The following is a 231,667-nucleotide window of genomic DNA, read 5'->3' as shown; positions in this document are numbered from 1 at the left end:
TGTTTTTTAAAGAAAATATTGCTTAAAAGAATGTAATAAAAATGTGTTTATATTATAATTATCCCCAAAATCTGGTTTGAATACTTACTTCATTTGTTTTACAATTGTACTTTTCCCTGATTCACCAGCCCCTGAAAGAAAGAAAAAAGCACAAACAAAACATGTTATAAATATAATAGAACCAGGTGCATAAAAACTTTAACATTGAAAGTATTAATGTCCACGAAAACGATATGCTGTATCTAGATTATGCGAGGGGCTACAAGTAGGTTGACAATGTCCCTACATGTTGTATGCATGTGGCACATTTATCCCACAAATAGTTATTTGACAGGAATACATGTACACACACGTAAAATATCGGTATGATAAAATGAAGACCTAAAATTCCATCTAAAGAAAAAAGAATTTAGGGCTGGGTAGGAGTCCTTTTTACAGTAGAGTGTCAAGAAAGAAATCGCAGGGATGCATGTTAACCAGATGTCCGAATCCTCAGTCTTGGCCTCAAATTGGAGCAATGTTACCAAAAATGGTACAGGTACGTGTATTTAAAATCAGTGGTTTGGCTCCCGAAATCCAGGAAATCTGATGATTTGGGGGGTTGAAATGCATCCAAAAATTGCAAAATTTGATAATTATGAGCACTCTAAGACCTAAAATCACTCATACATGTACCTTTGATAATTATCTCAGTTGAAGTTGTTGTATTCATGTTTAAAGCTTTTTTCATGCCATTAATAAATTGGTCTAAATGTGGAGGCACTACATGTGAATCGCCATTTTGGATTATAATTGATGACAACAAAAAATTAATGTGTGCCTACAAGTACAAAAAAAAGGGCTTTGAGTTTTGGATATGGTACGCATGTTTTGAGCTAATTTTAGACCAAAATTTTTCAATTTCAGAGGCATGAAATTGAAAAGGCACTAAAACATCAACAAGCATGGTCTATAACAACTCCAAGAGGCAAAATAATTCCAGGTATACTTTAAAAAAAAAACATTTCATTGCCCAAATCTTGTAAAAATTTAAGACTTTTTTGTAGGCACAATTTTTTTCTCCATTGTCATTATAATCCAAAATGGCGGCTCGCCGCATGTTTTGCTTCTTCTCATGTCCTAACGAAAAGGCACTTAATATCAAAGAACATGGTCTACAACTACTACAAATGACAAAATAATCCCAGCTATGAATGTTTTTAAGTATTTGTATTTGATAGCCCCATTTATAACACAAATTTTCAGCCTTTTTTGTGGGCACACATTTTTTGCCTTTGTCATCAGATCTTCCGATTTGATTATTGGTTACAGAGTACAGACTTACAGGTTTAGATCGTCCCAAAGTCTGGAAAGGATTATTCAAAAATCTTTTCACAATGTTTTGAATTATTACGAATGCTTCATATTGAGTTTTTGTAGGTTTAGGGTTAGGGTTTGAGTTAGGGTTAGGGACTTAGGGTAAAGTGACCGTTTTTGTAGTGGGGCCGAGATGTCCCGGGTGCGAGATAGCCTGGATCAGGACAAAGACATGGGTAGGAAAGTGAGGAAATATTTGAGATTTTACTCAATGAGGACTGAACACCATGACATGTATTCATTTTTTTTTCTTCTTCTATGTTTACCTTCCTTTACTGTGTTTTTGATGTCTTGTATTCTTTCTTTATGTCTTTTCAATCAGGTTTTCTCTTTTCATCTTCTTTTGCTACATGTACTTCCTTATACATGTTGATGCTTTTCTCTCTTCATCATCTCCTCTTTCATTGTGGCAATCAGTTTCTCCCATTTTGTCATCTTCCCTATAATTTTCTTTCATTTCTCTTTCAGACTCTCCCAAATTCATGCATTTTTCTCCATTCTTGTTCTCCTCTTCATCCTTCCATCTTCTATTTCTCACCATCTTATGATTCTTATCACATGATGTCAGTTTAAACCTAAAAAACATCTTGTTCACCAAAAATCCAGTTTACACTTTATACATTTCAGATGGTGGTCGGAGAAGAAGACATTCACGATTTCATGACGTACAGTACATAATGTAAGCTTCCATAATCCCTCATTTACACATCTCAGTTCACCTCATAATGTATTTGTGATGTCACTCACAAATCAAACTTTACAATCTCGCATTTACACAGCCTTCTTTGCACATGGCAAGCTCAGGGGCCCTACATTATTGTTCGTGAAGCATTCTTGCTTGCAAACTCACCTAGATCTATATCATGGTAGACTTAATTATGCAGTCAGATTGAACAAAACAAGCAAGTAAACTAAAGCAGCAACTGTTGTTCTTTTCTAGACAACTTAGTGTGGCACATTAATGTGCCAAACTGCCATTAATCGTGGCCTTCCCGACCTGGGTACGTCAGAAAGGCTCAGACTCAGAAGTTTGGCACATTATGCACACACCATAGTTTGTGTGCATGTCTGTAGTATAGATGTGTAGCTTGAAATAATAAATGACCCATGCATCAAAGAACTTGGCCAAAACAATTCAATTTCAAGTCCATGACAGACAATGAAATTGATTGACAATAATTAAATGCCTCTGCTCTACAAAAACCTGAACAGATTAGATTACATTTGATTGCTTGCAGAGCAATCATCCCTAAAAGTAAAACCCAAGACTAAGCCTGATAAACTTGGTGTTTTCCTCGATTTGATAAACAGTTCAAGTTCAACACTTTTTCGACTTTCATTGTTCAACATCTTCAATAGAGACGCCAATCCAGCTGCGCCTCGGTCATGTGTGTGCAGCATTTACAATTTCATCAACATTATCATGTCATTTTTATAATGTAGCACTGGAAATGATTAATAATTCATTGTCTTTGTTTTCATTTCATTATAGGTCTAGGGTTCCAGGATACGTACCTAAGAGCAATAATTTTACTTCTCTTGCTGCTTTTTCTCCTTCTAACCGTAGATTTCTATCAATCATTTTCGACCGCTCAGCGGCCGCTTTATCTTCTGCGCTCGTAGCGCACCCCATGTTGGAATAGTAAAATAACGTTTGTTCACAGTTCAGTAAGCTTACAACAGCCGCTCTTCACAGAGTCCGAATACCCACAAACCGTCGATATATCCTGTTTATTCTCCCCTCTCTAGAATTCTTGGTAGTTCCATTTAAAATTGTTTATCCTGATACAAATGCACTGTCCAGCAGTGTCCAAAACAGGTTATTTTTCCACACAAAAAATAAATGATATTCCGTTGGACAAGCCTTTCTTCCGTACAGAAATGATATTCACCACACCCCAGTCGCGCGTACATACACAATACACACGGTATGTATTTTGCTACACAATTCCAACGATGAAGCGCATACTCGGTACCCGCATAAAATCGCTCATAGATGCTGCCTTGATATAAATCGGCGACCTCTAGCTCCCGATCCGAACATCGTACATGTCTCGGTGAAAGGCATTATGGGAGATGTCCCGGATTATCAACCAACGACAAAAGTACGGGAAAAGGAACAAATTAATTGCAAATATACCAACACAAAATGTTTACTTAATATTAAATCAAACAATTCCTATCTGATTGTGTTCTAACTTTATGTATTCAAAATGCTTATTCATATTCTGTTTATTGCAAGCCTGCAGGCTACAGAGTATTTGTAGGTTTCCAACTTCTCATGGTGATTAATAAGAGCCTTGATGACTGAGATAGTGAAACTATCTGAAAGTCCGGTATATATCATAAAACATAATTATTCCCCTTTGGCCCTTTCAACATATATTTAAAATACAGTATCAAAATAATTGCCAACAACACCAACAACAAAATCGATTATTATATTGGAAGCAATTAAACAATCATCTGGAAAAAGATTAAAGGCTTCAATTTCCTTTTTTTTTTCAGACAAGAAATGAGGAACTGCGTCAGGTGAAAATTCAGCGAATACGTGGATACAAATTAATATAACATATATTATCATGAGATATATTTGTGAATTACGAAGATGACATTGAAAGCTGAGCTTGAAAAATACTTGATAATAACTGATTCCTTTCATAAAAACAAACAAATCAATTTAAAAGACAGACTCGGGTGCCAGGCCTGCGCCTCATAAAGATATAGATAAAGAAAACAGTACAGTATACGTCATTGTTTATAAATATTTCATAATACGCCTTTCAATTTATAAGGAATAATATTATTTAGGGGCGATAGTTGTGAGAGTGAAACAAAAGGCTGAAGGTTTATTTATGTATCTATTTAGTATGATAGGGTACCTCTTTTTCTACTTCTATATGTGTTTGTCTGTAGTTGTCTTTTCTTTACTTCTTCACTCCCCCCCCCCCCCCTCCTCCTCCTTCCTCGCTTTCTTCTTCTTCTTCTATTTTTTCTTCGGCTTCGTGCACTCTCTTCTTTAAAAGCCATTTTCCATTGCCTGTCTTATTCTTGTTGCTTCAGGAACTTGATACATCGAGTTTCCGTTGTTATCATAGTTATACGTAACATTAATATCAAAGGTATAATAGTAGTATGATTTTCTTTATCATTAACTTTTATACAAACAATATTAACAATTATTTTAGATATAACGAATGATATTTATTTAATAACTTTACTAAAGAATCCAAACACTGCATGGGCCTTATCTTCCAAAGTATCATAGTCATCCCACAAGCCTACTACAATAACTTATTTTGAACTGATATGAATAATGGGTAGAACAAAGCCATAAAGACTAGTGACTTAGCCATAAAAGACTTCTTGGCCTCTCTCTTTCCATTTAGTGTCGGTCTGATGGTCGTATCGTCTGTGCGGCTGGGGTATACAGAAGTATCATGCTATGTTTTTTAATGTTACACTGAAATGTGAAACCACAAGATTTAGTAAGTGTGAAAGTCATTATTTTTCTGCAAAACGATGTTACGCATATTTTGTAAATCATTGTGTTTTCTGACCAATAAAACTTATCAAGATAAAAAAAAAAATAATAATAAAGACTAGTGATGAAAAGGGTGCATGCATGTATGGGACAGGGACTGTTGCCTCCTCAATCTTCATTTCTTTCTTCATCTGCCATTTATTTTTGTTGTTCTGATTGTCTTTTTTCAACCATTTATTGAGAGATGGGTGGGTCACCCTCCCCCCTCTCATAAGTTACATTAATGTGTCAGAAAGACTCAAAAGTAAATAATGTAGACAACAAGTTTTGCATACTAATGATTTGGAATGAGCTGGGATATAGGGCAGAACGCGTGAGGGCGTCATTGCTTCAATACTCTGTGTTCGCGGGTGGGAGGAGGAGGCCTGGGCCCGTCGTGCAGTGGTCAAATCTCTTCGAAAAAGGCGATCCAATCTGTTCGGGAGGAACACTATGAAGAAATTATCAGCCGTCTTTTGGAGCTGCAGGTGTATTTAAAATAGAAAATGGTTATTCCCATATTATCAAAATAAATATATGGAAATTTATTTAGGATGACATTTTAGGCCTATATAAAGGCTAATGATGACACATTATTCCCATCTTATAGCTAAGCAATAAGACCGTTAATGTGAATGTGGCACTGTCCTTAAAAACATAAAAAGTAAAGGAGATGATGTTGCTTTTCCAAGTTAATAAGGATCAATTGATTCTTTATTATTGTTATTATTTTTAGTTAACAACATCGGACACGGACTTCATGAACGCGAACATAAAATATTCTGTTTATTTAAATGCGCGTGTACGAATAAGAATTAAATTTTGTTTACTCCTTTGTGGTCGGATATTCAATAAAAAGTCTCATTATGTGTTTAATTTATTATTTAGGTATGATATAGAAATATTCAAGCATCAATCGCAAAATTATCGTAGTCGTGTATTTTTAATTTTTTGGGGAGAGAAATGCTCGATAAAATAGTTATAGCTGGCGCTATTCAGAAGTGACCATTGTAGGGTGGGATCGAAGGGCGCAGTGCATTTCCCAGAACACTTTGGTAGAGATCAGCAAGACTTCAGTTAGATTGATTTTATCTTATTATTTTGAATTAATAGAGATCTATTTTTTAATGACTGAAGAAGGGGCTTAGATCTCTGCTATCATTGTGTACCGTTGTGTATCATTTCCCATATGTAAAAAAGAATATATACCCAACAGTGCAACTTCGTTTACATGGTGAATAACTTCTTTTCTTGTGGTATTAGGGACTTTAAGATTGAGTGGACGAGAACGGCGTGAACGTCCACTGGTCATGCGTGTCTATGGCAAGCTGTTTTAACATTTCATTTATTCCTATTTCTTGATATCAAGAATTACCGTTGCTTTACAACAGAAAATCATTTCTTGATATCAATAATCCAATTCATGATATCAAGAAATAGGAATAAATGTTAAAACGGCTTGCAATGGACACGCATGATCAGTGGACGTTCACGCCGTTCTCGTCCACTCAATCTAAAAGTCCCTATAATCTTCCTCTGGAAACCCTCTGCGTATTAGTAAATTGCACATGTATCCGACATAGCAGAAGCAACCACTAACTTCCTGAGGAAATATGGGAAACGGTAAGCGCGTTGATAACTAAGGAATTTCTTTATCGAAAACAAAATTCATTATAATAGCCATTGGCTGAATTGGATATTTAGTGTGCCGAAATACATGCACATTATAGAAAAACAATTAAAATAATATTTGAGTTTACATAGTTGTTCATAATATATTTTAATTCCGCATTTTCAAAATATATTTGAAACATTGTTACTAATAGTTTTGGCACAAGACATTAAATAATATGAAATATGGAGAAGAAAACAAATGAGAGAATACTGTATTTTCATATCGCACTTTAACCTGAAATGGACCTTATGAAAAGAAATGTATTATTGCACTGTACTTGATAACGAGGCATCTAACTATCAAAGTAATTGAAGATGGACTTTTAACATCAGGATACAGCATTCTAAGGAAACTTTGTTGGCATTAAAGGGATAGTTGAGTTCTGTTGCAGAGGGCCCTACACAAAATATTTTTATGTGAGATGAAAAATGAAAAACTGAGTGTCAAATTTGAAAGAACATACAATTTAAATGACAAAACCATCTTTGTTTGATCAAAATCGGTTGGCTTTTTTGACGGCTGAAATATCTATAAATATAACGATTTCTAATATTTGTGTACCACCACAAATATTCGATAATTTGAAAAAGCCGTTTTAAAAACGAAATAGCGCCTTTTACGTTGTATTTCAGCCAATGCCGTTGTTGGCTCAGCCGGCCCTTGTATTGTTATTATTATTTAATTAATAATTTTTTTTGAAAGTGGAGCTGAATTGGTATGATCGTATGGGCTATGTTTCACACATTTTGGGGTCTAAAATTACCTTCATAGCAATTTTAGGTCCTTAAAGGCAATTAGAAGTGTCATAGATAAGAATTAGAGCAATAATCACGCACTTTGAAGGCAATTGCGGTCTGAAAACAGAACTCAACTATTACGATCAGATGAGCATCCAGGGGCTGCCTTAGGGCCCTTGGTAGGGTCCAGTGGGCAGAGCCCCCGGAGGCTCAGGTTTTTTTAGGCATTTAATTACGGTCAGATGAGCATTCAGGGGTCCACCTTAGGGCCCTGGTGGGGTCCAGGGGGCGAAGCCCCCGGAAGCCCAGGGATTTAGACATAATAGGCCCCCCCCAAAAAAAAATATTTGGTTGTCCTATAGACCGCTCGGGCCGCTCGTAATTTATTTATTTATAAATTTATTTATTTATTTGTTTTATTATTATTATTATTATTATTTTTTTTTTTTTTTTGGGGGGGGGGGCAATTTAAACGCCAAACATACCATTTTATGCATTTTGCAACGATCTTAATCCGTCCCTTTGCCAGTTTTGTCTTCTTAGTAAGCAATTCTATATTTATCAAACTTGCCATTTGTATTTTGCTATGTCAAAATGCCGGTCAAATCAGGTTCTGAGCATTCTTTAACTCATTTTAAAGCCCATTTGTACTAGTTTACAGGAGCGATTAGACCACCCTGCAAGGTCACTGGACAGGTGGTTATCTCATCAAATCAGCTCTCAGTTAACATATAAGAAAAATAGGATCATGGGGGACCGCTGGTCACCGATTAGGCATTGTTTGCTATAGAGAGGGTGCAAGTAGCTATAAGTAATACAGTGGGGATTTAAAAGGTGCTGTATTTCAAAGCCAAATTTACTTTCTTGTGTTGGTCTTGACTTTCATTGTACATTCATTGTCCTTTACCATATTAAAGTGTTTTATTGACTTCGTTTGTTTAAATGCTTGCATCCCAATGATTTTTTGTTCTATATGGGAAATATTCATTTTTTTAAAACAAGTCCCAAAAAAATGAAATTATAAAAAAAAAAATTATAAAAAAACCCGCCCGCCCCTACTCCAGAAAAGCAATCGAGGACAACCAAATGATTTTTTTGTTTGGCCTTGGTGTGGTCCAGTGGGCAGAACCCCCAGAAGCCCAGCGAAATACCAAGCCATTTCAGCAACATTTGTAAATCATTGGTATCGAATTAGAAATAAACCACGTTTGAATTTTTTTGGGGGGCAACTGCCTCCAGCTCCACATCATATACGCCAGTGCGAGGGAGCATAGTGAACGAGAGGGCGAAGGTGACGGAAGTGACTACCCTCTCACAGGTTTTTGAAGTTTTGTGGTGTTACAAAATTACATCCTTAGCAAAACTATAGTATAAAAACAAGCAATATAATTTGTTCACACTTCACTTTTCAACAATATTTACTTGTACACTTTGAAGGATATTATGCGAGAAGATTTTTGCATTACATTTTTCCAAACGCCGCTCTCTTGGGCCCTCCATAGCCTTAGGTTTGTTGCAGTCTTAAGTAAGTATTTGCTATACACTTTTATTTTTGCACTTTTTCGAATTTCCAGGGGGGGGGAGGCGATCTCCCCCCCCCCCCCCCAAAAAAAAAAAAAAAATTGAGGGGGTACGTGTCCTCCCGTCCCCCGGGATCGCCGCCCCTGCGTGTGAGGTTGTATGTGAGCGTGTGTGGGTGTGTGTGAATGTGTGTGTGCGTGCGTGTGTGTGTATATATTACAAGTACGTGACATTTATAGATGATTGTACCATGTGTAATGATTGATTTCATGTATCTCACAACAATAACATAATTATCCGGATACCTGGAAACCTGATACTGATACATAAAATGTTAGTCTAGTCATTAATACGGTAAATAACACCCCAACCCCCAAATTGCAACAAAAGGTGCCCCCCCCCCATCCCCGGCCCCAAAAAATGTTGAAATCAGCCCCAAATTCGCCAAAAATGTACCGGCGAACAGGGACATGCCCCCCCCCCCCCCGGCCAAAAAAAAAAAAAAAAAAAAAAAAAAATGTGCTCTTTCCCCCACCCCCTCCCCCCTACTCCCCCCCCCCCCCCCCGCTTATTCAGCGGCCGGCTAAGTCGTTGCGATTTTTTTGGGGACCAAAAAAAAAAATATATAAAATATATATATATATATATATATAAAAGTTTTTTTTCCCCCAGTGTGTCCCCCCCCCGTGTGCCCCCCCCCCCCCCCGGGAAGAAATTCCTGGATCCGCCTTTGATACATCACTTATTATCCATCCTAGAGACATGATTTTGGTTTCAATCCCATGGTTTGGGGGGACCTAGAATCCACTTAGACAAGTTAGAATGTTTTGAGATGGTCTAGGAAACCCCCATATCTAAGATGGCGTCCAAGATGGCCGCCGCTACCTAAAAATAGCCATAAGTCACTTATTAACAAAGTGGGAGAAATGGACTTAAAACGCTGATGATGATGATTATGACCCTTTTGAGGTCTCTGGAATTCGGGGGGTTTCCTAGCTGGCCACCAATGAACATTGTAACTCATTCGAATGTATTCTCCGCCTCGAAAACCATAGGATAGACACCAAAGTCATGTTTCTAGGATACATAAAAACCAACTTAATAGCAGGGTGGACTTTAAAGAGCAAGTCCACTACAAAAATAACTTACTTTCAATAGAAGAAGAAAAATCAGACAAACCAATTAAAAGAAAGTCGAGCAAAATCGGATAACGAATACGAAAGATATGAATTTTTAATGACTTGAAAAACATTAAAAAACCACACTACAAATTGTAACGTCTTTGCCTCATTATCCACTAGTCATTTTCTTTAAATTGATAATATAAATTTCCAATTCCCCCTAAAAATCTTATTTCCTCACACCAGCATACAAGTTATATTGATAGTAATATGTTTTTGTGTCGATGCACTAATATAGAGTAATTCTTTTCAGTTAAATCCTGAACAATTTGAACTTTGATAATTTATTCATTTAAAAATCAATGATTATGAATATACAATATTCAGAAAATAGTGTCGATACTTCAAAGTTTATAAAAGATTTTGTGAAATGAATGCACCCAATATGATACAAATCATATAACCTGGGCAAAGGTATGGGGGGATCAAGTTTTGGGGGATAAAACGAGAAATTAATGGGATAAAAATATATAAAGCAATTGATAAATAGTGAGGCAATGACGTCACAAACTGATAACCAAATTGGCAATTTGTGTAGTGACTTTCTAAGTTCCATACTTTTCATACTTTTTCAAAAATTCATAACTTTCTTATTAGTTATCCGATTTTACTAAATGTTTTTTGGCTCTGTTTCTCTTGTTTTCTTTAGCATCTATTAAAAGCAAATTATTTTTGGAGCGGACTTAGCCTTGACCCTTTTTTGGCCTATAACAAAGTTTAGGAGCGAGACGTTCGTGATATTGGAGTTCATTTTTTAATAGAGTTTAGTTACTTTCCCTGACAATTTGTTCCAGACCCTAAATGATCAAAGTCTATTATTAACTATAACCAGCGCTATGTTGGCAGCCCTGAGATAGGGGGCTGCTTTCAAATTAATGGAGGGAACAAGCATACCCTAATTAACTACTTAGTGGGGAGCCGGGAGAGTATAGCGTCAGGCGCGGATCCAGGAATTTCTTACCGGGGGGGCACACGGGGGGGGGGGGGGGCACCGTGTGGGAAAGAGAACATATATATATATTTTTTTTAGTCCCGAAAAAATCGCAACGACTCAGCCAGCCGCTGAATAAGCGGGGGGGGGGGGGGGGGGGGGGGGGGGGGGGGGGGGGGGGGGTAAGCGGACACTTTTAAAAACAATTTTTAGTCCCAAAAAAATCGCAACGACTTAGCCGGCCGCTGAATAAGGGGGGGGGGGGGGGGGGGGGGGGGGGGGGGTAAGAGGACACTTTTTTTTGGGGGGGGGGGGGGTCACGAATTTTTTTAATTTGACATTTTGCTTCGTTGGAGGGGGGGGGGGGGGGTAAGAGGACAATTTTTTTTTTTTGGGGGGGGGGTCACGAATTTTTTAATTTGACATTTTGCTTCGTTGGAGGGGGGGGGGGTAAGGTCACCTTTTTAGGTCAGCCATTGGCAATTTTTTTTTTTTTTTTTTTTTTTTTATAAAAAAAAAAAAAAAAAAAAAAAAAAAAATGTTTAGCCGGGGGGGGCACGCCCTTTTTTTCGGTATATTTTGGGCGAATTTAGGGCTGATTTTAACATATTTTTGTTGGCCGGGGGGGGGGGCACGTGCCCCCTGTGCCCCCCCCCCTGGATCCGCCACTGAGCGTCAGTGGCGTACCTGGGGTACTCCGTCAGGGGGGGCAAGCGACCGAAACAAACAAAAAAGGCGATGCTATTTTTCACTTCTGGCGAGCAAGCGAGCAAAAAAAAAATCTTTAAGCAACGTTTGGTATATAAACTGGTATTGTTGCAAGTTGGGGTGGGAACATTCACTTGTTAGCGACGTTAATTTCATTTTTTTGCAAACGAGTGTAGCGAGCAAGAAAAAAATCACTTCTTTTTAATAATTGCCACTTAAACTTGGTTCAATTGTCCCATGCAGGGCGCGGGAACAATATTGTGTTTAGGGTGATTTTATACCCATTTTAGCTAGCGAGCGAAAATACATCTTTCTCTCAATGAATTGCTATATAAAATTTGTTTCATTGTTGCAGGTAGGGGCGGGCACAATCGTGTTTAAGGCAATGTCAATCCCATTTTGGCGGGCAGGCAACCCCTACATTTCTCTTTTTAATGATATTGTAGCAGGTTAGTGGTGGGCACATAATTCCACGAGCTAGCGAGCGTAGCGAGCGAAAAAAAACAAAATCACTTCTCTTTTATAGGGAAAATATGGTACATAAAACTTGGGTTCATTGTTCCATGTCAGGGACGTGATTATTAAAAGCGGTGTTATTTCTATTTTGGCGAGCGAGCAAAAAAAATCACTTCTTTTTTATAGGGAAAATATGGTATATAAACTTGGGTTCATTGTTCCATGTCAGGGACGTGATTATTAAAAGCGGTGTTATTTCTCTTTTGGCGAGCGAGCGTAGCGAGCGAGCAAAATTTTTGTAATGATAATTGGTTCATAAATTTCAGATTTTTTTGTTGCAGGGCAGGGCTTACACAATCATGTCTAAGGTGATGTTAATTCCGTTTTGGCGAGCACGAGCACACCAAAACTTCTTTGAATAACGTTTGGTACATAATTATTAATTTTTGTAATGATAATTGGTTCATAAATTTCAGATTTTTTTGTTGCAGGGCAGGGCTTACACAATCATGTCTAAGGTGATGTTAATTCCGTTTTGGCGAGCACGAGCACACCAAAACTTCTTTGAATAACGTTTGGTACATAATTATTAACTGGTTGTTGTAGGTTGGGGCGGGCACGTTAGCGGTGTCAATTCTATTTTGGCAAGCGAGCATAGCGAGCAAGCAAAAAAATAAATTCTCTTTTAATAAAAATTAATAAATAAACTTATTTTTATTGGTGCAAGTCAGGATGGACGCAATCGCGTTTAACGCGATTCAATTCCTTTTTGGCGAGAGGGCGAAAAAACTCTTCAATTTTTAATGATATTGTTGCAGACTTGCAGGTCAAGGGTGGACACAATTGTTTCCAAAGCAATGTCTATTCATTCGCGAGCGAGTGTAGCGAGCGAGAAAAATGAATTAGTCTCTTTTAGTAACATTTGGTACATATATTGTGTGTTATTGTTGCCATGGTTGCAGGTCGGGGCCCGTCGGGGCAGGCACAATTGTATTCTAGGCAATACTAATCCTTTTCTTTTTTCAGGGGGACGAGCAAGTGAAAACATTTAATACAAAATAGGCTAGCAAGCAGTTCGCGCCAGCGAAGAGTTTCGAATTTGTTATATCACTTATATTTTCCTATTTTTTAATTTGTTTTAATTTTTCAGGGCCGTATGCGGAATATTTTTCTGGTGGGGGAGGGGGAAAGATGCGTTAAAAGTTTTCGAAGAATCTCAAAAGCAAAAGGAGTGAAGGGAGTCCGAGCGACCGAACTGGTCATGAGGGTACTTTTGCATTTTCAAAAGTAGAATTGAAGGATTTGGTATAGGCCTACACTACATTTTCAGGAAAAAAAAAACTGTACGTTTTCAAAATATCTGGTGTCAACTGCCCCCCCCCCTGGTGCGTACGGCCATGGTCTTTTTTTTTAAAAATTCCCCATTTTTATTCCTTTTCTTTTCCCTTTTTCTTCCTTTTCTCTTCTTCTTCCTTTTTTCTTTCCCTTTTTTCCTTTTTTCTCTTTCTTTCCTTTTTTCTCTTTCTTTCCTTTTTTCTTCCCTTTTCCTTTTTTTCTTTTTCTTTCCTTTCCTTTCTTTTCTTTTCTTTCCCCTTTTTCTTTTTTTCCCCTGGAGCCCGTCAGGGGGGGCACTCTGCCCCCCTGCCCCCCCCCATAGGTACGCCAGTGCTGAGCGTCTACGTTTTAGCGTTGAGATTGTGTGATTTTCTAAGCTGATTGGGCGCGCAGTCTCGGAGCAGGCATACATTATACATACAGTAGAAATGTTCATGTTATCATTGTGTACTTTTATTTCTCCACTACATACAATGTAATACTGAGAGGAAATCAACCTTTCATGATTTTTTCCAGGAGGATATTCGTGGTTTTCGTCTGTCAAAGTCTTTGGTGCTTAAATATTTTTTGCAGGCAGTTAATATTATTGGTTCGTTTGCCGTTGCTTGATACATTGCCAGTGGAAAATACCAGTGCTTTGTATAGATTATTTCTTCCAAACTATCCGTCCGTCGTGATTGCATATACACGTAGGCGTACTCGTCTTACGACATTTGAGAGATGAACCTGAGGTCGCAAGCATCGTTCGCTTGGCATACGTCATAAGGAAGTAGTTCATGCAGAATGTGCTCATGTAGGTGAATAGCACATAGTGATGAATTTTGAATATCCAACCACGGAGCTCACCTATAATAGCATATCATTGATCCATCCAACAATGTTATCACGGATAATAAACAGATTTATATACCACTTTTGCCTTCGCCAGGTTTGCGGCAAAGTTTATTAAGAAGTGGATTGTAACTTTTGTTATTATTGCTGTCATCTTTACCGGGCATCTTCATAGTCCAATCAATGCACATACAAAGAGATGTCTAGCTGCAAAAAGATGGCGAGAGCTGTCGAACCGGGCAATGGTCGGCGAAATATCTTCGTACAAGTCGTTGTCTTCACCGGCATCGTCATCGCGCTCGATCTCGTGTACTCATCTCATCAATCGAGATTGATATCAGTAGAGAAGAAGCCCAAATACGATCAGAGAGTGAGGTAATGCAGTGATAGGTCAATTCAAAAATATCATTATAGATGCAGAATACGTATGTCGCTAATGGGACACACTGACTCCAAACCCATGTAGTTCTGTTTATTCTGCTTAATCATAATGTTAAACCTTGTTTACTTACTGTTATTGTCTAGAATTTTTGGAAAATTTAGTAGTAAATGATAATCTGTATAATTATGTTACACCATGCAGTGAAAATCAAATTTCCAGAAATGGACAATAAATATTAAATACAAATAGTATAAAGTAGCTAGACATTCTCAAAAAAAAGACTCAAAATCGAGGCGTCTTTTACCATGCATGCATGTCAATCAGATATAATCAATATCAACAGAGACAAGAGCTCAGTTTCTCTAACACTACTTTCCCTCATCCGTATACACCAAACTTGTAATATTTCTCTTCTTATGGTGTTAATAAATTGTTTCTCCCCCTTGACGACCAATACATTTCTCTACACTCCTGACTATTTTCCTCCTTAGAAATACTGTCTTTTACTTTTAGAGCTTAGAGACTTCGGTATAGTAAGTGCTTTATAAGCACCGTTTTATTATTATTATTATTATTATAAAGTTGGGTTAGACTCACATCATAAAAGGTCTATAACTACGGCTACTCGGGTTTCCATAACAACATCGTGTTATCTCGCAACAATAACATATCTGTATTTGAAATTTCCATGGCCCAATATATTGTTTCATAACAAGTTTGCTATAATTTTTTGCCGTCCATACAAACATAATAAAGCGGTGAACAAGCACTTTAGTGAAAAACATTGGAAGACCATAGCCTAATAATAATGAGTAAATTATTGTTATAGCTCAAGTACTTCAGGAGACTCACTATACAGAGCCAAATGAAACAAATGTATCCTTTTCTTTTTCAATCAAAACGAAATTAAATTTTAGACTATTAATCTCTTTTATATGGAAAGTTTAATTAAAATGATCTAAACACTGAGTTCTATAATTTAACGTTTCATCGAAATCATATCAAATTTTCCTTGACAAGTTCAATTACAATATATATAACTACCATTCAGGTTATCATCCAATGAGCAATATTGCATGGCGGTAATTCTCCTCCCGTGATTCTCCTTGCCTAGAGGGATTTTTTGTGAAGTCTTATATAGTCCTAGGGGGTGTTTCACAAAGATCTTCTTAAGTCGAACTTAACTCTAAGTTGGACTTAAACAGTATGGAGAGCCATTTGTAGCCTTAAAATGAAATATTCAAAAGCAGAAATTCGAGTATTTTACAATTGTTATAAATTCCACAGATATCGCCTTGATAATAGAAAATATGAATGATTTGAATCAACACTTTATGCCTTTTAAAAAAACTTTCACAAAATATTTTAAAAGATGCTAACAGCTTTCCTTAATTTAAGTCCGACTTGGAGACAAGTCATGTTCAACCTAGGATCTTTTTGAAAAAAACCCTGGGGTTGTAGACCAGTTCGTAGTTAGCATACAATGGTAAAATGGTATGACGCCCAAATATCCAAAGATCTTTACACATGCATGGAGAAGTCCCGCTTCGTGTATTGCAGTATAATCACTTCAGTTTCTGTTCAGTTTAGTTATTAAAAAAATATATAAAATGCATTAACAAAACACAGCATGTTTACAAAATTGATATTCGTGAATAATAAAGACATCTACATAGCATAAGTTTGTATGGTATTTACACTAAATAATTTCGAAATTACATGTGAAAAAAGGAACTTAATAAAAAACATATAGCTTGAGGTACTTCATGAACACCTTTCGTTAGCCATCGTGAGAAGAATACTTTCACCTGAATAATGATTGCATAACTTTCATGAGCATGTATCCAATATTCATTTCGATATGAAGTGGGCTTAAAGTGACACTAAACTTATTTGCCCCTTTGCAATCACGATGACGAATTAATGTTCTATATTATGAGAGGCTCTTCGCAGCTGTTAAAATAACATGGACAGTTAAAATAATTCTTTGGGGTCAAATTCTTCTCTTGTGGATGCCGAAATATTCCTTAGATTTGTCTTTAAACTGTTCGCTGATGGACTTTCTACTGCAAGGTAGGTTATTCCATTCTGATATCACTCTTTGTTAAAAAGAGCAATGCTTCAACATTGACTTCATCCCATGCTTCTTCAATATTTTGCATCGGTGACCCCCTGTTCTGCTATCGAATGAAACATCAAAGAAGATAGTTGGTTGGAGATCATCTACCCCCTGGATATATGTATCAAATCAGTTCTGTGGCATACTGCACACTATTTTCCATGTATAGTATTGTCTCGAAATGAGATTCTGAAGTGCAATGTTGTATAGTCAAGGGGCCTGTTTCATAAAACTTGTTATCTATAACAACTGCTAAATTTCTATGACAAATTTGCTCTCAGCCAATCAGATGCCATGATTTCAGTAGCTTATAACAGTATAGCTTGTTATTTGTTATTCATATCAAATTTTATGAAACAGGGCCCAGGTGACATTGTCCTGGAATCCTATAGAATACCTTCTCCATCTCCTTTAGATTATGATCAAAAATTTGATATAAAAAAGTTTCTTTCGTGCTTTATAACAATATGACCACATTATGCTTATCTTGTAGTGCCAGAGAGGTTTTTAGAAATTGATTTATCAGGAAATCTTTTCCTTGTTTTACAGATTAAACGATGCCACTTCCTTTCGTCCCCTGGGATGCAGTGAAGTTCACCATGTAGTCTTTCTTAAAACTCACAAGACGGGTTCTACAACAGTATCTTCAGTCTTCCAAAGATTCGGCACGAAGCACAATCTTACATTTCTGGTGCCTGATTACAAACATATTCTCAGTGAAACAGATACCTTCAACACATCTAAAATCGGACCACCGACTTCCAAAAGTTGGAATTTCAGCATTGGTTACCAAATGTTTACCAACCATATCCGATACAACCGGTCAGAAATGGATAAGGTTCTTCACAATGCAACATATGTGACGATCCTTAGAAATCCAGTGGCACAATTCGAGTCCGGATTTTATTATTTTAAAATGGATCGTTTCTTGCCAAAGTCCGAGAATCCGATTGAGCTTTTTATGTCGAATCCGATGAAATATTACAACTATGTGCAGCAGAAATACCCGGGTATGGAAAATCGAATACATAGCATGCAGCTTTATGATCTTGGGATGGATCCTGTGGATATGTACCGGATGGACGTCGTTGATCATTATATCAAACAGCTGGACAGAGATTTCAACCTGGTAATGATCAACGAGTATTTTGATGAGTCTCTCGTGTTACTTCGGAAGTTACTATGTTGGAAAATGACTGACATCACATATATATCAAAGGGCATTCGTTCTGCCACCTTCAAACGAAACACGACAGATGAATTGCGTTCGAAAATTCTGCAGTGGAATACTGGCGATGCAAAACTCTACAGTTATTTTAACAAGACATTTTGGGAGAAAGTTCGAAATTATGACGGGGACTTTGAAGCAGATATGAAATTATTCAAAAAACATCAGGAGTTCGTGGGTAAATGTATTGCTAGAGTTAACGAGAGTAGAATTAATGATAACCGCATAGTTGCTTTTATCATGGTAAAGAACGCGCCAAAATGGTGTAACGATTATGACATGAGCGATATCGATTCGACGGAAAAGACTTGTGTACGCATGCACACAATGGGAATACCACAATACCACACCGGTTTCCATGAACGTTTAAGAAAACATGTTGCCCAGAAAAAAAGATTGATCAGTAGTAGATTACCATTAAAACATCCCGACTCGAAGATGAAAACGAAGGATAGGAATATAAAAACTAATTCGAGTAAGTTTTCAAAACAAAAGTCCACTTGAAAGCCAGATCCTTAAGAACATCTGACAAACGGTAAAACCATAATGGCAAATCAGACCATAAGTATAGAAAAAAGATAAATCTGGACTATTCCCAAGCAAAATTTGGGAGAATTTTCTTTTAAAAAGAAATTTAAGGCCAATAACCCATCAAATGTTAAATCAGTAGTAGTAGTAGCTGTCTGTCGCGAAGCGACAATGACCGCCTTCATTTTCACTTTACAGCTGTTCTCCATACAGCTCGCTGGCCTGCAGCAATTGTCCAAGTCTTGGTTTCAATTTGCCTCCGCTTAAGGTTCCTCTTGATCGTGTCCTTGTAGCGAAGCCGTGGACGACCAATCCCTCTTTCGCCAGCGGGTAGTTGCGAGAATAGTACTTGCTTTGGTAACCTCTCAGAGGGCATCCTGATGACATGGCCTGTCCATCGTAGGTTCTTCCTGATGAGCAGGTCCTCCATAGAAGGAAGGTTTGCTCGCTCTAGTACCTCTTTGTTGGTCACCTTGTCCTTCCAACTGATTCTCATGATTGCTCGAAGGTGTCTCATCATGAACGCGTGAAGTTTCTTTACTTGACTTTTGTAGAGAGTCCAGCTTTCCGCTTTCCGTGCGGAAATGTTAAATCAACTCCTTGGTTAATTACACCATGTGCCGAGTCTACAGAAAAGATAATTATTGTTAATGTAGTTGGGACACTATACCATTAATTAGGATAACTGAATCTTTGGTATCGAAGTTGAATATTTGACTCTGACTGTTTTATAAGAAAATTGAATCCACTACCCATCATTCGTAACCCACAACTCTATAATTCCGGATACCTTGTGTGGGGTGGTGTTTTCTCTATACGTAGGCCTACTTGTATATCCATCCATAAAATAGATTTTTAAAATATCTTTTTAAACTTTGGCAAATGTGTAATTATGTACCATATTACATCGCTGATTATCTCATCAAGCAAATTTTATAGCAGAAAAGGAAATGGCTGGAAGAACCCAATGCAGCATATCGAGATGATAACCCAGTCTTTACTTTTCAGGCGGATAGTGGAGATCAACGGAAACGGAAGGATAGCTTGAATTATCAAAGGGGTTAGTTTCCTCGTTCTCCTTCACGATGAATTCTTACTCAGGATTCATGTACTATATGGACTCAATAAGCAGCAGTATGGAAACCACTTATTGACAGCTCCTAAAGTATCATCATTTGTTGATAATTAATGATATCTTTTTTCGTTTCGTAGCATTGTAATTTGTCATATGTTAATATTACTTTCATTATGTACACACATATATACAAGTGCACAAAGTCATGCACGCGGTTTATTTGTTCACACTTTCGTTATTTCTTTGTTTCTTATTTCTGCATTTTCAAAATGAAACATAATCATATACATAAAGTAACAAATATTTCTTCATTTTACATAATTATACATTTTTAAGTACATTGAATAAGATGCATACAAACACAAATATAATTTCAATGAAAAAAAAGAGATAAATTACAGAAAATGCAGGAGACAGCCATCATGAGCATAGACAACTAGTGCAATAACTATTCCATAAAGGTACTTGGTTTATTGTTGTTGTACTTGGTTTATTATTGTTTATTGTTGTTTTTTTGTTACATTTTGTATTGCGCCTTCAACTCTTTCATTCTTTTTCTTGCAAAGATCAATACATACTAAATTCCTTTTTAGACATGTGCCTATGTACGGATGTCTTATTTTATCTACAATCGTAACTGTCGTTTATAGTTAATGATAACCGTCTGAAAACAAGAGGTAAAAAGCCTATAATGTATTATGTAACTTACAGTACTTGTTTTTTCTCCAGTGCTCAAAGCGTTATAAGCTGTATACTAATGGTTATTGATACGTTTATTGCCGTTATAGTTCCCGCACCTATTTGATGAATATTTGTCTTCTCTATATCTGTCCCCTATCTTGCATTCTGTATATTATGTGTTTAACTTTTTTCATTCTTGTTCTTGCAAAGATCAATATGTACTAAATTATTTTTATCTACATTCGTAACATTCGTAACACTATAAACGACAGTCGTTTATAGTTATTGATAATCGTCTTAAGACAAGACGTATGTGCCTTCATGTAACTTACAGTACTTGTTTTGCTCCAATGCTCCAAGCGTTATAAGCTGTACTTGGTCATTGATACGTTTATTGAAGTTAGTTACAGCACCTATTTGATGAATATTTTCTACTCCATATCTGTTCCCTATCTTATTTATTTCAAAAAAAATAAAAATAAAAAGATTTTAATTACTAGATAGCTATACTGAGTAACTTACTGCATAAATATTTATTCATACAGACACGAAAATAAAAAGAGGAGGTGGCGTAGCATTATAATATATTGAAAGTTCTATATCATTTGTAATAAGACATGATTTACGTTTTTCTGAAGGAAATGCAGAATCGTTATTTATTGAAATAGAAATTGAAAACTCTTTTAAAAATCCTGATGTAGGCGTTATTAATAGACCACCCAGTTTAAATCCTAAAGCTTTCCTGGAGTACATATACCTTCAATATAAAAACTACATCATAGAAACGCATTCACTTGTTGAAACAAATAATCTTCAATATTTTAACTCCTGACAAATATATTCAACTTAACACTTTCAACGGCTGTATGCCCGAATTTCCTTAAAATCGCTAAAGTGTTTCCTACTTATAAAAAGGCTGATTCTTCGGTAATAAGTAATTATAGGGCGATATCATTGTTACAAAGTATTTATTATAGTAAGGACTTTACTACACCTGTTACAAAATAATAAATCATTGATTCCTAACCCGTTTGGAACTTTGGATTCAGAAATGGTCATTCTACCGATCACACAATTTTACATATACTAGTTGAGGCTTTTGCGAGCAGTATTATTCGAGTATTTGTGAACTTTTCCAAAGCTTTTGATACGATAGATTATAAATATTAATTACAATACTAAAGAGGTTAAGCTCGTGGTTTATTATTCATTTACAAGAAAGACAATACGTATCTTTTCAAAGTCACGAATACAATTTAAAAAAATATTAAATGTGGTGTGCCGAATTTTTCTATATCGGGTCTTTTGTTATTTATTATTAATATAAATCGTATTATATCCTGCATCAAAAATGTATTGGCTTTTGATTGGTTGAGAGCTCGTCACGTGACCAGAAATATTTCAACTATTTTAAGGTTGCTCTGAATAAAATACTATTTCGGAGTAGAAGTTCTATTTGGGAGTACTATCTGGGAGTTGATTTATTTTTTTTATTTTTTTTATTTTTAAATACATTTTTGATGCAAGATATGAAACAAATATACCATGCCTTCTTTTCGAGGTACAGGTTAAACTATGTGCCTCGATGACTCCAATAGAACCATTTGCTTTGGGGCTGTACTCTCTTAATTTCTAGGACTTAAATTTTAAATCCATTTTGAGACTTAAAATATTTCAAGTCTTTAAGACTTAATAAATTGGGAATTCGACTAAAAGTTTTATCGAAACCAGCTTCTAGATATAAATCTTGGAAAGACTATAAACTTCTCGCCAATAAGATGTGCATATTTCCAGTTGCACCTGTTGATGACTGACTGTTGGCATATTTCCAGTTGAACCAGCTGACACCAATTAATTTGCATATTGAATATGGGGTGCGTGCAGATCTATGTTTTTTTAACAATTTTTCTGAATTTACAGCATATTTCTTAATTACTGATGATTTAGGTATATGCAATTCATTTCGAAAATACTACAAATATAAATTACAAGTTATTAGGACATTTCGCTACTTCGTATGAATTCCATTTAATTAAACATGAATAAGGGAAACATTAACTATGAACTAAAATAATTTCAATAAAATACAAGTATATGAAAAAAATTCGATTAATTAAATTATGTATAAGTCTACTTATTACCGATGCCTTTACATTGATAATACAGACGTACCAGTATTGAAGTGTTGTTGCCGTTCAATTGGTTGGAAGTTTTACCAAATGGTTCTAATGGCTTAGCTAGACCAGTAAATCTAAAAGACTTGAAATATAAATACAATTGACTTAAACTTTAAATCTTTCAGGGACTTAAAATTTTAAGTCTTAGCTTAGATTTATTTTTGAAATGAATCCAAGAAAGGTTTAAAATAAATATTAAAAGACTTGAAATATAAATCCAATTGACTTAAATTTCAAACCTTTTCAGGGACTTAAAATTTCAAGTCTTAGCTTAGACTTATTTTAAATCTCAAAGGGTTCGTCACTAATATCAGTCTCTGTTAGATTTAAAAGTAAGACTTTAAGATTTAAAAATAAGACTTTCAAATTTAGAGAGTACCCCTCCGATCGCCTCTTGCACATAGTTTTAACCAGACCCTCTCAAGACAGTGTATATTTGTATATTATTGAATCCACTTTGAATTTTATTGTTTTTGTTGATGATACAAGTGTTCTTTATTCCCATAAAAACTTCGATACGCTCAAAACGTATAGTGAATTAATGAAAATGTCTAGTTGCTTATATCGGATGTTGGAAATTCCTTATTTTTGCTCCAAAAGAGAGCGATTTGAATGACTACTATAACTTTAATTATTTATCACACACGGAACCTTTATTTCATCGTTTAAAACATTAGAAAATATAAAACATTCATATTTTTCAGGCAGGCATATACATATTCTCACAATCAACCCATATTCCTATTTCTGTTTACACATATCCGACCCGTCGTTCAAAAGATTTCCAAGATTTAAACAATTTTAGCGCCAAAATCGGTAAGACAACATGGACCAAAATGTTTGGAATTCCTTCAATGTTCATCTCCCCTTACACTACACTATATATCTCTAATTTTGCACGTTGCCAGTAATGTTTGCTATTTGTATTCGTATTTGTAGCCAGCGCGCGTACGTGATCACGTGATATAACATGATATATTGTGTTCGCCGCTTTACCAAGCACGAAGCCGTTTAGGTTGATAGTTCATAGTTCATAGAGTTCTTTTTTTCTTTCACAAACATTTGTACATAGAATTTAAAAAAAAAGGAACAAACAACTACCGTGTGAGTCAAAAAAAAGTTTACACCTAGAAAATTGCTAATAATTTTTAAAATCATCTATGAACAGTTAATATACATCTTATGAAAGAGTGTTTTTTCCCCAAATCATTTGGTATCATTTTTATGTGGTATTTGTTCACGCTTGGATGAACAGGAGGCATTGTTTGCAAGAGTGCAAAAATCGACTTGCGCCAAAGTGATGCCTACAGTATGTATTATGTTGGGATTAGTGGAGTGAGAGAATGAATTGAATGTATCAAATGAAATGCATTGCATATGCTTTTTGCAGAAGCAAAGTCACACACACACACACACACGCGCGCGCACAAATGTTTGATATTCGATATTTGATATTGTGGCATGATTAATTTTGTTAATGATGTTATTTGGATCTGCAAAGACCGAATTAATACCCAAATCCCAATTGTTTTATTCAAACATACCTATTGGTGGACAGTTGCCAACATCGATTATGAATTATCAGTTTACCACTGTTTCTTCTACCCTCGGCTGGTCGATAACATGGAATGTGGGACTATCAGAAACCCATATAAAAATCTCTAATGGATCAACAAGAATATAAACACCAAAAGTGGAATTGAATTTGTTATGATTCCAGATATTGGTGTTAATCTACACCAGTAGGAGTTGTCAAATATTAACACCAAGAAATGGAATTTAATTGTTTAATTCCGAACCCTGGTGTTAAATAACACAAGCTGGTGTTTTCCGATATAGACACCCATGGTGTTGAATTTAACACCCTTGTTTTTGCAGTGTATGGGCACGATATTTTACATTAAAAACAATTCTATATTCACCCTTTTCTGAGCGATAAGTATCTTATTCAGTTGCGTTTTTAGTGACTTCCCCCATGCCAACACTCCATAATTAAGATAAGGCACAATCAGAGTGGAGTATAAAATAAGCAAATTTCTTGTGGCACAAAAGAACGTAATTTATAAATTGCACCAGTATTTTTAGACATAACTTTACAAAGATTGCTACAAAGTGTTGTCCAAATCAGCTTTGCATTAATGTGTAACCCTAGAAACTTGGTGGAAGTTACCCTCAAAATAATAGCATCATCAAAAAGTACGCCTCCAGATGAGTCTGTTAGGGTAATTAAGGGAATTACTGAAAAGCACATAGATTACCTTTTGAAGATTCAAAGACAACTTATTTACACGGATCCACAAAGTAACTTTCTTTCATAATTCACTATGAACTGTTTCTAATAAAGTTTCAGGATTTTTATGAGAACAAGTATATTCGAATCATCTGCAAAAAAAAGAAGAAAATAAACGAGTATCAAAATATAAACACCTGAGAGAAATAAAGCTATATATGTAATGATTTATCTTGTAATACATTGAATAACCTGGCTTGAAACGTGTACATAATAACTGTAAGAAAGTTTCGAGCCAAGAAAGAAGTCTTAACTCATGCTTCCACGGGTCAATGTCGCTATTCATAAGGACCGCTATTCATAAGGTCCGCTATTCATAAGGTCCACTATTCAGAAGGACCGCTATTCATAAGGTCCGCTTTTCATAATTGGAGAAAAGGGTCATTATTCATAAGGGTCATTATTCAGAAGGACCGCTATTCATAATCAAAGAAGAGGGTCGGTATTCATAATAGGAGAAGAGGGTCGCTATTCATAATACGACAAGAGGGTCGCTATTCATAAGGGTCCCTATTCATAATATTACAAAAGGGTCGGTATTCATAACACAGAAAGAGGGTCGCTATTCATAATACGAAATGAGGGTCGCTATTCATAATGGAAAATGAGGGTCGCTATTCATAAGGGTCATTATTCATAAGGGTCATTATTCATAAGCAATGAAAAGGGTCGCTATTCATAATAGGAGAAGAGGGTCGCTATTCATAATACGACGTGAGGGTCGCTATTCATAATAGGAGAAGAGGGTCGCTATTCATAATACGACATGAGGGTCGCTATTCATAATAGGAGAAGAGGGTCGCTATTCATAATAGGAGAAGAGGGTCGCTATTCATAATAGGAGTAGGGGGTCGCTATTCATAAAAGGAGAAGGGGGTCGCTATTCATAATACGACATGAGGGTCGCTATTCATAATAAGAGAAGAGGGTCGCTATTCATAATAGGAGAAGAGGGTCGCTATTCATAATAGGAGTAGGGGGTCGCTATTCATAAAAGGAGTAGAGGGTCGCTATTCATAATACGAAATGAGGGTCGGTATTCACAATAGGAGAAGAGGGTCGCTATTCATAATAGGAGTAGTGGTCGCTATTCATAATAGGAGTAGTGGTCGCTATTCATAATACGACGTGAGGGTCGCTATTCATAATACCGAAAAAGTCAAAATGACATAAGCAATAAACTAAATGTTAATAAGAAAGCGACATACTGGATAGAGGACACCCCATGGCTACAGCATAAGCCGGGGGGGGGGGGTAGGCCACATGGTCCCAAACATTTGAAGAAAATAGTTATTGAAAACTCACATTTCTGAAGAAAGAAAGGCATGCCTAAATAATGAACGTGTCCCATCATTTTGGTCACCAGCCCCCCCCCCCCCCCCCTATTGGAAAATTCTTGATCCGCGCCGGGGCGTACTGATGGCGGGGGGGGGGGGGGGAGTGGGCTTGGTAGGTAGATACTAGGCTTATGGTCAGGTCCAATCCCGCTCAATAGTTTGTAGGTCCATAAGTCCTAATACAAATTACTTTCTACAAAAAAATTATTGTCGTATAAACAATTACTAGTTTCTTAAATAGCAAGCTAAAATGGATAATGGGCCTGCTTGGCGTACTTAATATCTCAGTGGCGTAGCCTGGATAAGATCAGTCGGGGGCAGGGTGGTGGGGCAAGATTTCCAACAAGGAGGACAATTATTTACGATAGGACTACATGTGTGTTATGTTTTACTTTTATTTTTTCTCACCACATGAGCTCTATATAATTATCAAAGATAACAGATAAAATATAACTACTTTAAAAAGAGACAACTATTCAGGGTTATATGACGCCCCCCCTACAGGACCAGGAACGTAGCCACGGGGGGGGGGGGGGCAACTATTAAGAATAGCGATCCTATACTTCTATTATGAATAGCGAACCTCATTTCTTTTTATGAATATCGACCTTCATTTCGTATTATGAATAGCGACCCTCTTCTCCTATTATGGATAGCGACCCTCTTCTCCTATTATGAATAGCGAACCTCATTTCGTATTATGAATAGCGACCCCTTACTCCTATTATGAATAGCGACCCTCTTCTCCTATTATGAATAGCAACCCTCTCCTCCTATAATGAATAGCGAACCTCATTTCTTATTATGAAAAGCGACCCTCATTTCGTATTATGAATAGCGACCCTCTTCTCCTATTATGAATAGCGACCCTCTTCTCTTATTATGAAAAGCGACCCTCTTCTCCTATTATGAATAGCGACCCTCTTTTCCTATTATGAACAGCGAACCTCATTTCGTATTATGAATAGCGACCCTCTTCTCCTATTATGAATAGCGAACCTCATTTTGTATTATGAATAGCGACCCCTTACTCCTATTATGAATAGCGACTCTCTTCTCCTATTATGAATAGCGACCCTCTTCTCCTATTATGAATAGCGAACCTCACTTCGTATTATGAATAGCGACCCTCTTCTCCTATTATGAATAGCGACCCTCTTCTCCTATTATGAATAGCAACCCTCTTCTCCTATTATGAATAGCGACCCTCTTCTCCTATTATGAATAGCGACCCTCTTCTCCTATTATGAATAGCGACCCTCTTCTCCTATTATGAATAGCGACCCTCTTCTCCTATTATGAATAGTGACCCTCGTTTCTTACTATGAATAGCGACCCTCATTTCGTATTATGAATAGCGACCCTCATTTCGTATTATGAATAGCGACCCTCTTCTCCTATTATGAATAGCGACCCTCTTCTCCTATTATGAATAGCGACCCTCATTTCTTATTATGAATAGCGACCCTCTTCTCCTATTATGAATAGGGACCCTCTTCTCCTATTATGAATAGCGACCCTCTTCTCTTATTATGAATAGCGACCCTCATTTCTTATTATGAATAGCGACCCTCATTTCGTATTATGAATAACGACCCTCTTCCCGTGTTATGAATAGCGACCCTTATAAGTAATGAACCTTATTTCGTATTATGAATAGCGACCCTCTCGTCGTATTATGAATAGTGACCCTGATTTCATATTATGAATAGCGGTCCTTATGATTAATGACCCTTAATATGAATTATGAATAGCGACCCTCATCTCACGTTATGAATAGTGGTCCTTATGATTGACGAACCTTATTTCTTTATGAATAGCGACCCTCTTTTGCCATTATGAATAGCGGACCAGGAAGTACGGGAATTTACACGTTATGAATAACAGTCCTTATGAATAGCGGACCTTATGAATAGCGGTCCTTATGAATAGCGAATAGACCCCGCTTCCACATATTCATTCCAAATCGCATGAAATCCACGAACTTCACATTTATTTGTACAATGTAATTGGAAACGAAATGTATGAAAGGTGAAATTCAAAGAAAATCACAAATATGTCAACTAATGTATCACTAGAAACCGGTAAGCTAACAGATGGCCATCGTATAAGTTTTAGATCAACTGCATATCGGGTGATTTATAAAAATACAAATACAACCACCTCCATAGCAGCTGGGAAATACAAGAGATTCGCCGGAAAAATAACGATGTTTTAATGAAGTCACTATATGGACCAATACTGCCCAAGCAGACGACATCCCATAAAGAATGAACATAATTGCAAAGCTATTATTTGTCAAATTATAATGAGTTTAGTGTATATAAATGTGATGGCATGTCAAACCATTCAAACGGGGATATGACCCGATTCTGATAACTAAAATCCTTTGCTTGTAAATACACGGGATAGGGGTTAATTAACAATCAAAGAAACCAGACTTTCAATGATTGAAAAAAAAACGAAATGATCTTAAGGACGGCGTTTGTTCCCTCTTGAAACGCCGAACATACCGCCTAGTGTGCAGCTGAATATACAATGGTGTCTTATTTTGTTTACAAGCGACAGATTCCTTTATTTTTTGTATCACTGCATTTGTCATCAAAATAAACACATAAATTATGTCCATACTGTGATCTCACACATCTCAGCAGCGTTCGGAGAGCTCTTTAGGTGCTATGCCGGGGCTGTATTTAAGCGTTTTGTAATTTATAATAATCGTTACTTCGAATGTTTCCAAGCATTGAATTTTGATAACCTTGTCGAATCAAAGTTTCAACTTTGCAATAATGAAAATAAAGTTAGTTTTTAAAATCAATGAATATCTACTTGAATACAGAAATTTGTTTGGTTGCATATTATGTTTGCACGTATAGCCTTTTAGACTCGCATGGTATAAGTTGAGTTTATGAGGTAATACGATTTACTTGCCTATGCCTTTGTGCCGATTTCCAATGCTAAAGTGCTAAAGTTAAGAGATGGTTGCCGAAACTTGTATCTACGCGATGATCCTTACAAAAAGTGCTGGTGGTTTCTTTCACACATGCCCGGGTTAATTTACAATCATTGTCAAATATTCCATACATGGATGATGAAGAACAATAATGATTAAAGTGATACATACATTATATACCCATTGATATTTTGAACATGCCCAAAGCGCTTTACATTTGTAATAATAATAATAATAATAATAACAACATTTATAATGCGCACATATCCACCCCAAGAGATGCTCAAGGCGCCTAAATAAAATAAAACAGAATAATTATTTTGCTCTCCAAGTGCATACACTGTAAAATTTGTTGTGTAAAGCTGTGTAAGGTAATTCAATAAAGTTGTGCACCACATGAACCAAGTCTGGTTCATACAGTACACAACCTCGTTCGCATCCCACATAACTCCACACAACGCCTTGTCAAAAAAAAATTACGAAGAAAACAAATAAGTTTTGAGATTTCTCTTAAATGATGCGACTGAGGAGCAGGAACGAATGCTTAATGGGAGACTATTCCAAATATTGGGAACAGAAAAAGAATTGATGCGGGGGATTTGCAGAAGAAGAGGATCTGACCTTGAATGTAATAAATATCTTGATTGCCAGTGGATGGGACAAAACAGACTATAGAAATATAGGATTGGATAAGGTTATACATGGATTTATTAACAAATAGTGCAACTTTATACATTATTTTCTTGTGAACAGGTAACCAATGTAGTTGTTTAAACAAAGGAGACACATGATCATATTTTCTTTCATTTGAAACAATACGGGCTGCTCGAATCTGTATACGTTGAAGTCTATCAATATCCAAAACATTAATATTAATCAAAAGAGAATTGGCATTATCAAGACGGTTTAAAACGTTCATTCTTCTCCTTCTTATTCTTCTTCTCCTCATTCCTCCTTTTCTTTCTTTTCTCCTCCTCTTTTTCTCCTTCTCTCTCTCTCTCTTTCTTCCCCTCTTTTGTTCTACTCTCTTTTCTTTTCTTTCTTTTCCTGTCCCTCTTCCTTGCTCTTTTTCCTCCCAGTGCTCCTCTCTCCTTTTTTCCCCTTCTGCTCCCTACCATTCCTCTCGTTCCTGTATCATTTTTCATAATTAATACTTGTTAAACAGCTTTCATATGAACGTAGAGTACAGATAACATTTGTTTGTTTTCTTTATGAAGTTACTTACACATTAGTCGCATGTATTCTTTCTAAATTCTATATATCCATTTCGCATTTATGTAACATCGGCTGTTTAGAGCAACAATGGCATTGATCCATATTATTTTGACATGGAATTAACGCCCTTGTGACCCCAAAAAGACATGTTAAACGTGTCCGTTCATATTTTGTACATTATGTATCATGTATTCCATAATGATTAATATGAAGTATTAATATGGAATTAGTGTCATATGATTTGTGATACTTGGGTTAGTTTCATGAAATTTGAACAAACACTTTTGAAATTATGCTAACAATTGCAAATCTTGATCTAAGTTTGCAGACCTGAGATGACATTTGACCTTGACTTTGTCACCTAAAAGACTAATCACATGATTGGTGATACTTGATAACCCTTATGTTAAAGTTTCATGGAATAGGAATGTATACTTTCATAATTATGATAAAAATTAAAAAACTTAACCTCAGGTTACATTTTTGATGATGCCACAACATAGTCAAATGACCTTTGACCTTGACTTTATGACCTGATATTCTTCTCACATTATTGGGGATACTTGATAACCCCCTTTAGTCCAAGTTTCATCGAATAAGAAAGTATACTTTCAAATCTGAAATCCCATCTATGCCCAAGGTCCCTTCTTACTAAACTTTACCTATTAAATATTTACAACCCTTCGGGCTTGGATAAAATTCAAAATGTGGATTTCTAATTCGATACCAGTAAATAACAAATGTTGCTGAAATGAAATAGTTTCACTCAATAAGGGAAATTGTATGATCAACTGTCTTTATTAATCATTGAGCTTTCAGCTATAATACAAGTACAGTTTGTACACAAATAAATTTAACAGGGTATAACAATTTTCAAAAACAAATTCCTTACCATGGCATTGCTGTAATTTAAGATCATACATGAGGAAACAATTGAATTTGTATCACAACCTATTTCATGAGACATTCCTAAAGTCTGAACATTGTTGAAGAAACCTTTTACAGCAATGTTTGCAAATGCTTGACACTATACAAAGGATACTATACATGTTCTGAGGTTCTTTTCCACTGTTCAAGGAAGTTCACATGATCTCCTTCCGATACATGAGCAAACATAAAGTCACTGCACACTCGGTGGAAACATGTCGTTATGTCGAAACTTCCTTCATCAGCTTTTCAATAACAAATATTTCCTAGATTCCTTTTTTGTCTCATGTTGGATACAACTAAAACTATTTCTCACAAATTGAACCCTAACATTTAAGCAGCTTTGAATATTAAAACGGAAATAGCATTCAACAACATTTTAATGTGTGAATTGCTGTGCTAAATGCATGCACAAAGCTGTAGTCTTTGCTCACAGGACCAGGTGACTTGGTTTAACCATTACTTCTAATCAGAATTCAAAACCTCTAACGACTTAGCCGTCTTCAATATTATCTCATGTTTATTTACACAGACCAACTTGATATGAATTACAACCTGAATTTTGAAAAATGAGGCAAATTAATGACATTCAACAGCAGGCCTCAAAGTCATCTACAGAAAACTGAATACATGTATCCTTGAATGGCTACACAATAGGAATAAACTAATTCAGGAGAGATCGTGATTAGGAACAATTACTTAGTAGTTAGTACTATGACCATGTGCAGATGTGACATAAATAACACCTTGCTGAACTGAATGCAGTTTGTTTAAATATTATAGGTTCTCATAGAATATTTTCTAATAATAAATTCCTTATGGCTGGAACAGTGGATTTACCCCATGGATTACAGAATAACATCAAAAGATGGACTACAGTGTACTTGACATACCTAAAGATAACACCTAAGGTACAATTGGTATGGTTTGTGGTCATATACTGGTTCATAATGTGCACCAATTGCACTTTATATACAAAAGTTTAAGTTGTTTAGGTCATAGAACAATCAGCTTAAGTCAGGGAACTATACCACTTCACCTTAGAGCAAAATATATCTATGCTATGTGGCCACAACAAACAGAATAAGGAAACATAACGGTAAAATGAAGACGAAGGCCTGATTATTTTCTTACATTTAGAAAACACTTCCACTTTTGCTGGAATGCAAACATATACGAGAAATTGTTTCTTAACACTACACATTCTCTCTGCTGACCTCTTTCTCCAACCCTTCATGTATTTGCAAAGAAAGGCTACATTAGGATAGTACCCCTTTCCACTCCTAATCAACAGAAATGGAGATACTTTGCTGATAATGAAACTGTTATCCTAATCATCTATACTCTTTCATGAATGTCTTCTTCATTTACGACCCCCCCCCCCCCCCAAAAAAAAAAGGATTTACAGGAAGTTTATACAAAATTACTTAATTTACGTAGATGTACGCCTCTTCAGCTCTGGTGGTGTCATTCATATCCCCTGCAAGAGAAATACATGAGAAATACAAAATTAATTTTGATTCATGTACAATACCTTGTTGCATGTAATATTATTTATACAGGAAAGGGAAGAACATGATCATTTTACATACCATCCTAGTTTTAAAGGCATTGTTTCCAGTTTTACAAATCTGAGAAGCACGGCCCTACATGTTATCAGTGTCTGTGATATGGTGTAATATTGAAGCCCTGAAAGAATTGCGCTTAAAAATGATCATTAAGTTTGTCAAAAAAGTAAAAAATCTTTGAATGAGCAGTTTTACTATACCCATTTTCCTGAATAGACTGTTGTGTTATATAAAAAAAAACGTCTGGAAAACGTTTTTTGACATTTCGAATTCCAATCATTAATATCTTGATAATCAAACATGCGATTGGCTTGTAAAAGTCAAGTGAATCATTTCTAACCTAAAGGTTTATAATTATGATTGCAGCATTAGATAAATCCAGGATTTTGTTTAGGTTCAGAGGCAAAGCTACATAATACCTTTAAAGATAATATAACAGTTTTTTTCTAAGATTCCCCTTTTGAGACTGCAATGATCATATCCTTCTTTAATTGACATGAGAGTCACTCCATTATCAAAACCCTCACTTTAGCTTAGCTACTATGATTTTACAATACATGTATATGTGCCACAAAGAAATTATCCATTGTCCAATCTCAATTACTTAAATTTATTGAGTTTCTTACACAAACCTCAAATGATCTAAATCGCATGACAAAAACTAAAACATAGCAAGAATTATAAATAATATAATTAGATACTTACTCTACCATTGGTGCTATATCCCAGTTGGTTTTTGATGATGCAGGAGGGTCGATAGTAACACCCTTCTCTGTGACAACAGCAATCTCATACTGAAAAACAATGAAAATTAAGGGGAAAGAAGAGACATAAGATATGAACTTATTACAATCATTCATTACATATTGTTCAAGGTTCTGGAATCTACCTCAATACAACTGAGAGTAAAACTTCTCTGTATGAAATATTTTTTTGCATAAATATTCAAACTTCAATGTTTACTACCCTTTACTACTTTGCATACATCAATTTTTATTTATTACAAATACGTTATGAACCTAGGATTACGAAAATCTATATCACTTCTAGTCTTAAAAGTATTAGATTTCCATTAGGCAACTTGTATCTGTTTTTAAATTGTTTCATAGGTGAGTATTTTAGCTCTAAAAGCCAAAAAGTAGAAGTTTGCTGAAACAATTTGAAAACAGATACAAGTTGCCCAATGGAAATCTAATCTTTTAATGCAGCAAATCCAGGAAAAAAAGCTCTCACTAGAAAGAAACTGATTTCTACATTTATTTTCATCATTCATTCAGTTACTAAGGGATATTTGAGACAAGCCTGTCATTTGAGGGAAGATGCTATGAAGAAAAAAAAAGTATTCTAAGTCATTTGAAAGTTTGCACAAACTTTGATGCACATTGTGAACAACCGCATGGTGCCCAAATATCAGGCTGATCATGTTCAACTTTTTTGTGACAATCAAATGAATGTTAAACAGATCTGGGGAGTGTTTCACAAAGACTAAGATCGACTTTAAGTTGGACTTAACTATGGCAGGCTGTTCATGCCACTAATTGTTCTCACCATTGGTCTCTCAAATATGATCTTTAGATAATATTTTTTCCAACAATAATAAACTATCAAACAATGTAAATTCTGTAGATTTGTGACCACGATTGGCAAGTCCCTTGAGAAACCAATGCCAGTGAATGATGACAGAAAATAGTGGCATGAACAGCCTGACATAGTTAAGTCCAACTTAAGGTTGATCTTAGTCTTTGTGAAACACTCCCCAGGGCCACAACTACCGGTAATAACGAGTTTCAATTCTCGCTACCCTAAATAGGTACGAAAATCTCGAAATTCGCGAGACGAGGTAATTTTCACTCTCTCGGGTCGTCACTACAACTTCCGGTATAGAGTCCCATCCCGCTGGCGCTATAGCGCCTGTGTTCGCTGTGCAGAGTTTTCACGCACACTAAAATCGATGCCAATCAGTGTAATTTGTACAGATTATAATATGCAATGGAAAGCTTCGGGCAGAATTAGTGACTTTAGCACAAAAGGCCGTTAAACTCTACCGTGAAAGAGAGGGTTGTGATCACGAACGCCTGCACAGGAAGCTGTAATGTCGAAAAGCTATCCCATAATGCAATGCGCGTTTTCAGGATTTTCCCCGGATCTCGGCAGAATCGCTATTTGGGGTAGCGAGAATTGATCCATATCAATCCCCAATCCTCAAATCAGACACAAAGTTGCAAATGATTTCAAGATGCAAAAGATCCAAATCGATCAAAACTCTTTCTACCATACATTGTAGGACTCTTAAAGGCACACTGTCCTACTTGTAGCTACTTGCTCCCTCTATATAGAAAACTTCCCTAATCGGTGCCTGTTGGTCCCCCATGATCCTCTTTCTTATGTTAAATGAGAGCTGAGTTAATGAGATAGCCACCTGTCACAGTGACCTCGCTGGCTCGCTGGGTGGTCTAATCTTTTCTAGCTGAAGTAGTAAAGCCTGCCTTTAAAAGGTATTATAACCTTTATCAACTTTACCTTATTGAATGATCTGGCATCCCTATAGAAGAGAACCTTGAGGCACCTCTCAACGACAGCTCTGGCTTCCTGCTCTGTCATGTTACTGTTCTTCTCATGAGCATCACGCATCATTGGCTGGTTCAAAGGATATATTAAGGTAAGCTCAACATGACAAATCTATTAATCAAACAGCCTATCGGCTATGTTCTCATGTTATTTTTCCCCAGTGTATCAAAAAAATGCACTCACAAAACAAAAAATACAAAGGAGGAAGATTTCTCTCTAAACAACATTATCTTTTTGTAAAATTTCCTATATGTTCTTTTGCTAGCAATTTCAGATGGACCCGATGCATAATTTAAAAAAATTTTTTTTTCACCTTTTAAAAAGGTTAGATAGTACCTCTAGAGCCATAAACATATGAAATAGGCCTAATATGAAACTAGGATTTAATAACATGTTTAACCAACTATCAAATAATCGTCTTACAGGATTATGTACATATGACTAAGTGCACTTACCAGAGCAATGTAGGCACCGTAACCACAGGCTACATGTGGGGATTCATAGGCTACTCCAATTTTATCTACATAACCAAGGAAACTGTAAAGAAAATAATGAGGTACATATTCTAAACAACCACATAACAAAAGACAAATTATACATGAACCAAAGATGTCCTAGTTATTGGCTATTGAGAAAGAGCTATCTTAAGACTATTATTATGTAAAGGTTGGTTTTCAACAATATTCTAATTTGTCCCAAACAAGGAAGTATAACTCTCCGAGTGATGCACATTTCAACCACGAATTTGATTTTATTTGATTTGATTTATTTACCAACAGCAATACATATACATTGCATACAGGGATTTTACATATACAAGAAGAGAAACTATTGGTTGGTAAAAGGGGCCAGATAATACCACATGTGCTAGTCGAGCCTAACCCCTTAAACAGCTAAACAAAGTATTTTGGTACAAATCAGTTTAGAAAACGTAACAAAATCAAAAATAATGAATTGACTTTTACCATTGATACTTTAAAAAAAAAACAAGAATACTCAACAATGTCTTACGATATACAAACTAATAATGTAAAATATAAATTGTGTACATATGCAAATTATTTAACTTGATATCTCATTCACGACTTATTCAACAATTTGAGCCACTACATTAATGAGGTCTAAACCTATTGTCTTTGAACAAAATTTAGTCCATCAAAAAGACATCATACAATCAGTAATGTCATCTTGAAAATGAACAAGAATCTCTCCAGTGGCAAAAAAAAAAGCACCTCACCTTTCTCCATTCTGGAATCCCCCAAGGACCATGGTGTTCCATATTGGATTGAACTTTGACCTTCTATTGTACATGATTCTTGTAAGCCAAGAGAAGAGAGCTTTTGGAGTGAAGCTATGTCCATCATTAAGACACTCATCATCAATGCTGTGGGTGAATGGAGTGAAAGAAGACAATACATGGATGAGTCAAAATGTTTAAAGCTAATCTTGAGCTCTGGTATGGGAATTGCATTTTGAGATAAAATTCCTATGATTTATTCTGGATTGTTTATCCTGCAGTAGATTGGTTGTTTGAACCAGTAAAAATAAAAGCAAATGCACAAACTTACTGGGCATCATCTTCACATAATAACAAATCACAACTACCATTTGCAGATAGTGACCTGTATTAAGCATATGGTGTCAGGCCTACTTACCCGGATTTCTTATCTTTCTATGCTTGTTACTAAGCCACTATACATTTTCTTACAAAAAATAAACATGTACATGTACCTAGATCTACATGCAAAACGTCATACAACACTTTAGTACTTCAGGTTCAAGGACTTGTGGCAATGTAAATAATGATAAGATACACCAGAAATGCATTGATAGGCCTTCAAATTCCTATTCATTTTTCTTTTCTTCATATGGCTGGCCCAGGTATTTTGAAATATTGAGCCTTAACAATCAGTATGCAATTTCTTTGGGGGAAATCATGCCTGCCCCCCCCCCCCCCCCCCTTCACCTCTTTTTTTTTGGTTAAGTTCCTGCCATTCACAATTTAAACATAAAACTTATCTAAAATACTCACATTTTTTGGTCAAGCAATTCTGAGACAAATTGAAAATCTGCATAGTCTCCAGCCCCTGTCAGTACCGTGTTGTCATTGACCTTAGTCACACGGGAGATGTTCCTGAATCGAGCCAGGGATCCATATGAACCCAACATATCTGCTGCAAGGATAACACCTCCATTGAACTTCATTCCAAGTGTAGAGGTTCCAGTAACCATAGGGTTTCTACATAAAAACAAAAATACTCTTACGTCACAGACATGTAAGTACAAATTTACAGAGTTTGCTGAATTTAGCTAACTCCCTTTTTATTATTATTATTGTAAAGTAAGTATCAAATTTGCAAGGTAAGCACATTTTTTTAATGTAAATGTACATCGCATGTATTTGCATTTACCATCATGAACGAACACATGTAGGGCAATTAAGCAAAATGGCCATCACTCCAAATTCCAAAATCTCATATTTTTGGTTAATTTTGTTACCAAAGTGCTTTGTTCTAACTAGTAGTAAGATTAAGACTAAGAAGAGTTCACTATTCCCAGAGTTCACTTAGTCTACTCTACTACTAGATCTTGCGAACAATGAAGGCAGTGTGCACTGTTCGTTAAATTGTATACACGCACATCATCATGAAATTTCTCCATAGACCATGTGTTGCAGCTTTGCCATCACTAGAACAACGAATATAATAAGATTGCGCTAGGCCTAGATCTAGACCTATACCTTTTGTCGGCGCTTGTTAAGAAACCTATCTAAAATTTGACCCATAACTCCGGCGTCGGCGTGGAGATCATACCCTACTAAAATATACCCAAATTTAGGCCAAAATGGAAGTAAATATTCATTAAATTTAAATGTCAAAATAAAGATCATGAGTTAAAAGTCGTTATGTTTATTACCTATTTCGTGTCAATTTTCTTGTTATTTTTGCAGTAGATCTATATTTTGCAAAAACGTTGATGTTAGTATACACTTTTTCACAGGTTTCACGGCAAACTGCTGCACAATACAAGTGCATACCGATGGTTGGTTGCGGGCGGGCGGGCGCCTGTGTCAGTGTGTGAAGTTATCTTTCGTAATGAGGATCTGAGACATAATACAGTAGTCTAGATTACTTCACACAGGCGCTCGCCCGCCCGCAATCCACCATCGGTATGTACTTACTGTTACGGGTCAAATTTAGGATAGGTTTCTGAACAAGGCTACAAGTACAAGCGCCGTTTTGTCTACCAAAATTCAAAACGGTCATTTCAGCTGCACAGAATTGGCGATAACCCGGCTTTACCAGTTTACCTGAACCAATTTTAAAAATTCAAAGTTTGTATTGTACTGCTTCTCAGCCAAACATCATTTAAATCAGATTGGGTGTTAAATTAAATAAATATCACTTGACCGGAAATAGTGTTCCTTTTTCATTCCATACAAATCAATGACAAGGTTTGCACAGTCATCTCAGTCAGACTCAAACAAGATCGACGACCATTGCCTTTTTTTTTTGTACAATAATTTATGCAAGACTTACAGAGTGTGCTTAGCTGGGATGGTACTTGTACTTTTTACGCCACCTGGAGGGTCATAGAAAGCTCCTGGGCGAGGTCCATGGGTCCACAAACTCGTTGGAATTTCCATGTCCATTTTGACTTTTTTGTTGAGAGATTTGTGCTGAATTAATTGAAACTTCGTCAACAACAGATGGCGCTTTAGCTCTATTCTGACTTGACGTTACTTTTCTCGTAGCAATATATCTCGGAGTTCGCGAGACCAGCTGCTGTCTTGACGACACAAAACAAGTTCACCGTGTGCTATGTATGCATGCAAAGTGAATGTAAAATCTCGCTGATCATCAAGGAAGAAGAATTGTATACATATTGCACGCATACTGCTGCAACGTATGTAGAAGTGTGTGCATTTACACTGTCATGACTGTAGACTGTCGTTGACCATTCCCGCAACTATCAACTGCTCACTTCAACTTCAAGAAAGAGAATTCGTATCCAACTTCAAATAAAAGGAAACAGTTAGTGGGAAATGCTCCTGTAGGCTGTACAATTGGACTGTCACCGTGAACTCCAGCACTGGCACTTGGCAGCAGTGCAAGAATCATACACCTCGGCCTCCACCGTCCACGCACGATAAGGACAAACGTTCAATCAAGTGACTGTCTGGATCGAGTAGTTTTGAAGATTTCTAAGTTTAGTCACTAGACCCTACTGCTGGGGAGGTCATCAACATGGTGAGAATTGCTTTTGTTCAACTAGACTCCATGGTACATGTAATTAGTAGACTGGTTATCCAGATCAGACAGATCATTTCAACTTTTAATTTTAGGCAACAAATCAAACAAGATTTCATTAAAAATTAAATCGTCTCATTGACATTGACATTTGATTAGACTCAACTAGCTTGACAGTTTAACTATCAATCAACTAGGTAGGGTCCCGGTCGGCTCCTCTCTTGACTTTATTCTAGACACAGAAGCCGGCCAATGCATGGGTCTGCTGTCCGTTAAGTTGGTGGTACTTTGAGCCACCAAAACGTGTTTAAGCCTAAGCCTTGGGCCCTAAGGGTCTTTTTTCAGGATTTTCTTCGTCGAAATTGAACTCTGTGTTGAAAATCTTGCAGCTGTATTTTAAACTGTTACTGTCAATGGATGACAGAAGCGGATCTAGAGGGGGGGTTGGGGGGGTTGCAACCCCCCCCCAAAAAAAAAATCCGGGGACCATTTTTTTAAATCTTTTCTTTTTTTTAAAACTTGTAATTTTATTTCATTCTATTTCTATGTATTCATTTCATTTATTATTATTATTATTATTATTATTATTATTATTTCTTTTTGGGGGGAGGGGGGGGGGGGTTGGGCGAACAAATGTCACAGAGTCCCTTGCCCCCCCCCCATCAGCTTTTTTGAGGACACGGGCCACCGCCGAAGTGACAAGCTAGGCCAGCGTTGCCGATTCTCATCCCCAAAATCCCCACATTAAAATAAAAAAAAAAAAAAAGGAAAAAAAAAAAGAAAAAAAAAGAAAGAAAAAAGAACGCACGCTGGAGGGAAACCCTTTCAAGTGCAAATATTGTGAGAAGATATTCAACTCATCTGGTAACTTAACCAAACACATGATAACTCTGGATATAACTGTGTATTTAACTGTTACTTGATTTAAAAAGACGTTATCATTCACTGCTTTTTATGGTCTCCATTGTGTTAATAGATGCCAGGAAAACATCACTTACGGGGTTCAAATAAACACCCCAAAAAAATCGGCTCGCCGCTTCGCGGCTCGTGAACGATGCTCTGCATCGTCATTATTGGTCAACCCCCCCCCCCCCTGAGCAAAAAGCTAGATCCACCCCTGGATGACGTCATCTTCCTTCATGCGCAGAAATAGGGGGAGGGGGGTAGATGTTAGAGATCTAGATCTACAGGTTCATTGCAGGTATCTTCTGCCTAAATAGTTTGTGGTTTTATGATGACTAAAAAAATACGCTCTAGCTCTATGACAATGGAAGAATATTGAATTTAGTTTTATTCAGTTTAACCAGCTGCCACTTTCATAAATGTTGATGTTTACTTCTGCAGACGACCACCCGGAGACAAAACCTGACCCATGCGACCCAGGAGCGCATGATGGTACAAGCAAGACACCAGGAAGACACCAGAGAGGACCACCTGAAAAGACTTGCCAATGAGAAAGTACTAGAAGCGAACATGGCCAGTGAGGAGAGGGTGGAGAATAAGAGACATATCAGGAGGGTCCAACAAGAGGAAATGGAAAGAAACATGTCAGAATCTATATTAAAGGTAAGATTATTCCCAAGCTAGGGCACAATTTTTCTTTTAATACACTAGCTGTGATTGTAGTAATTCCATGCAAGAATTATACAATTTAAGATTACAGCTCGATGGTGAGATTACAACATTTTCAGTGAAATAGAAGAATCAAACAAAAACTTTTACTATGACATTGTAGATCCTGTGTGTCTAAATCTTAAATAGCTCATATACTGTAGATATGAAAAGAAAAGAAAAGCTTTATGATATTATACTTTCCAGCAGATAAAGACAATAATGTACACAATTCAAACACTGCCATTATAAACACTCAAAGAATAGTACATTCAAGCGAATTAGGATGTACCTGTATATGGACTTAAAGTTAATAATCCTGTATTAAAATGTAATTGTCTCTACTCCCTTTTCTCTCCAGGCTCAGCAAGACCGGATTCAGAGGGAGCAACAGATGGAGCAGGAGGAGCGTATAACCAACAGGCTCCAGCAGCTCAAGCTGGAGACCCAACGCCAGGAGAAGGTTCGCCAACAGATTAGGGAGAACAGCCTGGAGCTTAGGGAGCTAGAGGCTAAGCTAAGGGCAGGATACATGAACAGGGAGAGGGCAGCACAAATTGCGGAGAAGGAGGCCAGCAAATATGAGAAGACGGTAAGCTGAAAAATATATGAATTGCTGCATGTATATTTATATTTGTCAATCTTTTGCTTGCTTAAAGTAGCTGAGCGAAGGTTTCAAAAGGCTTTTAACCTTAATAATGTTGGTATCATTGCAAAGTTAACATTACAATATTTCTAATGGTTCATATTTAGTTTTCAAAAATTGTTACAGAATTGATTTATCCGCTATTAAAAGTGGTGAAATTACTACCCGATTATTCCGCTCTTGATCGGCCCACTATTGTGACATACGATTTGTGACGTATTAGGTTGGGCACATGATCGAGCGCGAGAGTGCTCCCTAGAGCTCTCACACAACTCTCGCCTGCGCTGCATGCATTATACGTATACAAATGCCACTCAAACACTAAATATCTGATCAAAATGTCCGGGTCGAAGAAGAGGTTTTGCTTGATTTAGAATTCGAAGTTGATGAGCACAGCTCCATAACTAGTGGTACTGGTAGTGATAGTGATAGTGACGATGATGATGATGGGGTGTAGGAGGGATGGAAGAAAGAGAACAATTCGGAGGAGACGGCGTCGATGCTGGTGCAAGTCAAGTGATAGCATATCAGCGCGAGCTGGCTGAGTTGCCAGCTGCCGCTCAGCTCCCCCGGCCCTGCTCAACTGGCGATCGATCTGTCATGCACCCTGTCACTGGGGTGATTGGGCGAGACACTTTCTAATTTTTCGGGATGTGTAGGGCTTTTTGGCAAATTTCACGGATAACAAAACAAAATTAGATGTGAGATTATATTTGGCAAAAATCAACTACACTGAAATCGCCATTCATAAATAGAACATCATAAAAATGCAAAGGGACACTCGCGATTCACTCATCATGGTCTCCGTATATAATCAACAGCAATCACTATCATGCCAAGGCATGATAACCGAACAAATACAAAACATCTCAGCAAATTACACAGAACGGAAGGGTATTTGGACAAATCAAATTGCACGATTCACCCCTCGTATTATATTACATAAATTTGCTTAATCAGGCCTTAAATTTCAATATGTTTAGGGCAAGGCCACTTTTCTGTAGGACACATTCCTATATTACAGCACAAATAGGAAGAATTGGAAATGGCACAACAATTCTCCAAGGCCAATGAGAATGGCATTGAGGCCAATCAAAAGGGCATCCACGGCCATGGCCTTGGTGGCCTTGGATTAATTTAAGCCCTGCTTAATATTATATGTAATTACATGATTTCTAGAGACTGTTATTCCACTTTCTGGTCAGTATATGAAGCATGCGAAGTCTGGACAATGTAAACGTTTATATGCAAAATACCGCACGCAAGCTGTGTGAAAGGCGAGCTTGAGGCCTCGAATTGCAATCGTGCCCAACCAGTGACGTCATAATCGGCCTACTGCTCAAACAAAATTTTCAATCCAGGAATAGATGTTCTGAGAAAGTTCTTGGAAAAAGCTTCTTACCGCGTTTCATTTATATTTACAAGACTTTAGAGCAGAATGTGTGTGTTCGAATTGGTCTACGCTTTCAGGACATGTATAATTTGCCCATTTTGAGTGATTACCGTAATTAACGTTGTATAAACCGCCCTCGTGTATTAACCGCACCCCTCTTTTTCGCCCTAAAAAAAACAAACAAAAAAACAAAAAAAACAAGCCAGGTCCGTGTTAATAAAAACCCATGCGGGAAGGCCTTTCATTTAACTGCGAGGTGCAGCTGAATGTGTAAGATCATTAATGTTAATTAAAAAAACAGTAGAGGACCTAGGATAGAACCTTGTGGTACACCATGTGTAGGAATTATTATTATAAACTACATATTGAGATCTATCAGAAAGATTACTTTCAAACCAAGATGACAGACAAATTTGAGTGTTGTTCTAGTTTCCTAGTAGTGAGTCAACACACCTATTACTGAGCTGGGAGACATTGCCAGGCATAGCACCAGGTGGAGGGGCATAAATCGAAACTTTAAATTTTTTTTTTTTTTTTTTTTTTTTTTTTTTGGTGTACCGTGTATAAACCCTACCCCCGACTTTGAATTTTTTTCGGCGGCAAAAAGGTGCTGTATTATTTTGTATGTATTGACAGTTCAGTATTGAGGGGGAAAAAAATCTATATTAACCTTGAAACAATGTTCATAGTCCAGCGTATATTAGACAAAGAAGCAATTACAGTACAAGTCCTTTGTAAATTACTACATGATTGGGAACGGTCAGTCTGTGTTATCCCTCTCTCTCTCTCTCTCTCTGGTTTTCTGTCTTTCTCTAATTGCAGAATAATTATATGTGTCGCTGCAATGCACAGTTGCACCAATCATTTCAACATGATACTCTGTCTCATTGCAATCATAGTATTCAACACATTACTCTTCCTTTCAATTATTAGGCACGTGACGCCGAGATCGCTCGTCTCATGATGGACGAGTCGGCCCGTGCTGAATCTCAGGAACAGCGTAAGCTGGTGGAGCAGTACCAGGAGAGTGTGCACTACCAGCAGGAGCTGGAGAAACAGCTGGAGGAGAAGGAGAAGAGGAAACAGGAGGACTACGAGGAGTTCCTCAAGGAGAAGCTCATGATTGATGAGATTGTGAGGAAGATCCATGAAGAGGATGAAAGGTACCAATTGAATTTCTATTTTTTTTTTATGGAATGAACGTCGTAGAGATATGCATAACTGTATGTAATAATGATGGCTTTAAGAAATATTGGTTTTTATTTTTCTGTGATAGAAGTATAAATGAGAAATGTTGATAACATTAACATACCCAATTACAACAAATGTCTGGTGACAAAAAATTCAAACGAACTTTTAAGAAATTAATTCAATCAGAAAAGAAAGAAATATTTAATAAAGCGGCAAATATCTGTTTTTAACACATGTATAAATATATATATATATTTATACAGTTAGACAGTATTTACACATATTTGCAAAGTAGAGGACGGCGCACAAGACACATTTTATATAAGGTTTATGATTTCCAATGTTGAACAAATTTGTTTTATGATACTCAAAAGAAGAGATAATAATCACCAAAGTCTTATCTTGGTCTAAATCCGCACAGAGAAAGGGAGATCTACTATGAGAAGCAACATGCCACCAAGCGTTACATCGATGAGGATGCAGTCGCCCGGCAAAAATGGAAGGACTTGGAGAGACAGAAGATGGAGCAAGAGAACATGGAGATCCTCAAGTTTGCCACACTCCAACAGCACAGGGAAGAGGATAGAATGGAGAACAAGCGGCAGCAGGAGGAGGCCAAGGCTTCGGTCCAGAAGAACGTAAGTCTTGAGTGTTCAGTGCATACCGTTTTTGTCAAAGATTCAAATTCAAGTTACCGTTCTGTAACTACTTCCTCTTCTAGCAACCACCTTTATTTAAAAACTATATTGTCTGTTTTCTTATGAAATTTAAATCTATTGCTGGGTGTAGGCTCTTGTCCAAACTCAGATTTTACAAAAGAAATTAGTAGGAGAATTACGTTTCCGTTTGGCTAAATATGATTTCAGACCCAGGGTCAGATTTAATCAAAGTAGGGGAATGAGGGCCATCTGTCTACTAAGGTTTCTTGGTGGAAAACCTTTCATAAAATATAACTTGTATGTAAAGATCACCTTTGTGTAGAAAGTGATTGTGTGCTTCCCTTGAGTGATCTGGAGGGCGTTTCACAAAACTTGTCATCCGTGACAAATGACCGGTTTAGTTATAAGCTACTGAATCCTTGCTTCTGATTGGTTATTAGTAAAGTTGTCACTGATTTTTGTCATTTGTCATTGGAAAAAGGTTTTGTGAAACGCCCCCCCCCCCCCCAGTATGCTGGTTTGACTTCCGTAGTCCGTGAATGACATTCAATTTATCTTTTCTTTCCTTCCACCCTACAGTTGAGTGATGACATCGCCAGGAAGCGTGCCATGGAAGAAGAGATGGAGCGGGTGAGGGAGGAGCTCTACCACGAGGAGCAGGAGGAGACACAGCGCCAGAAGGAGATGGCCGAGATTGAGAGGCAGATCAGGCAGAGACTGGAGCTCCAGAAGACCTATCAGGAGCAGCTCAGACTCAAGAGAATGCGCAGGCAGGCTGAGATGGGCGAGGAAGAAGAGTTCAAGCGCCAGGTAAGTTACATATGAAAATATATTATATACAGACCATTTTATCATTACTTTCTGTGTTGAGAGCCAGAAGGCTGTTATTAAAGGTACTATGTCCCATTTGCAGGCCAACAAAACAAAAAGGTTAAATTCCAGCGGCATTTCAAAGACGATACTATTTTAGAACTTCCCTCAAAACAAAAGGGCTTGAAAATGGCTTTTAGTGGGAAAATAACAACCTGATTTTCAGACCCTTTTACTGAATGGTCATACGTTTTGTGCTGCACAAAGACTCAATCTGTTTAATTTTGGCCATCAGAAATAGTGGGTTATTGTTGTAGAAAAATGCTCATGTACCTGTTACAGCTCATTTTATGTATGTTATTACCAAAGCAAACAATATGTCAGTCAGTCACTCAATAGTGTCTGACAGTGAAGTCTAGAAGGTAAACAGGTTTCCTTTCATAATTTGAATACTAGGACACTGCAAATGTTTAAATTTCACAGATAGGACAAACATGACGCATTCGTAATTCCTACAAAGTTCTACGGAATTTGATGCTGGCTGCAAAAGGGACATAGCTAGTATATTTAACATGGTGTTGAAGTGCATGAACACTTTCAGCAGCCAATGTATCCATATTGAGAATCATTTTTGATCCAAACTGCTCCACTCATCATGTCTTTTCTTTTTAGATTAAAAATAGTTGTACATGTAGATGAAGATTCATGTATATCTTATCTTAATGTTTGAATGCCAAGCATTTTTTGGTTAATTTTTATGTTAGCGCAATGTCAGGTGCTTTCTTTTCTTAAATAATTGGACTTAATTGATCCAATTAAATCCTGTATTCCTTCTCATTCAATCAGTCAAGACAATACTTGTTTACTGTATGAACTAGAAGTATTGCTCTAAACAAAATAAAGATGTAAATCATGATCAAATAGTCTATCGCTGAGTTCTTGCATTGAATTCACTTGTGACAAATGCCTAGCTAAATCAACATTAATTTGTAACCTCACAACTGTATCTTTCTCTTTAGATGCTGGCTAAGTTTGAGGAGGATGATCGCATTGAGCAGATGAATGCCCAACGTCGTCGCATGAAGCAGCAGGAACACAAGCGCCGTGTAGAAGACCTTCTCGCAGACCGTCGTGCCCAGTTTGCAGCAGACAAGGAGAGGGAGAGGGACGAGCGCGAGGAGGCTGAGAACCTGGAGAGGCTCCGTATGCAGATCATCGAGGAGGAGAGACAGAGGCTCCTCAAGGAGCATGCATCCAAGCTCCTGGGTTTCCTGCCAAAGGTAAACTTGGCTCTTTATTCTTTATCAATCATTGTTGTCTATAGATCTGTATAATAATCTGAAGAGTTTAATTCCAAAAGGAGCTAAATCCAATTTTAATTCAAAGTAAGTTATTGATATCAGAACATTGTTCACTAAAGTACCCGTCTTTCAAAAAAATTATTTACCTACATTTTGGGAGCAATTATAAAAAATGCACCTTCTAATATCATTTTTCCATAGACGCCTATACAAAATCTGGTAAACAATTTCTTTTTTCTCAGAAGTTACAAAAATGGATGTAGCTCCTTTTGGAATTAAACTCTTGATATATTGAATTTGAGTGAGTGAGAGGGTAGGATTTCAACATGACATTTCTATTGCCTAATGCAACATTCAAAGAGAAGGTTGAGTTCTGGGGAGAGGTGAAAAATAATTTTGGAGCGTTTTTATTGTTATTATGCAAAAGTGGAAGAACATTAGAGAAAAATGTTCCCTGAAAAAGTATTGCTCTTCAAATGCCTTCATATTCTAAATATGACATGTAACAGCTTAAAAATGTTGGCCTCATTTTTATGCCACATGTTTGTGTAGTGCCATATACATCTTTCTGTGTACAGTGCCTGATACTTTTACCAAGACTGGGCCAAATTTCTTATCATTTTGATAGTACACATTTTGGCAGTACACACTAATACTTATATGCTGCTACATGATCAACCTTTTCTGATCGATTCCACACCGTTTTTTTCACAATGCAATCGCATGACCAGAACTCAACTTTATCTTCAATAAAATTGGATCATAAAGTGCTTATTCCTGAGGATACACAGTGTTGAACACCATCTGAATGGCTTGGTTTACTAACATATTCAATTTTAAGGATGTTTCTTTCCTGGGGACCCAGTGATGAGTTATTCCATAAACCTATTATTAAGGAATGAACTACATTACTTCAAATCCAGTCTGCATAAATTACTTGTTGCAATGTCGGGCAAGCATCAAGCAAGCTTTCAGGTTGTCATAAACAACCTTTGTGTAAATGGTATGCGTACAATTTGAATATGTTAGTAAACCTGTCTACTGATTGCTAACATGTTTGTATAGTTACATATTAATTTCCTGAACACAAAGAAATGTTCCTGATCCTTTTAAAATAATTTGTATTATTTTTCTCTTTTCTTCTCTAGGGTGTTATCAGAAACGAGCAAGACCTGGAACTGTTTGATGATGATTTCAAGAGGAATTACAGTGGCAGACAGAGAAACATACATAGTGCTGAAGGCTGGGAATAAACAATGCTGATAAATGTACTCTGAATAGTACTAAAACATGCACTAATCAACTTAAGAACAGAACTTCTCTTGCAAATGTATGGATGGACCAATTTTTGTGTCACCTTGAAATTGATTAGTATTGATACAGGAATTTTTTTTTGTATTGGTAGTAGTTTTAGAATGAGCTACATTCAATAATTCATATACAATTCATATACATGTATGTATAGCACTCAAGAAAAATATAGAAAATATGAAAAAAGGGATATTCAGATTTTTTTTTCATGGGGATGCTTATTTAGGACATACACGTACTAACATCAAAATTTGTACAGCACTTCAATTCATTATGGGTATCAATATAAGAATGCGTACGCAGAATTCCGGATCATCATTTTTTATAATGCATGGGTAAGGTTTCTCATTTCTTGTTAAGGTTTAGCAAGACACAGAAGTAGTGTGTAGGGTTGAATGATAACATTTGCAGAGCGTATGCAATATTTGCTGGCCCAGGCCACAGATTGTTTGGAATAAAAGATAGCATAAAACGTTATGTTATTTAGTCAAACTTATTGTTATGCATTAATGAACTCAATGTCAGATATGGTGGTGGGAAAGAGTCCTGGTTATTAAATCTAATTGGAAATATGTGTCGGGTTGAACATCAAAAACATTGATCTAGAATATATTTATTACTATTTACTCTCTTGAATACAACGATGTATTGTGCCTTTAATCTGTTGAAATTATTCTACAATAGAATGGTCTAGAATAAACCTACCGGTATGTACATATTCCATGGTATTGAAAAAAGGGTGATGTTTCGTTAATGATTCATTGTATGTGACTTGTCTGAGAATATATGTATGTATCTTTGTATTCAGAGTTTTTCATTGTTTATTTTGTGTTTTATATGGAAAGCCTGTGGATATATATTTTGGATGAACCATACTTACCATTCAACATTTGTTATATTATTTTATATTACTGTAACAGAGGCAAATATTTGTTTCAAATCGCTTGTTAAGAAAAAAACGTTCATTAATTTAAAATTCTTTCATTACAAGTGGGGGCAGTAATACAAGCATAACTTATTCAAGTCATAGATTCAATAAGTAATCAAAGTCCAGAAAACCTCTTTTGTAGCAAGTGTACATTGTAGATCATTTCAGCAACAATATAGCGTGCCTATTATACAGTGTATTGTTTCTAAAGATGAACATGCTAAGAAAATACAGCAGCTAACATGGGCATATCAAAAAGTGTAGAAGGTGTAGAAAATAGGAAATCATGTGTCCTCAAGACTTTGTCTGCTGTGATAATTATCTGCAAATTAAACCAACTTGTAAAAATGTTTTGGCTATTTTAGAGTACCGGTAAGAATATTCTATGCTTATAATAAGCATAGGTATGATTGGAAAATATATGTAAATATTGCAGTATATACTTATTGTCAATTTATGTTAATAAAAAAAGAAGATGATAAAGTATTTTTATGACTCTGGTAGTTATTTGTAAAAAGGTGTGTATGTGATTATGGTATTGATTGTGATTGAATGAATATTGTATGTAACTATTAAAATATTCAATGATGAATGTAAAACAGCCATAGCCATTGAGTAATGGCTGTAACCTCCCAGTTATAATGGATGTCATATATATATATATATATATATATATGACCAGGGGAGTGTTTCACAAAGAATAAGATAGACTTTAAGTTGATCTTAACTATGGCAGGCCTTTCATGCCACTAGGTCCTCTAACCATTCCTGGCAATGGTTTTTCAAGGGACGTACAAGTTGTGGTCACAAATCTACAGAATTTACCTTTTTTGATAGTTTGTTATTGAAGGAAAAAATATTATCTATAGATCATAATTGAGAGACCATTGATGAGAGCAACCAGTGGCATGAACAGCCTGCCATAGTTAAGTCCAACTTAAAGTTGATCTTAGTCTTTGTGAAACCCTCCCCTGCAAATGAATAGTTATAACAAGACAAAAATGAACATTGTGACTTTGGCAAAAAACAATTTTTATTATAGCAATGATCAAGTGAACTAGACACAATTCACAATACTCTCTCTTTTCTTGTGCTGGGAGAGTGACACTTTTTTTCTTCCTGAAAGTTTTTGTATGTAAACAGAAAGCTATTTGTTGTTTGTTGGCTATTTTATAACCATTGGCTCAAAGTTTCAAATTGTATACAGCCTTACTATTTGTAATATTGACAGAGAGAGAGAGAGAGAGAGAGAGAGAGAGAGAGAGAGGGGGGGGGGGGGGGGGAGGGGGGCTAAAAAAGTCTGATCCCCAAACATTCTCTCTGTATGGGAGGGTTGCATTCCGGTATTCTCTATTAGATATTACTTTAAAATACATACATAATATAACTCTAAACAGAGATTTTTATTTTAAAATTTATTCAAAACAAAATTGTAATCATAGCTGATGGGACAGAGATGCATATAAATATATTGGCAGGATTGTCTAGGGCACTTGAGAAGCAGAGAAGCAGAGAGGAAGAGAAACAAAACATTAATGAGTTAAGGAATTTAAAGCTTGGATCACAGACAATGGGTTTTATTTATTTGAAAAGGGTATTGGGCTGGAAAATTGAGTGAAACTAACTAGTCGTTTATTTGATTTTATTTCTGCATTTTCAACATAATAGAATGTAATAAACAAACTATGTACATATGTGTTATTAACAAAAAAATCAAATACACATATATATAATCATATAATAATCTAAACCAATTCAATCATTATTAAAAAAACATAGTTAACAAATCATTTCAAAATTGAAAAATGCAGGAAACCACCATCTTAAGCTAGAGCTTGACTGTGATGGCAGCCTCAGGAGATGAACCTATTTGGTAAAAAGAATTTAATAATTTATTCATTTTCAGAGAAGATGTAAATAGGATTTGCTGGGAAAAGTAAAATGGTTCACCATTCATATCATGCTTGTAAAGTCATGTTATGGTAAGGAAAACAAAGCAACTTCAAATCCAACTGACTTTTTGTTTGTTTACATAAGTTTTAAAAAAGTGCTATTAAAGGGAAAGTCCATCTTAATATTAAGTTCATTTTAAGAAAAATGAGAAAGGAAAATTAGTGAAAGTTTGAGCAAATTCCAATAAATATTAGAAAAGAAAAGTTATGAAGTTTTGAAGCTGTCATCAGTGGAACACAAATTGGTAACAGTATGATGTATTATGCGAGCTCCTCTCTGTACAGAAAATGTCATAAACTTTGATTTTTTGGGGGTTATTTATGACGGAAGAGATTTGCTTCATACAAGGTTTGAATAAAAACATATTTACAATAATTGTATATATATGATTGAAAATTTTCTTTATGGGAAAATATGGATTTTGTATTTCTATTTTCGGAACAGGGCAGATGGGAGGGAAGCTTGCATCATACGTCACAGAGTTGCCAATTTTCGTCTGACTGATTGCAACTTCGAAAATTAATCTGGTTTCGCTCAAACTTTCACCATGGACTGTTTCTCTCATCTCTTGCTTCTGTCAAAACGGGGCGGACTACTACCGCTATACTTAGTCAAAAGTTCCTTTCTAGTCGAGCGCCCTCTCTCGAGAAGTTCAATTTATGATTGTTGTTTGATTTTGTTGACATGATAATCAGCACATCATTGACCGACCACCACTGGACTGCTTGTTCTCAATTGATATAACTCTTCTTTTTCATTCAATTCGTAGTTTTAAGAATCAGATGAAACTTTTAATGTGATACTGTAACACCTCTCGATCAAGTACATTAAGGTGAGCTTTGCTTCTATTATATCGGGATGCTTTGTGATGGAAGTTTTTATTTTTATGTTAGTGTGGTACTGGTATTGGTAACGGTACTGGGGTTGTAGAGCCGAGCGGTACGGGTACCTCTTCCGCTCGTCAGCCTGATGTAGCTGTAGGCCGTTCCATTTGAGCAGGGTGCAGGGAAGTGTTGAGATCGTGTGGTGCGTAGTGCAGTGACATTGGAAGTTGTGCATTTTGTGTCTGATTTCGAACTTGTGCCTCAAGTTTTATGTTGGAAAGTTTGGAATTCAATGGTAGATCTATTTTAGATCTAGATCTATCATTCTTTGTTTTTCCCCTCTCTATCTCCTTAAAAATAAAAACAACCGATGAATAATGTAATGTTTTATGTTCATTCTAATCAGGGTAGGGTCCATGTTTGATCAATCAATGTTTGATTTCAGAGTGTAATTCTTATCACTGTTAAATGGTATTTTATTATTAAATCTTGGCCATGTTCTCTGTCTGATACTAGAACGAGATCTGAATTGGTTGCAACTAAAAAATGGGATTAATCACAACACTTCCTAAAAAGGCTGTGTTGAGAGGAATTTGAAGACATGGAGACCACTTTTTTTTTTTACTCCCTTGTTGGCAAATTAAAAAAAATAGAAGCCAAAGTGATGTATTGAGTAGTGACCATGGCATAAAATACATTTACCTTTAGGGTTTGTGAGCAAGGAAACCGGACATTTTCAAATAAGGAATCTCCATCAAGGGATCTATGATTGATAACTTTCTATTACATACATGTATGTACAGTAGATGGATATAGTAAATTTTAACATTTTTTTATTTTGTTAAATGTTATTAAATTCTTAGTTAAGAAAAATGCATTTAATATCAGTTGTTGTTCTCCCATGTACGTGTTAATGATATTGGCAAATTACAGGGTATGCTGTTTTCAGTACGTTTTTGATGTTTTGTTTTACAAATGGCTTGTCAAATTAATTTTTCATCACAGTGTCTACATGTTTCTGCATGTACAGTATATAATTCTTACAAAGACTTTTAATTTTTTTTCTTCAGAATAAAGCTTTATTGTGGTTTGCTAAATTGGCTTGAAAGAGATAAAAGTTTTCTTTACATTTTTTAAAATTCTGTCCAAAAGTACATGTAATTAATAACTTTTTCAAAACAGATGATCTCATCATACCATACTACTAGTACTACATTGTACAGGTGTATGTTTATGAAATTATAAACAAGACTTACTCTTACTCATGATGGCTTCCCCTCCATAGAGTAGACATCCAGTCCATATACATGTATCAGTAATATACAAAAATGTAATACTGTACAGTACATTTAGACTGTTCATGTAACCTTATTATGCTAAATATGTTATAATAGTTGCATACCCGGTATTGTAATTGTTTCTAAATAACAGTGTAGGTAGAAGCACTGGTCATGTATTGTTTCCCATTATTTGTTATTGTTTTGGGGTTGAGGTACTATCATTTACATTGTACAGGTATGAGCATCAGAATTTGTTGTAAAAGTAGCAACTGAGTCTAACCTTGAATTTAAAAGAGCCTACCTGGTATATTTTAAAGTAGAGTTTAGTTTAGTGATTGACAAGCGGGTCAGTTATATGTCCAAAATAAGAATAGGCAGAAGCACACCTTCAGGTATTTTCAAACAGTTGCACAACAATAGCCCTCTTGCTCGCAATCAAAAGATTGCATCATAAAAGGATATTGATCTCTTCTTGAAATAGTTCTCTGCCATCCTAAAAGCATTGTTCACATATAACTATGTGACATGGTGAACTGCATCAGCAAAAGAAAATGGCATTGATCCGCCTAGTGCTTTACATATTTCTGTATACATGTATCTTTTTTATAACATGGTGAGAAAAAGTGAGTGGGCTTTGGGGCCTTTTTGATGGCATTTACTTTCTTTTTCACTGTCACTTGTCATTCTTTTGTACAAATAATTTTAGTTGTTGGTCATACTTACATGTAGCAGCTTTTGAGGCAGTTTATATTGTCATGTGTGAACGCGTCTTAGAAACTACTTGTTATTCTCCAGGAAGGTCAGGCACCTGACACTGAAGGAGAACAGTCATGATATGCCAATCCACAGATTATCCTCTTATGTACATCTCTTCTCTAAGTATTTCAAGGAGGAAAACATCAACGAATTTGAGTAAAGTGGTAACAACCTTAGATGATAATTGACAGCACGATGGGATGGGCTTTAATTTATTAGAATAGGGGTCTATTATCATTGTATTGATCCGTTTCTTGATGTAGAGTGATAGTAACAAAGATGTTTAGAACTTAAGACGCTGAATCATTTGAATTTGGAAAAGTAGGAGTGCAAGTAAAAGTGCGTCTCAGAGCTTAAGAAAGGGAGTGACAGACAGATAAAAAGCAACTCATGTATAGAGAAAAATGTGATAGAACTTAGAAGTACATGGACTTAGTTGGAGCACCTGAATGTATTTTAAAAGTTCTTTTAAAAGCTAATTAAGTTTGCTATTCACAATTTATAACAATGTCTTCATACACAAAGCCATTTTTTAAATGTGATTTATATTATTTTATATTTTTTTCCTGAAATGACCGTTTGAATATTTTGAAGAATTATAAACTAGATTTTGTATTCTCCATGTCAATTTACAGTTCAGACTTCATGATTATAAACCATAATGCTCAGACTCCTATTTCTTAGAGTTCTACCTTTGTAATTAAAATTCCAACATTGAAAAATGAAAATTGATGTTAATGTCAATGTCAATTGAAGAAATGTACTTTGTTGTAAGAATGAGAAGCAGAAATTTGTAATAGGACTTTTATTCCAACTAATGGCCCAAAACTTTCAGGTACTTCAGTAAGGCAAATCTGTCCCCCTTTTCCAAGCCGGTAACTGATAGAGACAAGTAATGACATCCTGTAAACACTATTATACCTTCTTGTACCAAAGAGATATTTGTTGAAGTTTGTTTATTTAAAATGATTTGTTTAAACCAGAACCTTTACACTACGGAAGTAACCTGGGCCCTGTGTGGTTATTTTTTTAGTCCTCCCTATAAGTTATGGACCCTACCACTAATCACCAGCTTCTTGTCATGGTAGAAAGAGAAAGTATCTCCTCCCCAAATTTGTAAACAGGAAAAGGAGATGTAGAAACAAACAAAATACACAGCTGTATCACAGGAGACTTTGAATAGGTTTTGATGCTTAACACAGATCTATGTAATATGAGAACAAAAGAACTTAAACCCGTCTTAACTCTATTCAACTGATCGATGACGCATGCTTCTTTAACTGTGCAGAACCATGGATTCTTCAAGTACAGTATTGGTTATGTTTGACACCCCTGTGGCATTCAGTTGTCATTACAATAGAATTGCCACTGGAATACATGAAAAACAAATAAAACATATACATGTACTTGCATTGTATTCAGAGAAATAATCTACTGCACAAAGAAGGGGACAAATATATATGTACAGTATACATGTAGGTAACTTTTTGATGACTAACCTTTTGTAAACAAAAATCTTTTGAATTGTTTTTTTAAATATTAGTTACAATGTATTTTGCATAAGGGAAAGATGTTTTAAATTTTAACCTTTAATATTAATGACTTAATGATAACATCAATTCTCAAAATCAATTTGTTGACATAATGATAACCTCAATTCTCAAACTCAATTTGTTAATCAAATCTACAAATACATTCACAGCAAGAAGGCTTAAACGGAACTTTTGACCTTTTCTCTGACTTTCTGATTGTACAATTCATCAAGAAATCAAGCTTTTACTCAGTAGCACTCAAAGAGAATTCATAAGGGAGGGGTTATGGAAAGGTTACTGCAGTTAGTCACATTTTGATGTTGAAAATACCAGCAATATGAGTCACTCCCGGGGCTTGGGTCAGACTCCTTATGGTAGCCCTTTTTATCCCCTCTTGTCTTGTAATTTTGTTTTTGTGGTATTTTTCTGGGAAGACTTTAATATTTATTGGTTAAAACTTGGTAGGAGGGATGGTGGAGAGAACCCATGACTTGCATTCTGATGTCAATATTTACAATGAGGTTTCATCTTGTTTGCCTTGATCTCTGACTCCGACTGAACTTGTTTGGATGGAAAGTAGAGAGAGACGAGGCTACAGCATGAGAGCTTTATTTTTCTTTTCTTTAAGTTAACATTCTTTTTCTCTCTTCCCTCTTCCTTGAATCTTAATCTTCTTGTTTTTCAGAAATTTGAGATTATCCTGTAAGGAGATTAGAATGTACATGTGTACATCTACAATGACTGTTTGTTCCTTTGTGTTTTATCCATGAAGAATAGAGTGGAGTAATTTCCTTGTCAATTCAAAGGTGCTTTGAAAGAAATATCATTTTGTAGTGCACATGCAATTATAGAATTAGTTATCCAGTCCAATTAAATGTATTTTTTATAATCTCATTCTAAGCAACAAAGATTAGATTGATGAATGATTCATGGCATATTTATTTATAGGGATGTTTTAAATGATTCAAATGTGATCAGGAACTTTTTACTTCGATGCATCTTAAAGGACGTTTCCTGTATTCTTTTTACACACAGAGATTACATGTATGCCGCTCTCAGCAGATAAAGTACATGTATTTATGTCATTCCTCTCAAATATCCATTTTATCAGAATAATAATTCAGTAAAGTCATATGCTTGGTCTCTGTGATTTCTGGCTCTGTTTTTCATTCGAGCATGCACAATATTAAGGCGGTTGCCATGCATGCTTGGCGAAGTGCAACTTCATTCTCATGTTAATATTGATGATTGTTGACAAAGGCTGCTCAGGTTCTGACACTCAGAAGAGGTCCCGTGTTTGGTTAGGCCAACAATACCTGGAGACTCCAAAGGGGTGCTGCTGCATGTACAGCTGTGTACAGTGTGTGGTCAGTCAGACATGGATTGTTTGCTGTCTACAGGCAAGATCAAACTTTACATGTCAATCATGCATGAACTTAGGCAGAGACAGAGTGTGACCTACGTGTCAATGGAGGCAGGCATACACCCTACATTTACATACCCATCCACTTATTGTTTTGCCATATCATTGCTTATTTACAATTTTGTTTGCACTGGAAGGGCTATGCAAATACAGGCTAACATATTTACAAGCTAACATATTTGAATTGAGCTCAGTAATGCAAACAAATCCACCACTCCCACACCCGCCCCCCATTTTTTTAAAATAAAAATTATATGGATATTTCATACATGTATTACAAGAAGAAAGATATACAGGATATACATGTATGACATAAATATAGGAATACATGAGGTGAAATATGTGGGGCGCCTGATGTAGAATCAGATAAAAATTAATGTTGTTGTGAGAATTGTGTGACTGGTGTAGTGGTGTATAAGGGGTAATTGTAGGTCTATGATACAACGAACATGTAGGCCCAGACCTACAGGCCCGAATTCACAAAGGAAGGTTTGTCAATAAACCAGGTTTTCGTACGTCATATGATGCGTTTTGACGCGGTTTTTAAAAACCTGGTTTGTAAAAAACAAAAGGAGGTTTGTCAACAAAAGGAGGTTTGTCTACAAACCTCCTTTGTGAATTCGGACTACAGTGTAGGACATAATGTTTGAATTGTAAAGAACATTTAAATAATTTATATATTAGTCATGTGTATCATTTCCATTTCACTCTTGACTATTAGATTTTAACATTCTGAAAGTAATACAAATGGCTATAATGGCTGAATTATACACAGGTGTGATACATGTAGCTCAACACCTCAGAAAAATGAACATTTGGGTTGGATGGAATGAAATTGTCGTTTGCCTGACGATTCTCCATTGAACCAATAGATAAATGAAACCCCCAGGTTACAACCTTGATATTAATCATACATGTGGTTGATACGCTACCCAGTGTTAACCATTCAATCAACGGTTAAGTGGCTGCTACCATACGGCCTGGATTCTATTCAACCCACTCTTCTTGTTTGCTCTGCCTGTAATGATCTAGCGCATGGAGGGTTTCAATTCATCACAGGTCTCTTTGTTCTGCTATGATGAAGCTGTTTTTTTTTAATTTGGTAAAATCTAAAAACAGATTGTTCCTGCATTGGGCACAAATATCACCTTACTTAGTAAGTTTTACTTGTTTTTACTTGTTTTTACTTGTTTTTACTTGTTTTTATGTAACATACTGTTTTCTTCACTCACTCACTCACAGGAATTCTTTCGCAGTTTCTTTTCTTTTATTCAGGACAGGTTACATGTAAATTTCACTATAGCAGAGTTGATATATTTTTAGAAGCTCTTTGTGCTCTCCAGAGCTAAATTGCTTCCTTTTCCCATCAGTATATTTAATTTTTTTATGTTTACCGGTATATTAAATTCAAGAAAATTATAAAGAAATGTGTTTTTACAAAAATCAAGAAAGAGTTATGAATAGAGTCAATAATGGGCTAATGAAAACATGACGTAGGCTTAATTATTTCTGTATGAAGCATGGAAGTTAAAGGGATAGTTGAGTTCTGTTGCAGAGGGCGCTACACAAAATAATTTTTTGTGAGATAATGAAAAGCTGAGTGTCAAATTTGAAAGAACATAATATTTGAAGGACAAAATCATCTGTTTGATCAAAATCGGTTCAGAGACGGCTGAAATATAACGATTTCTAACACCTTGTGTACCACCACAAATATTAGATATTTTGAAAAATTTGAAAAAAAACGTTGGAAAAAAAAGAAATAACGCCTTTTACGTTGTATTTCAGCCAATGCTGATGTTGGCTTTTTTGTTGGCATTTTTGTGTTGCTTGTATTACCCACAATTAGCCGGCTCATGTGTTTTTATTTTTAATTAAATAATTAATTAACGGTCACCATGTTTTTTTGAAAGTGGAGCTGAATTGGTATGATCGTATCGGCTAAATTTCACACATTTTTGGGTCTAAAATAACCTTCATAGCAATTTTAGGTTCTAAAAGGGCACTATAAATGTCATAGATAAGAATAAGAGCAATAACCATGCACTTTGAAAGCATTTGCGGTCTGAAAACAGAACTCAACTATCCCTTTAATTATGCTCCTGGATGAATAAGATTACATACCAAAACTACAAGATACCAGGGAGTCCATTCCAACTCCCTGAATACAGAGACCCTAAAGTGCACTGAGGCTAAAATAGGTCCATGATGTTCTTGAGTAACCTTCTTGGAAGTGAAATGACTGCAGCTTAATTCTGTTGAATCCTTGACTAATTTCACTGGATGCTTAGCTATCAAAAAGAAAACCTTGTTTGTGTAGTGTACCTTGAGGATTAAGCTACCCACCAGTTTGCTCTATTTCCTTATCAGTTATGTTTAAGATTAAATACTTTAAAAGATATATCCCAACTCCCAAACTCCCACGCATTAGTCATGAAAAAGTAGGCCTACTAGGCCAACTAGAATGTGAAAATATGAAAATTAATAATAGTTTTCAAAATAATAGGTTACTGTACATGTAGGAAATTAAAGGTACTATGTCCCATTTGCAGGCCAAAAAAATGAAAAAGTTAAATTCCAACTGCATTTGAAAGATAATACTAATTTAGAACTTCCCCCAAAAAGGTGGGGCTTGAAAATGTCTTCAAGTGGGAAAATAACAACTATTAGTTGTCAAATCGACTTTAGGGCTATAGAGCCCAAAAGTAATAGTCTTGATTTTCAGATAATTGTACCGAATGGTCATACGTTTTATGCTGCGCAAAGATTCTATCAGTTTAATCTTGGCCATCACAAGAAGTGGGTTATTGATGTAGACAAAATGCTCACGTACCCTTTACAACTCTTTTCATGTATGTTTTTACCAAAGAAGAAAAAAGCCAGTCAGTCACTCAATAGTGTCTGACAGTGAAGTCTAGCAAGTAAACGGTTTCCTTGCATAATTTGAATATGAGGATACTGCTAAAGTTTAAATTTCACAGATAGGACATACATGACATATTCATAATTCCTGCAAAATTCTACAGAATTTGAGGTTGGCTGCAAAAGGGACATAGTACCTTTAATATGATGGTCGGATATGCTACGTATTAAGTTGCACATGCATATCATATTGTATTCCGTATTTAGTTTTAAAGTTTGAACAATGTGTCCAAAGTCTTATCTTCTTCTAGTTTAGTTGAACTCTGTCTTGATAAATACATGAAAATATGTCCTGTAGTTCAGAGATGAGAGAGATACAGTTACTCGTTTGAATCATTATGTACAAACACTGTATGCATTCTTATTGTTTGTTTAAGAAGATAAAATAAAAACATTCAACAAGAAAATATTCTGATATTTAAAAAGAATCTCATTTTCGACACTAAGGGTAGAGCTTGAACAGGTTGAACAGGCAGACATGTTGCCATTTATATACATGGAGGTCTACATGTACATGTACATGTATATGTATTTTATCAACTGTTAACTTTTTTCTTCTTTTTTTTCTATTGCTATTCTTTGCCATTGGAGGCATCCTTGGAAATGATAAAAGATTGAATCAATTGAATCTGTAATGATTGGTAGAGCATAATGGCGTATGTAAACACCCTCCGTGGTTGATAACGTTTTCTTTTCTAAAAATAAAATGTGATCACACAGGTTGCGTGTTTGGAGGTGGATTTTGAGTCGCCTGGTTCCTGGTTAGGCGGTAAAGCAAAGAGCCATACATCATTTTACTGTTGACAAATCTTTGTTCCAATATGTACTTATATCTAGGCTTACATGGTTGTCATTGATAGGGCAAATGCCCCCCCCCCTGTTAAAAGCAGATGGAATTAAGGTAGTGGGGGGGGGGGGGAGGGGGTATATATGCCAACTGTACATGTTGAATGGTTCCAGTTGTATGTGGAATGTATTCTACATACATGTACATGTACATGTGCACATTATTTATTTGAATTGTTACTAGGTAATTGTAAGATGTATGACATTTTAAAAGTGAATGGTTTGACTACCTACATGTATATTTGTTAACCTTTGTTTTGTCATTTTTATGCTTTTGTTTATTCATTGCTGTTTAAAGAATATAATTTATTGGCAAGAGGCAATTCAAATGCATTACAGTAATAATACTGTAGTGAACATCATAAATTCATACTTTGATAGAAAACATTTAAACTTTGAACATCCATGAATTCCGTTGTACATAAAAGGTCAAAGACTACATGTGGACTAAACGTTGTTGATGAAATGTACATGTAAATTAATCTTAAATTGTGACATGTAGACCTTCCTCATTACTATTTTTAATCCCATGCTGTTTATTTCTTCTTGAGGTGGATTCTTACTAATACACCTCCATTAAACCATTACATTTTGTTGACATGATCTCATGGACCTTTGATCTGTTGGGTCAACATCCTGTATTCATATAACAAGAATGTTTGTATGCATGTTGCCTCCCTCAACTTGTTGAAAATATTTGAATTAATAGTCAAAGGTTATGTAATTAAAGTTACTTGATGGAAATGTACAAGATTTTAGGGAAAATCCCTTTGTATAGGAACTTTTACAGGCCTTTATTTGTTTGAGGACACGTATACAGCCTACAGGTCGATTACATTAGGCGAGGTAAAATTAAAGTCCTAGTTTCCTAGTTTTCTAGTTTTTTTTTCAGGGTGTCATACTCTTTAGTGATTCATATTTTCTGTGCCTACACAATTTCTGCTGGATTTCAATTTCAACACAAATTTTTGTGATATCATTTTATTTGTTCATGCATTACATGTACATACACAGACTAAAAAAAGAAAGAAGGAAAATTACATAACATGGACCTTTTGAAAAAAGAAACTAAGAATTGATTTACTTAGCCCTACATCTACATACATGTACATGTAGCCGGCCTGCCATATTTGGTAGTACATATGTACATTATAGAGTACAGGGTGTACTGGTACATGCATTATTAAACACATGTTCCTCGTTGATGATCATGATAATACTTGAACTCTAAACAAAAAGTTATTAAACTGTGCTATCATGCTTCATCGCACCATGCCAACCTACATTCATTTGCACTATATCTCTCCTGGATCTTTTTCATTTTTGTTCACCTGGGCAACAGTGACCTCCCTGGTCATATTGAATAGTTATGATTTGGGTTCATTGAATCAGTAATACAATCTGTACTTGTCACTTTTATTGTGTCGATCATGGTATAATTCATTTTTTATGTAATGGTAACTGAAGTTAAGTGCAAGTTGTCACAATTTTGAATACATATCCTTGACATTTATAGGGCTTAATATAATGGAGTGTAAACATGTTGTACAATAATGATGAAACTGAGAAGGAACCCATACTACAGGTACACATTCATAAAGGTTTCACAGCCAAAATTTTGACAAGAATTTCACGAATAAGAATTTGTTATCATGATTGAACTTGTTTGGTTCCTTTTGAAGTTTTTCCACAAATTTAGGAGTGTTTTCTGATGTTCAGCCAGGTCTATTTCATTATCCTTACATTTTTTTTCATCACAGAAAGTCTGTTTTCCTCATGACAGTCCTTTCAAATTGTTAGTGTTTTATCAAACTTACTTTCTTCCACAACAACTATATCATACATGTACATGTACATGTACATGTCGGTCTACGATGTAGTTTTACACCATTAGAATGTTTAAGAATGTTTTCGCAATGTGTTGGGTGGGATTTTAGAAGGGATTGGAGGCAGAAATACCATCAGTGACCATGAATAATCTCAATTCACAAAACATTTTGTCACATCCATCATTCTCTAGCTGCATTTACACTCCAACCATAAACTGTCCTGGTTTTTATCACATTTCTGAATTTTGTCAGAAGTTCTCTTGGTTCTTGGTTGGCTGGTCCTCCAAAATACTCGTCTGAGTTTTAACTGGAGGAAACGACCCACAAACACAACAAAAAACTCAAATCAAAATACCCTGCTCTGGAACATGTTTTTTTGAAACCATATCTCAAACTTCACTGTCTTTTGCAGTGTAGTATTAAATGCTTGTGCTCAAAACACTGTTATTCCGTTTTTTGCTTACGTGACTCTCCTCTTCCATATTAAAGCATACAGAGCAGCCTAAAGTGGCGTATGCACACAAAGCACACCCCCCCCCCCCCAAAAAAAAAAGAAGAAACAGAATAAGCAACACATGTTTTTTCCTTCTTTTCTAGTTGTGTAAAAGTACCAGTACTTTAAAAAACTGATGGTTTTTCAAATTGATTTTTCTGCAATGTAAATGGGCCCTTCTGGCTTCATTTCCCATAATAGTTCTGTAATCCCCAGGGAAAAGTGATCCCTACTGGCTTTGCCCTAAACCTTAAAAAAAACATACAAGGTAACTGATAGAGGTCATCTGAGGTGAGAGGTCAAGAAAAGTGCATTGTTGTTTATGCCTCTCTCTCTCTCTCTCTTTCTCTCTCCCAAGATTTATGGGCTTGAAATCTACAGTTCATTTTTCATCCCATTTATTTCTATTTTCTTCAGTTTAGGAAAATGTGGGTGTGGGCTGAAATGTAGGGAATGGGGTTCAGCTAGGGTTTTCACATTGACGAGCATCTTTATCCTTGTGAAAGTATTTATTGAAGGCCCATAGGTTTCTTGCCTTTTATTTTATATATTTACTTGACAAAAATTTGATTCAGTTGACCTTCTTTAAGTTCTTACAGTATTTGGTTAATGACTTAAAAAGGGAAATTCAGAAACACTTTGATATTTTAATGCTACAGTGTAGTTTGTTAGCCATGGTTTATTGGAAGGCGCAAAATGGCTGTTCAGTGTAGGTGTGCTGTTATTGTGAATTCTAATTTTTTACAAATTGAGTAGATTGAATGGGCATTGTAGATTGCTAAGTAGATTAGATAGTATCGTGAAATACATGTATAAATTGAGTTAATTGAATACAAAAAAGGTGTAGTAGATTGCAAAATAGATTATAAAATACTAATTAAAATACTAATTAACTACCCGGTAACGTAGAATGCTTGAGGCTGCATTGAAAATCTATTGTGATACCCCTACATGTAATTTTGCTGGAGTTAGTGGAGTATGAACACAAATATTTTGGGAGCTGAGTATGCATTAACGGGTTAAAAGTCAAAGTTTGTGCAATCTGGAAAACATCAATGGCAGAAAGACAGGACCCCCCCCCCCTTATTTTATCTTTTACAAGGCCTAGTATCACATCTCAAGGCATATTAGCTGTAAAATTCTCTTTCCAAGCTGTAAGTACATGTATTTTATGCATTGCATGAACTTGCAAAGAAGGCAACTGATTAGAATCAGCATTTCATATCATATCAGTGAAATTTATTTGTAATCTTGACTTTATAGGAAACATTAAACCAAATTTATTCCAGATCTCCACTTGTCCCTGATGTACAGTATGTGTTTATCGAAATCTGTCTCCATACATAAAAATGTACATACGGTATACATGTATTCTCATCTGTTCAGAGCCAGAGGGAAGCTTACTCTGTAGTAAGGTACATGTCTATGATTTAACGCCTGTCTGGCTCCAATTAACTGATACATTTGTTTGTTGGTCAATAATTCTTGTATCATAGTAAGATTTTTCTCTTTCCCATACTTGAATTGACATCTAATTTCATGCTTATAGATCTTACTGAAAAGGCTGTATACACCAGATTAAACAGCCGGTATGCAACTCAACAGTATCGTGATGTAACAACAGATAAAGTAGAATTAATACTACAGTATACCCAACAATCTATGATAATAATACGCTAAGGCTCCACGGGGGGCGCGACGTCTCCGCGAGCCTTTGTATTCTATTGTTTTTTAATGAGATCGCCGACCGAAGTTGGTGCGGCTATCTCCTCCTGAACCCTCCCCTCGGGGTACCCGTGCCCGGTGCCATCATCCGCGGGAGAGTCTACTCTGTGGAATTGGCTATACTCCGCCCGAGGTCCTCCTCCGTGTCGACGTCCAGGGCGAAAACAGACGCGATATGCATAATGCAGGGTATGCATGACGACAGAGATACCTCATGGATATTCAACATTACATCCGTAGACACACGACCGATGACTATCCACTCACATTAAGTTGCGTATTAAATGCACGATGCACAGGGTCGGGATTACCCGAGTAAAGCATCTTTCTATAGGATATCCTTTGTAGTAGCTGCACAAGCACAAAGCCAGAGAGATACACGGGCTTCCCGTCCATGTCCAAACCTTACACCTATTTCCATCATGATTGCCGCGATTTGTATATAGTTTTCGTGAATGGAGGTATGAAATCAAAGCTTATTTTGTGATTATTACGGCCATGTTTACTGAATTTTAATCATCATTTCTTAAAGGAAAGTTTTCACAAGAAAATCATTTTGTACATCAAATTTCATGTTTTTCCTTCTTTCTTGTGATTGAGATAATGTACTCCCCCGGAAGCAAGATATAGAATGCAAAATGATATTCTACTTCACATGTTATGAAGTCGGATCAAGAACACAAATAAATACGAAGAAAACAAAAAATTTGTGAAATTTTATGTACAAAAGGCATGAAGAGTTGTTCACAGATGATGTCATCAAATTGAATACCGCCCTCTAGTGACTAGTCATTTCAAAAAGCTCTTACTTCCTTATTCCTTGCCCGATTTTGTTCAAATTTTCACTGATTTTATTCAAATCTTTTAAACTTTACAATCAAAGTAACTTAGTATGAAGGTTTTGGTTTCCTTTAATAAGTATTGGTACATGTATGACCTGTTGTGTACATGATCGTGTAGGCCTACATGTACAGTATGTTCATTGTATTATTGGATAGTAAAGAAACATAACGGTATGCCCTGAAAGATAAAGTTGAGTTCTTCTGAAAATATTTAAAAGTATTTAGTAAAAGAATGTTGATTACATATAGATGTATTGTAGGTATAAGGTATACCATGAAGTGTTGCAATCATCGATATGATAAGAAATTGATTCAGTCTTGGCGAATGTCACATGCATTTTACCCGTATTAAATGTATGTGTTGGACTACACAAACATGTCGCGTAATAAAGCAGTGGTCCAGACACTATGAAATTTCTCGTCAAATTTTGAAAACGAGGGCGTTAGAAGAGTCATCCTTTGCAGGGCTACATTCATGTTTTTCTGCAGTGTATTTTATTCATCTACACTAAAATAAAAAGGAATGGAAAGGCTCTCAAATTATTTTTCAGCTTTCCCAAAACTCAAATTAGTCTTGGAATTATTATAAAACTAGAGCAGAACTCTTGAATATAGATCATCAAAATTTGGCTACTGCCCTCACAAGCCAGGTTTTATGTAGGGTACTTGAGCTGAGCAAACTTTTTGTAGTGGTGTGTGATCCCTTATATTGCCAGTTCCTGGATTTGTGATTACTTTGGATTTGGTTACCGAGTAGGGAAGGAATAATATCTCGATAAGGAGAGGAAGGCCTTTATTTGTGAGTCTGTGGTGGACATGGAACATATTTTACGTGGACAGTACATGTACAGTACATCAAATAAATCAAGGTAAGGAGCCAAGCCTGTGATAGTTAAACAGAAGTTGGGAGTTCATGTTTTTTTGTGCTTCTTGTCAATATTGTGTTTTGTTTTTTAATTTCGAAAACTCAGATGAGAAAATCTGACTTGGATTTTTAGTGTTCCTTTGAGGTACTTTGCAATTTGCACTGCCTTTAGATCATGGATGTATGGAAATGGTTTTTCATTGAGCGTATAAAATTTATTGCTATTTTCACACATTAAGGATATAATTATTATTTTAATATAGTGTTTTATTACTGTTTTCAGTCAGATACATGCATGTATGTATTCCTTTTGCAAGTATGGAGATTTTGCAGTGGGGTGGTACCGGGTATTGATCTTTTTCACTTTGCAACAGTACCATCTTAAATGATTTCTCCAGTATGAACCATAGAGTGAAAACATATACCTTTTATCAAAGTACTATTACCTTGATCCTTGTATTTGTATGCGTGGATGTCAGTCATGACACTTTCTTTCATATTGTGACTTTAAACGCTCTTTACAGGAAAATGTTTTTTTTTATTATCTTTTAATCTTCTAATCTTTTACAATTACAGAATTCTCTATTCTCTCATATTTTCCCCTCAAATTTCATTGTTAGTTTCATTATTCTAAGTAACTTTTTTCAAGTCTCAGGTCAACCGTTATTTCATCTTTAAATTGTATATGTCACAAAGAAATGCAATTCTTTACTCTGAAGTTCTCCAAATGTATTCTCTACACATCTACCCATAGTCCATAAGTTGTTTATGTAGCCACATTTTCCCTGACATTCTACAGGCGTAGTTGAACCTGAAAGCAGGTCAAATTGTGCCAAGTGATGATAGGCCCTGGCTGCCACGAAGTCTGAGCGGAACTTAGCTCTGAATGGAATGGATTTCTCCCTCAATGCTAGTGGCTTTCAAACCAACTTTAACTCTCTTCATCTTAAGAGGATTGATTGGGTTAAGTGGATTACTTCTTTGGAAAATGGATCAGGCCCTCCTGTCGTGCTTGACAGAAACCATAATTCTGTTTGTTTTTTCAAGGAAAAGGTTTTTTTAAAATATGAAATAAGCATTTCACAATGTTTGTTTATAGGCTTTTATGGGTGAGGGAAGAGTAATGCACTCCTGTAGCCAGTGATGAACTTGAAATGATTTTTGCCTGGGAAAGTTTGCTCTCTCAAAAGTAGGACTTATTTGCAGACTATCTACAGTGTACATTACTTTAAAAAAAAAAATTAAATAATAATATATATTTTCATCTTCTTTTATCATATTTTAAAAGTTTTTTTTTTAAATAATGTCTTATAGAGCTTCTACAGCTAAAATTGTATTATGTAGGTCATTCACTGATCCATTGTGTGTGCATGACATGTGCGTACGTGTGGGCAAGTTCGTTTGAATGTTTCTTTTTTCAAAATATGTATATTTTCAATTATTTTGATTTTGATGCTAGTATTGTATTTGGCGAGCAAGAAAATGTGCAAAGTGAGCTAGAGAAAGATTACATATATACATGTATATCCTGATATATTCCCCTAAAGCCCTATTTGGTTTTGGAATTTAAGCTCAAAAATAAATTTGATGAGATGTGTGTACAACATGATGTATAAGGTAACAGGTATTTCATACGTTTCTCATGTGTGGAAACTAGACTAGAAAGTTATGATGTCACTATTACAAATTCTCTAGCTGTTAGCAAGTGTTTGAAAGCATACACATGTTTGTAAGTAATGTTTCATTAAATGATTCACCCAAAAATGTGAGTGACAGTTTCAATGATTCATGTTCACCAAATATTTAGAGAAGGTTTTGTGTATCAGACCTACAAGTATGTTATATTATGATGCCTACTTAAGCATGTGTTCTTTAAAAATTATCAAAACTGTATACCTGTACAGTATGTAAACTAATTGAGCCTTTTATATTTCTGTTATATTCAAATTTTATTTTAATCACATATCTATATTTTTGTCAATAATGACTCACTTACATACAGGATTATTTCATTTTAACCTGTGTCTTTAAACAAAACATATAACTAATTATAATTTTCATATGTTGTTCTTTATTTTCTCTTCTGTTCAGGTCCATTGTGCTGATGGATAACTACACAAACTGACCATGAGAAATTGAGGCTTAAGCACCTGCAGTGTAAAGGTTTTAACATCAAGGAGCTGTTTCATTTAAGGAGATGTTGGAAGATCTGAAAGCTACCACTGCAGCCTGTTCAGCTTTTGAACAGCATCGCTTCAAAAGCCACCTCTGTGTTCACTGCTTCAAGCCCAAGTTGGCTCATGTAGAGAAAGTCGACAAGAAGATGGATACCACAAAGATTCTCGCCCTTGACAACAACATCAACAATGTGCAAGAGCATGATGGGAAGGCTGCGAAGCAGCAGAAGTATGACATTCCCAAAGTCATCATTCGCAACCAGAATAACCTCCAGAAGGATGTGAAAGGGCGGGGCGAGAGACAGGCTGAAAGGAATAACAGGAAGAGGGGTAAAGAGAGAACTAAAGAATCGTTACCCCACAATGCAAAGCGTGATGCGACGAGTAAAGCCACAAAGAATGCCTTGACCTTCAACATCCCTTGTGAAGCAGAATGCCCGTCTGGTTTGGACAACACGGTATCATCTAGAAATGAATCGACACAAGCTGGGATAAAGAGCTCTGAATCATGTTCAGAGAATGGAAGCATCAACATCAATGTTGGACAGGGACAGGAGACCAATGGCAATATCTACCCGGATAACAACCCATCAGACAGCGAGCTAGAGCTGAGTGGTAGTTACAGTGAGCAGTATAGGCGAGCATTGCGCCCCGTACAGAAGGCAGGAAACCCGTCTAAGACCAGAGGCAGGAGCCGCCATGATCCAGAGCTCCCAGAGTTTGTGAAAGTCGCCAAAAATCTTAGACACATTCAGAGCATGGGGAATACTTCTTCAGCAGAGGTTCATAGCAGCAATAACAACAACCATTCTGTTATCGAGACAGAAGAGATGCTCCCAAATCTGCCTGACTTGCCAAACGTGGTTGGAAGTGATGCCAGTGTAGAGGAGCTACAGAAATTAGTGGATTCCAAATCCAATCTGCCTATGAATTTTGTCATGAACTCTCAGTCTACGCTGACAGGTCACGAGACTCTCCCAAAGTCCGTAGGAAAGTCAAGGCCATCTATAAAGCCACTCACAAAACACATAAGACAGACTTCCGATCCGGAGGTTTTCATGCCATCTACGAACAAAAAAATTGTGGTAAACGTCAGCACTTCGACAGGAGAAAACATGAAAGATGTGAAGACTGAGAATGTAGTGGTGAGAAACAGCCAGCTCAGTTCAGATGTTTATTTTGGCAAGCCTCCGGTCACGTCTCCCCAGAAACATGCAGGCGACGATGAACAACAAGATTTGACATCCCGATATGGACATATTGCAGATTGTGTCACAATTATTTCACAGAGTGGGGAGGTATCTCATCGCTATGAGATAGACAAAGGAGACAGTGGTAGTGCTGAGATGGATAATGGTTCAGGTTCCCAGTCTCCTACAGTGAGAACAAAACCCTACAGGGTTGTAGATTTGAATGATAATCAGGCGAAAAAGTCAAGCAGTAATGGTACTTCATCAAATAGTGGTAGGATGTCTCATGAACTAGATGAAGGTCTTGGATTGATCCAGCAGGAGGATGGTGGAGCTAGCACCTCAATGGATCCATCAAGTCGCTACTCAAGGAGAAATGTTGCTCTTGTTGATGGCATCTATACTGCATCTCAGTTGAACACAGACTCTGGTATCAACGATTCCATGGAATCCAGTGATTCTAGTGATGCACCAAAGCACGAAACACCGCCTGCACAGAGCAGTAAAAGAAATACGCCACCATACCCTATCATTCTTCATGATGAACAGCCTCCAGATAATAGAAAAAATAAACGAAATTCAGGACAGTATAAGGTTCCAATATTCATTATGCCAAAGGCGTTCAACAGCTCAGAGTGCGATGGTACCAAAGATAGTAATGGTGGTGAGGTAGATGCTCAAGTACTGCAGGGTCTTAATCAAAGCGTTGATTATCTCCAGCCTAAAGAGAAATCAAGTGAAAAGCAAGTTACCGCTCCAAGCAGAGAGGAAACTGCTAAGAATGAAAGTTCACAGAATCTACTGGAGTCAAAGAGAGTGTCAATGAGTGATGAGACATTAAGAGAAACCAGGAGACCATCTCGATCAAGGTCAAAAACTCATCCAGTCTTGGAGGAGGAATTGTCAAATGGTTCGAGTGGGAAAGACCCAGATATACCAGATTTTGGTCAGACTAGGCTTAAGAGGGTGGCTCCAAGGCCCCCATCGATGGAACTCACTGAGCAGAACTTTGGTAGGGAGAGGGATGACAGGCTGGATAGCTTGCCCCATCGTTCCCCGCCCCCTCCCCCTCAAAACAAAAAAGAAAAGAAAAAATCAATAGACAGAAGTTCCTCAGACCTATCGGATGACAATGACAGATCATCATATCCGCAGGCATCCAATACTGACAAACTTAAGGTAGAAACTCGCATTAGTGGGAGCTCGGGAAGGGGTGATGAAGTAAGAAGAGAGATGTCCCCCACGAGACACAGAGACATGTCTCCTCTTAGAAATCAACATGAATCTAGAAAGGCAACTCCAGTCAAGAAAGAGAGTAATTTTCGAGCGAGGCTCCGGGAGTTTTCTCCTACCGGACGAAGGGAGCTGTCACCGGTGAGCAGAGGGAAACAGAAGGAGAATCAACCCAGTGCCCCACCTATGAGACGAGTGGCCTCTCCTCCACCTCCTCTTAACAGGCCCCAGCAACTTAACCTCCCTAACACATCGGCCACACAGGATGCACCTGCTGTTACCACAAAGTCTAAACGATCCAAGTTGCCATGGAAGAGGAAGAAGAAGCGAAATGATTCTGGCAGCCCGGAGAGGGAATTCAACTCGGAGGAGGTGGAGAAATGGCTTACGAGTTCATTCTGTGCTCCTGCTGCTCCGCCAGCAGTCAATGACTCCCATCCAAGGAACTCGCTGGAGCGCCTGGAAGTCATCAACGCATACAGGGGGCAACCAACGGTGGCTATCAAACAGGCATCCCAAGCTACTACCAAAGCTGCATCTCCTGCCACACCCGGTACCAATGGGACCACACCCACAGCCACCACACCCACCACCGCAACCAATCACAACAGGAATAGCCTCGTGGAGAGCGAAGACGATGATGTAACCAGAAGTGGAGGGAAGCGAAGGGCACCCAAACCACCTACACCCCTACCAGACTTCCAGGATGAAGACAATAGTGAAGATCCAGCCCCACTCCAGAAATCCTACTCTCTGTCTCCTACCAGTAGAAGGAAGAGCATACCAGAGGAGGAAAATCACCTCTATGAAAATTTGGGTGAGTACAAGTTCTAGTCTCATAACTTTAGTAGTCTGCACTTTATTCATATACCTCCATTTTTGACATTTTGGTCAGAAATTTTCATTGGTTCCAAATAAAATGTACATGCAGTTACATTGTAGTTACATTGCACTATGCACCATATGCTGTTAATTTAGAAAGTACACATCGGAGGACATACAATGTTTATATCCAAGGTCATAAGTTCATTCTTGTTGAGAATTGAATCCCATCCAAGGTTGTTTGTAGGTAGAATAAATCAAATTCTGCTGCATATGGCATGTACATTTACTTGATCTGCTTTATAATACATCTTTCACCTCATCGAGTTTGCACTTGGTATAACTCTTGCCAGATGTCTGCCATTAAAACGTCTTTCTTCAGCCGATTGTGAATTTGATAGTACAGGTTTTCCTCCTGTTTTTTCCCCATCTCAATCTTGATGTATTACTCATGTTGAAAACGGAGACGGGGAGGGGGAGGAACAGGAACCTGGGAGTGGGGATAGGGGCGCCAAGATTCAGGAATGTTTCCCTTCTTATTGATAATAGACGATGCATCAATTGAAGGTTCTTTTGGAATGCACCAATTATGTCTGTTGTAAGGTCCTTTTAGAATATAAATAGACTAATCTTGGTGATTATCTAACAGGCCTATTCAAATTGCTCTTTCATTCACTTTACATTCCTTAGAATTGTATTTCAAGCTGACAATAATGAAAGATTACAACATGCATTTTATTGATCAATGGAAAATTTCAGGACTTTATCAACTCATCAAGGGAACTTATGCCTACCTAAAAAAATGTATGGAAATTTGGAGAGATGCCAAAAAAGCAAAATCATTTTTGTATACTGTCACCAAATTTCATAATAGTGATTTAGGAAATTATATTACTATTTACAATGAAGAAGGATAGACATGGGTCAAGATTTCCTACCAATAACAAAAAATAAATAAAATGAAGTATAATCATTTGAATGTAATGAACTTATAAACTCTTCAATAGGTCATAGATGAGGCCGACATGTACATCACAATAGGATAATCCAACCTTATTTTAAGTTGGGGAATTATTTACAAATATATCCAAATAATGATAATAAAGCCGATATTTATCTGGATTCAGTGTACTTTTATAATGGTGGAAAGCTCCAATGGCCAACCCTTCTTGACTTAATCATTTGAAATCCCCATTCATTCCTTTCATACCACATCTGCATTGTGTACAGTTGTATACTCAATAGCATTTATGGCAAAGATCTACAGATCCCCATTCAAGAAGTGTATTATGGTAACTCCCCATGAGGGGTTTCCTTCTGTTTGGTTGAACTTGAGCTTGCTGATATCACAAAAAGTGTGGAATGCAAATTGAAAGAGAGCTATTGTAAACGGTTTGTCTGACCTGCCTCACTTTTGTAAATGTTGGGTATGATATTTGAGGGTTTGAGGAGGTGCTGGGACCCAGAGGCCTTGTGAAAATAAACATGTTTTGAATGAAGCGGACCGTGTAAGGATGGGGTATCGTGGGAATCAAACTCGGGTCTTTGTACTGTCAAATCATGGTGGAATGAAATGGGTGAAAGTAATTTTATGGTTCAGGGAGAGCTTTTCAAACTGGAAATTGAACTTTTGATGAGGAGAGTATTGTCGTCAGTGAAAAAGGTAATGGAAGTGGAAAGTGATTTGAAAGTTCTAAAAGATCTCTAAAACTGCCTCGAGGGAAAGCTCACTAGCTATTTCCATAGATCTTTGAGAAAAAAATTTCCTCTATGAAATCTGTTTACAAAAAAGTTATAGCTAGATGAATAAATTTAATCCCTTTATGAACTTGAGTTGAGTCACATCTTTCTTTGTAGATCTGTGCTTCATTTCGTGTGATAGAAAACAATTCACAATAACTACATTGTCCCAGTCAGAAGTACAAGAAGCCCTATTTAAAGCCCACGTAACCTTCATAGCCACGCCACCATTCTTAACAAACAGCATTTGTACCAAAACAAAAATATCATACACAATAGAAGAAATAGATAACCACAACCACTAGCATTGACTAGCCTTGGATAAGATATACACAATGATTTTCTTTATTGATTTGTTTCCTGTCTGTTCCTCTGTGGAGAGGAAGAATAAATAAGTTGCAATGAAATGAGTCAATTGCATTATGACTGTGGTACATCCCTACGGCAACCAAACACTCCCCATGTCTGTATTTACCAATTACCATTTACCAAGCGTGATATCAATTATGTTGTTCATGTAAAGTAAATACAGGAGGTGAGATTATCTCAAAGATATTTCATATTCTTGTTCATACATGTATGAATGTTCTTCTCTAAGTGCATAGTAAACATGCACTGAACATCTTTACATAGCTTATTCTTGCACGCACAGTACTTTGGTAAAAACTTTAAAATACTCCAGAGAAAATGGGCAGTTTGCTCTCAGTACTCCAGCTCCTAAATTATTCTTCTGAGGGAGGTGGGGGGGGGGGGGGGGGGTTGACAATTTCAAGAGATCCCTAAGAGCTCACATACATTCAAATAGTCAGAAAGGGGGCATTGGAAAGTATGCACTGAACACAATTTAAATTGTAATTCCCCTTCCCCCCTTAATAATGAATAGCTGTATGATATACATCTGAATTCATTGGGATTCGTTTGATATCTATGATATATTATTAGCCTATTTCCTCATTTGTGCAAGAAAACAATGAGTTACAAAAGCCTTGTGGATACAGAGATAGATGCCAGGGTCATCTGACAATTAATTGCTTGCATGAACATGAATTTGTACTAAACCCTGAACATATCTCTGATAATCACATATTTTTAATGTACCGGTAAGCCTTGAATTACCAAAATGTTTATTTAAGGGAATGACACATTGCTCGAGCTCATGTAAATATACATGTATGAATAATTTTGCAATAATGAACTTACCATTCTTAATTTTACTCTACAAATTACAAAACAAACAAATATATGAGTGATGAGCCCCTCCCCCTTTTTTCCCATTCTCCATCTGTATTTTAATTTGCAAATTAAACACCTTAACAGTATATACATTTATCCATGTAAAGATGCCAATTTGTAATGAAGCAAACTATACTTTCGTTGAATTTTCAGAAATCTAATTTGCTACTAGTTTGTCTTTGTTTTAAAGTAATGGTATCATTTTGAAGTCAATTGTTTAAGTCTTGAAATTGACAACTACAAGGTTGATCAAGGTTAGCCAATAGCGGAAACACTTTATTCATGTTTAGGTTAGTGATGAATCTGATGATTTGATTTGGCAGTAATTGCTCATTTGTATTGTATATCAAGTTTATTGTTATGACTGTTAATACATAAAATTACACACATCTGAACTGTCTGTAACGATCTTAACTAAAGGATTCAATCATTCAAATGAACATTTGTTATTGCGATGCAAACGAATTTGAAAAGAAATCCATCATCCTCCTTCCATCTTCAAAGTGAAATCTAATAACTTTGTATTTTGACATCGGGTTTCATATCAAACTGCTTGGAAAAAAGGGATATTTGATTTGACAAGACATTTATGAATCAAAGAATCTCCAAAATGATTCCTGGAAGTAACTGTCAACTCAAGATTTAATCTAGGAATTACTATGCACTATGCTGGGTGCTCTATTTAGTGCACATCAAACACTTTTGAACTCTTGGTGACTTGGTGATGAGATGCTTTCTTACCATTTACTTACCTGTATTTTAAAAAACTGTAAGAAAAATATAAAAAGAGGGGCTGGGTATTGAAAATGATGATGTGCCCTATCTCTTCAAGTTCTCAATCTATTAAGATGTCTTCTTACCACTGAAGACCTCTTTTATGATAAGCTCTTTTGGGTAGAATTATTTATGATTCATGCATGTAAATAGGATTTTATTGAAATCAAAACACATCAAAAACCAAGAACAAACAGTCCGAAGACTGACACCTGTCTTGGGTACTGAATAAAATAACAGTAACGAATAGATAAATAAGTTACGTAAGTTAAAATTTCCAATAACTAAACTATCGTCATGTATCATATACTTGTACATGTATATAGGATTCATAATTTGGACTGCCCCTTCAATATCTTTGTTTAAAATAATTTTAAAGCAGAGAGGAAGCAATCTCTCATGATATCAGTGGTAGAAGGGCAATAATTCTTTTGATTCATTTTTCTATCAGCAAGCTTTGTGTAAATATGTAAAACTTCACTATTTTTTTAATGGTACTTCAAGGAAAGCCATTTAATAACTGTGACTTTTAATAGTTGTATCTCTACCTCCTTTAACAGATTCATACAGGCAGTACATTTACGAGTAGCCTTGCGGTTAGCGTTTGCTACTCAATTTGAGGGGATAAAAGCGTAAATTGTTTTGAGGAAATCTAATTGTTATCATACACATAACTATACGTATGTCCCTGAACAAATTTGGCTGGAAATGCGCTGACATTTACAGGAATTCCTAACGAAATGAATCCTATGTTATGTCATGACATGCATGGTGATAATACTTTCTTGACAGTTTCTGAGTCAGTTCGTCAAGGCATTGTGATTCACTTCCCAGAGACCTTGTCACATTTGCCAGCATGGCTAGGTGTTCTTATCATTTCTGAAGTGTGAAGGATACGTCTTTAAACCATAAAGAATGATTAATTGTATGAGTGAAGAAGGGCTGTAATTGATATTATTAGATAAACTCAAGGACATGCCACGTGAAGTACAGACTTGTGCCTTTCCGGGTTCAGGGTAGGATTGCAATGAGTAGGAACAGGAAATGAGGTAGAGAAAGAGGAACAGATCATGCACATATATGTGTATTTTAGTACTTATTGTTCAGGAATAAAGAATGAATTAAATTCTTTTCCCGAGGTGATGATTGTTATTTTGGCACGCATTACATTAAATCCACTTGGGACATAAATTGGAAAACTGGATACATGTGATTTCAAACAATGATACATGTATATACTTTTTGATGCAAAACTACAATAACCTTACTATCAAACACTGGTTGAAAAACAAAATGTTACTATACACATGAAAATGTAGATGATCCAAAACTTAACTCCTAAATATACCTTATTTCATCTTCACCTAACTGTATAGATATATGTGCTATCCTTTCACTTCCCCTGTTTTTAATGCTTATTAAAGAATTTAAATCTTATTTAACATAGAAATAGCCATTAACTGATTAATTTTGTCTGGCCAACTCCATATATCATATCATTTTTTAAATTACTTCTACATTATATGTATGTAAGCGGAAGATACAGATTGTGTGCCCCAGTGTTATAAAGTCACATGTTCCAAACAAAATTAAAGTTTGTACAAAGCTTAGGTAGGTGTATATCTTCGCTTATATCACTTAATAGATCAGCCAACACAAGTAATATCCAGCCTTGACCATGACTAGATATTTGGAAAGTTATCAAGATTTGACTGATCCCCATGCCCCTGTGGACATCTTAAGCAGATTATCATCCCATAACTAGAGAGATTAAGATGGACTAAACCAGGAATTCCAGATTCTTTAAATTATTTATCATTTAATTTCTTCATTTTGATAGGGCCCCCAGTCTATTAAAGTTAACAGCAACCCTTGCCAACTATTTAATCTTTGGGATTTATGTTGTAATGGTTGAGCCTCAACTCAGATTACTCTAGTCATACTTGTGGGAATCAGAATGGATTAATCTGCCAGGGGGGAAAAGTTACTTCTACTAGTCTCTTCTTCTTTTGAGAACAGTATTTATATCTGTGTTGTTTGATGGGAATATCTCATTTAACGTTGCACTCAGTTTTATTAGCCAAAAATGGAATGCCATTGCGCAGCATGCTCTTCAACTCATGGAAGTAGAAAAAGAATTATGAATATTGATGGTATGTTCAATGATCCTTTACCTTAGAGTTGTCAAGAAATGTAAATGTGTTTGTTGTTCCAGATAGAACATTCCTTATTTTACAATAATGTAACTATACTGTGCAGTGGTGCAGATTTCATGCTTTTAGGTTAAGTGTGTACGGTATGTAAAATGCAAGTTGTAAGAGATGTACATTTCTAACCTGTTTGTGTCTGTCATTGTTATCATATTGATACAGGTGCCAATCGAGCCAACATAGCCCCTCAGAAGCCAGCTAGGAGGAGACAACGGAACAGGACCACAGGTTTTGAGGACTTGCCGTCTCGCGTCAAGCGTATGGCCCCAAAGACTCCAGAGAAACCAACCCCTGGCGACACAGGAGACGATGTCATCGACGGAAACGGTGCTAAGCAACTGGTGTTTGATGACATCCATCTCAGTTCCTCCCCTCCTCTGAAGTCTGCTCTCAGAAGCACACAATCAGAACCACTCAGGACTGATGCTGAAGGGAAAGTGGTTCCAAAGCGTCCAGTCAGAATCATCGCTCCGGAAGATGCAGCTATTGATACCCAATCGCATTCCACCGTCCTCCGAAGTGACTATACAAACCTGGCTCTGGTTCCACAAGTGCATCTGGATGATACAATCCACAAGGACGCAGAAACCCAAGTCGACGACAGTCCTCAAAGGGTAGAGCCATCTCTCGCAGATGCTCGATGCAGTTTGAACCCGCTGAACAGTTCATCCCTTGATCAGTCTAGCCAGCGCAATCTTCTCAATGATGTCAGTGCTGTCCATCGTCAAGCCTTGACTCAACTCTCAAGGACTACACCAAGAACACCACTAGACTGGACAGAGTGTGAGGACTCGGTCTGGAAGGAGCAGGCCACATCAGAGCCACAGTGTCGTTCAGCTGGGGCAGCATTCTTTGGTGTAAGACATCCAACCAACCCTTCCTCTCCTGCAGGCCTACTGGTGAGTCTGTCTGCTTGTTTTCCTTACATTTTTTAAACAAAATTTTAGTTTAAATTCACTCTCCAAGGGATGAACAGTTTCAGTTCTGTATAAAAACTAAAGATTACAGAAATTTCAGTAATTGACCAAACTAATTGGGGAATGGCATTTGTAGCCTTTTATTTAAATAGATAATAACCATAGATCAAGTCACTGTCTTTTCTTTCCTATCATTAAAGGAAAACAAATTGTACAATGAACCATGGATGCATAATGTATGTAAAGGTTTCCCAGTGTTGTTAGGTAAATTCAGAGCTCAGTAAAAGTGGATAACAACAACAAATCCACCTCTAAAATTTGGTTTAGTTCATCAACACCAGGAACAAGATATAAACACTGTCATGATGCCAATACAAACAAGTGTACTGTTACATTTGTTGACTAAAAATACTACCACTAAAGATATCCATGTCTGTGACTAAGCAATACCCAGCTACATTACTATCCTGCTAATTGGATACAATTCATTCTGCAGACATGTCTCATCTGCAGACATGTCTAGGTCCTGTGGTCACGTTTATCAGTGTGGCATCAATTTTGTGGTTTCATTATAGTTGTCTAACCTTAACGATGATTAATACTCTAAGGAAATCAACATGATTAGTACACTGTAGTCAAATATCATCCATATGTCAAAGTGTTTTTCAGAATGATATCAATTTTGAGATTTGATTACCAGCTTAGGAATTAGATACCAGATTTCTCAACTTGTTTGTTCAAACAGTTTTTAATTACACGATTTGTTTTCATTGTGTTGGCAAAAGTGTGTTCCCAGGGTAATTCCTAATAGTGTAGTTTATTAAAATTTCTGTTCTTAATGCTATTCTGCATGGTACAGGGCAGTTACTGGTATGCTATACTGCTTTAAATTATTGATGCTCCATCATCTAAATCAATCATCTTTGAAAAAAAATTATTTTTACAAAAATGTATATGTTGGTTTTTTGCATGCCCATACACATTGCAGAGATCCATATGAGTATTAATTCATGTGTTTGTAAGTACTGACATGTAGGCAATTGAGTGGTCTTTATTTTCTTTGAACAATTAGAGAACATAGATGGAAAGGTAAAACATGTTTACTTAATCTGTTTCTTTACTTTTTAATGCATTTTAGGTGTGTTGTGATCCTAACAAGGCAACTCAGGTGCTGCAAATGGCTGAAATGACCAAATCAATGGCAACCCATCCCAACCTCATCTCAGTGTCCCATGCTACCAAAGACACTATCACCATCGATCCTTCACTCTTTGAGCAAAGAAAAACCAGGAGCTCTCCTCTTACTGGTGGATCCATTGAGACAGCCTTGGTCCTCACGGATGATTTACCGACTGGGAATGTTGCAGAGTATGTCTCTCAAAATACCGAGAAGCATGAGCACTTACCAGAGGTCTATGAGCGAGATGTTGCTTTGATGCTGCTGCAATTGTGCCAGGGACTGTGTGAGCTTCAGTCACGCAGCATGTGCCTTGAGAGCCTAAAGCTTGACCACCTCTTACTGACTGAGAGTGGCCTTCCAGGTGGAGGACATCGTCTAGTCATCAACCACTTGATGGGTGCGGAGGTGGTTTCTCCAGCGAGGACAGACGAGAAGGAGGTTGCATCCAAGCTGGAGCAGAAATGCCATGAGTTTGATGTTGGAATCCTGATCTTTGAGTTCCTTCATCAGCCAAACCCTTTCTCCACCAGGACAAGTTTGATCATCTCGGATTACACTGCGGATGATCTTCCTGGTATCCCTGTCAAGTCTTCTCTCTCCGCTGATCTACGCACAATCGCTGCAAAACTCCTAGCCAAAAATCCTCAAGATAGACTCACCTGCAATCAGGCTGTATCCCTTCTCCAGTGCTTGCTCTGGGGCCCACCATCTACGGTATACACTGATAATGCAAACACAGCTGAGGCCCTTAACCAAGAATTGGAAAGGTGGCTGGTGGCTGAGCAAGCAAAGATGGTAACTAAAGTTGCCCTGTATTCCTTGTTGGGGCGAGCATCTTCTGAAAACAAGTCAGGACTTACTCTCTCAGACCAACTGCAGTGTCAGTATCTATCTGATTCGACAGTGGATACTTGCAAGGAGGCAATGAGGATGTTGCATGGAAAAAATGAGAGTGAAACAGTAAATGTCATTGATTCTGACCTAGACTTGTAAATTGTGACTCTAAAACTTCTATATATTTCACCCTGTGCCTCCTTTATCAACTGTCTTTGTTATGTGGAAATACATACAACCAAAATCTGAATCTATGATCATTTTGTTTCTATTCGTTGATAGATAATCACTCTGTGATTCAGGACCAAGTGCTCATTTATTTGTTTAATCCACCAAGAAAGCTTTCAGTGCCTTCATAATATTCATATACCTATGAAAAGGTAGTTTTTGTAAACATTCAGTGCCAGTTTTTCAATTCAACTTTCTTCAATGACTTTCACACGTGAGATATGTGCCTCAGGTGATTTAGAGATAGCAAATTAGTTATTTGAAGCCATTCAATCTTTTTCTTCTGATGACGATAATAATTCCTGGCTTAACATTTTCAGTTCCATAGAAGTGGTTTCATCTAACTGTACATTGTCAATCCAGATATAGAGAGAAATCACATGCAATACAATGTCTTTGCCAGGATTAAGGAACTAATCTTAAGACTTCCTTCAAGTTAGGTCCTTCTCTGTTCTATGACAGTGACCTTAAACAAACTTTAAATGTTAACAGTACTATTTTGTAAGTAATATGCAATCAAAGCAGGCAATGCGAACGTTTTAATCACATTTTAAAGCAAAGGCTGAAAGAAGGGAGATACAATCAAGTTTTTTTTTGTTCATACTTAAGCATAATTTTTGTTTTCTGCAAGTTTAATTATGTTTTATGTTACCGAGTGCAGAAGATAAAAAGTGACAGTTTGTGTCTTGCTTTGTGAGTTCTGTATGTTTGCTTTGAATTATCAATTACTTTTTGTTTGATTTTTATGCAAAATTTCCTCTTTTTTTATGCCTTACAAATCATTCACCACCCAATCATCCATTTAAAAACAAGAATGTGTAAGATTTGCAAAACGTTTGTTATGTATAGCAAACTTTTACCATCTGGACCCTTCATCTGAAAAATTTATAAAAAACTATATATTTGATTATGATTTTTGTATGAAGGTGCAAAAAATATCTGTATATCTTGTGCAATTTTCATCATGTTAATATCCAGTGCCTCTTTGCAGGAGCCTACAATTCTATAGACCAAATGTATTTTTGTGTGTTTGTATATTTAGTTATTGTACAGCATATGATTCAGTTTAGTACACCCTAGAGCATTTTCCTATTGAAATAGATTTATCAATCTGTGTAATGATTAATAAAATAAGTGGACAGTAAATGTTATCTGGCATTTATTTTGCCAATTAACGTCATTTTGCAGGCAATAAAGATGTGCAGTTGATAGCAGAAATACTCTCAATTTAGTTGGATATGTGCTAGTCGATCTTGCTGAAGATTATAGGATTTGTTCTTAGCCATAGAAATTCTTTCATGGTCAAACACATGTTTTGTCACTCTGATGGATAGAATAGTCTTTAAAAAGATATCTATGTCAAGTATGTTTTTTATTTAAATAGATTCCTCAAACTTGATATAGCGGCTGAAAAATCTCAAACTCTCATGGTTGATTCTATATCAATTAAACTCTAAAAATGTGATTAGAGTGACCTGGGTTAATGTTCCACACTTCCTTTTATGGAATGTGTTCATTGTAAGTATGTTATCAAGAAAATTATGGGATCCCCCCAATATCTTACAATAGATTGAGTATATACTAGTTGGATGCAATTTTGAGTTTTCACTAAATCATCTTTTCTTGGACGCCTTTATTGTTTAGCCATATAATTACAAAAATCTTGATCCCTACCAGTTGTTTTCCCAGGTACATGCACTTTTCATCAGTAATTTCAAAAAGACTAGTAGATAATTTATGTGTCTTTTATACAGCATTTTTTCCTAAGTTAGTGGTTATTATGTCAAAATTTTGTCCTAAAAGTAGCTAAAGAGTGTAGTTATGCAGATTAAGTTATAGTTTTAATCACCCCAATTTTAAAACCATATATAGCATAATCTTATATATATATATATATATATATATTTCAAATATCCTACTTGCCAAATGAAATATCTTGCATCACTTTTTCAGATATACAATGTATAAATTGATAGCTTTCAAAATGTGCTCTTGTGGTTTGCTTTTTGACTTTATGATTTTAAAAGTTCTTTGGACATCGCTGCATATGTTATCAGGATGTTAGTGTGGACATCGCTGCATATGTTATCATGATGTTAGTGTGTACTTAGAAGTGCTGTTGTGTCCTCACATTGTTGCTAGCAAAAAGATATTTTTGTGTATATCTTGATATTTTTTACTTCATTCCTGTCATGATGAAATAAAGCTTTACAAAATAAGACTTTCAGAGAGATGTGTTCTTTCTTTTTAATTGCTGTGGTTACTGAAACAGTGGTTTAGGAATGGACTTTAGTCCTTGGATAGATGTAGTAGTGATGATGATGATGATGATGACGATGATGTTGTATTACTTAAACATGGGCTGTTACAAATGGTATAAATATAATTAACACTAGGCGTTATTTGGCGTTGGTTGTGGTTGTGTGCGCCTTGTGGCTGCCCGCCTACAGAGCTCTTGATTTTCAGTATATTTTTGCTATTTCTGATATTTCTTTGATTGTGAATTGTATTCTATCTATGAATGTCTGTCTTCAAGCACCTGTGGTAAAGTTTTTGAGATTTTTTACACTGTATTTCTAGCGTATTTAGAGTAAGATTTATTCTCAGTTTTGCCATACTGTATGTAGGTACAGCCATTTCTGTTTTGCCTATACATAGACCATACTGTACATGTATTTGGCATTGTGTGATCACTCTCACAGACACAATGATACCATTGAAATTGTATTCCATTGTATTGGTGGTGCTTCTCTTGTGTAGAAGCACTCAGCTACCACATACTTATTGTTGTATGAGAGCTAGCTACTCTCAGCAGTTCAATGTCTCTGCACAATCAAAGGGAAAGTACATTGGGGGTCCCATACTGTACTATCACAATTCTGTGTCAACCTATCATGTCAAACTACTAAGTTGTGGGGATATTAACCCTAATCCAGGCCCTTCTGGTGATGACTCCGCCACGACTTTGGATATTCATAGGATTCAGTATACGAGTGAATTTCTACACTCACTCAATTCCGGAAGTACATGTAAATGTGAAAAATGGCGTGAGGACAACACCTTGGCCTGGGGGAGGATTTTATCCCTAGGTATCGGGCGACGGCTGAGGACACATCGGGGGAAAAGGGGTGGCCGTGACGGATTCGAAGACCATCTTAAATTAAGTACTATCAATGCACGCTCCCTTCGAAATAAATCCACAATTTTTAATGACTTTGTTAAGGATAACAAATGTGATATCGCTGCTATCAGTGAGACATGGCTGTCTGCATCTGATGATGCAGTCATAGCTGACCTCACTCCCCCTGGTTTTGCATTTCTGCACCACCCCAGAGCCTCCAGGCGTGGAGGTGGTGTCGGGCTCCTGTACAGGGACAATCTCTCTGTACATATTAACCAATTAGTTAACTATACAAGTTTTGAATCTATGTCAGCCGTGGTCTCCAATGGCATGACTAGTCTTGAGATCATAGTCATGTATAGACCACCAGGTTATCAATCTTTTACATTGTTTATTAATGAATTCTCAGATCTGTTGGATGAGAAATTGTATAAATTATCTCCTCTGGTCATCACAGGAGATCTTAATATACATTTAGACAATCTCTCATCCCAACACACCCAAAGGTTCAATGATCTTGTCGACGGGCATGGACTCTGCCAGTTGGTGACTACGCCTACGCACGACCATGGCCATATCATTGATGTCATTCTGGTCAGGAACTCCGATAGACTGTTGTACTCTCGCCTACAAGTAATACCCGGTATCTCTGATCATTCTGCTGTTACCTGTTTGCTACGTTTCGACAAGCCCCAGCGGAAAAATGCAACTTTTTCCTCTCGTAATATCAAGGGCATCAACAGGACTGATTTCGCCAACGATGTTACTGACAGTAGCATCATGTCTTCAGCAACAGAGAGCGTCGATGCTGCCGTTATCCGCTACAACTCAGAATTCTGCAGGTTACTGAACTCCCATGCTCCAGCCAAGACTCGGAAAGTAAGAGCTCATCAAGACAGTCCTTGGTATAACCATGACATCACCGAAGCGAAGAAAGAGCGGCGGAGACTTGAGAGGAAATGGCGGGACAATGGAAAGCTCCAGATTGACCGAGAGATGTTTTGTGGCGTGCTCAGAGAGACCGGGTGAGCTACCTTGTCTCTAAGGCGAAACGTTCATACCACACCAGACTCATCGAGGACTGCGGTGATGATCACAAGAAACTCTACAATGTCGCCAATCGACTCTTGAACCGAAAACAGTCTTCTCCATTGCCGTCATATGTTGATGGCAATTCCATGGCTGAAACGTTTATTCAATTCTTCTGTTTAAAAGTTAAAAAAATCCGAGATAGTCTTAATCCAAATGTTTTACCACTGGAACCTGTCACCTCTTCCACACTAAGGACCTTTCAACATACCACCGCAGATGAAATTCTTTCCCTTCTTCGTAAATTGCCCCCTAAATCTTGTCCATTAGATCCAGTTCCTACCATTCTTTTAAAAGATTGCGCTCCGATATTTGCCCCGATTATATCTCACATTGTTAATCTTAGTATGAATCAAGCCACTGTACCCTCAGTCTTAAAAACAGCACTTATACGCCGTTTGTTGAAGAAACCCTCTTTGGACAATGAATCCCTGAAAAATTACCGTCCTGTGTGTAATCTGCCATTTTTGTTCAAAATTCTAGAGAGAGTCGTGTTCTCTAGACTCTCAGATTATTTGCTGGAACACAATTTATTCGACCCTTTACAGTCGGCTTACCGCCCTCATCATAGTGTTGAGACCCTTCTCATCAACGTTTCAAGCTCAATCTTACGAGAAATGGACTCCGGATCCGTCACTGCCATGGTCCTTTTAGATCTGTCCTCAGCCTTCGACACCGTAGACCACAAAATACTTGTAAATACTCTAACAAGTCTGGGTATCCAGGACCAGGCTCTTGAATGGTTTGAATCCTATCTTTCATGCCATTCACAGTCTGTCCTTTTAAATGGTTTCACATCCTCCCCCAGGCCACTTGGCTGTGGAGTACCCCAAGGCTCTGTGGGCGGGCCCACCTTATTTTCAATATATTTAACCAGTCTCAGAAATGTTTTTCAACGTCATTCTGTTCGTTATCATTTATATGCAGATGACATACAAGTTTTTGTTTCTTTTCCGCCGCATCAAATTCGAGCTTCCCAAACCTTGCAAAATTTGGAAAATTGCATCGCTGATATTGACGCCTGGATGAAGTCACATTCTCTGCTATTAAATCATAGTAAATGCGAATTCATTCTTTTCGGCTCAAAATCTCAGTTGAATAAATTAAATATAGACTCAATTTCTATTTCCGGTAACACCATTCCCTTATCAAATTCATGTCGCGATCTTGGCGTCATTCTTGATTCTCAAATGTCTATGTCTAAACAAATCACAAGCATTTCCAGATCAGTTCGCTATCAATTGCGCAATATTGGCTTCATACGGAAATATCTGACTCGTTCGGCAACAGAGAAACTTGTTCACTCACTTATTTCTTCACGTTTGGATTTCGGCAACAGTTTACTCTATAATTTACCAAATTCTCAAATTGCACAGTTACAAAAACTACAAAACGCAGCTGCACGCATCATTTCTCTGTCAAGCAAACATAGTCACATTACACCTATCTTACAAAATCTCCATTGGTTGCCTGTAAAAGAACGTATAATTTTCAAAATCCTCCTTTTAGTTCATCAAATCATGAACAGAACAGCTCCTGAATACAACCAGTCTTTAGTTCACCTCTACCAACCCACACGTACCCTCCGATCTTCTAACTCTGGTCTTCTACACATACCGCTTTCAAAGAAATCTTGGGGGGAACGAGCTTTTGCTCATGCCGGACCAGCCCTGTGGAATTCACTTCCACAGGAGCTGAAGAACTCCGACTCTTCAACATCTTTTAAGAGCAACCTTAAATCCCATTTGTTTAATTTTGCGTTTTGAAGACAGACATTCATTCTTTCATTCTTTCATTTTTGCATTTTCTTTCTTATGTAAATGTACACGATTCTTTGTCATGATGTAATGTGTTCCCTTATATTTTGAAGCGCCTTGAGCATTTAATCAAAATGGATAATGGCGCTATATAAATCTCATGTATTATTATTATTATTATTATTGTTATTGACGAACCAGCATTGGGGTAAGAAGAAGAAGAAGGAAATGAAGAAGGTGAAGAAGAAGATGGTGACAATGACTAGTGATTATGATGATGCTAATTATGAACGTGGTATGGTGATGTTTCGGTTAGTGATGGCATAGACGTATGGTGATGGTGATGATGACGATCAAAGAGTTTTTTATAGTGAAATCAAATGTTCATGATGATGAAAATTCCAGGACCAGACGACTGCCAAATTTTCAAAAGTTTAGAAACTTCTCTGCTCTGTCTTTCTGACCCGGATCCGGTAACTTTGTCTCAGATTTTGAAATAAAATTCTGGATTTAGCTCATGATGCAATGATAATTATAAACCTTTAGGTCACTCAGGAACCCCATGACTTTTACAAGCCGATCACCTGTCTGATTATCAAGATATTTATGATTGGAATTACAAATTTTGAAAACCGTTCGCCTGACGGTTTTCATAACACTACAGTCTATTGGGGAAAACGAGTATGGTAAAACCGGTCACTCAAAGATTTTTACTTTTTTGAGGCACTTCTTGATCATTTTGAAGCGCAATTTTTTTAGGGCTTCAATATTACACCATATCACAGACACTGATAACACGTAGGGCCGTGTATCTCAGATTTAACACTGTTAACCGATCCCTTTAACTATATTTCATTACACGGACATCTGCACATAATTTCGCCAATATGAACCGTTCTTGCTCATGTCATCTTTCCCGAATATTAGCTTCTTTTCTCCCTTAATCTAGCAATTCTGAGACTTTAATGCTGACACAGTCACTGATGGTGACATTTAAATCAATCTATAGTGTTTTAATGGAAATGAGGATGTGAAATTGTATTAGGAGACCACCCCATTCTCCAAAGAAGAGGCGACGGTTTTCCCAAATAATTTCAACATGATAAAAGAGGATACAGCCCCCTAGCCCAAGTTTATCAAACATGTATTCTGTTATTTCATTCTCCAACTGTTTTAGTGACTTTGCCTTTCTTTCTTTTTTTACATTGCGAACTTCTTTCACGTCTTGCAGGCGTTTCAGATAGCACAGAAAATAAAGTGAAACCTATAGCTTACTGGGTTTTCCCCAAAGAAATATCTCTTTGGTTTTCCCAATCTCTCTTTTCAGACTTCTGCTTCATGCTCCACGGAGAAAGTTCATGAACTTGAGAAGTGAGTGGGATGATTCTGGGATTTTTCTCCGCCATTCGAGGCTATCATTTCACTTGATTGAATTTCCAGATTTTGTTATCATTAAAATATCATGATAGATGATCGTCACATCATGGGAAAAACATTCCAACATCCCAAGGTCTTATCATGGTTTAAATTTGTAAAATATTGCCTCGCCTTCCTTTTCACACTCCATGAAAATTAATAATTCATATTTCAATTATTTGAAAGCCTTTTCCTCGTCTGTATTTCCGTTTTTTGGTCTATCTAACCTCCCCCCCCCCCTCCCTCCCTCGCTCTCACTCTCGCCCCCCCTTCTCTTTCTCTCTCTCTCTCTCTCTCTCTCTCTCTCTCTCTCTCTCTCTCTGATATCTCCAAACCTACACACCCATAGGCCTATAGATAGTATAGCTGAGGCCTCAAAAGTAATAGTTTGTCTTATCTGGTAGTTTGTGCATCAAATTTCTGTCAAAATGGTATCTCGAGCTTACTTCAAGACCTGAAATTCAAGTGATCAAATACGAAAGTGATATTTAATTTGATGGACAAACCAGATTCGATGTGTCTTGTGGTGTGACGGAAGGGCGTGAGTAACAGATGCGTCTCCCCCTCAGCAGCTGGGCGACTGATGCCGGAGCAGGGGTTTCTCCCCATTTATCTTCCCATTAATTTACCGACATATCAAGGCCATTACTTTGCCAAGATTAATAGGGATCATTGCGAAAACAAAAACATGCTTCTAATCTTGCCCAAACATAATGGCTAGACAACTATGACATTACAAGACTTAAACAAGAGGAAGTATAGACCTAAATAAATTCATGTTATCATTTGAAACATTAAATAAAGGAAAACACAGAAAACATTTATTAACAAATAATTTTTGATAAGAGACCAATACTAGAAGACAGGCAGAGACAAGTCTAGAAAACATATCAATAGACAGATTTAAGTGCAAAACTTAATCTACATATATTTTGTAATGCCTACAAGGCACACGTGCTGTGCAGTGAAAGAAGTATGAAGAAACAAGAAATCGGAAAAGAAGGTGAAATAGGCGGAGGAAGATGACAATAGAAAAGGTAGCAGAGAGGAGGGGTGGAAAGGCAACATGTTAGAAAGAAAATGAGATGCGATCGAGAAAGATCGGGAGGTCGGGCAAAGGTATAATGTCCCCTAGAATGAAAAGAGAAAACTGCATTTTGGCTGAAGAATGCAGACAAAACATGCAACATTTTGTATTACTAGTTGACTCTATAAAGTCATTGAACAGGTAAGTCTATCCAACAACAACGAAGGATCAAGTTCAACATGTTGAAGAAAGGAGAAACGAAAGTCGTAAATCAAAACCATCCAGGGTTTATTGTTTGGCTTTCCTTCCTGTGTATATATAATAGTTGGTCCCTTGATCTAATTGTCACCGGATTGTATAGAAAGAGAACAACGAAAACAGAGAGAGAGAGAGAGAGAGAGAGAGAGAGAGAGAGAGAGAGAGAGGGGAGAGAGGGATATGATGATAGAAGAAGATAAAGAAAGAGATAGAAGGTAGGGCCTTGATAGACTTCTTTAATCACTCTTAATCTATCGAAAGCACCGAACTGTGAAAAAATAGTTTTCTTAAAAAAGAAAAGTAAAAACAATTGTTTTGATGATAGATTTATGATTCACCTTTTTATCGCATCGAAACTTGCAGCGAAATAATTTACGTCATTTGAAAAAATGCGATTATCCCCGGGGACCTTCATTTATAAAGCGAACTGTCATTTACAAACGCGGTCGGTTTATACGGTATAAATGTGACCAGGTAAAATTGTTAAAGGGTGAGTCAATATTTCCCGAGGGCACTTTTGCTGTCCTTGGATAAGGACAATCCTAATTTCCTACTATTCTCATTTATATAAGAGATCACACAATGAACCGATGAGTCAGTCAGAAGGTGGGGTGGTGTGGTGTGAGGGGTAGTGGGGAATGGAACCGCAGGGGGGGGGGGGGGGTGAACAGAGTTGCCATCAATGAGCACACTCTGGGGCCGAAAGAAGAGGATAAGCAGAAGAACAATACACAAAAAGAAAGACAGACAGACAGACAGACAGACATAGAAAAAAGAAAATGGGATTAAACAAAATTGGAATAAAGAGGAGAGAGGGAGTGAGGAGAGTGGGAGGAGAGAGAATGAGAGAGGGAGGGAGGGAGAGAGAGAGAGAGAGAGAGAGAGAGAGAGAGAGAGAGAGAGAGATGGGGGTGGAAGGAAGAATAGAAACAGAAAAATACTGGAAATATTTTTGCTCTATCTCAATATAATATATCGGCCCTACAATATTAATCTCTCTATATCTTTGTGTTCAACCTTCCGCCACTAAAATTAACAAGTTTTTTTGGCGTTTCTTGAGATTCCAAATCATTTAGAATTCATTATTTCAAAATGCCTAATCATTCTCAGGAGAGAAACCGAAGTCTAAAATTGTTTTTCCCCTGTTGGCAAAAAAAGACCCAAAGTTGTTCCAAATCTCCTATCAACCTTTGATCGGGAATTGTGTCAATTTGATGTGGTTTGATCAACGTTTTGATAGCTTATAAATGCATGCGTCATGGATTTCAATTGACGCCGCACGCAAATGTCTCCAGAAGATTTGGAGGGAGGGGGGGGGGGGGGGGGGTTAGGGGGAACGATTTAAAAAAAAAAGAAGAGAGAACGCATATGTAGACAACACCTTTAATATAATATGTAAGCATGTATGTAGACATGGAGAAAGAGAGAAAGAAAGAAATATAGATAGGTAGATGGATAGATAGATTATGTACAAAGAAATCAAAATAGATCGATAGATAAATAGAAAATCGAACAAAAAAAATATGAAAATGACCCGCCAAAGAGAGAAACCATATGTAGACAATACATATAGGTAAGCAGGTAGGTAGAGATGGAGAAGGAAAGAAAGATAGGTAGATAGATAGATAGATAGATAGAATGATATATAGATTCTGTAGAAAGATATGAAAATAGATCGATAGATAAATTAATTTTTTTTTTTTTAAATCAACAGTAAATGATGAATAAAATGAGGGGAAAATGGAGATAAAAATTTAGATAGATAGATAGATACATATTATGGACAGAGGTTAATGGAGGAACAGAGAGTGTGACTGACTAGAGCACGAGAGAGAGAGAGAGAGAGAGAGAGGGGGGGGGGGGCGGGGAGTGGAAACGATTTTTAAAAAAAGAAGAGAGAACGCATATGTAGACAACACCTTTAACATAATATGTAAGCATGTATGTAGACATGGAGAAAGAGAGAAAGAAAGAAATATAGATAGGTAGATGGATAGATAGATTATGTACAAAGAAATCAAAATAGATCGATAGATAAATAGAAAATCGAACAAAAAAAATATGAAAATGACCCGCCAAAAAGAGAAACCATAATGTAGACAATACATATAGGTAAGCAGGTAGGTAGAGATGGAGAAAGAAAGAAAGATATGTAGATAGATAGATAGATAGATAGAATGATATATAGATTCTGTAGAAAGATATGAAAATAGATCGATAGATAAATTAATTTTTTTTTTTAAATCAACAGTAAATGATGAATAAAATGAGGGGAAAATGGAGATAAAAATTTAGATAGATAGATAGATACATATTATGGACAGAGGTTAATGGAGGAACAGAGAATGTGACTGACTAGAGCACGAGAGAGAGAGAGAGAGAGAGAGAGAGAGAGAGAGAGAGAGAGAGAGAGGGGGGGGGGGGGAGGGCGGCGTTTGTAAAATGTTTTCAAAACGTACACCTGTGCCCAGCTCTAATTATAGATTAAATTGACATGGAAATTCATGTTAGTTGCTATTTTATCTAAATACACTTCAAAATTGAGAAGCAAAATCACCTGTTTGGGAGTGCTATGTATTTGTGACCTATCTAAAAATATAAAAACTTGTCATAACATACGAAAATACAGGTAGTACAGGTATTTTGTTATGTACTCAGCCCTAATTATAAATTAGGTTGATATGGAAGTTCATGTTAGTTGCCATTTTATCTAAATACACTTCAAAATTGAGAAGCAAAATCACCTGTTTGGGAGTGCTGTGTATTTGTGACCTATCTAAAAATATAAAAACTTTTCATAAGATATGAAAATACACGTAGTACAGGTATTTGGTTATGTACTCATGAACGAATAACATTACCAACCTTGCCAGGTATATGTTGAGTTCTGATAAGGGTTACAACATATTTATAAAAGTTTAAGTATAACTAATGTTGGGGGAAGGGGGTACGACTTTTAGTCATTTACACGATATGCCGAAATACTAATGGAGAAGGGAATGGGGAAGGGAAAGTGCGGAAAACTGATCATGAAATGAAAAAATTAAATAATAAACAAAATATGTAACTGAACGATTAAAACCATATCCCCAGCATGCCCAAACGTGTGGATACTTGGGGGGGGGGGGGGGGGGGGGGGTGAGTAACCCCAAAATTTGATTTATGAAAAAGTAGCTTTACATCATATCAGTAGAGTTACTTTTCATGGATTGTAAAGATAGAAATTTTTAATAAATCCTCTACAAAGTGACGATGCAGGTAACCAGAATCACTTCATGATTAAACCATCGGAATTTTACAAACTGAAGACATTTTTCATTCTGTAGCACAACGTTACGAGATTCAGAGGAAAGGACATTCTAATATTTTACCAGGCATTATCAAGATTTGCTTCAGGCAAACTGAACTGCGATATTTTTTGATAAACTTTGCCCTTTTTACTGTAAGGTTTCCTGAAAAGATAGAGATCTTATCCTGAACATGTGATTCTTTAAATAATTTTGGATCTTGTTGAATCTCAAATAATAATCATAGGCCTACCCATAATTCCAGACGGTACTTCCTACTTCGGTTCCTATACTAGAATAGCCTTTCCTTGCCATTGTTTGGATATAGTTTAAGATTATACCAAATACTAGGTGTAATTTTTTTTTATTTATCTGTGCATGTATTTTTATTTTTTGTTGGTTTTCCACGATATCATAACTACCACGATAACTACTGATCGAATCTCTTTGATCAGCTGATTGGACGCGCGACACGGAAACGGTCTAGAAGCTGCGCTGGACTACAAATAACGACCAATGCATTGGGTTCATGAATATTCATGACGTATTACTTCCGGCAATTGATTATTAATATAGAAAATTCAACATTTTTTTCACTAAGAATTCATAATGTACCCGTTCTTGTAGTCCTCACAAATTAAAACTCACCAACATGAACTTGTGCTGTTATAGTTTCCGTCATCACAACCTTGTCCAAATCATATAAACTGTAGTCTGTGAATTTTGAGAAGAAATATGATCGATATTTTGTAACCGTGTTTTAAATTTGTATCATGAACTTGGGGTACATGTATAGATATTCAAAGCATTCCGTCTGGCGGTTACAGATGATGTAGTGTTATGTCCGGAAACATGCATGGCCACGAGACAGGGGTAAACGTGGAAACCCGCGGGAAAACCCGGCCGTCTCCTCGATGCAGACCGGTGCCAGGGATAGAGAATGATCTCTCCCTGCCGGTATACTTAGCACTTTCGCTCACGAGGATGTGTTTATGATGCTACATTTCATCACGATCGTCTTTTTTTGATAAATACAAATAAAACTATTGAAATTAAGTCTTTCTTTAATTGAAATGATAAAAATTGTTATTGTACAACTTTTTACCAAGAAAATCTGGTTTGTGAAAACAAAATGTTATGTACTGTCAAATATTCACAAGTGCACAAATCATTTTTGTCTGATTTTCCCACATTCCATTTCGAGGTCAGAAAAAAATTGAAGAAACCTTTGCACATAGTACATGTACCACCGATAAAACAAATAGACATAAAGAACAAAAAACACAAAGAATTTAGTAGAATTCTAAACCATTGTTTATTAAACTTCTATATTCACCATAAAATAAATTCTTTTATCTTAATAAAGGAAATGTGACACAAAACTATAACATCTAGAGTATATCAGATTGTGAAGAAAAATAATGATGTTTTTATAAGATATCAATTTCTTCCATCTCTATAGTGCACACAAAATATTCGCAAATTATTAAACTTTTGCACACAATTCACTGACCTTAAACAAAAAATCAATACATTAACTGTGGATCAGGGTTATTGCTATTCAAACAAAACACAGCTATGAGCTACACATTGGTACAAATGCCATAATGATGATAGAAGTAGAATGTTACAATGATATCTGTCAAACAAAACTGTTTGGTACTTCTCTTTTCGAAGATGAGATTATGTGGAACTAGGCAAAACTTGATGTTTGAATCATGCCTTGATTTGTTTTAGAAATCAAATTAAGTACATCCCTTCCCTTTGTGATAATGATTACATGATTGTAATTTGTTATTTGTCATGATTATTTCTACCATTGAAGTATATAGAACTCTCCTTCATTCACACACAAAACAAATTAGTATAGAAAATAGCACAGTTTCGAAGAAGTTTGATAACTTTGTAATTGACTGCTACTCAGTGAAAAAGTATTATTACACTCCAACTATTCCAATGAACAACTGACTTCTCATATTAATTTTATTCAATGGAAATTACTCCATTGATAGCTTATCTCCTACATATACTTTTTTCTTCAAATATAAGAACATAATTTTCAAAGATCAAAATTCGACTCATTCCATGTCTATCAATATCTCCTGTATAGTTTTACGTGATTCAGGCAAAAACATAACTAACATTATTCATGATTGTAAATCTCTTTTGTGCTATAATTCCTTCATTCATTTTACAAGTTTATTAATTTTGCTTCAGGTAATCATTTTTTTGAAGTGAGATTACTTAACAAAACTGGCACTGTCATCTAGAAAATCATGTGATACCCATCCATGTTTGATATGACCTTGGAAGGGCTATTCTATCACATCAAATAATGCATACAATAGTAAATTATATAAAATCTAATTTTATTCCATTTTTTGGTGTCTTCTCAAGGAACTGAAATCTCAATACAGATGGCCATTATTTTTCTTACGACTGAATATAAGCAACTTAGCAACTTTTAAGCAACTCTCATATCGAATGCATGTACAATATAATTCAAAGTGGGTAAAGTGGTATAAAATGGGTAAAATATATTTCAAAGTAAATTACCCTTCTTTTTTTTACATAACTATTTTAAACTAGGAACAGTTTAGCAAAAGTAGCTACATTTCTTCATAAAATGATGACATATCTAATGATTTTGGTTTAAAAATGTAACAATACACATGCATACATCTCATAGTTTACATCACAATACAAGCTATACTATATATGGTAGCTGGTTAACATGGAATGGAGTTGCAGTCAAGGAACGGTTAAAACTCCTACAAACACAAACATCAGCTTATGATTTTTTTCTTCTTATGACTGTCATTTAAATCATGCAGTCCACACAGTTCAACAAATCCAATATAACTACTGAGATATTCATTATAAAATGTGAGTATCATATAAAAATGAACCACCATGTAGTTCAAATTTTACAAAAAATACAGAGAAATACAATATCTTCCATCTGGTTTATTTTTTTTCACGATGAGGCACAGAAAAAGAACAATTGTAATCAAAAATACAATGATTTACATTGAGAAAATTAGAGGAAGACAATACACATTATATCAAGAAATTACAAACTCCCTTGCATGAAATACAAGAAAAATATAATTTGATAAAATCAGCCAGCTAACACTGCAAATAATATTTGAATTAACATACTACGTCACTATATGGAGAAATTCTCAAACTTAGGCTATAATCACATGTCTGGACTCAAATATTCTAATGGTAACATTATATAGTAAACATCAAATCTTCTGCTCTCTTTGGAGATGTTATACAAAACTGAAAGACAGGTTTAATCTATTTCAAATAGGAAGGAAACAGGGAATGCAATATCTGCCAACAACAAGCAAAATATCTACAAACTTAACCATTGACATGAGCTAAAAAAAATCCTTTGTTTTAAACACTTAGCACAGATTATTCTTATATGATTATTATTTACAAAATAAAGATTGCTTGCATATAATGCTATCAGCTCAAACCTTACAAAGAAAATCTTGTATTACCTTTTAAAATATTCTTTTTTCCAATTTAGCATATCTAATATACCTATGAATATCAAATGAGAGCAAAAGAGTCATACTCTAAACATGCCCATTACACAAATACCAGGTTTTTGTTAATATAATTCATGCACTATCAAATGTTAAATATGTATATTATTGCACAATGTATAATATATGTGCTAAATAAAAGATCTTCGACAAAAATTGATGTACATTTAGAAACTCTCAATTTTGAGGGAAAAAAAAAACGATTGCATCTTAATGTTACCCATTGTGTTTCTCCTTTGAAACTTATCAAACAAAGGCAAAAGTAGAGAGCATATAGGAATAAACAAATGTTGCCACTGTCTTGCAATAAGTACGTACCTCACACTACAAATGTACCTCATAGGTTTAATATGGAATACCTAATATAAATCTATTGCCTAAAGTCCAAACATAAAGTATGTAAGAAAGAAAAAGACATTTGAAGTAGGTAAGACCCTATCATGGACTATCTTAGTCCATTCATGGTCCTATTTACTGTTTCCACTCAAGCAGGTAGACGTTTCCTAGTTGGTCTCCACACAGGATGGTGTTACTGGTCCGAGACATGGTGGTCAAGCTGGTCACTGGAGATGGACAGAAGAACTGACCCACCTGATTGAGAGAGAGAGAGAGAAAGAGAGATAGGGAAATCAGTTAACTGAGAGGTACATACCGGTACTGATAAATCCCACATTGATAATGTGTTCATCTTTTAAACAGAATAATCAAATGTAACTATTAAAATACATACTGTATATTGTTTGAGAGTAAAACAGATGGAAGACAGATACAATTTTGAAGGAAAAGGGAGAGAGAGAGGGGGAGGGAGGGAGGGAGGGAGGGAGGGAGAGAGAGAGAGAGAAATACAATGAATAATTCTATTTTCTAAAGTTGATAAGAAAGAGAGACAGGATCCTTGTCATTTCAGTGATAAAAAACAAAAACAAAATATAATGACGTAAAGAGGATGAAAACCATTAATAACAAAGCTAATTCTAGTTATTAATAAGTATGAGATTAATATCTATATTCAAGCAATTTGATTTGGAGGGGGAAACAAAATCGAAACAATTCCTAAATCTATATTAATCTGCAGCAATAATCCACTTGATTCTTTGTTTAATTTCTAACCTTTTAGTACATCAAGACATTATAATGAAATATAATTCTTTGGAATTTTCAACACAACAGTCGTCATGGCAACATCACACTGAGAACAAACTTGGCTTGGAGCTACAACAGTGAAATAAAACGACCCTGATGTAGAATTCATCTTTCAGTAACTGGATCATGTATTGAACAGATGCATACGTGGTGTTAATCCATGTATTGAGGTATTCTCTTACCCCCCATGAGATCCGATAACAACAGCCTCTGAGAGAAAGAACTCAAAGACCTATTCAGGAAACCAGAAATACCAGGCACGGAATTGCGGACATGAACATACTATGGGTACGGTTCGCAGGCACACACGCTTGCTCCACTTTCCAATGAATGCAACTGTGAATGTTAATCAAGAAAACAGCAAATTCTTTGAACCCCCATGACATGGGTCGTACAATGAATCTGGTGAGTTACACAAAAGAGATGCAATCAGAGTTTCGGTCCTGACGTGGCAGTCATATCCTCAGGCAATGCATACGGTTACATATATTGTAACAAAGAGGTTTATAACCCTGGAGAGATATGGAGACATGGTAAAAAATCAGATTGAGATGTGTATCAGTCTCCTAACAGGGTCAGAGGACAATGCTCCTTGTGATAGGAGATGGTGCACATAGGTTCGTCTAAGAAGTCTTCTGATGAGAGGCAAACAAATGTTGTCTCTATGTTTGAGTGCTACAAGTTAATTTGCTTCTGGCTCTAAAGGAAAATGGACTAATGTCTGGCAGTGAACTCCCTGAAGTTGTTCTGTAAATTTACTTATTAAATCGGAGGGAAAAAACAGGAAGAAATATACATAGGCCCTAAATACTCATAAGGCCTTCATATTAGCATCAGGAGGAAAACGAAACTGAAAAGAAAGATGATCAACCTCAGATGCGAAACGGAAAATAAAACCTACAGATTTTACTTTCTGTGTTTGCAGTTACCAGAAACAAACATTGATTTACAATTGGGACAAACCACAAGAGGGATAAACACTATGAGTAATAGTATCAAGTGATATGACTATAAGGACAATATATTGAGATAAATAATCTACCCTACCCAAAGCAACAATCTCATAATACACACAAACAGATCAGAGGAAAAGAGATTACGCTTCCCTAGTTGATATGAATCAAGTCGACAGTTGGAGAATTAAGTTTCAAACTAGGGGTGAGTGGCCATGAGTATAGAGTTGTAGAGTAAAGTTCAAATGGATGAAATATTTTGTGGTATAGGTATAACGGATTATAGATTGAACAATACGATGGTCTGCACTTATAATAATAACGTTAAAGTCAGAATACTCAGATAATCCTGATTAAATAATAATCCACTAGGCTGAAAGCAATAAATTCCATCATGACACTAGAAATTGAACCAAACAAGTCTATGATGTATCTGAAATCAATTTATTTGAAAGACCAACATGGAGTCATGAATTGAGACATACACAAAAGCCTGTAAAGTTTGATGTTAACTTAGATCAGAATTCATTGGTCAGAAATGTCCTCCATCTTTTCATGTTCAGTGTGAAAAAATTACCAAATGACAATGTTTGTGACTTTACCCCTTGACTCCTGAATTAAATCATTGCCATAGGATTAATACAAGGGCCATCCAGTTCCAGTAGGCAATAGGTTAAATGCTTGCCCTCACCACTGAGTAATGGTCACTATAATCTTAGTTTCCAATCAAAACATAATTTAGTTTTCACAAGTCCGATCATTTGATGCCAATGGCTGCACTCTCCCCTCATACTCCCAGCTGGGGGTGCGTCTAGTCTAAAAATGTCACAAAGCACTCGACCAAATATCGAATCACTATGGAAATAATAAATTAATGGCAAATGGGCCTTGATTTTATGATTGTTCCTCTCCAACAGGGAAGGAGGATGAGGATAATTTGATAGTCCCCTCTTTGCTCCTAAAAGTCCTAAATAAAGGTTCATACTTCTTTCTCTGGACTTTATGATGGTTGAAATAAATGACAAGATATGACAAGTAATAAAATATTGAAATATTGTTATATTGAACTTTTTAATCAAGTTGAGGTACCTGTGAGGTTGGTTGATCCAATATTACTTGATTCAGTGAAAATAAACATGAAATTTCTGACTTTAATAAATGATGATGATGATGATATTCTGGAGCTCCAAAACGCATACCTCGCAGGTCCTCATGGTTACAGGTAATAACAGACACCAGAGCCTGAATCCAAAATAAATTTGTAGAGGCCAGGTATTTTATCTCATTTAATGCTCCATCCTGATAAAAAGCTGCCCTACTTTTGGAGCATATCTCCCAGCTCGTTGCCTCCAATCTGTCAATGTATATGCAACCGCTTCCTCTTTATCACTTCAACAAATTATTCAATATCCAGCGTGAATTCAGTGATTGTTGGCCTTGTCCACTTGATGTGTCAAGTTTTCATGAAACTAAACTGCAAAGAGCAAGGACTGCATCCATCCGTAGGCATTTCAGCTCGATTACAATTTCAGATTTCTATTTTAGGCATTGGATTTCATTACAGATTCATTACTTCAGAAGCAAACTAAAAGAAAATATTCAAAAACAAGGTGAAAATTCAACAAAGAGTATATCTCTTTAATGCATCAGTTTTCTCTGCCTCTTTTTTAAAATATTTATTCGGGGGGAAGAAAAATTGCAAGGACACGCAACTAGTGACACCACTCTTTTAATTGTATTGAATATTTTAGAGCAAGTGACTTGTATTCAAATGACTTGATTTCTGGGCATGGTTAGTGGACCTATGTAATATACAACCATTTGCAAAATGTCAAAGCTACATAAAAACTCTAGTGAAGACTTGTATGGACATGTACATTAAAATTGGTGTACATGTATTGTCTTTGCCTTTATAAAACTTGACAAAAAAAAAAGACAAATTTCCATCAAATCTATGGCCTTGAAATAACAATGTCAATCATTTCCTATTTCTCAACAAAGTTCAAGTTAAAGAGTCGTTTTCCAACTTGGCAATTTTCCTTTTTTGTATCTCCTGCTATTTGAGGAGACATTGCTTTTCCCATTGAATTATGACGACACATTGCACAATGTCATACAAATCCATTTAGGGTCAAAGCCATTGTTCAAACACCTGATGTTATTGTGGTGATATATGGAGTTACTCATATCCACATAATGTCAATTTTGAATTGGCTAATGGTCCGCACGCAATCAGGGGTTTCCTAACCCAGATTGAAGCAAAACAGATCAGGTAGAGAAGAAAGAGAGTAGAAAGTCAATGAGTAAGGGTGTGTGTCTGTGATTAAAAGTAATTATCATCAAAAACTAATGCGTAATCAATCCTTCATGCCTCATGTGCATACTATGTTTGGACTTATGAAACACTTTAAGTAGTCACAAACAGATTTACGTATGTGCATCCCTTCTTCTTAAAATGTCTTGGAAAGATTCATTTCAGACTGAATAAACCATCTTCTAGTCCTAAATACACATTCATCTCTTGCTTTTAACAGTAAAAATAAACTAAGCAGCAGTACAAAATAATTCAGTTTAAGGGAAAAAGGCAAATAAATATGTACAAAACTCGCCTCTGAGGAAATCTCATTTCTTCTATTAAATCATAAATAAAAAGTTTTCTTTAATTGAAAATAAAACAAGCAGAAATAAACCCAATAACAATTTCAACACTGCTGATCAGGTAACGGCTTTGCATGTTGCAATTAGTATATTTTCCCTTGTCGATGACTGTACAACTTTTCCACAACCAATCAACTGGCAATCAGTCAATCAATTCTCTATTTAGGCATTTCTGAGATGACTTGATTTCTGAAATTGGCATTAACTAGAGGCCGGCTGTTTCGTTTTCGCTTGTGTCTGGCCGATCGCATTGGGAATGAAGAAGCAATTAGTGCATATTTCAGAAGTCAGGGACTGTAATGACGGGATGGGGTTTTGGTATCTAGAAAAATAAAGATGTAAAGATGTATTTCCTGGTAGCTCACATATTCAGAGAAGGAGAGATAGGAAGGCAATGGAGAGAAGATCTATGAAGAAAAAGGAAAAGAGAAAGCAAGATGAAGAGAGAGAGAGAGAGAGAGAGAGAGAGGGAGAGAGAGAAAGAGATTAAACAGAAATAATAAACTTCATACAGAGTATGAACAAAGAATATAGAAAATAAACAAAAAGATAGAAGAGAGAACGATAAGGAACAGTGGCAGAGTATAAGCAGGGAGTTGTGATTTTTAAGAGTCACAACTTCCTGATAGTATACAAATAATACACAGCAGTGAGGGCATTAGTAAGAATTACCTACTCAAGGTACCTTTGGAACAGTCTAACACGGTGTTTGGATTGTTTTGAAGGTACCGAGTGTGGGTAATTTTACTCATGTCTGAACAAATGATGTGTATTATTTGTTTTATAAGATTATGTTTTATTTATTTTATAAAATGATGTTTTATAACATGATTTTACTAATGACTGGTCATTAAAATTGGATAATGACTGGTCATTATCCAATTAACATTAGGCAAAATAAATGTCTGGTCACGTGTACGCTTTCATCCAATCATTTGATTAGGGTCCACGTCATCATCTTATAATACAACATAATGTCTATTGAGAGCAAGAAGGGAATCATGTGAAGCAGTGTGAGTCAACACCCTTTTGGCTCTCAGCAGACGATAGGACAAGCAGCACCATGGGTGAAGCCTTACACAGGAACAGAATGGAAACAAAAACACAGGAAATATACAGAAGTACATATAACTTAAATATGAAATAGATGTTTTCCTGCATAATATTGTACAGGAAAGAAAAGCAGACTTGCTACCGACCATGTTACACTGTTACATCATGGATAAAGCAACCTAAAAATGTGCTTGGCATAGCGAACAGCATATAGGCCGCGTGTCCTCCCGGCATTCTGGGATTTAGTTCAGAACTTCATCAGGTTGCCATGACAACTGTCAACCTGCTTGGTTAGTCAAGGATGTGAATCATGTCTTCCTTTCTACCTTTGGCTCTCTCTCTCTACTGGCTCTGTCGTCAAATTTAACTAGGTGCCTCTCCCATATTCATTTTCCAAGTACTTTGCACAAGTACCCTAGATGATTACCCTCTTCTCCCCTTATTTTACCATGCTACAGGGACAAGTCCCTTTCCCCTTCTTCCTCCCCCTAATTACTTCTACACATTAAGAGAATAAACCGATTATGCTATCTACCATATTAATCCATGAAAAGAACACTAGCTCACGGAATGGGGTGCAGACTTAATGAATATATTTTATCTGGTTTTGCTAGACATCAGACAGCCAAATATTAAGTAGATCATTTTCTTCTCACCATAAACCATACTAGTGTCGTATTTGGAGCCACAAGGGTGTTAATTCATATCATTTTACACAGATTTAACACCCTTTAGCTCAAAACAGACTATCGGTATCTACTGGTGTGAGTTTGAGCCGTGTCTTTTGAGAAACTCCACTGACAGCCCACCTGGTCTGAGTATCACATGACTTGCTAAATACATTAGTGAACTCAGTTTGTCATTATAAGATGAAATGTACAGTCAAAGAAGTGTAATTGTCTAGTGGATACATCACTGGACTGTGGGTCACATGGTTCACGGGACGAGTCCTGCCACAGAACTCTTATCCTTTTACAAAACATTAGTCTACATTTGCCGCTCTCCACCCACATGAAGTAAATGGGTCACTAGGCCTGTCTTCATCAGCTCGAGATTACAAAATAGCCCACTATTTCTGATCTGGGAAATAATCCTGAAGTTACAAATCACGTCTTCACCAGCTCGAGACTTGACCTCAAATTTGAAACTCAAACTCAAGAAATTAGCTCGAGATACTTTGCTCCCGCTGATTGCAACTTCAGGCTGATGGAGACGCAAATTAACTGGATAATTTGCAAACGGGATACTTCAAATAGCGGGATATTTGGCAATCTCGAGCTGATGAGGACAGGTCTACTGACAGAAAATTTATTCCTTGAATGCTTTGAGTGCCTTGGGGCAGGTGAGCTGAAGCCAGGGTAAGAACAGAACAGGTGCCTTGGGCAAGCCCTGGGGATGGATATGTGCCCAATAATCAGACAGTCAGGTGAGAATGAATGTCTGGATAAAGTTGGCTGCATTATCATACCACAAAAGCCATTACGCCACAGATCAGAACAGAAGTAAGAAACAAACGTACAACTGATCGATGAGACACACACTAGTCATTGTTAAATGAAGACATTGAGGATCAAACATTAATATCAAGGTCTGCCTAACTTCCTCTGCTCATTGGTATAAAAACTTATTTATCAAATGTTCTGAATCTTTTAAGCTCATGGAAGCTATACCCCTGAGAGTCGGAAGGGCATCAATTCTAAGTTTAAAACAAAATACCGTTTAATGTCTTTCTGGCTCTAAACAGATACATGAGGCCTGTCTTCACTATCTCAAGATTGCCAAATATCCAGCTATTTGAATTATCCCGATCGCAAACTATCCAGCTAATTTGCGTCTTCATCAGACCAAAGTAGCAATTAGCGGGATATTTGGTCGGGATTGTCATCCCAAGATATCTTGGGATAGTTTGGAAAGTATCCCACTATTTGGCAAAATATCCAGCTATTTGTCCTGTGCGTCTTCACCAGACCAAAGATTTGCACTATGTGCTACCGCTGAGCAAACTATCTCGAGCTAATTTCTCAAGGTCGGGTTTCAAGTTTAGAGGTCGAATCTCGAGCTGATGAAGACGCAATTTGAAACTTCGGGATTATTTCCCAAATCAGAAATAGCGGGCTATTTGACAATCTCGAGATGATGAAGACGCGCCTATGGACTATCGTTATATATTTTTTTAATAAATATCCTTAACTTGGTTGTTCATCATCAAGTCTAACCTTCTTACTATCAAGGGAGTTTCGCTGGCTAGTGAAAAATGGTCTTCTAGATTGCAGTCAAACCTTCACATTTTTGTGTTTGTAACAAATGCATGACTTTGCAATGAATGTTATCTTATGTCATTGGTGACTATACGCTATAGTTAGCAAAGCAAACCCTTTGAAGCGATGCCATGCTCCTGACATCTCTGGAATAATGGGTGCCAATTAAATTACCGATTTCATATCTTTCATAATGAATGTCTAGCCTCCATCTTACTGACTCAATTCCTGCCCTAAGTACATTAATGTAATATAATAAATCTACAAAAACAATAGGTATAACAAAAGGTCATGCTCTGAATCAGGACATAACATTGTATGTCATGATGTGATACTCTAATCATATTTGACAGCTTGTGTGTTGTTTGAGGGGGACGATTGTCTCTAGGGTTTGGGAATGGTGCATTTGATGTGAAATCAGGGGACTGGGGTACTAGATGCATGTCTTTTGCATGATTTGTGACTGATTTGAAATGACCTTAGTTAATTAGGGGAAACATGTCAATACCACTGGTTTGTCTTCAATATGTATATCATGATTTCTGCAAATGAGCAATAATCTTACAACAGCAGAAAAAGCTAAAACAATATATTTTGAGCACTAGCTGCCTCCAAACATGGGTGTAGAAATCAGACACATATGTGGGTGTGCTGGATAAAAAAAAAAAAACTTTCAGAGATGTAAGACAGGAAGCCTTGGTCCTTGAGGCTTTCAGTTTTCAACCGATCTTTCATCTTAGCCAAGTCTGATACCATAAAACAATCAAATTGATGCAATAAAAGCTTACTTTTTAAAACAAAATACAGACAATAGAGCCTCTAGAGATTTTCGATCATAAGAAACCTACTCATGTACATATGTTTGTTAAAAACCACATCTCTTCCTTGATATATCATCTGTTTGGAGCCAGAAGGGTATTAAATCATAGCTATACTTTAAATCTGGGACCTTTCTGGCTATAAACAGAAAATATGCTCACCGTCATTCCCTATCTATATGTAACATATGTTTTATGGACCACTGCTTTGTGCAGCTGAGTCTGAAATAAAGTTCTGAATTGAATTGAATTGAATTGAATGCCAAAAGACTCTTCCGATCTTCCTTTCATCTTATATTGCACATTTCATATGGCAATCACTGATGAGACAGATGAGGTCTTGAGACCCTGATGTAGTTTCACCCGTCTCTCCAGTATAGACTACCGCTTCCTGTTGCTATGGTACAGTCACTACACCCATCTATACCAGTTCCTAATTATTTTCCCCCATTTAAAAAAAAAACCCTGCTTTTTTTATGATAGATTTGAAAATGCGGTAGCTTGAAACTGGTTCGCTAGGTGATAGACATTACCCTGTTTAAATGGGCCTCCTAGCTATCAGGCAGGATGGGAGGTTCGACATACGAGGTCTTAAGACCCTGACTGACGAGGGATGCCTCCATCCCTCTCCTCACAGACTACAGCTTCCTTAGCTATGATACACCATCCTCAAGACTGGTTCAACATCTGATAAATATCTATCATTAAAGGGGCCCTTTCCCACCAAACTTCAAGGTATGAAATCTTACTGAGGGTGGGGAGGGGGGGGGGGGGTTGTACTTGATTTTTTCATTTGGTAATAGTACAAATTGGAGCATACAATGTACATGTATAGACAAGTAACAATGAGCGTCTCTGAACGGTGTGTGCATGCGCTCTATAAGTTTACACTATTATTATTATTCTTATTATTATCAGAGAGAATGAGGATGAAACAAGCCCCCAAACACCCTTTTAGACCCCACAAAATAGTGAGTGAGTGAGAGAGTGAGTGTGTGAGGGCTAAGAGGGAATAAAAGAGAAAATAACAAAGAAAACAGGTGCATCATGATTGCCCCCTCCTTATCCATTCAAATTCTATCTACTTAGTTTGAAGGATAGGGGATACAGGGACTGCTCATACCCTTCAATATGTCAGAGATGCTAGTTTAATGTCCAAGAGATGAAAAAAGTGGAGAAAATGAAGAACATTTTATACTCTAAATAGTTAATCGAAAATGGCACACTTATTGAAAAGTGGTGATCGGGTACTGTACATACAGCATCTTGTGACTGAAGCTCCCTTCCATTCTTGTGAAATGTGAACATGGCCCCCTTTTAATGAAAGCATGTCAAAATTGTTAAGTCCCCATCCTCTACTTTGGAATAAACTACATGTGCTGTCTGCCAATACATTTATCCATGTTAGTCATATCATAAACTGACCCTATGGAAGCACAGAATCATCAGATTAAACAATATTTTTTTTTTAAGGATGGGTCAGTAAAAAAAAAGAAAAAAAGAAAACTTTATAAAGACAATATTGTAAAGATAAAATAGAATGATAGACCAGGAAAACCGATAAACAGAGTGACTAACTGACAATCACTAGAATAGGACAACAACAAAAAAACATTCAAAAAAAGAAAAGAGAAATATTGAATAAAAATGAAAATCAAGTCAAATAAAAGAGGTGTCTGACATCACTGTTCTCTTTCTCACTAATGAATACATCCTCTTTTAGTGTTCCCCTTTTGGAGAAATGATGTTGCCCATTCACTTCAGGGAGCACAAGGGGGCAAAAAATGCACCCTATCATGAAGCAGCATGTATGCATGGAGCCCCACCCTTGTTATGATACCTCTGATTAACCTTACCCTCGCCCTCACATGATGATGAAAGAAGAATGATGTAAGAGACAGGTTGATGAATTTGGTGGAATATCATAGATTAAAGACATACATGGTAATCAAATATGGAAAAGATATGTGTGTGTGAGTGTGAGGAACAGAGAGAGAAAGAGACTGAAAGAGAGAGAGAGAGAGAGAGAGAGAGAGAGAGAGATGAGAGTGAGCAAAAAGGAGGGAGAATCATGAAAGAACTCTGAATGATAGAGATATCAAACCCTAAGATTTTTTTAAAAATGTATAAGATTGACTCATGTTTATCTTCAAGTGGTTTCCTTTACTGCATAGGTAGAAAGGGTGTTAAATTCTGATACAAATCCCTAAAGGGGCATGAAGTGCAACCCTCAGAACAACTGCAAGGTGATGTACAGAACCCCACCCTTGTTATCAAATTTAAATTCTAACCGAACAGGTAGATTAATAGCATGACCAAAGGAAAAGGAGGATGAGCTTGATGACTGAAGAAAGGCCATATCCCACCGCTGCCACGTATTATTCCCATGGCCAAAACTTGCAATAGTTTCTGTCCCCAACAGAATTAGATTGTATGCATTTGCCACAAAAAAGGGGTTTAGCACAGCAGAAACATGTAGGTTAGAGAAATAAAGAGCCATGGTAACAATCTCTTGATGCATCATCTTGAGAAACAGATCAAGAACTCACATTGGAGATGGTGAAAGAAAAAAAATAGAGATGAGAAATTAGGGATTGGGTTTGGCACTATGCATTCACCTTTAATGAATGCTTCCCCTCTTTTAGCAAGGTGATACAACTCATGCAAGACTGCCTCAGGGAAGAACAACTAGACCCGTTTCTTTAATGGTTGCCGTAGCAACATGATGCTCCACCTTTGACAAAGGCTTTGTAGACGTTGCCAAAATCTGACGACATGCCCAAGAGAAAAAGGAATTGGAGGAGAATGTCAAAGAAATGAGAAAATAGTATGATATAGAGAAGGATGTAATAAAGTTAATGAAGTATATGAAATTATTTTTAAAAAGTCAGTCCGTAGAAAGATAAAAAGAGAAAGGGCAAAAGAAGAACATTATGCAAGTATAAAGGAAATGCTATAAAGACATGAAATTTGAAAAATGAAAAGATGAAAGAAACCCGTTAAGGAGCAGAGATAGAAAAGTACAAGGTTTTATGATGGACAGAACGTGAGATGGTCATATTATTGAGAGCAGAAGAGAGTGAGAGAGAAAGGCAAACACGGGTTGTCCCCTCTAAATGAGCACATCCCCAGTATGATCTTTTCATAACAAGATGACAGAATTCATGCATGACACCCGCAGGGGGGCAGAAGTGAACCCTAACCAACAAGGCCATGGTAACAGAAAGCCCCACCCTTGATCTAGATGAGCTGGCAATCTCTAGAACTTTTACACCCAAATTTCAAGTGGCAAATAACAAATACGGTATTAAAAAATAGCATATATTTCATCAAGATATGTTGGTGTCTTAACAACGAGACAAAGGCTTATCAAGAAGAATTGAAAGAAACATGAAGAGAAAATTCATTTACCCAAATGAATAATGAGATGATGGCTGGCTGCTGAATGAATGAGCATTGCCAAGAAATAAATGTAGCTACTTCAACAAGTTACAAAATATCACTCTTAACCCATTCATTACTAAGCCTATGAAGCAGAGACATGCCATTTTTCTGGCCTAAGTAGCTACAGTAGGGTTAAAAAGTAGCATGTTATAAACAAAAATAACATGGTGTCCAAAGAGTTAATATCCACATGAAACACACAGGTAATTGGAAAGCTATATTTTTATAGGTAGGGGAGAGAACTAATTGCCATAATAGAGCTCTCTTACATGCTTCAGGGTCAACAACAATCAATACTAAAAAAAAAAATTAAAACAAACAAACAAAGAAACATACTAAAAGATATGATTGATAATGTGATTTCACAAAATGGCGCCTTGATGACGTCACGATGACCTGATGACCTTGAAAATGTTCCTGTCACGTCTTGTGACAATGACCTATGACTGTGCCAAATTTGAAAGAAATTGACAAAACAGATCTTGAGTTATCCTAGGCACAAAAAAGCGAAGAAATAAATAAAAATAAATGAATAAAGAAAGAAAGAAAAAAAAGAAAATTAAAAAAGAAAACAAAATTAATAGGTGGTCTGTCGATGACAGACCACCTAAAAGGCCTACAAGGCAGATTCATTGGCAATTTTCTCTATTTTTTTCACAAAAGATATACTTGTCCTTGGGCAAGGACAGAAGCACACCAACTGCTCTGCAAGACACAACAAAGGTTCATGGTACTCTATATGGGACAATAAATCAGTGAAAAAAATACACGGGGGCTCAGGGCGAATTTGCCCCCGAAATGCCTAAAACAGCCCCCGAAAATCAGAAAAGAGCCCCAGTAAATTTGCATAGAGTTCAATGCAAAACAAATTTTAGAGTGTTATTTTTATGAAGGCAAGCCCGAAAAGTAGCCCCCGAAAAATAAATATTATTTTTTTCCCTGCAATAAATCCTTCGTTAGAAGGAAGGGCGGACATCCCTGACTGGAAGACTGTTCCCATCACGAGGGCCGTCTCTGTTGAACCCAGCCATGTAGGATCATAATAGGAACATGAAGGTGAGTAAGATTAAAGAAAGACACGAGGAAAGCATGGCCTATATGGGTGCTGAGAGGACTACCCTCAGGGTTTAATGTAATCTAGCCTAATTAATTAGCCAAGATACTTCCCACAAGCAGGCAAAGGAATTATCCATCTTCCTGTCTTTGTAACATATCTCACATCTATATCAGGTCACCTAACCTTAATTGCTTTAAACAGGGATCAGACACGGATATGGCCTTGGAGTTTTCTACAAAGGGAACACAATGACTTCCAGTTTCAGAATGACTTCAGCTTCAAAATTTTAAGTTTGTTAGTTGAGTTCACCCCGAGAAGAGTAATACAACATTGCTTTGCATGAACATAAAAAGGATACAAAAGCTTTTTATCAAAACGTGAATATTGCTAGTCTGCATAAAGGGTAGACTCAATTACATTCAAGAAAGTGCAAGTATCCTTTGAAGTTAAGGCAAGCCTGAGATGCAAGGTTTGCATATTGGATTTGTTAAGGTAAATAAAATTTTCTTTGATGTTGCTCATCATTGATATTTTCCATAAACTCCAAATTGAGATATCCCTGCATTCACTGTCAAAGTGTTAAAAATGGTGAGAACTTCATTCTGGTATTTTTAACTAGTTCCATCAGTTCCATTTGAAGCCAGATTGGCATTTAGTCATAGCTATACTTTAAAACTGACCAAAAGAAAGACTTCTTCCCAATCCGATAGATGTCAAGTGCAATTTTATATATAAAAAGTCATTCCTGAATCTGTCTTTGATAATTACCAATGAACCACCCACTTTCCTTGATTCTAAAACGGATGCATCGAGTCTATAAACGACTTCCTAATGTCTGCAAGAAATCATTGTATTACCCTTCTATATGTCCATTATCCAATAATACACCATCCCACACAAGGAGTGTTTCCATTATCTGAAAGATGGGTAGAGTGATAACTACTGCCTTTCATAGTATCATATTGATTGTCAGTTTTCAGCTCAGCACAGCACAGCTTACACCTGCTGTTTACATTTACATTCTGAATTACAGTGCATTCATGCCAAGTATAGCACCTCCACAGTATTCCATTTTTGAAAAAGTGGTAACAGTGTTATCAACTATATGATTGATCACAACTCCCTCAGTTAGTATAATGAAAACTTGCTTCTACTCAAAGTCAGTGATCTTTACAGAATATGAAACACAGTATCTAAATATGGAAACATCTCACTTAATGGATTCTGAAGTGGAACGGGGAGGATCTTTTCACTTGTCGGACAGGTCAAGCGCAGAGAGCGGGGAAGAGCCTTGAAGGTCAAGACATGGTCTTCAGGAAGTTTGTGTCTCAATGCTCGTCTGAAGATGGGACCGTTTCTCAGGAAAAGGGAAATGCAACCACAAGGTTACCAGGAAGAGGGATGTAATTTCTACCGGTACTTGGGATGTGCAAAGTGTGGACACACTTCATGGGCTTGAACTTGAAGGCTGTTTGTGTGAAGAACTCAAAGAATAATACAGGTACGGGAGAACATTCAGGTATGATATGAGTTTCATTTCCAAATTCCAAATCAATCAGTACAACATACAGCAAATGCAGTAAGAGGGTACAATGGCTGCGTTGGTCAAATACTTAAAAGACATTTTTCAAATAAGTCCACTTTTCCTTGTCAAAATTGCATCTGAACATGAAAGATTTTATTCAATCGACAAGAAAATTGAAAAGCCGGATTGAGACATCCTTGTATGGATCCACAGGGGAGGCAAAAGTAAAAACAAGTTTTTGACCTTGAGTTGGTCTTTAATAAGAAACGTATGGATACCACATCTGCAATGAGATGGATACTTCCCTTCATGAAAAAAAAACAGGATGGGGAATATACAAGAATAACAAACATATGATTTACACATGCATCCCAGACAGGGATATATACAGAAAACTAGATATTCATAAAGAGAATTTAGAACAAGTATGTCTTTAGGGGGTAAGAAGGAGGAAAGCAGAAGCAAAGAAAAAGAAAAGAATATGAACAGATCATGACATGACAAGATGAAGGAAAATAAGCTTATCAACTGCAAAACAGGAAGAAGAAACCATGAAAAGCATAAAAATAAACAAATAGTATGGAAGAGCCAGCATGGCATTACGTTCTATCATTATGTATAGAAAGACTAGAATACAAAATGCTAAGTCTTCCTATCTGTTTGTTTGATTCCACATTGACTGAATAAATTGGAAGTTTTTATAAGATCTGTAATGAAATAGAACAGTGGCTTTACTTTGGGGGATGTGGTTGGCTGGAAGATGAGATTCATTTGGATGTCCTTCATCCTTTCCCAGGAAGGGTGATCTTTATTCTGGTGTGTCCCATCAGTTACATCTGGGCATGAGCACTCACCAAGGAACTACTACTATCTAGATTGATCTCAAAACTAGGTTTCATTGCCAAGGAAAAACATACCCTAACTGTCAGATGCAACTCTTCTAACAATTATAAGATGTCAGATCATGTACAGATAACATCCCTCAATGCTGAGAACAGACACATCTTGGATCTACTATAAAACTATATCACTACTCTGTCAATAAGGAGATGTTCATACTTGATTTGTGATTTCTTTAAAACAGCTAGATTTCTTCTATAATTTACACCTTTTAATTGGAAAAGGGTATTTTCTTCACTTAAAGAGGAAACACTGGGATGAAATACACGGAGAGGCTGACTAACTGAATACCATGTATTTGAACTGACATTCTTCGGGTCAACATTTTACAGCATGAACAAAACAGAAAAATGTATCATGAGACCATAAACATAATATGAAATAAGTAATATTTCTTGTTTCAACAATGAAGAACAACAGACTACTAACAGAGAGGACTGGATTTCGTAATAGACGGCACAATCTCAAAATGTGGCTTCCACCAAAAATCTGTTTTATTGATGTTCAAAAACAAAGCCAAAATAGAGAATAAAGAAAATGTTGAAAAGACACGAGAGGGAGAAGGAGAGGGGGATTTGGGAGAGGGGGATTTTGGAGAGGGAAAGGGGGAGGTTGATGAAGCAGTTGGGCGAGGGGCGAGGGGGAGGGAGAGGTAGAGTGCTAAGATAAAGGGGTGCAGAGTCCTAGAGAAGAGTCTTGTTTTGAGGAACTTACATCACACCCTAAGGAATAGAGGGCCTTATCTTCTCAGACATTGATGAGAGAGAGGACATGGGTCCTTGTTTTCTTGTAATATTCCCCAAAGGTCAAGCAGTATATGAGAACACTCTGGAGTGGTTACCGAGGTTGATGACTTGGCTTGGCAATGATCCCACATTACAACCCCCTCTTCTCTTCCTTTCACTTACTCCCTCCCTCTATCTATCTTATCTATCTTTATCTAAAGCCAAACATCCCCAATTTCTTTCCATTCTATTATATATTTAGTTTCTGTCTTCTTCAATTTTCAACTTCAAATTTAATTTATCATCCTTTTCTCTCAGCTTCTTCACATCTCCCTCCCACCCCACCCCTCACCCCCCCCCCCCCCACTCTCTCTCTCTCTCTCTCTTCCTCACTCTCTCTCTCTCAAATTCTAATCTTGTTATATTTAGTTTTTTCTCTTTTTTTTCGTTATTAAGCTTTCATAAAATCAATGACTAATTTGCATGTGCCCTTTATCAACCAATTTACAATCCAGCTTATTAAAGAATTAAAGCTAGGTCTTGTTCACTTTTACAGTCAATATCTACTTATGTGGGCTAACATCCTTAAAAAGTTCATGAAGGATAGGCCTACACAAAAAATGTTCTATAGTGAGAACAAAGATGGTAATGTATTGAGATTAAGATATTGGCTTCTGAAAGTAAGCACAAACAAACCATGGTGCTATCATCATATATATATATTATATGTGTTAGCAAGGTTGAATGAGATCATCACAATTCTTTAAGACTTTATTCCAGATTAGACTTAAGCCAATACTTAGAGGCCTAACCTAAAAGGTGAACAGCCAAATGTATAGTCTAAGGTTAGAAATCTCAAGCGTTAAACCATTTATGTCAAAGGCACATACTGTATTCAGCCCTGACACTCCTTGCCCCATTCTAATACAGAGTTATCTGTAATTCCTTGACATGTAAATTCATGTCTTAATCCACAGGCACTAGATGTGTGCAGATGACAACGGTTTATGATTATTTTGTCTTATACATTACCTGTTTGGAAAGGTCTTTGTTCCAGAACTTGACTGTGCCATCATTGGAGGCTGAAATAATGTGCTGCTGGCTGAGAGCTAGACTAGTCATTCCTCCTTGTATCTGTATAGAGAATAAGAGACAGAGATAGGAAAGGATATAACTTAACTATCAATATACCGTAAACACTTTACACCATCCATCATTTCAGAACTAAAGTAATAGAAATCATCTATTAAAAAGAATATTAAATAACATATATTTTCTTTACATCCAAAAGGGTTTGAATTAGGATCATTGAAATAGGTTCAAATATATGTAGAGAAGAAAGGTATGATAAGGCATATTACATACTACATGTATGTTCCAATAATTACCAAAAAGAAAATTTCCATGTCAATCATTGTTATTCTGTAAATCAATTTGGTAAAATTACTATTTACTGTGAAAAAACTGTACCCTTATGAAAAGGATATCATAAAAGTAGCTAGAGAAAAACATAGGCATGAATCCTTTATCAAATTAATTGTTCTCAAAAAGTGGTTAAAAACTTTCAAAATGCTATTTCATTGGATTTAGGAAAGATGTAAATATGAAAAATATATGTACATGTACTATGTAAGCAGTAGATGAATACAAGCATTTTTTTTAATTTGGAAAAGTAGTAGTGTTTACCTGGAATGATTATTGAGAAAATTAGCTGGAGAACTAATTACATGAGACACTATCATCGAATTCCCCAAAGTTATTTTCTCCCTTGGTACTGCATGCGTAACCAGAAATAAATCTGACATTAACTATTGATGCAATGCACTTTCCAAAAACTAAATATATACCTGTGGTCTCATAAAAATGATATTACTTAGTTCAAGGAAGTACTACATACCGGTATGCTATGTTTATGAGTGAGAAGGGGAAAAGGTGCTCTGTAATCTTGTAATTCAAGGGTTAATATCAGTAAGGAAACCCATGACTTGGAAAATACCACACAATTTCTAAAAATAAATGCTGTGTTTGCTAAGTTCATTCACTCTTAATTAGGAGACAGCATAGAATAAAAGCCCACATACGTGCCAAATAACCACCTAGCACCGCTTGTTGGAGTTATAATTAGTAAAGGCTTTCCTTCCTCATAGAAAACAGTAGGTATGTTTTCATCAGCTCGAGATTGCCAAATAGCCCGCTATTTCTGATTTGGGAAATAATCCAGACGTTACAAATCGCATCTTTATCAGCTCGAGACTCGATCTCGAAACTTGAAACACGAGCTCGGGAAATTAGCTCGAGATATTTTGCTCAGCGTTTGCGCATAGTGCGAGTCTTCGGGCTGGTGAAGACGCATCGGACAAATAGCTGGATATTTCGAAAACTAGCCCAAGATATCTTGGAATGATTATCTCGACCAAATATCCCGCTAACTGCAACTTCGGGCTGATGAAAATGCAAATTAATTGGATAAAATGCGATCAGGATAGTTAAAATAGCGGGATATTTGGCAACCTCGAGCTGATGAAGACAGGCCTAGAGAGGTCTTTTTTTATACCGAGGGAGAATAGATGTTGAAGGTTAATGGATTGGTCCGATTGAACATTGGAAGATTTATGATCATCAAGTATTGGTAGAGAGAAAGTCTATTTGTTAAGAGCTTGCTTTATTGCATTCTCCATCATGAGCAAATTGAAGACTATGGCACACACACATTTTCATCATTGTCATTATGTTAGATTGACTTTGCCAACCTGTTTACATTTTGTCAATATCTTTTTTTTAAATGAAACTGGCAGAATGACTCCACATTTATGTCAGAAATCTTTTTCCTACTAAATGCTGGGATTTAAGAGAGGTGTAACTGTTACTTTGGAAGAATTTGATCATCAGGCAAGCCATTACTACACAGTATTTTGTTGGTAGATTGGTGATCTGTCTACGAAGGTTGGGTTTGATATAATTACCTAGAATAATCATTATAAAATGCTGTATTCATGAGCTTACTTTGATTTAATTCATTCATCTTATAATTTATAAATGTTTTGACTGTGTCACATACTCACATTCTTATTCATATATGTGTGTATCAGACAGACACAACAGTTTTTTTTTTACTTGGTTTGCACTGTTTCTGCCATGGTTAGCTGTCTGTTTGTATTTTTATTTGTGATTGAAATCCAACCTGACCTACATTTTTTTCTATTCCTACGAAATACAGCAGTTGAATGCCACTATAAAAGATAAAACATCCTGTCAATGTTGCTGGATATCACCACACCTGACAGAGTGGCCTCCGGTGATCAATTTGACCATGATAGGTCCATGGTTTGACCCTCAATCAGCTAATAAAATATAAAAACCTAGTTGTATCAAGGAGGTATCTCCTTGGTTGTATTCTCTTAAAGGTATTAGCATTGACCTGTATAGATTATCCATCTGCATTGAAAAATTCCCATTTAGTATAAATCTCTTGAAGTGTAGATCTAAATTTCCACTTCTTGACATATATGTTGATAGGAATCAAAGGTATTAATCGGTTTTGAATTAAAACAAAAAAATTCAGATCAGCATTATTTACAGATAAAACTTTGTGTCAGCCTATCTGAATAAAAAAGTTGGGCGATGTTATCATTATGCAGATGTTATCCAGATTCCTCCTAAGGGAATGACTTTATATAGCTTTTTAGAGAAATATTGCATGTTTCTGTGTTTCTGTCTTGTACATAAGTACTTTTTTTTTCCTTCCAGAATTGAAAGCAATGTCCCAAATACCTTTAAAAGCCAATGCCTATGACTCATGAGATTGCAGTTGTTTCTTTCAAGTTTTGAGCTGCACCTGAGCTATCAATTTTTCAAAGTCATAAAATTCTAGATGAATTCCCGTTGATGAGTACTGGTCATCGAGGGCAGCTAACCCAATAAAATCTTGGCATTCACGAGTGTTTACTCCAAGCAGCTCGAAGGAAGCGGCCCTACGCGCTCCTCGCCAATTTTGACGCAGCTTCTGTCATGCGTTAGTTCATATTATGTAATTGGAATGACAATTATGAATTTCATTGTTGTATTAGCTGATGAGGTATAATGAGCGCAAAGGGGGAAGAGGGCAGGGTCGGAAGGGAGGAGACGATAATGAGTTTACATCAGGCCCATTTAATCTTCCCAAACACCATTTTTTTAAATCATTGATTTTTTGGACTGCTATTTACAATACTGGAAAAACCCATAAAAAACAGGAGAGTTTGCTCATACCAATTTTTGGTTAGTAGTGTGCAAGGGGTACTTGTCGCTACTCTGCATGCGATCGCATAGAAGCAAGGAGAATCATGTGAAGAAAAACCTTAATTGTAGCAAAGTTCTGATTTACACTGCAAAAATCTTTGAAATTTAGGCAGGCGTTTCAAAAAACCACATTCCAGAGGTGGACTTTTTTTTCTTTTTTTCTCTTCTTCGAAACACCAGGGACCCGTTTCACAAAGCTATTTTCCAATGACAAATGACAAAAATCAGTGACAAATCTGCTGATAACCAATCAGAAGCAAGGATTTCAGTAGCTCATAACAAAAACTGTCATTTGTCACTGATGACAAGTTTTGTGAAATGGGGCCCAGAATGTGAGAAAATGGACAGTTTTTGATAGCAGTGTAAATGCAGCTATTCCTTCAATCGGATGTATCGTCTACCAATCACAACAACATTATCTCCTTTCCTCATGGTTAAGTAATCTAATTCATGTTTATTGGGTGTTTATTCCAAGAGGGCCGAGAGGGAGGCATTACAAGATGAGAGGGGCAGAGGTCTGAGATGTCCCTCTTACTGAATGATTAATCACTGTTCGTTTGGATCAATAGTAAAGACAATATTGACACAACTTATGATTACCGGTAATAAGGATTGTGTGACTGATTGTGTGACTGATTGTGTGACTGATTGTGTGACTGATTGTGTGACTGATTGTGTGACTGATTGTGTGACTGATTGTGTGACTGATTGTGTGACTGATTATGTGACTGATGGCGTCACTGATTACGAGACCGATTGTGTGACTGATTGTGTAATTGATTGTGTGACTGATTGTGTGATAGATTGTGTGACTGATTGTGTAATTGATTGTGTGACTGATTGTGTGATAGATTGTGTGACTGATTGTGTAATTGATTGTGTGACTGATTGTGTGACTGATTGTGTGACTGATTTTGTGAGTGAGTAGATTGGACAGCTGACTGTTTTACAGAATGAAAACTAGATACTGTTCTATTTGCTAAAGCCATTAGATTTATTTTTCATTTTTTAGGTTTCATACTTCCATTCAATCATAATGTATAACTTCTGAGCAGATTTAATACTTTTCTACACAATTTTTTTTCATTTTGTTAAAAATTGAATATATTCCAAGAAAATATTTCTTCTGATAAGTTGGAGCAAGTAAATTTGATGTTTGGCTGAGTAACAATATGCTCTTCCCCCTACTGGACAAGTAGTAACAGATTTTTTTAGTACCCTGTCCCATATAATCAAATGAGTAATTATTGAGTGACTGGGTATGAATAGTTGGTGTGAATTGCATCATGATCTAATAAGGATAGAGGTGGGAAAGAGCAAATTACTTTAAATTGTGTCAGTGTCTCCAAGAAAACAAACCTTGGCCACTGAGCATCATGCTCAACTTTGCTAGATCATTTTTGTAATATATTCAAATCACAAATTTAAAGGATATCATGGCTCAAAAATAATGCAATGATATTGAAAGTGTTATTAGTTATGCCAATGACATGGCAAGTATAAATGCATACTTTCTTATGATATTTGATTGTCTACTTATCAAACTAAAATCCCTTCCTTGTCAAATCAATTCAATTCATCCAGGTATGAATTTCAGAATTTGGCTTCAAGCTCGAGGATGCAAAGATGAATTTGAACATTTCCTTAACCCAATTTAATTTATTTATTTTTTCTTCACAAGTTAAAAACAAATTTTACAATGCAATGTACGTTCATAAGAGTGTTATATAGGATATGTTTGTGTATAGAATATGCTCATATTTGCAAAACTGTTGACAAATTCTAAAGATAAGAAAAGGATTTAATCAAGCATCTGTCTTCACCCAGCAAGTGCTGCTGTAGGGTGCGCTCAAAGAAAGAACAAATCGAGTTAAAAGGAGAATTAGTCCATCATAAATGAGAACCACTGATAATCAGTTCTCGACCTGCAAGCTTACAAGTGCTACAACCATGATGCTAATTAAGATCTTGGCAGAAGAATTACTGATTTGCTCGCATCAGGTCCTCCGATCATATTACACAGCTTGTGAAGTTTTCGACACCAAGTGCGATATCCGACCTACTTCAACGACGCCAGGAAAAGGAAAGTCGGTATAGAAAAACAAACTGACATGAAATATTGAGGAAATACCCCAAGAACAAATGGAGACTGCAAGAAGGATGATGGCTTTGAAGTGTATTTTGTTTAGGAACAAGTTATGGACTAAAAGTTATATAGAACACATTTTGTCACAACAAGATATGATTAAACATGAAAATTAGAAATATTGGTATCAAACTTGTAAGAAATGGAAACCTGTTAATTCTGGATACTCTCGTTTCCTTATCTCTAAACTAGTTATGTAATATACCTAACTTTTGTAATATATCAGAAGATCACAATAAGCAGATCTTTCTAGGCTCTTTTAAAGAAATGTTTTGACCATCTGTGAAATAAAAGTATAAAAGCAAAGAGCTGAAATTAAACGGGCAAATAAAGGGGGGAAAATGAGAGAAAGCCAGAGACAGATACAGAGACAAAGAGAAAAGTAGTGACCCCACCCCCCCCCCTCCCCGCAAAAAAACACAGAACAGAGTGACATGTTAGAGAAGATGAAAAAGAAGACAGTGTGTGACACATAATGAAATAAAACAAATGACAGAGCATGCACAAGGCAGACAGAAAAAGAAGAGAGAGAGAGAGAGAGAGAGAAAGAGAGTCAAAGACAGAGACAGAAGGAAGGAAGGAAATTCATCATTTCCAAGTAGTAATAATAGTGTACCTGGGAAGATTAAAGGGCAAGGACACATATTGTACTCTGAAAACTGTTGACACACGACCTACTCCAATTAATTAGTAATGAACAAGAAGGGAAACGATCATTCTAAAGATTCAAAGCATATTCATGAAAATGAAAAAATATGTAAAAAAGAAGGAAAAGGGAAAAACAGAATGCAGGAAAAGAGGTGATGATAACTCTAACGGTATACATGTTCACACATTCATTAAAGTTTGGTGTCAATAATGTGATCTATATAGACAGTGTAGAGTACGAGTAAGAAAGAAAAATGAAAGGAAAAGGAGGGAGGGAGGGAGGGAGAGATGAAGGAAAGAGTGTGTGAGACAGACAGAACCAAAAACAATTGTGAGAGCAAGAAAAAAACAAATGAGCCAACACACATGATGTGAAGCCTTGCTATGTATGTATCAAGAATAAGACATATTCCCTCCGAGGTGAAGTTCTGTTTCTACTGCAGTATAAATAATTCTGGATTTTTCGACTGAATCACTGGGTGTTACTGACAGTAGCCAGCAACTGTTTGGGGGCGGGCAATAAGGGCTCTGGATCAAACACGTGATCTCATATCCTGCCAATTATACAGGAGAGACAGAAGAGGGGCCGGGGGCTCTTAGCACGTGTGAAACAGCATGAAAGGGTACACACGCTGGACTGGGAATATCCAGGATGATATTTTCAAAATGTAAATATAAAAAGAAGGGAATAGATAGATAGAAAAAAAGAATGATAGATAGAAAGAGGTATAGAAAGAAAGAAAGAAAGAAAGAAGAAAGAAAGAAAGAAAGAAGAAAGAAAAATAAGGAGAGATAGAAATAGAGAGGGAGAGAGGATATTGAAAGAGAGGATATTGAAAGAGAGGAAGGTAAGAAAAATATTGAATTAGCAAGACTAGGGTCTGGAGAGAGAAAATGAGAAAAGATTTTAAATTTTTAAAATATTAAAAAGAGAGTGGAGAGAGAGAGAGAGAGAGAGAGAGAGAGAGAGGGAGGGGCAGAGTAGGAGATGATGAAAGGAGCAAGTGAGAAAAATTTAGATACACTATGAAGCATGCAAAAAGACAGATAGCAAGGCAGAACAAATATTGAAAGATATAAAGATTCCACCTTCTGTAAAAGCCACATCACGCCCAATTAACTATATAATTGATTACTGGTATGACAGAATATATTACTGCAGCTAATTGGGGAAAAATTCAATTACATCATTAAGATCCTGCAAAGTTTTACTATCACGGATGTTTTGGTCACCCTCCTTCTAATTGATTTCCTTTTACAAAATGGACAATGGAATAATTTTACCATAAATGGCTGTAGTACAGTTTATTCCTATAGAGTAGATATGGTATTATTTGTCTTTGATCATGGTATATCAAGCAACATACACTGACTGTTTACTTCCAAACTTTTGAAAATCATATTTTTTGCAGAATCCCTATCAACTCGATGCAAATTATTTAAACAGTGTATATTACTGTTTCTTGAGTAATATCTTAATATTCAATAATGATATTAATTAGGTTCACTTCCTTTTCTCATATGTTTCAATTAGTATCTGACAGGTTTTCAATGATTAAAACATAAAATGGGACAGCTCTCACTTAATAACATAATCTAGGTCATAAATATCTTCACTTAAACAATCAAAATGATCAAAAATTCATTTCTAATCATCATCATGAGTCATAATGGTATTTTTACTTCAAGAATACAACTTCACTAGATTCTGCCGGATGTTTAATATGTTTGTTTCCTTCCCATTTGTAGATTTCTTCATTTCTTTCCATGTCTACTGCCCTAAAACATCAACAAAGGATAATTAATACCGGAAATGTTCACAACTGTCAACGAGTCGCATCGATCAAGATTGGTCCGGTTTCAATTACTCCAATCTCCGGAATGAGTCCAGAACCCAAACCATGAGAAGGGGAAACAAGTTTACAACGTCCGAATTGGATAGCTAAATTCAATGTCTGGACATCAACAAATGAAATAATTCCTACCGTCTTAAGCAATTTGTAATGGGGAAGTTATCGGGGGACTGACTAAGTGCGCATCATAGATCTACAGTAAAAGATAGTGGATCAAATCGTATCCTGAGGATCAAAACTGGAAGGCTTGCCAGCCGAAGGAAAAACAAAAGGTCGAGGTTGTATTCCTTATGAAAATGAGAAGACAGTTCTTAAATGCGTAACCGACAATATAAAGGGCAATTAGTAATACAGAGCTTCATATACATCACTCAATCAATGGCAGTTTTCAGCATGCACATGTTCTGATTTCTGATTTCTACGTCCTGTAGTCCTAGATGACTTTTGGGCAGGGCATTGTTGTTCTTACAGATACATGTATATTTAAGAGTTAAAGGGAGCATATCAAGGCAAATACTGGTTAACGCAATCTATGTTTTCTTTTGGACGACTGCACGTATTTAACAAATGAACTTGATTAATTGGGTCAGCGCACGCTGGCGCTCGCGAAACAGACCAAAGTTCTCCTGCATGCCTCGGTATTGCATAGTGTTGCACGCACGTGATTGCTGCGATCGCGTCGTCCGTAGTCATATTATACCCAGTTGGCCCCGAGTAGGCCCATGGGAAAGACACATGGTCTCGTCATGACACACTCCCTTTAAATCAACGACAGCCTTGAAGCAGCAGAATATTTCAAAGATATGATTATAATTATCTTCATAATGGAAATATGATCTTGCAGTATACATGTAACACCTCAGCTTTGTGGTTTTCATGGATTCTCTTTATTATGTAAGCATCCTGTTGAGGTACTTGAGTGTTGAGATACACATGTGCTACATGAAGACATCATTCACCTCAAAGATTCCATGCTTCCTGCCTTTGTGGATAATCCTTCTTCTCTTATTTCAAGGTGTACATACTATCATTCCTTCTCCACCCTCCTAACCCCATTATTCCACCTCAAGCCGCCCCCTGTTGGTGTTTTCTTTTTTTTTCAGAAAAGAAACCAAGGTGTGATTAATCGCTCTCAAGTACACTCCAGGGACATTTCCGAATGAATTAAGTCTCTGCACAAATTGTTGAGTAATGTTAAGCAAGAACAGGGACCTGTTTCACAAAGCCTTTTTTCAATGACAAATGACAAAAATCAGTGACAAATCTGCTGATAGTGATAACCAATCAAAACAAGTATTTCAGTAGCTTATAACACATACTGTCATTTAATTGTCACTGATGACAAGTTCTGTGAAACGGTCCCCAGATGTAGGCAAATTTTTGCTGATTACTCCTACACAAGCAGGATAGAATATAGGGGAAAACCCTCAGGATTAAAATTGATGATTCATACACTCATTTTAATTGATTATGTAATTGTATTTCTGTTTGAACAAAAGAATGTATGGTGTAACATTATTCATGTACATCCCTACTGCATACCAGCACTTTATACCTGAATAACAATTATAATTGAATGTGTACACACGATGAAAAATGATGGACTTTGAAGCATAATGTTCAAAACTGAATACCTAAACATGAACTATGGAACTATGAATGGATATTAAATAGTTTAGAATGGGAGTCTGATTAATAACAGAGACACAATGTTTACATCTTTGATCCATAGATGGAAAGAAATGTCTCCTCAAGGCAAATTATACAAGTAAAATGTTATATTGTAAACAATAAACCCATGATTTATTGAATTATCCATTACAGATTGATGCACAATTAAAAGCTCTGGTGTCTGTATTAAGAGAATTACGAGTTGGGCCGGTCTAATTTTAGTTACCATGACATCCTTTCAAGAACAAAAATCTTTCAAGTACTAAAATCTCCAAATTTGGTAAAGTCAGAGTTTTGGGCTGGGATCCTTCAAAAAGCCTATTCTCATTGTTAAGATCAAAGGAAATCTTAGCGGGATTAAGCAAGAGTCTCAGATTTCATCCCAGGGGCTTAACACAGTCTTACGTCACTCTGAGGAACACAATCCTGCTTGTACGTTCTGGATTAGATGGGTTACAGCTATTAATAACTCTCAAAATATAATACTGCGATTTGACTCCAGAAATGAAACTCCAGTGAGCTGCCAGGAATATGATCATAAGGAGGGACATCAATACAGGTTTAAGTCACTGGAGACAAAGGGAATATATCACTGTTGAAAGCCAGAAGGGTGTTAACTCTGTGTGGAATTGTATGAGTTAACGTCCTTCTGGCTCTTAGCAGACGATATTGTATGTCGTGTATTCAATATCTTAAGATGTGAATAAACTATTGTACTACCTTCTTCTGCAGAGACACAATCCTTAGGCAATTTGAAAAATTGGGATAAAGTTTTAATTTCAAAAAGCATGACTAACAAAATTTAACTTGACCAAACAGTGGGGCACCACAGAAAATCTTTCTTTCTATCTATCTATCTATCTACATGTATCTACCTTCCAAAGTTTGAGGCCATTTGGGCTCAAATCTTGACCCGCAGTTTTTCAACGCCAACTTTCTATCTTCACCTGTTCTAGCTATAGTTTTACCCTACACTTGGTTTATGGGTCTATATCAAATTAAAGAAGTGCATTGTTGTGTTTGTGTAGGGCTCAAAACTTACTTTTTTTTGTGGGGGTCTGGAGTGACTTTTTTTGTTCGGGGGGGGGGGGGGGGGAGGTAATATGTTTGGAACAAAAAGAATATCTTTTATTGCGAAGCTGACTCATAGTATCACATTATATTTGTTATGAAGAAGAAAAAGTGCATAGGGAGATACTTTCCAGTTCATTAACATGAATACAACAAAAACCATACTAAACAACAACAGTAGCAGTCAAAGTGAGTAAACTAACTGAGATTTATGAAAAGGACAATGCCCTATTCAATTTTCTTCCCACGCAATATTCTTGTACTGTTGTCAGTGTATATAATTAGTAATCATATGCTCTTAATCATCACATCCCTCATTAACATGAGGATTAAAACTCTGGTGACGGGTTCTTTCACCACATATAATTTCATTCAGTATCCCCTGATCGCTTTCTAGCTTATCAATTTCACAGCTTTCATCCACAAGATTACGCATCCTTGTGTCAACGCACGATAGAATTCCTATTCCAAGGGCTCCGGGATTATGTGGCGTTCTCTTTCTTTTCCTCGGAATACAAAGACATTGATCCACCATTCTTTTGTTTAACTCCTCCTCTGCTGTGTAATGATATCACGCGCAGTCATCCTGCTCTTAAGCATAGCGACACCTGTATCACATAACGGAAACATTAAATAAAGAAGTTCCTCCTGGATATCATGGATATTTATAAATATCATCCATGTTGTAAAAGAACAAAAAGAAACTCTATCAACAGCGAGGTTATATATTTCAAGTATTAATATGTTAACAATAGCGGTTTACATACATGTATACATAGAGTATGACCCTAAAAAATGTGTTAAGTTGAGTCCTTGCAAGTTTGACATTGATAATAAAAAAAATTGTATAGCCTGATCTTACAGAATTATAGGGGATTACAATATCATTGAAATTGAAATGTATCATAACATTAATGTCATGACTAATGAAGTCCTAATTCAATCTGTTGGTAATTAGTCACTCTCAAACTAGTATTTAAAATATTTGGTTCTATGAGGGTAATGAGCAATATGGGCACCAAAACGTTGTAGAACTAATACAAAACACTTTCCACGACATCAAAACAAATTCTATCTCAACAATTGATTTAATATTGTAACAATAAATTTAATATTGTAACAAAAATGCTTCTAAAATCAATTTTCCTAGATTAAACAGACTATATTCAATATTCTGATTGGCGTTCAAGGGCTATAACATGTGAATAATCACCCAAACACTTCACTCACAACTTCAAGTCCTTAAATTGGCAAATTTATATGAGCTAGGGAATCTATCACATCATGGTGCTGGATCACATCTTATCTTAACAATAAATTCAATATTGTAAAAAAAATGTTTCTAAAACTTCCATCAATTTTCCTACATTAAGCAGATTATATTCAATATTATGATTGGGGTTCAAGGGCTATAAAATGTGAATAAACACCCAAACACTTCACTGATGACATCAAGTCCTTAAATTGGAAAATCTATCACAGCATGGCACTGGATCACATCTTATCTTGAGGTAACCATCGGGCAAGCCCAGACCTTGTACCAATCATCACTCAGAATGCATGCAAAGCATACAGAGCAACATGTTTCCTTTTGTCACTCAGCTGTGCGCACGCAAAGTAGCAATTTTCGACATCCACTGTCAGCGATCTTGAAAGAACATGGCTGCTAGTCTTAACCCCCAAGACAGAAGTTTGTATTACTCCTTTTCATGTGAACCCTGCTTTATTTTCTGTTTTTTTTTATTTACTAGTAATAGAAACTCAGGGTATTGTGGTGATGAAAGGGTTGAAATTTTGACTAGGGCCTTAGTTTCTTTATATTATCATATATCATAAACATTAAAACATTAAAATGATTCATTCCCTACAGTAGGGAAAATGTAAAAGCTTAGAAAATGGTTGCTACATTTATATGTGTAGAATAAATCATGAAAGATGTGCATGATCTATTTGTTTTATTCTTCCTCATTTTTAAGGGTTATGTAAAAGTTCTCACTAGATTGAATTAAAATTGATTGTTTCCCTACCAAGCAATCAATACACAACCATTAATTCTCAGTATTAGGTATATTCAGGATACCATCGTATTTCAGAAAAGGTAGATAAGACATGAAAAGCAGATAAATGAAACTTTACTGCATGGTAGAACTCCAGAAGAAATGGGTTAAGTATCAAATCAGCTGAAGAAAAGTACATCTCATCACAAAAAAATGTTAGCCATCGATTCTAAATGTGCTGACAAGGTCTCAATGACAGGTCTCATACAAGGAGGCTAGGACATCCATCCCTGTAGCTGACATCTCCCTCCCCTCCAAACATCTTATCTACATCCCACAGGAGAGACAACACTACCACCTGGCACTATATAAAGGACCGGTCATACCTCACCAAGAACTAGAACTTCAACTATAATGATAGATCATTCACAAATCATTCCCCTCTTGTTCAAGTGTAAAAGGCATTGAAAATCACTGTTGTCCATCAGAACTCAATGACTTATAATAATGAGCCCCCCTCTCAGTGATTTAATTGCCTTGTTTGGGATCGCTGAGCCACTGAATTTTCTTAGAACAGACCTGAACAATTTCCGAGAGCCTGTAATTAAACTAATTGGATGTGACGTCAGTTCATTAGAATTCATGTTGGCAGTGTTCATCATGCATAATCAACAGAACCCAAGTGACTTTATCCTCCAGGTGTGACCACTTTTCAAGTTAACTTTATCTATACATAAAATATACATGTAGGTATACATAGTCTATCGTTATCATTATCGGTAAGGTGTGACCAGCCCTTAACCCTTTCGTTAACATCTTCTCCCAAACTGGAAGAGCAGGTGGGGGTCTGCGCTGGCTGCTGGCTGATTAGGCTGACGACGTCCCCTAACCAAGATACCAAATATCGATGACGGCATGGAATCGGAGAGGGGAAAAGGCATATTAACCTTTTTTTTTCTTGGGCACTTATGGTGGGGTAGGGGGCAAGAAGGAGATGAACTAGAAGGAGGGTAGCTAAAGGTCAAGTGATAGAGAGATTTCCTCTCATCTGTCATTCATGAGATATGGTGGAGGGCATGATGGGGAGACCAGTAGACATCAACAGCAGAAAGTGAAATGAACTTGAGTCTTGAAATTGACCTATTTCATGCTCCTGGGTATGCTCTTATATGTACACGTATGTCCACTACACATCAACAACTAACCTAAGAAAAGGCAAACCTTTGCACACTGCATGTTTTAAATCCTCGCCTTAATAGATTCCTCATATAAAAGTTACAGGGAGAAAGAAAAGGAGGTATTGAATAAAATAAGCAAGAAATTTTAAAGGATAATATGACAAAAGAGAAGGAAAACAAAATGAAGAAAAAACCTACACAATTTAAGATAAATTTAATACTACCGGTACTTATATATGGTGAAAAGGGAAGAGATACAAGGAATCTGTAAATAAAATCACAAAAACACAAAAAATTATATTAAAGAATATGAACAAAAATCCACAAGAGGAAAAAACAAATGAGTAATATGAAAATATAGGTCACATTCTCACCCTACCCATTAAAACAAAAACTTCCTCTGAATTAAATGGAGAATTTGACACCCATCCAAACAGATTTTCACCTAATCCTGAGTTTTCCTGTTTCCGTCATGTGAAGCCTCTACATGCTTCCGACACCATGGTGTTTCCCCTTTCAGTGTCCTCAAATAATTATAATTTCCCCTATTTTGATATCTGATATCGTCTGCTGAGCGCCAGAAGGGTGTTAACTATATATCACTTCACAGAGAGTCAACCTCCTTCTGGCTCTTAGCATCGTGCAGTGTGATTGTAATGATAATGTTTGGCACCTGAGTGTTCTCTTGCCATTCTACATTTTGCCAGTAAATGGATTAACTTCTTTCTTGAGAACATTACAGACATTAATATCAGTGAAATCCTTTTTAGTTTATGAAAATAAATTGATCTTTGCAATAATCAAAGAAAAATGGAGGCATTGGAAGATATACTGCATAACAGCTTTCAATCGATATTAACCTTCAATGTGGCTATATATTGCACATAAAAAAGAATGAAAGTATTTCAAAAGTAAAGACTTGAGACAACTCAAAGACAAATGTGTGCTTCATTCATCGACATAACAAGAAAAAGCACCAATGGGGTAAAATGGGTACAACCATCTTTTGTACTGCTTTCTCCCATCCCATTTAGAATTAAAACTAAGAGAGACTGACCTATATCAGTCAAAACTATTTTATTAAATACAGTTTCACAATCTAGTTCTCGGTTATCTTTTTTTTCTAACTTTTAAACTGAACATGCCATCAGTCACACCTGGTGGGAAAGGGGGGGGGGGGGAGAGCAGGCACCCCCTCCCCACCATATATCCTATGGATTATCACCACCTATATCTCCAAAGCCCCCCACTAGTACATGTAATATAGACTAATTCCCTCTCTCTTTGACTGGGGTACTAGAGATCTACGGCTGATAGGTTAAATATCCAGGAAATTTGGTTCCATTACGGCATGATCTTTGCGAGATGACAGAGCCGTCCGTGTTAGATTCATGTGGGCTACGAGGGGATTGGAATTATCTCTTTGTGCGGTTGATCTTATGACTTTCACATCTGTTGCAATAAAGGTTGGGCCCAATTTTCATTCCCTTTGTGCCATTAAATCAATTTCCAACATGTTATTGTCATGCAAAGCAAGCAAATCAACAAATTTTCTGGACAGGATGCTAATAATAGTACAGGCAGATGATGGATGCTAAGTTATGGTGTACCACTTGTGGTCAATCACATGAAAATGTCGCCCAGAATAGGATCATTCTCTTTGTGTGGATTATTTCCAACGGTTACTTCAATATTTGTGGGAAATCAAGAACATGTGGGAAATGATATCAAGGGATAATGCAATCTTTGCTGCCTGATGTAGACTTTCAAACACTTTCATCCATCAACTAAACTGTAACCTCACACAGTATAACATGCAAAAATCATCCCAATGTCAGGTAGTTTAATAAAATAAAATAATTTGTTTGGATTTATCTAATTCTTAATACATCTTAATGTACTTTCCAGATACATTATCTCAGAAAATTATATACATCAAAAGAGAAAAATTATTTAAGAAAAAATGGCTTCTTTGACAAGTCACATATTTTTTTTTTTTTTTTTTTTTTTTTTGGAAATTTTTGTCTCCAGATTTTAATGTTGATCTTTCTAATTGCTATCCAAAATAAAGATAAACTGTTTCCTCTTTATATGTAACTGCCTTGTCAGCAATGAGATTCAGAGAATATATTTCTATCAAAAGGTCATCACAAGGACAGTAAATCAATCACTTCTGATCAGATATATCTCAAAGAATACACCTGTAAATCAACCAATCTTGATTTGATATCTCCATCTTTATAAATCCATCATTTTCTTGTGGCTCACCCTCAAACAGTACAAAATGGGAAATTTGTTAATAGTTTGACAAGCGCCAGTCCAGCAATGTAAAAGTCCCATCTTTAAATTGAGATGATGAACTGATCAATTTTCCATCAATCCCAATACTAAATCATTTAACATGCAAATTACTTTTAGAACGATGGTACAGCATCCATGCTATATCTGATTAAAATGGAATAAGTCTTGTATATTATGTCCATATGTTCATTAGGAAGGAAGGAAGAGAAAATGTGCCGGAAACCATTTCAATATGCATGTAATACAAACCAATAACACGTTATACTGTGACAGATACATTCAGTGCACATCCCTCAAGCTTTGAAATGTATTTTAAAAATAATTTTGATACATTATATAGGTATAAAGTTTGTTAGTTAAGATTAAAAGATTAAACGAGAGGTTTGAAGAATAAGAAATGAAAAGAAGTTACACAAAAGAAATAACAATGCATGAGCCTGGTATCTTAAAAGTTATGAGTGATAATCCAAAGCTTAGGTGTAGAAATGTCGTGGTCGAGTGGTTTAAGCACCTAACTTCAACTCAAAGGTCGTGGTTCGATCCCCGATATGGCACTAATGTCCTTTGTCAAGGCATTAATCTTCATTTGCAACACTAGACCCTGGTGAAGTAAATAGGTACCTGGTAGGAATAAATTCCTTGAAATGGTAGAGCGCTGTAATGGCAGCTAGGCTAAAGCCGGGGTAATAATTAATGCGCCTCGGAATAGAATTTCTAGATAGACGGCGCTATAGAAATGCCTATAATTATTAATTCTTATCATCTCTTTCCCCCCAAAACATGACTTTATATTCTTACCTGTTTGATAACCTGGACACTCCTGTCCTCCTCAACATGCATCATCAGACCATCAGACCAGTCTCCGATCAGGAAACCTTTGGCATTGCCAATTTCAGGAGGAGGGACGATCAGGGAGTGGCACCAGGGCGTGAAGAATGGAGACAGGTAAGATACATCGAGCGTCTCGATTGATTTCTGTTATTAAAGCGAATGTGAAAATGTGGTTAAGAATCAATAAGGGGTCATTTGAAATACTGGCCACACATCATTACATCAAATAAAAATTTGGGAAGGAGAGAAAGCAGAATAAAAATGAAGAAGATTATGATCATGCAACAGTACAACAAGGACAAGGAAGACCATGAAAAAAAAAAGGAAAAACATGAGTAAATTGAAGATAACATGAAAGATGAGAAAGATAAGATATTATGACAAAAGCATAGGGGGTGAAGATGAAAGTTTTCAATTGTTTCTATAATCTTCTCTTGAAATACATTCCTTGAAGAACATTCAAATCTTTGAAGAACTCTATGTGATTTCAATGTACACTTTAGAAAAATGCTATAACGATTCTGTTTCCATATATAAAGCAAACTTCAATTAAAAATGAGAACATTAATAAAAATAGATTATACACCAGGATGCAAGTAACACAGAGAATGAACATACCTCCTTGCAGTATGCCACTGTGCCATTACAGAGGGAAGCAGCAACACCTTTCTCTTTGATGAGAGCCAGGTCCAACACCCAGTCAGACACACTATATGTAGAACAAAGTTTAGTTATGCATTATTTTATCAATAAATTTATTCATATTCTAATTACTTGATTTAAATATTCCTACATTTATGGCCCAATGCACTCATTCAAAATTTCCTTTGAAATAATATAAATAACAGTAAAGGACAAAGTTAAAATACTGGTACTGAAACCATTAATGTCGGGAAAGAACGTAGATATAATATATCGTCATGTATCTCCAGCATTTCCTTCCTGCCTTTTCTTTAATCTTCAATAAATCAGAATATATATGTGTTAGCTAAATTCACTTCAATTCACTGAGAAGTACTGCATTTTACGTGCATTTAAAGCTGGTAAAGTCAAACCTGCTTTAGGGATCACCTTTCTACAAAGAAAACATTTGTTGTTTCCCATGGGTAGTCTTTATAGACAGGATTCACTGTATCATTGTATATTCGTTAATCTGTCTACAACTTGAGTATCATCCAACAACTGCATTTAATATCATCAATAATTAATTAAAGAATGTAGATACAATGTTACGGTTTGATCAAGCATACAAAACCAAAATGGCCTTTAAAAAACATTAAATTACCACTTTCCAATTATCTCCCTTCCCTCAACTCCCCTCCCCCCTCCCCTAACTCTCCTCCCTCTACTCCCATACCTAAACCTCAATTTGGGACTTTCTACAAAAAATTAATTTGTCCTTACCTCTTGGCATTCTGCTTGATCTTGTTGGAGGTGAAACCACGGAGGGTGATGACAGAGCTCCAGGTTCCAACATGCAGGATGTCCTGAGCATCATCGTACTTCAGACAAGTCACTGGGCTCGACATGGAGGTGAAGGCGTAGACATTCAAGAAACGGTTCTTCCCTCTCCTGATGATACAAACAGAAACAGGCATGGGATGGAAGGATGTAAGGAAATGTACCGTAATTAACGGTGTATAAACCGCCCTCGTGAATGTGTAAGATCATTAATGTAAATTAAAAAACAGAGGACCTAGGATAGAACCTTGTGGTACGCCGTGTAATAGAAGAAAAATTGGAGGAATTATTATTATTAACTACATATGGCGATCTATCAGAAAGATTACTTTCAAACCAAGATGACAGACAAATTTGAGTGTTGTTCTAGTTTCCGAGTGGTGAGTCAACACACCGATTACTGAGCTGGGAGACATTGCCAGGCATAGCGCCAGGTGGAGGGGCATAAATCAAAACTTAATTATTTTTTTTTGTCTGTACCGTGTATAAGCTGCACCCCCGACTTTGATTTTTTTTCGGCGGCAAAAAGGTGCAGTTAATACACCTTTAATTATGGTAAATTAAAATATATAGCCCGAAGCAGACACTTGTGTAAACATTGTGGAACCATTCCAAGGTATATGATAATACACAGCCTAATTCAAAGGGGGAACGAATTAAAATAGACCGGTTTACTAACATATTTAATTTTATGCATACTTTTTTAAACAAAGGTTGTTCTTGACAACTTGAAAGCTTGTCCAAGGCTTGCCCCACAAAGCAACAAGTATTTTAGTTCATTCATTAATAACGGGTTAATGGAATAAGTCAACACTAGGTCCCCAGGAAAGAAACATCCATAAATTTGAATATGTAAATAGTAAATTGGTCTATTCAACCATATTGGAAATCATTTAAAGGTTAAACAACATCCTTGACACAAATTTCTCCTAGTCATCTTTTCTAACTTTTTTCAAACCCTCCTTGTACCGAACAATTATACAAACAAGTTTCACAAAAGGTGTTTCACAAAAGGTTTTTCAAGAGAATTCAGTAATACGCTTGCTTTTCTCCACATATCTTGGTACCAATTGTGTTCCACAGGATCAACCATTCAATTCCATGACAACCTTCTGAATTTCAGGAAAAAATCACAAGCTCTCATCAATCCAAAGAGAACAGAGAAATCAATAACTTTAACTTTAAACCATGGAAAATGTATTATATAATTAAATGTTGAATTGTATATCTGATTTCTTGTCAAAATTACGGTTTTGTTGGAAATGAAAAATAAAACTGAATTTCAGGAAAAATTCGCAATCTCTTATCAATCCAAAGAGAACGGAGAAATCAATAACTTTAACTTTAAACCATGGAAAATGTATTATATTATTGAATGTTGAATTGTATATCCGATTTCTTGTCAAAATTACTGTTTTGTTGGAAAGGAAAAATAAAACTGAAACTGAAACTGAAACTGAAACTGAATAGAGCCACGGAAGTGTCAACATATTGCGGTGACTCACTCTTCTGAATAGTACTTACACAGCTGTGTAGGATCCAGGTTTGTCTTTGAGTTCCTGTATCTTCCACAGTGTAAGGAAACCATCATCCTTGCCTAAGACAAATGTCATGTGCTTTCCAATGAAACAGATTGCATTGATGGAGCATTCTGCAGCCTGGTTTGGACAAAAGCAGAGATGAATTTTTGAAAAAAGATGTACTCATGTTGCATTATAATTCATTCATTCATTTTTATTTATACATAGGCCTAATGTGTGGTGGGTCTGTGAATTATGTAAGTCTTTAAAAATTGTGACATAATACAAATATGTGAATAACATCAACAACAACAACAATAATGATAATAATAATAATGATAACGATAATACGCATTGTATTGCACCAACTATCTGGAACAATTAAATTTTTCATTAACTTTGTCTCATACATACAATGGTGAAGCAAATGATCTTCCAAAGTTAACAGAGTTTTCTTGAAGAGAAGTTTTCAAGTTATAGTTTTCACTGTCATTTTAGATTGTGTTTTGTATCAGCATCAAAATAAAAATATTGTAAATAAGTCCTGTCAAATTCAGTACAACGTGTACAAAAATATATAAATTAATACAATAGCAGCAAAATCTTATACACAGTCTCAAAAATGTCAATCCACTATTCCCCTTCTACATTGCACTACATTGCACAGTACGGTCTTGTATGCTAGAGTAATAATTTGTTATACTTACAATCCATGTGTGAAGGAGCTTCATTGTTTGGCCTTCTCCCTTGTTAGAGCCATTGATCTTCCATAGACAGGCACTTCCATTCCTGATAAAACAAGCAAACATACAAAGGCAAATGTGAAAACAAATACAAATGCGAGAGAGACAAAGTTAAAACAAAAGGTAGAGGGATCGAGATTAAGAAATGATAACTTACCTTTTCAATTACTTTTTTTAACAAATTATTATTGTGTTTGAATTAATTTGATTCTGTGGTGAAGTTAATATTTTTGATTACATAATTAAAACATATCATGTATCCACCTTAGACAGCAACATGTGTGTGGCTATGAAGCTCAATTGTCATACAATGGATTCATTGTAAGTTTGAACATTTTGGTAACAAATAAATAAAACAGAATAGAATACAAAGAAATATATTGTGATTTGAGAGCAGTGGAATCCATGCAAACTTATCAAATTCCTGTGATAAACGACATGTAATGTGTGCAGAAGATGACCCAAAAAAAGTTAAAAGCTATTGAACATGGACAGTGATTTACATTACAAATTTACATGAACCCAAGAATAACCTCAGTTATAAAAAAACAAACACACACATATATATATATATATATATAGTAGATTTATATGTTGCAACTATTTTGGTTTTATATAAGCTTGCAATTTAATTTACAGTAAAATGCCAATTGTGAAGAAACAGAAGTGTGTACAGTATAGCGCCCACAAACTCAACAGAATATTATATTTATTAAAGGTTCTCAGGACAGATTGTTTGAAATTTGTTCTGACCTGCTTGCAGTGACAGCAAAGTTGGTCTTTGTTGATATAGCGACTGCGGATACTTCAGCATCATGGGCTCCTACGTGGACAAGATCCGGAGAGAGCTGTGAATGGATGTTCAAAAATATCATGAGAGAAGAAAAGCAAAGAGATGTTACAATGGAGTAAAATATCAAACATTAAATGTCAATTTTGAGAAGAAATGTTAAGAGTAACAATACTTAGAAGGGTACATAATACATTCAAGATTCAAGATTCAAGATAATTTATTGTCTGATTTAAAAAAATACAGAAATTCGTCCTCCACTGGCGAGTGACGTGCAAACAACATAAACAATATATAAATACATTCGAGGATACAAAGAAAATACAACAATAATAATAATAATAATAATAACAATAATAGTAGCAATAATAGCATTAACAAAGCTGACATGTAAACTTGAAAACTGGCATTTAAAAATGAATCTTGATAATGCACAGAATGCATTGAATAAATGAATTTAAAAGTGCTCTGAAACATTCGCCCCTTCTCTCCCAGAAAAGGGGTATGAGGAGAGAGAGAAAAGAACAAATGAGAGAGAGAGAGAGAGAGAGGAGTCGAATGGAGTAGAACAGAAAGGAATGTGAGGGAGAGAGAGAGAAGGAGGGAGAAAAGAGAAGGTGACAGAAAACGAGGAGCTCTGGGAGGGAAGAGATGAGGTAGAGGTAGAGTACAGGATATCAAGAACAGTGACTGCCCGTGGTTAAAAAGACAAATGAGTCGTCAACATTCAAAAATTCGAAAATTCAGAGCTGCAAGCTAGAGATAGACCCTGTGCAGTAGAAAGTTAGAATAAAAAAAGTGTTCAATAAGGAACCTAGCCTTAGCCATTTCACATTTACATATACATATACAAGTGTCATGGGACAGCGGCCATAACATACTAAAAACATGTGAGAAGGCATGCATGTAATGCTAATTCACTGAATAATATCAAAACCCTTTTTTTTCCATGATGCAAGACCACTTGACTTAATACTGTCAGGAGTAAGTTCACAGGACGCCACTTTTATTAAATATAAATGTACTACTTATCCACTATCACATCAGAAATGCTTCTATACAGAAGATGTTATAACTTTATGATGAAGCACTGATTTAACAAGCAAAATTCGTTGTTGGATGTTGGTTTTATTTATTCAACATGTAAAATAATTGTTTACAGATAATAAAATTCAGTGGGTTACATCAAGATATAATACATAGTAGCGCAACGTCCCTAAGATAACATGTGTAAATGTATATGGGTCCCAACGGGCAACTTCGGCATGACACCCCTAAATCCTCAATAAGTGACTTTGGAAGATGAGAGTTAACAGTATTTCTTTTCACATATTATTCAAAATGACAATACATGGAGGAGTTGAATAAAAGTGCTACAAAGGGAATACTATTTACATACCTGAGGAGTCCAGATCTTAACTGTACAATCCATAGAGGCAGTGACCACCTGACCGCTGGTTGCCATGGCGACACTCAATACCCGGTCTGAGTGACCAATCAGAGTAGTCAGTTCATTGCTCTGAAACAAAATCACATTTAGGATATCATGTTGACAGTATTGTGGATAAGATCTGAATAAAAAGTAAGACCACTGGAAGACATGAAAACAAGTCAGGCTACATTGCTTGGGGTATAATTATGCTCTGGCATGCACGCAAAAAAAAAGGAAAACAAATTATATCACAATTAGAATTTTACATTTAATACATTTAATAATAATAAAAGATCAAGGATTTCTTGTATAGCGCTTAAATCCACCATGGACAGTGCTCAAGTTGTCCCAATATTTCACCGGCTTAAGCTAGGCTATTGATTCCAGTGCTCATAACATCCAACAAATTTCTCCCTACCAAATACCCATTTTTTACATCTGCAATAGTGGGGTGAATCCATAAATGAATAAAGGCCATGATCAAGTGTCATACCAGGGCCTCAACCCATGACTTTGCATCTGTTGTGCAGGGTTTATAGCATTCCCACACCACATTTACCTAGACATTCACTATTTTCAACAAGATGTATTCATGCTACAAATACAACATACTTAAAAATCATAATAATAAAAGGAAGAATTAATGACATTCATGATGTTATTCAAGACATTACTGTGATATCAAGACATTTGACTTGACAATGTAAACATGACTGATTAATGCAATATATGATAGCTTGAACTGGGAGAATTGAAAGCTTTTCCTGTCCATAATACATAGAACCAATTCTTGTAAAGCTTTGGTCTCTTTTTTACATATATATATTTCTTTGATTACTAGGTACCACCATCTATTTTTAAAACCAATGCACTTCATTCAAGTATGCTCATTCCTTTCTTTCCTTTTATAGATTAAAAAATGACAAACGACAAAATATTTTGACAGCATTCCTCATGGTGCAAATGCAAAAAAGAAAGAAAATGAAAGAGAAATGAATATTGTAGCTCAGAAACTAAAATCTTGGCATATACAATAATTCCAATCACTTTGCCATAAATTTGATTGTTATCATTATTATCTCCCCCCCCCCCCCCAAACAAAAAAATAATAAAATAATAATAATAATAATAATCATAACAAAATGTTGTACATCAGTTGAAATCCCAACTCACTTTAAAATTAAAATTGTATGGGCTAAAATATATTGCAAAATTAAAACCCAACACTCTATCTTTTTTAAAGATGGAAGAAAAGGTATTAATTTCAATATGATATGATACATGCCGAGTACTTAATTCTTTAAAGAGCAGAAGCAGATTATGTATTGGAAAAGTTGGCAAGTCATATGGATATGCTCTGACGTTATGCATTGTATGTAGACAGTAAATACTGAAGAGCATGAGAGCATGCACATATAATCTGATGTGCGTTTTGAAGGGAGATGGCCAGTAGCAGACTCACAGAATAGCTTGAATTTGTGAGATTCTCCTTATTAGATCCAACTAAAGATGCCCAATTTGAGACCTTAAGAAAAGAGTTTCAATGGCATGAGATTCTTATTCATTAATTACAAAAATATGTATATAAGGAAAAGGAGGAAGAGAAAAGGAAAAGGAGAAGGAGGAGTGGGAGGAGGAGGAGGAGGAGGAAAAGAAAGAAATAAAGGAGAAGAAGGAGGAGAAAAAAGGAAGAGAAGGAGATGTAGAACAACGAAACAAACAATACGAGAAAGGAGGAGGAGAAGAAGTAACCGAAATGAACAACAGATGAAGAAACACTATTGAAGAAAAGGAGCAGACAGGAAGAAAAGAACGGAGAAGTTACCAGAGGTAGAATATTCCTACTGTCACTGAAAAACATCACTATCTGATTTAAAAAGAAGAGAATTAACAACAGTTCATCAAGTACAAGAGTAGTAGTGACACAGCAAAGTTAAAGAGACGTCAGTAAATCAGTCACGAGAAATCTAACCTGGAGGGGTTTCCATAGTTGCGTGGTGCCATCATCGCTGGCTGAAGCAATAATGACATCTTCCAGATTGACATCAGAATCCTTCTCCAATTTCTTCTTCTCATGACGGTTCTTCCAATCTTCTTCATCCATGACATCTGACCATTTGGCTCCAGGGGCGTCGTCCTCGCCTTCATGATCGCTATCAACATCATCTACGGCAAGAAGAGCATATTACTTTCATCTATATGATCGTTGTAAATGTCACCCATTATTATTATCATCACCATCATGTGGGTAACTATACACTAGTGCTGTAATCTACTTCTTCAATCGGCAACATCACTACCACCACCATCATTCTCACTGCTATCCCTACCACTACCATTGCTACCACCATCCTTACTACCAATAAAATGCCTACCACTATTACCATCACCATTTTCTCTACCACCACCTCCACTACCACCAACATTAACTCTACCGTCATCACCACCACCATTACCATCACCACCACAACTACAACAGCACCATCAACATCATGACCACTGACACTGCCACTCTTGTCACCACCACCACAACCATCATCATCACTACCACCACTACAACAACACCATCATCACTATCAGATTCAAAGTACTCGCCACTTTCCCGAGTAGGTTCATACAGTACATGTCCAAATTCTTAACCTTCTGTGGATGAGACCAATCCATGATCAATGCAACTAAACATCCTGATACAAAGCAAACTACCACATACTAATTGTTGTTGAGATTAATGGGGTTTTCATCGTCCACTAGTCTACTCACCTTTTATGGGTACATCAGGGTCCGCATTAGGTATATGGATGTCCACCTTGTTGACCTTCTGAGAGTGACCGTAGAGAGTGGTGATCTCCACACCACGGTGAGACCAGACCTTGACCGATGCATCTAAACATCCCGATACAACGCAACCATGCTGCAAAGGAATGACCAAAGGTTACATGGAATAGAATAAGCAACAGGGTCTTGGTTGAAACATTCTACATAACTTTTATTTCATTTAAAAGTTTATAGCTTTCGGGTGTTTAATACATTCATTAGGATAGTTTTTTGGTAAAGATATAACTATACGTAATACCATTTTTTCCAAGAATCTTACTTGAAATGGATGTGCTAGAACAAAAGCAGATGTAGTAAACTCTTGGGACAGTTTCAGGGGTACACTATGTCATGTACTACAATAACCATGAACATGTGTGCAACAAGCAGAATAATGCTTTGCTGACTAAAATTCTGATGCTTATCATTATTATAAATAAAGATTTGGCATCACTTGTGCCTGGGAGGGGAGAAACGAACTGAATCACTGTACCCCTCAGGTCTCTCCTCCCAGTACTACTGATTGGGGATGTGCAGGTGAACCACTACACCAGATTTTACCCTTACTCTTATAAGAATAGTGTAGCGGGTTCTTAATATACTGGTGATGACTCACTTCTACATGGGACCGCCATTTAATGTCCTATCTGAATCAGTGTCATATTCATGTACAAAACTGAACAATGCAGAAACGTGCTGTATATATTTGATAAAGTTAAGATTTAGAGCTAGGATAAAAGAGAATGCCTTACTGAGAAAGCGACGGAGTACACAGCTGCTTGGTGACCTTTGAGGTGACACTTGACCTTGCCGGTCTTCATGTCCCATAGTTTGATGGTAGAATCATTGGACGCAGTGGCCTGAAAGATGGAGGGAACATTAAGAAATAGGACTGGTTAGAAATAGTGTTTGAATTGCTCTTTTTCCTGATTTTAATTGTCAAATAAAACACATATCAAGCAAAAGCAATGTAGAATTGAATGCATTATATACCTAGACAGTATAAATCATGATAGATGATAATTTGCCTTGTTTTTAAATATGTATGTCTCTCAACGTGAAAATTATTTTAAGAAAGTATTTAAAAAAATTATTCACATTGAAAAGCAATCTCAATCTGCGATATTTTGTAATAAAATGTTGTGATCTTATGATCCTTTGTTGACCATACATTGCGAGACAAACGAATGTCACTAGCGATATTATTTTCGATAAAATGTCTAGTTTACAAAAGTTTTGTAATACTGTACATAGTTCTTATTAAAAATAGCACAATACCGGTATTCTATAACTATTTCTAGAAATAAAGATTTAAAGCAATAAAAATGAAAATTATCTGCAATTTGAGAGTATTTTAATGGTTCTGGACAAATGTTCAAAGTGTGATTTTTTTTTCCCCCCGCAAAACTGTTTGTTCCTGATGCTAGTCACTGAGATACATAATGATGATAAGAGATATAATCATCCCTATAATATTCACAGCACTCTACTTACTTTGTATGCAAGAACTAGCAATAGAACAAAGTGAAGCATTCATCCACTTTGCCTTAGCAGACATAGAAGAGGATTGCAATTGATGAGATTTACTTACCAACACGTCAGTAGCTGGAGACCAAGCGCAAGAATTAATCCAATCCTTGTGGCAGTTGTCGAGATGAAGGATCGGCTTTGACGTGGGCTTTCCGTAATTGATCTCGTACATGAACAACATCTGTGAGAAATAGATATGTTTTTGAGGTTTAGAAACGTTTATGTATGTATGTATGTTAAAGGGACTTTGTAACATTGTTAAGATGAGAGAAAGGGGTGCCAAGGTCGTGACTTCAATGCTAGATGTACAATTAAAGATAATCTGAAAATTTGAGTGAAAACGGACCATTATTACTGATACAAACTGGGAAAAACTGATCTGATCGATTCCTTAATTCTCCCAACTATATTATTACAATTTAATTACATTCTATGTGAATGTAAATTGTCACAAAATAATTTGGCTCTACATACCATTCCAGACATTTGAGTGTTGACATATTTTTTATTGCCTGTTTTATGTCTTTTTTTCATGGAAAAACGGTTGGGAAAATTCAAAATGGTTGGGAGAATTTACTGTAGATCACTGTTACAGGGTGTCAACCAGTGTCGCCTTCTTAGAAAACCATTAATATCTTTGTGGTTTGAGAATTTTTTCAGGATTTTTTGCATGTTAGAGGGTTAGTACAGTAGAAGGAAGATAATAAGTAACATTTCATACCAAAATTACGTAATTTTTTAATCTACCTTCAACAATGTTACCAAGTCACTTTAAGTTATATCATATAAGTCCATCAACTCCAGAAACAACAGCTCCATAGAAATTTTTAAACATCTCTGAAGTGTACAAGGTGTTTACAATGACTGATATTACAGATACAAATCTGTGAAAGAAATCAAGAATAAATATGAAAACAAAATGAAGATAAGGAAAGAATAGGATGAAAAGAAAACACAAACACAGCTCTCCAAACCAAGGTATAAAGTGACAATAAATTTTAAACTACTCACCGCATCTCTTGTTCCTAGAACCAATCTGGTGCCATACTGATTGAATGTACAGCAGGTAATGAGTCCATTGCACTTAGGATGCAGTAAGTATGTAGGCTCGATCCTGCAAGAGAGAATAACAAATCACCTAATATTAGACATTTAATAAACAGTGTCCAAACACACCCAAAGTAAAAATTCACATTGCGAGGAAGCAAATCTGAAGTTATTTTTTTTTATCTTAACTGGATTGTTATCTAATTGTTGTTGTTGTTTTAAAACTGAACATTTTTGTGCAGCAATCCTCAATAGATGCATAAATCCTTTTTTTTTTGCATCAGAAGTCTTCAGTTAAAATGGTAACAGAAAAGAATTTGTACAAGAAGGTTTATATATCGTGTTCACATGTAGGTTTAATTTGTTAGCGTTTATCTACTTCATCTTTGGTCTGTATTTGTAGGAAATTATAGAAATTGCATTTCCATTGTTGTTACATTGAACCATCATTCTAGAATGGTCAGAACTAAGCACCTGTATTCGAAATCCAGTCTTTGTTATTACATCCAAAAAATATTGATATATCTTTTTTTCTGAATTTTACTCTACAATCACATGTTGAAAATATTTAGTTCCAGCTTGTAGGTAAACATGTCGTTGAATTTCAACGCAAAATTTGTGCACCTTTGTTTCATTAATTTTTAGTATTTTGTAATGCTACAAACCACAAAAGTCAATTATTCCATATTTGTAATAAAAATGTTTTAATCTCACTACTGCCTGTGTACAGGTCATGCTTCTATAATGTAATGCTTCAATATTTGGGTATTTCTTAAAGGTAAAGATCAGTTTTGGAAATGCCCCCTCTCAAAAAATGAAATGGAAGCTCTTATTACCAATCATGTGAAAGAGTACATGTATGTTTTGACTAATACGTGATGATACAAATGTTGCTGAAAATTTGCCTACTAATTGATGTATTTGGTAAATTATTATATCTATTTGGACCTGATAGATATCGTGCACATGTCACGCATGTGCGCATAGTCCCATATACATCTTTCTGCATACAGTGCTTGTTACTCTACCAAGACTGGGCCAAATTTCTTATCATTTTGATGATTCCAGAACCTTGCAGTACACACCAATACTTATATGCTAGATGATCAACCTTTTCTGATCAATTCCACAACATTTCTTTCACAATGCAATCGCATGACCATAACTGGTCTTTATCTTTAAGCACTAAACTAACATCTGTTCATGAAATGTGAATACTTGACATATTCCTGCATACATACCCTTCCTTTCCACCTTTGGCATCCATTGGACTCTTCCACAGAGCGACACACATGTTATCATAGGTGATAGCAGCTACATAGCTGCCGTTGCAGTAAGCCAGGCTTGTGATGGCTGCATGGTTTGCTTTGAGTGGGACTACAGCTGGCTTGGTAGTTTCAATATCCTTGAAAATCTATAATTGTAAATTTCAGAGAAAAATTTGATGACCGATTAAGAAAAAGACACAAGGAAAGATTATTAAAAGATATAATCATCATAATCATCCAGATATATGTAACATGAAGGATACATGTGATTCTCATTTGAGAATTTCACATTCTTTCAATACATTTCTAGACATTGGTGTGTACAACCGCACAAATTATTTCAATGACCAATTAGACATACATTTCGATACAAATATGATTCTATTACTTCTTTTTAAATCAATGATTCGGCCTGCCTATATTTAAATACAAATACATTATCAATACAATTTAATTCTGACAATGGTACAACATTAAAAAATTTTATTTTTTATATTCTATAAAGTGAACCAAAAGCATGCTTTCCTTTCTTGACTATCAGACGTATAATTATTAATTGCTAAAAATAGTTTAAATGTGAATACAGGTTTCAGGAAAGCTTACCACAGCATGCCCACTCTCGTAGCCCACCAGGATGCTCATTCCTAATAACCAAGCTATGCCTTTGACCCTTGACTCTCTATCCTGGCAGGTGAACACCTCACGTTTGCTTGCGACCTCGATGACCTTGACCTCTCCGGAGTGGTATCCCATGGCAACGAACTCACCATCGGCGCTGAAGGCAGCTTGGGTCGATGCCGATTCATCCTTGCCCTTGAAGGTAGCCAGCTGCTTGCCAAGGTTGCCTGACCAGATCTGAGAAGGGTAAGAAACGGAAGTATGAGGTGAAGCGTCAAGAGTGTGGAACTTGATTCACATTTAAATAACTTATGTTTGAAGAAATTTCTGAAGTGTGGTAAAAAGATACTTTGTTCTGTTTTATCAGTTCCTTTTATATGTATGTATTTTGTTAATGGAAATGAATATATGTAACTTTCTTATTTGCACAACCCAATCTCCCTAATGACTATATCACCATCGATCATCATAACCCTCAACTTCTTCATCATCCAAGCTTCAACACTACCACGTCTATCGCCACCATCATTCTATCAACATGCTCATTTATCCATCTCACCAATGCCTTCGCACTAGATTGTATGTGTAAGTAATATTGATCCAGTATTACCTTTGTCTTGTGGTCGTTGCTCACAGTGACCAGCTCTCTTCCGTTCTTTGAGAAGGCAATGTGATTGATCGGCTGCGAATGTCCGCATAGACTGCCGACCTGTAATGGAGTACCAAAATCAAAGATGCCATTACATGATTATACAAAAGAGGTACTGCAATATTTCCTTGGTATGAACATTTTAAAGAAGGTGACTTAGATAGGGGTCTACAAACTTAAACTCCAAGGGAGTTGTACTTAATCTTACAGGAACTAGAATAAATAGGGCTTTCTTTCTACATATTCTTTGGCATTTTCAATCACAAGTGTTTCGTGTTCACTGAAAGTAGATAGATATGAAACTTCAACAATTTAGTTCGGGTATCACAAAGGACGTTTCAATTTACACGGTTGCCTAAAAAAATGGTATCAACCTCCACCATGGAGAAAAACAAGCATACCGTGATTGCCAATTCATTGGACATGATTTGAGTACCCACATGTGTTTCCTCAATTCACTGAACTCAAACCCATGTCGTGACAATCTTCCTTCTTGAATTCCAGCCCTTTTTTTTTCTTCAAAATTATGTCTGATGATGGATACTGACCTGTGTTCCAGTGTCTGCTGACCAGAGCTTGACGGCGCCATCTAGTGAGGCCGAGGCAATGTGACGACCAGTCGGTGAATAGGTCACGGCACGTACAGAAGAATGGTGACCACGCAGAATCTGCAATGTTCAAACCAAAATTGTGCATAAATGTATATTTTCTAAATCACGATTGAATGATAGATACACATTATAGTTGGAGAGACTACAGAGTGTTACAGAGAGGTTGTGGAAATAACTGAGTTATAATCCAGGTCACATCCATGAGACAGACACCAAACTGACAAAAGATCAAATTTATATAATTACATTACCCCTGAATGGCCAAGATTTGTTGACTATCAGTCGCTTTGGGGTATGAGTGAAATAACTTTACAGAAATTAGTATTTTTTTATTTATTTATCTATTCTCCACTCATGGGATGGATTGCCCTTGTCAGCTATAAGCTGTTTTTCAAAGGGGATGTAAGCACCATCAACCTACAGAGTTAGAAGGGATCCCCGTATCATGATTTGTTTCATACATAATGGGCTCAGTAAAAACTGAGAATTTCAGAAATTTAGGTTTGATTTCATGCTATTCCAAAGAGTGAATTGTAAATTTATCTTGAAGACTGACTGAGCATACTTTTCCTTTCAAGATAACACTAGCATAGTAAGTCAACTTACAGCTACTCTCTTCTTGTTGAAGGTATCCCAGATCTTGAGTGTGGAATCCCACGACCCCGTGACGAGAAGCTTCCCTTCAGGGTGGTAGGACAGACAGCTGATAGGGCGTGGCTCGGTGATGTCCGTGGTCTGCTTGCCGCTGCGTCCATCCCAGATGAGGACACGGCAATCCCAGCCGCAGGAGGCCAGGTTGACACCCTTGGGGTCAGAGATACACCCGCTGACCAGTCCCCTGTGACCCTTCAGAATGTTGACCCTACATGGTGATGACAGGGATAGAGGCAAGAAAGGAATTGTAAATGGAGTAAAATAGAAAGGGAGACAGAAAGAAAAAGGAAGAGAGAGAGAGTATGAGAGAAGTTTAATTATTCGAGAGGGACACAAAAATGAATACACACAAAAAAAAGGAAGAGGGAAAGAGAGAGTAAGGGAAAGAGTGAGAGAGAAAGAGAGAGTGAGAGAGAATGTGAGAGTGACATAAGACAAAACACATTGATCATGACTGGTAAGGCAGAAGATTTGGATTGATGTCAGCATATAAATGGAGAAAAATAGAATATAACTGGAAAAATTGCTATAGCATGAAGTACCGTTACTGAATGAAAGAAATGATACGTAAAAGCTGAGTGCTCTCCACAATACTCTACCTTAGTTCCCAATATTACATTTAGGACATTTAAAGAATATTTATTATATTACCATGTTTATCATGCAATTGACTAAAAGAAGTTATATTGTGGACACTCACCTGAAGCCTTGATCAACATCCCACAGACTCAGGGTTTTGTCACGTGAGGCAGAGACAAGACGGGTCCGGCCAACAAAGCAACACGATGTCACAGCATCAGAATGTCCAATATAACTCTTCAATTCCTGATTTTAAAAAATAAATATAAAGAATTACAACAGCTGACATTTAGCATTTGCAGATATTTGCTTTGACAATAAATGGCTTCATTAAAGTAAAATAACTTAATTCTTTGTCTTGTTACCTGAAGAGCATAGTGGATTGACATGGGAGTATACTTATCTTTTCTCTTTCTTGGGGTATGGGGGGGGGGGTCTACTCATTTTGAACTACAAGAATGATATGAACAGGTTTTTAATCATGATAAGGATAAGGATCATGGATAAGGATTCTGACATACATGCATCAAAATCCACATATATAATTGATAATGAGTTTGTTGTCTTCATTCTTTCATGAGTTTGTTGTTTTTCTTCTTCCATGAGCCAGGTTTGGTAGAAGTACTACATACCTTTCCAGTATCCATCTCAAAGAGTTTGAGCTGGCAATTCTTCGTTCCAACTGCAAAGACCTGATCACCTGGAGCTATAGCAACACACAGAACAGCCTGAAGGATAACGGAGGAAAATTAATCAAATAAAGGTGGAAGTGTGCATTCCTTCATCATGAAATACAAAAAAAAATATTCGTTAGAAGTCCTCAGCATTAATACAAGACTTAATCTTTTCCCCAGGGCAATTGACGAAGGTGTATGTAACTTTCACTATAAAAATCTGATTTAGGCAATGTAGCAATAAAACTTTCCTTTTGTTATGTCAATGACAGAGATATCCTTTTTATAGAAGCTTAGTTTCTCTAATGCAATAAGGGGGGGGGGGGGGAAGGGTGCACTTTCTTTCCTTTGGCATGTTCGTCACAACAAAGAAGATTAGAATTATAAATTTGACATGGAAAAATACTTGTAGTTTAAAGAAAAAAGTGAGATTTGACTAATCTTGAACATAAATGAACATCATTTTTGCATTCAAATAAAAAAGAATAAAATCAAAACATAAAGTAGAATTTGACAACAAAAATAAATTAAGGACATACATCGGTGAATCCGGTTAGGGTCATGGAGCACTCGTCAGCCGTTTCTCTCTTGTTCCTCCACGCAACAATACCCTTCTCTCTGCATCCAGCAGACTCCAGCACAGTATGACGTACCAGCGAGCTGTCTGGTTCATTCATGGCTTGTTGCCATAGCAACCCAGGGCAGAGGGTCAGGATGTGGAGGTGTCGAGAGACGAAGGAGCGTAGGCTGGCGATGAGAGGGTTGGTCAGGAACTTCTCACGTTCGCGTAGGATGGCCTTCGAAGTGGTGGAGGTGTTTGCCTGTTTAAGAGGTTAGACAAAATTAAAGTTGAAGGTGGAATTTAAGGAAGGCTACTATCTTATGATACCAACTAAACTTTTGTTCCTCTTGTTACATTCTAATTGGGGGGGGGGGGGGAGTGTCATTATCAACACCAGGACCACCAATACCATCATCATCCTCATTACAATAATGATCATCGTCATCATCATCATCATCATAACCATTGTCTCTGCCATAACTGTTATCATCATCATCATAACTTCATAACATCTCACCTGGAAGTCTTCCAGCAGACTAGCTGTGAGCCCCGAGACACACTTGGCCTGGATGTAGAATGGATCGGACAAGACGTTCTTGAGCTCTCCAAACAATCCGGCCTGTACCAGATGATAAGGCATCTCAGAGAGAGCATGAGGGTAGTGTGGAGACCACGGAGACACAGCGTTCTTGGTCCTGGATAGGTGAGTGAAGTAACCTGCAAACAAGAGAAAGATTAAGAATGGTTGGTGTTATCATACAATCAGCACAGGTATAATAGCCAAATGCAAATACCACTATTGAGTCATTGTTGAGCTTGATTTTCATATGACCAAATCCATGATCATATGCATTTCATTACCGGTATTTTATAAGTCCACTTAGAGGTTAAAAATTACAAATCCAATAGCTAAAAGATGCCATGATATCAAAGAATCAACACTTAATTTGGGGTGCATGAAAATGTGTCATGAATTTACGGTATGTGACATTTTTATAAAAATAAGGATGTTACAGAATCTCTATAAATAAAATTGTCAACTAAAAGTTTACCACAGAAAGTTAACAAATATGTACATCATTAAGAAATAAACCGAGATATGTGTTCCCTTCCTTTGTGATTGCTACTAACACATCTTTACAAAATTATATTTAACAAATAACAAATAACCAAAGTTTTTCAATTGCAATTTCCATGATAAAAGTTAAATTTGTTTTACCTGCAAGCAGGGCATGAGTTCTGATCTGGAGTTCACTCGCAGCTCCCTTCATATAGCGCTGGATAATGGCCTGGCTGATCTGACCGTGACTGACCCTTAGTCTATGGTCACTGCAGAAGAAACATCAAAGATTAAGGGAAAATATTTCATATTCATGTCCAAATCAATATAACCGTAACTTATCTTTAAGGTTTCATCAACAAATATAAAAGCAATGGATTATTCAAGTCACATTCATTCATTGATTACAAAAAAAATCCTATATCCATATACATGTATTACAAAACTTTCATTCATATTGCAAGAGTCAGAAAATGAATAAAATAATCTCAAAGCAAGTGTAACATATATCTACTTCACACAAAAAGAATAGCTATTTACTATTATTATCGATTCATGAAGCCTATTCTTCTTCTTCACTTTTTTGCATGCATATAAGTCAGATCTTGCAGTAACTTTGACAAAAGTTACAGGGAAAAGGGCAGTGAATTTATACCTATAGAAGCATATGACAAAGCCTGTATCTGTATATCAATTTTGCACACTACCTACTTCAGAGGGAAGTAGGTCAATCAACTTCTCATGCTGCTTTGATTGACAGGTTGTATATTACACAGGAAATACTTGGCATGAAACTTACACACTCAAGTGTGCAATTTACATATGAGGAATTTAAAAACAAAAGCTTGACAGCTTGTAAATTACATGATGAAGAAATCTACATGAAATCAACAAGTGAGTAATTTCTTGGCAAGAATTTTGTAAACAAGGAGGAATGTGTAATTTACAATAAATTGATACAGTTTTTGATTTCCATCTCTTTTAAATATACAAGCAACATTAAGCTACAGATGTTCTATTTTTTCAGAGAGATGAGCAAAAGAAATATTTTAAAAATCTGAAACCTAATGGATTTGACATACATGCCATTTAAATGAGTGAACAATCATTTAATAACTTTTGCTTGAAGCCTGAGATGTTACTTGATTAACTAAAAGACTCTAAAATAACACTCTCAATATTTCCTTAAAAATATCCTTTGGAAATTAATTAGCAGGGTCAGTTAACACAAATCAAAATTGATTTAAGACATTGAATCAATTCATACCGGTAACTATTTGAACAAATTAGTAATAATCTGAATCAAGTTCTTTTACTTCATTATCTTGATAAAATCACCAGTTTAAATCTTTGAACAAAAGTTAAGGAAAACAAACAATTAATTTACATCACCCACTCTGTCGCTCGACTTTAATGTATAATTCTATATCATTTGTTAAGGTACGTGAGTGGAATTCCTTGAATTATGACCTAAGATCCAGTTCTACAATTACCAGATTTAAATCAATGTATAAAAAAAGTATTTTTCAATCCATGGTTGAGTAAGTACTTCTCTTTCCCATCTTTTTTCTACTTTTATCTCTTTCTGCCCTATTTTCGCTTCCTTCTATTCTTTCTCTGTAACCTTTATGAACGTGCGTGTGTGTTGATGTACGGGTGCGTACTTGTATTATTTAAGTCCTTTACTTTGTATTGTTAATTTATGTGCATTATCTTGTTATTGTTTGTTTGCAGGGCCCCGATTACAAGCAGATTTCTGCTTCTTAGGGGTCCTAACCATTATATTGTATATTGTATATTGTATTTTCATTGTAAATTGTTTTTATACTGGTTAAATATATGAAATGAAATGAAAATGAAATACAACAAACATAAAATGGCACATTAAACTTCAAATATTAAATAAAATCACCAACTTCACAAAAAATGTTCTGTTTGTGTTCCTTACCTGTGTTCCCCAGTAGGTGCGAGGAGAGACCTGATCCCCCGTACTAGTCTTGACATGACAGCCTGAGGGAGCATAACCTCAGGGCCTAGAGCAGTACCTATCACTTGTTTGTAGGTGTACTTGCTATCTTTCATCTGCTGGTGTAGGCTTAGCAAGTAATGTAGATCCTCCTCGTATAATCCTAAAATGAATGTGTAATATGCATTTAATAATTACAGGTAAGTTATAAGTATAAGTGAAAATGAAATTAACAGTCCAGTATTATTTGAAAACTCTTCCCCCTTCAAATTATGTTTATCAAAATATTAGTGCTTCTAAATAAATAAAATAATAATAATCAACGATGGGATGAAATTAAATGTGTTTTATTCTATTAATGCACCAACACCACTATGAAATTCTTTGTCACAGATTTAACTCATAATGACTAGTAAATGTTGATGACCAGACTTTACAATTTTCACTATCTATCAAATCATAAAAACTCATATTCGTTTGTTTTTAGCTTCCATTCGTCTATTACATTTTTCTTAGTTTCGCATTCAACATACAGAACTGTATTTTCAGGTGTAAATAGATGTTGATTCAAGGAATTAAGCAAGTCTTGATTAATAAACTGGATAAATGAGACTGGTAGCTTACCATCTCTTGTGGAGACAAGCAGTGCAAGGGCCATGTTGATCATATCCAGACCATGATCATCTTCCAGTCTCTTTAATACCTCCTGGAGTAGTGTGCCTATGGTATGTGACATTGCCTTGAGACGAGTGGAAACCTAGGATGAAAAGAGAAGGGCATATCAAATAGTATACCGGTACACTAAAATGCAGTAGGATTATTTAGGATGTCTGATGGGGGCTAGAGTTACAATTAGTTCATACAGAACCTTGTAATTCTCAATATAAAAAGTAGGGTGGAATGGTATTATGGGCCATCTATGCAGAAATACAGTGCATAGTGTTCATAATTATCATTGGGTAATATCTGGACTAATAAAATTATTAACAAAGCGCCCAAAAAGGAATGATGAGGAATTGTATAATCAGTATTCTGATGAAGATAGAGACTCAAATTTGTATAAACATTCTGTTACACTTTATCATCTAATGCTCATTAAAGTGTCTTAAGCCTAGATAGTAGTGGGAAATTTTCCTCAATGACCAAACACATGTAATTAAGTGGAGACCAGGAATCTGTGCTGCATGGAACAAACTACTACCCCCACAGACAGACCAAAAAAAATACATAAAGAGAAGATACTGACCTCTTCGAAGACTCCAAAGACACGTAGCTCCTCACAGGCTAGTTTCAAGAAGAGAGGTAGGTTGGCTTCTCTTTTAGACACCAGTAGCTTCATCTAAAAGACAATACAAAGTGGAAATATAACTGGCTTTTAATTCTATTTTCCTGACAATTATCTAACAGTTAGTGTGGAATAGGTTTCACAATATTGTCATAGTATGAATATTGTTTTGTTGGTCATTCAAGATTGTCGAACTTTGATTTTTATAAGGGTTTAACCATCACTTAATTAATCATTCTCTAAAAAATGACTGGGAAAAGAGACCTGTACATATCAAGGGTATTTTTTAACTCTAACTGAAGTAAATCAAAGAATTGCACACATCAACACCAATCTTAAATGGCTGCCGTTAACTGTATTCTACTAAAAATTAAATCTAGACACTGGGTTTATGATTTTGGTAGAAATTAGGTAATATAAGGAATTTAGGATGAGGTCTAAGTTTCTTTTTTATTAAACATGCTTTAAAACCCAGGGTCAGATTTATCTGAGTGGATGCCACAGACATTGGAAGCTACTGTCACCAGAATTTACCTGGTTATTGAATGGTGATTCATCCAGTTTCTTGTGATGAGCAGCCAGTGTTCTTCTGACCACCTCAGCTTTGTCCATCAGATCTAGAGGTCCAAGCTCTACCATGGTGGCCTGGCGTCTGACCACAGCAGCGTGGGCAGGAGATGACATGACCGCACTCACAATGAACAGGACATTCTGTGACATCAACAAAAATGTATGTTTAATTATCTTTCTCTCTTTCAGAAACTTGGACCTGAGAACTAACTATCTCCGGAATGAGGTTTACATCAATTACAGTGATTATACTACCGAATGTATGGATTTCCAAAGTTATTGAAATATAAATATTGAGAACTTAAATTGACAGTGTCATAAATGAGTATAACATAAATGTTAATTCAACTGAGAGATGATGTTGCAAGATCAAGATTTTGCAAATTCTTGAAGAATACTAAACACAACATATATGGAAATTAATGGGGTACAACTGCTAAATCTCCTGTATTTTTCTGTTACTCCATGCAACATCACAAATTTCTTTTTAGTTACAACTTTTTCAAAATTGAAATCACACTATATAGCGACGAAAAAAAATAGGCAAATGACTGGTGAATGTGTTAATATGCTACACAGAGGTCAAATTTATGAGGAAAGCTATAATATTAACTTCAATGTTATCATTCACTGTCATTACAAAGCAATTTATAACAACTTCCCCTACAAAGCTCAAAGACAACTTCATTTAGTACCTGGGGAATGTTCTGTGGCAGCCAGTCCAGGTTGTGGGCCTGGTGAGCCGCGTCCATGCCGCTGATGCCATCGATGACAATGATTAGCTTATTAGTGGAGTCTACATGCCCTGCTGCTTCTTCCAGGAAACGTGGGAATTCAGATACAAGGTTCCTACAAAAGAAATTGGGATGCGACAAACGTGACAAAGAAATAAAACATGTATGAAATTCTAATGAATCTGAGCGATGGAAACCACTAAGGCAGAACATGCCTTACAGATTCACAGTCACACAAATCAGACCAGCACCAAAGGGTCAAAAGACCAAACAGAATATTATGTAACCCTGCGTGACCAACATTTAACAATAAGCAGCAAGTCTGGAGTTGGTTTGGTGGTTCAACGAGGTATTGCAGATTCAATTCTTACAGGTGGGCATAGATCAAAGAATTAAGAGTAGAAGATGGAATAATTTAAGTTTAGGAATTGAATCCTCCAAGTAATAAGCAAATTGATTTTGATAAGATTTTTCTTTTTACACTTGCTGTGTTAGGACTATAAAGCCAAAGCAAAACTTTTTTAAAACAAAGATGAACATGGAATATTTAAAGCCACCCTGTACTACTTGTAGCTACTTGCTCCCTCTATATAGAAAACAATGCCTAATCGGTGACCATTGGTCCCCCATGATCTCCTTTTTCTTATGTTAATTGAGAGCTGAGTTGATGAGATAACCACCTGTCCAGTGACCTTGCAAGGTGGTCTAATCCCTCCTATAAACTAGTACAGATGAGCTTTAATACTTACTTGTATTCCTGAGGGACTTGGCTCTGCAGACCAAAGCGACGTACGAGCTCATTGCATAGTCTCTTGAGAAGTGGAGATACATGACTGGATCCAGGTACGGCACCAACAAAGTGAACAATGATGGGCTGGCTCGACTTGCTCTGCAGAGTGTCTACAACAGAGGCCTAGATACAGTAATGTGATAATGAAAGACAATGATATATATCCGCATTAAGATATACAATACATGCGGCAAAGGAATAAAGAAAGACACCATTACTGATAACTTTTTAAAAATTTCCAATGACCATTTATTTGAAGATGCACTTCCCCCTTTTTACCCCTACATATAAACCATGAAGCTTATACAGCTTAATATTTTTCTCTACGTACGGTAAGCATTATTTGTATATTCCTACACCCTATCTGTCCATTTTTTTTCTTGGCTACATATTTTCTGTACATGTCCTTTCCCACTTGAAAGTTGCGCATGAGAGTACCTGCCTTACAACATCACATTTCATTCTGTTTACTTTTGTCCCTGTTTCAATCATTTCACCCCCACTCCCTCCCTCACTCTACTCTTACCCTAATGAATCCATTTACTAGCAGAAATTTTTTCACCTCATCTCCGTTTGCTAGCGATCCTGACAATCAGTGACTCTGGCTACAGGACAGGACAGCTTTTTCAGAGATAAACGGAAGTTTCATTCAAAATCCCCACCTGTCTATATTTTTCTCCCCCTCTGAGTCTCATCCCTCCGATCTATCTCATCATATCTTACCATTAGAGCTGTCTTGCCACATCCCTGCTTGCCTGTAACCATGATGATTCCCGTCTCTGCCTTCTTGACAGCTTCCAGACACTGCTTGACCTGGGTCTTCCTGCCGGTGAACGTGGCCAGCTGCGACTGCAGGAACATGTCATGCTGTGCCCTCTCATGGGCCACTTCATCAAGTATCTCACCCTGGAACCACATAATCAATTTAGTTTTACACATGTGTATTTTGTTAAATAAAATCAAACGGTATACACATAGATAAAGACAGTATTTCTATAAATATCTTGAAACACAGCTGCTCTGATTTTTCCTGGATCTGTCTTAGTTATAAACAGGTTACTGGTGAGATTGAGCTAATATTCTTCAATCTTAGAAGTCATATACATTACAAAAGTTAGAACGTTTGACGAACAAAACCAAAGTTTCTGACCACAAGGAGAATACAAAGACTTGGCTGAACTTTAAAATGTGATTGTTAATGTCACCTGAGACAATAAAGGTGTAACATGGAAAAGCATTATCTGTTCAAATCCATGACCTCGATCAACAACTTGGGACATTTTCAGCAATATTTTAATGGCCTAAATAAACACCATAGCTTACATCTTCAGGGTATGCTTGCTTGATGTGGTTCCAGACATTGTTGATGACACGGCGACCAAACTCCTCAAGGTTCACTACAACTGGCTTACCCTCCACGACTCCTCCAAAATGGCATGGGTAACTGAAAATAATAGGAAGAAATCAAAGTACAAATCAAATCAAGATTATCAACTGACAATAATTATGGTAAGAAAACTCTTTAAATAATGTTTTTTTTGCGCAAATGATTTTATATTCTAGAGAAAATTTATTTTTGTTTTACATGCAAACTGTACACTTCATGTGATTAGCTTCATAAAATTTATTTTTAAAGGATGGGCAGAATATCCTTCAAAAGTAATGCTAGATGGTACATTAATGTCTTTGGGGTGTTTCACAAAGATCCTAAGTCGAACTCAACTCTATGTTGGACTACCCGTAAACATTATGGAGAGCCATTTGTAGCCATAAAATAAAATAAATTCAAAAGCAAAAATTGAAGTATTATAGTTTTTTCATGAATTCCACATCAAGAACATGAAATCTCCATAACAGAAAATATGAATGATTTGAATCAACATTTAAGGCCTTTTAAAATAACTTTTACAAAATATTTTCAAAGATGCTAACAGCTTTCCATATTTGTTAAGTCCAACTTAGAGATAAGTTCAACTTGGATCTTTGTGAAACACCCCCCTGGACAGATAATATAATGGGGTTGGTAGAGAATTACATGAACTGAAACCTTTTCATCTATAAAAGAAACAAGTAGTGTTTGAGGTTGTGTGCTTACCCATCAAAGACCTCACATCCACTGGTACGAATGGTTTCCTTCAAGCTTGCTAGTTTCTCCTTGCTCTGGCTACTCTCATCTTCAAACTGGCTTCTCAACTTGTTTGGGACATGCCTAAAGAAGAGAGCATACATCATAATATGTATAAGGTAAGTGTGGAATAAAAAAGCAAAACATGACAATTTTCCTGGTTTTAACCTGAATTCATGGAAATTGTCTTCACATACCTGTAAAATATATATCACATTACAAATTTGGAGCTTCTTTTATAAGTAAGTGATTATTCCCCCATCCCCCTCTAAAAAAAAAGTTTCAACTGAGAGATTAAAATCAAAATGGAACCTACAAAAAAAACATCATTATATTTCTACTCTCAGCATTTTCTCACAATTAAATAGAATTTCCTTCAATGATGCATTTACGATGAATTAAGAAATATGTGATAGCAAAATACTCCATAAGAGACTCTTCAAGAAGGAGATGAATTAAATATTTTGTCTGAACTTGAACATACTTCACAAATTCAGAGCTTCTGATGAAGAAAAAAGCCTTGGTACTACCCTCAGAGTGTCTCAGGGCCTTGTGATACATCTCTAGCTCAGTGATGGAGCGTGACTTGGGATGAGTAGACAGCCAGTTGAAGTCTTCGTTATCGCTCAGGTCAGGGTAGTCGTTAGGGACATAACCATAGCGATCTCCCAGGATGCCAATGAAGAGGTCGCAGCGATTGGCTTCCTGCAAACACACCTCAACAGAGCTGAAAATGTAGAATCAGATATACATGGTTTATCATATCACAAGAGTAGTTGATTCCATTCTCCTCTCCAACTGTACATCCATTCATTTGTTAATGTTTCATGGTGTTTTTTGTAAAGCAATTTGCTAATTTATCAAATTACTGCAGCCGTAAGGTGCTTGTACACACTGCATTTTTTCCCCTTCTTCTCCTTTTAAATTTTCTTGTTCTCCTTCTCTTTTCACCCTCATCCTCTTCTTAATTCAGCTAATTCTCTAATTCTCTTTCTATAGCCTTATTCAAATGAAGTGACAGCTTGTACCCTGAGACACAATGGAAGGAAACATTTTTGTTTTCCTTTTTCTTCAACAATTTCTATTAAATCCTTACCACTCAAACCATCCTCAATCGATTACTAAAGCTCATTTGTTACACAGTGATGATTCCACAGCAATAAGAATAGTTTTTCTTTTTTCTATTTTATGAGTTTTTTTTTCCGAGTAACATGATTTCTTTTTGTTGTTGTTCAGTAAATGTCTAAATAGTGACATAACCAATTAACAAACTACATCATACGTGCCAACTTCCTTGATTAAAAAAAAAAGATGTCCACAGAGTTCTATATCATCATCATCATCAACAATATCATCATAAATGAAATGAGAATAATACCTGCTGTGTTTAGTCTGCTCCTCGCTGACTCCCCATCGTAGATCTACTTCATAGAGGTTCACAAAGCGGGTGCGCGCCTTGGCTCGTAGCTCTGGGAATACGAACCGGGTCAGGAGGTCACGCTCGCCATGCATGTCACGGAACGTGGAGGAGATGAAGACACGCACTGTATGGTGTCTGTAAGTTATCAAAATGACAGGGGTCAATGCATGCATCTTCACTCAGATTAAGAAAATTACACATCACAAGCAATCAACATGTTGAATAATAATGAACACATCATTGTAACATAAAGCACTGTCTAATGTAATTGAAGACTTAGCCTATTCGTCACTGTGAAAAAGAATGGTTTGATCTTTGCGACTCATTTATTAAATGAATGAAAACAAAGTATTTGGTATCTAATCGTCAAAATTGCTCATTTCATTTCATAACATATTTAGGATACAGTTTGAAAATGAATTGTCTTATTTGGGTAAAGTAACAATGAAAATATAAGAGAAGAAAGCATGGTAGACTCTTTTCACCAAATGTGTGGATATTGCCTGCACAGTTCGGTGGGTCTGAAAGAGTTTGAGGTTGGTGGAATTACCTTCTAGTCTGCTGAGGAGCTGGTAGTGCTCGTGGAATCTCTGGTGTCACCAGATCCTTCTTCTTTCCAGTTTGGATCTGTAGGATAAAAAGGACTGCATTATACAAACTCCACATGTGTGTAAAACATATCTAAAGAGAAAGGAATAGTCCAGCATACATATTTTACCTACTGCAGATGTATCTCAGTATATATTTATTTCTTCATTTATTTATTTCTGACATTTATACAGGGTAGCACAATGTCTCCTCTCTCAGCAATGAATCATCACATATCTCAACTTACATGGCTGTTTCCGCCACGCCCTCCCCATTTCTACCTCCATTTCCTTCCCCCCCCCCTAGCACTCCTCTCCTTCCTAATATTAGAATTCAGCTCTCACCTTTATATCATCTAGATGGTAAGCCTTAATGTTCTGGACCTGAGTGACTTGTCCAATGTTTCCTCTCCCTTGAATCATCCCATATCTCAACTAACATGGCTGTTTCCCCTACCCCTCCCCATTTCTACCTCCACCCCCCCCCCCTAGCACTCCTCTCCTTCCTAATATTAGAACTCAGCTCTCACCTTTATATCATCTAGATGGTAAGCCTTAATGTTCTGGACCTGAGTGACTTGTCCAATGCTTCCTCTCTCAGCAATGAATCATCCCATATCTCAACTTACATGGCTATCCCATCCCCTCCCCATTTCTACTTCCATTTTCTCCCTCATCGCCTCATCACCCCTCTCCTTCCCAAAATGAAACCGGCTCTCACCTTTATATCATCTAGATTGTAAGCCTTGTCAATGTTCTGGACATGAGTGACCTGTCCAGTATCCCCTCTCTCAGCAATGAATCTTAGGATCTGGTCACTGTATCCAGCAATGTAGATATCATTGGGATGGGAAGGCGTGGCTGACAAGCTGGTGAACAACAAAAATATATATATACATTGATCAGTCAAATTCTATTCAGGCAAATTAAAAACTTAGGTGTGAATAGGTCACCATTTCAATCGAAGGATGAAATCATTTTGCAAATCATAAATTTAGATTTAGATACTTGGTGTTCATAAATCCAATTTGAAGGAAATGTCTATCCAACTGTTGAGGATCACTAAATAAACGAAAAGATTGATTCTGAATTTACATGATGAATTTTAAAAATACTTCTTTATGGATGATCAAGATAATTACTGCATAGATCTATCAAACTCCAACCACAGAGCATAATTGCATAGGCAACTTGTTTTTGCAGAAAGTACATTATCTACCAAAAGCAAACAAAATATCTTGACAAGTGGCATTTTAAACAAGTAACTTAATGTGAATATAATTATTAAATTTTGTCTCCATGACTAGAAGTAATTTGGAATAATCACCTGACTAATTATTCATGTATGTGATCAGGTTTTGTGCGCATTAGTACAAGGAGATTGCAATTTTGACACACGCAGCACTAGGTCTTTGGATGCTGCACAGTAACTGAATTTTGATAATCCAGATTTGTATGAATTTGGTGTTAACAGATGCACTAGACTTGGGGCTTAAAGGGAGTGTAGCCCGACAAGACTATGTGTCTTTCCCGTGGCCTGACTTCAGGGGTAAAATACAGGTAAAATAGGACTATGAACGACGTGAACGCAGCAAACAGGTTTTAAAAAAAAAAAATTAAAAATGCTTTTGGTCCTAAAAATAGGGTGCGTCCATACACAGGTGTGTCTTATACACAGAGATTTACGGTATGTATTTTCAAGAAGGAGCTTATTGTGGGTACCTACCTGCATCTTCCCCCACTCAGGTCCACGCTGACATAGAGTAGATTCTCATTGACAACCCGACGATACTTGGTGAGGAAACCCTTTATCATTTCTGCCTCCTTCCCTTCTTGCATGGCCGAGTTGCTCAGAATAACAAGATTATCCAACTGTATGGAATACATCGGTAAACAGCTCAATGAATGTTTGCAAGAATAATGTATAGACAGATGAGCTTTTAACTGTTTCATGAATTACAATGTCATATGGCTCTGTTTAGTCTCATTTCACGACGCCCCCTATCGTCAGAGCATGGTCAGCGTCAGCAGCCTAACATGTTAGCCTATGGACGTTTTTTTTTTTAAATCGTTAAAAATTCATTTTTTGTTTAAACAAAAAGCACATCCACCCCGACGTACGTTATGAAAGTTCACCCACCGTAATTTTTCAAAATAGGTTGCAAGCTCGCCATTGCCTATAATACACATGTGAAACAAGTCTAACTTTGGACTCAGTTTACCAAGCGATTTGAAGATTATAGGTCGAGCACACGAAACATAAAACGCATGAATTATCATAGATCACTTCTTCCTATTTCATTTTGTCCATTTCATCCAACCCCCCACCGTAATTTTTCCATTTAGTAAAAGCAAACATTTTGCCGAGTTTAGCAAAAACATGAATATTCATGAACGGTCAGACAATACAGCCTTTTAGTACGTAACGTATAGTGAATGGGAATGTGCGATGATCCGTTCAGGAGGTAGAGGTCAGTGGTTTGTGCTGGCAATGTTCACGCGAGCGAAAATGAGACAATCGGAGCAATATGATTGTCTGATGAGAGTCAGAAAGGTATTGACTCCTATACTTTTTACACAGACTTAATATCACACCTGCTCCCAACAGACTATATGAATATATGTATGAGCCTAACCATTTTTGCTATGTTATCCAGTAAACTAAGTATTGTGGAGGCTTGACCTAAGCACATAATCATTAATATCGGTACACTCTAAAACCTCAAACTTTTCAATTGATAAATGAAAGCCCTTTTCAAACCAAGGAATATTCACAAATTGCAAAGTTTGAACCATATGAATCAAACATTTTGCAGCAAGAAACTCTCACAAATTTTGCCAATTTGAACTGAAACATTCCTGCATGCAAAAACACATTTTGTTTTAATAATGAAGGATGGTAGAGTAACGCTTTGATGCTTCCCGATCATGCTCAATGATGTGACTACCCCCAATATTATATGCTGCTGATATGAGCAAGTCATTAAAACACCAAGCACTTGGGATTTTCCCCTTGGGGCCCAAGAGGAAATTGGCAGAATTTTAGGGGTCAGTAACGGCATTCCATTGCTGACTTACCTCAACTCTATCCCTCAGCATTTCACCCAGAATCGTAGGATCTAGTCCTTGGCCTTCTTTCTCTTGGGGCATAATGTCCTGCAGGAAAGAGAGACCAGGAACGGCGTTCGATTGCTGACTTACCTCATCTCTATCCTTCAATATTTCACCCAGAATCGTAGGATCTAGTCCTTGGCCTTGTTCTTCTTGGGTCATCATGACCTGCAGGAAAGAGAGAAAGTAAAAGAGGAGAAGGTGATCAAGAGGTGCTCCAGCATATCCTCCGGCAACAATTCCTCTGGGCTTTATCCCATCAAAAGCTTTAGGATTAGGATTACAGTTGCAATTTGATTTTATATTAGGTCTAGGGTTGGAGGTAGGGATAGGGATAGGGTTAGGTCCAGGGTTGAAGATAGGAATTAGTTTCGGTACGATTAGGATATTGACCCTGAAGCAATTGTCTCGGAGCATGATTTCTACAACATACCAAGAGGATTATGACATCAAGTGTTGTGCATTTCTAATACTAAACTCTTATGCTAAAATGTATGTCATGCACTAATAATTTCATTTCTATGTCCCAACAATGCTTGATCAAAAGCTGTTTTCTTAATAATCAATTTCTTGTTTTCTTTCACAATGTAACAAGTTCCAAGTTCATTTGACCAATCATAAAGATTCAGAGAGGACTAAATATGTAAAAAAAGAAAGAAATAAAAGTGAGAAATACAACAAAAACAACAATTGATCAAAAAAGAAGCAGGCATTTGGGTATAACAGGAAATGAAGAAAAGATTATTGTGACAGGGGAAAAGGAAAAATATGTAAAAGAGAGATAGCAAAAGAAGAAAATAGAGAGGAAATGAGAATTGTTATATGAAATCACACAAAGCAAATATGTAAATTCTAATTCTATATCACCAGAGTATACACGTAATATATATTATTATCTTTACAAGACTTCGAAGTGGTACAACATATCAGAATATTCAATATCTTTTGCTCAGTACCCGATGGACTGCTCAATATTGTTTTTGTATTGCTTAGTCATCCGGGAACTTCAACTATCGATATCATATCGATATCACACGAAAACAAATCCATATTTACCGAGGTATGTCCAATTTTGTTACTTCGCTAGTCAGACTAGTATAGATAGTAAAAAATAATATTGCATGGCTTTGTTTTTGTATGATACAAGAATATAGTGCTCTCGCTAAGAAAATATTAGACTCGTCTTCGACTCGTCCATTATTGTTTTAGCTCGAGCAATATATTCTTGTACAGTATCACACTCAAAGCCATCCAATATTATATAAATATCTATCTAACTGTCATGTACTCCTGTATAGTGACCTACCTGAGCTTGGCCTAGGACACTGGCCATGTTATCTAGAATGGTTCCAGACTCCAGCTCTACGGTACGATGAGAGTTGCCACCAAAGATGAGCATGTCACAGTTCTCACAGGAATACTTGCACATCAGACCCAACAGGACACCCACCTCCAAAACCTGGGACACAAATCACAGCCATGGTTTGAATATCTCTAAAATATGTACATATTTTATTCTTCCTCTGTGACATAAGGATAAACTATTGGAAAACTTAGTCTCCTAGCCTTTTCACTTACATTGTCCATAGCATAAAACACCAAGACCTCTCCATTAGCTACTCTCCATATTTCTTTCTGAACAAAAAATTAATAAAACCCAGATGTGTAAACTTTCCTTTCCACATGAAGGTGCTGCACTATGGAACCAACTCCCATTTTGTGTTAGACAGGCCCAGTCAAAACAGTCATTCACAAATCTGTACTGGAGAACACTACATGTCTGATATTTTCTAATAGCTAGAAATAATTTCTTATTTTAATCCCAGAGTCTGTTCTTTTTTGTAATAACAAACCAAACAAGTATTTTAGCTTTTCCAATTTGATCTATTATTAACCCATTTGAAAGGACGTGTATTATATTCAATAAGTTGTTCAAATACCTATTTTTTCATGTTCATATCATGGTGTATAAAAACAAATAATCCATGATATGATATGTATGTATTTAAACTTTGTTACTTTCTTCTGCATTTGTTACTTATAATTTGTATAGGGCCTCTCATGAAAACAGTTTTAATACTGAGAGAGTTACCCTGTTTAAATGAAATGAATAAAGTAAATATATAACTAAATAAAAATACTTTTACTCCATAGTTCAAATTAAATTCACACAGTTGTTCTGTATCATACGTCAAACACTCACAGTCCTCTTCTTTCCCAGTCCCTTGGCTGAGGTACATGGTCTCTCCATAGACTTGCCTACATGGCACAGTAGGAGGGTCTTGCCTGGGATCGGCTTCACGTTGTAGCTGGTGGCGATCTTGACGGCAGAGTCAAGGGCCTTGCGGTAGCGGTTCAAGATACTGATGTCATATGGCAGCTCACTGGAAAAAAAAAGTATTTATAGTACATAAAAAGTACAAGAACAGTTAAGTAACTAATAATTATTACTATTGACCACTTTTCGACTGAGCTTGTGTCACTTCATGCTTTGAAAGACATCCTTTTTGTTCCTCTCCTGTTACACACTTAGAACTAGATGGAACTTCGACTGCGCGCAGTCGAAAATGATGCCTCCGTCATAGAGCAATTTTACAAACCAAAACAGAAGAAATTTTTCGAATTCAAGTTCAATTGTAATCCATTAACAGGTTCTCAGAATATTGTGATTACAAGCTATTTTTGCATACATAATGAGCCCATGACCTTTGACCTTATGAACCAAGAATCTACTCAGTTCATTGGCTCTGCAAGAAACATACATGACCTAAGTTGGCAGGAATCCATCAATCGGTTCTTGAGATAACGCGATCACGAGCTGTTTTTGCATACATAATGTGCCCTGTGGCCTTTGACCTTTGACCTTTGACCTTGTGACCCCTACATCTAATCAGTTCATCGGCTCTGCAAGTAACATACATGACCTAAGTTTGGCAGCAATCCATCAATCGGTTCTTCAGATAACGCGATCACAAGCTCGTTTTGCATACATAATGAGCCCTGTGGCCTTTGATCTTTGACCTCGTGACCTCAAAATCTAATCAGTTTTTCGGCTTTGCAAGTAACATACATGACCTAAGTTTGGCAGCAATCCATCAATCGGTTCTTCAGATAACGCGATCACGAGCTCGTTTTGCATACATAATGAGCCCTGTGACCTTTGACCTCGTGACCCCAAAATCTAATCAGTTCATCGGCTCTACAAGATACATACATGACCAAAGTTTGGCAGGAATCCATCAACCAGTTCTTCAGATAACGCGATCACGAGCTCGTTTTGCATACATAATGAGCCCTGTGACCTTCGACCTTTGACCTCGTGACCCCAAAATCTAATCAGTTCATCAGCTCTACAAGATACATACATGACCAAAGTTTGGCAGGAATCCATCAACCAGTTCTTCAGATAACGCGATCACGAGCTTGCTTTGCATACATAATGAGCCCTGTGACCTTTGACCTTTGACCTCGTAACCCCAAAATCTAATCAGTTCATCGGCTCTACAAGATACGTACATGACCAAAGTTTGGCAGGAATCCATCAACCAGTTCTTCAGATAACGCGATCACGAGAACGGGACGTACGTACGTACAGACGTACGTACGTACGTACGTACGGACGTACGGACGGACGTACGGACGGACGGACAACCCGAAAACATAATGCCTCCGGCTACTTCGTAACGGAGGCATAAAAATTACAGAGGCTGAAAAAACTGTAGTAAAAAAAAAAAAAATTTTGCTTCTCTGAATATTTTCAGGTACACTGTATAATGCTTGCAATCATGAAAATACAAGGAAAATGCCGAGAACATGAAACGAATGCAATAAACAATAAAATAAGAAACTGTAATGAATGCAGGGTCTTAATATATCATGAATAAGGTTCAATTCTCAAATACCAACCTGAGTTTCTTGTCCATCTTTGCCCGTTTCCACTTGGGTATCGGGTCCTCTTTTTTACCCCGCTGTTTCCTTGGAGGGGGCTTAATACCACTAGCTAACTGCTCTTTCAGTTTATCTGCAAACAGGTCAAACAATTGTATTATTTTATTCACTAACCTCAAGACACTCTCCTCTCATAATATTAAAAATTACAATGTCTATTAAACATGCATATATCCATCTTTACTGATGATCAAGCTCCTTACAAAATAATTGCAAACAAATTTACAAGTTGGATACATTAAATCAATGGAATATATATATCTATATATATATATATATATATATATCAATAGGGATATACACATCATGAAACTAAATTGAAAGACAAATGGCTAAACAAATCAATCTTTATAGTTGTCCATAGTCCTATAATTTATTTATTCTAAAACAAGCAGTGTAGTTAATTATTAGCATACATCAATTTGTGTGTCTTATATTCAATCATGTGTAAACAAAGTACAATGAAAGAGTACGGTATGTTAGTAATTCAAAGTTCTACCACAATATATATATATCCACTTTTCTGAAATACAGGGGTGATAGTGAGCAACCTCAACCACCCCCCCCCCCCCCCTTGAGTAAAAGAAAACAGAAAAAGGATTTTGTGCAAAATAAAGGCATCTGACAACATTCCCCCTTTTGAAAAATTGGGGAAAAATAGGGGAAAAAAAAAAATAGGGATACAATCGGGAAGATAAAACAAAACAAAACAAAACAAAATAATTGTGGGAAGAAAAAAATCAGGGAAAATTTTTTTTTTTTTTAATCTGGGAAACCGATCTAAATCACAGTAAGTATTTAACATTTGGTTTCTATTTGTCTGTCCATTTTGGCAGACTAAAGATATTCTCACCTGCTTTCTTCAAGTCATACTCCATGCTCGTGAGCACTTCGTAGGCTGAGAAGAACCTGAATGGGAACTGCTTGCTGTAGACCACTGAGCCTCTGTCAGTCAGCTTGTACAGGACCCACTTGTGATGCTTCTCACTGATCCCTGCAGCAATCATGTTGCGCAGGTTACGCAGCATGGCCATGAACGGCAACTTCTTGTTGTCTGAGAAAGTGCAAATAAAAGAACGTAAATTTGCTGAAATTGTTTTTACCTTATGCAATGAGACACTGAGAGAGGGAGGGAGGGAAGGAGGGAGGGAGGGGGAAGAGAGATAGAGGGAGAGAGAGAGAGAGAAAGAGAAATATAGAAAGAAGGATGGAGATGAACAGGTGGACAGATAAAATATAAAAAGACATAGAGAGGGCACTGGATAGGGAACAAGACAAGTTTACAAATAAAAACAAACAAACAAGTTTACAGATGGACAGACAAACAAATGTACAGACAGAAGTACAAAATACAGATAGATATGGAAAGTAACTGGCAGACACATGTACATGTAGGGAGTAGGAGAGAGATATACATGTAAATAGATGTACACCTGAGTCACTAATCAACATAGGAACAATTTGTAATTGTATCATTTCCCTAAATACACACACTAAGAAATAACTTTGTCTTAGAAATTAGTCAACTTTCTCATTGCAAGCCTTATATCCATTCCGCCATTAAGCCGGAATTCATTGACATAGCTGTCACAGACTGCTATACCCCAAATTGTTGTGACTTACCGATGAGCTGTTCCCAGACTGCTGCTTTGTTGCCTTTGAGTGAGACCTGTGTCTCCCAGGTCTCTGGGGTAGGTAGCTTCATCCTCTTGCCTGCCCTCTCAGTGTCCCATGTACCGGAAAGACGACTCGCGTAGAAGGTCTCCATATCTTCTGGGTACCTGCAGGATTTCATAATTTCACGATATGAGTTTTTAGGTCTTAACATTGATTTGTATTAAGAAAATCGTCTGCTTGTTGTGTACTGCTAACCCTTACCACAAAGATTTCAATATAGACTCTTATTGACAGGGACATGCAGCTCTTTATTTTGTCTTGAAATCTATAACTGGTACTCCCACAACTCGTAGTTATGTCTATTTATATACAATTCATTTAAATTCATCAGAGGTAATGTTGACCTCCAGTCCTGTAGCTGCTTTGTGAAAGAGACCAAATAGGAACCATTTGGCTTATTGCAAGTATGAATGAGATAATTGCAAGGTTTCAGGATAATCACAATAGAATTGAAATTGACTCAATCTTAATGAAAATGAAAAAACAGTGAAAAGAACTGCAAGGAATATATACACATGGGACTATACACATGTGGCAGATAGTTAAACTCCATATAGTCATGTTTGGGAATATAAGGACGTTTCAAGAGCACTCTTTATCAGGTGACATTGCTATGCTACATGTATGATATTCTTCAACAGAGGAATAAAAGAAAGGATTGATTTTTAAATGGTTCGCCTTTACAAAAAAATTAGGATTGGATTTAAAATCATAAAATAAAATCACCATCCAACCATACCTCTTTCCAAGAAGGCACATGACACTGTCCACAGGTTCCTTGATGTGAAGCTTCCTGATCAACTGCTTGAGGGTAAAGCTCAGTCTCTCCATCTCCTCCTCGTCCGTATCACTGTCCTCATCTTTATCATCATCGCTTTCACTATCACTTGGGGGCTTCTCCTCTGCTGGCTTATCAGTTGTGGCGACAGGTTTCTTCTTCTTTTTCTTCTCCTTGTTGTATTTTGCTGTAAATAGAGATGGTTTCAAATCTTGTATTATTGAACATTCTCTACGTGAGCCATTCTTCATAGAGTGAATAGTGTACCGGCAAGAAAAGTCAAGACATTCATTCTTTCACTCAAGAACACTTAAAGTCTTTTCTAAATCTACCACAACAACAACTCTATTCTCATATGATCAGGATTCTCATATGATCAGGAAGTAGTCAGGAAACTGAACTTTGATAAGAGACTGGATGAAATAAAATGTACTTTCTTAAGATGGAAGAATCGGGGGTTAACTTTAATAGGAAAAATTCAACTGTTGAAAACATTTGTTATGTCTACGATTATGTATATAGTTTCCAATATTGAAATACCCGATGATTTTGTTAAGGAGGTTGAAAAGTTGATGTTTCGGTTTATATGGAAAGGTCCAGATAAGATATCACAGGCAACAATGATTGCAGATTATACTGAAGGTGGTCTTAAATTCCCGAAACTAAAATGCATGATAGAGACACAGCTGGTTAAGTGGATTCAGAGATATTATACAGAATCAGATCATCATTGGAAGTTGGTTTTTGACCACTATAGTAAACGATTTGGTGGAAAATTGATTTTTATGAGTAATTATTCTATGAGCCAGTTGAATTCTCTTGGAATTCCCATATTTTATCATAACTTGTTGTTAGCATGGTCCAAGACAAAGGAGTATAATCAATTTGTTGATGATCAAGGAGACCAAGCAAGTGTACTTAGTCAAATTGTTTGGAACAATCAATATATTCTTATTGATAATAAATCAGTTTACTGTAAGGCCTTTCATGAGGCAGGTCTATGTTATGTATATCAACTTTTTGATCTACATGGAAACATTGTGCAATTTAATCTTTGGAAAGCAAGAGGAGTACCAGGTAAATACTACATGATATATTTGGCAATAGTATCGCTAGTCAGGAAGAAATGGGGAAGTTCATTTAATCAATTATTGATACAAATGTTGATTTAGTTAGTAAATTGACATGTAGACCTGTCTGTGAACCCCTATTTTCCACTAAATATGGGATAGAAGAGGAGGAATGGCCACAAATGTATCTACTCCCATTTAAATGCACAATAGAAGTTAAGATGAGAGTCTTCAGTTTAAAATTTTGCATAATATTCTATACACCAATGAGAGACTATTTAAAATGAAGCAAGTTCAGACAGAACTTTGCACATTGTGCGAGACCTCTGTTGAAACTCCTTTACACCTTTTTTATGAGTGTAAGGTTGCTGAAGATTTAAGACGAGCTTTTGTTGATAAAATTGGTCTAAAGCTATCTGTCAGATATGAGGATCTATCTAGGAAAAGAATGATGTTTGGATTCATAAAGGATTGGAAGGGACCACATAAAATATTATTAAATCACTTAATTATCTTATTGAAGAGATACATTTATATTCAGAAATGCAGGAATTTAGTAGTAAGTTTCATAGGTTTTGAAACGTTCATTTGCAAAATCAGACATATAGAATTGGTAATTGCTAAACAAAAGCACAAAGAAAACATGCACTATAGAAAATGGTCCCCTATTGAGAATTTATTTTAATTATCCATAATTATATTTTGATAATGATACAGTTCAAACCACCCGAGACTGATTTTTTAGTTTTTACATCAGGTCTGTTTGTTTGTTTGTTTGATTGTTGTTGTTTTTTGGGGGGGTAATTGTTACAGTGATTCGTATTTGATTATTGTTCTTTTAATGTTATACAATCATTTAATTCTTGTATGATTGTTGTTTTGTAATGTTACAAAAAATTTCGAAAATCAATAAAAATTTGGAAAAAAAAAACAAACAAACAAACAACTCTAATTGAATATACTACTTTTTAACATTTGGTTCGTTTTTTACTGTTTCTCTGTTCCTCTCCAAATAGGAAGTTCTTTTGAACAAACAAACAACAACAACAATAAAATGCAGACTAGGCAACAGTCCCTCTGTGAACTACCTCAAAGTGTTGCAGTACTTGAAAATGTTTTCATTTTTCACTTGATTTGATGTTTAAGTAGACATTTCAGTTTCTACTTGATGCTATATTTTGTTCAATCAATATTTCATAACAAAATACCTCAGCACAACAATCAAACTTGTTCAAATTCACCTATTGTTAAAATTAGAATATCTAATGTATTCCCTTTCACCGCCGTGAAAGAAAATCTTTGAGTCTTTTCTGTTTCTTTCAGGATAACTATTGAAGCACTCACCCAGTTGGTACTGGTCGAACCGAGGGAAGCGATCAATCATGGCCTTGCGAAGGGCCGAGGGCAGAGATCCATAGTTGATGTTCTTATCATGGAATGTCTGTAAGGAGAAAAATCAATTTTGATCATGACTTACACTTTCAGTTTCTATTTATATGACCAGGCACTATAAAACTACCCAAAATTGCATGATGTGATTTACATTTAGAGCTCAATAAAAGTATATCTATTCAAGAAGGACAAATTATAGCTTTTAGCATTTCCTGAAAGTGTTTACTTTATTCTATGTCATTCCAAAGTTCAGCATCGCCAATCAATTTAAAATTAATTATTAATATTCTCATGGTGATTTATAGATCTCTATGATTGTCTGCTTTTGAGACTGTAGTAGTTATTTTCTTTTCTTTGCATCCCTGGCTACTGGTCAAATTTTGATCTCCTTCTATAATTTTGAAATAAAGTATGTTGTTGCATTGATACCTTGTTAAAATATAGAACAGGATGTGCTCAATTGGTGTGATTAAATGGAAGTATGTGATCTCAGATGGCCAAGAATCATGAACAATTTAATGGTATTACATTGACTAGAAAGTAGAGGGGTATCAAAAAGGATAAAGACATCATGAACATCATGTTTGGTTTCATTTTCAAACAGCTTGCAAACAAATCAACTAGATCCAAATCATCACACGCCCCCTAAAGGAAATTCTTCCATAATTAATGCAGGGGTTACACAGAATTATAAAGTGAGAGTAACTCATAGAGTTCAAACTATAAGGCAGTCGGGCAATGCCTTTCATGGTGATCATCTATCAAAATATTCCTTTTTAGAAGATGATGTAAGCAAGGATCAACTGATTACTTCCTGTGTCATTAGTACCTGGTAAAGTTCAGCAACATCTATCCAATCAGATGGCAGGGCAACGCTGGTGCTGAAGTACTTCCTGAGAAAAGGTCGGCAATCAGGGGTCATGGCTGCGAGAGCTAGCAGGAAATTGGCTGTAGTACGAATGTTCAACTCTTTCCTTGTATACAGTGCAACCTGATGGAAAACACAGGACACATGATGTACAACTGGGAAACAGCAATTTACTTACATTACTTTGTCGTTTGGTCATGTAAAATAAAAGTATTATTCTAAACACAAGGAAAAATAGGGCTTTGGACTATTATTTAGGAATACATCTCAGCCCTGGGGACAATTACATTGTATAGAAGCTATTAGTCATTCAAACTCTAAATAAAGCAACAAAGGAAAATTTATGTTTACAGTTTGGTAATGCAAAAAATTGTTAAAGATAAAGGCCAGTTATGGTCATGCGATTGCATTGTGAAAAAAACGTTGTGGAATCGATCAGAAAAGGTTGATCATCTAGCATATAAGTATTGGTGTGTCCTGCAAGGTTCTGGAATCATCAAAATGATAAGAAATTTGGCCCAGTCTTCGTAAAGTTACAATCACTGTACACAGAAAGATGTATATGGGACTACTCACACGTGCGCGACACGTGCGTTTATCTCTCACACACCAATACATAAATAGACAAATTTAAATATGATACATGTACTAATTATGGTGGGCTGTCAAGTATGCAGAGCAAATATTATACAAATATTGACTGCTCATGAGGATGATGGTGGGAACTATCACTCCCAAGATGGTGGGAACTATCACTCCCAAGGTGGTGTTTACACCGGCCCTTCTATCACCCCCGAGGCGAAGCCGAGGGGGTGATAGAAGGGCCGGTTTGAACACCACCGAGGGAGTGGTAGTTCCCACCATCATCCGATTACAGAGCAGTCCATATTTGTTTTATATACCTCATCCTTTTTATTGATTCATGATTAGGTCTAGCTGTAGGTCTAGATCTAGCTCTAAAAACAGGAATAGAGATCAAGAGGAATTTACTAACCCAAATAAGAAAAATCCAACATCAAATCCAAGGCAAGAGTATTGAATTCCTACGCACTGCGCGTAACCGCGCGATTGCGGTAGCCTAGCAACTCAAAAAATTTGTGTGCGCAACTAAGTCGCGGGAGGGGTTAGGGGTCCTATCCCAGGGTTTGATAGTAGCTATCAACCCCTCTGACGTAATGATACTTGATAGATAGAAATGCTCCTTGACATGTGATATAGTCTTGACCAATCAGTGAATGACAATCTATGTATGAGGTATATAAAATTAAATGTTAACACATTCAGGCTACCTCCCACTCTTGCCACCCCCTAAAAAAATATATAAAAAAATATAAAAAAATTCTACCATCATGATTAAAAAGTGTACTGACTTTTTTTTTCTTTCTTTCAAGTCTTGCACAACTTTTGACCTCATGGCTGCAAGATATATGGTCATCCATTATGAGTATATGTACAACATTTCAAAGCCTTGCATCAGCCACAAAATTCAACAGGAATCTATGCATGTCATGTACATATAGAATAATTGTAGTGTACTAGAACTGTATTAAACACATGTACGAAAATGGAAAATACTTAAATTGAACACCAAAAATATATATAAATTATCAGTAGGTAAAAGCTAAGCATCTAATCAGTATAAATTCAACATTTGACAACAGTTTACTCTTCCACCTTATTATTAATGTCGAACTTTTCATGGCCAAAGTATGATGGTCAACATCCTCTAAAATAGCAGCTTTAGCTCATTATGAAAAAATCTCATGTATGTTCATTATGTCTCATGGAAAATGAAGTTGGAAAGTATGTGTCCAGGAAAAAGAAATGACTACATTTGGAACTATTCTGAAAGCATTTTATATGTCTCTATTCTCACCTTTAGGATGAATTCTGGGTCTTTATCAATGATTGAGGTAGCCTGTCTGTTGATATTCTTTCTGGTACCGTCTGCACGCTCATGAAAGTTGGGGCCACCGATCAAAGATGCACTCACAGCATTGATGAATTGTTGCTGTGGGTTCGAGAAATATAACATGTTATTATCATAATTCTTATTATGATTATAATAACGGTACAATGTATATGTCAATTTCAAAATATCATAGATTCATAGATTTACATGATCTAGCTCAAATTCATATTGACTTGAAATTAGGCCTGAGTCATCACGGGTTTTGCCGAACCTGGGTTTGACTTGAAAATTTCGGGCGGGGACCGGGTAGCCAAAATTTTCACCACTGCACTGACACTAAAAATTTTGTGCATGCAGCGGCAGGAGTTAGACTAAGTTGCTGTTCTAATAATGCGACGGAAAAGACAGTTACTGCTTTCAAAACAATAAAATAATCAATTGAATTAAATTAAGATGCTTTAAAAAATAAATGGATATCGTTTCAGTTGACGGTAGGTGTTTTTATCGCTCAAAATTGGGGCTGCAAGAAAGGAATTACGCTTCGTGCGTGGTACCGAGTGCGTTTAGAAACGGAAGTGGAAATATGACCCACTGAAGACTGAGCAAGTTAAGAAAGCCCCACACACAAGACTAAAATGTTGATCAGACTATTACAATTAAATCTTAATACTAATAGGCATTAATTTAATTGTCAAAATATGTCCATAAAATAATGGTTTACGACCCTTGATAATTTGATGAAGGAAAATAATCTAAAGCCCTTGAAATAACATCGAAGTGCCTTCCGTTCATTCTAAAAATGCGTGTATAACAGCAAGCTGAAGTTACGAGTCAAGTTTTGTTTACATATATCCCTACACCGCCATCCGAGCTGATCGGAACATTAAGCATTAAACATCACATAAGACTTTAAGGGACTCCAATTCAACAAAATTACCGTAAAATAATTATTTGCTTTGACAAATAATACTATAGATATTCATAATATCATACAGAAATAATGATATTTCATGAGCTACGTACTCGATATCAAGTTCAGCTAGCCATCATTTTGAAATGAGACGTAGTTGTCATGTAGTAGACTGTAGAGGGTAGTATGCAGCAGAGAGGAAAAAGCGCGGGTCTGAGATCACGTGATATTCAGTGATTTTTTTTCCTCTCTGCGAGCTGCAGCATTCTGTCTATACATGTAGCCTACTGTGCTGCATGACAACTACGTCTCATTTCAAAATGATGGCTAGCTGAACTTGATATCGAGTACGTAGCTCATGAAATATCATTATTTCTGTAAGATATTATGAATATTTGTCAAAGCAAATAATTATTTTACGGTAATTTTGTTGAATTGGATTCCCTTAAAGTCTTACGTGATGTTCCGATCAGCTCGGATGGCGGTGTAGGGAACATGCATATCAAGCTTGAATCGTAACTTCAGCTTGCCGTTATACACGCATTTTTAGAACGAACGGAAGGCACTTTGATGTTATTTCAAGAGCTTTAATTTATTTTCCTTCATCAAACTATTAAGGTTAAACCATTATGTTGTGGATATATTTTGACAATTAAATTAATGCCTTTAGTATTACGATTTAATTGCAATAGTCTGATCAACATTTTAGTCTTGGGTGTGGCACTTTCTTGCTCTGTCTTCAGTGGGTCATAGATCTATTTCCACTTCCGTTTCTGAACGCACTCGATCGGTACCACGAAGCGTGATTCCTTTCTTGCAGCCTCAATTTTAGAGCGATAAAAACACCTACCATCAACTGAAACAATATCCATTTATTTCTAAAGCATATTTATTTGATTATATTGAAATATAAGTTTGTGAATTGCATATTTTTAATTCTATATTTCAAAATATCAGTGTGAAATTTAATTTTGAAAAACCCGAAACCCGAAAACCAAAAGACGGTGGTCAGCTCGACGGTCGGGGACCCGTTTCGACTCAGGCCTACTTGAAATGCTTGTCTTAGTTTACAATACTTTTTGTAACACCACTCCTGCAGCAAATTTACGCTGGTCAGTGAATATTGTAGATAAAGAGAATAAAAATATTGTCATGTGATATAATATATTCTCATACATCTCACTGTACATAGCACTTAGATCGTTTAGATATATACTTAATCCTGATATTTTGCTTGATTCATCAACTATCCTGGAACTGAACAGTAAAGAAATATTCTGTCCTAGTCATGATTGATGCACCTTCCTTTAAGATGAGTCAATGAACAAAAGTCACACATGCTGTCTTTTGTTTGGACTTATTACTTTGCATCAATATAAATAATTTGAAACATCAAGATGAATCATGGACAAGAATACTCTACCTTCAATTCAGTCAAGTAATTTTCCCCTGGATTAGTCGACAGAGTGTTCACCATGTCCAGTTTCTCAAAAGAAGGGACGTATTCCTGCACAACTGTACTTGTTACTGGAAGCTGACGTGAGAAGTCATAGTCTGGTAGCTCACACGTGGTAAGAGTTGGATCAATGACGCTGTCCTCCTTGACCTTGGTCTGCTCTGGATGATGCTGAGATTTGACCTTCTTGGTTTTGGAATCATCAACCTGGTTACTGTTGCTTCGGCTCAAGCTACGTGTCTTCTGCTTGTTCGGCAATACAGAACTTCCGTAAGCAGGAGAACTTCCATATGTTGAGGACGATAGAGAAGATGACGATGACAGATAGCTGCTCGAGGATAGTAGGCTTCCACCAGCCAATAGGGATCTTCCAGAGCCAGAGCTGCCTTGGGGCTTGCTATTAAAACCAGTACTAGCCATTAGCGGTGACTTCGTGCCCAGACTAGATGACTGCAGGCCCAGTCCAAATTTAGAGTTCCCCCCAAGAAGGGAACTACCTAGAAGGAGGCTACTACTTTGGAGGGACATCTCAGTGGTTGGCTGCTTGCTTGGGGCAGACCCCTGTGCTTGATTGCCATTGCTTGCCTTTCGCTTGGTGGCTGTTAGCCCCGATGCCTTAGACTTGGCTGATGTTGAACCAGCCAACAGTGGATTGGACAGGAAACTCATTTTGACAGAGAGTTGAAATTTCTCACCACACTATAAACTTTGCCTATCCTCACTCATGAACTCAGATTGCTCTGCATCTCTGAAAATAAATTTATAAAAATATCAAATTATAGAATTATTTATTTGACATCTGTACTAGTATCTCAATTTTCATTACATCTGAATATGATGAATCTGTCTGTGGTGTTCATCTTATATATAAGCCTGTAAGATTTGTAATGCTGTTATTGAAAACAAATTAGTTGCTGAAGTTACATCTCAGCCTCACTGGTCACTCATATTGCTCATGGTCATATATACATGTACCTCAATAAAGACAAATTTAAACCCCGGCTTTGTAGTATAAACACATGTTAACAAAATTACAAAATACACATGTTAATAATTTAGATCAAGGCAATTTCATTTGTTAAATTTGCTCTTTACTGTTCAACCAAACTAATCCTAGCTCCAGCAACACACATGCAGTGTTCAAATATTGAGGGTTTTTTTAGACAGACTGGGCAGCGTTTCTAATTACAATTAGACCCAGTAAATATTAATAATCACAAGAAATTTACCCCAAGAATATTTTCGAAAAATCTCAATGATCTTCTTGCTCAGTCAGCTGACTATGACTGAGTATGACTTGTGATGGCATTCTAAAAAGATATGACAATTTGAAGTCCCGACAAGTTGGAGAAGTTGTCAACTTGTCATTTGTCTTGGAAAAGAGGGTTTTGTGTAACACTTATTAGTCTATCTACGAGTATGACTAACAGTACTTCAGACTAAGCGATGTAGTATGTGGAGTCTCAGCCATATTGATATTAAACATGTTAAATTATATTAAAAAAATAAAAAATTCTTAGACTCAAGACATGTCATTGATAAATTGTTAGAGAGTTAAAGGTATTACAAAGTTTTGGTATGGGGTCATGAATTTGGTTCAAATTAACATATTGGTATCATATGCGTTCCTACAGTATTCATTGATCGTTGCCCCGATTGAAATCGAGTCTAAAGTTATGAAATTATAAATAATAAACTCTTTATGTTGTATAGCTCCCTCTCAAGGTCAAGATATCAATTTAGCTATGAAACAATGTTTGTTGACTAAAATCGACTGATTAGCTATTCCCGTTTGGAAATTATATATCACAACTACATATTCTGAGATTTTCATGGTCGCAGCTACCATTGTACGGCCGTAGGCTCCATTTGAAATTTATCAAAATTTACCGGGAGCACCGGTAAATTTTTATATTCAATTTTTCTCAAAAACAGAAGTGTTTTAGGGGTTAATTTTTTTAGTGCTTATTATACATCCACGGGGGCATCCAAATATATAAAAATTGTAAATAGTCTAGACCTAGATCTAGAGTCTATTCACTATCCACCCAATTTTCAGAATTTCCCCAAAACTTTGTAGAGTCTAGGGCTAGGCCTATATTACCTTTAGAATCTAATATTATTATGTTCATAAATTACAGAATTCATGGCACAGTGACATTTCAAGATATAGACTAGACCTCTAGATCTAGTCTAGATCTACTGTAACTTTCATGACTTTAACGTTTAATTATAAATTAATCATTCATTCACATGAAAATCATCACCCAGAATCCTGATCACATTCACACAGACTTGGGCGATTGATTCTGTCTTTTACTTTTTTTAGTAGTTTTACGCCCATTTTATTTTCCAAAAATATATCCGACGATTGGTTCTTACCAAAATCCTAACAGAACAGTGCGTCAGGCTACTCAAAATCCATGTAAGTAATAGACTAGTCTGTTGTGAGGTTTCAAAGAGCCACCATGTTTCTTCCCGGAACCGCAGAGCAGCTAGCTAGCAGGCAGAGTAGGTTGCTATAAATGAGCACCTCCACACTATAGCTAGCGCTGATGGATCCCAGGCCAGTAGTTCGGGCGAGGCTGTTTGGTCTTGCACCATGTCTACGCAAGGCCCGGATGAATGATGAAAGGTCGCGAAATGTATCCTTGTTTTGATTGTCTCCCTCTACGTCTAATCATTGCGACCTTTCTCCATGTTCGGAAGATGATTGGCTCTTTGCTTTTGTCCGCGCTCGCTTTTGAATGCATGCATAATATAATACGCACAACCTGCACTGTGGCTGACTTTCTGTGAAAATATCAGCAAAAAATTCTGCGTTTCTGACTAGATAGAGGGATTTCAACATGAAGCCAACGTAAGTAACTAAAAAATCACATAACAAGTTAACATAAATATTATGAAAATAGGATATTAATCTTGCTAAAGGGTAATCTAGTGGCGTGTTTTGTGTGCATGAAACAGGATTGTGAATGTGAGTGAGATGAGTTGCTGTGCATGTACATGTACGTGCCAGTGCAGTGAGCCGAGATATGCAAGTGCAAAAACATGGGGTGATGTTCTGCAAATGATGTTCATCTACATCTAAGGTGGTACTGGACAGGACCAATTGGTATATACGTCCAGATTTCCGTGGCATCGCAAACTGTCAACAAACATCACAACTGATGCAAAGTTCAAAAAACAAAATGTTGCTTGTCAATTTTAAAGTTGACCTGTTTTGTGTCAATTTTCTTCTTTTTGGGGGGAGTATTTTTTCGGAAAAACATTGATATTAGTATAGATCTATTCTACACTTTAGTTTTTCACAGGTTTCACGGTAAAACGCTGCACAATAAAAGTGCATAGATGTAGGTATGTGACTATCGTGCACATTGGCTTGGTTTCAGCGCGCCCGGCAGCGGTTTCACGCCCAATACGAGTTACTCTGCAGGGTTCCTCTTTGATTGCGTGTGGAAACGGCGGTTTCTCGCCAAATTTGGCTTGCTTGTCTGATGACGTCATTGGAAAAATTTCCTTTCGCCTCGACTTCGAATTTTCAGAAACGGACATGTGAAAGTGTATTTTTGTTCAAGTCAAATTTCAATGTCATCTTTACCATCGTAATCTTCCCTGAAGATAAGTTTTAATAGTTCTAAAACTAATTTAATTCGTTTATTTATACATTTTTCTCGTTACTTGATGAATATAAAATTATAAATCAAATCGGAACATACAATCATTGTTTTTTTTACTTCCTCAAAATTGATTGTCAGGAAATTACGGAAATTTGTATGTCTTTTTGTGGCAGTGAGTTCATTAACGACTAATTAGCTAATTAATTTGCTAATTACTAATTAATTATAGAAGGGTCTATAGTACATCAAATAATACAATATTGGTTTTCTTCCCCTATCACATGTTCTTTCCTTAAGGTTTTATCTAGAAAAATGAATAATTTTTACATTTTTGATAAGACCATCCTTTATGTTGGTCATGGTCGGTCACAGATTTTGAGAGGTCTCAATGGTAAAACAATGGCGATAATTAAATCAGATTTTTAATCTTAAAAAAATCATAACTCGCTAAATATTTGTCCTAGAGCTATGGTTTATATACCATTTTAAATGGTTTTTCTAGCCCTTTCCAATGATATAAGATACAATGTAATCCCACAATTATTTTTCTAGTCACATACCTAATAGATGGTGGGTTGCGCGCGTGTGTTAAGTTATGTACCGTAATGTCTCAGATCCTCATGTAGGTCTAACATAATGTCCCTGATGTGGATAATAGATATAGTTTCTTTCTTCTTGATTTGTTTTTGTTTGGCAATCAGTCACAGTTGACTATTTTTGCCACACACTATTTTTATGAATTATTTATATATATACATATGTACAATTTCATGTCATAAATGACTATTTTTAGGATTCTTTCTCTTTCCATCCTCTTTCCTTCCTCTTTTTTTCTTTTTAGACTCTATAAATTTTTTTTAGAGAGAAAATTCAATAAATTAATAATTTTGGAAAGAGACGACGGCCTAGCAAGTTACGTACTTGTGTTTACGTGCACGTGCGCGTTCAAATATCACCTCACGTATGCACATGTGTACTTCGCACTTACCCCCACCCTTTTCAAAATGCCATCTTACCAGTCTTTGAGGTATATTTCGCAGACTTTCGGTTTTAACCTAGGTCACTCCGGCATAGGTGAGGGGGTGCCAGCTAGCATGTGATGTTGGAGGTGATCACCGAATTGTTAGAAAAAGTAAAAGGTCAAATTAGTTACAAGTATTGTGGGCTTTATTGGTGCAAGAAAAAGGAAAAGAGAAGATAAGAAGAAGAAAAAAAACAAAAAACATCAACAACAATTTAATGGTTTTGATACAGCCGCTTTGTTCTTAAAACGAAGCGAACTATTGCTTTTTGTTTAACTATTTCTGAAAGTTTAAGTAGTATCATGATTTCCTGTGGATGTGATAAATCAGTTTCTACGAGTAACATAGCTCTTTCTATTATGTACTTTGGGCATTCAGTGAAAGTGGTTTACAGTTTCAGTACGTCCTGTGCAGTTATTGCAATGGCCTGTCGAGTGTATATTCAATCTGAAGAGATCTAAGTTCAAACCTATCACTCCTATTCTTAATCTATGGAGAATACTTTCTTCAAATCTGTTCAACTTACATTCATATGGTTGATTTACTGTAGGCAGTATATGTCTAAGAGAGCTATCAGAATTATTCGTATAGATTCTAGACTAGACCTAGTCTATATTCTTAACTTTTGATGATATTTGCAATTTTGTTTCAGAAGAGGCAAAACTCCCAAGAAAACCCCTCGGAAGCCTCCTAGCTGTGCTAAGGACCCCGTTGAGGTAAGATGAGTTGAGGTCAGAAATGTTGAATGTGAGGGGGGGGGGGGGGGGTTGGCAATTAAAGCTACAAAAGAAAAGGGAATAACTTCAGCCACCATTAAATCTTAACAGGACGAGACATGGATGTTTAGCTCAAACCAAGTAGAAAACTGATCAAGGAAATACTTTTTAAAGATGAAAGAGTGTGCACTGACCATTAGTAATATATAATCATGTTTTTCTTTTTTTAAAGGTAAAGACCAGTTATGGTCATGCGATTGCATTGTGAAAGAAACGTTGTGGAATCGATCAGAAAAGGTTGATCATCTAGCATCTAGCATCTGCAAGGTTCTGGAATCATCATAATGATAAGAAATTTGGCCCATTCTTCGTAAAGTTACAAGCACTATACACAGAAAGATGTATATGGGACTACCCTATATCTCTCACAGACCATGAGAGAAACAAATTTACCAAATATATGAATTAGTAGGCGGTTTCCCGGCAAATTTTGTATCATCATGTATTAGTCAAAACATATTCTTTCACATGATTGGTAATGAGAGCTTCCATTTCATTTTTTTAAATTGGGGCGTTTCCAATACTGGTCTTTACCTTTAAAGGTGAAACGTTATGACATTCTACCAAAGTACCTTTATTGCCTATTGAGACATTGGCTTATTTTATGCCTTGACACAAATTTGTCAACTGCCCACAATAACAATTTCCAGATTAAGCTATAATTCATATATTTTAATGCTTTTTTATTATTGATAAAAGATGGTTTTCTTGTTCAGTTTTCAGAATTATGGAATTTCACGTTTTGTATTCCAATCCTTAAAAATGCAACATGCATTCTTCATTTGATGATTTATCATGACTTTGTATTAACGTTTTGTTTCTGTAGGTGTACTGCAGGTTGAGACCAGTGCAAGAGGATGATGAACTGTGTATCGAAGTCATCAATACCAACACAATACAACTCAAACCTCCAGAGGTTTGTTCATGAATCATTGGTCTTCTGTATTTGTTTTTTGTATTCATACTTTTATGCATAATGATTAATTGCAAATCTGTGATAAATCCCATCTAAGTACGGTGTGACATAACACTTGTTGATGCAACATTGCTTTAATTCGACTCTGATCTGTAGAATTAGTCTGACAGAAAGTCCATCATGACACAACTGAGATTAGATTAGATCAGATTTTCTTATCAATTTTGATAGAATAAATTTCAAAGTACATACATTTTTATGTTGGAATATTTTAGTTCAACAGGAGCAATATCACAATGGAATCTGCTTAAATGTTCAGGCATGCATGTATTGGTTTGCTAATCATTATTTATCCATAAATTATTAATTCAAGGTTTAACTATATTAAATTGGCCAAGCTAACATCTTTTCATTTCCTCACTCATCTCAGGGTTCACATGCGTTCAGAACGGGCAATTACAAAGAGGTAAGTATCACATTTGTAAAACCATAAATAAACACACATCTATTACATGTGCAACATTTAGATTAGTTCATGTATAAGCATCAACACATCACAGCGAGCTCACTGTGATATCTCTTTGGTATAACAACGTGTCAATCCAAACATGTTTTTTCGGGGGGGGGGGGGTCCTTATATAAATATTGTTATGTTCTTACTTATTCTTTATTGCTGTTATGAATTTATGTTCAAGATTTTGTTATTATTATTATTATATATATATATATATATATATTTATTAAACTAATGTACCTCATGTTTAACAGGGCCTCATGGAAGACCACCATTATTGGTGATAATGAGTCAACCTGTCTAAATATCAGAAATAAATAAATAAATGTTAAATTTAGTGATTGTAACTGTTTTGTGTATTATAATTTGTACATGTATTAAATATTTGCTTTGCTTGTGTTATATAAGAATTTTTGTTCATATTTTGAAATGTCTGTCAGAGTGGCAGAATCAACAATTATATATTTTCAAGAGTGTTTCTCCTCTGCTCCTCATTTAACTTTTTCTCAAAGCAAATCAAAGCAGTTGGAGGCTCTAAAGTGATACAATTCTATTTCTTTGTCATCTTGTTTTCCTTCAATTACAGACACAGCATTTCTTCAAGTTTGTCTTCAGTGAAGAATACTCACAGAAGGCTATATATGACAGTATAGCATTGCCACTGGTAGAAGATCTTCTTCATGGCAAGAATTGTAAGATAACTATCTTCTTGGCTTTCCACTTTATCAGATAAAAGTTTGAATGATGTTGTGTAGTCCTATGTATTAAAGGTAGTACTGCCCACCTTAGCTTGCATTGTGTATGTAAGTTTGATCTTACATGATATCCATATTTTCTGTTGAGAACCAGAAGGGCTTCAACTTTCTAAAAGTGTACAAGTATTAGCTTCTGCATGGCTCTCAATGGATATTGTACATCCAATATACAACATACCGGGTAGTGTATTTTATGAGAAATGTTGCTTGTGCAACCAGCATCCCTCATGCTTTGAAGCTTGTCATAATGAAATATAATTGTACAGAGTCTAGGGTAAGGTTGATTATTTCCTGGAAAAGTATGAATTACATAAATGGATGTTAGTCTATATAAATTGGAATTAGGCTAGAGCTTCAGAACTTCAGATACATTATGCCACGATACAAAAGGAAGACAAGTGGCAATGTGTGAATATGTACATGTATATTACCTAGTGTAAGGGAGAATGGCATGGACACATGTTACGCTCTTTGAACCTCTATATTTTCAGCACTGCTCTTCATGTATGGAGTCACTGGGTCAGGTAAGACGTATACCATGCAGGGCACACCCACAGACGGAGGAGTCCTGCCTAGGTGTCTTGATGTACTATTCAACAGCCTGGGTGATCTACAGGCCAGGAAATATGTAAGATATCATCTCATAATGTCTCTTTATTTATGTATCATTCATTACTCTCATGCTAACAAACTTTTTGTAGTTCTGAGTAGACTAGCTGTGACATTTGGTTTGATATGTTTCAATACAACTGAAACAATGCAACAGCAACAGCAGAGATTATGCGTTTAGTTAAATAGATCAGTCTCAAATGTTTAACGGCAATTCTTCTTACAGAGAACAACAAACCCTCAGATCATTGAGACCAGTATTATCTGTTTGTGTACATAGGGAAAGGCTTTGTATGAAGGAAAAGTACTGTACACCAATTTGTTCAATTATGTATTATGAGGATTGTCACCTAGCAAACTCCTCTATATACACTGGCTATTTTGAAATCATATTGTGGATGTTTAAGTTGTATTGCAGGATACAAACTGAGAATTTATGCTCCATTTTTTATTTTTTATTTTCTCGCTCATGATTTTAACACTTTGTGGAACTTGGGATATCTCTTGGTGTGTAGGTTTTCAAGCCAGACAGGGTGAATGGCATGGATGTACAGACGGAAGCAGATGCTATGTTGGAGAGACAGAAGAAAGAGTTGATGCCCCCACCGGTAGCCCCACGTACCCCACGCACGCCTAGGGCACCCGTAACTCCCCGTACACCCAGCACACCCAGGAGACCAAAGTTAGTATTTCTTCACATGTTCACCGATATCTTATCTCATGTTCTCTTTTGGTAAGACAGCTCTATGTCGTGTACAAAACCATAAAGGCCTATCCAAACGTGTTGTGATAAAGTGGTAAAACTGCTGCGGTGATATAAAACCATTGTATATTTAAATGAAATGCAAGAGGCAATGTTGTGTGGTAAGTAAACATGTTACTGTATGCACAGCAATGACCCCTGTTCAATTTTTTAGTCACAGATCTATGGGGGGGGGGGGTTGTGGAAGTATGGGGGTATGATACACAACAACAATTGTTTTGTGGACAATTAATTACCCGTCCTAACTGAATTCCTTACTTCAACCATGGACCCAACACTGCGCCATAAAGCCCAATTGCAACCCTAACCCTATTACTATTTCTTGGATGAAATAAAGCTAAGAGCATTTGTTGCTGCAGAAAATGTTGAATCACTGCAAATATGCAAGCAGGCTTTAAAAGCCAGACATAAAGCAGTGAAGTGTGTGCTCTACTGATTTTCCATAACTTTGACAATACTCTTGTATTTGTCAATCTGTAAATAAAATAAAGTAAATGTTTTTGATGCGGAAAGATGTTTAATAATGTTAAGTCTTAATTGTTCATGAACCATTCCTTTTTAAAACAACAGGAAAGCTTTCCCTGACCTGGACAACTTTGTAAGGGTTCCAGACCCGACTTGCCTGAGCACCATTGATGAGGACAACAACTACGCCATCTTTGTTTCCTACGTCGAGATCTACAACAATCAAATCTTTGATCTGCTAGAGGAGCAACCCTACTCCCTCCATTCAAAGTGAGTATCTGGACACCTGAGAATAAATCAGTAGCTCATGAACTCAGTCCTTCAGCACTTAGAGAGATGGACTGTGATTTTAATCAGCCATGCCAAGCATTCTTACTCTAAGGGGATGATTGCTACTACACGATCAAAGAGTAGCATTGAATAGATGCACTGAAGCTTTTCCTCTGTCCATTCATTCTTGCAGTTTACTCTGATGAGTGCAAGATGAAAAGCTTCAGCTTGTCTCTATTCACTGCTACTATTCCATTTTTCACTCTCCATTTTCCCTATACGTCTATTTATCCACTTTGTTTATCATGTAGTATTATCATCATTTACATATTACAGTATGCTTGTCTACACACATTTCCAGCGAAGTACCCATTGTACCATCTGTGTATACTATTAGCCCATAGGCAGAAGTGAATCTCCATTATATTTCACAAATCATTTGATAGTTGCTTTTTATGTTAGGTAGTATGTTGAGTGATCTTGACATATTACCAGGGGGGTGTTTCACAAAGACTCTAAGTCGAACTTAACTCTAAGTTTGACTTAAATATTATGGAGAGCCATTTGTAGCCTTAAAATGAAATATATTGAAAAGCAAAATTCAAGTATTTCAGACTTTTCATAAATTCCACATTAAGAACATGAAATCTCCCAAGATATAGAAAATATGAATGCTTTGAATCAACATTTTATGCCTTTTAGAATAATTTTTACAAAATATTTCCAATGATGCTAACAGCTTTCCATAATTGTTAAGTCCAACTTAGAGATAAGTTCAACTTAGGATCTTTGTGAAACGCCCCCCAGGAGTATCATAGTAAATTGACAGTTGCTGCTAAAATCTAATATGATTTTTTTTTGACAGAAACGGTAAAACTCATGATTTTTTTGTGTCCTGTAACTTTTTATTTTGTCATCTCAATTATAACTTTCACATAATTTTAGATTTCACCATATAAGGAAAAACAAAATATAGTATGGATCTTTGAGACTTTATTATTTTGTTATTTGTAAGTTTATATCCTCTTTCTTTATTCAATTCCTTGTTTATAGCAGGAATCGTTGGAACAGAGACGAAATGTATGTCATTGTGGTTTTGGATTTAGATTTATAATGTTTAGTTTGTTTACTTTTGCTTTCCTTTTTGCTTTTATACTTCTTGCTTTGCGTTTATTCCCTGTTTTGTTAATGAGTGACACAGTATGAAAGACTGGACTAACTGCACATTTATATAATATGGACTGGCCTTGAGGGAGATATCACATACATTTCCCAAACTAGACTCATATTGCCCTGAGTCAAAGACGAGGGCAATATGGGTCTTGTGAGAGCAATATTTGTGGTATCTCTCGAAAGTTAAGCCAGTTAATATTGTTATTGTTATCCAAATCAGACATCTAGAGCAAATACATAAATCAACCATGACAATCTCAAAGAACTGAACCAACTTTGTCAAACCAGCACTGTGCATCTAGTGCTAGACAAAATTTTTGATACACTGCAAACAGTGCATGTGTGATTATTACGCCACAATAGAGTGCGCGCAAAGTGTGCAGGTTCTCGTACGCATGATAGATGCGCAATGAAAATGACAAAATAAGGCACGGTGAATATGGTCTTATATTTACTGCTTTTTTAACACGTAAAGTCTATAAGCTTTTTCACGAGAGGGTAATATAGTCTTATATTTACTGATTAGCTCTTTTAGGATTACAAGAAGTGTAATATGATTTTGAAAAACCACTGCTCAGATGTCTGATATGGGTAATAATTGATTTTATCCAATGGTCATACCTTTCAGACCTGCCAACCAGTACGATTTAGTCGTATTTCGTACAATTTTTAGAAGCAAATATGACAGTACAATCTTCCTCAATAAAATACGATTTTCAAAACAAAAAAAAACTTTTGTTAGTAAAATACAACTTTTGGGATTGAAGAATACAGTTTTTGAACTCCAGAGGTTGGCAGGTCTGCCTTTATTGACCCACTATATTCTATCAATGAATAAATCACCTAGAGATGTGTGTTATGAGAATACAGTTTTTAAAGAAATAACCAAGTTCTGTAATTGAAGTACTGAATATCCAGACCATCCTCCAAAAGTTCTAGACTTCAGATCTGCATACTTAATTTTACTCAACATTTTTCTTATGCTACTTTCCTCTTTTTTTCTCCTTCTTTTGATGCTGTGTCCTGACCTTTCTTTGACTGATGTGGAAACATACAGCTCCTTTTCGTTTTATATATCTTTAGTCAAAGTCTATTCACATTTAGAGTGTTGATTTACATTATTGAAACATAGTTATGCAGCATGTAAAATGCACTTTGCTCACATTTAGTAAAGAAATTAGAAGGTTCAAGTAAATTGCTGCTCAACTTTAGTGCTTTGAAGGCACGGGTTATGATTGCGAAAATTGATTCATCACAATTACCTTCCCCCTCCAAAAATGCACTCTTCCTCAACCTGCATTCACCTCAAATTATATGAATATCAGTGCATGCTTACCAATCAAACAATTAGAAAGTGAAGTTGTAGTAAAAGTATATGCATAGTTGATACATATACATGTATGTTTGTTTTATACTGCTCTTAGCTGTTCTAAAACAGAGTTTTCTATTTTGCCATGCTAGTGTGCATCATGATATCCAGTAACACCTTCAAAGTTTACATTTGATAAACCTTATCTTCCTTTCTTTCTTTTATTTTTAGGGGCTTGACACCAAGGAATCTGAGGGAAGATCACATCCATAACATGTATGTGGCTATGTGCACAGAAGTAGAGGTCAAAACAACAGAAGATGCATACAAAGTCTTCCTCAAAGGTAACAATCCAATTAGAAGAAAAAGATTCTGTGATGATGATGTATATTATCTCCCCAATTTTTATCCAATTTTCAAACTATGTTTTGAAGAAATTGAAAAACAATCTCTAGATGATTGAATCTTTGAAAGTATCGGATGTTTTGAGCCAGAAAGGCATTAACTCGTACTTCAACACAGAGCTAAGGCTCGTCTGGCTCTGACCATATGATATTTCTTCAGACAGTTGATCAATTGAATCAATCTTTGAATAGCTAATTTAGCCCTCTGTTATTATCCATTCATTATGACCTTTGAACTTGGTGTCTGTTTACAGGTCAGGCCAAACGTAAGGTGGCTCACACCCAGCTCAACACAGAGTCGAGTCGTAGTCACAGTGTCTTCAACATCAGACTGGTCCAGGCACCACTAGACTCGCTTGGACAGGAGGTTATACAGGTAGGCCATTGGATTCTGACCATTCAACTTGATTTTAGGTCTTCGCAGGCTATAGGAAATGGTCGGGGTAGAATTCCACTTTGTAGAAAATCCTACCTTTCATTTAAGATGCAGCTTTTAGAATTGTATTTTGAAAGGTATTGTTTTAACATTTTAGCATAAAGTGACTTTGTTGAGTTGCTCATACATCCACATGTCCTGAAGAAGTGCTTTAAATGTTTTTTTGTTGTTATCTTCATGTACGATTGTATTTCCCATTGTAAAATGTGCATTGGCAAGTGTTGGTGTAGCTATGAACAATGTTCAGTTTTAAAGAAATATCTCTTACAGTGAGCTCTTTTTTTGTGGGGGGGGGGGGGGTATATGTGTGTGGTGTTTTTGCTTTCTCCAATTTTTTGATTGATTTTGTTTATATTAACCCCTTACTCCCAACAAAAAAGGGAGGGGGGGGGGGAATCAATTGAACAATGAATCTTGACACTGCAAAGCACATAAATTATTTGTTTATTTTTATGTCTTATTTTGTGTACCATAGGACAAGGACCAGATTGCTATCAGTCAGCTGTCCCTGGTCGATCTAGCTGGAAGTGAAAGGACACACCGAACCAACAACACAGGAGACAGACTGAAAGAAGCTGGAAGCATCAATGCCTCTCTCATGACACTCAGGACATGTATTGAGACACTGAGAGAAAACCAGACAGAAGGATCCAACAAGGTCAGTCAGTTCAAAACCTCTCAGATAAACAAAACAGTCAGAATCTGTGTGATCCCAGTAGGGCTGTATGTACTAGAAAGTGAGATGCATTCAAGTTTGACATTTCATAAACTATCAGTGTTGGCTTGTTTTTGTAATCCCGTCCATATCATGAGAGTTCAAATCATTAAAATTAGGAATATTGCTTTCTATTCATTCATTCCATATTGACTTTTAGCTGCAAATTGGATCTTAGGAGCCCACAAAATATTTGCAAGCACAAGTAATTCTTGTTTGTCAGGAGAATTCACTTCTTGTCAATGTCGATCAAGACATTATTGTTATCCACATATCTAAATATGTATTGATGTAATTGGAAATACTTGATTATATCAACCTTCCAACATGTAGAGTATTCCATTCCAGTATTTTTAAGGTTGTTATGTTGGTAGATAATCTATTATATCTACTATTACATACTGAATATCTTCTTTCAAGTGCTATTATAATCAGTTATCAGACCTGCCAACCAGTACGATTTAGTCGTATTTCGTACGATTTTTAGAAGCAAATACGACAGTACAATTTTTTTAAATTTTTTTTTTTAGTGTGTGTGTGCCATTTTCAATGGTAAAATGCCCTTTTTGTCCTGTTTAGTATCCTACAAGCATCTCACATCGGCAATTTTGGGATGTTCATTGCTTCATCAAAAACACCAGTCGTGACGAAATCATGCATATTCAACCAATGATCCATAAAAAAATTATTCCTGTCTGTAGGAACTGAAAGAGGCATTGATCCGCGTAACAGTCTGTGTTTATTTTTGAGAATACAACTTTTGTCAGTAAAATACAACTTTTGGGATTAAAGAATACAGTTTTTGAACTCCAGAGGTTTGGCAGGTCTGAGTTATATCAGATTTATCTAAGGTTGTCTTTTCTTCACTGGTATTGGTTATCTGAAAGAACTGTACATATATTGTGACGTGAACATCATGATATCCTCACAACTACACTGTAATTGCATTATTGAGTTTACCTGTATCTTTGTTTTTTCTATTTACTCTACAGATGGTCCCATACAGAACTTCCAAGCTAACCCATCTCTTCAAGAATTACTTTGATGGTGAGGGTAAAGTTCGGATGGTGGTGAATGTCAACCCTAGTGCCAAGGATTTCGATGAGACCACTGTAAGTATTGGCAGTGGTAAAATTCTATAATCGGTTGAATACATTTTCTTCCACATGGCTACTTTAAGTTGTGTCATTTAAAATCACTGTTTTTAGACCCTAGCTGTTACATACTTGTCTGATCGTCATCACCACCATCAATCTGTACGTGGCACTAGGTACTACAATATTGAGGTAATATGTTAAAATTAGTAAAATGTCAGTAAAATGAAAGTATATATTCTGGCATCTCTGCATAGTCAAACCAGAACATTATACCATCCATTATTTGCAGTCAGTAGGCAAAACAAACGTGTGAATGTCCCACTCAACAGACAAGGAACCACCCTTCCTAAGGTTTAACAAGAGTTCTGTTGCAAGCTGGAGTATCATTAATGATAGTCTTTCCAGCATGAATACCAGAATGTAGGGTACCTGATTCATCTCATGCTGTATAAGATCCTCAAATAAAAATGGTACCAGGGGAGTGTTTCACAAAGACTAAGATTGACTTTAAGTTTTCCTTAACTATGACAGGCTGTTCATGCCACTGGTTGCTATCACCATCGATCTCTCAATTATGATCTTTAGATAATATTTTTTCCTTTCTGTAGATTTGTGACCACGTTTTGTATGTTCCTTTAGAAACCAATGCCAGGAATGGTTAGAGGAACTTGTGGCATGAATGGCCTGTCATAGTTAAGTCCAACTTAAAGTCAATCTTAGTCTTTGTGAAACACCCCCAGGTTCTGGACCCTGTTTCATAAAACTTGATATCAATAACAAGTTACAAGCTACTGTTATAAGCTACTGAAATCATGGCATCTGATTGGCTGAGAGCAAATTTGTCATAGAAATTTAGCACTTGTTATAGATAACAAGTTTTATGAAACAGGCCCCAGTACAGTAGCTTTGATCTTTCACTCATTTTCTCACCCTTCTTGCTCATGACTGACAGCATGTGATGAGGTTTGCTGAGATCACACAGGAGGTACAAGTAGCTAGACCCACGGAGATCAGGTTTGACATTGGTCTCACTCCAGGCAGAAGAAAGGGTGAGTTAGTACAACCGTCCAAGATCTGCAGAAATATTGTCAATTCTGAATGATCTATTGCTTATTTTTCTTAAATAAAAATCCAAAGAATTGCATAAGATTTTCATTTTTCCATCTGAGTTCCCAACTAATTATGTATTGAGCAGGTTGTGGGGTGGGGGGGGGGGGTAGCTTAAACTAAAGATGGTGGCTCAATCTGGTTGCAGACGAGGAATACATTATTCCGGAAAAATGTTAGGAGTGATCTATGTGCATATAACACAAATGTTCATTTATTGTTGTGAGATGTAGAAAATGTTTATATAAAAAGAATGTTACACTCTTTTGATAAAAAGAGTGATACATCTATTTTTATATTGTTGAGTATATCACTCGGATTGTATGTTTTCTAATCTTGATCCTTACCTTTTCTTTCAGCTAATGAAGAATACAAGAAACTTCTTGAAGAGAATGGTTATGACATGCCACCTCCTCCACCGCCCCTTCTCACCCTTGGACCCCCGTTCCCACTCTTACAGGTTTGTTTGATTGTTTTTGTGAATATTATTTTATTTCTACTTACAAGTGCTCTCATAAATCATTGGGATACACAATGTATATTGATGATTCTCTTACATAAAAGAATATAACCTGCAGAATATACAATAGTTCATATTCCCAACATTCTGCTGATTCAGTTAAACCCAACCAATGCTTGGTATCACATATCATAAATCACATATACTAAAGGGACAATTTAGGTCCAACCTCCTTTGTTATAAGTCGACTGTAGACTGAGCTTAAACCCAGCATTGGGTGTCAATTTTGTGGAATACCGACCATTTCAAGGAGAGGATTTTTAGATAACCCCATTCGATGATGGAGTTTGTGGCATTGTGATACTAATTCTGAATAAGATTAACTCTAAAAGTTTTTTTCTTCAAAAATGTGAACCCATTTTTTATTAAAAAAATTATCAATAAAACTTTTGCAAAATTTGATTACAAACTAGTTTTCTAACCTGATTTATTTCTCGTATTACAGCTTTCCGATCCATGTGATGAGGAAACCTTGCCCCACCTCTTGGCATTCCTGGCAGAGAGAGAAAAGAGAAGAAGAATCATGGAAGATGAACTTGCCAGAAAACGTAAGACATCCTTTCTTATTCATAGACAGGGGGCGGATGTTGAATTGATTTACTAACTTTAACATACAAATCCTGCAAAAAATAATTGAAAATGGCTGTTTAGAATTTAAAAAATAACCAATCTAGAGTTTAATCAAAGTATATATCTTGTAGGGTAGAATTTGTCATTATAGTCCCAATAATACTTCAACTAAAAAAAAATAGTTGAATTCTCTAAATTCAGATAATTAAGTACGTTCAGTGAATTTGTTTGTTAGGATGATTATAGCAGAATCTCTTAATAACTATTTTCTTCTGAACTTTTCTCAAAGGTAAAATTTAGTATCTTCATGCACTTTCTTCCAGCATTTGAGTGTGGCAAGTAAGATAAAGTCTAGTTCTAATTATTGATCAAATTATTTGACCGCCGGTCCACCCGTAGAGTACAAAACAGGCTTCCTTACATTATATTTTATGACCTGACGAAACGTTGCAGCGGCGCACGAAACGTCGTGATCTTTTAGATCCCTTGTTGACCATACATTGCGAGACAAACGAATGTCACTAGCAATATTATTTCAAGATAGAGTCTGTTGACTATTTAGATACTGCACAATGTTTAAGTGTGACATGTCTAGCTAACTAAGTCTTACTCCTTTCCCATTCCCAAATCATCACATTGCATTCACAGAGGGTGCCTTCAGGGCCATGCTGGTGGAATCGGACCACGAGCTAGATCACCTACGCACCGCCAACACCGACCTGACGGCCAAGCTGAGCTCCAAGACCCGGGAGTGCGATCGGATGGAGAAGCGAATCAGGTCCCTGGAACAGGACAACGTCGTGCTGCAACGCACCCACAACATGTATGAGAAAGACAAACGGGACATGGCATCAGAGGTAAGAATGTGGGAAAACGTGCTAGCTGTGGAGTATGTTACAGACCTTCATTTCTAGAATTTGGTGGAGCTCTATTAATCCCACTCCTTGTTTTGCCAAGGAGCTCAAATTGAGCTCCTCAAATAACTCTCCTGGAAAGAGTGAGGAGCTCAATTTGAAAATTGATGTTTTTACCTTGTATTATTGTGTGTGGGTTCAAAATGCTGTAATAAAATACATATCAAACAAGTGTTAACTGACTGACAACCGTGTTGTTTCATTTATTGAAGTTTCAAGTTACTGCAGTACACTCAATTATCATCATCATAATCAACTGAATTTGCAACTCAGTTTGCTTGGTCCACTCTACTTTAGCTTAGACTTAGAGGTCAATTATTTCATCTTAATTTTGAGGAGGTGATTATACTGCTGGTTATTACCATTCATGTTCAACTTAAGTAACTTCAGTCTGCCTCACAGTCACCCTGTAAATTAACAGTTCAGTTTTTGGAACAACGTTAAACAATGTCAAACAATTTAAACGACGAACGAAATATTTAACTCTTCAATTTATTTAATTATTTTGCGGTGGCTATTTTGGAGCTCAGGGGGGCTTTTTTTTTAAGGTTGTATTTTTAAAAACATGGTTTTACCTACTTAAATTCCAAGCAAAGGCAAATATACATACAGTTGTAACGTACATATGTCATGTAGAGTATTGCAGACATATTCAGATACCCATGATTTATTCACTTTGTGCTAAACGTGTGGCTTAGATCTATACGTACATGTAACTAAAACTTGTCGAAAGGAGAGTTTTGTTCAACTGTTCTTTTTTTATATTGTAAGAAAATATTATCACTGACACGCAGGCCAAGATTTAATTTTTTTTATGGGGGCTACTTTACCCCATTGCATAAAAAAAAACAAGGGGCTACTTTAAGAAAAGTGGGGGCTACTATTGAAAAAAGGGGGCTACTTTCTTAAAGCCAAATTGTAAGCTGTAACGATAAGTTGTGTTTTTCTTTAGCCATCATAATTCTAGCAACCAAATTGGTAGGTAATATGTTATTTAGTTGTTTTTTTTCTGTCCCTAATTGTTAGCATGGACAATGCGATCCCATTTTTAAAAAAATGTAACTCCGTTTAAAATTGTGTTATTTATAACTTAAAACCATTAAATGTGAATGAATATTTTTACTGTTGTCCCACATACCCATGTATTTGTTATAACGAAACATGCAAAATCATGGCCATATTTTTTTTTCACGTATAGACTCTATTTCTAAAGCCAAAGGCCAAGCCAAAGCTAGTTTAATTTCGTAGACTGAAATTGATACCATCACTCGTACTCAGGCATCAATGACAATGTGCCTGGCATAGTAAATAAATAATATAATTTAATTTAACAGTTGTAAGAAAAATTCAGAGGTATACGAACATCTATTATATATTTATTTACGGTTTTTTTATAACAAAATTCAATTTCTGTCTACGAAACTAGCTTTATACCGATTTTATAGGGAAAAAATCCGGCATTGATTTTGCACGTTTCGTTATAACAAATATATCTGTATGTGGGACAACAGTAAAAATATACTCGCATTTAATGGTTTTAAGTTATAAATAACACAATTTTAGACGGAGTAACATTTTTTTTAATGGGATTACATTGTCCATGATAAAAATTTGGGTCAAAAAAAAAACAAAATAAACATATTACGTACCAATTTGGTCGCTAGCAGTTCAGCACTCGTCACTCGCAAATACTTCTTTGCTTCATACTAGGAGCGTGCGCGCCGCTGGAGCTGAGCTACTTTTTGTGTCGTGAATGTGTGCGAACTGCGTATGCATGTGCACGATATGTACTCTGTATTTCCATCGGGGGCCTGGGCGCCCAGGAGCTTAGGCGGATACCGCTAGCGCGCTGTGTGTAGATCTAGGTACGACCGCCGATCCGATTCAACCACAAAACTTTTAAAATGTTGATGGAAGTTTCTAGTTTGGGAGTTGGTAGTTGGAATGGAGATTTCACTCAGACACATCAATAAATTAATTTACTAATTCCTAAGGAATATCAATTTATGGCGGGGGCGATTTTTCATTATATATCGATTTTTTTCGCCCTCGTCTTGAATTTTACTGTGGTGATTTCAGAGGTTTAGGGGGCGAATCGCCCGTCGCCACCGTGTATTTTTTTCGTTGCAAGGAGCGCTGTAAACAACTCTCCTGATTATTTTTTAGGAGCGCTGTAGGAGCGCCGGCGCGATCGCGCTCCTTAGAAATGAAGGTCTGAATGTTACAATCATAGTATTTGCCCTGGGAGATGGTGAAAGAATATTGTTTCACTCTATTCATTGTATGTAGACCAAAAAATTTGTTGATAGGTATTGGAAATTCCTCATTTATATTTTGATTGTGTTCAAAGTACTTCCTACCATCTTGGCACCCCAAGCTAGTGCTTTGCTCTTAATTACAAAATAGAATCTAAACAATTGACACTAACCTAATGTCAGCCTAGTAATATTTGCTACACTAGCATGCTATGATAAAATGAATAGTGATCATTTAAAACAAAATGTAACCCATGTCACAAATGTTCTCAAGTCACTGATCACATAGAGAGACCGTTAGGGTCTAAGTGATGATGTTTGTTTGCCAGGAAATGCCAAATATTTACATTGTAATAATGATATTGATGATAATAATTAAAACAAATATATATATACATGTGTATTTTATTTTAAGAGATGATTCTGCTCCGTAGATTTGTTGTTCGTACATGTTAGTAGGAGGTCTATTATTATGACTTTGGTATCATCCTCTCATACATCTACTCTCTTTCTATTGTCGTGCATTGCAGCTTTCCGAAAAGGAGAAGATGATTCAGATGGAAACCCAGGAGAGAGCTCGTCTCAAGCAAGCCCTCAAGGGAGCCGTCACCAATCAGAGGGACAAGTGGGAGAAGGAATGTGTGAGTAAACCTTGTTTGGAAGTCAAGATTCAATGTAGGGCCAGGGATAAAATAGTATCTTTGACAGATGATTTGAGCAGCAATATATATAAAGAATTAAAGATTGTGCTCTCCTAAAACCTAGAGAATCCATCGGGTGAAATCGCATATGTTACAGATGTAGTCCTTCCAATTCGTAAATATATTTATGTACTGATGGCTGATTTTGCCAGTGATGGAACCTGTTTTTGGTTGGTAACCTGCACCCTCCTGAAAACCAATGACTTACTCCACCTCCTTTTATTGGATAAAACCCTTATATGTCTTTTCTATATTTCATTAATGCTACAATTTCTAAGCTAAGGATGCTTCTATGCTGAAAAAGCTGGAAGTACTTTCTGTTTAACAAAAGTAAAAATACAGAATTAAAATGAGATATATGCTCAGAACAACATCTGATTTTGATACATTCAATATTTAATATAATAATTTATACACAAGGTTATTGTAAGTTGCATTTGCACATTTCACATCGTATATTATAAATCTGAGTCCATATCTTGTTTATCTATAATCTTAATTAATACTGATGTAGTCATTATTTTGTCTAATGTCATATTCTTCTTTGCCGTTTACTTGTAATTCATTATTTTTAACATGTTTCTTTGGTATGTCTCACTTTTCCTTCCTTTTCCTTTGTTCTTTTTCTTGCACTTAGAAACATTAGTATTAAGCGCTTCATAAATATGATGTATTATTTTTATTATTATTCAGAACAAGAGGGTTCGTCAGACGGAGCTCAAGCTGCAGACGGAGATGTGGGTGAGAGAGGAGAAGCTTCGTCAGCTGAAGCAGATCGTCCAGGGCCACGAGGAGGAGGAGAGCGCTAAGAAAGCAGCCAAGGAGGTGCTGGTAGAGAGCTTCAACCGCTCCAGGTCACCGCCGGCACAGAGGAAGAACAACCCGCCGCCGGTCAGGCTTCGACATCGTCGATCACGCTCCGCCTCCAACAGCGTCTGGATCGATCACCAACCGACGGAGACTCTAAACACAGGTAGGTAGAGGAAGCGAGTTGATGTGTATATAAAGGATATATTGCTAGGAAGATGGACACCGATTACAAGCAAATGAACAGGACAGTGAATTATTAAACCACTTCAGAGAAAGTATTGAAGTGCAACCCCTAAAAATAAGTCAGGCAGCTGTTACAGTTTCATCAGGCCAACAGCTCTAATCTCTTAATTGTCATGAGTGCACACTTTGAATAATAAAACATACATTTGTGTATTATTTTTTGTCAAGAGAAAATCTTTATTTATAAATTTTTGTCTTCTTATTGAACACTGGGAAAGTGTCTTTCTATTTTCTATAGAGTTGCATATATATATATTGTCTGGTCTATACTTGAAATACTGATCCATTTTGTTCTTAGGTGGAAAAAAAGGAAATACAAGAAGTTGAGCTCTGTAAAATGAAATTAGAGATAAGATTTTAAAAAACAGAAATAGAAACAGAAAAAGTGTTAAAGTACTTAGTAAACTGGAGATGAAAGAAAGTTAAAATGTGTATCTGTTTCTTGTTTGATTTGTCAGAAACTGTCCTGCAGCCCAACAAATCCAAGAATGCCAAGCGGGTTTCCAACCCATCTATGAAGGATATCAGGAAGACAGATAACTACATGTTGACTCACCAAGAGGAAGATTCTGCTGGGGAACTAGAGACCAAGATTTACAAGGTAAGCTGGAGCAGTGGTGTCTACCAGTGATGTATCCAAAACCATATGCAGAGGTAAAGCCCCGTCCACATGCGACATGCAGACCTGATAATGACTAGATTTAAATCAGTTTCCCAACTATTGTTTTTCTTCCTGATTTTTCCCTTATTTTTCCTAATTTTCCTAATTTTTTCCCAGTTTTCTTACTCAAAAGAGGGGGAATGTTTTAAATGACATTTTTTTCTTCTTCCCCCAAATCCTTTAAAAAAAATTTATTCAAGGGGGGGGGGGGGGCAGTTGAGAAAGAAAGAAAAAAACCAATATCACCCCTGGACATGGTAACATTGCACATCAAGTACTTTACATTAGTATACTCTGGGACCTATGTTGCCTGCATGTACCTTTCATGCCGTTTACCACGTCTTGTATGAACGAGGCATCATAAGGTCATGTGACCCTGACCATTGTCTGATTAATGTTGTGTGCCGAGAGTTGGTCTGTCAAATGCAGAATGCAACTCAATCCATAAAGTGTATATATATATATATATATATTTTACTAAAGGCGTTATTAGAGGGACATTTGGAGTGAAAAAATGAGTCATTAAGTAGACATTGTCATTAGAAGGACAATATGGTGTCCTCTTAACGTTTTTTACGTTTTATTTCTCGTGGAAGGCCCAATTTTGTTATATATCTCTCTCTATATATGTAATTTTACTAAAGGTGTCATTGGAAGGACATTGGGAGTGAAAAAATGAGTCATTAAGTAGACATTAGGGTTAGGTTTAGGGTTAGGTTTTAGGGTTAGGGTTAGGGTTAGGGTTAGGATTTTTATGATGTCCGCCTAATGTACCATGTAGGGTTTTATATATATATATATATATATATATATATACATATCCATCATAAATAAGTATTCCTAATGCAAGTTAATTTGTGGTTGGAACTCTTCCGTTGTCTCTGCAGGTCTTACATGCAGCTAATAGATAATGACACATGTTAATATGGCACAAAGTATGCCTTTCTTGCACATCCTGAATTATTTGAAAATGGACATGTCTGTATTGCCTTTGTTTCATCCCTCTTTCTGATGCTAGACAAAATGACAGCAATTAGATAATAATGATAGGCATTTCTATAGCGCGTCTATCTAGAAATTCTAAACCGAGGCGTATTAATAATTACCCCGACCTAGGTCGAGTGTAACAAATGAAGATATATGCCTTGCCAAAGGACATTAGTGCCATGTCGGGATCACACCATGATGGTGAAAGTGTTTTTGGATTTTGCATTTTATCTTAACACTCCACTTGCTTGACATTTAGTTTTATCTATGTTGTATATTTTGCTTCACGAGGAAACATAGTATATCATGTTTCATGTTGTTATGCACTCTGTTTAACCCTCAGGCTGACGTGATACCCACCAGGGGAGGTGGACGTGCCGTACAGTTCACCGATGTGGAGAAGCTGAGGTCTGAAGACCCCCTGTCCTCTACCCTCGGTAGGAGCAAGCGAAGGGTGGAGGATGATCCAGCCGAGTACAGCGGGGAATGGACGGATGTAGAGACAAGGGTGAGTTAAATCATGACATTACAGGAATGTAGGCCCTGTTTTATAAAACTTGTTATCAATAACAAATCAAATTTTCTCTCAGCCAATCAAATGCAATGATTTCAGTAGCTTATAACAATTACTGTAACTTGTTATTGATAATAAGCAAATATTAATCGACTACGAGGGTAATGGTGCAAACTATCATCGCCGAGGTGATCTCGGGGCCCCAAGATCACCGAGGCGATGATAGTTTGTATCCATTGCCAGAGTAAAGGAGGTTAATATTTGTTTTATATCCCACATCGGCAATAAGGTCTATCTAAAGTGAATTTTACATAATAATAAGAACGGATTCTGCAGACAGTTTAGCTTCAGCTAGATTTTACAAAGCGCAACATGCATACATGTAAGTCGATGCGCGCTCATTTGACATTGACATTGACTTTGACATTTCGTGTAACCTACTTTGCTATGCGTATTCAATGGGCAAGGGTAGCAGCAAAAAATTACTTTACAATAAGTACTATCTCGATCTCTCAGGTAGATAGTACCTGTCTATACCTTTTTCGTGCTCTGTACAATCGCAATGCAAACAACTACATGAGGGATATAACAAGTTTTATGAAACAGAGCCCTAGTGTTCTGAATCCACTAGTATTGAGCCCTGCACATACATGTATATTCTTGTCACCCCAGACCATTTACTTGTTATTACTTCCACTTCTCCCTGCACTATTTATGTATGTTTTGTGTGGGTATATGATCAAAACTTTTTTCAAAAAATGCCATAATCATTTTAGTTATCTCATTCCTGTTTTTCCACAACCAAGTTAACAAAAACACAGCTCAACAAATTATCCCAAATAGCTTTTGTAATATATATTTTTTTAATAATATGGAAACTGTTACATAAGTACAGTTTTCCTTGCAAAAAAAACCTTAACCCTAGTAAAATCCAATCAAAAACTATTTTTGATAGTAATGTAGTGGCTTGATTTTTGACAGATTTGCTGTTTAATCTTGCATTTTTGCCCTCTGTGTGCAACAGGTTGTTTGTTTCCTTTACCAGGTCAGTTTTATGAGGTCAAATGTGTAATGTCTGCAGAGACATGCAAGGGAGTTTCCCTTTTGACCACGTCAACTTTCATTTGATCCGCTTTATCTGATCCGTGATCGGAAAGACATTCCTATGGGAAGCACCTACAAAAAACATTCCAACCAGTGAAAGCAACAGGAAATTTAATTATTCCAAATTCAAGTCCAAACTATTATGATTTTGGCAACCTGTTGCCTTTCGGAAACTCTATGTACATTTGGTGCAGTGTGGGAGGACTCGTATATTGGGGAGTTTGGTGTTTGTTTCATATCATATGCCAATATTATAAATTATGTCTATAAGTCAAAAGCTGATTGGGGGGGGGGGCTGCTTGAGCCCAAGCCTGAACAACACCTTGAATAAATAACACCCTGAATAAAACAACACCCTGAATAAAACAACACCCTGAATAAAACAACACCCTGAATAAAACAATACCCTGAATAAACAACACACTTATTTGTAAATCAAAGCTGTACATTTTGTAACCAACTTCTGTCACGCAAGTAGAGCACATTAGTTCCTGCAGTGAAAGTTCATTCATAGTTCACGTGACACAAGTTATGACATGCTTTTTCCCTTCTCCTCCAAACTAATTCTCAGTGATGACAAATTAGCAAAATGTTAGGATGTGCCCTTGGCTGTTGCAGTCATAACAAGCTGGGAGGATAGCATAGAGACCCAAAACAATTGTCATTTCATGTCTTGCCGCAGTTGCCAATGTGTCATGTTTTGTCTCATGAGATTTATTGGTTTGTTTGCATTGCTGTATTTTTTTCAGAGGATTTTTTTCAATACCATTCCATTTCCTTTCTAGTTTTTGCAGTGATTGATGTTTGCATCACCTGAAAACATGATGATAATTTTCCTTGTGCGAGTTGCATGATTGGTATAGTAATATTACCCAATTCCATTGCCACCACCACCTCCATACCATCCCAGTTTCATAGTTTGGCACATGGTACCTGTTATCCTGTTATTGCACAAGTCAGCCAATTTTTACAACTCACATCCAAATTTTGAACTTTTAATGTACTTGAACATCCAAGTATGTTTTTCCCCACTAAGGAACACATGCATCATTCTGTTAAGATATTAAATTAGGTTATTATCTTGTTATTGCATCATTTTGCTAGTTGGTGTGAATTCATATGTTATGCCAGCCAATTAATAACAGGTGAATGAACATGTGTGTTTTGAGACTGCACCACGCATATTAGGCAACTGTTGTGAGCAGTGCATTGGTGTATTGGCAGTCAGACAGACAGAAACCTGTATCATGCACTTTGGTGTCGATGGCATGACCTTCACCTATCGGCAGTCTGGTTAGATGTGGGCTAGGAGGGAAGGGGTTAACGAACTTATGGTGAAGAAATTGTTAAGAGCCAGAAGGGTGTATTACCTCAATACAATTTTACACAGTTTGAATGCCCTTTTGGTTCTCAACTGATGATGTATGATCTTTTCTATACAAAATATATATGCCCTTTAAAAATATACCAAACAACAGGCTATCTAATGTGCTAGGCATTCTTAAGTCTAGGCATAAGCATCTAGAAAACAAAAACAATTGAAAGAAGACAAATAGAAATGATAGAAAAATGGGGAATTTTTTTATTTTGAATGATGGAAAAACTTGAACAAAGTATGAGTAAACTAAACATAGAATATATAATGCAGCTACATGTGAACTATCCTAACAACGAAGATGCAACATTGCTGCAGACAAGCTTTTCTTACTAAATACTAATACATAGGGGGTCTACAAACTGTAGTATATGACTCAGACTAGGGTACTCCCTCTGTGCATGACGTACGGTGTAGGCTGTGGACCCAGCTCTGGCCTCTGAGTGGTAAAGATCCAGAGTAAAGACTTCCTCTAGACGTCAATCTGATCTCACTCACATACCAAGCTTTATTCCTAGATAGTCTTGATATTTCACTATGATAGGTGATGATTCTGTCATCAAATTTTCTGAGAAAGAAGATTTTCCTCAGTCTAATCCCTGCTTTAAAGTATTTTCTTCGGTAAATCATGCATATTAAAGGAAGTAGAAAAAACACAGGGAAAAGATCTTGAATTATTTAACAGATGAAAATTCCGCAAAATACAGTAGTTTCTTCTGATGTTGTGAATATAAATAATGGAAAAAGATGTATTTATTATTTTTATGCCTCCGTTACGAAGTAGCCGGAGGCATTATGTTTTCGGGTTGTCCGTCCGTCCGTCCGTACGTCCGTACGTCCGTACGTCCGTACGTCCGTCCGTCCGTCCGTACGTCCCGTTCTCGTGATCGCGTTATCTGAAGAACCGATTGATGGATTCCTGCCAAACTTTGGTCATGTATGTTACTTGCAGAGCCGATGAACTGATTAGATTTTGGGGTCACGAGGTCAAAGGTCAAAGGTCACAGGGCTCATTATGTATGCAAAAACAGCTCGTGATCGCGTTATCTGAAGAACCGATTGATGGATTCCTGCCAAACTTTGGTCTTGTATGTATCTTGCAGAGCCGATGAACTGATTAGATTTTGGGGTCACAAGGTCAAAGGTCACAGGTCACAGGGCTCATTAGGTATGCAAAAAGAGCTCGTGATCGCATTATCTCAAGAACCGATCGATGGATTCCTGCCAAACTTTGATCATGTATGTACCTTGCAGAGCCGATGAACTGAATAGATTTTGGGGTCACGAGGTCAAAGGTCAAAGGTCACAGGGCTCATTATGTATGCAAAAATAGCTTGTGATCTCATTAGAACAGATTGATTGATTCCTGCCAAATTTCGATCATGTATGTATCTTGCAGAGCCAATGAACTGAGTAGATTCATGGGTCATGAGGTCAAAGGTCATGGGCTCATTATGTATCCAAAAATAACTTGTGAACGCATTCTCATTAGAACTGACAGATGGATTACTATTTAACTCAGGACATCTTGCAGAGCCAATGAACTGAGTAGATTTTAGGGTCATCAGGTCAAAGATCAAAGGGTCATATGAGAAATTGCTTGTAATCACGATATTCTGAGAACCTGTTAATGGATTACAATTGAACTTGAATTCGAAAAATGTGTTCTGTTTTGGTTTGTAAAATTGCTCTATGACGGAGGCATCATTTTCGACTGCGTGCAGTCGAATTCCATCTAGTTTTGAAAGTGAACTTACATGTAGAAAAAGAGATTTAAAAAGTATAAGAGACAGAGAAAATGGAGAGGGAGAGAGATGAGGAGAGTTCCATATCTGAAACCTCAAATATAGAGAAGAATATTATTTGTTTGTTTGTTCAATCCTTATAAATGAGCATTCTAGATGGTTTTTATCCCTTCAGAATTGAATGTACTTTTATTTGATTTATCTGCAGTGTGCTGTTGGGCTTGAGCATAGAGCAGGATCTTCATCGGTATCAGCTGTACACACTGTGGCCAACAAGTAAGTTTCTTCCTTGTTTTTTTCTTCATAATTTCATAACTGAATTATATTGATGACATGCAAAATATCTTTTTGCAAAGTCACCTCTTGTAGTTGAGTTGTGCATGAACTTGTTCAAAAGTTTGCTTACTATTAAAGCATGTAGGTTCCAGAGAGCTAGTAAATATTACTCAAAACAGATAATAAGTGCAGGTTTTCTCCATTAATTTTAAATCTTCATTTTGACCCACCCCACACATTCGTTTTTTGGTCTCGCCCGCATTCATAAATGATTCATAAAGTCGAAAAAGGTAATAATATAATTATCAGTTTGTAGTAAAACAGTGTATAAAGTGGGATATTGTGTAACAGTGATGACGTATAGTTTATCTGGCACATTCAATGCTGCTGATAAATTGAGAGCGATCTTTAACCATCACAGGAAAAAACAATAAACAAACATCACCAGTCGTGGGCTTTTACAAATTGCAGCTTCCCCCTTTAGGTAGATGGGGTTTGACCACCATGCATACAGAAAAACAGGAAAAGAGAGATTTTGTGTCAAAGATGACTCATGAAAACTCATTTTTCAAAAGCTGAGTCTGTGTAACAGTGATCAAACCATACATGTAGGCTAGTGTATCCAGACACTCAGTAACAGGGCGAAGACTATGACCTACAAAGTAATGGAAACAAACTTTCCGGCTTGTCCGGAGCTACCTAATTGTATAGATTGATGGACAAGTAATGCTAAACTGGAATTAACTGGCAAATTAGTCACACATAATTTTAAGATATTAAAAAATAAAAATGAAGTATTTACTTTTTACAAATAGTTTTTTAAAGCTACTTTGGCAAGTGCTGTCAATGGGCAAGTGGGTATTAAATAGCAAAGGGTATTGAAAAATATAGATTAAATTAAAAAGGTTAATGTTGTGAAATGTGGGATATAGTCAAGAAAACTTTTTTTGTTCAGGTGAGAAAAGAGAGAGACCCACCCTAATGATATAAATATGGATTGAATTAAATGAGTCAAAATGTGCAAATCTGAATTTTGTGGTTTTAATATAGATTACATTTTTATGACTTCTTCTTGTAAAGTTAAAGGTCTTCTTATTTGCATTCTTTTCTGGCTTTTTGCCACCAATTAATGATGATGTAAGCAAGGATCAGACTGCTGACGTACTTGTAGGCGTTATTATGTGCCGTCATCCAAAGCGAACCCTGCACTTGGATACCTTTGTTTTGTTGTTTTGTAAGGAGGATATTTTCTCTAATCAATTACAGTGTGCAGCTTGTAGATTTGATAGGGCTTAGCAAGCTTTTTTGTTTTGCCTTTTTTTGCCCTTTGATGTTCTTTCTTTCGCAAATAAAGCATTCTTTAAAAAATTTCATTTTGATATCTAACTTTTTGTCCCCAATTTATTGTATCTAATGGGATGATTTGAAAATGTACACATCTGAATTTACACAGAATAAATCTGCGTAAAGACTCTTTTTCAATGGAAATAAGTCCTATATTTTGACTTACAGTAATACTTATCAATATAATCCAAATTAACTTATCAACAACTTCTAATGAAATACACAAAAGTGTTTCATAGCAGAAGCTGGTCATTTGCTTTCACTTGTATTTCATTTAGGTTGTCTGATAATACAAGATCTGTTAATTATAGTGATTTGTCCTTGTTATATCTGTCCAAAACTTTTAAAGAAAGCAAACTTTGCCACTTTGAATATGGCAATTACTGGTTTGCAAAACAAAGATTGTAAGTTATAGATTTTGGGAAATCAGTGACTTTAAATGTTCAAACTTTACTAGTTGAGGCTTAGACTGGGTCTCCTTTCTCTGACATGTACCTTCATACTAATGCCAAAATTAAATGTGTTCATTGAATGATTATTTCAAATTCTAATTACTATAACATATTAGCAATGAGATCTTTTTTTTTAGCTGAAGAAATAACTAACTTCTACGATTCATTCTAATAGCACCCGTAGGTAATTTTAACCTGAATAGCCCCATCACATGTCGATTTTCCGATGAACCTTCTTGAACGAGAATGATTCAACACGTACTGTATGAAACATGTTTTCTCATTCCCTACTGAAAAGTGTAAGAGAGTTCATGCCAGCCAGCCAGTGCCTCCTGTTGTCAGTGTCTGCCTCCGTCCGCTCTGTTTAACAAAACCACCCTCCGGTTGCCATGGTGATAGGCAGCTAAAGTTTCAGTCTCTTGCCAATAATGCGTCATCTACCCCGCCCGTGGCTGCAGAAGGGCAGCCTATTTGGCCTTGACCCAAATTGGGGGTAGTCCTCACCTAATACAGAGTCTCGTCCTGTCCCGATTCGTGAGCATACAGAATACAGTCAAGCCTCTATAGAATGACCACTCGTAGAAGACACAAAAGTGTTTTTTACACGAGGGTTCCCTTTGTATACGTATTTCAATTAGAATCTTTGCCTCAAGGGGGTAAAAAAAATACATGTGGTCACTAAAGCAGGTTCACTGTAATTGATTGATCATATATGTCTTTGTGTTTTGTGTGTTGGAACCAGTGGGAAAGTTGTCCGCCACTACATGAAAGAGACATTATTGATTCAGCCACTTGGAAGAGGCCATACCTATAGTGCTTGCAACTTTCAAAATCCTTAACTCTCTCATTTTTTGTCCTATTCATTCAAACATTCACTGGTATGCGTATTCTCTGATTTTTCTGCTCTCTTCTAGAGAAGTTTGCTATCAAGGTTGGATTTCCTTTTAATCAAACAACTTCCTCTAGAATTACAGTTAGTCATACACTCTTCATTCTATCTTGCTTTACTTCTGTAGCAGTTTTGTTGAGAGGCGTGTATATGTGGGCTGTGATAGGGTTTTCCTTATGTAACCTTGCACATTCTCTGTATGTGACGTTGCCGTCGCCGGGAGGGATGTGATAATTACAATGGGCCATCCATCAACAGTGCATTCAAACAAGATGAGAAGAAGAATCAGGTTCAAGAATGTAGGGTGAAAACACATTTGTATTAGTTTTGTTTTCATTGGGGACTAAGGAAGGACGGACATTCAGCCTCTCTCTAAAGCAAAGTGTATGTCCCCTCTCCCATTGTTTGTTTTGAAAATTAACACCATTTTTTCAGATAATGAATTAGTCCTTCTGCCTGAAATTCTATCTGTTTTTGTTTTTTTCTCTTTCACTCCAAGTATTGACCATATATACATGTACTGGTATGCATTAATGCACAGTTCAAGTAATGCAGAACAGGGAAGATTTTTTTTTTTTTTTTGGGGGGGGGAGGAGATGATAGACACTATTACCAAACTTAACTGGACACTTTAAAAGCAACATACCAGAGAACCAAATAATTGTCTAATTAGGTATGGAATAATGCATGAGACATGAAGAGAATAATGTCATAGAAATGATTATAGTAAATAATTTGTGCTTTTAGAAAGGGTCAAAAGAGCCTTAAATATTTTCTTTTGCATGTTCACCTAATTGTGAACGAAGTGTAATGTAAACCCCACAAATTTCATGAAAACTGTATTTTCATTTTTTCATTTTTTTTTTAATAAAAAGTTTCTTAAAATCAATGGATTTTAGATGGAACCTACCAAACCTAAACCCCTAAAAGAAGAGGACTGCAAATGTTTTGCTCTTAGAGTAAGAAGTTTTAAAAAAAATATTTAAAAAAAAAAAATTATAATGCTTTCTTTGATGAAATGAGTTTCTTTCATTTACTGCCAAATCTAGTGACCCAATTGCCTTTTAAAAGGTTATACTGGATTATAATTAAAGCAAAAACAGTCTAATATAAGTACCCTAAATATTATATTTTGGTCATGTGATTAGTTGTGTTACTCTGGCTAAGAGAAGGGGGGAGGGGGGATCCCTGAAAGTTTTCAAGAAAATTAATGTTTCATAAGGAAACATTAAAGTTCACTTGAAATAAGAATACATTTAGTAAGACTTTGATACCCCTACACTTAAACTACAGCTAAATATATGTATTCTAAATTTAGAATACAATGTAATTCCATACCAATGTCATCACTTATAATGAAATGGACTGATTTTTGTATGTTTTCAACAGTTAATTAGTCCCTTTAAAATGAAATTTGTATGTTGGCTTCTAACAGGATTTCTTGATTGAAAAGTTTGTAGTTGTAACTCTTTTTTGAGCTCTTTGGAGGAGTGCATTTATAGAGCATATATAATCCCAGCGCATCCAATCTTCCGGGGAACGTGTGCAGTACGTCACGTTGACGATGTGGCACCTTCTTTCTTAACGACTCCAATCTTGTTTACTTGTAAGGATATCCCAATGCACCCATGCAAGTATTTGGGTCAGGGGAATATGCTTATACAAGATGTAGTTTGGGTTGGCACTCAATTACTGAGTCACGCTAAAGTTACTGCATACATTGTGTTTGTATTTTCTGATGATTGAATTTAGTTTCTTCATAAGATTTTGCTTGTTCACACTACCAAAAAAAAAGAGAGAAAAAAAGGTTTCATTTTAATGAAGCATGTATTTATATGGAGAGTGTCCAAATGTTGAATTTTAGAGGTGTATTTGTGTGTGTGCGGGGGGGGGGGGGGGGGGGGGGGGGGGGTTAGGGGGAAGGGGGTTAAGATTATAGTTTTAAGCAGATGGATACTAGTAAGCATGAAGTTTACCTAGGTATTAAACCCCTTCCCTCTAAGATGAACCTCTTGGGTCTTAATTTGTTAGTGTTGATACAAAAATATATATTTATATACTTATGTATTTGTGCATGTATGCTGTTAACTTGATTTCAATTATACTGGTCTATGCTTTCCTTATAATATCAGTATGCTGCAGACTATTACTCTTAATTTTAACATCTACCTTTGTCAGATTTTGAAATTATTCTGTCGACCTCAAGAAATCTCCTAAATATCAGAAAGTTTAGCTGTAGGTGTTGTAGTATGGGAAGTTCATTTATCAGAAATAACATATCACTTATTTACATGAAGGGATTAAGGATAAATACAAAAGTTATTAAGGCAGTGAGATTTGCAGGATAAGCCATGAGTTAGTCCTCTGCTTCCAATTTTCTTTCGCTAATCCATATTTTGATCTTAGTTGAAATTATCAATCTGTAGAATCGATAATACTTACAGATCATCTTTTTATCCTCCCCCTCTAAGATATATAATTTTCAAAGAAATCTGAGGGATTTGTCAAGTGCAAGGATAAAACCTAATCTTATCCACAATACATCTCATGGACTTTCTTCCTTTCGCATAACTCTGTATGCCTTTTGCCCCAAGCACTTTTCCTTTTATACCACTGCTTATTACTGTTTGCAATGATGAGAGAGAGAGAGAGAGAGAGAGAGAGAGAGAGAGAGAGAGAGAGTGATATAGCCTATAAAGTGAAGCACAGTGAAAACTGATGGGGAAAAAATAACCCACTAGAATTGAGATGTTTATGTTTGCAAATCTCTAAGGCTCTTTCTTTGGGTTTATCTAACTTTTTTTTTTGGTGGGTGGGGGGGGGGGGGGGTTGCAGAGGATTGATAACAACAAAATTATTGTGATCTGAAATTTAGCTACAGATATCTGGCCTCAAGCAATTCTTATGATTACAATCCATACAGATCTCGCTTGATCATAAAGAATACTAAATTTATAGATAAAAGGGAAATTAAAAAATTGATTGTGGGGTATAGCCCATCCTATGGTGGTACCAGGGGCGATATTCTGAAAACTCTTCTTTCTTCACCACTGCAACAACAAAAAATTTCAGAAAATTCTTGTAACTTTTCTCTCAGTTCTTTACCCTGTAAAGGAGATAAACTGGCGCCAATACTAAAAATGTGCACAAGATAATATATTGAGATTATGAGATGATAGGTGTTCTGATAATTCTTTTATCCTTTCTGTTATCTTATCTTCCATGGTAATTACAAGAATATTTGAAACAGGGTAGAGAGGCTGTTGTAAGGAGATTTTGTGGGATTCCATATCTCACAGATGAAACCTTTCTTTCAAAAATATACAGAATGGGGTTTGTCGATTTCACATGATTAAATCGAGCGGGAGAAGAGGAATTTGTTAATCAATTAATTAATTAGCTCTATTGTCTCAAGAAGAGACAAGAAATCTAGCAAGGAAACTCACAAGGATTTTCATATTACATGCCCACGAGGAAAAAAAAAAGGATAAACACTGAAAAGGAACGTGTTGGTTACCTCACGTGCAAGGTCTTAATTGATAAAATGATAATTCTGCAAAATATTTCACCTGAAGGTATGATTTTGAGAGCATTAGTGCTAAGTGCCCCGCTCACCCCATTCCAAGGAAAGTTGAAGTGATGAGGGATTCAAATAACTACAGACTGGTTGGACGATTTCACATTGATAGTGATATAAATCGAGCGGAAGAAGAGTATTTTTTTAATCAATTGATTAATTAGCTTTATATACCTCACTTAAGAAATCCAGCCATCTGATTGGTCGAATTGCATTCATAAACTTCAACTGTTCCTGTAAAATTCCCGGTAACCATGCATAAAACATTTACTATTTTTAATAACCATGGTTATTAAAAAAATAGGTCAGCCTCCATGGTTACCCCATAGGTTTACATGTTAAAAAATGGTTTGAGCGATCGAGGATACCGTATGTGTGCGAAGGATTGGTCGGTAATTTCAATACAATTGAATCTCGATCGATCTTACCAACAATTTTATCTTGCATTGTTGACATGAAGACGAAAATAAACTTCCAAAAACAAAAAAAACAACATCTGCCGATAGATCTTGATCTAAGTTCGTGCCAATATGCATTGCAAAAGTAAAAGAAGGGTGCTTTTGCGAAGCATTCATCACGCCGAAGCCGGTTTCAATCCACTTTAATGTATATATTGTACAAAACTGCCAAGCTCGTGAACAGCGCGCGATGGCCGAGTGGTGTAAGGCGTTGGTGTAAGATTCGTCACTCATTGTACGCGAGAGTTCGACTCTCACCTTCGACAAAAAAAAAAATATTTTTTATTTTTTATTTTTTAGTCTATTTTTTTTCGGCATATAAAAGTATTAATGACTGCTTTAATATTCGAGAAATAGTTGTTTTCATACGCTCTCGGGAAGGTTACAATTGGGCTATTCCCCTCGGCAAGCCTCGGGGAATAGCACAATTCTAACCTTCCCTTGAGCGTAATAAAACAACTATTTCTCTCAAAGCAGTCATTAATACTATACTATTTTCTCTAGAAGAAACTTGCAACAAAACTCCCAAGGAAAAATAAAGGTATTACAAAGTTTTGGTAAATTTTGAAAATTTTCTGGATAGTGATTCTTTACCATTTTGATATATTTGGATGCCCCTATGGATGTATTATAAGCACTAAAAAAATTAGCCCCTAAAACTCTTCTGCTTTTGAGAAAAATTGAATATAAAAATTTACCGGGAGCACCGGTAAATTTTTATATTTACCGGTGCTCCCGGTAAATTTTGATAAATTTGAAATAGCGCCTACGGCCAGACGATGGTAGCTGCAATCATAAGAATCTCAGAATATGCAGATTTGAATGTATTCCAAACGGTAATAGTTAATCGGTCGATTTTAGTCAAATAACAAGGTTTTATAGCTAAATTAATATCTTGGCCTTAAGAGGGCACTATACAAGAGTTTATTATTTACAATTTCATCACTTTAGACTTGAATTCAACCGGCCCAGCGACATCGATCACTGAATATTGGATTGCATATGCTTTCAATATGTTTATTTAAACCAAATCCATTACCCAATACCAAAACTTTGTATTACCTTTAAGATAACAATCCCAGGTAAAAAAAAAGGGATATATTGGAACGTGTTGGTCACCTCACGTGCCAAGTCTTAATAGATAAAAAAATAATTCAGCAAAATATTTCACCTGAAGGTATAATTTTGCGTGCATTAAGCCATGGCATTAGTGCTAAGTACCCAGCTCACTCCATTCCAAAGGAATTTAAAGTGATTAGGGATCGGGAGGTTTTGGTAAACATTTATAATCTTGAAGCCTGCAGCCCTCTGGCAGGATTGGTATTGTGGGAGGACAGGTGGCCCCCTTCCGGGCCACTCGTGTATAGATGTTGCAATTGGTGAAATTCTTGGCAAGTTGAAAGGGAGGGATTTGTTGCATATTAGCATGTATTCATTGCTCATAGGCATTTTTTTTTTTACTGTACTGACTAGCATTCAGGTAAAAACTTGAAAATCACCTTGTTCAAAGTGGAAGACCGCCTTGATATTTAACTGGTAATAATAAAAGCAAACAAATTTAGTTTGGGAAAAAGTTTGAACAATATCCAACTAAAAAAGAATGGAAAGTTATGAATCTTTAAAGTTATCTTCAGTTTGGCAACACTGTCACCTATCTTGTGAGGTCCTTTCCAATTAGCTCTGTACAGAAAATTTCATTAAATGTTTTTTTTCTTAGTTATTGATGATACAGGGACTGTATAAAAACAAATTTAGGAAAAATAGAATTGTATTCACAAAGTACGAGACTGCTGGCATTACTGTGTGTCCATGTAGTTTCCAACTTCTGTCAAGATCAGTCATGTTGGATGCTGGTTGAAGGCCTTTTGCATTGTTTCAAATGTTTCATGTTACGGTAATGGTTTATGCGAGAGAGAGAGAATGGAACTCTGGAGTGATGATGTGATCCCTTTCAGTATCATCCCAGCAACAGACACTGCCCAGTGTCTAAGGATGAAAATGATATAGCATTAGAAGGCTCTCAGTAATTGATATGATGGTCAAAATATTTTCATTTGTATATTCATGGTCATGGCCAGGGAGTCTTTTAATAAAAACGAGCACTTCTGATTAAAACCACACTTGAAATCATACCAACTTCCTTATTCAAAAACGCCAGACCACCAAATATTTGCTTAATAGAAATGTATGCTAATATTTGCAAATAAGCCTTGTTCTCATACATATATTGATCCTCCCCTCCCCCCCCCCCCCCCATTCCATCATCATCCTGTCTTTAAGTGATATAGGGAAATGTTTTAATCTACATCGAGGAGTGCTTCCAACTCAAGTCAAGTGATGTTGGAACAGAAGGTGTAGCTCCTTTTCGAAATTTGATTCCTGTGTATGTATCGGTAGATGGATGGTATGAGTCCTTCTTCCATCAGGCTATTGAAAAAAAAGATGTTGTATTGCCCTTTAGGTGCCAAAACATACGTCGGTCGGTCGCAAATCTTTTCTTCTTTTTTTCTTCTTTTTTTCTCCCTCTTTGGGCTGATATTTTGTAATGCTTTAATATTTTTTTCTCTAAAAATGGTGTTAAAAAAAAATAATTAAAAGCCGACCGTAGATTTCAAGAGGGCCCTGCATGGTCTCCCTGTTAATTAAAACATTAGTTTTTACTTTTTATTCTTATGAAACATTATAACATTTTTGGAGACTTGTTATACAAGTGACCAACAATGTACATGTCCTCGTCGAAGATCAAGCATGCAATTTTCTAAGCTCACGTTTTCATCCTAGCGAGTTGTAAGAATGATTTAGAAGTACTGTCACGAACTTGCAATGCATGTGAAGGTGGGAGTTGTAAAAAGGGTCACACTTAGCAAACATTTGCATAGTACTTCCTTGAAAGGAGGCTGGAGAATGTGGATTCTCACAAAACAAAACAAAACCGCACAAAACGGTTAAATGATTTTATGTCGACAGCCTGTCTGGAATCTCCGCAAAATGCGAAAAATTGAACAGCGTCAATTTTTTTTTTTGCTTCCATTTAAAATTATTTGAAATTATTAAAAAACTTGAATTCGGCGTAAATATTCATAATTGAATGACACACGCCCTTAAAACTAAAACAACAACAACAACAAATAAAATCTTCCAATTAATTATCTTTAGCCTTGGTACATGTACCTGAAGATTCTGTATTTTTGCTACAACTAATCGACCTAATTAATTTGGAAGATCTAGGGCAAAATTCAACTTCCTGCTTTAGTGATGAAATGTCATGGAGAGGTGCAATCATGTACGGTAATGGTATGTGAAATTACATAGATGTTTTATGACCCAGTCATGCTAGTCAGTCTCATGTTATAGTTACTCAAGAATACTTGTTCCATTAATTAGTATTGGTATTTGGAGGGGCATGAAATGTGAAGAAGTGTTGGTTAAAAGGGTATGACCAACGTGCATCATGTGTTACATGGTTCATGCACACCAATTTACATGCCATTACTTGGGAGCCAGGCTAATTTTCTCAACTCTCTCTCTCTCTCTCTCTCTCTCCCTCTCCTCTCCTCTCCTCTCCTCTCCTCTCCTCTCCTCTCCTCTCCTCTCCTCTCTCCTCTCTCCTCTTTCCCTCCTAATATATCTATCCATCTCTCTTTTCTCTCTCCCTTTCTCTTAGTACCGGTAGTAGCTGCATGACTGCCGTATGATGTTGTAACCATGACAATATCTTCAGGTTCTTTTCCTCTCCCCTTGAAACAGCAATTTCAGGCAAAGATGAGCAGTGCAGCCTTCATTTTGTTACACACGCACCCCAAATTCCTTATTTCCCAAGCCTCAATTATGCTGACATAATACATAATAAGCATAGAACAACATAGAAAGGAACTTTAGATTTTGAATACAAAGTAGACTTATCCTCGATAATGTTGAAATTCATATTTTATCACTATTTATCTCTCAACAAACTTTAGAATTTGATATCCTGTGTTACAAGAAGATAAAAGTAGGGACATCCTGATTTCTAGGACTATCCTGAAAATAAAATATGAACACTAAAACCTGTACAATTCTTGTTCGTGTACATACTACAATTCTTGTTCGTGTACATACAATTGAGGATGTATTGATGCCCTTAGATTTAAGTCGAGGGAAAGGCATCAAATCTTGTGTAGAAACACTTATCGAGAGAAATGACATTTTATCCAAGATCACCATTGCTTGAACCCTGGTTTTAATGCCAGGGGCAGACATAACTTGGGCCGGCAGGATCGCTCGTCAGTGAGCGATTGAGCTCTGGAAAATTCACAGCTCTTTGGGAAATCTTAGTTTTACCATATCAAGTTTTAAAAAAGTTTCTAGGAACAAAATAGTACATAGATTGAAGTTGAAAAGAAAAAAACTTTAAAAGAGTTATTTGGCTACTAGTGTGGCTTTAAGGACAGTGCCAAGATTGCAACTTGTTGTTGCAGTTTCAGTTAGCCTGTAATCAGTCATTTCGGGTTTCTAGCTTCCTTCCTCTTTGATTAATACCGGGTTGAGTCAGGCGAAGAGGAGGAGGGGTTGGGGGTTCATAGATGAGGCACTGATATCTAGGAATATGTAAAGACTTGACATTCAAGTCTGCTGTCAAGACTACATTAGTTGACTGCCTCCCAGGCAAGTATGTAAAGACCCCCCCCCCCCCCTTAATAATAATAATAATAAATACTTATAAAGCAAACTTATCTAATAACTTACTCAAGGCGCTATACAAAACAAAACACACCAATCTCTCTTTTATCACTTTCTATCTATCTTTTACTTGATGTGTACAGTCTGGCACTTAGATGAATTGTCTGTAATTTAATAACTTCCCAGCATGAAATTCAAAATTCAAAATGACTGCTTTGGGTTTTACAGTAATATTTTCTCCTATCTTTATTTTCCTCCCCCACTCGACCCTACTATCCATTACATATGCTTTTCCTTTTTAATTATTATTTTCTTTATTCATAACATTTCTAAGATCTATTATAGTTTAGTGCTACATGTACATGTAATTATGAAAACTAAAACAAATATTTGGTATAAGGTCATAGAGAATGAGTGTGAGATGGAATTATATTCAGCCTATAAAACAATGCATCAATCTATTAATATCCATACTAACAAGGTATTTGTAATTAATTTGAGTGCTGATCTTGAGCACTTCCCCTTGTATTTCTATCAGAAATATGTGAGTATTGACTGCTTCGAAGGGCACAGTTTAAACTATTGCCCACTGTACTGGGCGTATTGGAACGTGTTGGACACCTCACGTGCAGGGTCTTAATTGATAAAAATATAGATCAGCAAAATATTTCACCTGAAGGTAGGATTTTGAGTGCATTAAGCCATTAGTGCTAAGTACCCCGCTCACACCATTCCAAGGAACTTTGAAGTGATTAGGGATTGGGAGGTTTGGGTACACGTTTATAATCTTGAAGCGTGACGGCCGGTGCAGCCCTCTGGCACCGCAGGATTGGTATATTGTGCAAGGATAGGCCACTCATACATGGGTGTTGAAATTGGAGATGCTCTCGGCAAGTTGAAAGGGAGGGATTTGTTGCATATTAGCAATTTAACATGTATTCATTGCTCATAGGCATTTTTTGTACTGTAATAAGTAGCATACAGGTAAAAACTTGAAAATCACCTAGTAGTTCAAAGTGGAAGTCCATGCAGTCCACCCTGATAATTAAATGGTATTAATAAAAGCAGAAAAAGGAGAGAAACAAACATAAGTTTGCAAAAGTTTAAGCAATATCCGACTAAAATTGGAAAGTTATGAACTGTTAAAGTTGTCTTCAGTGAAACAAAAATTGGGAACACTGTCACATATATTGGTCCTCTTCAATGAACAGAAATTTTCATTTAGTTTGGATTCTCATAAAGGGATGTTTTGACATTTTTCATAAAGAAAAAAAATGATCAAAGATCAAAATATATCTTTTCACACATTGTGGGAACAATGCAAGATGTATATTTAGTTCTTGGACGATGTACCGGGTCATTTCTTTATTTCTACCAATACCCACTGTAAAATGTAATACTTTCTGGCACAAAAATATGATTTTATAAAGTTTAGTAAGAAGACAAGAAAATTGTATAAGAATCATCATAAAGTAAACGTGATCAATGTAATAAAAAGTTAAAAACATAGCTTTACTTTTGAGTGGGAGGCAAGATATGCTTTGTACAGTTACTAATAAGGACATTGTACCGATTCATTGTGTATTTTTAATCATTACCCAGATTAATCTTAGAGTTATAATGATGCAGAAAATCATTAAACCTCTTCAATTTAGCTTGTTCTCCTTGAAATAGGTTTATGATTCTAATTACTTTCAGAAGATCTCCTCTCCAGTAATTGAGATAAGAAGCTAAATTCTTTAGTTGATGCCCTTTGTTGTTGGTGATTGTCTAGAAATCTGTGGTGATTACAGTGGTAATGCTTTTCAAAGATAAATGTTTTGGTAATCCTCAATTCATCTCCTTTTAGAATATTCCTCCATCATGTCTTGTTAAGAAATAAGAATTAATTAATAACTATTTTCGATGCTGAACACAGACAAAAAAATAATTAAAAAGATATTTGTTTGGCTTAAACACTCATTTTTCTTTAATTATATATATATATTCAAGTGGAGGTAGATTGTAAGTCCATTAACTAAAATGTAGAAAAATACAACTTCATTTACCAAGGATGATTTAAGAAACCATGATAAATAACATGTTTGCAATCATATTAAATGTTATTTTTTATATTTCTCCGTTTTCTCTCCTATTGTAGGAAGCACAAGAAATCTCGCTGAACACCATGTGCCACCATGAGCCTGAGTATTACCTGCGGGGCGACTAGAAGGTCACCATCCAGGCATCATCCGCGAACTGCCTGGATATAGCTTAAAAATCACAATGCTTCATCAATCATTTCCACTTTTTAGCTTGTTGAACCTGTTTTGTATTTTGTTCATTTCCTTGTACTCAATCAAGATCATTCACACCCAGCTGAAATTGTGAAGCCTCTCCCCTCCATCATGAAGTGTACATAATAGGATTATCAAAAAAATATTGAAATAGTACATACTCACATTGGAACATCCCCCTTCTGCATGTACCTGTACCTACTAGTAGAAGAATCATTGTGGGAAGGGGTTAGGATGTGTTAGAAAGTTAGAGGGTTGTAATTGCTCTAAGTGAATCAAGCCTTCAATCATTATTTTACCTTTACTCTTGTATTCGATCTCGCTTTATATGTGGACTGAAAATACGGAACCCCCTAAAAACTGATATTCTTCCAACCCCCTCATCCCCCTTGGCCATAAAATATCTTACACCACCCAAAAATTCACCAGTGGATTGTATTACACAATGAAAGCATTAACTAACATCAAGGGATTTTGAAATATTGATTAGTTGATTTCAAATTAAGTTTGATAACTACAACATCACAGGCTTTTTCAATAACTGGTCATGATTGATTTTGATTATGAACTTATGTTGAGTCAAAGCTTATTATGTAAGAGGACTAATGCCGTAATGAACTTCCTGATATCATGTCAGTCACCTTTTGGCTTCTGTACTCTGATGTTTGCTGGAAAACTTGTTTTGATGTAAACTGGATGACAAGCATGAGTACCTCCATATGCAGGAAGTGAGGGAGAGGTTTTCTCTTGTTTTGTGTCTATCATGGGGGAACGTAAGTCGCGACAGAAAGAAGATCCATCTCTAGGGTGATGTCATAATCATATTTTTCATCTGTTTGGTACCAGAAGGGCATTGATTCCTGTACTTTTACAGCATTAATGCTCTTCTGGCACTTAACAGACTTTGTTTTCCTCTATTTTTTATATTTGTTATTAAATGGTAGAAACAAGTCTTAGAATGTCGGCTTGTGACACACAGGAAATGTGACTGATTCTTAATGACTGATTCTAAACAACAAAATAACATGACAAATTTGTAAGAGGATGGGGAGTGCTTTGGAGGAGGGGGGGGGGGGGGTATAAAGAGAAATCTGTGTAGGTACTATGTAGGTAGCATTGCAGTATTGTAAACCATAGTGTTTAGAGGAGGGAGGAATTGAAATAAACATTCTTGCTCCTTTTTTGTCTACTTTTTAATCTAAAACAAACAAATCAAGACTAAATACTCTATCATCTGTATATAAACATGAAAGACTGCTTGTTTCCCACTTTTTCATTCACAAGCAGAAATAACTTATGTACAATTAATAGTGTAACATGTAATATAATGTCAATGTGTAGATTGTAAATAACAGTTATTTGAATAGAGTCGTATAGAATGATTTTACTTCTCTATTTTGCGATTGTGAAAGGGTTTGTTGCAAGTAATTGAAAATGAAAAGATTTGTTTATAAGATCATCTTCGATAGATAGATTTGCATAAAAAGGGGTTTATAATCGCATTACATATCTAGATGATAACCTCTTTAGGAAGACAATTGGAAGTTGTATATGTCAGTGTATTAACATTGATAATGTCTTGGATGTTCAATCTTCATCAAGATGAAATATAATTTAAAGAACATATTATATTTTAGTCTGGATATTATGCACTTAATTTCTCTTGTAATATGGCTCATTAAACTATTTATTCAAATGCTATACACAGAGCTGCCAACTAGTACGGATTTTCCGTAATTGGTACGGAAATTAACGACCATTACGGAATGTTGTCTCAAATTACGGATTTAAAAAAAAAAAAAAAAAAAAAAGATTTTTTTTTTTTTTTTTTTTTTTAATGAATTAAATATGATTTATCGTAGCGAGTGCTGTGAATAGGAGCCATTTTTCATGATAAACTGTGTTGTGATGACCTGAAATTCAATACTTAACATCTTTGTGTGAGTAAAATCACCAAAAATTTCAGATAATCATGCGTCCGCGCAGTGTTGGCGTGTCGTTTTTTGAGATTCATAGCGCCGCATAAGAAATTACTGATTTATACCCCAAATTACTGATTTTGAGCCTTGTGATTACTGATTTTCTGTTCTGGAGGTTGGCAGCTCTGTATACATCACACTTATTGCTTTTGTGTCAAGGAGAGAATATTACGAAATTTGCTCCAACAAATACCTCTCCTTGTTTATGCTTGCTTAGTTTACAAAACACCTTGGATGTTTTTCCATCTCTTGTAATATATACTACACCTCCAGTAATATACAACAAACCTTTTAGTATAAAGAAGTATCAATAACATAATTTGGCCAACGGCAATCAAAAGGCAGCGGATAACATTTATGTTGAGCAGGTGCAAAATGATTTATTGTCCAATCTTCCGTTCTCTTACTGGAAATATGAGAAAATATGATAAATATGAGAAAATTATAGACACAATATCAAAACAGGTGTAAGAAGAAAGAAAAAAAATGTTGACCGACAAAAGCGATGATCAAGTTTGCTTACCAAGTTTGGAATTATCCTTGTCTATATATATCATACATTTTAGTATGCTTAGGAAAGGCCTTCGATTTGAATAGAAAAGGAGTGTTTTTAAATCATTCTGTAGTCCAGCATTAAAGGATATGAGTTTCAGTCAATTGAATCACTTTGAATCATGTTCATTTCATTTTCGGGATTAAGTTTTATTTGGTTTTATTCATATTCATCGGTGATAGAAAATGGTGTATTATATCTTATGAAAAGGTGTTGTTGGTGGTGAATCTACATGTACTAAATCATGAATTTTAAATTTCTCGTGATGTCTAAATTAATTCAAGGAATATCATATTAATGAAAGGAAACCTGTGCATCAACAACACGTCTGCAAAATACCAAATTTCTCTGCTGTACCAAGTCGGGGGGATGGGGGGGGGGTATACCGTGTTAAGACATTGCTTCAAGATACATCTTATAAAATTACGATCTTATTTAATCATGCATTTTTCAATTACTTTTTCAAATGTTGCCTCTTTCAAGTTAATGTAATAGAATAAAGCAGCATTATAGTTGTGAAGAAAACGTGTGTATTGTGTTTTCTATTAAATTGTGCTGCATGTCTTTGTTTCATCCTCTCCTTTTTTTTTTCTCTCTTTCTCTTTCTCTTCTCCTCTTCACATATTCCATCCACCATACCTTCCTCTATCACTATATTGGTCCATTCCCTCCTTCTCCTTTTTGTCCTTCTTCTACTTCTTCTACTCCTTCTTTTCTCTCTATTCTTCTTATTTGTATTCTTCTACTACTTTTCCTGTTGGCAATTTTTTTTTTTGGTGGTGGTGGTATTTCCGATCGTGATTCGACGGAAGTTCTGTTCAATATTCATTTGTGTGCCATTCAGAAAATAATCCCATCCCTCATCCCTCCATTTATACTATTACTTAATTGCCAAATAAGTACCCAATTTAGTTGCTCACCGTGTGAAAAAGAGAATTATCCGTAATACTGCAGATCACGTCTACTTTATGATGGCATTGGGCCTAGGTCGTTTATGACGTCAGCAATGGAATCGTACAAGTAAAGTACAATACTAATTAATGTAATAAGTCATCTACCTCAAAAAGGAAGCTCCATTCTGATTGAAATGCATGGGAATTGCGGAAATGCTACAAAATCCTTTGTAATTATGTTTGAAGAAATTGGTTTTCAGGTTTGACCAATTATTTTGTAAATCTCTGCACTTTGTTCCTCTTCAATGTGCCCCCCCCCCCCATCATTCCCTTATGGGGGCACATATAACATGATCAATGGGAGAGGGGGGGTTGCGAAGAGGGAAAGTGAGTGTGATAAGAGGATGGCACGATATTTCTCTTTGACGTCTTGGTGAAAATGTTGCGCCATCTGGTCAGAAATAAATTTATCTCGCGGGATCGTTCGTTCGTGTCTCCTTAGATCAAGATTTAATGATCTAAGGAGACACGAACGAACGATACCAGGAGATAAACCCACATTACGCCATTGCTTTACTGTTCACTAATCCTCCATCATTACCTATCCTAAACATGTTCGCTAAAGATGTGATTGTTTTTACGGTTTGCACCTCGGGGGCATCTTAGTTTACCAAAATAATGTCGGTCTCGTAAACTCTCAGAAAAGTTGTTTTCAGAAAGTCGGCAAGTGGGCCAACGATCATCATAGAGTGGTGAAGGGTGACGTCATCAAAAATCTATTTTTAGAATTTCTCAATTTTTTCTTCATATTCCGAAATAACATCAAAAATAATGTCCAAATGTCGATAACCAATTGATTATGTTAAGTATTGGCTGAGATATGACCATCTGAATGAATATATGTCCTATAGGAACTCAGTGTTATATTCTATGGCTCCTAACCATTAGGAGCCAGAGCGAAAAAAAGAAGAAAGGAAGAGGACGTAGGAAGAAATAGGATTAAGAGTCGAGAACGGTACAACGAATCGTCTTCTTACTCTAATAATTTAATGAAACGTCTAAGCTTTCGCGCTTCGCGCGGGAGGGGAGGGGGGAATTGAATTCAGATAAGGATTAAGAATCGAGAACGGTACAACGAATCGTCTTCTTTCTCTAATAATTTATGAAACGTCAAAGCTTCCGCGGGAGGGGAGGGGGGAAAACTGAATTTAGACAAGGATTAAGAGTCGATCGAGAATGGTACAACGAATCTTCTTCTTTCTTTAATAATCTAATAAAACTTCAGAGCTTCCGCGCTACACGCGGAGGCAGGGGAACTTGATTCAAACAAAAATTTAGAGTCGAGGACCGTGACGGTACAGCGAATCGTCTTCTTTCTCTAATGAAACGTCAACAGAAACTGAATTTAGATAAGGATTAAAAGTCGAGAATGGTAAAACGAATCGTCTTCTTTCTTTAATAATCTAATAAAACTTCAGAGCTTCCGCGCTACGCGCGGAGGCAGGGGAACTTGATTCAAACAAAGATTAACCCTAAAAAGGCCGGGCTATTTGAGGTCTTAGTATGGCCTCCTCCCCTAAGATCTCGGCCGCGAAGCGGCCGATCGCCGCGAAAATTTGCACGCATGTCAAGTGAAATGTATAGAATAATATGATAATTTCAATTTTTTGAAAAATTCACTCATTTGCATATTTATGGTAATTTATGCAAATAAATTCATAAAAATCACATTTTTACTCATAAATCATATATTATTCATATTTAAGCATTCTTTTTCACAATATATATTCATTAGACCATTCTGAATAATACGACAAGAAAATTTGGAAGAGCCAGCTTATTCCTTATGTTATCCCTTGTTTTGATAAGTATTTCATTGTTTTTTAACTGATGTATTTTGTTGTTTTATTTCATTTCTTACTACAATTCAACTATTATGACTCCCAAAACAACCACCTAAACTTTAAACAAGACTGTTTTTAGGAAAAATGATTTTTCCATATGTTTTGTACACAAATCACGAAAATGAGCGATTTTCGGGCTGACATGCAAAGACAAAAGGTCACGTGACCTTGTTACCGTAGGTCCGATTTTCAAAAAAATTATTTTAAAAGTTGCGCAAGACTCGAAAGAAAAAAGTCAGCGAGCGGCGGGGCGCCATCCATATGCGTTCCCGAGCAATCGGAAAAATCGTGGAGGGGGGGGGCCATAATGCCCCTCCCCCCCTGGCCTTATTAGGGTTAAGAGTCGAGGACCGTGACGGTACAGCGAATCGTCTTCTTTCTCTAATGAAACGTCAACAGAAACTGAATTTAGATAAGGATTAAGAGTCGAGAATGGTCCAACGAATCGTCTTCATTCTCTTATAACTTGATGAAACCTCAAAGCTTCCGCGCTTCGCGGAAACTCCCCCCCCCCCTCCCTGCACCCTCCCCCCTAGGGAGCGCTCTATGCGCGCTCTGTAAGTGATTTGCACGCTTTGCGTGCTCACTACCGCCCCCCCCCCCCTAAAATGAAATCCTGGCTACGCGCTTGAATCAGCTATAAGGCGTGTATTGTGGTATCGACAAAAGCATTCTTCTCAACATGCTCTCAAGAAAGCAACATGAGAAGAAGGATGAAGGCATTACATGTCGCGTGCCCCGCGGACAATTTTAGTTCAATGCCATGAAGAATAAATGCAGAGCGATCTGTACTATCCATCATTAATACACACCCATCAGACGACAAGGCTGTTTATTTTTTCTTTATTTTTTTCTTTTATTTTCTTTTATTTTGTATGCATGCCTAGAAAGCAGTAGGGACTAAATGTTTGCTTCTGTGCACATTTAAAGAGGATTACGATCAGTGGCATAAATCCTGTGGTAGATTATGAAAGTTATGAAGAAAAAGACAGGGAGTAAGAGGTAAAGGGAAAAGAAACAGAGAGAGAGAGAGAGAGAGAGAGAGAGAGACAGTGGGGGAGAGAGAGATAGAAAAAGAATGAAATAGGAATAAAGAGAGAGAGAGAGAGAGAGAGAGAGAGAGGTATGAATGTGAATAGGGGTGTGCAAAGAAGACGACAGGACTGACAATATTATTTCCAGGAAATTCGCGAGGCCCTTCCACGATCTGATCAATTTCTTTCTTCTTTTTTTTTCATGAAAAGAAAATGAAAAGAAAATATTTCAGAAATTACTGCAAAATACCGCTCAAATATAAACATAGCAAAATAACGAAAATGTAGCATGAGCACATGATGGCTTATTATATACGTTTTTGTTTTAAATTGAATTGAATTGAATTGAATTGAATTGAAAATTTATTGTCCCTTTCGGGAAATTCTTTTTTCACTGGTTTTACAAGTCTTTGTACATAATTATATACATAATACAAGAAGAATACATAATCGAATGTACATCGTTACAAACGTGGTTACATTCTGAAAATGATTGTTGCATTGGAAACGGGAAAAAAAAATACATTGATTGCAGTATAAACATAAACATGGCATTCCAGGTGAAAATTCGAACATTAAGGTTACTGTATATTTGAAAATGTAGGTAAGTTTAGTATAATGAGCCCTAACAAAAATTAAATTCAGGACAAATGATAAGTTGAGACCAGTATTTACGTTTGAGTTCCAGACCTCCGGGCTTGTGCATTGAAGTAGTGAATGGCGTTGGGAACAAAAGATTTTAGCCCTGTATACTGCAGAGCTTTATCTTTAACTTCATTCGATCCGTATGTATTAGATACTATATTTAAGAAAACGATATTTTTTCAACTAGCTATTCTCAAAATCCTTATCTCGCCCAAGATTAAACAGTTTTTTGTTTACATGCAAATGTTTTTGAGAGTCGTTTGCAATTTATTTACAGGTGGGTCCAAACATTATTGTTATGACTTGTACCGAAAAGGGGTGTCAAAAACAACATAATCACTCAAAATATTGGTGAAAATGATAATAGATCCTTCAACGATTCAGTAATTATCTTCTATTCCCAAATTATAGCAACAACAAAAGTTAAGTTAAATTTTTTTATAGTCGAAAGTCAAAAACCAACCTAATGGCTATGCTGTTTTTTGATGTATGATGCTGAATTCAAAACCAGAAAGCCGAGCCGTATAAAAAACTATAAATTATTTATAACGACACTTGTCATAGATCATTCTGTCATTCTAGAATTGCAAAGGAATGAATTATATTTGAGTTGCTTTAAGACCCTTCAGAAGTCTTATTATCCTGCTGTCTTTCAACTGAGATTTCAAACATAGGCCAATTCGTCAAGTACTTGCTTCTTCTTTTTTGTCCTTCTTCTTCTTCTTGTATGTGCTTCTGCCTGTTTAAAAAAGCAAGATCCGGACTTTCAGTAAGGACTCATGATAATTAAAATGATCAATCGAGATTATAATTTTACGAATCGTGAAACTAAGGAAGGGACCGAGTAGTCTGTAAAAAGAGGGAGGGGCACAATTTAAAAAAAATCTGTCGAGATAAAATCAAAAAAGCAAACAAAAAATGATGTCCTTTCGGAATGCTAGGTTTGGTTTTGGTTATTCGAAAGTATAATAGGTGAACCATTCGCAATTTCGGTCAGGACTCGGAAGTTATCGTATTTTGAAATCTTTCACAAATATAACTACGATGGCAAAGACTTTCCAAAGTCAAATAAAGGGCAATTTCAAAAACATATGTCATAGATATCATGCTTTGGATTATTATTTCGTTAAACAATGTCTGCACATTTAGCAAGTGATTAACAGGCTAGAGCCATCTATAAACAACCCGGCCGTAGTTGGTTAAAATATGCTTTTTCGAAAAGTCTTTGCGACTATTCATATTAATCGATGAAAAAAAATGGTGTATTATATCTTGTATTGTGAAAAGGTGATGTTGATGATGAATCTACATGTACTAAATTATGAATTTTAAATTGCTCGTGACGTGTAAAAATAATTCAAGGAATATCATATCTTTGCGATTATTAGTAGGGATGTTATCGTGAATTTCAAATGCGTGATATTTCTAAATATTAAACGTTTCTTCCTTCTTGCTCCAATTCTTTTCTCCCGCTGATCCCTCTCTCTGATAGGTACCTGAATAAGTTTTAATGATGGCCATCGGAAGCAGAGTGATTAACGTTAGATTTCTTTCACGATTCCCAGAGGCCTTGAAAAAAAAATCTGTTAAAATCTCTGATGATAACTCCAACATCAAGAATATCTGTCGCTTTATCATGTTGTTCCTCTTAATCGTAACCGGTGGCTAAAGTTCCTCTTCTCTCTCTTCTCAACTCTGCTCCATCTCTCTCTCTCTCTCTCTCTCTCTCCACCCTCTCTATCCTTCTCCATCCATCCCTTTACACCCTCTCTCTTTCTCCCTCCCCCTCTCTCCTTTCCAACATCCAAGATGACTTTTTCATGTTTTGCTCCATATCATGAGTAACAGCAATTAACCTATTTCGATTGACCTTTTAAAATGTCTTCGGTATCAGCATAAAAAATCGTTATACAAGCAATTACAGTTGAGCAACATCATTATGGAAATGTTAAAACATGGGGCTGTGAAAGGATACATTAATTCAACGATTTATTTTTTTAAAAAGGGGGGGGGGGGGTAAGAGGACACTTTTTTTTTTTTGGAGTCCAAAAAAATCGCAACGACTCAGCCAGCCGAAAAGTCGCTCAGTGGAGGGGGTTAGAGGACACTTTTTTTTTTTTGGTCTCGAAATTTGAAAATTTGACATTTTGTTCCGTTGGGGGGGGGGGGGTAAGGTTACCTTTTTTAGGTCAGCCATTGGCATGATTTTTTTTTTTTTTTTTTAAATAAAAATATTATTAAAAAAAACAAACTCAAAAAGGGGGGGGGGTTTCACAAAAAACATACACAAAACATACAACAACAAAAAACTCAAGGGGGGGGGGGGTTTAACCCCAACCCCCCCCCCCCCCCCCCTGCGTACGCGCCTGAGCTACGTGTTGTAATGCAGTTTAGTTCATTTGGAGGCTTCAAAATGATGCCGAGGACTTTGCGCACGATAAAAGCGCCCCTCCTGTGAGTGAAAGTGCCCTTCTGAAGGTTTTTAGAAATTCACCCCATTATGTTTTATGGTACATATAAAAGCTGCTTATACTCATTTTAATTTCTTGAATACATTTCTTCAGTCAAAAGCAAAAATAATTTCATTCTTTTTCCAGCAACCGGCTTTCGGCAAACTTCCAAACGTATATGTGTAGAAATTACATAAGAAAGTTGTAATCCAATATCGTAAGACCTAATCTACTGAAGATGTAGAACAATTCTAATACTGGAATGATACATTTGGAAAGATTATATATTTAAACTATACATCATCTGCAGGTTCATATAAGTTTAGATTTGGAGCTTCAAACCTTGAGGACCTCACTGATGTTGCAAAGTGCTCTTCTCAAGAAACAAAATGGCTGCTCTTATGTTTCTCACGCTTTTCGTCCTACTCACAGCCCCTTTTCTCATTTACCAGCATAAAGAAAGAACAAAAGAAAGCAAACAAAACAAAACAAAACAAAAAGAAAGGTAAGAAAAAATTAAAAGGAAAGGAAAGAAATTGAAAGAAACGAAAAAAAGAAGAATAAAAAAACACAAAAAAAAACAAATAAGGAACAGTTCGCGGTCGCCTAATTTCAATGAATCTGTATAAGCTTTATATCTAAGCCCCATCCCCTATATAGATCTGCATCTCCCTTGTGTATCAGATTAGAGCAAATCTTTGCAGATAATTTATCAAATCTAGTGAAAGCTTTTCAAAAAATTTGGATTTGATCAGGGGGAAAATGGAATACCAAGGAACATGTGGAAGAAGCAGCACGTGTGACGAAAACTTCGTCGCTTTACGTTGTCATCTTTAATATACATCAAAACAGGCAAGACAAATTAAAAGTATATTCTGCCTCCCACGTACCGTTGACGTATGCCTTTGGCAAGTTGGCGTTTCACCAAATCATCAACAATATTTGTCTTTATCCTTTCGAATCCGCGTATCGCTAATTCTAGAGTAAAATTGGAAAATATTTCAACATTCTGTATAGAACGCTAACTTTTGTTTTATGGCCCATGGTTAAAAATGCTATCAAAAGGGATTACACTTTCGTAAAAATGACCAAAATGGGAGCATGATAAAATTATGTTTGATGAGGGTTTCTGACTTTTCGAGATAAAATGGGCAAATAATACTAAAAAATAACTATTTTAGCATTTTTAAATCATTAAACACCCGGACTTCCGTCGGCTATTCTATTATACAAAATTAGCCTATGTCAAACATGAAATAATTCGCTATTCGTTGTGTACTAGAAATTACTCAAAATATCCTTTTTCTCAATTTTCATCAAGGGGCAGACACATTTTCTGATATAATAAGAGTAACATATTTTCACATAATATCTGGAATTATATCTGTCCCACGTTCAGATGATAACAGTTTAAAATGAGATATTTTTAGGCATTTTAATGGGTCTATATTAGTGCAACACAAATCGAAAAGTATAGAGAAGATGGATAAAATTAGGCATTATTACCATCTTGACAATGGCAAGGTATCCTTATCATAAGTCAATAAAAAAAAAATCATTAATTTTTAAATTCTTTATCTGATATATTTCAAGATCTAATGTCAATATGTACTCTATACCTGCGTAATAACATTTCTGCAACAAACTAATTATGTGAAGGGTTCATTCCCTTTTTAGTATCTTAATTATGTCAACGTGGAATATATATTGTGTTAGTTGTGTTTTTAGACGATTAGGCCTACCAAAGTTCTGGCTGTTATAATGATGGCTATGTTAGTGGGAGATCTGCATGAGCAAGGCTTTTGGAAACGGGGCACAAGAAAATCAAATTTTAGACTAATTATTTATCAAATTAAAGAAAATATTATTTTTGACAGATGAAATGAAATGATTTGAATTGATAATGGTTATATTGAGAATAAAATAATATCAATGCATCGCGGCCTAAACGGCTAAATTGGGCAATGTTTTACAAAGTGTAAAACACAATATACAGTGCGTCCCAGGAAAAAAAAAACGAAGAAATATATGTTTTATCATACATGTAACTTAATCACATTTATAATTAATGAATGACACATATCTGTAAAGCTTAGATCCTTCTCTTTCATTTGATGCAACTCATATGATGCATATTTCACGCATGAGTGATTAAAAACAATTTGAAGAGAGGAAACCAAAATGTCATTTGGCGGGGGTATCTGAACTTCAAGGAGAAAATCACATTTCTAGAAAGTTCATATTCTGCCCTTTCATAATGATACCTCAATCAGGAAACATGAGCCAGGAATGCTTGCAGGAATGCTTGCATTTCTATAATTTGATTAAACGAATTCGTTTTCACTGGCTGATCTCTCATATAATAGGGTACACAAATAATTTTTGAAGAGACATTCAAATAGACCGTCAGCCCACGAGACCAGCAACTCACATGACCGAAAGTTCCATCCAAGAGAGACTGTAGCTTTTAAACGAAAAATAATAATAGCTTCTTAAAAAAAAAAAGATGTATTCTTAAAGTCGAAAATAAAACATTTATATTTTGTCATGTTCTAATATTAGACTTTTCCATTTTCTTTTTACGACGGCGATGAATCCTCTGAATTAGATCACTTTTCTTTGTCTATTAATGTCGTTTACAAATCGCATGGGATCTGTACTGCTATAAAAGGCACAGAGTACATTGGCTCAACTATATTATAGCTATAAAATAATGTGATTGCTTGCAGAAGACGTAAAATCGACATATGGAAAATTGTAAATCCTTTTCAAGGGATGTACATAAATGAGACCTCGATCAAAAAGAGATTAATCATGAATTTAAGGTTTGTTGTTTTTTCTTTTAAAGAGAGAGGAAAAACTCCATCGAAATGTCGATTCTTTGATTCTGATAAACTTTTAAAACTTTATACACATTTTCTGAAATAAATTGTTCAAATAAAAGGGACAAAACTGCACCATTGGTGACGTTAACACATCGAATTGGTTCGCTGTGGCTCAGATGACGTTATGTATATCACTTATCTATTCAGAAACAGAAGTAAACAAAACATTGTTATCTCTTGTAAAATAAGAAAAAATTGTATGTTCTAATTCAGTAAATTTGTTTGTTTTTTTCCTTTTTCGTATTTAGGCGATCACAAAGTAAATAGCGACACGCTATCCTGCATCGAGTTTTACAGATTCATGTCTGATAAATTTGTTCTTTACAAACTACTCCTCGCAAGGATTGCCTTTTCCAAATCATTTTTCAGCTTATGTTTTTTTTCTATCAATATTTCGGCAAGGTGATATAACATAATCATAAATCATTCATGAGAAAATGATCAAACAGGATCATAATCAATAAGAACTAATAATGATTTCTGTTTTATGTGCAGCCTGATAATTTGTTTTCTTAAACAAATTTGATTATACCAAGGGGAAGCAGATTCCGAAAAAGCTGGATTACTCCCCTAGATTTGAAATCTTTTATCGCCTTTGATTTCTTCTTTGTTTCCAGAACCGTATCTAATTATCAAAAACATAACCGAAGGGATAAAAATGCAATTTGACGATTGATCTTCCAAATTATGCGCATTGTAATGGTTTGGTGGACGTGATCACGCCTGGCATTTCTATTTTCACCTACTTTCAAAATCCACTCGTAATTGCGACGTAAAATGACGACGCCTGTTGAAATCTTACCATGCCACGTGCGAGGAGCCTCACATGTTTCATCGTCTTACCCCTTCGAATTGAGCCCTCGATCGAACGAGTAAGAGTCGATATATATCCAAGTGGGTTAATTGTAAAAGGGTACATGGACGCCACTTCACAATACAACGTGATTGTGTGTATATAGACACTGAACTTAAAAGTGCTTTGAGATACTTCACAATCAAGAATATCTATCCGTATTGACACACCTAAGTTGGAGTTAATCTGACTGTTACCTCACAGTGATGTAACGGCTTTTGCTATGCTTTGCTTTGTTATGTCTTGGGTGTTACGTGTTTTTTTGGGCGGGAGGGGTATAACATAGAGTGCCCATCCTCGGTAAAGTTCATCGGTTTACAAAT

General features: G+C 36.3%; 6 protein-coding genes across 6 annotated transcripts; 4 read left to right on the top strand and 2 right to left on the bottom strand.

Moving 5' to 3' along the window:
• Positions 1-14,201: 14,201 nt before the first annotated feature.
• Positions 14,202-18,643, top strand: LOC100892774 (galactose-3-O-sulfotransferase 2). The gene is made up of 2 exons (XM_011664285.2): positions 14,202-14,629; positions 17,305-18,643. Exons 1-2 carry the CDS (start codon positions 14,454-14,456, stop codon positions 18,485-18,487), a joined length of 1,359 nt encoding a protein of 452 aa, XP_011662587.2. The 5' UTR covers positions 14,202-14,453; the 3' UTR covers positions 18,488-18,643.
• Positions 18,644-31,018: 12,375 nt separating this feature from the next.
• On the bottom strand, positions 31,019-39,028 carry LOC590445 (proteasome subunit beta type-4). The gene is made up of 7 exons (XM_790050.5): positions 38,842-39,028; positions 37,335-37,541; positions 36,540-36,686; positions 35,758-35,839; positions 35,255-35,371; positions 33,440-33,528; positions 31,019-32,646 (listed from the first exon to the last, which is right to left on the bottom strand). The coding sequence occupies exons 1-7, from the start codon at positions 38,952-38,954 to the stop codon at positions 32,634-32,636; spliced, it is 768 nt and encodes a 255-aa protein (XP_795143.3). The 5' UTR covers positions 38,955-39,028; the 3' UTR covers positions 31,019-32,633.
• Positions 39,029-39,179: 151 nt separating this feature from the next.
• On the top strand, positions 39,180-49,888 carry LOC590467 (meiosis-specific nuclear structural protein 1). The gene is made up of 8 exons (XM_790070.5): positions 39,180-39,552; positions 40,897-41,118; positions 41,525-41,755; positions 44,136-44,365; positions 44,815-45,031; positions 45,632-45,862; positions 46,882-47,142; positions 48,312-49,888. Exons 1-8 carry the CDS (start codon positions 39,550-39,552, stop codon positions 48,414-48,416), a joined length of 1,500 nt encoding a protein of 499 aa, XP_795163.3. The 5' UTR covers positions 39,180-39,549; the 3' UTR covers positions 48,417-49,888.
• A 2,171-nt stretch (positions 49,889-52,059) lies between these two features.
• Positions 52,060-83,457, top strand: LOC752284 (inactive tyrosine-protein kinase PEAK1). Its single transcript, XM_031000296.1, has 4 exons — positions 52,060-52,187; positions 68,784-72,109; positions 78,234-78,970; positions 80,127-83,457. Exons 2-4 carry the CDS (start codon positions 68,890-68,892, stop codon positions 81,159-81,161), a joined length of 4,992 nt encoding a protein of 1,663 aa, XP_030856156.1. The 5' UTR covers positions 52,060-52,187; positions 68,784-68,889; the 3' UTR covers positions 81,162-83,457.
• Positions 83,458-95,982: 12,525 nt separating this feature from the next.
• LOC584519 (telomerase protein component 1) lies at positions 95,983-178,499 on the bottom strand. The gene is made up of 50 exons (XM_030973314.1): positions 178,250-178,499; positions 175,835-176,615; positions 173,466-173,600; positions 171,551-171,712; positions 170,674-170,770; positions 168,221-168,446; positions 167,428-167,585; positions 166,658-166,858; positions 165,763-165,877; positions 164,060-164,240; positions 163,163-163,315; positions 161,947-162,024; positions 160,472-160,617; positions 159,467-159,614; positions 158,709-158,785; positions 158,117-158,293; positions 157,223-157,465; positions 156,709-156,822; positions 155,937-156,057; positions 155,337-155,519; positions 154,573-154,736; positions 153,785-153,938; positions 153,054-153,230; positions 152,481-152,573; positions 151,859-151,991; positions 151,217-151,397; positions 149,428-149,537; positions 148,726-148,925; positions 148,186-148,467; positions 147,605-147,700; positions 147,094-147,218; positions 146,346-146,601; positions 145,677-145,796; positions 145,090-145,188; positions 144,465-144,716; positions 143,835-144,007; positions 142,558-142,660; positions 141,608-141,727; positions 140,769-140,876; positions 139,963-140,113; positions 139,175-139,368; positions 137,170-137,289; positions 135,734-135,828; positions 134,945-135,026; positions 134,242-134,375; positions 132,661-132,828; positions 131,875-131,965; positions 131,224-131,400; positions 114,315-114,416; positions 95,983-97,339 (listed from the first exon to the last, which is right to left on the bottom strand). The coding sequence occupies exons 2-50, from the start codon at positions 176,534-176,536 to the stop codon at positions 97,220-97,222; spliced, it is 7,797 nt and encodes a 2,598-aa protein (XP_030829174.1). The 5' UTR covers positions 176,537-176,615; positions 178,250-178,499; the 3' UTR covers positions 95,983-97,219.
• A 217-nt stretch (positions 178,500-178,716) lies between these two features.
• LOC373240 (KRP110) lies at positions 178,717-218,034 on the top strand. Its single transcript, NM_214494.1, is given in 22 exon segments — positions 178,717-178,727; positions 181,162-181,225; positions 182,112-182,201; positions 182,632-182,667; positions 183,302-183,407; positions 183,962-184,098; positions 184,595-184,761; positions 185,413-185,577; positions 188,291-188,403; positions 188,718-188,839; positions 189,375-189,557; positions 190,607-190,726; positions 191,664-191,760; positions 192,178-192,278; positions 192,784-192,886; positions 193,557-193,765; positions 196,608-196,718; positions 197,472-197,751; positions 198,290-198,432; positions 199,823-199,987; positions 204,426-204,493; positions 218,013-218,034. Coding segments are annotated over 22 exon segments (2,613 nt in total).
• Positions 218,035-231,667: the final 13,633 nt, after the last annotated feature.

Source organism: Strongylocentrotus purpuratus, unplaced genomic scaffold (genome assembly GCF_000002235.5).
Source record: "Strongylocentrotus purpuratus isolate Spur 01 unplaced genomic scaffold, Spur_5.0 spur5_scaffold_6, whole genome shotgun sequence".
Classification (NCBI taxonomy): Eukaryota; Metazoa; Echinodermata; class Echinoidea; order Camarodonta; family Strongylocentrotidae; genus Strongylocentrotus; species Strongylocentrotus purpuratus.
Note: the sequence above shows the minus strand (reverse complement) of the source record. Positions and strands in the feature narration are given on the sequence as shown.

What these genes read in the sequence shown, in the direction of transcription:
- LOC100892774 (XM_011664285.2), top strand. Translation starts at nt 14,454, where the DNA reads ATGTCTAGCTGCAAAAAGATGGCGAGAGCTGTCGAACCGGGCAATGGT. An exon ending in AAATACGATCAGAGAGTGAG is followed by an intron (nt 14,630 to 17,304) that starts GTAATGCAGTGA and finishes CTTGTTTTACAG; the next exon opens with ATTAAACGATGCCACTTCCT.
- LOC590445 (XM_790050.5), bottom strand. Translation starts at nt 38,954, where the DNA reads ATGGACATGGAAATTCCAACGAGTTTGTGGACCCATGGACCTCGCCCA. An exon ending in GAATTGCTTGACCAAAAAAT is followed by an intron (nt 36,687 to 37,334) that starts GTGAGTATTTTA and finishes ATTCACCCACAG; the next exon opens with CATTGATGATGAGTGTCTTA. An exon ending in ACGGTGCCTACATTGCTCTG is followed by an intron (nt 35,372 to 35,757) that starts GTAAGTGCACTT and finishes CCTTTGAACCAG; the next exon opens with CCAATGATGCGTGATGCTCA.
- LOC590467 (XM_790070.5), top strand. An exon ending in CCAGCAAATATGAGAAGACG is followed by an intron (nt 41,756 to 44,135) that starts GTAAGCTGAAAA and finishes TTCAATTATTAG; the next exon opens with GCACGTGACGCCGAGATCGC. An exon ending in AAGAAGAGTTCAAGCGCCAG is followed by an intron (nt 45,863 to 46,881) that starts GTAAGTTACATA and finishes CTTTCTCTTTAG; the next exon opens with ATGCTGGCTAAGTTTGAGGA.
- LOC752284 (XM_031000296.1), top strand. Translation starts at nt 68,890, where the DNA reads ATGTTGGAAGATCTGAAAGCTACCACTGCAGCCTGTTCAGCTTTTGAA. An exon ending in TCACCTCTATGAAAATTTGG is followed by an intron (nt 72,110 to 78,233) that starts GTGAGTACAAGT and finishes ATATTGATACAG; the next exon opens with GTGCCAATCGAGCCAACATA. An exon ending in CCTCTCCTGCAGGCCTACTG is followed by an intron (nt 78,971 to 80,126) that starts GTGAGTCTGTCT and finishes AATGCATTTTAG; the next exon opens with GTGTGTTGTGATCCTAACAA.
- LOC584519 (XM_030973314.1), bottom strand. Translation starts at nt 176,536, where the DNA reads ATGAGTTTCCTGTCCAATCCACTGTTGGCTGGTTCAACATCAGCCAAG. An exon ending in AGAAGCTCTGAATTTGTGAA is followed by an intron (nt 156,823 to 157,222) that starts GTATGTTCAAGT and finishes TCTCTTCTTTAG; the next exon opens with GCATGTCCCAAACAAGTTGA. An exon ending in TTCTAGGAACAAGAGATGCG is followed by an intron (nt 141,728 to 142,557) that starts GTGAGTAGTTTA and finishes TATTTCTCACAG; the next exon opens with ATGTTGTTCATGTACGAGAT.